Below are 251,646 nucleotides of genomic sequence, written 5' to 3'. Positions count from 1 at the left end.
CCGGTATAGGTTGTTTTATTTGCCATTTTATTCTCTGATATCTGTGTATTAATATGTAGTGTATAAACGCAATATAATACAAAAGAAGAAACATTTAAATCCAGTGTCTGTGTGTCGTGGGGCGGAATATCACACTGCATTCTTTATGAGGTGCCACACATACAGTGATTCTGCACTTGTGGCCAAATAAAACGTTTATTGGTGTTGCTTGCAAAACGTTAAACACCATGTAAAAACACAAAACTCGTATATAGCTACATCATATAGCCTACTGTATAAAGGGCATGAGAGCAGAAAAGTTACACAGTACTAGACGTTATAATAAGGATCAAATGTGAAGGCAGGGCAGAAATTGTATCCTTCTAATGCAGATTAATGCAAATTTAAATACAACGACTTAAAGCGCCATAAATAACCAAAATAAAAGATATTTGCGTGAATATCTAATAAAATACGTTCTCAATAAATACAAAAAATAAACATTAAAAAATGTGCATTGATGCAGACAAGCAGATGGAGTCTCTCCCTCTTTGTCTCTCTCTCTCTCTCTCTGACAGACAGACAGACTGAAACACACACACGCAGACACACACACACACTTGGCCTATCCTTATTTTCCATTAAAATATATTCCCCAGGTTATTTGAAAATGGGATCTCCCGGTGGCTACATATAAAACAGAATGGGCTGGTCCATTCTGCAACAAGAAAGCAAAATATTTCGTGTGCACTAAGAAACAGCGTAAAGCGATAAACTTGATATTTCGGCTATTTTCGGCTATGTAAAAACTCGAGTCTGCTTTAAATCAAAGCAACACACACACACACACACACACACACACACACACACACACACACACACATATATATATATATATATATATATATATATATATATATATATATATATATATAAGCTACGTCTACATCTGTACATAATGTACACAATCGTGTGGCTTAAATGTGAGAAATGAGAGCCTTTATCAAAACAGATAATGATAAACTAAGAAAAACTCATATCACTAAATAATAGGCTTACTATCTTACTACTGAAATCCACAGGTTAATTACAGTTAGTATTTAAAAGTTAAATGTTAACTATTTGAGGTATAATGAATTATGAAATGAAAATGTCTCGACTCTAGGGAAGTTTTTTTTTACTCTATTAGAGCGGATAGTAGAACGCAGCGGGGGAATGCCTCATTTTAAATATAACATTAAATATAGGCCTACATGTCAATAACATGACCGTTATAACAGTGTCAGCATGCTGTTATGAAAGAAGAGAATGAATTACATTTTCAACGAGCGTTTTTTATTTATTTATTTATTTTTTACATTTCCAGGATGATTTTTAAACATCTGTCCACTGACAACCATTTTATTTCTCATGAGGCTAAATAATCTGCGTAATTTTCAGTATAACTTTAACAATGATTTTAGGCTAAAATGTTAGAGATTTTAGTTTAAGGTTGCTGCATTTGTGCAGTTATAATGTAACAAACGAAGAGCTATCTCTTACACTTATATCACAGTCAAAATCTATTTTTTTACAATGTTTCATTCTAATTAATGATTTAAAACACTCCATAAAGGTCTCAGTTTCCAATTTTACTTAAATAAAGCTTACCTTTTATTTTTGCAACCGAACTATTAGAATAGGCCCTGCTATTACAAAATGTAAGCTACGGCAAATATGGTCCGTTTTTTGTTATTGTTGAATGCTTATCATTAAACACAATTTACAACGACATAATATGCATTCATGTAAATGCCACTGTGAGAGTCTCTCTCTGTCTTGCACCTTCTCTCAACCCCCGCCCTCCGACACACACACACACACACACACACACACACACACACACACACACACACACACACACACACACACACACACACACACACACACACACACACACACACACACACACCTCCGCAGGATTCAGACACTCCCGCTTTTTGCGTCATGTCCTGTTTCAAATATGCGCTTCCCACCATGCTCAAAAATAGGCTGTAACCCCAGAATACAGGCCTGCATAACACATACACAACACAATTTTAAGCAAAAATCGCATCTTTAAAACAAATAATTTTCTGTTCTTTTCTTGTTCTTTTCTTTTATGGCATATAGCATATTTAAGGAAGATACATTTTATACTTTATAGTTACTAAATAGCCATTAAAAAATTGCAATGATGAGAATTAAACTACAAAGAGGTGTATTTTGTAACATGCATTGCAGTTTGAGATACACAAAAGCTCAGTCAGGTAGAAGGGACCTGTCCTTGGTGCTGAAGTTCAGATTATAAGACCGCTGGAGTTCCTTATATCTTTCATAATAATATCTTGTTAACTTTGTAATTTTGACATACCGTTTTCACACAGGTGATTCTTTTTATTTTCATCATCAAAAGGCTCACATTCTCTTAATTTCAGGACTTTGTTAATAGTTAGAATAGTAACAGTTGGCTAATGAAAATTGTCATGTTAACTGCTGCGTTATTCAACATCAACATCCAAAAAAGATCACATAAAAATACAAATAAATAAATAAAAAAAAACGTGTAAGTACGAGAACATTTCGTTTTCAAAAAAAAAAAAAAAAAATTAATCATACAAAATCAATTTAGCTTTACAAATTTTTAACACATTTATACATTGAGAAGTGTTGTTGGCATCAGCTCAGAAATCGGTCTTATAAACAGTAATATAAATATATTTTTTAATTATTATTATTATTATTTTAAGATATTAAAGGTCGCGTTAAATTATTAAGTAAAATTCTACAGCTAAACACTTCTGTAGTAGACGAATGAAGTTTCAACATTATAATTCATTCTTTTTACTCAATAATTCATTACTCAGGTACTTAAATGTCGATGCAAATAACATATATAAGACCATATATATATATATATATATATATATATATATATATATATATATATATATATATATATATATATAAAGTCCCTGTTTTATCCGTCAAATCGTTTTAGTTCTTACCTTTTAGTATAGACAGTGGAGACCTCTCATCTCTGAGTGCCTGGAGAAACATAAGTTGTAATGAGAATCAACGAACAAACAATGCTTGAGACATTCTCCAATTATTTACATTTCTTCACGTTTGATAAAAAAAAAGCAACTATTGCTGCAATAATGTAATTATAATATGAGTATAAGGCTATTTAATTGACCATGCCTCATAACAACACTGTGAAAATGTAAAGTAAAATGTTTTTCTATAGAGCATTTACACTACAGTATGCGAGTCTGCCAGTTTACAAAGTCTGTAAAAACGTACAAGCACGTGCTTCACACACACACACAACACACACACACACACATAGAGAGAGAGAGAGGAACATAATACTTTTAAAAACTGTAGTAGTAATAATAATAACGTGTAGCTTACAATGAAAAAAATATACATTAAACTACAACTATCTTTCAGTCTGTTGTGGCTGGGTAGAATACAGTTCAGAAAAAAAAACGTTTGGGGCCTTTTGTGGGGTTCCAGGGATCCTCATGGTCTCTATTGTTGGTCACTCCAAAAGCCTGATTAATTAATTTCACACTGTAGCTCCGGAGAAAATTTTCCCACAAACAAGTGACCGAAAAAAATTCAGCCCTAAAGAAAGAAGTCAACATCAAGTTCAACAACGTGCGGGCTGCTCATTATCATGACAATAACGTCTGGGAGCACAGAAGTCCCCTTAACAAGAGGGTCTGGCGTCAATACACTCCACCTCCCGGACCCCGGAACATTTTCCCAGGCTCCTCTAACAATCGCACAACTGTTTGCTCCCCGGGCTCGCCTAATGATCACTTCATACAACGCTCAAAAGATGATTTAGTTAAAATACGCCACATTAACTCTGACAAATGGAAACTTTTTTCCCTTTTTTTCCCTTTTCGCGAGAATTAGACTGTGTGCAAATAATTACATGTGAAATCTGCACACATTTTATGAATCTTTTTTATGAATAAAAACTTGTTTTAGTTATTTCAACAAAACTGCCCAGTGAATTGTTTGCTTATTTTACTGGCAGCTGTGATTACCTTAACTTTACTGTGATGATGACAAACATATGACATTTTGTTCACGGTATATTTTACAGTTTCAAACTCTAACGGTAGTTTACAAACATTTCTAAGATACTAAAATCTGTCAATTACTGTAAAGTTTTTTGATAACAGCACATGTGATACAGTGCAAGGCAGCTGTTGCCAATGAAAACACAAATAGAGCACAATATTAGCTAAACAAACAAAAAACACAATAGCACTTGACATTAAAGATGTTGTAAACATTAACCAAATAACATATGCAGCACAAAACACTCCAATGTACGTAACTGATAAGAAACGAGGGGGAAAAATAACTTTATTAAATTGTTATAGGCTAGTAATATATAATTTTTCACTGTAAATGAAAATTTAACATGTTTTTATTGTAGATTTTTTTTTACATTCTTCGCGTTGAAATTACTTTTTTTTACATAAACATTTTACAGTTAAGATAAACATTGTGACTGATTACTTTTGATAAGTCAGTACAAATGAGTATATTGACTTACCAAACTTGGGGTGATCCATTACACCAAAAGATCTAATCCACAAGCAAAAGTGGGGGGGAAATGCTTTGCAGCAATGCATTTGTTGAAAACAAGAACAACCATGAACTATTCCCGAGAATTGCGTTAAACGCGCACCTACGTCACTTAAATGGGCAACACTAAACAAAAAGTATTGATGTCAGTTAGTTACAAACAGCCATTGGCGTTGGCTTGCGTGATCTGACGCTCTATTAGCTCAACTGCACAACTTGTTATCCAGTTTCCTGCCAAGTATCCAGTGCTACTATTCCGAGGACTGCTGGGATCGAGTCTGTCGTTGGTCTCCAAGAGTGGACGTGTGCAGAAACTCAAGCAGCTCGCGCTTAAACGGCGTCCCGTTGTGAATTGATGAGTTATTGTTCCAAAGTCCGCGTGCATGATCCATTTAGAGTTACGCCCATCTTATTTTGGGTTGGCATATGGGCAGAGCTCGTCGGTTTCGTTCTATCCGCGAATACGCAAAGAAATACACGCAACTTATTCATAAAATCAACTCAGATTTTAGGTAGAGCAGCATACGAAGCTTACAGCCAACGTAACCTTCAATTTCATTGCACATCTATAATTGTTAAAACCATTACAACACCTGCAGTTGCACATGCTCACACCTTTAGATTCCTGTACTGACAGCACACACACACACACACACACACACACACACGCCCTAACTAGGAAGAGTGTGTGTGTGTGCAGTGCAGGCCAATAGACTTTCGTGTCATTTATTTATCAGTTTAGACATTGGCGCCTTGTTGCTTTGAAGCGTCACGTGCGTAAAATTACTGTGCAGACAGTTCGGGTAGCTATCAATCCATATTTCCTTCTACCGCTTAGGGGATGTCAGTGAAATTTCAAAATAGAGGTGTGTGTGTGAGAGAGAGAGAGACTGACAGACATCCATTCACCGAAGCCGAAAGGGATTCAGGTTTAAACGTGTATGTGTGCGTATTGACGTCACAGACCTGGAGAATTTGTACGTGTAGTGTCATCGCTCGCATTTTGTTGGTGCATTTCCTCATTTATTTTAGAAATACGGGATTAATACGGGTGATATCAGATAAATATAATACCTCCAAAACACACACACACACACACACACACACACACACACACACACACACACACACACACACACACACACACACACACGTTTTCAAGTTTTATGAGGCCTTTCAATTAATATAATGAAATACCATAGCCTACTGTACATGTTATTCACTAACCCCATCACAGAAAACTCTCTCTTTTACATTTTCAAAAAACATAACTTAGTATGATTCATAAGCTGTTTTCCTCACGAGGAACAAAAATGTTACCTTACCTATGAGTCAAAAGAAAAGGTGGCTGTGGTGAGGTGAGTATCAGTAGACTAATTCAGTAAATCACAAAACTTAAAATTAAATAAGCCAGAGTGAGCAAAATTTCCACTCACGAACAGAAGTCGCTTGAGGTAACCATAGCAACAGAAGAGCGCCTTCAGTATCCGTATCAGACAGAAATCGAGTAGGCCTACATATTTATCATTAAAAAAATATAGGCTTACCTACCACAAAAACGTTAGTGTACTGTAAGCTTCTTTAAGGTTTTCTTTAGTTGACGGATAATGGCGCCAAACGAATTGGGCTGAATAGGCCTATAGAGGAATCTTAATAGCCCTTGTGCCCCGAAATTTCTTTGAAAAAACTCTGTTTGCTTTATGCTAGAATCAGAACAGCCAGTCTTATCAAAGTCTTTCTGTTGAACAACAGCAAAGAAAGAATGCGAACAAAAAGAAGCATTAATTTACCGGCTAACTTCTATGTCCCATACGATCGTTTTAAAGCTTGGATTTTATTACAACATGTAAACTGTTTGTATAACGTTAGTTTATATAAATACAGGTAACCTATTTATCTTGACAAATCAAGTTTTAAAAATGACACCACTCAAAGAGAGACAATGAAATTAATCTGATCCACACAATACACCAGGCATTGACATTATTAATTCCTTTAATCTTTATGCCAGAGAGAAAAAAAACACTGTCGTTTTTCAATCAAATCTATTTTCATACTGCATCTTATTTCGTCCTATTACTAACAGGTCGTCACTGAAACAAATAGAAAACAGCGACACCCATCGGTAAGATGCCGCAACTTAGATAGGCTGTGCGATTATCATGAAAGGACTGAGCTTTCCGTCGAAGGCCTATCAATAATGCATGTTTACATGTCAAGAGACAGTTTGTGTAAATCACAACCGTCTCAAAATACCCATATAATATTTTAACTTGTTTTTAAAACATTCAAAGATTTAATAATGTTATTAGCTAAATAGGCTATTTTAAAAAGGTTTAAACCAAATTCTATGGCATTTTTAAGATTGCGTCTAAGTATAGCTACACTTTAAAGCAAATGTTACAATTTATAATTAAACAAAAAAAAAAAAAAAAAAAAAAAAAAATGAATTAACTGTACCATCAAATCGTTTATTAGCAGGATTTAATCGCTGCGATTAATGTGTAGCCTAAAAATTGAGCCTATAATAAATTATGCTCATTGGCGAAACTGTACAGCGTCATCATTTAGATAAACTAAAATGAATTAAAGTCATTTTTATGTTATTACAAACACAATTCTGACGATTGCTCAACGAACTAAATTAAAGTCAGTAAGAAAAACACAAGTTAGATCATATCGCTTAGTATAGGCTAAGTCTGTTATTCTTTACAGTAACTGTAACAAATGAATAGCTATAAATAATAATATCATGATCTGTGTGGCGCCACATTTTGAAAGGACAATAAAGGGAAATAAGGCACAAGTACTAGCAGATTATTAAACCCGAAATACCGTTTAAAGTTTTACTTGAAAGACTGATTTTAATCTTTTTAAAGGTAAAAGGCTAATAACTGCGTAAAGCGTAATGTCATTAAAAAATAAACCAAGTTTGAAAAAAGTGGCAGTACAAGATTTTCCTGAAAACGCACCATAAAAAAGCTCATGACGCTATATGATCATTTTAGTTAAATATAATATACGACATGTCTGTGAGCCTAGTGACATGAAAATTTGTTGATCATGACATTTTTAAAATGTATTAACTACAAAATCAATGAACAGACAGAAATTTTGTGAACAACACATAGTAACATTAAAATGGAGGTGAAAACAACCGAAATCAAAATAAATATCAAACTGATAATTCGATTCGGACACAATAAAACAATTTGTGACAATATATTTGAGGGTCATTGTAACATTGTTAAATGAAGTTGCTATTCTGTGTAATAATCATTATCAGCACTTTCTAATTATCAGCCTATATTTTTAAAATATGACATATATTGGGAACAAAATATTGTTTGATGTATGCATTACATTAAGAGTTATAACTGACTCCACAAGGTTTTTATTGTACTGTAAAAATATTTCAATAACAAATCAGTAATGCTAAACGAAAGTTGTTAATTCTCCTCTCATTTAACAACCAACATAAATAGGCCTATTATAATTTCATCTACACGCTTTTGCTCAAAGCACAAAGGAGTTTTGACGCGGACACTAAAACAGGCGTCAGTGCTGGCATGTCTTACAGGTTGCACTTGACCCTTTGCTCAAATTATATTTGCTTGACCCCAGGTCACAGGTCAAACACCAAATCTAAGCAAAAAAAAAAAAAAAATTGGGATGAATGATTACCAAGACACTGCAACACTTCAATAAATACTAATTGCCTATAATAATCAAAAGGGACGAATAAAGTTTATCCCAAAGTCCACAAAATTGTTGAAGAAATATTAGTTGCTTGTTAGGATGGTAGTTTTTTTTCAAAGCAAAGCAGTGAAGAAAACGTTCAAGCAAAAAACATTTATGCGACACCCATTTCTACGAATCGGGATGAAAAAAATTGCCTAAATATATTAACCTTTTTTTTCGTATGCGATCAGATGAAAGTAGCCTATATATAAGGATTTTCTATTTATATATTTTGGAATACATACATATTGTCTCTATTGAAGCAATTAAACGTTTAGCGAATTTTCTTAATTACAAACAATCGGCTAGTACCAATCCAAAACCAGCAAGTTCAAAAGAGTTTCCACGACTACATACCCAGAGTTGTTGTCGTTGTGGAGAGATGTTTCCACACTAGCTGTTTCGTGGGAAAAGACTCGCCTCGGAATGTCACAGTCCTTTAATTAGAGCCGGACTGGATTTTATGGAAATGAGCATTGAACATCATTCTTAACGACTGATTGGCACATATAAGAAGAGTGCAAGGGGCATACTCATGTCTTTCAGCAACGCAATTCAGAAGGTCAAGTTCAAGCGCATATCTCAGCTCTCTCAATGCGTGTGACCAATTGTCATGCAAGTCGCGTGAAAGCCATGTGCGTATGCAGCCCTACAGGGTGCGTTCAGTCGAAAACAGTTCAACTGGTTGGATCCTTCATTAAAAGGCGTTTAGTAATTCAAAAAAAAAAAAAAAAAGTTGAAAAAAGTGCAATAAGTTAACACGTTATAACATGTTGGTTCATTGAAATATAAATAAACAAATATAAATCAAAGTTTCATGACTTGATTTTAGAGCAAATGCCTTTGTAATTATTCTTATATTATTTGGTTTAGACAATCTGGTTTTGTTTGCATTGATGTCCTTTTGCCCACAAACACATTAAACAATTGGCCATGGCAAATGTCTAAGCTTTAAAGTTTAATCTTTTATTAAAAGATTTTAATGTCAAGATGTAAACTACAATCAAGTATTTGTTTTGCTAGTTCTTTGTAATGTTTTGATGTTATATTATCTTCAGATCAGTTTCTGGGATGTTTAAATGACCACATCGCTCTTAAAAAATAAAGATTCCAAAAGGAGCGTTTTGCAGTAATATATAAGAACCATTTTGGGCTCCAAAAGAATCTTTAAGTCAACAGTTCTTAAAAGGAACCATTTCTTTTCTTGGTACAAGGAAAACCTTTTTCCACTATAAAGAACCTTTTGTCCAATAGAAAGTTCCCATGGATGTTGAAGGTTCTTCATGGAGCCTTCGATGCAAATAAACTACCTTTATATTTAAGAGTGATGTAGAGAACTGAGGGAAAAAAATGTGGAAGAAAAAAAATCTCCTTCCTTTTAATTGGAGTGTTTGTTTAAAAGCATCATAGTATGAACATTTTAAGTTTCAAAAATCTATTTAGGCTAGTAATACTTTAGAAAATCAGACTGCTATTTTAGGTTTTAAAGGGTTAGTTCACCCAAAAATGAAAATAATGTCATTAATTACTCACCCTCATGTCGTTCTACACCCGTAAGACCTTCATTAATCTTTGGAACACAAATTAAGATATTTTTGATTAAATCCGATGACTCAGTGAGGCCTCTATAGACAGCAATGGTACTTCCTCTTTCAAGATCCATAAAGGTACTAAAAACACATTTAAAACAGTTCGTCTGAGTTCAGTGGTTCTACCTTAATATTATAAAGCGATGATGAGAATACTATTTTGTGCACCAAAAAAAAACAAAATAACGACTTTTCAACAATATAGTGATGGGCCGATTTCAAAACACTGCTTCGGAGCTTTGGAAATGGATCAGTGATTCAGATCACCTATCAAACGGCTAAACTGCTGAAATTACATGACTTTGGCGCTCCGAATCACTGATCCGATTCGCAAAGCTCCGAAGCAGTGTTTTGAAATATTAAGGTAGAACCACTGAACTCACATGAACTGTTTTAAATATGTGTTTAGTACCTTTATGGATCTTGAGAGTTACAGTGGCATTGCTGTCTATAGAGGCTTCACCGAGCCATCGGATTTAATCAAAAATATCTTAATTTGTGTTCCAAAGATGAACAAAGGTCTTAGGGGTGGAGAACAACATGAGGGTGACTAATAAATGACATTATTTTCATTTTTGGTTGAACTAACCCTTTAATCTGCTTCCTAGAACCAATGATATGTTGATCTGGGCTGTATTTCCCAAAAGCATTGTAAGCCTAAGAAGAGACCAGTGGTGCCAATGGTTTGATCTTACAATGCTTTTGGGAAACCCAGCCTTGCATGAAGATCTTGCATGTAATGTAACATCAAGAATTGTATCTAATCTTCAAAGAACCATACAACCATAACACCTCAAGAACCCTATACAACACACATGATTTTTGACAATAAAAGGGATCAATTTAGCATTAATATAGCATCAGTCATTTACATTCTTAATGAAGAATCAAAAATATCTGAGGGCAAGATTCATTTACAGGGTTAGCCGTTAGCATGCTGGACATCCCACATCTGTAGCAAACATAAAATCCACAATGATCCTATCTTAAATATTGCTGCTAAAGATCACCATAAAATTTCATAAACATTAACATATTGTCTGTTTATGAATTTCCCCACAGTAAAATTTGGGTTGACAAGAACATTTGACTGCAGAAAACTCCATTTTAGGGAAACCTTATACAAAATACCAACATCTAAAGAAAGTATTCAAACCCATGTGGCTAATCACAAATAGAGGTGTCATCATAGAATAATCATCCACATTTGAAAGGTAAATAAATACTAAGGCCTATGAAGGTTTGTGTTGCCACAACAGCTCTCCATTTGTCGTTGGTCGTTGCACATCTTGACCCTCCCACAGTTTTATTTCTGTCCTTGGAGAAAAACTAACGACATTTACAGTTCCATCACGAGGACCAATCAAATAGCTCTCATGCGTCTTCTACATTGCCCAATCAGAGCGAGCGATAGTAGCATACGTCATCAAAATACTCCTTCAGCTGTTCGAACACTCAAGTGTCACCACGAGAGCTGCTACATGGGACAGAAACTCATTCATTAAACGCACCAAACGAAGATGGTTAGTATATTTACTTTTTCAACCGTTAAATCGACTCGCACGACTGATCCGGTTGATTGTTGTTTTGTATCTTCTGTACTGAAATCATGTTAGCATAGTGATCGCATGCTTGCAGGCTGGTTAGTGGTGTTATGGATCCACTGAACATGTCTTACTTGTGTAAGTGACTGTGGCGTTGCAATTGCACCGTTTCTTTGTTTTAGCTCTCAATAGTAGCTCTTTAGTGTTATATGGGATGGTTAGCTGTAGCATGTTAGCTATCTAAGTTACCCATGCCTCCCCATGTCTTGGGGGTTTGCAGTGCCACCACCTGCTCACTTGGACAGCATTGCTCCAGTGCTCCTCTTGAGTGACTGGCACAGGCCCACAGTCGAGTAGCTTTCGCTGTGAAGAGCTGTAAATATACCAGAACCAGAGTTAAAAGGTATCTTCTCTGTTCAAAACTAGCAATCTCATGTGACATACTGTTTATTAACACAAAAGGCCATTTCGACCAATATTTTAGTTTGTAAAGTAAACAAAAATACTGTAGTAAATACTGTAAATAATACTGTAAATTTACTGTAGTTCTTTTACTATGGAACTATATGGGGCAAGACTCGTCTCCATGACAAACGTTAGTTTTTTTTATAGTAAGCACAGTTTTAAAAACAAGGCTCATTTTGTCAAAACACTACACACAATTCACAGATCCACACACACAAGTAGCAGAACACTTCAGTTCTTTTGCAAAATGAAAAACTTTACATTAATTTAACAAAACCCAACTTTGACACCTTTTGTAACACACATGGTTCATACATTCTGATTCTGTTTGATTCATTTACACACTGCTGTGCTCAATCTTAAACACTTGTAAATTTATACTTTTCTAATGATTTAGTCTGGGTAACGGTTTGATTTTTTTCAGAGATATTGTTAGAGTAAAAAAACAAAACAAAAAAAAAAAACACACACAAGATCAGTACTGCATATTCATGAAAATATTTATTTCTCACCACATTGTAAAAGCAATCAATACATCCATGCCTTTCCAAAGGTTACATTTTGCACTGAAAATCGGAACATATTTTAAATGCAATATAGTACATGAATAAAAACATTTGTGGAGACAAAACAAAAGCATGATTTTAAATGAAAAAAATAAATAAAAATAAAAATAGAAAAAACACCTTCATCTCTTGGCCTAGCTGGATCTGGCCATAGCACTTCATCCACATCACAGACGTTGTCCTTCGGATGAGACGTTAAAACGAGGTCCTAACTCTCTGTGGTCGTTAAAAATCCCAGGATGTCCTTCGAAAAGAGTAGGGGTGTAACCCCTACATCCTGGCCAGATTTGCCCATTGGCCTCTGTCCATCATGGCCTCCTAATCATCCCCATATACTGATTGGCTTCATCCTCTCCACCAAGCTGGTGTGTGGTGGGCGTTCTAGCGCAATATGGCTGCCGTCGCACCAGCCAGGTGGATGCTGCACATTGGTGGTGGTTGAGGAGATTCCCCCAACTATATATGTAAAGCGCTTTGAGTACCCAGAAAAGTGCTATATAAATGTAACAAATTATAGGGCTGGAGATTGTAAACCTTCCATGCCAAAAAAAAAAAAAAAACCTCCTCAATGGGTTTAAGGAAGGGACAGTATGGTGGGATGTACTGGAGTTTTGGACCAGAGCAGATAGGTGGAAATTTACGTTGTCCCATATGACAATGTATCTCATCTGCTCTGCATTCATTTGGTCTTCTGCTGTGATGATTTTGTGTAGTCTGTCTAAAATGTGAATATGTGGGCCGTGCTGTAAGAGCCTAAGTTGGCATGCTGGTGGAGGACCACGATTGGTGCGTGATTGCAACATACATTGTGATGTTACTACCATGTTGTCCCGGGACATTCAAAATAGCTGTGGCCAGTGATGTTTCTCCCTCTACCTCTTACTGCAACATTGCCTTCCATTTTGTTGAAGACACATAAACTCCCCTTTTGCCATTTTATAGTACTTGCACCTGATTGTTGAGTTTACAGTTAAGCACCTTAGTGTCTGAACACCTGTCGGCCATGTTTGATCAATTGGTTCATAGGCGTGGTATTTTTTTGGAAAGCAGTGTCTTGAAATGACAAAGAAGTGACATTATGTTAGATTTCTGTGTCTAATGTAGAGAAGTGTGTTTAGTGTTCTGCAAAACAATGTGTGTAGTGTTTTGCAAAAAGTGTGAGGCTGAGAATGTGCTTATAGTTGTGCAGATCTGGGCTGAGGTTTTGCTCCTTGAGTGTAAGGTTTCAGTAACTGTGTTATTTTTAATTTTAGTGTGTAAGCAATTGTAAAAAAAACTGTAAAACACACACTATTTTTGGAAGTATAAAAGCCACCAGACTTAAACATTTTACATGTTAAAGCGAGACTAATGTGATAAAATGACTTACTAACCATGTCATTGCAAACTTAATTCAATTCCTTTAATGTGCAATAAAGCCAACACAGTATTTTTCACTCGATACACGCAAGAGTACCAGAAGACTGTTTACATGGAATCAAATACAACATATGTTCATCCGCCCATCAGTAGTCCCAGTTTTACAGCTTTACACTTTACACATTTTGTTTGGAGTAACTAATATAAGTGCTTTAATAAAACACATTGCTATTTTTAACTCTCCAGAACACCTTCCCCTATGCCTCCACACACAGACATTGACAAATTAATATTCAGTAATATTTGACTGCACTGACACTATTGGATGTGAACAAAACTTAAACTGAATTGAGCTGGAAGATGACACCAGCTGCTTTACAGCTGATTCAACTTCATTTCATAATTGACATCGACACTGTTATTGAACTGAATTGAATCAACATTGAATGGCCTTCAGTTTAATAATGACAGCAGAATTTAATTGCATCATTGATTACTATTTTCCTGTCTATCCCTTTGAAGCTGCTTTGAAACAATCTATTGTTTAAAGCGCTATTTTAATAAACGTGACATGGCATCTATTGTAAAATCAGTATTGTAAATGCAATTTTAATTTGTTTTTAATAACTGTAAATGCATGAGACAACATTATTTTCTGTACCAGTATACATTCTCTATATGTCTGTCTCTTTTAAGGCTCTGATGGGGGTTCAGTTGGTGGTGAGCTTGCTGGCGGTCAGCATAATGCAAAGAATGGCCCCACATCTCTCCTTCGCGCGCTGGCTCTTGTGTAACGGCAGGTAATAAATGCACTTCTTTTCCATGAAAAGATCCGGTTCTTTCTAATACCCCAGCCTGTTGGTTTTCTCAGTCTTTTCAGGTTCAAACATCCATCTGAAGGCGAGTTGTGCGCCCTCGCAGGGAAGCAGATTCCTAAGAACAGCAGGCGAGACAGGTGTGAAGCTTGATTCAGTTCAACTGTTGCCACTGTTACTTTTCTGTTAAGGGATTCAGTAACCTGACCTCTTGCTGTTTCCAGGAGACAAAACGGACACGGAGAACCCAAGCCGCTCACGGTTCCGAAAGACATCGATCTTCGCTTGGAGAGTGCTCCTGTAAATGTCTTGGATGCACTTGGTAGGTCTTCATCTGGGTTTTTGAACGGCTACAACTAAGTTTGATCTGATTCTGCTCCTTGGATGATCTTAACCTTTTCTGTTCCTCACAGTTTTGCGGTTCTTTGTGGAGTACCAGTGGCTGATTGACTTCGCCGTCTATGCCACAGGGATCTACCTCTTCACCGAAGGCTACTATAGTGTAGTGGATGCCAGCAAGGAAGTCAATATCGCTTCCATCTGGTGTGTGCTGACAGTTTTCTTCTGCCTGTATCCTCCAACACTGCAGTCTTTTGGATTTAAGGGATAGTTCACCCAAAAATGAAAATTTGATGTTTCTCTGCTTACCCCCAGTGCATCCAAGATGTAGGTGACTTTGTTTCCTCTGTAGAACACAAATGATGATTCTTAACTCCAACCGTTGCCGTCTGTCCATCAAATAATGCGAGTGAATGGAAACACCAACAATAAGAGTCAAATAAACTTGCATAGACAAATCCAAATGAAACCCTGCGGCTTGTGACGACACATGTCCTAAGACACGAAACGATTGGTTTCTGTGAGAAAACGAACAGTATTTATATAATTTTTACCTCCTAATACACCACTATGTCCAACTGCGTTCAGCACTCGCTTAGTGAGGTCTGATTGCGCTCTGACAGCGCGAGACATCACTGCCGAGTGCTGAACGCAGTTATTTGACTCTTATTTGTAGTGTTCCTATTCAATCGCTTTATTTGACTGACAGACGGCAACGGTTGGAGTTAAAAATCATCATTTGTGTTCTACTGAAGAAACAAAGTCACCTACATCTTGGATGCGCTGGGGGTAAGCAGATAAACATCAAATTTTCACTTTTGGGTGAACTATCCCTTTAACAGACCTGAAGCTACCTGAGAAATTCAGATGTGTCTTACCTCATCCTAAAAAAGAATGTAACTTGTTGTAAAGTCTTGTTGTCCTTGACTGACGTTCTCAGGAGGACGCTGCATCTTCTTATGAGCCACTACTTCCGCTCTGAGGAGGGCGGCGAGCGCTCTGTGTGTCTTGCTTTCGGCTTCTTGTCTCTGCTGATTGCGATGCTGGTTCTTGTAGTAAGAGAGGACTACCTGGAGTTTGGCCTTGAGCCCGGTATGTGGTTAACTGACCTGTATTTCTAGAAGTGAAAGAACATTTATTGACCTGTCGCAGTGAAATTTTTCCTTATCCATTTTTTTTTGTAGGATTTACCAGTCTTTTTGACAATTTCGAGGTCTTTGCCAAACAGCAAGGTTATGAGTGGTCGTAAGTTATACATTAATGGTTAGACAACATTAGTCTTGTTCTGTATTCCTTTTCTGTATGACAATATTTTAACATTTTAACAGAGTTCCCTTCACCAAACTATCAGTGAAGTTGGGGCTGGCTGTCATTTGTGCCTTTATTGGAGCTCTCCTTGCATTCCCTGGACTGCGATTGGCCCAAACTCACCTAGACGCCGTTCAGATGAATGCAGACCGTCCAATCATTCAGTAGGACGCTCAATATTGCATTGTATAAAAATTGAACATGAACACAAATTACAGCATTGCATTTTGATATGCCACAACAACTTGTTTTGCCTTTTAGGATCCTTTTGCACATGAGTTTTCTATCGCCACTGGTCATTATTGTAATGTGGATTAAACCCATTGCTCGAGACTTCCTAGAGAATGCCCCAATGGGAAAGACCTCAGTTACTTTGTAAGTTGAGCAAATTTTAATTATTTATTTTTAATCACTTATTTTGTATTTTAATGCTTTTTGGTATATTTAAAATATTCTTCCCCCATTTATGTATTTTGTTTTTATATTATTTATTACATATTTTAAATTATTTAATTTAAATATTTGTGTATAATTCCTTTTTTTTTTTTCAGACTTTCAAGTTCTGCCTTTAACTCGGTACGTCTATGGACTATCGTGGTTCTGTGTGTTTTGCGGCTGCTGCTCACACGCTACCACCTGCAGGCCTACCTCAACCTCGCTCAGAAGTGGGTGGAGCAAATGAAGAAAGAGGCGGGGCGTATCGCTGCCATTGACATCCAGAGAAAGGTGGGCTTGAAATGCGAAGTAACGCTGTTTTATGTATATGAAATATTACAAATCACAGAGTGGAAAGTATTGTTTACAATAAATTCACTTTAATGATGTAATAAATATGATGTATTGTTTTCAAACCTTTTTATGTAGGTTACCCGAATTTTCTGCTACCTGACTGTGGTCACCCTCCAGTACGTTTTACCCATTCTGCTTGTGCTTTTCTCAACTTTGGCACTCAAATCTTTAGGTGGGTCACTACACTCTCACTGGCAGTTAAAGGGTACACTATTGGCCCTTTAGTGGTTAAAAAACAAAACTGCATGCATTTTGCGGAAGAACGTTGTTTTGGTTGTGTTTTGGCTCTGCTTGACTATATATGTTTAACTGCTCATAAAAGAGTCACTACTAGGTTTAAAGTGCTTTTTCGATTATTACCTTTCATGCAGTGTGTAATGTAGCTGTCTGTGAATATAAACAAACTGGAAAGTTGTAAAGTCGAAAGTGCACGATAAAGTTATTGTCTCCTAAAAGAGAGAATCGACTCAAGAGAGTCATCAGGAATTCCAGTCTCACTTCTGTGACCTGCATATGTAACGTGGTAACACATTTGCATAATGCCCGCCTATGGTCTTCATTGGCTGGCCGAGATCAACGGCTACTTTGACCCTCCTCAAACACTTTATCCGGTTCATGTTGTGTATACATGTCGAGAAGACGCAGTTTTCTGCTCTGCAAAAGCAAAGTAGCTGGAGCAACTTTTCTTTCTTTATTTGTATGTATGAAGTTTCCCACGAAAAACATCTCGCTAGGTCTAAAATATAAACACTTATAATCAATGGAAGGAGGAGTGAATGTGTATTGACTGTATTGATTATTATTATTTTTTTAAAAAATAAATATTAACAAGAACAGAGTATAGTTTACAAACAAGAGTACATATAACCATACATGTCTGGAGTAATACAAAAAACAGAAAAGATTAAAAAAAAGAGAGAGAGAAAAAAAGTATTGACCCATTATTTACATTTTGTTAATCTTGAGGAAAAAGTTACCTTTAAACAACAGTATTAATAATGTAATAATTAATGATAATAATTTTTAATAATGTAAATTTGACATAAATTTTAGTTTGAGTAAATCTTTATTTTTAAATATTTTGTTTAGAAAATGTTTTTAAAAATACTTTTAATTTATTTTAATTATTGATTATTTAATACTTTATTTATATTTACTGTTATATTTATTTTATATTTTAATATTTTTATTTAGTTAAAATTAAAGTAATTTATTATACTTTATTTATTAATACGTAACTATTTATTTTATATTTTATAATGATATATTATTTGTATTTTTTTTAATTATTATTAATTTTTTTTTTATTTATTTGATTTTTTTCAATAATTTTCTTTAAAAATATTTAAAATGTTAAAAAATTCCAATGTAACTCTCAGGTGACTTCTCATGGGGCCTTGGAGCAGAGACTCCGGGTATAACCCCTGCTCCCATACTCCCCACCGCCCCTCCACCAGCCCCAAGACTGGAAGACGACGAGGACATGGAAGACATGGAGGAGGATGTCCAGGCCACCGTAGCCCACCTGACCGAGCTGTTCAATGCCTTGCGTGGAGTCCTCACGCCCCTTTTCTTCAGGGGCGTCTTTGCCTTTCTCACATGGTGGGTCGCGGCCTGTCAACTCATTAGCAGCCTGTTTGGCATCTATTTCCACCAGTATCTGATGCACAACTGAAAAGAGCCCTGAAACGAAGCTCTGTGCACTGAATCCAATTCTTCAAGGTACCGCAGCCTCAACACAGACAGTCATGCAAACACATCTGACGCACCACTAAGATGAAGGCTGGCCTTTGGAACAAACGCTCATATTTGAACCGACTTAATTTTGCCGGTACCTTGTGTAAAATTTTGACAGGTACAATCAAAGCAAAGATGCTAGTTAACTGTAAGCTGTTTAGATTTTCATCATCATTTTCATCAGCTCTTCAACAATCCGTCAAACACCATGTTTGTTTGTAAAAACTTTTTACCCTTAGAAGGCTTCAATCAAATCACATGCGTCCCCTGTTGTGGTGATCATTTCATTGAGATGCAATTCTAAGGGCCTGGCAGCTCAGGGATGTGGTCCGAAATAGTTTCTCACCAGCACAATATCGTCAAGTGCAAATGAAAACCTGTAAAACAGTTTAGCGCTGTAATTAATGGACTTGATAGTTCAAAAATGAAATTTGATTTAATTTTATGCCTTGATGAATTTAACAGAATGTTATGGTGTGTTTTATGTACTGTGTTTGCTAAATGGCTGATGACATGTAACATATAGCAGTCCTAATCATTTTGCCCATATGTTTCGTGAATAATCATCTATGGGTTTTTAATTTGTTTGGCTGTTATTCTGTTGACTTGGTTAGCTACCTGTGATCTTCACTCATACGATCAGAGGAAGTCATCAGGGATTCATATCATTTTAGAAACAATTTATTTATTCATTTTCTAATGTCAACTTTCATTTGATTCAAAACAATAAACGATAATTAAAAAAATTAAAACATGACTATTTGTTTTTCCATTACACTTTTTCCCCCCCATGATTTATTGATAAGATTTTTTATTTTTTTTTAATAAACAAAGGGTTAGTTCACCCAAAATTCTGTCATTAATTACTCATCTTCATGTCTTTCCAAACCCCTAAGACTTACGTTCATCTTCGGAACACAAATGGAGATATTTTAATGAAATTTGAGAGATTTCTGTCCTTCATTGACAGTCTACGCAACACCACTTTTACACTTCAAAGTTCATAAAGAGCAATTTAGTCCAAATTTTTTTTAAAGACTTGATCGCTTTATAATAACGAACAGATTGAATTTAGGCTTTTATTCACATATAAACATTGATCAGCGAACATAGACAAAAGCTCAACCGTACATGCTAGATGCGTGAAAACAAACCTTGTGGAAGCTCAAACGCGCTACATAAGACATGAGAATGAACCTCATTGGTACTCATAAGTCAAGAAAACATGCTTGAGCCACTGATATTTGTCTTGATGAGTGTTTATATGTGAATAAAAGCTTAAATTAAAATGTTTATCTTATAAAGTGATCGTGTCTCTTCAGAAAATGTGGACCGCTTAATTCATATGGATTTATTTTTATGATCTCCTTATGAACTTTTTTGAAGCGTCAAAGCGGTAGTTGCGTAGACTGTGAATGGGGAGACAGAAATCTCTCAGATTTCATTAAAATGCCTTCATTTGTGATCTCAAGATGAGGGAATGTCTTAGGGGTTTAGAACGACATGAAGGTGAGTAATTAATGATAGAATTTTCATTTTTGGGTGAACTCTTTAAAATAGTTACTCAAAAACAACATATTGTAGTACATAACTATAGTACTAAATGAAAATAAACAGAATTTGTGTAGTCTTCTGTATAGTTTGGTCTATCACTAGTAAAAAAATCTGCAATGTTAAGAACTAATATTAATTATTATAATAATTAATATCAGTGCATGGTCTCATTCAACTGGCATGCAAACAGCACGTTTTTTCAGACATAATTATATTTATGTATGTATGTACATATTTATGTTTTTGAATGAAATGCAATTTTAAGGGATAAAATGGAATCTATGCCATAATGACATACACATATACACCATGTGCAGAATTATTAGGCAAGTTGATTTTCTGATCTTTTTTTTTTTTTTCAATTCCAAACCACATCAATCTTAATAACTACTAATTTTGTATTTAATCATTTATAAGTGATATATAATTGTTCATGAAGGCTGGAAGTGAAGAACGCTTTATATTCAGGTGTGCAGAATTATTAGGCAGGTTTTCTTGTACAGATAAAATGAGCCAAAAAGAGATTTAACTCAGACATAAAAGTCAAAAATTATTAAATACTCATGAGAAGGACGCAATACTAATGCAATACTAGAAATTACAAAGTTAAAGCATGATCACTGGACAGCAATATGCTCATTGGGTCAGCAGGGTCAGACAAAAACAGATGGAGAAGAGAAGACACATGTTAACTGCAAAAGAATTAAGAATTAAGATGAAGAATTAAGTGTGAAACCATCAGGAACCCTTTAGTCTCCAGCGCCACCATTTTCCAGAGCTGCAACCTTCATTTTAGCCCATCTCTGCAAAACGTTGAGGGTTGGAGATTAAAAATAAAAAATGAACTTCCAAAACATCCTGCCAGATTCTGGAAGATAAATTCTTCAAACAGGGGTACAAGAGGATGTGGTGCTGGTCCTTCGGGAGTCACTCTCAATCTGTCTGTCTGTAAAAGCCAATAAAAACAGTCTTCATGTATTTTACAACACTTCAGCTTGTGATTCTTATTAAGAGGGGGTCATTTTTCAGTATTCTTTACCTATCCCAAGTCTCTGAGATCCTGACACCTTGCACTTCTGGAGACTCCAGGTAGCTTTGCACTTCTGGAAAATGGTGGTGCTGGAGCCTAAAGTGTTCCTGATGGTTTCACACTTAATTCTTCTCTTCTCATGGGCAATTAATAATTTTTGACTTTTCAGTCTGAGTTAAATCTCTTTTTTGGCTCATTTTATCTGTAAAAGAAAACCTGCCTAATAACACCTGAATATAAGGCGTTTTTCACTTCCAGCCTTCATGAACAATTATATATCACTTATGATATTATATATATATATATATATTAGAGGTGTGAACCTACACTGGTTCGGTTCGATTACGATTATCAAGTGATCGATTCAGTTCGATTCGATTATCTCGATGCATCACGATGCATTGATGATGCACTGCATCCTTATTTTTCAATTTTGCTTCACATGTATACAATTTTGTCAATAAATACAAGCAGTCAGATATATGAACTGAACCCTTAATTTTACCTGAAACACGCTTCTTGAATGTATCAAACATCAAATAAAACTCAAGTCTGGGCACAGAACACAACAGCAGCATTAGATTAGAACACACAAATGTAAGTACTAAAAGTGCATAATGCAGGGAGTGTACTTAAATACTTATATAGTGCAGTGTACTTTCTTGTAAAACATTTAAATATTGACAAATGTATAAACATGAAATTAAATTACAAACCAAAATAAACAAGAGGCCAAACCTACTTGAATATAATCAATATACAAAAAACTAAATCTGCACTTCAGCAGGTTTTCAGGTTTTCCACTACAGAAAAGGGCCGTATATCCTTTGCAATAAAAGATGCCACTGCTCTGGTAATTCTCTGCCCTCTCACTGAGTTTGGCGGCAACGTTGATATAAGTTGATCAATTTTTGGCTGAGCTGGATCCACAATGGCACTGACAGGCGTTTGCAGCTCGGGGTGAAAACGACTGACGTGGTTTCTCATGTTGGTGGTATTAGTATTACCCCCTGCATATTTTATTTTTGCGTGACATGATTTGCACACAGCGTGTGTCTTGTCAAGGTCGGGCTTACCGTGTTGTTGATAAAAGCCGAAATGTGCCGAAATGTCGGCTTTTAAAGTGGTTGGAGCATTTTTTATTGCACGCTCAGGCGTTTCGCCTCCCTCTGCCATTTGTATGCCGCGACTAAGCACGCGGTGCTGACGTCAGAAATGCGTCAGTACATTATAACCGGTTATGGGCTATTACTGAACCGAAACCGAATCGTCCTCGTCTGCATCGCGATGCACCGTAGAAACGATTAATTTTGACACCCCTAATATATATATATATATATATAAAATCATTATTATTATTATTATTATTATTATAATTATTAAAATTGTCCTGCTGGCATCAGAACCCATATTCCTGCTTTGGTTTGCTCAGGCCTATAGTTTTGTGTCTGAAAGATGACATGATTAATGGCTGATAAAATGTGACTTCCACAGTCAGAACGGACAACGTCCCATTCTAAGGGTCAGATGGTCACATGTCTGACTAGTTTATTAGCTGGTATGTAAGAATATGACTGGGTTTAAGATGTTTATGACAACATAAACTTCATATATTTCTTTTCTGAATTCAAACCTATGGACTGATATTTCTTCATTAAATAATTTTTATTATGATACATCTAAAAAAGTAAACTAAAAAATTGGTTGTGTGTAAACCTTGTCAAATTTTCATTTCTTTACATACGCATTATTGGGGGGATATTTCAGGCATAAATGCACCATTAATCGCCTTGTGCATTTGTGTCTATATCCTCTGTCTCGCCACCAGCCCCGTGCTGTCCCAATAACGTCTCATCTTGAACTCAGACGGATATTTTTTCCCACGTCGGGTTGGCTGATGACACGTCTGGAGGCCGTGTCTGGCTTAATGAAGTGGAGGGTGACGGGGTTGACATATCTATATAATCACATTAATTATGTGCATCTGTCAGGAGGCCCAGTCTGAGACCCACTGCAGCCCTGGCTGTTGCTATAGGGACTGGACAGAGGACCATTCAGACGTGCCCCACAGACTCGCCCCATCGGCCCCCCGAGACCTGCCCAGACGTGACCTCTGTAGCCCTCTTTTCAAATGTGGTAGAGTAGGGTGTGCTGACGAGATGGCGAGATGGGTAATTTCAGCCAATTTTCTGTTTTTTAATAGCTCAAGGGGTTCAAGATGGTGTGGATGGGTGTCTGAGAAATGGGATTTGAATATAATTGTGTGTAGAAATAGTGGAAGTGTTCGTTTGATCGTTTTAATGGTGATTATAATCAGTGTTGTATATAGTAACAGAAGTGATCTGACAGACATAACATCAGCTTGAATATCTGATAACACACTCGTTCTGTCTGTTTTGAAGAGCTTCAGCATTGTGGAGATGATGTTCATTTCTTGCTATTCATGTGTCTATTGAGGATTTAGGCCTAAACAGTCTTTCAACATTACACTAAAAAAGCCTTTTAAAAAACGTCAAGCGTTTTTTTTTTTTTTGACCGCAATACACTTCCTGCCATTTGAAAATGAGGCTGCGAGGGATAAACATATGTTAAAGGTCCATTTAATTGGTGTTATCTTGACTTTGTTAAGTCAATTAAACATAAAAAATATTTATTTATATATTTTTTAATTGTTTTCAGTTGGCAAAACTGGTTTTATATACACTTTACACCATATTTAATTTGCAAATGAGGCTAGGGATAAACATAGTCATGGTGAAGAGTTTTGGCAGTGACAAAATTTGTGTTTTGCAAAGTGTGCTGCTCCAGTTGTTGTGCTGATTCACATTGTGAGATGCATTTTAAAATAGCATGAAGCTGCATGTGCCCAAAAAATGAACTTTAATCCCAAAAACCCAAATTTTACTTTTCTTTTGGCCCTGGCACAAAATAACTAGCTAGCATCATTTCACTAATCATATCATCAGCACATGAAATCATTCTGATTGCGGACTGTTTGCTATAAAATGAGTGAAGAATGGTATCAAAACATCCTGTAAGAGCAACTTCTCCCAATGATCCAGAGGCATATGGTGATGATTTGTGCATTTTCCAGCATGATGCAGCATCATGTCACAAGGCAAGAGTGATAAAGAAGTGGCTTGGAGATCAGTACATTGTAATTTTTGGATTTGTGACCAGGCAACTCCCTGGATCTTAATCCCACAGAGAATCTGTGGTTAGTCCTCAAAAGGCGAGTGGACAGAAGTCCCTAAAATGTAATCAACTCCGAGCACTAATAAGGCAAGAATGGATCGCCATCAGTCAAGATGCTGATCCAGCATTCCAGAGCGAAATGCAGAGGTTATGAAGAAGGGTCAACACTGTAAATTTTGACACTCTGCATATATTGACTGTTTTTTACGGTGGCCGAGAGAGCTCAACGCGCTGCAAATGAGAAAACATCTTCATCAGTTTGACAACACATGCGCTGCAAACTCCACAACACTTACAAATAGTGAAACGCGCTGCAAATAAAGAAAACATCTTCATCAGTTTGACAACACATGCGCTGCAAACTCCACAACACTTACAAATGGTGAAACGCGCTGCAAATAAAGAAAACATCTTCATCAGTTTGACAACACATGCGCTGCAAACTCCACAACACTTACAAATGGTGAAACGCGCTGCAAATAAAGAAAACATCTTCATCAGTTTGACAATAATCTTTATTTGCAGCGCGTTTCACTATTTGTAAGTGTTGTGGAGTTTGCAGCGCATGTGTGTTGTCAAACTGATGAAGATGTTTTCTTTATTTGCAGCGCGTTTCACTATTTGTAAGTGTTGTGGAGTTTGCAGCGCATATGTGTTGTCAAACTGATGAAGATGTTTTCTTTATTTGCAGCGCGTTTCACTATTTGTAAGTGTTGTGGAGTTTGCAGCGCATATGTGTTGTCAAACTGATGAAGATGTTCTCTTTATTTGCAACGCGTTTTTCTTTTTGTAAGTGTTGTGGAGTTTGCAGCGCATATGTGTTGTCAAACTGATGAAGATGTTTTCTTTATTTGCAGCGCGTTTTTCTTTTTGTAAGTGTTGTGGAGTTTGCAGCGCATATGTGTTGTCAAACTGATGAAGATGTTTTCTTTATTTGCAGCGCGTTTCACTATTTGTAAGTGTTGTGGAGTTTGCAGCGCATATGTGTTGTCAAACTGATGAAGATGTTTTCTTTATTTGCAGCGCGTTGAGCTCTCTCGGCCACCGTAGTTTTTGCCAATAAAAACCTTCAAAACTTATGAAATGTGTATCATTGTTTTCCAGTATACAATAGAAACTTGAAAAAAATAATCTACAACATTTACTGTAGGCCTACTGAAGCAGCAAACTTCGTGAAACACAGAATTTGTCACCGCCAACATTTTGGCCACGCCTGTACAGTCCTATCAATACTTAAAAGGGTTAGTTCACCCAAAAATGAAAATTCTGTCATTTATTACTTACCCGCCTCATGCCGTTCCACACCCGTAAGACCTTCGTTAATCTTCAGAACACAAATTAAGATATTTTAGTTAAAATCCGATGCCTCAGTGAGGCCTCCATAGGAAGCAATGTCATTTTCTCTCTCAAGATCCATAAAGGTACTAAAAACATATTTAAATCAGTTCATGTCAGTACAGTGGTTCAATATTAATATTATAAAGCGACGAGAATATTTTTGGAGCGCCAAAAATAACAAAATAACAACTTATTTAGTGATGACCGATTTCAAAACAGCTTCATGAAGCTTTGGAGCACAAGTGAATCAGTGTGTCGAATCATGATTCGGATCGCGTTTCAAACTGCCAACGGCTGAAATCACGTGACTTTGGCGCTCCGAACAGCAGATTCGACAAACTGATTCGCTGTGCTCTGATGCTTCATGAAGCATTGTTTTGAAATCGGCCATCACTAAATAAGTCGTTATTTTGTTATTTTTGGCGCTCCAAAAATATTCTCATGCCTTTATAATATTAATATTGAACCACTGTACTCACATGAACCGATTTAAATATGTTTTTAGTACCTTTATGGATCTTGAGAGAGGAAGTGACATTGCTTTCTATAGAGGCCTCACGGAGCCATCGGATTTCAAGTAAAATATCTTAATATGTGTTTCAAAGATTAATGAAGGTCTTACTGGTGTGGAACGGCATGAGGGTAAGTAATAAATGACAATTTTCAGTTTTTTGTTAAACTAACCCTTTAAATATTAAAAATATGCCTTTTCAAATTGTTAAAAATGTGGTTTCAAACAGTAACGTTAATACATTTTACGCCATTGGACTACTTAATTTAAAAACGAGGCCAATGTAGTAGGATTTAATAGTTTTACCTTGATTTCTTTAAGTCAAATAAACATTAAAAATACGTCTTTCTAACTTATTTACAGTGGGCAAAACTCCGGAAAACATAGTTTTGTGAAAAGTAAAAGTGATTCATGACTGTACAAAACTGTCTCTCACAACCTTGTTTCATCATGTCAAGGTTAATAGGGGAGAGTGGGGTAAGATGAGCCAGTGGGAAAGTTGATCCACCCCCTGTATCCTGGCAACCGTACCATTTTATTGTCATGTGACCATATATTTTAGAACCACCCACCCATCATTTCTGCCAGACTAAAAACGAGATGCACATTGGAGGAGTGGAAGTCGCTTATTTACTATAAAAACTTAAAAAGAATTTTTAACATAACAGATGTAATGGCTGTTTCATCAAAGCAAATTTATCCAGGTCTAAAACTATTTATGATGCATATAGGTGATTTAGCAACGTATAAAACCATGCAAGTCATTTAGCTAAATATTATTCTGAATTGGTAAGCTAGCTAGCGTTTCCTAAAATGGCAGCTATGGGGCAAAGTGAGCCAAATGATGTGGGGTAAACTGAGCCAGAGTTTTAACTTACCCCACCATAAGACAATGAATTTAAGTTAAATCTGAATTTTTTTTTTAATAAGAAACCATATTTTTAGAACCCTTTGTCATAGATGTATTCTGATCATTTAAAATCATAGGAAACATCCTGAAATTACTTTAAATACTTTCATTGTACTTCTACCTCATTTTCCTTGTCTTGAGGACCACATAAGTAAAATTACAGTAACTACTTCATGCCAACTACCATGAGAAATGCCCAAATTTACCTCATTATCATCGCCTCATTACGTACTAATAAAACAAATGCTTATTGGTCAATACAGCATAGTCGATAGTAACAGCCTAGTAACCAATCCTGTGTGTTCTAGCATTTAATAGAGGTAAATTATTTAATGATAACTTGGGCCTATTATAAAAAATCTTTATCTTTTAGTTCAGTGAGGCCCTCTAGTGGCCCCCAAGTGCATGAACCACTGATTTAAGTATAAGAAAGTGCTGGCAAATGATGCTCTTACATACTCATATGCGTTGATAAATGTATGACATACTACTCAAGATGTACAAATGAAATTCTTTAATTATAAAATAAAGGGTAGGCTACAATGTCTAACGTCAACAAGAAGCATTCAGATGCCTGATATAGTTATGTGCAGCCCTCTTGTGGACATTGCAACAAACTTCAACTGACAATACTTCAGGATGGTACATGGTGGTATGCAGCATTCGCACAAAATAACACAGGTACAAGTGAAAAAACAAGCATAGGAAATAAAATATTATGTCATATATAGGTAATGCTAGAAATAATGCAAATTAGCAAAAAAATTAGCAAGACAACATTGTTTTCTCATTTAAAAAAAAAAAAAAACTTTAAAAGTAGAAAAGCAGTCCGTTCCGAGTGAAGATCATTTACATGAAAATCATTTTTGGCTCCACAGTAATTTACACTATGTGGGGAAAAACAGAAATCCCCTTTTTAAACAGGGTCAGAGCTGATTTTTGAATGTTGCTCTGGTGAGTGATAATATTACCTTTTTTTACTTTACCTTTTTTACATCTGAATTACTGCATGTATATTTAAATTCTAAAAATAGCTGGGAAAGAAAATGTGATGCATCGCCTGTTAAGTAAAACAAATATAATGCATGTTTCTTTTTAACGTGAAGATTGCATCTCCCAATTAAAAAAAAAAAAGAATTTAAGATGGGGCAATTATCTTATCCATTCATTACTGATGTCATGTTGTTTCAGAGGCTGATTGCTTTTCCCCTCTCCGGAGTCTCTGTTTGGACCAGGCTGGCTGGAATAAGGGCCCTTCTGTATCCCGTCCCTCTCCATAGCTGTGTATTCCTCCGAGGTCTCTTTGGGCTCTTCCATTGGTGAGTGCTGCAGCATGTGATGGCTGGGGGGTGTGGCTGAGAGCATGTGCTCAGGAGAGGTGCGCTCTGATTTGATGCTCAGGTTGAGAGAGTGGTGTGGTGGCGAGGAAGGGGAAGAGCACTGCGAAGGGTACGAGCAGCTTCCTCCTGATGCCATCCTGTGGACAGTGACAAGAACATGACGTGCAGAGTGTCAGAAATACTTGTAATAAATAATTATAAATTAAAAATTAAATAACATAATAAATTAAAATCTAAATTATTTAAAATAATTTAAAACATTAAAAATAAATTTATTTTATATACTAATACTGTTTTATTATGTCGTGTATAAATAATATGTGTAATATATATATTATATATATATATATATATATATATATATAAAAAAGAAAAAAGTCTCACCCAGAGCTGATCATGGACTGGTGAGCCTCCTGGTGAGACACAGGTTGCCAGGTATTCATAGAATTGCGCTGAAAGCCTACAGTGTAACTCGGGTGGCTGTATTCTAAGACAGAACGTGACCGTTAATGCTTCCTTTTAACAGTATTAACAGTAGTTTTGTTACTGTATTATCATTTTCCAGACTGTGCTCTGAATAAAGATTGGGCCCCCACCTGAGGCCCCGTAGTTGCCCAGATTGTGCCCCAGTAAGCCTGTCTTCCCCATTGCCATCATGTGGCCCCCAGCATGCATACTCTGATACAATGCTCTCTAGATGGAAACAAAAGTACAAACAATATTAGTTTATTAAAATGACAGCATAAAGTATATCATTATATTTTATTAATTATATTATATTATATTATATTATATTATAATAATTTATAAAATTGATGTAAAAATATTATTAAACATTTAGATAATATTATATAATTATATAATATATATATTTTGTAATGCATTTATGATATAATATAATTTAATAAATTATTATTGCATTGTTATTTAGTGGATATAATATAATATAATAATTTATAAAATTGATATGACAAATATTAATATTACAAATTAATACGACATTATGCTATATTATGAAAGGTCTATAATATAATATAATATAATATAAATTATAATATAATATAATCATATGACAAATATTAATATTACAAATTAATACTACATTATGCTATATTATGAAATGTCTATAATATAATATATTTATAAAATTGATGACAAACATTAAAATTATTTTGTAATGCATTTATGATATAATATAATTTAATAAATTATTATTACATTGTTATTTAGTGTACATTTAAATATAATATCATAATTTATAAAATTGATATGACAAATATTAATATTACAAATTAATACTACATTATGCTATATTATGAAAGGTCTATAATATAATATAATACTATTTGTCATATCAATTTTATAAATTATTAATATTACAAATTAATACGACATTATGCTATATTATGAAAGGTCTATAATATAATATAATTATATGACAAATATTAATTTTTCATAAATAATTACATTTGAATGTATATGAGCAACTGCATTATTAAGCATTTTATAATGTTTATTAATGATTTATTTACACAAAATAAATAAAAAGGAGTTACCAGGAAATGTCCCCTAAGATAAAGTTGCCTCTTCCACTGTACTAAAGTTATATACAGTGACATATGAAGTTATGTATAGTGACAACAATACAGTCATTTCTGTGTACAAGTGAGTACTTTTGTAGACTCTCTCACTGCATTGGCCAAATTGCTGCGGGTTCCACACAGTCCGCTGTGAGCATCAATGCGACGTCCGTCACTGGTCATATTCAGAGGGGGCGGAGTCTTCATCTCCAAGGCCTTGCTCAGGTTGCCATGAGAAAACATTGAGTAGCCCAGACCTTCAGAGTCATATGGGAAGTGAAAAACAAGATGTGGTTGAAATTATATTTTCAGTTTCTCTCTCCCGTTCTCTCTGTCACTCACTGAAAGGAGAAGTTTTCCTTTTCAGACAACATTTAATCGCTATCTGTGCTTGCCACCTGTATGGAAACACATTTTACTGATAAGTGTGAGCTTGTCTTGAGGTGATGGCTTTGAATGTTTTGCTAAGGCTGATTTCGTATAGCTAGCATTTATGTATCCGAAATACACACAGTCAAATGTTTTGCATCATTTAAATTTTTATTTATTTTACACAAAATAAATAAAAGCATTTCAAAGACCATTTTAATGTGACCTTTTGACCTTTTGAAAAAGAAATAATGTTTATGCAAGAATCAAGCCCTGGGACATAAAAGCAACCATAGTTCAAGAAAAAATCCTCGCACGTTAAAAAGCCTGAGCGTCTACCTCTACATCAATCTATTTCGTGTCTCTTTTCAAAACCACCGTCACAATTAGAAGCTGCATTCTGATGCATGTGACACTTCTGCTAGCTTTTAGCGCAGGATTCTGACCACAGGTCTCTTTGAGTAGAATATTCCTATACCACACTACTAATAGTAATATGGAGGCGCTGCATCAAAGTCCAGCAGGTGTGACATTCTGCTCAGAAACCACAGCTCTGTCTTCAGCTACTGTTTCATATGTGTGTCTGTATGTATGCGTGGTTGAGAGGGAGGGCTGTTTCACATATGAGAACTTCCTGTGCGCAAATACTAAAATACTCGACTCAGGGAGCTTTCCCCATTGTCTTTTAGTGTAACACCATCCGACATTGACTATAATAAGTACAATACGGTAAACGGCTTTAGTGCTTTGTCTCTACAAAACATTGAGTGGAACAGAAATACGGTTTATGAGGTACATATATAGTAGTTTATGTAGTTAAAACCACACTATGTAACTTTTTTTGTTCAAAACAAACAAAATTTGAATGATGACTGAGTACCCCAAAAAACAAGGAACGTTCTCAGAGCTTTGAATAAGGTTCTCTCAGAGTTCTCAAAAACATTGTTCATGGAACGTTTTACTTCTGAAATGTTGTTGGACATTTGTTTTCGGAAATATTAGAATATTCAGAACTTTCAAAGTAATGTTCCCATAATGTTTGCAAGATGATAAAATGGAATGTTTCCTTAAAGTTCGCATAACAACAACATTATTTTCATAATTTAATGGGAACATTAGCAAAATGTTCATTAGAACTTAATTTTGTTCACTCGGTACATCATAAAGCCATCGTCCAAACCGTGTTTTGCCTTACGCTAAATGATTACGTTAAGCCAATAATAATTAGTTGTATTTTAGAAATGTCCAGGGAAACCGTGCGTGTTTAGCCTATGTCATATAGGTAAATAATCACAAGAAGGACAGGCTAAGGCTATATACAGATGCCACAACAACTCAAAACCAAAGTTTATATTTTCCAATTCTGATTTTTCTTATCAGAATTGTGAGAAGAAGTCAGAACTATAATGATAAAAATGTTATAGGTTAAGTTTAAATGTTATCATGCAAAATATTATAGGTTTTAGTATTATTTCATGCTGTAACTAGGGATAATACATCACCCACATATGTGAATATTATGTAGATCTATTGTTTACATCAAATCCATGCTTTAATGGTATAGGGCTTGCAACCATAAACATCTGTGTTTCACTTCAAAGGATTCAAAGATGGTATTCTGTAAAAATGAAAAAGACCATCTTCTTTTTTCTTTTTTTTACATTCCGATTCTAAAGGCACAACAAGTCATTTTTAGTGGTCAGATCAGTCTCAGTTGTAACTATTTAGCTACTTCTCACTCTATAGTGTCTAGCACCCTGACGAAGGCCTGTTTGGGCTGATACGCGTTGGTGTTTTTTAAGATGTAGCCCTGTCTTATAATAAAGGCTTTTTACCTTTCTAACTATGCGAGCGCCTGGACGTGGATTTTCTTGCTTTACAACAGGATCTACCTAGCATTTTTCATATTGTTCCCCTTCTGGAGCACCAATAGATTTGATTGATAGATGCGCCCCTGGATGATATATATTTTCTTTGATTAAGTCATTTTTTTCTCTTATTTGTTGAATCTTTCTTATTTTCCTCCACTTGTTACCACTTTTTTTCTGCCACCACAATGCACTTATGTAGCCCAGCCCCTTTTCAGTGCTGAGCTCGTTGTGATCTGTATATTTGTATTTCCACAGCATGAAGGTAAAATCTTACGGATTTATGAGTGAACCGCTCATTTTAATATCTTCTCGTTCAACTGACATTTGTTATAACATCCGCTGTAAACATTACAATGCTCATGATAACGTTCCTTAACTCTACAATAAGTAAATCCACTTCACCAGTTAATTACTCTTCTACAGCGACGCCATAGAAATATACAGAGCTACCGCAAAAACAGAAGTTCAAAGACAAAATTCTGTAGCTGTCTGTACACGTTTCTCTGGTGCATAAGGTCTGTATTTAGCAGGGGTGTCCAAACTTGGAACTGGAGGGCCACTGTCCTGCAGAGTTTAGCTCCAGCTTCCCTCAACACACTTGCCTGGAAATACCTTGATTAGTTGGTTCAGGTGTGTTTAATTGGGGTTTGAGCTGAACTCTGCAGGACAGTGACCCTCCAGGAGCAGGGTTGTTTATGTTGGTAACAACACCAATCTCTAAACCAGTTACTATTCTACTTGCCTATACATCGCACTTGCCAAGTTATAGTGTCATATCTGATATGAATAGTAATTGTTATATCTACTGCCAGCATTGCCAAACTTTTGTAATGTTCTTTAAAAAAAAAAATTAATTGAAGTTACATTGTGTAGCTTTAAATATAGAAATAGCCTTTATTTTAATATTGAAAGGTAAGTCTAGTAATGTCATCAAATATTTAGAAATGTCTTGGCTGTTTTAAATGACATGGACCTTACCTGCATGTGGACCCATGAGAGCCGGATGAGAGTTGGAGCTGACAGAACCGGTTGAGCTCGGTCTAGTGCACAAAGGTTTGTAGGATGGAGTCCGATGGGCACCTAGGGTTGGATTGGAGGAGTTGCTGTAGCCGTTTTCAGTACTTGGACCCATCACTTCTGGAGGGAGGAGTGATGGAGCCTGTGAATGGATTTATAAGATTACTTCAGAAGAACACATATGCATTTGCTACATTTTCGGTTCAGAAATTGTTTTCTGAAAGATTCTACTAACATAATAGCGTTGCCGAGCGATGGAGAGGTCCATGCCGTCGTGATATTTCTCCATTCCCATCGGCACGCTGTCTTCATGTTCGAGCTCTGAACTGTCCAGCCCCAAACCTTTCCTTCTCAAAGTCTGGAGTGGTCAGAAAGAAAGAGGGTGGAAGAGAGGAGAAAAGAGAGAATAGTATGAAATTGGGGTGAAGGAGCAGAAATTGGATCAGGGCATGACATATGCCGAATTCGAACCTCCATCTCCCAAATGAGCACTACAGTTCTGCTAGGCCACAGCTCTGATATGATTCTCTGTTCTATAATTCTCTATGAAATGGTAAAAGACATGTAAAAAAAAATAAATAAAAAAAAAATTATATATATATATATATATATATATATATATATATATATATATATATATATATATATATAAAATATTTTACTGTATAATAGTGTAATGAACCCTCCCACCCCCAAAAAAACACATGTATATATTTTTAGTTTGTGAACTCCTTGCAGAATATGTGAAAATGTGAATAATTGTAACAGAATAAGAGGTGTCATACAAAATGCATGTTATTTTTATTTAGTGATGTCCTAAATAAGAATAAGATGTCCACAAGACAAAAAAAAAGCTGAATTTATAAAAATTACTACTGAATACTGTGTGTTGTTACCTGGGTAGCGTTTACCAAAAGCATCGTAAGCTTAAGTTGATCGTAGCTCCATTGAAACCAGCTTTTGGGAAACGCTGCCCTGGATGATCCATGACTGCGACTGTTTTTTTGTTTTGTGATGGTTGTTCATGAGTCCCTTGTTTGTCCTGAGCAGTTAAACTGAGCTTTGTTCTTCAGAAAAATCCTCTAGGTCCAGAAAAAAATCTTCAGTTTTCCAGCATCTTTTGCATATTTGAACCCTTTCCAGCAGTGACTGTGTGATTTTGAGATTCATCTTTTCACTCTGAGGACAACTGAGGGACTCGAACACAACTTTTAAAAAAGGTTCAAACATTCACTGATGCTCCAGAAGGAAACACGACGCATTACGAGCGGACGGGTGAAAACGTATTATTTTTTTTAAATTGATATTTAAACAAAATAAGAAAAATTTGGACATCTTCATCCTGTTCAAAAGTTTTCACCCCTCAACTCTTAATGCGTTGTGTTTCCTTCTGGAGCATCAGTGTATGTTTGTACCTTTTTTAATAGTTGTGTTTGAGTCCCTCAGTTGTCCTCATTGTGAAAAGATGAATCTCAAAATCATACAGTCACTGCTGGAAAAGGACAAACAAGGGACTCATGAACCAACATCACAAAACAAAAAAATCAGCCGAGCGTGGGTCATCCAGGTAACCACACACAATATTGAGAATCAAGGGTATGTAAACTTTTGAATGGGGTAATTTTTATAAATTCAGTTATTTTGTGTCTTGAGGACTATATGTAAACTTTTTTTAATGTAAAATATCTTATTTAGGACAGTACTCAATGAAAAATAACATGCATTTTGTATGATCTCTCTTATTTTGTTAAAATTATTCAGACTTTGACAGATTCTGCAAGGGGTTCACAAACTTTCAAGTAGTACTGTATATAAGTGCAACTAAAATATATAGGCTATTATTTTACAACTAATATATACACATGTGCCTGTTTAAAATTGGGACTTTGTTTGGTTACAATTACATTAAGCAGAGTTAAACCGAACAGCGGTAGCCCACCTGATTTGGTGATTTACTAATAATGAAAACGCTTCAGAAGGGAGAGATTTGGCATGTACCTCCAGTATGTCAGTGTTTGTACGGCTCTCGTGAGGTTCACTGTATTCGGTGTACTTTAACAGAACTTTGTCCATATCAGTGCTGGCGTACTGGAAAAGACGGTTTGTGCTGTTGAAGATGATGAGAGCGATCTCGCAGTCGCACAACACGCTCAGCTCGTAGGCCTTTTTCATCAGCCCAAATTTGCGCTTGGTAAATGTCACCTTGAAGAAGAGAACAAACCACAGGACTATTGTTACAGAAACGTCTGATAGATGCCACAAAGCTATGATGGTTTGACTTCTCACGCTGTGTCTTTTTGGAGTCTTTTTTTGGACACGTCTTCGCTCGTTTAGCAAAAGCCGTGTTTCTCACCTTGAGATCATTTGCCATGGATTAAAATATCGCTTCCTGATGTTGAGCAAAAACTATATTAATTGTTAATGAGGTGTGAAAAATTTAACAAAGGCCCATGTTTGTGGTTTTTTGGCCCATATTTGCTAAAGATAAAAATATATGGATTAAAGTACAGCATGAAATCAAAATCAAAAGTAACATGCCTGGTTTTAGTTTGCACAACTGATCATTGCATATCAGTCTAACTGAAAAAAAGTTTTATATTATAAAAAAAAATCTTAATTGGAATAATAATTTCTTTGTCCCTAAAACAACATTTCGTTTGCCAAAATAAAAAAACAACAACATAATATTCACTTATAATACAGGCTAACATCCACCAATCAAATCATGTTAAAATCAAGCCCAAACCTACATAATTTCCTACTAAATATTCAGTTTCAAACAGAAAACTTTTGAATTTGTTGAATTTAAACAGCGTATGAAGTGAAAAGAGTACTGACCTGTCGATTTCGCTGGTCAAGAATCCGTGAAATCTGTATTTTCTTCCGCCCCATGATGCTGATTTTCTAAATCAGCAGATGGACAGAAATGTAAAATAAAGTCATTTATAATAAGAATGTGTGGCGTGTGAAACACTTTTTTAAATGTTTGTATAATTTACAGAAAATAACAACTGAGAATTAGATCATAATATATTTGAAAAATCAATATATATTGTGTTAGTATTTACAAAAAAATACAATATACAACATATTTTGTAGTAAAATATTATATATCTATATGCACAACAGTTTACAATACTAATTTCTGCAGAAACGTATGTATTGCTCTTGTAAATATAGTGGGAACTGCTCATGTGTGATGTTCAACCAATACCAATTTCCACTCCAACTTCCCAACCAAGGGTTACGGACATTTGTGTACTTATACCCTCCAGAGGGTTAGTTGGGAGTAAAGTTAGCCCAGGCGCGCAGGCTAACACCCCCACAGTCTGGGTTATCCCAGCACAAACATGAGCCTTTCCACAGGGCACGGGTTAAAAATATGTCATCTCCATTTAAAGGTAGACTAAAGTTAGCATTAGCGTTACAACCGCACTTAGAATAATAGTGTTTCAATGAAGGGAAATTTCCTGTCCACCCCCTGTTCTCCCATGAGCAAAATGGACACCAACAGTTGATTTTGGGGTGGGGGGAGGGGTAGTAAAGCTTCCTAGTTTAGGGTCGTCATTCATCAGAAACTGAAAGGTTTTAACCAATCAGAGATCATTAGTGATGCATTTCACAGATTGAGCCTGGGATTGCTAGTAGCTAAAGCTAACAACTTTTGTAAAAACAACAACAAAAAAACATTACAATTCTCCATCTTTGCTATTTTAATGCACATTTGGTGGTGAAGTTGCATTAGAATAACTAGTTTTAAAGCTAAAACGCTAGTAGCTAACAATTTGGTGAGTTACAGTATTGCATCTGCTAAGCTGTTAGCTGCATTTGTGATTCTGGCAGCTGACATGAAAAGCAAAAAAGAAAATATCTTCATGTTTCTGAACAAAAATAACAGACATTTTATGTTGATAAGAAGCACAATTCATTTGACATAGCAAAAAATCAAGATCTGTACACTAGGATTGTAGTTTCACATAGGCCTATAAATCAGTAAAATACAATCATAAATTTGGCTTGTATTAGCTATCAATCCCCCTGAGAAATACCGTTCAGACCTAACTCTGCTGATTGTTAGCATAGTGGCTAACTGATAAGCTAAAAACCCCAGGACTTCAGCTATGCTTTTTCCTCTCATGTTAGGCATGTGTAACCTCATCTATTTTTAAAATCTCAAAGCCAGTGGTTTACAGAGAGAGCGCCGCTGTTCCCACGATCCATGAGTGCCCGCTGCCCTCACACCCACCCCTTGGCACACAGGCAGACAAGTGGAGGAATCCTTGTTTTGTGCCATTATAACCATATAAAGAGAATACCAGCAAGATTCTCCGTACACCCACAAACACACACACCTACAAGATTTGACAGGTGGCCTGCATCAGGGTCGGGCAGTTGGTCATGAGATATAAATGTAATGCGGGGAAGTGAGAAGCATTTGTGACAAGATCGCTATCACCAAACTAAGTGTTGGGCTAAGTTTAAAGTTCCTCAAATTTGTCAATGCATTTGCTTTTGCTCACAAACCAATGCGACTATAAGCGAAATTACAATGTTCAATTTGTACAATGTACAATTTTAACTCTGGTTTTCAGTGACTTGTCTCAACAAAACTGATTTATGATGCTATAGTAGACATAACCACAGACAGAAATGTCATGCACAACACACACTCATGGTAATTCATAACTAATTTAAGTTTGGTGAATTGGTGGCGAATTTGTACACTCTCATTCATATGTTTTCATATGATCTGCTTATGGCCACTAACAGTTATGGAGTGAAAGTTTTACATTTTCTTATTAATCAAATTGTACCTACTCAACATTATTTTTATATATAATATATATATATATATATATATCAGAACCCATATTCCTGCTCAGGCCTGTAGTTTTGTGTCTGAAAGATGACATGATTAATGGCTGATAAAATGTGACTTAAACAGTCAGAACGGACAACGTCCCATTCTAAGGGTCAGTTGCTCACATGTCTGACTAGTTTATTAGCTGGTATGTACAAATATGACTGGTTTAAGATGTTTATGACAATATGAACTAATAAAATTCATATTTCTTTTCTGAATTCAAACCTATGGACTGATATTTCTTTTTTAAATGACTTTTTTAGATGTATCATAATAAAAATCAAGCCAAAAATTTGGTTGTGTATTTGTTAATTTGTACATGGCCCATATTAACCATGTCAAATTTTCATTTCTTTACATACATATTGGGGGGATATTTGAGGAATAAATGCACCATTGATCGCCTGGTGCATTTGTGTCTATATCCTCTGTCTCACCACCAATAACGTCTCATCTTGAATTCAGACAGATATTTTTCCCCACATCGGGTTGGCCGATGACATGTATGGAGGCTTAATGGAGTGGAGGGTGACGGGGTTGACATATCTATATAAATCACATTAATTATGTGCACTAATTTTATATATTATACACAAAAACATTTTCTCAAATATTACGAAATCATATGAATTTGTCACTAATTTGCCATAATGTAAAATAGTTAGCTATATTTTCTCATAAGATGGTGTTTTCTATTGAGATTCAGATTTTTGAGCCAAACGCTTTGGCAGGAATCAAGCTTGATAATATATATATTACTAATATACACTAAAGCAAATGCATTAAGAAAACTTATATTTTACTATTTTAAATAGATAATAATAATAGTAATATTTTGTTACATTTATATAGCGCTTTTCTGGATACTCAAAGCGCATTACATATGGAAGGGGGAATCTCCTCAACCACCACACAATTACAAAGTGACAAAATGTTCAAAAATTGTATTGCTCAGTTTACTTTAAGTTAGTTAACATATACAGAATTTTTTTTTTTTTAAGTGTAATTTACTGATTCAGCTGGACTGCACATGAAATTACATTAAACAACAAATTAAAAGTCGTAGCACTTAACAATGCAACTATTGCACCTCTGGATCCTGTCTGCCCTCGTGTACATTCAGCTTCCTGTGAGATTCTCCCAGAGGCCAGACAGACAGTGGAAAAGCATACACACAAACAGTGGCAGTGTTACACAGCACTCGCTCTGGGGCCGAAGGGGACTAATTGCTGGGTCCCTCATGGGGGCAACACCACCAGAACTCCAACAACAAACACCTTTGTGGAGACTAGTCAAAGCTGTTGGAGCAGGGGAACGCAAATAAATGAGCTCTAGAACACTAGAGCAAATAATTATTTGCTAATGGACGTCGTAACTGTTTCAAAACCATATGCAACTGGCACCTGTAGCGTACAGACATTTCAGCTGTTGGTGGCTGAAGCTAATGGTTTGTATGCGCATGTATCGGAGGGATGAGAAACCTGTGTGAGCCAAAAATAGTAAGTAAGACTTATATTTGCATACCAAATGACAAGAGCAAACGGTCTAAGAAGCTCAAGATGCAAAAGGAAGGCTACATATGGTTTCTAAATGTTTACGGCACAACATTATTGTTTGTGTTGTTATTAAAACACTTAAAAATAAATGCACATCAAGTCAATTTTAAGATATACGCTGGATGTATGGTTTCTGTATTTTGCAAAATGCAGCAAGGTCCCTGGGGTTTAAAATTACATCCAGGTGCAAGAACATCTATTAGATGACACAAATGTGTTTTGTGCAAGATTACATCCTTCGGATGACCTTTGTAGGCTCTTTAAGTGGAAAAGCATGCAACTGCAACTTGTAAGTTTGATTCACAAGGAGTTCCCATACTACAAAAAATGTACATTTAGAATGCGATATAAGTTGATTTGCGAAATAAATACATAAATAAATAATCTGCAAAATCAATAAATATAATTGCATATCCCAAAAGAATAAACATCTTGAAATAACACTTTCAGTTGTTGTAAATCTGCACTAAACTAGTGTGTTGAGAAAAAGCGTTAATAACACTTTATGTAATAAATAAAGCATTCTGCATTCATTTCTCACATTCTCAAGGTAACACTTCGATGGTGGCTTGATTAAAACTAGCGAGCGAAAGAAAGGCCTTGTTTTTGTGCCAATCTTCTGCTTCAAATATGTAATTGTACTATGATCTTATTTTGATAAAAAATATTATTTTGCAATTTATTTATATATATATATATATGACAGGTTGAACTATTTATAATTATAATGACATATATATATATATATATATATATATATATATATATATATATATATATATATAATTATAAACACACACACACACACACACACATATATATATATATATATATATATATATATATATATATATATATAATATATTTATTTATTTATTTATTTATATTATTATAAATATCATTGGTTCTATAAATAGTTCAACCTGTCTAATAACTTCCACGGTCACTCATATGTAAGACTAAACGCAAAACTATAGTTAGCTAAACAGTTATATAGTTAGCCTATATATAAATATATTTGAAAACAACAATATATTTTACCTGGTTTTGACAGTTAATCAGTCGGTTGAGTCGTTAAGAACAGCGTCACCAGTCTGCAAAAGAAGATGAATCAGTTGAATGAGTTGGTTGAGTTCACATCACCTGATGATCGTCGAGCGTTTTTGACAACAGCTCATCTCCAGCTGTTCATACTGTAGCAGCATCTTGCAGAGAAAACCACGCCCTCTCAAAGTTTGCATTGGCTGAAAGAGACGCCAATCATCTCCAGCTGTTCCTATAGCTGCGTCATCAAGCAGCAAAATGGCACACCCCTCTGGCGTTCCCATTGGCTGAAAGAGACGCCCATCATCTCGGCCTGTTTTCACTGTAAGCAGCAGCCGCTTACTTTTTTGCACCCGCCTCTGTCGAGTTTCATTGGCTGCAAAATACGCCATCACTTTTGTTCTGTCATTCATTGAATAAAAACCTCATCCGATACTCTAAATAGGCACTTAAATATTAAGTGTACAAGGATTATCGTTTAATGATGTAGTTAAAAAAGAAAGAACTAGCGCTCTGTCGTTTATAATGTGTAGCACATTCAGCGTTATAAAACTACCTTAAGCAACTTTGAATCACCTCCTAGCCTATTAAAATTAATAACACCACAGAGACATGACCACATTCATCGAGGATTAAACTGAAGGTCTAAAGCTAGATTTTCTGAGCAACACTTAATAATAAACTTTCATTCTAAACGTTCATTTTATAGAAATAGATCTTATCACTGACGCCTTATTGGAGGGAGGGACCTCTATAGTTTCTGGCCTGTGAAATTTGCTTCACGTTTCATTTTTATAAAATAAATAAATAAGTAGTTAACTTATATTGCACGTATAAAATTCCATTTTCTAAAGATTCACATTGTTAAAATTCCTAAATCTTTTTTTTATTTATTAGCTAATTATTTTTACAACATAGTAACCTCAATATATATAGCCTAGTCGATTTCATGCAGGGGACAGAACTTCATCAGCGATGGCTTAAATGCAAGTAAATCACGCCTAATGGAAGCCTGTGAGATGCACTCATGTGAATTGGTTGCTCAACTGACAGCTTAACACAAAGATGCATTTTGTTCTTTGCAGGTCACCCTTTCACATTAGCCTGGCAAGACTATGATAAAATGTTCTTTGGATTCATAGGTTGTTTACATGACAACGATTTACTTTTGTTGGTTGTTGTCTGCTTAAACTGTTTTTATTCCACAGGAGCTGGATGGCTCACTGATAAAGCAAGACATCACTTCACGTGTTTTGAAGATTGTCACCACCAGCAAGGGTGACAATGACCCCTGTCCCACAGTGGGGATAATTATCGAAGGAACCGAAGCTTTTACAGTGTCTGATGTACCCCGAGCATGTGCTTACCTCATGGTACTGGTATATGCTCTAAACTTGAGGTACCCCAAAGAACTTAAATATACTTTTGAAGTATTTCAGAAGATATTTCTGCAAATCGACATTGGCAACCTCTCTTCAAAGGTTCATGCCTTGAACAATAAATTAATTGTTTAAAGCACTTAACTGTTTTTTTTTTGTTATTGTTGTTTTTTGTGTGTTTTTTTTTCTTCAAATAAAACCAATTTTTTGAATTCAAAATTTCTTTAAAAGGTGTTCACTTTTCCTACTGCTTAATTTTTATCTGCTGATTTAAAGGGTTAGTTCACCCAAAAATGAAAATAATGTCATTTATTACTCACCCTCATGCCGTTCCACACCCATAAGACCTTCGTTCATCTTCAGAACACAAATTAAGATATTTTTGTTGAAATCCGATGGCTCAGTGAGGCCTCCATAGCAAGCAATGACATTTCCTCTCTCAAGATCCATTAATGTACTAAAAACATATTTAAATCAGTTCATGGGAGTTCAGTGGTTCAACCTTAATGTTATAAAGTGACGAGAATATTTTTTGTGCGGCAAAAAACAAAAACAAAATAACGACTTTTCAACAATATAGTGATGGGCCGGTTTCAAAACACTGCTTCGGAGCTTTACGAATCAAATCAGTGATTCTGATCTCCTATCAAACAGCTAAACTGCAAAAATCACGTGACTTTGGCGCTCTGAAGCAGTGTTTTGAAAATCGTCCATCACTATATCGTTAAAAAGTCTTTTTTTTTTTTCGGCGCACAAAAAGTATTCTCCTCACTTTATAATATTAATATTGAACCGCTGTACTCACATGAACTGATTTAAATATGTTTTTAGTACATTTATGAATCTTGAGAGAGGAAATGTCATTGCCGTCTATACAGGCCTCACTGAGCCATCAGATTTAATCAAAATATCTTAATTTGTGTTCCGCAGATTAACGAAGGTCTTACGGGTGTGGAACAGCATGAGGGGGAGTAATAAATGACATTATTTTCATTTTTGGGTGAACTTAGGGTGAAGTTTATGATGTAATTGAATTTGTTGTTTTAACATTGTTTTAATCACTTTTAAATACTGTTTACTGTTTAAACTACTGTTCTCATTGATTGATGGTCATTGAATAAATACTGTTGCTTAGTGATTAATTTTTACCTGCTGATTTAATCTTTATGATGAAATTGAAATTGTTGTTTTAACATTTAGCTAACTGAATGTGAATAAATATTTTGTAAATTGAGATGCTTGTTTACTGTTTTCTGGCACTTTTAGAAAAAGTACCTTGAAAAAAAACGGCTTGCAAGGATACATTTGTAAATATTACTTAAAGGTTTATGTTGGATATACTTAAAAATGATAGTTTGTAAACTGATAAAATTGAGTTACTTAAGAGTCGATGTTGAAAACATGTAAAGTCTAATAGGATAAACGCTAATAAAATGAGTTCAAAATACTCAAAAAGCTGATGCAAATAGTTGCCTCAATTTTATTGAGTAAATGCGGCACAATATTTTTTACAGTGAACCATAATTTCATTTCAACATGTAATATAACTTTAGCCATTTCCATTTATATAGTGTAAACTATCTTAGCAGACTTGCACAGACAACTGACCATAAAAAGTGACAATGAGATGCAAATACACTGTAAAGAGGTTACCAATATCTCTCAGTATTTCTCAGTGGCTTTAGTTCCCCTGCGAGACTTTAATCTGCATGTCATCTGATGCAAGAATTAGCAAGTTCATGTCATGCTCCCGAAAGTCCCTCAGCATCCCTCCTGCAGGAAGCTCAGTGTTTTCGGATTCCCTCCTGTCTCGAGAGAATATAAACAATGATTTTAAAAGGCATATTAAATATGGCTTAAACATCTCTGAAATGGACCAAATTCAGTATAGATTAGGGAGAAAATATTTATTTATAAATGTATTTTTTGTGTGTGTGTCTGGCTATTGTGCCTAAACAGTTCAATCCATTCTTTCTTGGTGTGATGAACATTTTTCCACTATAAAGAACCTTTTGAGCAATGTAAACAAATGCTGCAAAAGGGAGTTTTGCAGTGATGCCACTGTTCCCCCAAAGAACCTTTCAGTGAAAAGTTCTTAAAAGAACCATTTTTATTTACTGTGAAGAACATTTCAAAAATCTAAAGAACCCTTTTGTCCAATGGAGAGGTTCAATGGATGTTAAAGGTTCTTCAAGGAACCATAGATGCCAATAAACCTTTATTTTAAAGAGTGTGTGTTCTGTAAAAAGCCTCTGTGACCAAACTCAAATGTCCAATAAAGCTCTTTCTGATTATAAAATAGGTGAGAAAGTTAAATAATCAGACAGAATCATAATTTTGAGACTCATATGGCCAGCCTACTTATTTCTGGGTTCTTTAAAGCATCATTATTAAACTAGTTATTTGTGGTAAATGTTCTCCTATGGCAGTGGGGTGTAAACACTTATTATACCCTATAACTGGGTCTCAATCAAATAAAGGAAACTCTGGAAAGTGTCAAGTGTCAACTTGTCTTTTTTTCCCTGAAACTTCTCACTTCTGCTTTTGACAGCATCAGCGGCCTGACGTTTTTGTACATGTGGTGAGTCTCTCGGATTCAGAAATAGCCTCTCTGGTCAGTGTTCATGTTTAGGCGATTCTTCAGGCAATGTTTTTTTAGTGTCACGCTTATCACGTTAAGCACAGCGGCAGACCTTGAGTTCCCATCAGCACATTCTGAGCAAAAAAATAAATAAAAAAATAACCCCACCTGTGCATTCAGAGTTAAGGTAACAAGCAACATTTCACCTTTATGCAACTAAGATTAAATAATATATGACACTGAAATATATGGCAATTTTAAATTATATTCATAAATAAAACACTCAGATTGTTACTAACAAAGGCCTACCGATCGATGCTCTTTGGATCTTTAATAATGCTTTTACACCTGTAACATATACAAAATGAAGAGTGAAGTTTTGCTTGTGTAAAATGTCACAATGCTCAGATCAACTTAAAATCAAGCACTATTCTCAGAAATCAAAACATATGAATGACTGTGATGTGGGCTATTCTTCAAAAAGCTTTCCATTGCCTTAACTAAGCGTTCTCCGGAGTACAATACACATCTCTAAGGCCACCAAAGCAAAGCTCAGTTTTAAAAGGGAGCAACTGCTCTATATTTGCACCTTTCAAAACACATAAAGACAATGCAGCCACTGGGTCATGTCTACCTTAGTGCTCTCAGACTGCATTTTTACCAATCTATTATTATCTTTCTTGTCATGTAGTTCATTTTTGTGCAAAATAATGATTCTCTATATATACATATTTTTGTGGATGGTGTGAATATGCACTGTTTTATGGTGGTCTTGTCATGCAAATGGGCCCATTTTACTCAAACTCAATGAATGAGGGGGGAAAGTATTCTAGAAAGTTCATAGTCACAAAATAAGAAATACTAGCTTTAGAAAAATAGAAATAAAAAGTCCTTTGTTGCATTTTTTTAAGTACTGTATATTATATTATATTGTATTTATTTTATATAGTCCTATAAAGCAAAATACGGGAAACTTCGACCATATACACCTGTTGCATGCACTGGATAACAAAACTTCCTTCGCGCATTCTTTCCTTGAGAGAAGTTAAAACTTTTCAAAGGCCAAATAAGTGTAGGACGAGTAAGTTGTGGTATGTCTTAGGCGAATAAATCCAAATAAAAAGTCCATTGTTGCATGAAAATGCTTCTAATCTGGGGATTTAAAGTGGATCACATGCTCTGACTGAACAACAGCGGCACGAGAGCACGCGCATTCCACAGCAGCCTCTCGCGCATCGTTTGTTTTGCGCCTTAAGAAAACCGCGAAGAGAAGATAGCGAGGAAAAACATCATTTTTGATGGACTATTGCGGGTTCAGGGGTTTGTTTGTGTAGTAAATCGGACATTTATTCACTGTCGGACATGACGCATTCCTACAGTCAGCGTTCTCTCTTGGTACTCACGTTTTTAGGGATTTTATCCGCAATAATGTCCGTGTTATCCGTCATTTTGATTTGCCAGCTCCAAACGCAACAAGCTGCTATAAAACATTCGCCTACTTTCGTGTCGAGTGAGATCACAGCCGTGTTAATGCCCGTTTCTACGGTGCTCTCAGCCTTGTCCCTAACACTCAACTTGAGCTCAGTTGTTGTGTGTTTGCTTCACAGCTATTTCGCGACTGAAATATGCCGAGGAGAACCAGATACACAAAGGTAATGGAGAAACTTACTATGTAACGTTAACTTAGTTACAGAATATCGCACCAAGTGAGTGACATAAGAAAGAGCGAGAGTACAATAATCACTTTTCAAGCAAAACAGAAAAGAGTTTGTTGGGTCTCAAATTATATCACAGTAATGCTCTTCAGACAAAATTGGATTTGGAAAGAAAAATCATTTGAGGTTGTCGAAGTTTAGTCGAACATTTCCATAGTACATGTGATGAATCACACCTGAGTGAACTTGAGGTAATCTGACTTCATACATCCAATAAAGTCACCTTGAAAGTCATTGAAATTAAATATTTGTAGCTCAAGTATCCAAATACTTTTGGAGGCCATTGTATATCAAACATAATTGACATTTCAAAGCTCCAGAGCCTTTTTCTAAGATATAAAACAGATATTGAACATTTTAAATGATTTCTGATTCAAAAGGGATTTGTTGCTTTACGTATTCTGTCAGGACTTTGAAATCCTATTTGTTTTGCAAATTAAGGCCCTGCTATTAGTCCCCACAACTTTTTTTTGCTTATATCCTAAGGGCCGATTGGTTTCTAATGGATAGCAGGATTGTCCGGCATGTGACTATTGGGCTGTTTTGCCTTGGAGTTTCAGTTTACTTAGCTGGTAAGTGCACATGAAAACCACAGAAAAGTCAAGACGTGAATTATACTAAAAAACTTTAATTATTAAATTCAGGATATACACAATTACACATCATAGTTAGAACAAGTTGCTGCAAAATATGTATAAACTGTAACTAAAACACCCAAAGCAGCTTATAAATATTATACGCCAATCCTTACATCTTTTATACAAAAAGATGTCATCTTTTTCTTTTTGGCTCTTTGGTATGGAAGCCCATTTCCATCCTAGAGTACATAAAATAGTGGTAACTGCGATTTTATATCTTCCAGTTGTGACTTTATATCTCATAAATGTGACTTCATATGCCACAATGCAACATTAAATCTTGCAACTGTGATATTTTTATCCACAGTTGCAACTTTATATTTCCCAACTGTGACTTTACTTCTCACAATGTGACTTTAAATCTCATAATATAACTTTGTTACATTGTCAGATTACATTTCGGAATTGTGATATTTTTCCTTGCAGATGCAACTTCACATCTCACAATATGACTGACCTTAAGTGTAACTTTGTTTCGTATTTAGACTCAGAATTAACTTTTTTATTTTTAACTCGGAAATGGCGTACCATACTTTAAAGTAGCATCAATATGACATTGTGGCACCAAGTGAAAGTGGCATATAGTTTCATCCATGTCTTCATCAGTGATCAAGTTTATATCCCAGAGCTGTGCTTTTCTCCTCCATCCTTTAGCATGCCAGGATCCAAAGCTCTTTTCCTGTAAAAAACAAACAATATGTTAGTGTATATATATCATTCAGAAGTCATAGTATGGAGTGATTTGACATTAATATTAAATTTTTTTCCCCCTCACAGCCATGTCCATTTATATGTTATTGGTGTTTGAAGTTGAGACCGGCATAGCCAGTGTGTGCGTGCTCTCCTCTGGTGTTCTCGTTCTGTTACTTATCGTTATTCACTCCCTAATACGGGCCGCACATACAGCCAAACACTTCCGCAGGGAACACACCCACACCATGTACCACAACGACCCTGAAAACAGCCTTGGAATCCATACGTCGAACCTAAGCATTACGGAAAAGCCAAGGAGGCAACACAGCTTAGCCAGCCTGCATAGACATTTCATCAACCCTGCTCACATCGATCCTAAATCGCAGTACTCACCATCCAACGGGCCTCACGTTCACTCTAGCGATAAGGATGGCTACAGTGGTGGTGGGAGCGGACGGACACACCGGACACTTTCGACAGACTCTGGCCTGTTTCACACACAGACAAAACCCTGGAACGGCGTCAACAGCGAGATGAGATCTATACTAGCACGCAAAACCACGGTCAAGGATTCAACTTTAGTATGAATAGTATCACATCACATCTATGTGGCTATATATAAAGTGCCATATCTTTAAATATATATATATATATATATATATATATATATATATATATATATATATATATATATATATATATAAACACACAGTTGCAAACAAAGTATGTGAACCCCTTGCAGAATCTGTGAAAATGTGAATAATTTTAACAAAATAAGAGAGATCATACAAAATGCATGTTATTTTTTATTTAGTACTGTCCTGAGTAAGATATATTTTACATAAAAGATGTTTATATATAGTCAACAAGAAAAAAAATAGCTGAATTTATTAAAATAACCCCATTCAAAAGTATGTGAACTATTGGTTCTCAATACTGTGTGTGGTTACCTGATGATCCATGACTGTTTTTTTTTTGTTTTTTTGTGATGGTTGTTCATGAGTCTCTTGTTTGTTCTGAGCAGTTAAACTGAACTCTGTTCTTCAGAAAAATCCTCCAGGTTCTGCAGATTCATCAGTTTTCCAGCATCTCTTGCATATTTGAACCCTTTCCAGCAGTGGCTGTGTGATTTTGAGATCCATACTGAGGACAATTGAGGGACTCAAACACAACTATTAAAAAAGGTTCAAACATTCACTGATGCTCCAGAAGGAAACAGGACGCATTAAGAGCTGGGGGGTAAAAACTTTTTAATTTGAATATCAAGGTAAATTGTACTTAAAGGTGCTACAGAGGATCTTTTTGTCGACTGAGAAACCAAAGACTGAGTTTTTGACAGCTCATTTCGAGGGAACACCTCCCAAAACTTGTGCACGAGTATTGGAACACGAGTGTTTACCACCGGCATTCTCTGTATCGTGTTAGTGGATTCATTATGTCGGACTCACCGCATAATCTGCAGTTGTTACTCCTGTCTCCTGACAAAAACATTGCATGCGGCGCCTGTGGAGTGTGGAAAGTTACTGGAGCGCGCAGCCGCACTCGTCTCTCACAAGGAACGTCATGGCAGTGATTGACAAGCCAGTGATGATCACGTAAACGATTGGCTGATGTTTTTAAGGCCCTACCTCGTGCACAGATGATGTATATTAATATTATTCCTTTCAGTGCACCTAATAAATAGTCTTTTATCAGATAGGAAAGACAGTTTCAAGTAATATTGCAAAAATGTATAAAACAAAACATCCTCTATAGCACCTTTAATTTTACTTCTGGGAAACATGTAAGTATCTTCTGTTGCTTAGGAAGGGCAGTATTAAATGAAAAAAAAATTAAAAATAAGAAAAAATGGGACATTTTCATCCTGTTCAAAAGTTTTCTGTTTCAAAAGATTTTTCTGAAGAACAGAGCTCCGTTTAACTGCTCAGAACAAACAAGAGACTCATGAACAACCATCACAAAACATAAAAACAGTCATGGATCATCAGGTAACCACACACAGTATTGAGAACCAATGGTTCACATACTTTTGAACAGGGTTATTTTAATAAATTAAGCTATTTTCTTTCTTGTCCACTCTATATAAACATATTTTATGTCAAATATCTTACTCAAGACAGTACTAAATAAAAAATAACATTTTCACAGTTCGATTATTTTTTCTTGCAACTGTATATATATATATATATATATATATATATATATATATATATATATATATATATATATATATATATATATATATATATATATATATATATATATATATATATATGTGTGTGTGTGTGGCTCTTTATAATGTCTTTATAATCTCTGCATAATGTCTATGCATTATTGTCTTAGAAGGTGGCCAAATTATTTATGTGACATTTAAAGCAAAATATATAAAAAACTGACAATTTTTTTGTACACCTAATATCACCTTAAAGATGTTAGAAATCACACTAATTATTCAATTTTAAAATATTGTGAAATTACTACTGAAATACTTGAGAATTTGTGTAGCTGTTATTGGATAATGAATGTTTTCTTTTACTTTTGCTTAAAATACATGTATATATTAGTTTATTCAATGCACTGCAGCAAACGTGATGTGCTACAGAAAACTTCAACTATAAAAATGACACTTAAATTACATATACTACATAATAATGAATTAAATGTGTAAGAGAAGCTGATTTTAATTGGTATTTAAAATGTGTCATAATAAATCTGAAATATGACAAGGTTTCTGAACTTTTAACAACAATTTTGTAAATAAACCACAAAATTACTACTAACACTGCATGTGTGATGTAGAAAGACACAAAAATGAAGTAAAACTAACCTTGAAGAAAGATTTCCATGAGTCAAGGTGGTGTGACTGAAGTGTGTGTGGGTGTATCATTTAGATTAATTGCAGGTTTCACATCACTGAAGCCACATGCATGTTTAAAAACAGAAAAAGTGAGCAAATTAAAAGTGAAGCAATCAAGCAAAGAAAAACTGAAGAAAGCATGAAAATGTCAAATTTACAGTTAAAAGTGAAGTGACACAAAACTTCAAAAAAAAAAAAAGGAGAAAAGAATAATAGTGAATGGAGTAAAAATGGATAGTGACTACAACCTTCGTCCTTGCAAGCTGCTCATCTGTTCCTTCAGTGAAATGGCTTGGCGCAGAAGACCATCTATGTTCTTGAAATAGAGGCTACTATTTGTCATGCTTTTAACCGCACTGAAAGAAAAACAGCCATGAAGTATGTACATAATATAAATAATCAATTTGTCTGTTTATGTAACCGAAATCTCACCTGCATGCATATTCAACAGTGTAGATTGCTCCCTGACTCTGCTCCTCCCAGCTCTGCATGTCTGTCTACAAATTCATACTTCATTACAACACTAAAGACAGCTTAGGATGTACATGTGTTTTATTGTTAAATATTATTTAACTGGCTAACAAAATAATAATGATACTACATTTGATTTATAATATGCTTTTCTCATACCCAAAGCTCAATAAGAAAGAAGTATAAATACAAGACAATAATAATAAGCAAAACAAATGCACAACATAGAAAACATTAACACCCTACTAAAAAGCATGAGTCAAACTAAACAATATAAACTATTTTATAAAGAAGAGTTTTTAATAGTTGCTTAAAACAGATGAGGTTGTGCTGAAATTGAAGTCTTTAAAGGGTTAGTTCACCCAAAAATGAAAATTCTGTCATTAATTACTCACTCTGTCACTCCACGCCCATAAGACCTTCGTTCATCTTCAAAACACAAATTAAGATATTTTTGATGAAATCTGAGAGGTACACGACTCGTCCATAGACAGCAATATAGGGACTAAAGACATCGTTAAAATCATAAGCTGTTTACGTCCAGTGCTTCCAGGTTCTACGTCAGAACGCCGACTCATTATTGGCCGGCTCCTGCGTCAGCATCACACGCATGTGTTGTGGTTCTCATGTGTCTTTTCATGATATCTTTAGTACCTTTCTGGACCTTGAAAGTGGTGGTTAAATTGCTATGGTCATATACCTCTCAGATTTCCTTAAAAAATATCTAAATTTGTTTTCTGAAGATGAACGAAGGTCTTATGGGTTTGAAACGACATGAGTGTGAGTAATTAATGATAGAAATTTCATTTTGGGGTGAACTAACCCAAATCTGCCATAGTTAAAATAAGCTGGAAATAATAAACAAATTAATAATATATTACACTGCAGGACATTGCTTCCAGTAAAATCAGTCTATGAATTTATAAATGCTAAAATTATAAAGATAAAAATATGCTGTAAAATATTTATATTATTTGTCGTAACAAGGCAAGGCAACACCTGAAAATCCATATTTTTGAGCCCTGTGTGTATTCTATATTGTATCAAATGGAAAGTGAAATGCTTCTACTGTGACATTTACTATTATAAAAAGAAATGACCAAATGACAGTGTTTGAGCAAATGTACTGTAATCTAGTAACTGATTATATGTAATCTGGATGAGATAATTAGATTCCAAAAATAATTGTAATCAGATTATATTACGTTTTAAAATATTCATAATAGGAATACAGTTACTTTTTTTATTGAATTCATAATTACTTAGTCACAAAATGGCAGTATATTATTCAGAATTCAATGATTCTCCCTAATTCTTCTTTTTTTAATCTTTTAAATTTTCCTTTCTCAAAAGTTTTGTAGAATTGAACTGTCTAGTCAGGTGACTATAATACATGGAAAATTGAGAGGCTGCAAATATTATTTTGCAGCATCTCAAATTTCCATGTATTATAGTCACCTGACGAGACTTCAATTATAATATTTTATCTTTTTCCTTTTAGTTAGTGTTTTTATTTTCAAATTTATTATTTCTTATATAGTTTAACTTTTTATGATTTAAATAATTATTAAAGGGTTAGTTCACCCAAAAATGAAAATAATGTCATTTATTACTCCCCCTCATGCCGTTCCACACCCATAAGACCTTCGTTAACCTTCGGAACACAAATTAAGATATTTTAGTTAAAATCTGATGGCTCAGTGAGGCCTCCATAGGGAGCAATGACACTTCCTCTCTCAAGATCCATAAAGGTACTAAAAACATATTTAAATCAGTTCATGTGAGTTCAGTGGCTCAATATTAATATTATAAAAAAACGAGAATATTTAGTGATGGTTTCAAAACCATCGATTTCAAAACAATGCTTCAGGAAGCTTTGGAGCATTATGAATCAGTGTGTCGAATCTGCTGTTCGGAGCACCAAAGTCACGTGATTTCAGCCGTTGGCAGTTTGACACGTGATCTGAATCATGATTCGATACACTGATTAATAACGCTCCGAATCTTCCTGAAGAAGTGTTTTGAAATCGGCCATCACTAAATAAGTCGTTATTTAGTTTTTTTTTTTGCCGCACCAAAAATATTCTCGTCGCTTTATAATATTAATATTGAACCACTGTACTCACATGAACTGATTTAAATATGTTTTTAGTACCTTTATGGATCTTGAGAGAGGAAGTGACATTGCTCCCTATGGAGGCCTCACGGAGCCATCAGATTTCAACTAAAATATCTTAATTTGTGTTCCGAAGATTAACGAAGGTCTTATGGGTGTGGAACGGCATGAAGGGGAGTAATAAATGACAGAATTTCTCATTTTTGGGTGAACTAACCCTTTAACTAAAATGTATGAACCCCCTGCAGTAACTGAAACACTTCAGGACATATTAAGATAGGACATATATTACCTGGAATATATAATGTAATAGATTACGTTACTAACTACTGTTTTTATTATGTAATTTGTATTCAGTAACTTAATGGTAATGTGTAAGTAATCTACCCAGCACTGAATATAGGCTAAGCAATGTCAGTGAAACGCATAAACACAACGCACCTTATGTTGCACGAGCTCTGGCAGGGATCTCCTGACGTGCTCTTGTAACCTATAAAGCGCTATAGACGGTTCATTGGCCAACACATACATACTCTCTGTGAATTTATCAGTCACTGCAGCAGAAATACACAAAACAAGCGATCATTATTTCTCCGTCAGCTTCGTAACAAATAAGATGTAAACACATAAAAGCTGTTTAATAAGCTCAGTTGTGTAAATTAAATGTTATGAACATGAATCAACATGCATACGAATTCTGAATCTAGCCATGGTAACGTTACCTCTTTTTACTTTTAACTGCATTTCTTGATCCTCCATTTTTATTATTAATATACAAATAATAAACGTATGACAAACTTCCTTCTGATGTGATCCTTATGATTGTGTTCCCAAAACATCATCCGTATGAACACCAACCCAACAACTAGTTCCTAACCACCAGTTCGAATCTTCTGAATTGACTCAATAAAGAGAATCATTCACTGAATCGTTCAGTTGCTCTTTCAGCAAATGTTCTACAACAATTACGAGTCATTAAACGATTCGTTAAAAATACCGACAGTCTCAGATCCCAGAAAGAGTATATAACAATTAAAGCATCATAAGCGTTCCCCCACAAAAGACAATTATTAAAGAAGATTTGTTTTTCTTTTACTCCATTTGGACAGCTGCTGGGCTGACTATAATAAACTCTTAAACATACGCCATTTTACATAGTTACAGTGCATGGTTATCAATCACTTTACACATTCATAATCATAAATTCAGATTAAAAAGACCTACGCGGTGAAGAGGGCGTATTGATTCAATTGATCCGACCAATGAAATGCTTCTCCCCAGCCCGCACTCAAATGCTATTGGCTCCAGCTATAGTCAGTCTTTGAAGGCAGGAGAGGAAAACAGTCACGCGCTTTAAAGAGTCAGTGCGTGAAAGTGAACTCGAACGATTCTTAAAAGATTCATTCAAACCCCCCGAATCGTTCACGAAAATCACTTCCAGCTACAGTTACAACTCTAATTGTTAAGAAGGATGCGATTAAGTTTGCTGCCAAAAGTACAAAATATATTGTGAGAAAAGTACTTCATATGTGATTCAGTAGACTTTGAATGTGCGGGTATGTGTTGAGCTCAATCCAAGTATCCTATTTCAGTTTCACTTTTGCAAACGAATCAGGAAACAAAAACAGCATGATCTTACAAGGCTGTGAAGTTTAATATAATAGTTTTTGCTCATAAAGTGTAAGGAATCTAAGGTAAGATACTCCTAAGACACATATTTTATTATTTCATATTAATATTGTTTATTAGATTTAGGCTATTTCTCTCTATTATTTTCTAAACTGCGCACATTTAAAGCAGGTGTAATGATCAGTGATTATGGAAAACAGACTTGACGAGAACCACTCGACTACTCTGACCAACAAACAGCGTGGAAATGAAGTCACAGTCCGACCGGCCACTTTAGATAGTGAGTCTGTCACCTGCTTCCATATGCATGAAACGCATATTTCAATGCAGAAATGTAAATAGTGCCTTTTCAAACATAATTATGTTTTAATTATGTCTTGTAGACCTCTCGATTCATCAGCTGGCAGCCCATGGAGAGATTTCACAGCTGGAGATACATTTATCCAAAGGTACCCATAAATAAATGACACACATAAGGGTATCCAACACTTGCTGAAATAAATAAATTACATATGTATGGGTACTCTTGCAGACAGCTCTCTGCTTAACACTCAAGATGAGCGAGGTTTCACACCACTAATGTGGGCTGCCGCATTTGGAGAGATAATGATGGTGGAGTTTCTCCTTCAGAAGGTGAGAAAGACACATTTTTTAGTCACCAAGACCAGGCAATACATTATTATATTAAATTATATTATATCATTTATCAGGGAGCTGACCCGAGAACACTTGCTCGGGAACGAGAAAGTGCCCTGTCTTTGGCCAGCGCAGGAGGATTTGCAGATATTGTTAATATTCTCCTACAACATGACATTGATATTGATTCCTATGACTGGGTATGAGCTATATACATTATAACATTTCACAAAAAGTATTTAAAAATGTTACACAACCATTACTGAAAAACAAATCATGCTTTCGATTTTGAACAGAATGGTGGGACTCCTCTTCTGTACGCGGTTCGTGGTAATCACATAAAATGCGTTGAAGCTCTCCTAAGTAAGTCTATTCAGAATATTCACACATTTTGTTTTACTATTTGTGATGACAAACTAAAGCAAGTTTGTGTTTAGGACATGGGGCAGATATCACATTTGAGGCAGACTCCGGATACAGTCCTGTTGCCCTTGCTGTTGCATTGGGCCACAAAAAAGGCAAGTCATTCCTTACAGTATATTGATATGCAAATAATCCAGTTTATTTTAATAATTAATCACTGACGAGTCTACCAACTCATTTGCAGTGCAAAAATTTCTCGAAGATCACATTTTGAAGCTGTTTCGGGGACCGGTTTCAGCGTCTGAGAACACATGAAGCAAAGAATTGCTCTTACAATAATGCTGTATATCTTTATTTTGACATGAAAGATAAAAGAACAATCTGTTTTTCTACTTTTTTATTATTAAAAAACACTTTTACATATATGCCGTTCATGTGTGTTGACCTGAAAAGGCACGTGAATATAATCTGTAGAAATTAGATGTAGCATCAGTTGATGCTTTCCCTGTGAGTAGGTAGGAATAAACTCCACATCTAGAGGTGAAAACAAGGGGGAAAAGCTGGTTGGCATTCCCGCCTCTTCGTACTTCCTCTCTGTCCTTTTCTCAAAACATTACAAAACCTTTTCCCCCAGAATGTCCAATGTGTAAACAATTACTCTTCCAAAAAAGTCAGCACTGTTTTCAAACACTATTTTCAGCCTCTGCACCAAAGGGGCATCTCGAATGGGAAAACTGTGGGTGAAGAATCAAGGATTTCATAAGCTTGGGATAAAATGAAGACGAGGGCAATCTGGCTATCGGCCAGGAATGGACAGAAAACAAAAAGGTGTAGAAGGCCACTGCACTGGAAATGTCCACAGACTCTGGTGGAGTTCAAATGACAGTCAATCTGACAGAATATGGCGATTAAATGCATTTATAAGTGGAAGTAAAAATGGAAGAAAAATATTGCACCATGTGGAAGGATATTTGTAGACCGTTGTTGTCCTCTGGATACAAGTCTAAAATATGTTTGAGATCCTCTTCTTTGGCAGAACCTGTAGAAGAGAAAGCATTTAGGTGGCTCTTGCTCATATGAACATAACTGTTTTAGGCTTGTTTCAGGCCTGTATATGTGCGATTTAATCTTTAGTCTTATCATGAGCATTACAGTATAATCATAAAAGGCCACAACAGTGACACTTTTAAAGTAATGTCATAAGTGGTTTCTTCGTAGGCGTTTAACTGTGAATGTGCAAGATTGTGGAAGTAAAATTTGTCAGAGTGAGAATATTTAAGAAAAATTACCAAGAAAATGCAGTATGTGACTTTGAAATGTATGCTAAGCAACATCACACAATCAATTTCCTGAGGACAAAATCAAGTCGCGCCCATTTAAATTTTTTTTTTATTATTTATTAAATGCAAGTCAGTTTTTACCGAGAAACTGATATGGAAGGCTCAACACATCAAAGCCGTATTAAATCCAAGACAGACCAAGGACATTTTCTCTTGTTCAAGAAGCAGTGTCAGTCTGATATGTCACAAAATGGAAGAAAAAATGATAGCAACTTTCAGTTTCATTGATGTGTATGTCATTTTCGATAATAGAAAATAAAACAAAAATAGCATATAAAACACAAAAAGCTCTATGTGACTTCGGTAGTTATCACGATTCTTCCAAACTTACAGAGGTGTAAAGTATGAGTAAATTTAATTAGTTACTGTACTTAAAGGGGCTTTATGTAATAATGACACCCAGTGTTCAAAATAGGTACTGCAGTCCAAATTCAAAATATTGTTTGGCCCGCCCCCTCGTTAAAAGACGCAGGTTGCCAGCAACAATAGGGAGTGCAATAGAGGGTATGCATGTGACGTCACCGTCGACCGTTATGACTGCGGTCACGCACGCTGAGTGGCAAAAGACTGAGCAACAGCATTGGTTTTCAGCGTGAATGTCGCGAAAAACACATTCAAAACGGGAAAGAGCTTTGCGGCTAACTGTACAAATAGACTTGACAAAGTTTTTAAACGTATACATTTAAAAACTAGAGAAAGCAAATGGATCACTGCTGGACTCCAGCAGAGAAACATGGATTTGCAGTTATCATTTTGTGTCGAATTGTTGGATTTTGAGGTAAAAATCATACCTTATATATTGTTGTTATATATTATGTTGACGACTCATCAATTAAATATTTTCCATCTTATATTATGCATAATTGGGTGTTTTTAAATAGACAACACTGTCAAAAACTATACTATAAAACTATATATGTTTTAGGGCTGGACAATATGACGATATAACATTGATATAAGTGATTAAGCATATTTAAACCTACCAATATTGTAGTTATATAAAATATTCACAGCCAGATTTGCTTTATGTATTTCCCCAGCGTCAAATCAGGCACATATAAACGTCAGGAAACTCGACTCCTGGCTGCATGTCAATATCCATGGATTAGGTTTATTTGACAAGTTGTAAGAAACACTTTCGAGTCCAACCTTTAGGGTAATTCGCGTTTTCGCCGTTTCTCTTATTAATCCAGTTACGCAGCTGGCCACTCAGTCTAGCTGAAGGAGCACGTTTTCGGTGGGAAAGTGATGTCCATGCATACCCTCTATTGACAATGAAAGCTGAGGAGACTTAAACACTGTAAGCTGATGAGTTGATTGATCTGTTTTAATATGCAGTTGTTCATAGAGATTTTTAGATGGATTCAGAGGCTTTTAGGTCAAGTAGAATCTGCGATTCTCTGACCCAGTTTATTTGCTGGTTTCAATGGCTGCAGTACGCTGTGTTTTCCGCCAACTGGCAACCTGTGATGCCGAAATACCATTGGATCAACTGGCAGCACATGGTTTCACACAGACCAAAACAAAGACAGACATTCCGACACGGAACGCACATTTTCAAAGTAGAATATTTGGCTGTAGCATTGTTTTACTGAGAAACAAGTAGGTGAACTCAGCATGTTTCCTAAATATCTGCAAATATATCGGGGTATTTTTATGCTTTATTAAAGTAAAAATCTTACATAGAGCCCCTTTAAGTATCTCTTTGGCTACTTTGTAGTTGTACTGAGTATCAAAGATATTGGCAACTTTTACTCTCTACTTGACTACATTTATGAACAAGTAAATGTACTCTTTACTCCACTACGTTTGTAATGAGTAATGCAATTACAATTACTTCACCTAACTTTTTCTGCAGCAGTTTTTTCTGATATAAAGAAGCGATATCGCCATCTAAGCACATTGAAGGTACAATATCTTGTGCGTTTTGCCTTTACTCATCCAAAACCTGTCAACAAGAATACTTTACGTGAATGTGAGTGCATTAGTAGGTAATTGCTGATCGCAGGTGTTTGATTTTTGAGATGAGGTCATGACCGCAGCTGGTGATGAGGCTAAAACCAGCAAGTACAGTAGACTTTGACTACTTAACATTGCATTATTTATCTGCTATATTGACAAGACCTTTTTGAAGGATATTGATTTACTTTTTGTGCACTTGAGCTTAACTGAGACTTGAGAGTTTGTAGACGTTTAAAAGGTTGTTGTGTCGACCTTGATTTATGCAACATTGAGGTGTTCAGTTTTATTTTGATTTTAGAAAATAAACTGGATTTCTCATCTTACAAATCAATTGTTTCTTATTTTCACTGGCATGTCTCTCAGGTGTTAAAGGAACACTCCACTTTTTTTGAAAATAGGCTCATTTTCCAACTCTCCTAGAGTTAAACTGTTGAGTTTTACCGTTTTCGAATCCATTCAGCCGATCTCCGGTTCTGGCGGTACCACTTTTAGCATAGCTTTAGCGGCAGCAAAGTTCCTTGATTATTATGCCTGAATGAGAGTATAGTTCCTAGCCATATCAGCCTAGAAAATCACAACTTTTCATTTTCTGTCGGTCTTAGTACACGATTTAACTACAGAAGAGTCAAGTTTTAAATAGGAAAAATATCAAAACTCTTTGGTCATTTTTAAGCGCGATGCTAACGGTCTAATCAGATTCAATGAACTATGCTAAGCTATGCTAAAAGTGGTACCGCCAGAACCGGAGATCGGCTGAATGGGTTCGAAAACGGTAAAACTCAACTGTTTAACTCTAGGGAGCTGGAAAATGAGCCTATTTTCAAAAAAAGTGGAGTGTTCCTTTAAGGACTAGTGCATCTCTGAGCCTACATTCAGCATGATACTCAAATACTCAAGTACTGTTAAAATCAGATACTTCAAGACTTTTACTCAAGTCATATTGGAATTGGTTACTTGTAACTTGTAATGAGTCATTTTCTATGCAAGGTATCTGTACTTTTACTCAAGTATGGTTTTCCGGTACTCTTTACACCTCTGAAAACGTAAATATCACAGGAAAGGATTTCATCGCACATCCTGATATTGCTGAGTTAGATGCGTTCCTGGGTGGGTCAACATATTTTTGTTGATCCTGGAACAACACTCTACTCTGAAAATTTAGTCTATTCCTACCCCTACCCATACGTTATCCCAAAAATCAGAGGGAAATGATAGATGAATAACACTGATGTAGAAAGACAAATTCATTATTTTAAGCATAAACTTGACATAATCTGTAAACATGTCCCTCAAATCTGATTGGTTGATTTGAATGTTGTTCCAGGATCAACAAAAATGTTGACCCAAGAGCATGTTGAACTCAGCAATATCAGGTTATGCGTATTTCGTCGTTTACCATCGCTTAACAACCTCGGAGCTCATAGTAGGCTTAGGATAGGTCTTTCAAGGTGTAGTATTTGTTGACTGACCTTCTAATTTACAAGACTTTCCTGAAAACCCTCCTTGAAACTGTAGTCTGAGCTCTGATACTTTCACAGACTGTGGGAACTCCAAGACAACCCACTGGGATTCACCCTATTAAAAAACGTTAGTAAAAGGGGTTACAAGGATGAGAAAACCACAATTGTTAGGCAACACGAAACGTCGCACCATCTCGGCAAAAATACCTGGTCAGAATTCCAGCAAGTCTCCTCATTGGAGTCAAACATGAACTTCTTTCCGAACTGTTTGACATCTCTGTTCAGTACAGAACTCACCCTGCGTGACAGAAACCTCATTTACGCTGTTGTTATAATGTGTATTTTACAAAAAAAGAGAGATATATATAGACCTAGTTAATATTGATGTTACTAATATGAAACACCCACGTTTTTACCTGCTTCGTGTGTTGTTACAAATCAATGACTCTGCCATCTTCGAATCGACCTTTCAACTGTGGGCAAAATACAGACATGCGTAATTTCACGACAGTGAGGGCAGTGTGTAATTCGCTTCTCTACCGTTAGATGTCAGTGTCGCTTTTCCAATTTTCCTATTTGTCAATTTTGGCCTCAATTGCGCGTGAACAGTCCAGAACTGGATGAAATATCATCAAGAATCCAATCAAACTCAACGGTATTTTTGTGCAGAATCATTTAAGTCAAGAATCAGTCGATTAGGCAGATGCCAGCATGGACATGTTGCTTTGGAAATTATGAAAAACAAGGTAATGGATAACATGACTTAACCTACATTCAATTCAGATTCCAGAAAACGCTGTTGCTTTTCTCTTTGACCTTTCTCTTGTCATTCCCTCTCATTTTAATTTTGCATATTGTTCATGCAGTTCATGGTAATATAAATGCATTTCAGTTTTAAAGCTTAAAAGACAACTGCTGTATTTTAAATCATGTTGGTACTGTTGTCACTTGATGTCTGTAAAATCTGGTACCTGAACCACACTTCAGTCATAGACTGGAATCTTATAGTGGAAAAAAATACAATAATTTTAGACATGTTTATTAATTTTTTGATGCGACACATCCTGTGTTTTTATGACTGTGACTTAAAAGAACATTTTATGTCACAATCTTCTCTCTTATTTGCATCAGTTACAGCTTTAATCTAAAACTGTGCGTTTGGCTATTTTTGGAATACATGTTCTTTCTTGTTGTAAAGAGAAGCAAGATCAGAGAAAGAGAAAATTGACAAGATTATAAATAGCTTTCCAGCTTCAGTTTGTTTGATTTGGTCTTAAAGTTCCCATTATGCTTTTTCGAATATTACGTTTTATGCATTGCGTAGCTGTCTGAATGTAAACGATCTGCAAAGTTGTGAAGCCGAAAGTGCACAATAAATAAAGTTATTGTCTCTCAAAAGAAAGAATTTACTCTGAACAGCCTAAACGAGTCGTTAGGAATTCAAATCACACTTCCGTGACGGCCACACGTCACAAAGTAACACATTTGCCTAATGCCCACCTATGGTGTTCATTGGCTGCCCACGAACAACTTCCGTCCTCAAAAACTGTAGCTGCTTCCTGTTGTATGCATGTCAAGACGACAGTTTTCTGCTCAGCAAAAGCAAATTCTCTTTGTAAACACTATGTGAAGAGTCAGTGGTTAAAATTACCACATTGATACAACAGCAGAATAACTTCTCAAATCTAAAACTTCTCAGGTCTAAATGAGATTTTCAAAGCGCCATTAAAGATAGGGACAATATAGCCACATTATTTGGACTAACTTGCTCCTCAGAATCACAGCCTGCACATATGATTAATTATTGATGTATATATTTTCCACTGGGTGTTCAAAATACTTAGTTTTGTGTTTTATATTGTGTATGTCTCCAGCTAACTCACTTTATCACTGTATTACTGAAATATTTCTGCAAATCAGCTATGGGCCACTATTACCTAAAATTGTGTCCATTAATGCAGATTTTCTGTTGTTCCTACTAGTCTGAGTAATGATAAAGGATGGAGCAAGATTTGTTTTACAAACTTTAATGTTACATCAGTCCTTCACGTTAGTGCTCAGCTAACGTTAGCACTGTTATTGATACAGTTAATTATGCAGTTTTCACATGTGCACCGCAATAAATTTGAAATATACACATTGGTTGGTTGATGGACATACACTTGTAATGCTGATGGTGAGGAATTACAGTTACAACATTTCATATGTCAAACTGAGTAGCGTGCCACTGACAAACGTCCTGCTCAAGTCATCCTTGCCATAGAGGTTTAGGTTGAATAACTATTCTTCTGATGTTTCGTCATTAGACTCATTATGGTAATTGGTAACTTGTTATGGTAATATGGATTGATATGGTAAAATCAACGCCATTGTTTCTGTCTTTACAGTGTGTACAATCACTGTACATTACCATAAATGAATCAGTTATGGTAATGGGCATTTGTTTCCACGCGCACAGTAAGCAGTAGACCAGTCACAACAGACTGGGCCGTCTGGCGAATCAGAGAAGAGCAGGCTTGCGGAAAGGAGGGATTTAGAGAGACTGAAGTAAAGGATGAGTCGTTTGAGAATCATTGAAAAATGTAGTGATGTGCAATGTATATTATGAGAAAATGAAAGCCTTTTTTGACCTTTGATGCATGTTAACCTATTAACCTCCAAAACAAAATTAAGAACCTTTAAAATAGCATAATTGGGGCACTTTAAGGTTTACAATCTCTGGGCGCTTGAGTAGATTGGCCCGATGAGTGAGCGAACGCATTAAAACCTCAAGATCACAATGAAATTTCAGCCTGATTTTAACAAAAAAACACTTCTATCTGCACTTAATAAAAGCAACAATTGAATTCTGGTATACTTAGACTACATGCTATACTGCAGTGAATCTCAACCTTTTTTGAGTAATGGACCCCCATCATATTTGGAACCATCCTCAAGGACCCCAGAATAAAAATGGCGCATTTGTATCATTAATGTCTTTGTGAAAACCAAATGCAATCAAGTATAATTTACTACTACTACGTTTGTTGACTTTTCCTTGTCATATTGTCAGGTACATTATACATATATTATCTTCCTCTGTTATGGGAACATGTCAAATGTCAAAATATACAAAAATTAATATTCAGATATTTTATAAGGACCCCCTGGCATTACGTCAAAGACCACTAGGGGTCCATGAGAAACACTGCTATACTGTATGTTATACAATAACTGTAAAATGGCTGGCAGTTATGTTATCAAAAAATACCTAATTGACCCTTTGCTAAGCTCCGCCTTACTTACTGACCAATCATTACTTAGCAACTGTTGCAATGTGTCATGTTATAGACAAGCTTTTTTTCTTTTTTCCAGTTTATGTTAATGTAAATAAAATACTAAATACACTATTTATCTTAAAAGGTCTTAACATTTTTTGTGATATTCTTTCCTATCAAACTAAACTACTGTGACTTACATCAGTTCCTGAGGAATCGGTTCCCAAAAAAATAACCAAACAGGAAACATGAACTAAGGTCAGGGAGCGTTTGCTGGGATCAGATTCAGAAGTTCACTCTCCATCCAGACGCAGGCCGTGATCATACTGTACCTCCATTCTCTGACTTTTTGAAAAGTCACACATCACTTAACTGGGCTGAATACTTATATAGCTGTGTTAGTACAAGTGTATTTGATAGTAAGTTAATGATAATCATGAGCTGAATTTGGTAAGTAGTTAACAGTGAATTAAGTATGATGTGCCCCCTCAAGTAAAGTCATGACATAAGTATACATTAACAAACCATTAGTTGATGTTAGTATATGCTTAGTTAATAATGAGTTAATTATGATTGTGCCCCCTCAAGTAAAGTCATGACATGATGCACATATCACACATCATTAACTAATACATGAATAAACACTATAGAGTGCCATCCTTATTCCTTTACACCCCGGTACAAAAAAAAAACTAAAATAAAAAGTATTTGTATTTTACTTTTATTTATATAATTAAACATATATGGACTTGAAAGCAAGCCATAAACATACCTGTAAAGACACACAAGGCACATTTACATGTAAAATCGCGAGCGTCCACAAGCTAATGCTAATCAAAGCATATACATTTAAACGACAAAAATACAAATACAGTTAATAACTGCACATAACCTCCTGAAAACCCCAATAAAACATACATGTAAATATGTCTTTAATTATTAATTCGGCTTACCAAAGCAGTCAACATTTATTAGTTTAAAATGCCAGCAACACAACAAACGCGCCAAGAGAAGAGAACACCTAGCGTGCGCCACTAATGAGTGTCCCGCCAGAAACAAACCCTACATACTTTAGTTCTGGGAATAAACTAGGCCTATGTCTATTTAGCTATGACTAAATGTAAATGAACTATAAAAATCAGAAAACAGTTTAGATCAAATTAAATTTATTAGTGGTAGTTAGTCTATTTTCCACATTTGATTAGACAGATCTATGTAATTAATGGCTAAATAATCATGTGCCATTGCAATTATTTGTCACAAAGCTGCAGATGGCAGATTATGATATTACAGTGTAAATTATGACAGTATTAAATCACGTTTAATTCAAATTCAGAGTACTTCTTGTTTACTCTTATGGAGGCTGATTTATTTAGTTTACCCCTAAATGTTAATTAATGCATTAATTAACAAACATGTATTAACGCGTAGTTAAGGTTGCTGTTTTCATGCATGAATCCTTATGACTCCTGTCGTAGTTAAGGATCACTCTTCATTAGTTCATATCTTAACTAATCATGAGTTCATGTTGAAGTAACTATTAATTTATGTATTAGTTCATGGTTATTCATGTACTGTTATTGTAAAGTGTTACCGGAAAATCTGTGTGTTTTAGTCATTTTAAGCTGAATTTTACAGAAATTATTTAAAAACAGAAAACACCCCCCTTTTCCCCCTGCGAATTAAACTATGCATCAGCCCTCATTTCCAAATGATTATGCTACATTTGTTTCAAGGAAAATTAATGTTATGTCAGAGCCAGGACCTGAACTCGGGTCTCTGGTGTGAGCGTCATACTCTTAATCCTTGAGCCACTGGAGGATGTAGAAACCAACAGTAAGACGCACTTAGGAGAAGTTGAGATGCAGAATTATTTTAATAAAAGTTCAAGCCACAGCTGGAGCAAAAGCAGCAAAAAGTAATTTTCAAGTAACAAAACCAATCCAAAAAGGGCAGTCCACAAAATTATTCCAAATATCTTAAAGCAAAAACCATCAAAGGAGAAAGTCCACAAAAAATAAAAATAAAACAGAGAAAGGTGTAATCCAAAGGCAGTTAGAGAACACTTACTTGGGCAACTGGCTTCAGAACATCTAAACACCAAGCAAGGAAACTAGGAGATAGAGTCACTTAAATACACACAGCTGAACGAAACACATGTGAACATAATAACACTAATTACAAGTTGAGTAAGCTGGGCATGAGAGCACAATGAGGACCTCTAGAGGCCAATACACAACACAAGCATAATACTGACAGGACTGGAAATCTGAGGGCCTCGATCAGAGACAATGTCCTGTGGTATGCCAAAGACTCGAAAAACATGCCAAAGACTTGAAAAACATCTACTCAGCAGTCTTTTTAGCAGAGGGTAATTTGGGCAAGGGAATGAATCTGCCAGCCTTAGAAAATCTGTTAACAATGACCATAATGGTGGTGTTACCTTGGGATGACGGGAGTCTGGTAATGAAATACATGGAGAGGTGTGACCAGGGTCTTGAGGTATAAAGAGAGGATGGAGCAACTCCTGAGGTGATCAATGAGAGATCTTCTGCTGATTGCATGTGAGGGAGGCACTTACAAAGGTTTTGGTATCCTCCTCGATGGTCGGCCACCAAAACTGTCTCTGGAGGAATTAAAGGGTGTGAGTAGTGCCTGGATGGCAGGTCAGATGAGAGGAGTGACTCCACTGGAGAACCTGGGAGCGGAGAACTTGGTCGTGTTCCCGGGCTTGAGCTTGTCTTACTGTATTTTCGAGTTCCCATCTTACAGGGGCAACTATCTTGGAGCTCAGGACAATGGGTGTGATAGGATCGTCTTGGTTACTGCTTGCATGTCGTGACAGAGCATCAGGTTTGATATTTTTGGAGCCAGGGTGGTAGGATACCATAAACTGAAACCGGATGAAGAATAGAGACCAACGTGCCTGACAAGGGTTGAGTTGCTTGGCCTGCTGAATGTACTCTAGATTTTTGTGGTCAATGAGTACTTGAAATGAGTGTTTGGCCCCCTCAAGCCAATGTATCCATTCCCAGAGTGCCAGTTTAACAGCCAATAACTCATGGTCTCCCACATGGTAATTTCTCTCTGTAGGTGTAAGGCAGTGTGAAAGGAATGCACTTGGATGATGTCTGTTATCCTCCTCCCTCTGGGAAAGCACTGCTCCAACACCCACATCCGAAGCATCCACCTCCACAATGAAGAGTTTTTCTGGGAGAGTAAGAATGGGTGCTGAAGTAAAGTGGAGTTTGAGTTAATTGAAGGTCGACTCTGCTTCAGGACTCCAGCAGAATCCAGCATTATTCCCCTTAGTGAGAGCTGATAGGGGTGCCACCACAGAACTGAAGTTCAAAATAAATTTGCAGTAAAAGTTGGCGAAGCCAAGAAATCACTGCACCTCCTTAACAGACAAGGGAGTGGGCCAGTCAGTGACTGCTTGAACTTTCTAAACATCCATTAAATATGGCCAGGCTTAATGATGAATCCCAGGAACTGTACTTGGGTCACATGGAATTCACACTTTTTGGGTTTGACATAAAGGTTATTATTGAAGAGGCGCCTAAGAACCTTCCTGATGTACTCCACATGCTTATAGATGGAATTTGAAAAAATTAGAATATCGTCCAGGTAGATGAATACAAACTGACAAATAATGTTCCCAGAGACATGCTCAATCAGAGCCTGGAAAACTGCTGGAGTATTGGTGAGGCTGAAGGGCATGACTAGGTACTCATAGTGCCCCGTGGGTGTGTTAAATGCGGTCTTCCATTCATCCCCTTGTCTAATGTGCACATGATGGTAAGCATTGCGCAAGTTAAGTTTGGTGAAGATGGAAGCCCCCTTGCAGTATCTCAAAAGCTGTGGTCATAAGTGGCAATGGGTAACAGATCCGGATAGTGATCTTGTTGAGGCCTCTGTAACCTATGTAGGGTCGAAGGCCCCCATCCTTTTTACCCTCAAAGAATAAGCCAGCACCAACAACATAACACAAGTATAATACTGACATGGTAATGATAATTTAATGTTAATTAATTTAATTCAGATCGTAGACTTCAGCTATTGATTCAGTCAACATATAGTAGCTGAAGAGTTCACAGTATAATCAAATTGTATACGTTATATTGCTCAATATTTAAAGTTAAGAGCAATAAACATTCTTGTGAAGAAGAAAATCTATATCTTAAAACTGATTACCTCAATTTCTTGAGTTCTGCTAACTTATTAGGGTGTACAGTGTAGTGAATGCATTGTTGAAAAGTTAGGAACAGTTCTTTTTAACTTACACTTAAAGTTGTCTCTTGTTATAATTACTTTCATGTTAAGCTTCTCTCTTTTCAGTCAACTGATTCTGATGTGCAGTCTTTGCAGTTTTTAATCATGTTACTGCTTCATTTAACAATTTCTTTCAAGACAAATGGCAAATGAAATGCTTGCAATGTCACACTTCATTCCAGCTCATGTATGAGTAATATCTATTCAATTTTTACCACTTTATGAGCACACAAGGAACTCTTTCTAATGGGATGTTTTAAAACTTGTCTTGAGGTTTTTTTTTTCTTTTTTTCACAGGTCATTTAGTGAAGGGCCCTTTCGAAATCTTTGTGAATTATTTCACGTGATTTCAGGCTTTGTTACGTCATAACTGTTTCAAAATGTTTGGAAATTTCAGTTTTTTTGCAGCAAGGGACGATTGTGGCAGGGGGGGCGTGGTTCAGTGGAGTCTGCAGCGGGAGAGAGAGGGAGGAGACACGCGGTGTCTGAGTGGATTAGACGCAAATAGAAAACACCTGTCTCTTGTTTCAGTAATTGGCGTGGAGAGAGTATTTAATGCCAGGAGAAACAGGAGCCTGGGAGAGAGAGAAGGACTACTGGCTGTTTTCCCCCACTCCTGGATGTCTGTCTGCTGCTGGAGTGAAGTGACGTTATGTTGATGGTTGTGTGCCTGTTTGCGCTATTTTGTTATTATTATTTTGCTGATTAATAAACAGCCAGTAGTCACCCGCCGACCCTGTCCTCTTCCCTCCTTATTTACGAACTTTGTTACACTGGTGCCGAAACCCGGGAGGGAAGATGGATGCCGCCGCCAGGCCCGAGTCCTCCGCCGCGCCATTTGCGGAACTTATTACATCCCTCGCGGTCATGCAACATGATCAACACCAGGCCCTGCTGGACTTACGTCAAGATCAGGAGCGGCGGTTCCAGGCCGTCCTCCAAGCCCAGCAGGAAGACCGCGAGAGGTTCCGGAGCTGGATGGACCGGGAGGTTCGGCCGGAAGCCACGGATCAACATGCTGTGCCCGTCCATATTCCACTCAATAAGATGGGGCCTGAGGACGACCCGGAGGCATTCCTTGATCTCTTTGAGACCTCGGCCGAAATATCTGGATGGCCGCGGGACCAGTGGCCGATGCGCCTGGTCCCCTTGCTCTCCGGGGAGTCCCAGGTCGCGGCACAGCAGCTTCCGGTGCGGAGCCTCCTGGACTACAACGACCTCAAGAGGGCCATCATCCAGCGGGTCGGCCGGAGTCCTGAACAACATCGCCAGCGGTTCCGTTCCCTGGAGCTGGGCGAGTCCGGCCGGCCCTTCGTGATGGCCCAACAGCTCCGGGACTCCTGCCGCAAATGGTTGCTGGCCGACGGAAGTGACGTGGAGGAGATCATCGACCGAGTGGTACTGGAGCAGTTTATCACTCGGCTTCCGAGGAGAACGGCCGAGTGGGTCCAGTGCCACCGCCCCACGTCGCTGGAGTCGGCTATCCAACTCGCGGAGGATCACATGGTGGCGTGCCCCGGGGTCGGCGAACCCCTGCCATCAGTCTCTCTCTCTCCCTCTTTTCCATCTCCTTCTCTCTCTCGCCCTGTCCCTTTACCTAGGTCTCGTCCACCCGGCCCTCCTCGAGTCCCGCCCCGGGGGCGGGGCGGGAATGGTCACATTCCCCATTCAACTCCCAGAGTCCCGCCCAGGGGGACTGGCACCAGCCGGGTTGGACACGGCTCCTGTGTCTCCGCTCTCTCCACGCCAGCCGTCTGATCCACTCTCTGCCACTGGAGCGGCGGGGAGGTCTGGGCCGGCCTGCTGGCGTTGCGGGGACCCGGGCCATTTTGTGGACAGGTGTCCTGTGATGGAGGTGGGAACAATGGTCCGGGTCCCGGATGTCCCGCAGGCTGCCCCCGGTCAAGCTGGATGGTACCAAATACCTGTGAGTATCGAGGGGGGTACCTATCAGGCATTGGTGGATTCAGGATGTAACCAGACCTCGATCCATCAAAATCTGATACAATCCGGGGCATTGGATAATAGCCGCGTGGTTAAGGTGCGGTGTGTGCACGGGGATGTGGTAGAGTATCCTATTGTGCCAGTCATTATTCAATTCAGGGGTCAAAAGCATAGTGTTGAGGTGGCAGTTAATTCGCACCTCCAGCATCCGCTAATTTTGGGAACGAATTGGCCAGCGTTTACAGAATTATTGGGGGCTTTATGTACGGATGCTTCTTGGGGAAAAAATGCACCGGAGGGGAACGCGAGTGTGCAGGCGGGAGAGACTGAACCGGGACCACTGAGTACTGCCTCAGGGGAACAGAGCGAAATCGAGAGACTTATTTTCTCGGAGCGCGATGATTTTCCCCTGGAGCAGTCTCAGGATGAGACGCTGAAACGCGCGTTTGAACAGGTCAGTACCATCGACGGTCAGCCTCTCCATCCTGGACAACCGCTTACCTATCCATATTTTGCAATCATAAAAAATAGGTTGTATCGAGTGACCCAAGACGCTCAGACAAAAGAGGATACAACCCAGTTATTAGTTCCTAGGAGCCGCAGGGAAATGCTTTTTCAAGCGGCTCATTCTAATCCAATGGCTGGTCATTTAGGACAGGGAACGACACTAAATCGCCTCATGACCCGATTTTTTTGGCCGGGCATTCACGAGAATGTGCGCAGGTGGTGCGCGGCTTGTCGTGAATGTCAGTTGGTAAACCCACCGGCCACCCCAAAAGCGCCTTTGCGCCCCCTCCCATTAATGCAGGTCCCCTTCGAAAGAATTGGCATGGACCTCATCGGGCCATTAGAGCGATCAGCAAGAGGACATCGTTTTGCATTGGTCATTGTGGATTATGCAACACGATATCCAGAAGCAGTGGCTCTCCGCAACATTTCCGCTAAGAGTGTTGCTGACGCACTGTTTTCTTTGATCTCCCGAGTGGGGATTCCTAAGGAAATCCTCACTGATCAGGGCACGGCGTTTATGTCACGGACGTTACGCGAACTTTACGAATTATTGGGCATTAAATCGATTCGGACCAGCGTCTTTCACCCACAAACGGACGGGCTGGTCGAACGTTTTAATCGCACGCTTAAAACAATGATTCGTAAATTCGTTCAAGAAGACGCCAAAAATTGGGACAAATGGTTGGAACCCCTGTTGTTCGCTGTGCGAGAGGTCCCGCAAGCCTCCACGGGGTTTTCCCCCTTCGAGCTTCTCTATGGTCATCAGCCCAGAGGGGTGTTAGACGTCATAAGAGGGGCTTGGGAGGAAGGACCTTCTCAATCTAAAAACAAAATTCAGTATGTGCTGGACCTGAGAACAAAACTCCACACTTTGGGGCGGCTGTCTATGGAGAATTTGTTACAGGCCCAGGACAAACAGAGCCGGCTGTATAACAGGGGGACCAATTTATGTAAATTTGCACCGGGAGATAAAGTGCTTGTATTACTCCCAACGTCAAGTTCAAAATTACTTGCAAAGTGGCAAGGACCGTTTGAGGTCACACGGCAAGTTGGTGAGCTCGATTATGAGGTAATACGCTCAGATAGGAGAGGAGCACGTCAAATTTATCACCTCAATCTCCTGAAAAAATGGAATGAGGGAGAATCAGTGATGCTGGCGACGGTGATTAGCGGGGAGGATGATCTTGGGCCAGAGGCGAATATAAAAAAACAATCTTTTGCACTGGCCCCAGGGGGAGATCACCTCTCGCCCTCCCAGCTCATTGATTTAACCAAATTACAGGCAGAGTTTGCTGACGTGTTTTCTCCCCTACCTGGCCGTACAAACCTCATTCAGCACCATATCGAGACAGAGCCGGGCGTGGTGGTTCGCAGCCGGCCGTATCGCTTGCCTGAACACAAGAAAAAAGTAGTTCAGGAAGAATTAGGTGCGATGCTTGAAATGGGGGTAATAGAAGAATCCAACAGTAACTGGGCAAGCCCGATAGTTTTGGTTCCTAAGACGGACGGCTCGGTTCGGTTCTGTGTGGATTATCGCAAGGTGAATGCTGTGTCGAAATTCGATGCATATCCAATGCCACGGGTTGACGAATTGCTTGACCGGCTTGGTACGGCTCGTTTTTATTCGACACTGGACTTAACAAAGGGTTATTGGCAGATCCCCTTGTCTCCATTATCCCGAGAAAAAACAGCTTTCACGACGCCGTTTGGATTACACCAATTTGTTACACTTCCGTTCGGGCTGTTCGGGGCACCGGCTACCTTTCAGCGACTGATGGACAGGGTGTTACGGCCCCATGCTGCATATGCGGCTGCCTATCTTGATGATATCATCATATTTAGTAATGACTGGCAGCGGCATATGCAGCATTTGAGGGCGGTCTTAAAGTCGCTGAGGGGAGCCGGGCTCACGGCCAACCCGAAGAAGTGTGCAATTGGGCGCGTGGAAGTAAAGTATCTGGGCTTTCACTTGGGGCATGGACAGGTGCGTCCCCAAATTGATAAGACGGCAGCAGTTGCGACCTGTCCGCGCCCTAAGACCAAAAAGGAGGTGAGACAGTTCTTGGGGCTGGCGGGATATTATAGAAGGTTTGTGCCTAATTATTCGGACCTCACCAGCCCCTTGACTGATCTTACTAAAAAGGAGGCACCAGATACGGTCCAGTGGACGGAGCTGTGTCAGCAGGCCTTTACCCAAGTGAAGGCTGCTCTGTGTGGCGGGCCGTTGCTTCACTCTCCTGATTTCTCTCTCCCTTTTTTGTTGCAGACGGACGCGTCGGACAGGGGGCTGGGTGCTGTCCTGTCCCAGGAGATAGAGGGTGAGGAACGGCCGGTGCTGTACATTAGTCGTAAGCTCTCTAAGAGAGAGACTAAGTACAGCACCGTGGAGAAGGAGTGTTTGGCCATCAGGTGGGCTGTCCTCACCCTCCGCTATTATCTTCTGGGACGGGAATTCACCCTCTGTTCGGACCACGCTCCTCTGCAGTGGCTCCACCGCATAAAGGATACCAACGCGCGGATCACCCGTTGGTATCTAGCTTTACAGCCTTTTAAATTCAAGGTGGTCCACAGGCCGGGTGTTCAGATGGCTGTGGCCGATTTCCTCTCCAGAAATGGGGGGGGGGCTGCAGGCCGGACGGCTCCCCGGCCTGAGTCGGGCGGTGGGGGTATGTGGCAGGGGGGGCGTGGTTCAGTGGAGTCTGCAGCGGGAGAGAGAGGGAGGAGACACGCGGTGTCTGAGTGGATTAGACGCAAATAGTAAACACCTGTCTCTTGTTTCAGTAATTGGCGTGGAGAGAGTATTTAATGCCAGGAGAAACAGGAGCCTGGGAGAGAGAGAAGGACTACTGGCTGTTTTCCCCCACTCCTGGATGTCTGTCTGCTGCTGGAGTGAAGTGACGTTATGTTGATGGTTGTGTGCCTGTTTGCGCTATTTTGTTGTTATTATTTTGCTGATTAATAAACAGCCAGTAGTCACCCGCCGACCCTGTCCTCTTCCCTCCTTATTTACGAACTTTGTTACAACGATGATCTCTGTGAACCCATAAACAGGTGTCTATATGGTTTTAGTTACCTGATAGTATAGTTACCTGATCTCGGATCAAATTTATACTTTTGTAGACATTTAATGACAAATTTGTATGATAAGAAGGAGGAGTTGGTTAAAAGTTCTCCACAAAACAATTTTATAAAATAACATATTATAAAGACAATTCATATTTAATAGTCTTAGACATTGGTTCGTAAAAAGCTTCAGAACAGTGAATCATTTTGTAAAGTAATTGGTTCAGTTGATTCAAGGGTTTGTAAACCTTTGTTTCTTCCATCACTACAGGTCAGGATTTAAGAAGTTTCATTGAAAATCAAAAGCAACAAAAAAAGAGTTTGTGGTTTCAAGCACAGGATTGGTTAGTAAAACTTAAGTGCTGTTTGAATGTTGCAATAAATTACAGCCATTTTACAGTGAAATTCAATTTGAGCAATATGTTAAGCATGAAGAAGCCATACAATCTGTTATATTGCTGTTGATTTTCAATCATTGTTCTGTGTTGAAAATCACCACTCAAAGAATGATATATGGATGGCATTTTCTTTTTGCATGCCGTCAGTTGATACAATATTCACAGCCAATCAATTATTCTGAATGCCATTTTATGTCCCACAAGGCACTCTGTGCTTTAATAAGCTGAAAATGGCTCCAAATAGAAGACACATCTGTTTGCTCTGGAGCAGTTAGCAATATGTTTGAGCCGTTCCATTGTTTTTGGCAAGTCTCGTACTTGTCCCCAGCACCAGAATTTTCTGCTTCAATATTAGCGCGACTCATAATTAAACCCTTTAGGAGTGAAGCATTTGCACAATATGCTTGGATGCTTCCGTTACAAAGTGCAGTCACTCGTGCTTTATTCTCTTACAACTGCAAGCAAAAGATTTTGTTTATTGTCTCTTTTCCAGTACATTGTCTTAGAGAAGTCATTTTTCAAGGTGTGTGCTACTGCCAGCACTAAATTACCAGAAAGATTGATGGACGTAGAAAAGAAGATTGATGACAAGGAAATGTTCAGTATGTGCTCTAATCACTGTTTGTTAAATAGAAAGCTTTCAGTTGCTAATGGATGTTTTATTCTTTGTAATGGTGATGTTAAAGGGAAATCAGCTTTAAAATGTGGTTGTCAACTATATGTATTTGCCTAGGTGCATATTTGCCATAACTGAAGTGATAAAAGCTGTTTTTTTTCCCATTGGAGATAAAAATCACAAGACTGGTCTTGTTAACACCAGCAATGAGATTAATTGGAGTGATTCTGTCAGTCAACAGAATTTCTTCCCCTTGGAATTATAAGGTTCTATCTGACATTTTTTGTCAAAATTGAGTTTTTCACATATTCTTATTCTGTGACAACTCATTTACATTATGTGATTTTTTTTTTTCTACACTTTCTTCAGCTCATAGTCGTTGGTATCACTCAATGCCATTATAAAAGCTCAGATGCGTCAGGATATTTATTATTATTTCTCAGATTGTGTTCAAAGAAGAAAGTCATTTACACCTTTGACTTAAGGGTGAGTAAAGCTTGGGCTAATTTTCATTTGAAAGTGAACTGATCCTTTCAACTTAAATGGTTCCTGCAATAATGTGTTAAAGGTGCCCTTGAATGAAAAATTGAATTTATCTTGGCATAGTCAAATAACAAGAGTTCAGTACATGGAAATGAAATACAGTGAGTCTCAAACTCCATTGTTTCCTCCTTCTTATATAAATCTCATTTGTTTAAAAGACCTCCAATGAACAGGCGAATCTCAACATAACACCGACTGTTACATAACAGTTGGGGTGTACGCCCCAATATTTGCATATGCCAGCTCATGTTCCCAACATTATGAAAGGCATTACACAAGGGCAGCCAGTAACATCCGGATCTGCACAGGTGAATCAACAGACTAGGTAAGCAAGCAAGAACAATAGCGAAAAATGGCAGATAATAACAATAATAACTGACATGATTCATGATAACATGATATTTTTAGTGATATTTGTAAATTGTCTTTCTAAATGTTTCGTTAGCATGTTGCTAATATACTGTTAAATGTGGTTAAAGTTACCATTGTTTCTTATTGTATTCACGGAGACAAGAGCCGTCGCTATTTTCATTTTTAAACACTTGCAGTCTGTATAATGCATAAATACAACTTCATTCTTTATAAATCTCTCCAACAGTGTAGCATTAGCCATTAGCCACAGAGCACAGCCTCAAATTCATTCAGAATCAAATGTAAACAATATAACAGTATACATACTCACATAATCCGACGCATGCATGCCGCATGCATGATGAACACTTTGTAAAGATCCATTTGAGGGTTATATTAGCTGTGTAAACTTTGTTTATGCACTGTTCAAGGCAAGCGCGAGCTCCGTGGGCGTGGAGCACGAGAATTAAAGGGCCAGTAGCCCTGAATCGGCTCATTTATAATGATGCCCCAAAATAGGTAAAAAAATTAATAAGAAAAAATCTATGGGGTATTTTGAGCTGAAACTTCACAGACACATTCAGGAGACACCTTAGACTTATATTACATCTTATTTTAAAAAACGTTCTAGGGCACCTTTAAATTACCCAACATATTCCTACCTAAATTTAACATCTGCACCCGATAAAATATTTAGTACTGCCTAACTTGAACAAGAAAAAAATATTCATTCTAAAATATTAAATAAATGTCATAGAAAGGGTTAAATTTAACTTTCTCATACATGTCAGCACATTGTCCACAGTAATTTTATGTTTTAAAACAAATTATAAGTAAACTGTTTGTGTTTCTTGAAAATTATTGCTTCAATTAATGTTTTGCAAGATAGAGCTGTTACAGATTGCGTTTCTGCAGCAGGAATTAGGCAGAATATGGACTTCTCCAAAAGGAGTATTTATTTGACACAGAATCAGAACAGCAAACACATGAACTAAACCATATAAAGAACCACAGATAACATTAGGAACGGACAGGGAGTGCAAGGAGTGAGTCCAACTTAAAGGGAGTGCTAATGGCGATGAACAGATGATGGGAATAAGGAGGAACTTGGGAAATGGAGTCCAGGACAGGCGTGGTTGTAACAAGAGCCTTATAATTCCAGGCGTAAAGTGATTTTTTTATTTTTTTTTTAGAATTATAAGGTTCTATCTTCATTTGACCCATTCCAAAAATCCCCATTTACAAATTTGAGATGATTTCGATATTTTACAGTTAGAATACATTTAGGGTCTACGGATGAGGAGTAGGGCCAAGCAATAATAAAAAAAATAAAACCTTCTCGAGTTTAAAGTTTATTATGATTACGAGAAAAAACTCGTTAAATTTCAAGAAAAAAGTCGAGATAAAATGTTGAGAATAAAGTCATTTAATTATGAGAAAAAAGTCATTAAATTACGAGAACAAATTAATTAAATTATGAGAAAAATTTTGTTAAATTTTGAGAAAAAAAGTCTCGTAATTTAACGACTTTTTCCTCAACATTTTATCTCAACTTTTTTCTCGAAATGTAACAACTTTTTTCTCAAAATTTAACAACTTTAATCTTGAGATGGTTTTATTTTTTTATTATTGCTTGGCCCTAATCCTCTTCCGTAAGGGTCTCTGTCATTTTCATGTATGAAAGAAACTTATTCCCCATATAATTTTTGCTATATGGAATTCTTTGAATCTCAATATCTCGAAACTGCTCAGAATGCAGATAGAATCTTATAATTCCAAGGGGACGATTTTCTGAATAATGTTTATTAGGCTTCTTCAAACAAAATTATTATAATTTGTCCCTCGTTTTCTTTATAAAAAGCAAAAATCAAGGTTACAGTAAGGCATTTTCAGTGAAAGTGAATAAGACCAATCTTTTGGAGCAAAAGCAGAAAATTGACGCTTATCATTTTAAACATGCACTTACATTAATTCTTCTGTTAAAATGTATTTTACTTGAGACGTAAAGTGGGTCAAATCATCGTTTTTACAGTTGTTTTAGGGTTTATGGTTTTGTATTGCTACAAAGTTGGCTATAACTTTACACAGAAAGTTTTAGTAGGTGTTTTTTCCCAATAAAAATCTCTCATATAACCCTCATATTCACTTCCATTGTAAGTGCCTCACTGTAACTCATTTTTTTGCTTTTATTTTAAGAAAAAGAGGCAGATGTCGAAACTGATGTATTTAATATTGTGCCTCAAATCTTGAGATTAACTTTTGCCGAACCTGGGATATTTCTTTAAGTCTCCTGTTTCTCTGATTTCGATCCTGAGAAAAGACTCAAGTTATCTCACATGTGCAATAGATTTTCCCTCTGGGTTAGAGCTACAATTGGAGCAACATCAGCTTCATCTCTGTAGTATAACTGCAGGGCTTGCTATCACCTTTTGGCAAATGACAGACCTCAGCAGCGCTGTCCTGTTGTCAGGCCATTGCACTTTGTCATGGTACCTTGTGAATAGAGCAGTAAATCCCCTTGGCTATTGGTTCTACTGTAAAAACGACCTGCATCAGCAGGGTTTGTGAAGTGTGCCCACTTTGGTTTAAATACTCCACTGGTCCTCGACGTAAATCGCCCAAGGGCTATAGAAGAAGAACCTGCTATATTGAAAAATTTTACACTGCTTCATTTGGGACTAGTGCCAGGTTACCACTGTGATTTGAGCTGTTACAAAACATAGTGAGCATTTTAAGGAATCATCAACATGCCCTTCCTGATGCAAAGACAAAATTAAAAAATTCTAATATTATTAATTTCTTTTCATATTGAAAATTACTGATAAAATAGATAAATCCTATTAGAAAAATTTACTATTTTAACTGATATTTATCTGCTATGCACTTTTGTAAGCTTATTAGAGTATTGAGGTGCATTCACACCATATCGGAATTACCATAATTATGAGATTAATCACAACTTGTGAATTTTCTGAGAGCTCCTTATACGTGACCGCTGTACCACCTGACCACATTTTGGTGTTGATAGTGCTGCCATAGAAAAGCATAATTCCAAGTCTTAGAATGTGAACAGCTCTAAGCAGATGATCACATGTTGTCATCTCGTAATTACGGTAATCACGACATGGTGTGAATGTAGCATTGTGTCATTAGCTTAGCGACATGCTAACAGTTGTAAATAAAACAACGTTTGTTGGAGGATGTTTTACAAGAAAATACTATTTCAAAATGTATCGTTTGTTTGCCATTTCTTCATAATTATTCATAGCCATTTCAGGTTTTGAGCTTTTTGAAAACTATAACCTAAACTAAAAAAACGCGAATTTGTGAAAACAGTGACATCATGCACATGCGTATTACATGTTCAGCCTATAGGTGCGTAGTGTTTCTTTACAAAGTGACATCGCCAGCTATTGACCTGGCAGAAAAATGCAGCGTTTTTAAGTCGTTTTCACGGATCTGTGTAAACAGGGATCGTTTTGACAATGTTGTTGCTGTACGTGAAATGGAAAACCTTTTCCGTTTTTAGTTCATCATGTAAATGTACCCTTAGAAGACATGGGCCTACCTAAGATGTAAGGGTGCGGCCCAGATGAAAAAAAGTACATTTCAATAATGTACTTAAAGTGCTCTATTTTCACGCACTAATTTTGTACTTAATATAATAAAAATACTTCTTTAGTACTTCTTAAAATAATCTTAAAAACATCTAAGTGTTCTCAACTGTGCTATTTTGAGACACCATGAAATATGAACTAAAATGTGCCTTAATATACTATCTCTGTATATAAAAAATATATTTAGTTACCACTTGTATATATATTTAGTTACCACTTTAATATACAGAGATAGTATATTAAAAGCACATTTATGTTCATATTTCATTGTGTCTCAAAATAGCACAGTTGAGTACACTTGTTCTTAAGATTATCTTAAGAAGTACTAAAGAATAATTTTTAGTATATTAAGTACAAAATTAGTGCACGAAAATAGAGCACTTTAATTACATTATAGAAATGTACTTTTTTTTCACCTGGGGTCCCAATTCGTGTACTTATACACTATTCTATGATGTTTTAAATACAAATAGTGTGAGTAGTGCAGTTACACAGAAAATTTGAAAAAAGTAAAAAGAAAAGGTGCACTTTAAATACACAGATGAACAATGCACTAAATTAATAAGTGAAGAATGTTGACACTTCATGTTCAACTGTCGCAGCTTTAATTAAGTTGCGGAGCAGGAGGAGGGGATCAGACTCCATTGTTTAATGACAAAATAAACGTATAAAATTCATTCACTACATGGATGAGTACATAGTGCATAAGTACATAGTGTATAAGTGTATAGTGCGTCATTTGGGATGCAACTGTAGACAGCAGCACAGCTCACTGGGCCTTCCAGACCACAGGTTCCTCATTCCTTTAGTTATTTTAGAATTTATTGAAGGACATAAGAGGTCATTTGTTGTCATGGTGATTCAATTTGTGTGTTGTTAAACTCTTGCGCTGTGCATGAGAGTAATGTGTTGCAGATCAAATGGAAAATAAACATCTAGAGTGCAAATTAAATTAATATGAGTGCCATTTCAAAGCGCTGTTTAAAACGTCATCATGGCTGTTTTAGTCAAAAAACCCTTTTAACATAAAAGACAAAACATTTGCTGAATGCACTAAATTCTCACAAGGTCATGTTGTTATATGAACAAATTGACCACTGTGTTCTTTTTGAAGGACTTCTTGTGCATTTTTCAGGCTGTGCGTTGTATTAGACTACAAGTTTCTCCCCAATGCATTTTCTTTCTCAATGCCTTGAATGAAAACAGCTGCCTCTCATGGTTGCCTACAGCTGTGAGAGACAAAGGTGTGAATCCTTGCTAGTTTCGCACTGGCTTGATGCCTTTTAATTGAACTTCAGTTTAACCTTGCAAATTGCTTTTACTGCTCCTATCATAGAATAACACCTTGAATTAGGATGATTACATCTCATTAACCAAGACATACACATATCATGACAGAAGTGAACACCTGGGTGGCTCAACATGGTCTCTGCATGAAATGTTTGTGGAGAACTGTTTGAGAAGCAGATAATACCATGCCATGAAAAGAGTCTACAGTGCCCTCCACAGTTACTGGCACCCTTAGTAAATATGAGCAAAGGCGGCTGTGAAAATAAATCTGCAATGTTTATCCTTTTGATCTTTCATTCAAAAAATTCACAAAATTCTAACCTTGCATCGAAGTAAAACAATTGAAAGTGGGGGGAAACTCACATTATGAAATAATTCTTATGAGTAAAATATCTCAGAAAGGAAAATTCCCATTCATACTCACATTTTTTAGCACACTAGGGTGACTAGGAGCATGAAATTGTCCAGCCTTGACTTCCTGTTCCACAGGACATGAGGAAACATAAAGGCCAAATTCCCTTAATCATTCATCACAAAGAGAAAAACCAAAGAATATAGTTCTGATGTGCAGCAAAAGATTGTTGAGCTTCACAAAATAGAAAATAGCTATAAGAAAAAAGCTAAAGCATTGAAAATCCCCATTTCCACCATCAGGGCAATAATTAAGAAGTTCCAGTCAACTAAAAATGTTACAAATCTGCCTGGAAGAGGACGTGTGTCTAAATCGTACTAATGTGAAGTAAGGAGGAGAGTTTGAGTGGACAAAGACTCTCCAAGGATCACAGCTGGAGAATTGCAGAGATTAGTTGAGTCTTGAGTGCCGGAAAGCCTAAAAAAATTTATCAAACAGCACCTACATCCCCACAAGTTGTTTGAGAGGGTTTCAAGAAAAATCCTCTGCTCTCATCCAGAATCAATCTCATATTCAGTTGTCAGACAAGACTGGAACTTCAAACGGGACCTGGTTCTGTGGTCAGATGAAACTAAAAAAAGAGCTTTTTGGCAGCAAACCCACCAGATGGGTTTGGTGCACGCAAGGATAAATAGTATCCCATGCCCATGGTTAAATATACTGCTGGATCTTTAATGTTGTGGGCCTGTTTTTCTGCTGGAGGTCCTGGACATCTTGTTCAGATACACTGTAAAATGTAATTAGTTGAGTTTACTTAGAAAGCTTAATTAAACTGTTGGGTTTACTTAAAAAACTTAAGGAAACCGATTGCCTTAAATTTAGCAAGTAAGTTAACTCATTATTTTGAATTGATAAAACTAGCTACCACACAGAACAGAGTACTTAGAAATCTTGAGGCTTGGTAATTAAATTTTACAAATTGAGTACTTAGTTCAGTCATGTTAAAAATCTTGTTCACATTATGTCGAAACTGCCTTAAATTTCTCAAGCATTTTTTACTCAGTTGCAACAATGGACCATACATTTATTTGTATTTATTAAACTGGAAATACTGAAAATAATAAAGTTTGATGTCACCATCATGGTGGAAAGTGTTTGCTTTAGTTGGGCTCTTGACCTTGACTTTTAACATTAGTGTTTCTCTGGCTGTCGTAACTCAGTGTTTGTAAGACACAGCTGTTATGGTGAAAAAAGCCAAGAGAAATGCTGGGATTGATCTGTTGTATCTTTCCTGATGATGTCATTGAATACCCACAGATTTAATCCTGAGGTTTATACTTGATCAAAAGTGTGGTTTGTCATTAAAAACAAATAAGTATTTTTTAATAATCAATGAAACTATAACAAGAGACGGCACACTGTTGAAATCATATTTTTAATATGTTAGTCAAAAAACATTTTGGAATATATAGACACACAGAGACATCAAGAATCAGTGTGTAAATCTCAACAACGGTGACATGCTTCATGCTGCAATGCATGCTGGGAGCCATGGATGAGTTTTATACAATGATGGCTCCCAGCATGCATTGCATGTCACCATGGTTGAGATTTATATGCTGATTATTGATGTCTCTGTGTGTCTAAAAGTAGCCCAAAATGTTTTTTGCCAAATATAATATTAAAAATATATGATCTCAACCATGCTCAGTCTCTTGATCTAGTTTCAGCAATAAAATATTTAATTGTTTATAGTGACAAAGCACACTTTTGATCAAGTACAAACCTTGGAATGAAATTTGTGGGTTTTTTGATGATGACATTATAAGTACAGATCCAACAGATCAATCCCAGCATTTATCTTGGCTTTTTTCACCAAAACAGCTGTGTCTTACAAACACTGAGTTATGACAGCCAGAGAAACACCAATGTTAAAAGTCAAGGTCAAGAGCCCAACTAAAGCAAACACTTTCCACAATGATGGTGACATCAAACTTTATTATTTTCAGTATCTCCAGTTTAATAAATACAAATAAATGTATGGTCCATTGTTGCAACTGAGTAAAAAATGCTTAAGGCAGTTTCTACATAATGTGAACAAGATTTTTAACATGACTGAACTAAGTACTCAATTTGTAAAATTGAATTACCAATCCTCAAGATTTCTAAGTACTCTGTACTGTGTGGTAGCTAAACCCAACAGTTTAATTAAGCTTTCTAAGTAAAGTCAACTAATTACATTTTACAGTGAATACTCAAGATTTCTAAGTACTCTGTACTGTGTGGTAGCTAGTTTTATCAATTCAAAATAATGAGTTAACTTACTTGCTAAATTTAAGGCAATCGGTTTCCTTAAGTTTTTTAAGTAAACCCAACAGTTTAATTAAGCTTTCTAAGTAAACTCAACTAATTACATTTTACAGTGGGTATCATGGATTCTATCAAATACTAACAGATAAAAATCAAAACCTGACCGCTTCTGCTAGAAATCTTATAATGGGCTGTGATTGGAGCTTCCATCGGGACAATGATCCAAAATAAACATCAAAACTGAGCACAAAATGAAGCTTCTGAAATGGCCATCCCAGTCCCCTGCACTGTTAGCCCAGATAAGTTGAATTTACTTAAAAAATTTGAGGAAACTGGTTGCCCTAAAAAAATTAAGTAATGATTAAGTAATGTGAACTTAATAATTCGAGTTCATTTAACTTAAAATGTTTTGTAATATTAATTATTTTGTAGTTATTACAACTAGTATATTTAAGTTCAATGTACTAAGCAAGTTAACTTGCCACCAATCAAAATTCATCCATGCCTCCCATCATGCATTGCTGCATGAATAAATTATGAACTGAATTGTCTTAGTAATTTTCTTTATTCTCACTATTTAAATTTTGCTGTTTTTCTGTGACTTTTTAGTAGCTTGTTTTCTAATGTTCAGAGTTGATCTGTTTATCAGAACATGTTGCTTGTCACCGTCATTGAGATTCACAGGCTGATTCTTGATGTCTCTGTGTGCCTAAAATATAATTGTTTTTTTTTTTTTTGTGATAAGGACAACTTAAAAAAAAAAAAAAATTGTATTGTAGAAGTTGATCCTCCGCTGTAGAATCACAGTGCTTCTGTAATCAATAATGTAAATCTAACTCAGAGATTGGGCTCTAAATGAGTTCAGTGATTCAGATCAAATAATGATTATGTGAAAACATAACCAACATCACCTGATCATCTTTTAACTTTGCTTGTCTGGTTGGTTTTAATGCAGTTAAAACTGCCCAAACAAAATCTAATATTAAAAAGTTAAGGGTCAAGAGCTCAAATAAAACAAACCCTGACCCTCAATGATGGTAACTTAAAAATTGTGATTTTCTCCTTTGGTGACTATAAAAAGGTAAATGTTAGGAAAAAATGTCTGTAGAACAGCCAAAAAAAATGTTCCAACTGCTCATCAACAGCTCCTTGAATTCATACACACCATGACAAAATGGCGTCATTACCCGCCGCAAACCAGTGTGAAGGAGGCGTGGTGAGGAGAAAAACTTCATAATTTAAGTGCATTTAACTTACATTTATTAACACATTCAAATACACCCACAAATTAGTAGAATTTACTTATATTTTATAAGTAATGCAACCAAACTTAAATATTTTAAGTATATTGTAATTATATTTTTAAGTAAATATAAAATCCGGGCTAAGAGTGTGACCTGAACCCTAAAGAAAATGAGTGGAGTGAACTGAAAAGAAGCACCAACATGGAGCTGGGAATATGAAGGATCTGGAGAGATTCTGTATGAAGGAATGGTCTCTGATCTCTTGTCAGTTGTTCTCCAAACTCATCAGGCATTATAGGAGAAGACTCAGAACTGTTATCTTGGGAAAAGGACATTGCAATAATTGGGTGCCAACAATTGTGGCCAATGTGAACTGGAGAAAAACATTTATTTCATAATGAGCTTTTCCCCCCATTTTCAATTGTTTTACTTCAATGAAAGGTTAGAATTTTGTGATTTTTTTTTTAATGAAAGATCAAAAGGATAAACATTGCAGATTTATTTTCACAGCCACCTTTGCTTATATTTACTAAGGGTGCCCATAATTATGGAGAGCACTGTACCTCTAATAGGGAGCCACTGGAACATTGTGAGTCTGTATATTTGCAGGGGTTCAGAGAGTTGGTGGTCTCGAAGTCCAACAGCTGCCAAAAGGACTTCATCATGTCAGGGTCAATTCATTTGCTGCTAATTCAGTTCAAGCTCTAATACTGTCCAAACCAATTGATCTCGCTTCTCAATGGATCCAATTTCACCTCATAAATGATCCAATTTACATGCAAACTCCATTCAAACTCTTTCACTTTATATCCAATTTCTTCAGCTCATCCCCACATAATAGATGCATCTACGCTCTCATTGCAGCTCCTCAAATAAAATGATGAACCCTCAAGACACTTGGACCTGGTCTGTGTCTACATTTCACATTGCTTTAGGAAGTCAGACAATGCTAGTCTTTCTAGTGAGTAAGCCCTTGTGATGAATATCTTCTGCTTTGTGAGAACACTGTGATATTGCTGCATTGTGAGAACACTGTGTCCATTGCAATGCAATATCTTACATTTACCTGTGTCCAAATAATAACCATGTTTGAGGAGGATTTTGACCAGTACCTGGAGGCTATCTTGAGGGACTCCAATGATAGCGTTTTTTTTTTTTTTTGGGTGGAAATAATGACTTTTGACAATATTTTGACTGTTTTGTTCCACAGTCTTCATCCTTATAATCAACAGATAAGGCTACTATTGAAGTTGGCATGGAAATGAACCCTTACTATTTTCTAATTTCTAATATTTTCTATCTTCTTCTTGTGAACGATTCATCCATGCATGTGTCTTTTTTGTTTTCCCCCCAAAATGTCAACTTGATCTGTGGTGAAATGACTTCTCTCTGGTGACGTATGCTGAATCCCCACCCCTTTCTTACAATCTACTTCAAGCTCGCATTCAGATCAGCCTTCATCCAATCGATTGGATGTTTTGAACTGAGACCATGACGGTCTGTGTCACTCTGATGTATGTCACAACATGGAAGACAAGATCTGTTGCTACTTGCACTATATTTGTGACTTTAAGCATAGAATAACTTAAATTGCTCAATCTTCTATTATATGCAGCTAAAATTAAATAGTTTAATTCATCTGATCTTTGATACCATGTCACTGAGTTAACCCATCCATTTAACATAGCACTGGCATTTTGGTGGGGAGTCATCGGATCAATGGTTTGGAAATGTCACCGGACGTAAGACTCTGTATGACTGAAGAGGAAATTATTTGTTAGGCCATTCCTTATTCTCAGAGTCTTTCTGAGTCACACTGAGCAATTTCCTGGCAGAAGGATGGTAACCCTTTTGTTGAACCAAAGACCAGAAGAATGTCTCATTCATTCTTGGTAGCTTAGCAACATGCTGAACATCATTCAAGTCTTCAGATGCAGATATATAAACATAGTTTCAGGTGAATTTACATAACACAAAGACGTTAAATCCTTATGTTGACACATAATTAGCTTGTCTGAGTGCTTCTCGAATGTTAAAACTGAAGGGAAAACAATTTTTTTTGCAGTTGGAAAACACTAAGTGCAGTTGGGAGAGTGTTTAACATAACATAGATAAATTTGGAGGTTTCAGCATTCTGGGGAAAGAATTTGTTGTACTAGTTGTGGAATGCATTCTCATCTTCAAAGAATCCCCTACAAAAAAAACAAAACAATTATGGAAATCAATGTGTTTATATGAATAAATAAGTGCTGACTTAAATTACCCTTGAAACTAATACCAAATCAAATAGAATTGCAGCCTTGTTACTTTAAACATATTTTCAACCAATGATGTCAAATATTTTAGACTGAATTTTAATAGGATTATGGCGTGACAATCCATTGCCCGCAATTCTGATGGCTTGGAACTAGATTAAGGCGAGAAATTGGATTGCCCTTTATATATATATATACACTATCCTTATGACTTCTCGGCAGCCCAACTTTTGGAGCAGGATTGGAGACAAACCAACTGACTCTGCTGCATTTCAGTTATTGTTCATGGATCAGATTAAGTGAACAGACAGGTGTGTAATAGAACTCAAGGATCCCAAAGTCACAAAAAGTTCTTCTCACCAATGAATTCCTCAAAGAGAAACATTCAAGGACTATTCTGGCAAAACAGAACAAGTTAATTTGTTATGAGAAGGCCCAGACTTCATTTCTTTGCGACAACAAATGTTGTGCCACTACTGTTCTCCATGCGGTGGAGCGCTTCATTTGTTGTGTGGTGTCAAATATATCTTATCTTGTTTTGGAAAGAATAAAAAACACATTATGTTCCATCGAGGTTGATATCGTGTAAATCCTTTCCCCATCATTGGGTGTAGTGAAACTCGTGTCTTTATCTAGAGTGGCCAGACACCTCAGACATCATGCATTACACCTGCTTGTTATCTTGTTGGGATCTTCTTGAAACGACTATGATACAGTGAAAAGAATGCTTGACTGTCGAAGGTAAGAAGCTGTGCATGTAAAAATAGGCTCCAGTGCTCATTTAGGATCATCAGAACATTGGGATACCAGGGATACCTCAGGAACTGTATAAACATGCTGCTAAACATCTCCTTGAAAGCAAGTTAGTCATGCAGGTTTGGGATGAAATGAGGGTGAGAAAACTGAAAAAAAAATTCAGTTCTGGGTAAACTGTTCCTTTAAAGATAGAGGTGAGCTTTAATCTTTTGATGGGTTTACTAAGCAACCATAGCAATCTACGCTGTTCTGTGATCCAGAAAGTCACAAACAGCTTCTCCAGGCTTATCTGATTCCATTTTGCATTTCCGACAGATCATCACGCACAGTAGCTTCTCTCTACTTTCGATACACATCATCACTTATAGTTACGAACGCCTTGAAACTCTCTGCAGTGCTTTGGTGGATTGTATCTATTTTTCCCATTCTTCCACTTTTGCAGATAACTTCTCATTCTCAAGGCAAATGCTCACAAGGATCCATAGACTCATTACTATGAATGAGATCAGGGTTGAAAGCATTATTGTTCAGGGAAAGGGACAAATAAGTTTGACACCAGGCACACGGTTCAAACCGGCACACTCATTAAAGCTTGAGACTCATTCTGTTGCCTTTGATATGATGAGTTTTCCTTCGGAGACGCAATTTAGGCCCCATACAAACCGCAGAGATGCATAGCGTGTCTCTCTCACTTTATTAAAGACTAAATAAATCTCCCCTCGGGCCATGGGAACTTTTTTTTTACAGAGGGTTCCTTTGATTAGGGCTAAGCAGACTATGCACATGACTAGCAAAACTGTGGCAGAAAGCCTCATTTGGGTTAAAACATCAGAGTGTGCACCATGGCGTTTTCTCAAAAGGGAGTTGATCATTAAATTAAAATACTCCCACAATCGGTTGTGAAAACTATTCAGCAGAATAAGAACAATGTAACACAATCTCCAAAACTCACTGAGCTTTTATGAAGATACAGTAAGTGTTAAATGAAAAGGTTTAGAAGTGGAGAGAATGTTAACATCACAAGGCTGTTAATTCCGGACAATACAATAGACGGATAAATCTTGTAGGCCACACTATCAAAATGCAAACATTTGTCCATTTTTTCCCCCTCGGCTTTCAGCCTGTTTTCTTTTTTTCTTTTATTACATTCATTTTGAAGTTTGTGTCGTGGCTTAGACATTTCATTTTTTACTCTCTATGTGAATTTTAGGAATGTCCTAATGGGTTGTGCAGGGACAATGCCAATTAGCTTACTGCTTTGTAGATGAAAGGGTGATTCAGATGAGTGGTCAGGTTAACAAAGCCGTCAAAATGAAAGAGGAAAAAGAGGGAACAATCGCACTGTCATGGCTTTGAAAAGAGAATTGTCTTTGGGGGGTGTTTTGGGCATGTGATGTGACAGATCTTATTGTTATAATATCAAAAGCCCTGGAGTACCTCTCAAATTCACAGGGATCTAGGGGGCATCAACATCCTGAAGTTTCAGAAAACATACATAGCCTATATATTGACCAAGCTGCTGTATGTCTATACTTGCTTTGTACCTGGTCCTTTTAGGGATAGTCCAGCCCATTATTTACTTACCCTCATAGCACTTCAGACCTGTATGATGTTTGTTCTTCCATTCATAGAACGTTTTGAAGAATGTCTGAGCTGTTCAAGAGACTTTCAGGTGAACAGACTGAAATTTAAGTTACTGAATCTTGATTGATAGCTATAGTCACCATTCACTTTCCTTGTATGAAGAACAGCAGCTTGGACATGCTGCTATAAACATCAGTTCCACAAAGTCACATGTGTTGTTAAAGACATGAGGATGAGAAAATGATGACAAAACTTTAATATTTATGTGAACTTTCCCTTTACAGCTAAAGAACATCTTGTGTGAAGTTGAAACAACTTCAGCAAACCTTTATGCACTTTAGAAATGAGTTTTTATTGAGATGAAAATAACAGCAAAATACTTGAAATATTGTGTGGGTTGCACTTAGAAACAACAACCACACCAGTAAATCATCCAAGGCTTGTGTTTGAGAAAGCAAATAAAAACACTGAAAAAATTATGTGCTATCTACATAAAAAAAAATTATGGTAACATAATTAGTTTATAATAAGTAGTTTATCGCTTGATTTCTTTAAAGGTTACATAACAAACACAGTTTCTGCCAATCTCATGTTAATCTTGAGTACCTATAGAGTAGTATAGCATCCTTCATATCTCCTAAGAGTCCTTAGTATTATCAGAATTATAAAAGACAGATACGCTGTACCGAGCTTTTGTGTAGCGATCGTCTGCAAGCTATTGATGGTCAGCTAAACAAATGTATTTAAACACACAATACACCATCACATTATCCCTGGATAACTTTTGAATCACTGTAATGAATATAGCGTATAGTGAATGATGAATAATGAATTTATGAATTCATTACTTTCGTGTTGTTTACATTATATGCACTTAGGCGCCTATTGCCAGCAAAACAGACATTTAAAGATATTCTCCATATTGCAACTTTCAGACATGATTTTATCCTTATTTTGATAGTTAATTTAAGGCGTTTTCTATGGTTATTTTAATGACAAATGTCGAGAGCGTGTCAATGTAACGTGTGAATACAAATCTCTCAGCTCTACTTAATGCTGGGTTCTTTGGGTTATCTTTCCCACACAACCAAAAACACACTTCTTTGGTGAAATTGTTGATTCCAAAGACAAGGAATTCCGTGCTTTATTACATAATACAGGGCAATACTAAAAAAAAAAAAAAACCTCTCCGAAACTTGTAGGAAATCTGAAGGAGGGAGTATATTTGGCACTCTGTCATACATCCAGATCATTTTTTTTTTAAACTTTGGCCATGTTTAGTAAGCGAATCAAACTGTGTAAATAAGTCAGAATGCATGAAATAGCATGCATGACACAATGAATTTAATATTTTTTTGTGAAATGTGCTTTTATTTTAAGTTGATTCTCAATTTCGACTATAATTTTGAGTGAACGGAAACTATTACTCATTGAACAACGCAACATGCTTCATAATATTAGTAAATGCAGTTATCCAAAACCTAACCATAAGCTCTACTCTTCTGCACAATGGTAACGATCAAAACTTCAAAATAACAGAAACTCTTTCAAATGTCAAACATAACTCAACATTAAACATTAACAGATGTTTCCCCTCACACAAAAACACATAAAATAACACTTAATTTCAATATTTATCCTCCATTTCCAGCCATATGCAAAGCGAATTAACAATCACTACCAAATGGTGCCTCTAAATAAAACATAATTGAACCAATTCTCTTAAAATAAATAGGTAGATTTCTTTCCTTAATTTCATCAGTTTAATCGGTTCCTCAGTAAAGCCTTAAAACTGCTTAAGTTTCCTTAAAAAATTAGAAAAAAGTATCTCTCGGTTTTATTAGTGAAATGTTCTCAATACAGTGGGTACGGAAAGTATTCAGACCCCCTTAAATTTTTCACTTTGTGTTATATTGCAGCCATTTTCTAAAATCATTTAGGTTTTTTTCCTCATTAATGTACACACAGCACCCCATATTGACAGAAAAACACAGAATTGTTGACATTTTTGCAGATTTATTAAAAAAGAAAAACTGAAATATCACATGGTCCTAAGTATTCAGACCCTTTGCTGTGACACTCATATATTTAACTCAGGTGATGTCCATTTCTTCTGATCATCCTTGAGATGGTTCTACACCTTCATTTGAGTCCAGCTGTGTTTGATTATACTGATTGGAGTTGATTAGGAAAGCCACCACCTGTCTATATAAGACCTTACAGCTCACAGTGCATGTCAGAGCAAATGAGAATCATCAGGTCAAAGGAACTGACTGAAGAGCTCAGAGACAGAATCGTGGCAAACTGAGCTATTAGGGGAGAAGAGCCTTGGTGAGAGAGGTAAAGAAGAACCCAAAGATCACTGTGGCTGAGCTCCAGAGATGCAGTCGGGAGATGGGAGAAAGTTGTAGAAAGTCAACCATCACTGCAGCCCTCCACCAGTCGGGGCTTTATGGCAGAGTGGCCCGATGGAAGCCTCTCCTCAGTGCAAGACACATGAAAGCCCGCATGGAGTTTGCTAAAAAAACACCTGAAGGACTCCAAGATGGTGAGGAATAAGATTCTCTGGTCTGATGAGACTAAGAACTTTTTGGCCTTAATTCTAAGCGGTATGTGTGGAGAAAAACAGGCACTGCTCATCACCTGTCCAATAGAGTCCCAACAGTGAAGCATAGTGGTGGCAGCATCATGCTGTGGGGGTGTTTTTCAGCTGCAGGGACAGGACGACTGGTTGCAATCGAGGGAAAGATGAATGTGGCCAAGTACAGGGATATCCTGGACGAAAACCTTCTCCAGAGTGCCCAGGACCTCAGACTGGGCCAAAGGTTTACCTTCCAACAAGACAATGACCCTAAGCACACAGCTATAATAACGAAGGAGTGGCTTCACAACAACTCCGTGACTGTTCTTGAATGGCCCAGCCAGAGCCCTGACTTAAACCCAATTGAGCATCTCTGGAGAGACCTAAAAATGGCTGTCCAACAATGTTTACCATTCAACCTGACAGAAGTGGAGAGGATCTGCAAGGAGGAATGGCAGAGGATCCCCAAATCCAGGTGTGAAAAACTTGTTGCATCTTTCCCAAAAAGACTCATGGCTGTATTAGATCAAAAGGGTGCTTCTACTAAAAACTGAGCAAAGGGTCTGAATACTTAGGACCATGTAATATTTCAGTTTTTCTTTTTTAATAAATCTGCAAAAATGTCAACAATTCTGTGGTTTTCTATCAATATGGGGTGCTGTGTGTACATTAATGAGGAAATAAAATTTAGCAAATGGCTGCAATATAACAAAGAGAGAAAAATTTAAGGGGGTCTGAATACTTTCCGTACCCACTGTATGTTCTATACAACAATGAACCACAATTTCCTTAATAAAATATGTATATTATTTTTAATTATCACCTAAATTGTTCTGAGTGGTTGCAAAGGCATTCCGAGCTGGTCGCTGTAGTGTTCTGGGTGAAACCTTTGTAGGTGGGTAAGGAAAATTGGTGGGTAATTTTTTTCCCATTTTTGTGATGTTACACAAAAGCAGTATTTTTTAAAGACTTGGCTCTTATAGAAGAGAAGCTCTTGGAGAATGAAGCGCTTGGGCTTTTTTCAGGCTGTTGTGCTTTGACCAAGCATAACTGACAGAAGTGTTTCCTCTGAGACAAGCAGCCTGAATTGCTTTGGCCATCCCCCTGGCTTTCACAGTTTCTAGCCTTGCTGGCTTAATGGGCACTACTGCTCTCACAGAAGCTGCTCACTGAGTCCATTTCACGTCTGAAAAGGACAGTCGTGTAGAATCACAGAGTGTTTCCCATTAACACAAGCTTTCCCTCACACATAATAGGGTGAGGCTTTTTTTAACCCTGCTGTTGTGAAATGTCAGCCTGACAGCTGTCGGATTGCTTTCATTGCATGATAAAGTGTAAACCATGAAATCCTCACTCGCTCAGGTATCGCTCTTGGCAACAATGTGTTTTGTCAGAGAATCTGAACCTCAGGAAATTTCTTTCCAGATGTCCTATCGCTGCTTACTGCAATCCCTTTTTATTTGCCAAAGTCCTTTCAGCTGTTGAGAGAATGTTTTGGTTTACTTGGATTAAAGGTGTATAGCAGGGTTAAAACAAGGCTTTATCGACAGCATCTGTGGCTTGCCGTTGCCAAATTCAAATTATCCTTCGTTTAAACAAGCAAATAATTGGTTACTGTTCTGGGTGAATTAACATCAGTGTATTTTTTATTATGCATTATTTGCATATAACTTGGCATAGACCGAGTAGTAAGTGATTTTATTACACGACTCTTATATTAATACTTGCATACAACAATTCTGGCTGTACCGCTACAAATACACCATTTTTCTGTTTATTATTTATTTATTTTATGTTATGACGAATAACTACTAAATAGCCAATATTAAAGGATTAGTTCACTTTCAAATGAAAACAACCCCAAACTTTACTCGCCCTCAAGCCATCCTAGGTGTATATGACTTTCTGATGAACACAATCCTGACGCATCCAAGCTTTATAATGGCAGTGAGTGAGTATCGTCGAGTATGAGCTGAAGAAAGTGTCTCCATCCACATCCATCCATCATAAACATACTCCACATGACTCCGGGCGGTTAATAAAGGCCTTCTGGAGTGAAGCGATTAGTTTGTGTAAAAAAAAAAAATCCATATTTAACATGTAAAATATCTAGCTTTCCGTATTCAAGTTATGAAGAAAGTGTAAACTGGCGTCATGGCAGTTAAGTTTTTTCCGTAAGTTGAATAGGGAGGGCGTAGGACGTAGTGTAAGAGTTTCGAATTGCGAGAGTTTTATGCTGCGTTCACGTGTCTAGTTGGACGCTTGAACATTTTGAAGTCAGACACTTCAGACACGCGTCAAATTCGCTCTATTCGCGCATCTAAACAAAGTGTGTTCAGACAAGAATTCGCGTCATGGGAGGGGCTTCCATCTCTGTCTGCACAAATCCTCTGAATAAACACTTGTCAGTTGGAAACTATAGGGGCAATTTAACTCGGTTATGCCGGCCGGCTTTTGCTAGCAAGCAGGTGGGCTATGATCAATGGCTAAAATCATGCAAAGCGTTTTACAACTAACCAGATTGTCCGATTTCTTCGCTTATCCTCTTCCAGGCAAGGTCCTTTTTATTCCTGTCTTGATAAAAATACGATGACACATCATAGGTGGCCACACACAGACTATTCTTTTGTTCTGGTCTCCACCGCTGATCACATTATAAACACGTTACCATTCGCGTGTCAATGGCCGATTCGCGCCGTGCTATACGCTTGATTCGCGCCGCAGGATGACTAGACGTGCGTTTACATTGACTTAACATGTAAATCAGACGCCCCAGACGCGTTTGGTGTGAGCGCAGCATTACACTTTCTTCATAAGTTGCGTACAGAAGACTTGTTAAATATGAATTTTTTTTTTTTACACAAACACATTGCTTCACTTCAGAAGGCCTTTTTTACCCCTTTTGGAGCCATGTTTATGATGGATGGATATGGATGGAGGCAGTTTCTTCAGCTCATACTCATTGATCCCGCTCACTGCCATTATAAAGCTTGGATGCAACAGGATATTTACTAATATATCTCAGATTGTGTTCATCAGAAAGAAGAGAGTCATATACACCTAGGATGGCTTGAGGGTAAGTAAAGCTTGGGCTAATTTTCTTTTGAAAGTGAACTAATCCTTTAAGATAAGTTAAAAATAAAGTGATAAAACTAAAATTATTCATTTTAAATATTAAAAAGGAAATTAGGCATCAAAGCATTTATAATATACAGTTTGAAAAATAAAAATGAATATGCATTTTAAGATTTGCAGAAGATTACATTTAACAGTTTTTAAACATTTTACTGTAGCTGCCAGTTGATGACAGTAAAATGTCAAAATTAGTGGAAACGATCATGCATAACTGAATGTTCATTATATACCAATAAATTCAACATAATCTTAAATATTTTCTGATGGTACTGTGCATCTGTAGTTATAATGTTTTTAAACTGTGTGTATTTTAATGCTTATCCTGGTGCAATGCCTTGCCCCATAGACTTCCATTGTAGGTGCATTACTGCAAACATGGCTTTTGATTGTTTTTAGAAACTGTGTTAATCAACAGCATCTGTGCCATTAGAGCTTGACTTGTATTAAATCTGGAACATTCTGTTAACAAGTATGACATAAGAAGAGATAAATTGAGATGAAATCTTTTTCTGTCCTTTTATAGATAAGCAATGTTTCCCTTGGGCAGGAAGCAATAGGACATCTGGTTGCATCTCCATCAAGGACTCATAGCAAGAGACATATTAAATGTTTTTTTTTTTGTTTTGTTTTTTTAGATTTCAGGGCACCGTATGGGAACACATCTGTGTGACACAGAGCATGTTCTTAACAAAATGCATCTTAAAGGATATACTACATGCCTGCTTTCACTCCTCAGGCTTAAGAATATAATGAAGCTAGAGAGGATTTTTATCATGGGTATTTGTGTTTGTAAATGGCTGTAGGCATATGTTGTATTGCTATTATTTGTAATTGTGTGTTTGCTTGCAGTGAGTGTGTGTATGTGTGTTTATGGCTGGCAGAATTAAGCTTTGCCTTCTGTGTGTAACACAAATCAGCCCAAGGACACTCTTTGATCCCGGCATTGTCTCGGCCTGGAGGTAAGGAAGAGAGTTTACGAAGCCTGATGGGTTAAATCTGCCAATTATGATTTCTTAGGCCAAAATCCACCCACATGGTTTGGCTTTTCCATCTGCTGTGAGGCCTGGGTCTATTCTGTATAATATATTCAGTGTTCTGCATTATGTCAGCATTAAAGATAATTGTTGTTTATTATGTCCTGATCCAAAATCAGTTTTACATTATTTTCTTCTTTAAAGTAATACAGATGTCATCATTTACTCCTTTTCAAGTTGTTCTAAACCTCAATGATTTTGTTTATTCTGTTTATTTGTGTGCCACGCTGCTCTTTTGCACATTGTAAAAAATAATTGTTAGTTTAAAGGTGCCCTCGAATCAAAAATTTAATTTACCTTGGCATAGTTGAATAACAAGAGTTCAGTACATGGAAATGACATACAGTGAGTCTCAAACTCCATTGCTTCCTCCTTCTTATATAAATCTAATTTGTTTAAAAGACCTCGAAAAACAAGCGAATCTCAACATAACACCGACTGTTACGTAACAGTCAGGATCATTAATATGTATGACCCCTATATTTGAATATACCAGCCCATGTTCAAGGCATTAGACAAGGGCAGCCAGTATTAACGTCTGGATCTGTGCAGAGCTGAATCATCAGACTAGGTAAGCAAGCAAGAACAACAGCGAAAAATGGCAGATAGAGCGATAATAACTGACATGATCCATGATTACATGATATCTTAGTGATATTTGTGAATTGTCTTTCTAAATGTTTTGTAAGCATGTTGCTAATGTACTGTTAAATGTGGTTAAAGGAAGGGGAACGCGCGATTTAACCCTCAGGGATCTGAGGATTTTTGGGGCCTTGGAGAAGTTTTGACATGCCCTGACATTTGTGCTTTTTTCAGTTGTTCATAAACATATTAATGGAAAAAGTGTCATTACACTGTATTCAGCACAAACTAGGCTACAATAATATGTAAGGAACATGTATGTACATGTTGTGTTTTTGAAGGAATAACGTTTATGCGTGGTTATTAAATAAACAAAAAACTTTAATCACTGAAATAAAGCCAAAAAATATATATTAAATCTTTGTTCACAAGACTTCTGGGTATTTAAGGTTGTAGACTAGAGTTTTTGCTTCAAAATGAGGTAAAAATTATGCTGCCTACTCCTTCATATAAAACAATAGAGAGATTTAAATTTTCTAAAACATCTTTGGTCAAGAAACACAGTATGCATGGAGGCGTGAATAATCATGAAAAATTGATGATTCTCACCTGAGAAGACAAAATAATTGCATAAAGAGCTCTAATGAGCTGCATAAATAATGAGCTCTTTCAGTCAGGTAGGCTGTGAAAAAACCCTTGTTGATCATGTCTCAAATCTCATCATGGTGTAAATCAAACATACAGAAAAAATAGCAATACTGTGAAATATTACTACAATTTAAAATAATGGTATTCTATTATATTCTTTAAAATATAATGCATTTCTGTGATGCAAAGTGTCTGAACAATTATGTTACCTCTATGGCATTTCATATAGGCTTTTAGCTTAAAAGCATGCACATTTGGAGAAATACTGATGGATTCTCATATGTTTGTCAATTTTCTATACAGAGGAGTAATATTTATTCAGGATTTATAGTCATTACTATGAGTGCTAGATACTGTGTTTTGAATTCATACTTTTAGTCCACAAATGCCTGAACACTAAAGAAGAATAGGCAATCCAGGAAATAACTGAACTAACAGAGGCCAGAGATCACTAACTATGGCTATTCAACACTAACACTTCAACACTAACACTTTTCAAGACAATAAATACACGATTGAGACGATGAATGCATGTATTGACTCAGAATTTGCGTCTGAATAGTGCTCCCTCCGTGGGCGTGGCCGCATTAGCGGATAATGAGCTGAATCACGGATTTCTGACATGGCTCTCTTTTCATACAGATTACATAAACAAAGAATGTTTTTTGATTTGACTTACACAATTTAAAACCTGACATTTCAACGTTTTTTTTAAACATAAGTCTAATTATTTTTTTATTCGTATTCACTAAGTTACAGTTCATTTTCTGAGAACTATCAGATTGGACTTCGTTCAGAGGGAGACGAGAGATCACACATCATATTAGTTTTCTTTATTTTACAAAAAGCACAACATTTTGTTGTTACTCTGAGTGTACACAAATAAAAGAAGATATTCCACAGATTAAAATGGTGTATAACTCTTAATTGTATGTGCAACATTGACAGAGTATTTTGAGTCTCTTTCACACTGGTTAGAAAAAAAACGCGGGACCGCCGACCCGAGATTGTTAAAGACCCGAGATTGTTACTATGCAGCCTGAATCGGTGCATAGTTAATGATGCCCCAAAATAGGCAGTTAAAAAATTTATTAAAAAAAAATCTATGGGGTATTTTGAGCTGAAACTTCACAGACACATTCAGGGGACACCTCAAACTTATATTACATCTTGTAAAAACTGGTTCTAGGGCACCTTTAACTTAAAAAAAGTAAGTTAACTGTTTGCATTAAAAATTTGAGTTAATACAATGAAGGCGATTGATTTAATCAACAGAAACTCAAAATATTATGTTATCTGAACATTAATTATTGAAGTTGATTTGACAGAAGAAAAAATGTTGAGATAACAAATCTTACAGTGCATATAATGAAAACATTAAACTGTTAAGCTATAAAAATCACGCAGAAGTACCATAAAAGTATAGGATATGTTGGTACCGTATTGGTAATCGGCAGATATTAAAGATTTCAAATTTATTAATATTGGTTGCTGTTGGATATTTAATTATACATGCTCATTTGGATGATTAAGTGAAATAAAACTGAAATTGCGATTATGGCGATATTCAAAGGCTGCGATTTTATTAAATAAATATACAGTATTTGCTGCATTTTTGTGAGTGAAGCGTGGCATTGTGTTCATGAGCCAAAGAGAAGCTTTATTATTTATATTGTATTTTTATTAATTACTCATTTTTTATTGTACAGTGAAATGTTACAATATTATTATTTCTTATTCATTTGAATTTATATGGTATAGCAATAATCATAATAAAAAATAAAAAAATATAAAAATCACATTTTAAATCACAATTTATAAATCACAGGAAAATCGCAATTAGATTTTTTCTCCCATCATGTGCAGTCCTGCTTGTAGTTCATCTTTAATAACACTTAGGATTTAATAGCACTGTTATGGCTTTAGCAAATCTCAAAATGAATATCTCTAAATTTTTCATACTGTACATTATAATCTTGGCCCTGTTTCCACCTGGTTTTAAGATGAGTTTCGGTCGATCGGATCACAAGAGGATGACGCTAAATACAGCGTTTTGAACTTGTCCACTTTCGACCACTTCCAGAGGTAGTTTGACCAGTAGATTTGACCGGATTGCTTTTGTAGTATAAACACTCATGTGGTCGAAATCCTGTCTGGCTAAGTGTTCAAACAGCCACAAAAGTCCGCCTATACTCTCCGCCTACTGACCTAACACGTAAACATTATGGAGCGCATTAGCCAGATGGGATTTAAGCTTTGTTGGCTGAAGACCCAAGTTTGGTTTGAAGACAAAAACGTACCAAGCACAATGTTCTCGCATCATTCCTGATTTCTAACACACACTTCCAGCATTCGGCGTGGTCTCGTGGCTGTCAGAGCAGAAACGAAAGCTGATGCTCTCCGTATGTTTTTCCGTCGTCTCCAGGCGCATTCATACACTCTAAAAAATAAAACATTGGTTCAACAAAAAACAAATATGTTAAAGTTTTCCACTAGAATTTTTAACTTAAGCCAATTGGGAGAATTACATTAATTCAAAGCAATATTTTGAGTTGATCCAACATAATGTTTTAAGTAAGGTGAAGACGCTTTTTGGACACAATAAAAACACATTTCTAAGTAACATGACCTTAAAAACTGTCAACATGAATGCAACTATTTAAGTTGATCCAACATAATGTTTTAAATAAGGTGAAGACGCTTTTTGGACACAATAAAATGCATTTCTAAGTAACAAGTAACATGCTTGGTAACAATTACCAAGCACTGCTTGTCACCATGATGGTAAATCTCCAAAAACCCACATTAACAGAAACTCTTCTAAATTAGCATAACAAAACACTACTGCTAAATCTCCCTTACCATTAATCTTGTGCAAAAAACATTATATAACACCTAATTTTAGCATGTACTAAATATAAATATAAATCCCAGCCCAGTTTGTCTAAATTAAAAGAAGTGTTCATACAACTCAAAACAATGAAACACGTTTACATGTCATCAGATTGTATTTTACATTAACAGTACTTAAAATGTAATACATTTTTGATTAACTGAAAATCTTAAACTATGACAAGTCATGATAGTATATCGAATCAATAGGCATAATTTGTCATCCAAGCTCAATAAAATAACAATTAAAAGTAAAATGTCTAACAGCATTTCAGAACTTGATTTTTGTTATTTCACAACATTATTTATTTATTATTTATATTTAAGTAATGACTAAAGGTCCCCTGAATTAGTTTTTAGATATGTAAATTGCGTGAGCTTATTTTGTCCATTAAATCAAAAGATCTGAAAAAACCCATACATTTGCCCACCCATAGACCCTCACCTCGAACAAATCAGGACAGAAGTGGTTGAAAGTGGACAAAAGAGATGGATTAAAATATTAGGTGGAAACGGGTTTGTGTCTCCCTCATTCACTTGTAATCCGATCGACCAAAATGCATCTTAATACCAGGTGGAAACAGGGCCTATGATGCATTTTGGTCATTCGGATCACGAATGGAAGACACTAAATACAGGTGTAAACGGGGTATAAAACGTTTTGAGCTTGTCCACTTTAGACCACTTCCAGAGGTAGTTGAAAACACGTTTGAACAGCCACAAAAGACCGCCTACTCTCTGCCTACTGACCTAATGCATTATGGAAAGCGTGCTAGCAAGACAGGATTTAAACTTTGTCCACTGAAAAGCCAAGTTTGGTTTGAAGACAAAAAACATACCAAGCACAATGTTCTCTCCCCACTGCTGATTTCTAACACACACTCACACCATTTGGTGTGGGCTTGTGGCTGTCATAGCAGAAACAAAATCTGCTGTTCTCCGTATGTTTTTCCGTCACCATGGGCGCATTCATATATAAATTGCACAAACTTATTTTGTCCATTAGATCGAAAGATCTGAAAAAAACCCCCATACATTTACCCGCCCATAGATACTCCCCTCGAAGAAATAAGGACAGATGTGTTTGAAAGTGGACAAAATACCAGGTGTAAACGGGAATGTGTCTCCCTCTTCTACTCAGATCGACCAAAACACATCTTAATACCAGGTGGAAACAGGGCCTTTGTGATGCATACATTCACTTTAGTACATTTAAAATTACTTTGTGTTTTAAAAAGCATTTATTTAGACAAAAGAATTTTCATATTGGCCATTTATAAGTTATTGGTACATGAATACAGTAGAATTTTTAAAGTCAAGTACTTATTCCCCTGAAATTTTCTCAAATCTCATTTACACACAAATATGCCTCATGCCAGGTTGTTGTATGCTTCATATCTAATTTTGAAAGTGCCAAGTTTAAGTTTCAAGTCATAAAATCTAATGCCAATATTCCATATATAGGCAACAGAAACAATTCTTACTCTTCAGTAACACAACACAGCTTTGATAAAGGGCAAAGTCTTGGCAAGGTTAACACAGAGAGCACATCACGCCTGTTTTGTTTCTGTTGTTTATTTATTTTTAATGTTTGTGCTGGGGGATACTGTCACTCAGCTATTTGTGTAGCGATGACAGTTAAATAAATTTCCGGAGGATATTTTCAAACCAGCAATATTTCCTTTTGATCATGTGTGCTGTGCTTACCTGAATTATATCCTGACACAATGATTATTATAGACTGACTGACTGACTATAACAGCAGTAAGGATGACATCAGACAGATTCCATTGCGCTGCTGCTTTTGCTTTATCTATTTTTATGAAGATTGTCAGCCATAGAGTTGATATGCTGAGGCAAGGGGCGGGTGAGGCAGAATACAGTTAAACATGACATTTCATTTATTTCATCGTATTTTAAATTCATCAACGCAAATCTAAGCTCAATTTATGGATTTGTCTTGACTGCTGAGCACAATACAAATCGTGACATTTAAACTGAGCATTGTTGTTATTTAAAGGGATAGTTAATTCAAAAAATGAATGTACACTATAGAACGAGGTTTAATTTATGGTATAAAGTAAAGCTAATAAATAACAATGATTACAATCTTGCTGCTCAATTAAAGGGTTACTTTGAAACAGAAATTGCTAGTAAATTTCACAAGCAATTAAAGAAACAGCGAGTAACACATTACATTTTGAAGTAGAAAGACTGAATGTTTTCTTGTAAAACGTACTACAGTAAACTTTACTGTTTTATTTATTTCAATCCTTGTCCAATGCCTCATGAAAGCTGTAATGGCTTTAGATTTGCATGACTGACACATTATTACATATACTTACCTGCTTTGGAGCCTGTGTAATTGCTAATTAGGCAGAATGGTAATCAGTTGTATGTCTTTCGACATTATGCCTCTTCGCATTGGGGATATTTTCATTTATTAAGCTCTGTTAATGTGTTGGGGCATTTTTTATTATGTTCGCCTGTAGATTTCCTTTAGTACCACACAGTGGAGTGCAATTATGAGAGGTCTATATAGGTATGCAATTAAAAATCCAATAGACAGCAATCTCACACACCGAATCATCCAAAATGCAAGCCAAAGGCAAGCTGTAATTTCTCACCGCTGTAGTGTGTTTATCATTTACACCCGACGAGTCTCCGCATTTCACTCTCATCAATTATGGATCAGCTGGGCCCCCCATCCAAGCAGCTTCATTTCATTCTCATTAGGATCTTGTGCTGACACTCTTCTTTTCTCCACGGTCCATGGCTTCTCCGTGGCTCCCATAAAGGTCTTTAACCAGGCAGCCAACACGGCATCATTACCAGGCTTTGTTCCCCCATCCTCCCCCTCCAGCCGATGGCAAGTGACCAAGATGAGATGGGCGACCACCGTTAAATGCTTATGTCAGTGGTTTCTGGGTCAAAGAGCTGTGCGGTAGGCCTGGCCCCATGCCAGAGTCAAGTCAACCCCCCGCCAGCCACAATGTTAGTGGCTGTGGAGAAAGGTAAAGCTGTAGAACTGTAGATTTGCAGTTTCCCAACACTGTCGACAGTGGATAAATGGATTAAAGGGAAAATTAATGGATTTACAATCAATCAGGAATGTCCACAGTTCAGAGTATCTACAAACTCTGCAGTCACAAATTCGTAAATAAGGGACTTGAAGCGATGATTGAGAGGAAAGTGTGGAAATTGTTGGTAAAAAAGAAATGATATTAAAATAGTCCATTGAAAGTCGTCCATATTGTGTTTTGTTTTGTTTTTTTATTTTATTTTGAGGGACACTGTGAGGAGTCCTTTGTTCATTGACCATCACATGCCAGCTGTTTAAATAAGGCCACATCCACATGAAGCCAGAACTTTCCCTATCTGATCTTTTTTTTTCTTCGTCTCAAAAAAAATATGCGTACACACAAAACCACTCAAAACGACTCAAAACGATGTTGTATACATGCCAGATCAGTAATTCTGCCACAGGGATACACTAAAAAAGGAGAATAAGACTTGGAGCATGCGCATAAACCTTGCACGCTGTATATAAACTTTAGAAAGCTTAGAAATAAAGCTTTAGTAAAGCTAATAGGCTCTGTAGCTTCTGCAGCACGAACACAAGCATGTAGTCTGCCATTGTTGTTGCTGTTTTGTGCTGACTAGAGTCGACACGTGGGGTGATGATGATATCATTGTTTCACAAAACGTAGACCCTCACCTCGAACAAATCAGGACAGAAGTGGTTGAAAGTGGACAAAAGAGATGGATTAAAATATTAGGTGGAAACGGGTTTGTGTCTCCCTCGTTCACTTGTGATCCGATCGACCAAAATGCATCTTAATACCAGGTGGAAACAGGGCCTATGATGCATTTTGGTCATTCGGATCACGAATGGAAGACACTAAATACAGGTGTAAACGGGGTATAAAACGTTTTGAGCTTGTCCACTTTAGACCACTTCCAGAGGTAGTTGAAAACACGTTTGAACAGCCACAAAAGACCGCCTACTCTCTGCCTACTGACCTAATGCATTATGGAAAGCGTGCTAGCAAGACAGGATTTAAACTTTGTCCACTGTAGCTTCTGCAGCACGAACACAAGCATGTAGTCTGCCATTGTTGTTGCTGTTTTGTGCTGACTAGAGTCGACACGTGGGGTGATGATATCATTGTTTCACAAAACGTAAGGGCGTTGTTTTCAGATTTATCCACTCTGGCACCTGGTTTCAAAAAATAGTGGTTTCACCTTCTGAAAACACTGTATCCGTCTGGACGAAACGACTATACAATACAAAATTTTTGCGTATACAGCTAAACTCGTCTCCGTGTGGATGGGCCCTTTCCGATTGAAAACCAGGCTTTAGAAGTTCAGACCCTTGTTTTGATTATATTGTAAGATCAAATAGTGCAAATTTGAAATAAAAGATCAAATAGTTACATACAGTGTTGGAGATAATGCATTACAAGTAATGTAATCAGATAATTTATTCAAGTAACTAGTAAAGTAAGGCATTACTTTTAAATTTACAATAAAATATCTTAGTTACTTTTGCAAATAGGTAACGCAAGTTACTTTGTTTTCCCTTTGTTTTTGACTGACAGCTCTCCAGTCCCCATGTTGAGAGTAGTGAGTAAGTGCAGAGGCGTTGTTTGCGCTGTGCAAACATGATAGTTATTGTAGTTCTAAATGTGAACATGCATTTACTCATCTCACTTGCACAAAAACAGATTCAGTATTTCTCAAAAAGAATAAAAAGAGTGAAATGCAAACTCAGAATTCTACACAAACCTGCAAGAATTATATTTCTCATGTGTCCTATTCTTCTGCACAGCTGAAAGGTTTGTTTGAGCTGCACCCTCTACTGTACAGGTGTGAATTTGCATTTTTTGCCCTATTATACACCCGGCGCAATGCGCCACCAGGCGTGAAGTGCTAGTTTTTGCTAGTTTCAGTTATCATTTTCACGTCCTGCGCCCCGTTGTTTAAATAGCAAATGCATTTGCACCCATCTGTTCGCCCATGGGCGTGCTGGTCTGAAAATAAGGTGCATTGTTGGCGTGTTGCTATTTTGAGGCAATTGAAAACGACTGTGCCATTGGACAACAAACACCTGGTCTAAAGTCAATGGCACAGTATTTTTTTTGTTATTTAAAGGGTGCGTTAGTAATATGCGCCTATATGCAGGTGCATAATGTGTGTACACTCTGCTTGTTACACACACAGGGACACGCAGCAGCACACAAACATGCCAAATATATATAAAAAATAAAGGATTACAATGTAAAAGATCATTATTGCGCACATAAAGATACAAATGCCTACATGTCATAATGGATAGTCGTTGCATGTATCAGAATTACCTGCAGAAATGACCAATGAAACTGACTAATTATATGGCAAATTATTATGTATTTAAACTCACTCGTCAGGCTGCAAGTGTCTATGTAAATAGCAAATCCGCCATGGCACGAGTGCACCTGGCTTTTAAAGGTAATGGGAGATGACAGTCTGATTGGTTTATTGCACATTACACCCAAAATACACCCAATATTCATATATATATATATATATATATATATATATATATATATATATATATATATATATATATATATATATATATATATATTATAATGGAGTAGATTCATACCTATATACAGTGGTAAAGCGCAAATCTGTGCAGCCGCCCACTGAACCGCAAATCTGGAGGGGGGATGGTTATCGTGGGGCACCCCAACATGCATCCCAGCTTGCCCGTCCGCTACGCCACTGCCCATACAGTATAAGTCATATTGGATAAGCATCTGCGAAATGAATAAATGTAAATATTCAGAGCACATTTTAACACAATGTGGTTCAGCATTTTTTTCTCCAAGCATCATATTCTGCTGTGTAGCAGTTATTATATGCATCTAATTCCCTAGATAAAGGCAATGCCAAGTCTGTGCCTATTTTTGAATGGTTACATCTTGTTCACTGCCTTTTAACAAAATGCTATTTTCCTTAGAGATGTTCTTGTAACGGGCTGCTGAAATCAGACTTGCAGCAAGGAAAGTGTAGAAATTGTAGGTAAAATGACATTAAAATAGTCGTCCATATTGTGTTTTTTTTTTTTTTTTTAATAATTTTTTATTTTGAGTGACACTGCGAGGAGTCCTTTGTTCATTGACCATCACATTGTCAGCTGTTTAAATAATGGATTTGTGTGGCAGTATGTATTATGCTTTAGCCAGCGTCCCTTGACAATACCGTTTTGAGGGAGTCTGGAACAATAGGGCTTTTTTTTGAGACTATCTGTTATTTATGTCACCAGGGTATTTTCTCCCCATGAGGTTAGTCAGAGAAATCTTATTTCTCATGTTCATGCTTTTTTGGTTAGCTATAAAGCCACGGACAGCCATTATGAAGCCAATTAGCCTACTGTTTTAAATCCCCAGCATTCCCCTTCAAAGAGCCCTGCTGCCAAGATTATATTTAGCTTATGATTGGCATTTATTCAGAAATTCTGAATAAGAAATAATCTCTTTTCAATGAAGTATAATGGTTATTGTGTCCCTAATGTACGCCAATGATCAACTGCAACATTTAAGGGGCTTCAAAGCAAAAAAAAAAAAACCATAGACTGGGCAGGAAAAGCTGCTATGCTCATTATGGGATGCAGCATCACAACAGGAACACTGAGAAGAGGCTTTGTGGTTTGTTGTGATTTGTTTACACAGTAACATCTGTAATCGAATGACAGTGATAAATGTGCTGAATGACTGAACTGGGGGTAGTGTTAAGTGAGTGGGCTTCTGTGGGTCGGGTGAAATGTGTGTCAGTGGACCACGGCGTGGCCTCTAGGAACAGATTTGCAGCATCTCGAGGGACATCATTATTCTGTCATAAAACAGGGGGCAGGTCAGGTTTTTCAGAGCTTTTTCTAAAGGCTCCTCATGACGCTGAGATGATTTATTCATCTGCAAACAGAAGAACTGGTAGATGGGACAGCATACAAAGAATGGCTATTCGTATGGACATTTGTCAAAAAAAGAGACAATGGAAAGATAATCTGGCCGATGCAATAAATATACACATATGTGCAAAGAACAAAGTTGCTTTGAATAGAAATGATTAAAATGAACAGCAATACAAACATAGCTATAGGTTTATATAAAACTATGTATAAAAAATAGCCATTTTTAGGTGAATTTGGACATATCTTGGAAACGTATACCGTTTTTGTTGTTAAATCTGACTTAGGCCTAATTGTTTGGTAGATTATAAAACCTAGAGAAGATATTTGTGATGAAGACTAAAGTTTAAAAGAGAATAAATAATTATCGCAGTGTTTTGGCGATGCATTGTGTCCTACTGGCTCGAGCGGCCAATGGTTTCTATGTTACCTCGCACGCGACTTCTGTTCGCTATAGCGTCTATTTTGGCGCATTATACTAGTAATAATATAACTTTTGTGGTACTTGGTGATTTGAAAACACTGTTTATATATGCATTTATATGCATATTTAGAGACAATATACTCTTTCTTATAACTTCCTTTTGGTGGATAATTAGAGTAGTCAGATCAACCCACCAAATTCTTCATAATTCGCAGCCTGTAAAAAAATAATACATCTGCCCAATCAAATACCCAAACAAAGGACGGCATCGCTGATATATTGTGCAAAATATTATCCATTCCCCACCGAAGTCCACAGAGAATTGGCTATACCATCTAACGCACACTCTTGCCTCAGCATCTGCTCCGTTTTTTTTTTTTTTTTGGTGAGGTGAGGTGAGGGGGGAAACGCTGTGAGCCTCCGCACGCGCTTTTGTTCAGTGTCTCCTCGCGACCGGCGAAGTGCGCGCCGTTTCGAGCTCCTCTCTGCGCGAGCGCTGCACGAGACGCAGGCTGAGGAGAAATATCGTGCTTTTTGAATAATTTTAACGAAGGAGTCAATGTGAACACATTTCTGAGGCTGAACATATTTATACATTTTGAATGGTTTACCTCAGCGGCTGTTATCACCTACTCTGCTGTATCTGATGCGACGCGGCATTCCTGTGGACTTTCTGAGGCGACGACGCGCTTTACTTCAGAGAAGGTGAGAACAAGGGATATTATTATGCTTAACTGATTGCGTCTTGCTTCATTATCAAAGTATAACGTGATGAAGGATATTTTGTGTTCAGGACAGGTTACATACAGCCCCCTTGCCAAGCGCAGTACCTCAGTGAGGACAGTCAAGGGGACAAAACCAGGAGCACTACGATATTGAATGTCTGTTCAGTGCAGAAGTCTATTGATGAGCGATGTATTTGTTCTGGTCAGATATCAAGTCTATGAAGGCAAAAGCGCTATATAATGTCTAAAATGAAATATTTGTAGCTACTGTTCTCGGACCAGTTAATTACTTCTCAAATATTAAGAGATTTGTAAAGTACTAGTATGATTAAATGTGACTCTTATAGATATCTACATTGCTCTATAGTAACATTATGTGCATGAATGTTCATGTGGTTCTGGGGAAAACAGGACAAGTGACTCATTTTCCTTGCCTTGATATAACCCCCCACTTGCAAGCTGTCACTGATGTGAAGTGGTTGAAAGAAACCCCATCAGAAACAGCGAGTGAGAATTTTGGGATAGAAAGGGACCCCGCATTGTTTTTCTCATTTGCAGAGTGTCAGCTGGATGCTGTTTGAAGCTGACAAGTGCTGAGCGCTGCCAGTCTTGTGCCCGCCTCGACGACAGCGTGTAGCTGGTGGGAGAGGAAGACAGACCCGAATTTCGCTTGGCATTCTGTCATGACTGTCTCTGTTGTCTCTGTTCGGTCTGAACCCCTGAGTCTCTACCTGACGGAGCACACCAGGTGCTTTTTGCATCAGTCTGCAACAAGTCTTGATGCTGACAAGAGAAAAGTACAACAGAGTGACTTGTGGATGTTGAAGATGTGTGTTATTTGTCAAAGAGCATCAGAAATAGAAAGTGGTGCAAGTTGTGGCTTCAGGTGCCCTGGGGAAATTTCAGGCAGCTGTTTGCAGCAAATTGGTTGCTGTGTGGTAAGGTTCTTAGATAGCATTGCTTCTCTTCTCTTCTCTTCTCTTCTCTTCTCTTCTCTTCTCTTCTCTTCTCTTCTCTTCTCTTCTCTTGATTTTTAACTTTTTTTCTTGCATAGCCTCAGGGGTGTTCGTAATGGCAATGGTTTGCATCAACAATTTTGTTGAGAGTTGCCAGTGACACAAGTAATGAGACAAAGTTCGAGCCCAAGTTTTTGCAAACGAACCATGCAGCGACCACCAATGGGAGTGCAGACAGTCAAATTTTGTGGCATAGTTGGAACAAACGACACAAAGATTTACCAAAATAGCGTTTTTTTTGGTTTTTTTATTAAAGCCATCCAATAGCTGAAGCTTTCTTTTGTGTGTGTATTTTCATTCACCAAATAAACATATGGGTGTCTGCTGAGGCACTAAACTCACACCCTGTCACCCTCAAGCAACCCTGCGCTGGTTGCATCTATATCAGGGTGAGTGCTCCGATACAGCACTTGCAGGTTCAAAGACCTTTCTTTCCAACCCTTAAGTCCCAGTGGAGCAGCGCAGGCTTGCCAAACCAAGCAGCCTTTCATGTTGACTTCAGAACCTCGGTATATCTCCTTGGGGCATCCATTCTGCTCTTTATCTGAGCGCCCTCTTCTTCTCCCTGTATAATCATAAATGCCAGCGGAGCACCTCTGAGCATGTTGTCTCTTGAAGAAAAAAGTGGAAATTGCCTTGGAGCACAACCGTTTTGGCGTTGGGTGACTTTTAGAGGGCACTTGATTGATTCTCACATTTTAATAATGCGCGTTTCCGCTCGACTGCGTAGTTTAGTGCCAACAATCATATGAGGGGAGGCTGCTGACAGGTGGAATTGAAATTGTACTTGAATAGCATCCAGACAGCTAAATGCCTTTGAATTCCTGGAGATAATGTCCTTGTCGTAAATTAGCATGCTCCATGCTTAATGGACCAAGTCTACTAAAATTACGCAGGAAATTTTTGCTAGATGCAATTTAGGGAAACTTCATGCTAGTTTTGTGTTCGTGCATAAGTTACGCTGAAGAATGCAGACTGCTTTCTTTGTGACGAAAATATGACAGAGGCTGTGTTTAATTATGCAAAGTTGGCAGTCTGTAAATGTCTTAATTTATGCCCGCATTTATCCAGGTTGGTGTCTTACCGTGTGTGCACACACTCTTGATTGACAGCTGACAAGAGAGTGTAGCTGTGTCTAATCCCATGAGCCAGAGGAACCGGTTGGCAGCTGCTGTCTCTACTACATGTGTCAGCCGCCAATCCGCCTTCACCCAAAGCCTGAATATTTATTGCCGCCCAGACATGGAATACATTATTCAGAACGGGCATTTGCCATCTTAAACAACGTAAATGAATCATGACACCTGGTCTGTGTTTTGCTGGATTCGAAATGGAACTGTAAGAGTTTAACTTCACAGAGGGAAAAGAAACGATTAATTTTAATTTCTTTTCAGCATTAATTCTTTTTCTGTCTTGAATAGATTCCATTTGGCTCGCAGCTCTGCTCAGACAAAAACACACTACCTTGCAGTTTAAAGATTCATTTAGAAAATGTTTTATCGCTTACCCTGTGGGAGAGGTCCAGAAGGAAAAGAAGCTGATAATTATGCCAGCAATTTGCAGAGAGCTACTTGAGGCGCTCAGTCCTCCTTGTTTTCTGGTATTTTTATCCTGTGTTTTCAGCACTGGACAGTTCCCAGGCTTTTGCCATTGTGAACACAGCTGCTGGCTGCTAATAAATGAACAAGACCAGCAGCATAGCTGAAAATTATATTTGCTCCAAGAAGAAAATGGCCTGTTACTCTTTGCGCTTCAAAGCTGAGAAAAGACTGATGAATGGTGGTTCACTGGACAAATGGCCTTGTGACTCCAGCTGCATTCATCTTAGCCTCACATAATATAACACTTATATTGTCCACATCCATGTGCTGAAGAGGTATAGAATTCATAGGATTTTTGTTTAATCTTTCTTTTCTTCTGTGGAACAAAAAGTAAGATATTTTGAAAAGGTTGCAGTGGTTTTTAGTCCATATAATGGAAGTCAGTGGGGTTCAAATCAACACTGGGCCCCAATGATTTTCATTGCGTTGGCAAAAATGTTCTTCAACTTCAAGACATTTCCCGTTCCCGTTGAATTAACTCACTGCTTAACTAGCATAACATGATGCATCATTGGAGAAACTAACTAGTAAGTCCAAAACCGCAATAGTGTCACACATCTATTGTTCAAATAATATAGAAGAACTGTCACTAATGCCGTCACTCAGGTGTCAAGGTAATAATTCCTACTAATAATTCTGAGATCAAATTATTGTCAGTTTATTGCTGTAAATAATACAATGGCATCTGAGGAATACTTTGCAATTTTTGTTGTTTTGCTTTATTTCCAAATATTTGGTTCCATCACACTCTTCAAAAATGGCGCTTTCGTTGGATCGACAAAATAAGACGCAGAATGAAATTCATAAATGTATGGAATAAAACATATAGATTGTACTGCTTATTTCACTTAAGAGCGAAACGATGGATCTAACCAGTGGCTAACTTTGCGATGCTGTTTGCGAATGTTTGTTGGAACTATGCTTTCAGTAATCACTGAATCAGTGAACCGTGTTTGTAACAATGGCTATCGATTCTTTTGGGAAATGCATCATATGGAACAACAGTAAATGATGACATATGAAAATGATGTAAATGATGACAGATTTTTTATTTTTTGGTAAATAATCCCTTTAAGCATGCAAATATTTACTGTACTGTAAATTTGAAGGAGGTTTGAAGCGAGATAACCCAGTCGCTCTGCGCGTCTTGCATTTATTAATCCTCTTCTTATTCTCTTTGTCTATGCATTAGAAGCACCTCAGTAATCTTACAGCTACTGTCTTTGCACCATGGGAAAAGCACGAGGAAATAGAATCTAATTAATTTCTTTCAAATCCCTGTATTCCTGGTTGGACCCCATCATTCTGTTTCCATCAGGCTTCATAAATGTAATCTGTGCATGCCATATCGTTCTATCAGAGATTAGTTTGCCTTGACAATGAGGTTTTCTCCTTGCCAGATATTTCAATATATCATTCATTAACATGGAAATGACTTTTATAGAGGTTCAGATTGTGTCTTTGGGTTCATACTATTACGTATGAACCCAAAGACACAATCTGAACGGACTGAGGAACAGTTCATTTTTTGCAGTTATTGATTCGCTCTGCTTGATGAGAAACATGTTGACGCACGTGAGCACTTATTTGCTTCTCTGGCAATGAATTTAATGGGATAGATGTTTGTGGATTTATTAGATATCAGTGCATGCAGATACAGTGCATTGTTCTGTAGTTTTTCACAGTAACTAATTGCAACATGTTGTTCCTTTCTTTTGAGGAACACAAAAGATATAGTTTTCTCTCTTTTCCATGCAATTACAATGTGAAAACACCATAAACGTATCATGAAGGTAATTAAATGGCTTGGAAGACTGAATAATACTAATATTACTAGTTTTAAAAGTTTCTGCTTTAGTTAACAGCAACAACACTGTTATGAACTGTTGTGGGTGAGTAAATGATTTTCATTTTTAAGTTAAGCAATGCTTATATTAAGGCCCCGCTGAGCTGCACCAGATGATTGAGATGTGACAGTTGAGGATTTTATATCAAGACCTCTCTTGTCCTCCTGGTGTCAGACCACAGCTGGGATCAGCCATTCTAAGATCAGTCTGTTCACCTTGACAACCTCTCCAGACTGAAACATACCCCACTGACTGAACGTGTAAGTCTCAATTTGCCCAGTGCATCTCAGGTCAAAAGTTCTCACAAAGGTTTTTCTTTGCTTTTAGCGGGCTGTAATGTGATTTCCAATGCCACACTTGAGCGGTTTAACACAAAGGCACAAATTATGGCTTTTATAAGATTTGTGTGTCGCCTTACGTCAGAGTCTGAAACTATGACAAGTCGTGCATGTAAAGTAATTTAGAAGCTTATGTTCATGTTTTTTCTACAGATGCAGTGAAGTAGATGTAGATGAAGTGAAGGATGGTGCTTTGGAATTGCAATTTCCTTCTGAAATATTACACTGTTCTTAGTGATGTCATCAATTTGTTCATAAGCTACACTCATATATACAGGATGAAGGGGATTTGACATATTGGTCATTGACATATTGATATCAGAGAGCCTTTTTGCACACTTTGAAGTGCACTTCCCATGCACTTCTAGTTCCCAACTTCAAAGAACCCACTTTAATGTCCTCACACATATAATCATAATCCAAAGTAGCATTTAAGGTGCATTTCTTCCCACTTTTTTCATTTTCTGCTCCTTCAAAATGTGTTACCATTATCTACAACCATTATTCTCATTAGTTAATTCAGAGTGGCTTTCTTCGGTGCCCTTCTGAGTATCTTTTATGTTTGCACTACAAATGCAAAATATTAGGAAGAACAGGTCTCGGTATCCACCGCTGGTGGGCTCTCTGCCATTTCTGCCCACCTTTGTGTAATTAACAGGCCCTGAAATTTATCTCTGTCTAAGGTTTAATTATCTAGAGCCGATACTCCAAACTCTTTGACTTTTCTTATGGTGCCTATGCCAAGTGTGCTTGACTGTAAGGCAAGTGGAATACTTTATTTGCTTTTTTTTTTTTTTTTTTTGCATCGATCAGGGATGTTTTAACAGTAAGAGGTTAATCTAAAAATCTTAAAATGTCAGTCCTGTTACCATTATTTTGTATGGTAAACAACTGAAAAAATGTATATTAAAAATATTTTTTATTAATTGAAATAAAGCTGAAATATAAATATTAATTTAGATATGAAGTTTAGAAGAACTTAGTTGCCTTGGCAACTAATTGAAATAAAATCAGTTTAAGTTAATGTACTAAAATTACTAAAATTGAAATAAAAATAAATGTAGCTAAATAGAAATTTTTTAAATATAAAAAAGCAAAAGCACATAAATTAAAAATTTAAATGAAAACTGAAAATAAAAATAAAAGTTTATTCAGAATATTAAAGGTGCCCTAGATTCAAAAATTGAATTTTCCTCGGCATAGTTGAATAACAAGAGTTCAGTACATGGAAATGACATACAGTGAGTCTCAAACTCCACTGTTTCCTCCTTCTTATATAAATCTCATTTGTTTAAAAGACCTCCGAAGAACAGGCGAATCTCAACATAACACCGACTGTTAAGTAACAGTCGGGGTGTACGCCCCCAATATTTGCATATGCCAGCCCATGTTCCCAACATTATGAAAGGCATTAGACAAGGGCAGCCAGTTAACGTCTGGATCTGTGCACGGCTGAATCATCAGACTAGGTAAGCAAGAACAACAGCAAAAAATGGCAGATGGAGCAATAATAACTGACATGATCCATAATTACATGATATTTTTAGTGATATTTGTAAATTGTCTTTCTAAAAGTTTCGTTAGCATGTTGCTAATGTACTGTTATATGTGGTTATAGTTACCATCGTTTCTTACTGTATTCACGGAGACATTTTTTAAACACTTGCAGTCTGTATAATGCATAAACACAACTTCATTCTTTATAAATCTCTCTAACAGTGTAGCAATAGCCGTTAGCCACGGAGGACAGCCTCAAATTCACTCAGAATAAAACTTTTAACATCCAAATAAATACTTTACTCACATAATTCAAAGCATGAATACAGCATGCATGACGAACAGCTTGTAAAGATCCATTTGAGGGTTATATTAGCTGTGTGAACTTTGTAAATGCGCTGTAATATAGTCGACAGCTCGTGTGGCAGGAAGCACGCGTCTTAAAGGGGCGGCGCCGAGTGTAAATCAGTGCATTGTTAATGGTGCCCCAAAATAGGCAGTTAAAAATTTTTTAAAAAATCTATGGGGTATTTTGAGCTGAAACTTCACAGACACATTCAGGAGACATCTTAGACTTCTATTACATCTTGTGAAAGAACGTTCTTGGGCACCTTTAAGTAATACTATAATAGTATGTAAATAATTCTAAAATAACACTTGAGAGGGTACAAAACAATTTATAAACACCAAATATTGTTTATTTGTCTGATAGAATGTTTATTATCTTCTAAAATTCATGGAATGACCCTCATGACACTTGGATCACAGAAATGGAACTACCTTACATTTTTACAAAGGAACCTTTTTTATTTTCTTACATTTGCCAAAAACACCACCAGCCCTCCTGCAGTTTTGCCCTTTGATTAAATGCGCGAGTCTCCACGCCAGTGCTTGATCTGAATTCCATCTCATTTTCTGTGACCTTCAGACAGGAAAAGATCAAAGCGGGTCAGATTGTCCTTCCATTTCTCCCTATACCATGAAGCAAAAGAAAGAACACTGATGAAGATAATTGCTGCATCTATTTTTCTTGTCAGTTAGTTTCAGTGGCGGGCTGATGAAGAAAATCCACTGCCCACACCTTACAGTCAATCAATATGCAGGAATAATATCAGGGCCAAAACCAATACAGAGCCACACATGGTGTTAAGCTGAAGTACAATATCAATTGCCATTTCATTTCAATGCCATTTTCTCATTACTCAATCAGAGTTTAACGACAAGTACTTTGGGCTTTTTAGAGGAATGAAGCTCAGTTGAAAGCAAAAATTTTGTTACATTGTGGCATTTACAGTGGAAGTGAATAGGAGCAAGTTTTTGAGAATGTGAAGCTCATGATTTTATAAATGTGCTTGCATTTATTCTTCCGTTAGAACTTGTGTATTGTTTGAGCTATAAAGCTGTTGAAATAATTATTTTAAAAATTATTTAAGGGCATTATCACTGTAAAATTGGATATAACGTTACATAGAAAAGATTAGTAAGGGATTTTCAATGCATGCTGACACTCATTGTTTGTGCCTTGTAGCTATACTATTGAAACAGTGATTATTTTAGTGCTTATGGATTGACCCATTCACTTCAGTTGTATCTGCCTCATTGTAAAGGTGCATTATTGAAACTTCAGCAAATTTATACAGACAAAAAGGTCAATAGTGTGGCGATGTATGTCAATTTCAAACCAAGCAGCTTTCTGTTGACCAACTTTAACACATCGCAAAATCTGTGTGGGGAAATCTTTCACACTCACATGAAATTTCAGATCTTGATATTTAAGAAAAGGAAGGATAAAATACATTTTTGTTGTTTTAAATGAACTTTTATGCCGCACTACTGCCGGATGCTTTTATTTCACTGTACACTATGTTGTGCTCTCTTTTGTTATTTGTTGATGAGTGAGAATTCATTATAGCATCTTCAATGCAGCAAAGAAACAGATTCATCTCCTTCTGGTCGTGATGAGAAGGTCAGAATGTTGCTATGGGGAGCTGCTTTGGGGAGTTTAGCGTCTGAAATGCAATCACGCCGCTTGATTACACTGGCATTCATCATCGCCACACAAAGCTACTGTCCCCATTTCTCGTCTTGCAATCAAAGACTTCTCTTTGTACAGTAGGTGCTACACATTCATAAATGCCTGATCTTGTAGATTGACCACTGGAATGACTTTTATGAATAAATTATGTAATATTTTCTGCTTGGTCCTTAGAGGTTGTGTTCGGATGACATTTGCTTTCCTTTAGTAATGTGATAGTAAAAGTCAGAGCTGAATGATTGATTCCTTTGAGCCAGTTCTTTTTAGTGAATCAAAAACATAAAGGCTGTGTCCGAAGGCTGTGTTGCCCCCTGTACCACTATTCCCTATATATCACTCCACTAATATAGATCACATGAGGAAGTGAATGAAAACATGTTAGTGAATTCGGACACTGAGTGCGCCAGAAGGGCTGCCGCTTAGTTTGTGCTTGCTGTTTATTAATTATTTGAAACTTAGCAAACTGGTAGTTCCAGTAGTAAGATGAAAATATTTATCTTGAACTCTATGTATAAACCTTAATTAAACAATTTAATAATCAATTAAAAAGGAATGTATACCTGCATGATATTACGCTGTAGCCACATTGGACCAGCGGTTTGGAAAATGGATGGATGATTCAGCTGCAGGCGCCATACATTCGGCGCGTGACTCTCACAGTGCATTATGGGTGTTCTCTAGTCGTTGAGCGTACATTGGTTCTACACTCATTATTGCAGTGCATTGTGGGATTGAATGAGTGCTCTCCATAACGTCCACTATGGTTTCAGACACCACTACAAATGTCTGTTCCCTCAAATAGTGTCCTATTTAAGAGACTGTCCTCCTCCAAAAAATGACTCTATAGGTCATTTTTTCAAGCACCTTTTTACAATCTATATTTATGTTTTAAAGTTATGCTCCCTTTAGCTGGTGTAAAAATAATGACAGTGTCGTGTTACATCGGTCGTCATGAAATGACGTATGACCGTCATTACCAATCAAAATGCGTGTTCAGTTAAATGCAATGTGTGGACTTTTTACACAGTCCCTTACCCGCCATTTATCCTATTTCCATTTAGCAAACTCAATTTTTTTTATTAACGACTACACTTACCCCAACCCTAAACCTATCCTTAGTGATTTATAGTGCATATACACTTTATGAGCACGTGTGTTCCCTGGGATCGAACCCACAATTGCATGATCACATGATTGCATATTGTTGTATATTGCAATGCTCTACCAATTGAGCTACATGAAACCCAAAATTTGATGCAGATAAAAGGGTACAATGCATTAAAATGAAAGTGTCCTGTTGTCGATAGGGGTGCAACATTACTAAACACTCCTATGGGTCGTATTTCATGCGTTAAAATGAAAGTGTCCTGTTGTCGATAAGGGAGCAACTTTATTAAACGCTCCTATGGGTCATATTTCAGGGAAGTGACAAATGGGGATATTGGTTGGAGGACATGTTGCTATTTATAGGGGCTTATTTCGGACAATTTAACTACAGTTAAACTGTTAAGTGTAGTCTGATTCACTAACATTGATTTAGGGAATATATACAGTGTAATCTGATTCATAAATGAATGACTCTTGTGAGCTGCTTCAACCAGTGTAGTTCAACACACAAACAAATATCTCTTATGTAATCAGTATATTCCAGTTAACAAACAAATGCTAACTTGAGCCAGTTCTTTTTGGTGAGTCAAAAACCTACAGCGCAAACAGTGTAATCTGATTTATGAACAAATGACTCATATGAGCTGCTTATTTTTAGTGAATTAAAGATATACAGCTCAACCAGCGTAGTTCTCTGCACAAACAAATGAATCTTATGCAAACAGTGCAGTCTGATTCACAAACAAATTAATCTTATGAGCCAGTTCTTTTTGGTTAGTTGAAAACATACAGCGTGAACAGTGTAGTCTGATTCACAAATAAATTATGTATATTTAAAAGCATATTAAACATTATATGTTTGGTGATGTTGTACTAATCCCTGCTTTCCTTCTCAAATAACACAGTGTTATTCCTCTTGCAGTCACTATTGCAGGGAATTACATGGCCGCTTCAAAGGAAGTCTCAGTGCTAAGCTATAGGCTGTTTTATGAGGCTTTTGTCAAACTTGTATTTGCAAAATAGTTTGAGTGGACTCCCTTCGTGTTCCTTATGCTTCCTCCCTCACTTTTTCTCAGCCAGCACCACTGTTCGCGTTTAATTAGCCTGCGGGGAGTAGCCCTGTCTTCCCTCCTTTGAGCGGGATTATGTATCACTGTGTTGGGAGTAGAGCTGTTCTCCCTTCATTAATTATACACAGCATATCCAGAAAACCGTCCAGTTGCCAGGCCAATAAATAAATAAAACTCCCGTTATGAGATGATAAAGTCGACACAACCCAACCGTTCGCAGCGGTCCGATTCTGCTTTTTAAGTTTTATACCGCCAAGCTGCCCAAAACAACTTCAAAATACCACTTTCTTAAAAAACAAATGCATTCGCTGCACCGTATACAGTATACTGAAGATTGTAATATCATATTACAACACCTGCTTTGATGCAAATATGCGTTTCCCATTTGTAATTCCAGTATAGTTTCCGTCATGCACTTCCTGGCTGTTAGTAGCATGAGGAAGCAAACTCTTTCAGAACATCTGAAGCATCAATAAAGACTGAGACGCTCCCATAAGGGGCTGAAACAGTTGGCGTCTCTGACAGGATGACATTCATCAGACCTGTTAGCGCTGGATTGTTTCAGGTTGCACAGACAGAGAGAGGAATCGCACGCTGTCTCCCCAGGCGAGCTGCGTGAAGAGTTTGGCGTGGAAGTGGGACTTCAACAGCGAGTGATGATTAACACGGATATCAGCTCGAATAGTTCTTGCACAAAGTTGGCAGAGGGGAAGGTGAGGGACCATGTGACACGATAGATTAAGGTTAGTGACTGGTGAAGGGTTCGCTTTCAAAGTTTAATGAGTGCAACTGAATGTGATGGGTTGATATTGATTTGTGTAATACACAGGGGTGTCACACTGTTGCGGTTTATCCTGAGTCAGTCATTGCAACATCTCTGTTGTGTGCTAATGAAAGATTTAAAATGTCCACCTCTTAAATAAAATCTAGAGCTGGGTACAAATATTGATTTCTTTTGAATGATCCTGAAAGATATGTATTCTTACAATGCCATGTTTGATCATTTATGACCAGTGTAGGCTGATTTACAAGATAATGACTGTTATGAATCGGTTCTTTTTAATGAATCAAAAACATACTGCTTGAAAACTGTAATGGTTCATGATCGAATGATTCATATGAGTTGCTTCTTTTTAGTGAATCAAAAACATAAATCTTGACCAGTGTAGTCCAATTCATGAACAAATGACTGTTATGAACCAATTCTTTTTAGTGAGTCAAAAACATACAGCGCGACAAGTGTAATCTGATTCACGGATGAATGTTTCTTATGAGCCTCTTCTTTTTGATTCTAAACATACAGCATGACTAGTGTATTATGATTCATGAACAAATGACTCCAAGCACTTCTTTTTAGAGAAACAAAAACATATAAAGTGTGCCCAGTGTAGTCTGATTAATGAACAAATGACTCTTGTGAACCGTTTCTTGTTAACGAATCAAAAGCATATACAGTGCAACCAGTGTAGTCCGATTCACAAAAAATTGACTCTTTTAGCCGCTTCTTTTTAGTGAATAAAAAATTATCCAATGTGACAAGTAGGTATTGTTTGATTCATAAAATTATGACCTGATGAGTCAGTTCTTATAACGAGTAATTCAAAAAGATTGAATCAGTCTTAAACTCTGCACTGTATAATTTACAACATTAGCAGAGAGAAAATGTGTTTACCATATGAAAAGCAAAACCAACAATGTAACTCAGTGGTTCTCAAACTGGTGCACACTTACCCCTGGGGGTACGTGAGGTGACAGAGGGGGTACGAGAACAAAATGCTGAGTTTTGCCAATCATTTAATTCTACCCCACATTAAAATAACATTAAAACAGGGTGTGTATTTTTAACAGGCAAAATGCCATAAAAAGTCAAATACATGACATCCAATCACATTACCTCATCTTTTGAGGTCAAAACTGACTGCACCCACACCAGCAGTGTGTATATGAGAGGTTTCGTGCAGAGTATGCTGCCTTAGCAAATCATGCTACATTACTGCCGTTCTCGACAATGTACCTTTGTAAAAGTGGGAAATTAGCACTTACTAGCATGAAGAACAAATATAGATACAGACTGTGCATAAAAATCGAAACTCTCTTTGATACAAAAACATACCCTGTGTGAGTTGTTTTTCATGTTGATTATATATTATACGAGCAAGAATACAGTTTTTCCCAAATAATCATACGACTGCAAATGTGACATTGATTTTATACAACAGTTAAACAAACAAAAGGTTATATTAACCCTTTCGTACGTAAGTTTAAAATATTCTGGTTGATTATTTACGAACAAAAGCTCAAAGAAATGTGAAAATGGTCTCATTTGAAAGAAAATGTCCTAAGCTAAAAGATGATATATTGTGACTGATTGAAGCAGCCCTTATCAAAAGTGTGGGGGTCGATTTCTGTCTTTTCAAAATTGCGGGGGTCCTGACCCCCCTGTCCCCCGTGCCAACGGCACGCCTGCGCGCGCACTTTTGAATTTGGCAGTTGATCACGTGATGCGCTGAACGTTCTAATCACACCGGTGTGATCGTTCGCTCCTGGGACCAGCCAAGGCTGATCACACCTGTGTGATGTACATTTTAAACAGTATTGTCAGTATTGTTTGCTCTATTTTGAAACGAAATAATACTTCCAATGAAAGCCACAGCAGAACACAGCGGTTTTTCGTAAACAAACCAGCGGCTTTGAACAGGGCTGGACTGGGACAAAAAAATGGCCCTGGCATTTTTGCTCAGACCGGCCCACCACAATCGGTCGGACACCACCCACCAGAGTATTACAATTATTTGGTAGAGTTATTAAAAGTACACTTAGTAAGAGTAGGATTTCTAGATGGACAATGTGCTCCATGATATAAAAGCTAACCCTTAGAACGTCTGATAATTCTATAAAGAATTTAAAAAAAAAATTTTTTTCAATGAAACAGACAGCAGAAAAACTATAATTTACAATTACAAATATACTTTGTTTTAAAGAGCACAAACCCCTGTTTAAGAATCAAACATTTACCTCTCATTGTTTAGATACTCCCCATTAAAAACAATGAAAAAGAAAACTATACTACCAAATTACTCACAAAAAACGTCCTAATAAAATGATAAGAATGCTATTCACTTGCCATAAATAACCAAGTGTTCACACCAGAGTAATAGGGTACAAGAGCTACAAAACATAACTTTTTATAGCCGAAACGTGAGATCTAATAGACCATCATCACGACTAACAGCTATAAATAGACACCTATAGTCTCGTTGTGAAATAAACACATCATCAGTAATATTACATTATAATAATAACCTGATTTTTTTTTTTTTTTTTTTTTGAAAAATCAAATTGCATCATTTCAGGTTTTTCTATGAGAAGGGCCGTTACTGCAGTGAACTCTGATAGCTACAAGGGCACTGCTAACTACAAAAAACAGTGCAAAACAACTTTTGCTGTGCTATTTGACTTTAGCTGACTGAGTGACCAGTGCAGTATAGGTGACAGTCTGACTTTATAATAACGACGACGATTATGTTGTCTTATAATATTCATTCAAGCATCGTCGTCGTCGTCGTCGCATCATGAGTCCATCGCTGTTAATCATGTAACTACCCTGCTTACCGCTTCTATTATACTCTCCTGCTTACTTTGTCCCTCATTGGCTTCACTGCTCTTCTGCCATACAGGTCTCCTCCATGTTCTTCTATGTTCACCTGTTTTTGCACGTCAGGTACTGTAAGTTTGGAAACTGAAGCTATAGTAACCGCACTAAACATGCCTGTAATTTTTGCACGTTGAGGCATCAACCTCTACATTTTTTGATTTTTTTTTTTTTGCCCGCAACTTGCACTTGCACTTTTGTTTCTCCATCCTCCTAATCCACGGATGTTCTGGCGAAACAGAGGGGACGGAGTGGAGTCTGTTAAGAGATGTGATTGGGCCAGCCCAGTGTCAGTATGGAAAATGAACCAATGGGCCACTGTCCCTGCTTTATGGGCCGGTCGTTGGCCAATTTTATGTTTATTAAAAAAAATCATCACAATCATATAGCGGCCCCGCCCTCAAGTGTGTCGGCCCACCGGGCATTTGCCCGGTATGCCAGATTACCAGTCCAGGCCTGGCTTTGAACAAATCGGGAGAGTCAATGATTCAATGACCCATTCATAAACAGCCACTTGCTTCGTTACTGAATTAATGAATGACTCACTCATTAACACAGTGAATTACCGCCACATACTGGTGGTTTTAGTTTAATATTTAAAAGTATCACTTAGTTTTTACCATCATTGTATATTTCCCTATTGAACTTTTTTTTTTATTTAAAACATTATTTATTTTATAAAGGTATTTATAAAGGTAAAACATTTTCTGGAGAATCAATTTAAGGGGGCAAATATTGTCCCTTAATAGAAAAGGTGTGGCTGCAGTCTAAGTGGAAGAGGTAAATGCCTCGTGCGGCACACCACTCTAAAACCGCTGTAACTGGAATATACCCAAATGAATCTGAATCTAATCAAGAAATCTGTATTGATACCCAGCTTTAACAAGTACACTGTATTATTAGTAAGAAATATTCCTTTTCTGGCCACCTCTTCTTATAGCTTTTGGCTCATGCCTCAGTTTGTGTTATGATGGAAATAATCAAGTGGGTGGGGAGTATGATGGTTGGTATAGCTGGTGGAAATCTGAGCGAATCCCTTGCAGTGTTACCATTCATCAGACTTCTGCACTACCATCTGACACACTCATATGGTTCTCGGCAGGAGGGGAACAGAAAATCTAGGCATGTATCATGTTATAGACAGTACCTGTCACAACCTGAGGTACCGAGCACAAGGTTTCCAGATTGAATTCCCTTCTCGCTGCATTCCTTAAAAATGCAGTTGATGAAGACTGGTGATATGAAGTCTGGTCCCATTGGAGCATTATTAGGCCAAGAATTGCCCTTTTGGACAGGAAGAGGCAATCTGATGAACATGTAAAAAAATGCTTTTTTAAAATGACGTTTATGGGGTAATATTATAAGCAACTGCCTAGCAACACCCTAGCAACCTCCTAGCAATGCCCTAGCAGCACAACACTGTTATCAATAGACAGCCTATTGTGCCTGCACTTTATGACAGATACAACCTCAAAATGCAGCTTCCTGTAAACCAGTGTTTCTCCAGCACAATTACAGTAAACGCAGTGAGAGCAAATGTCAGATCGACAGCCTGTGCATTGTGGATTCTGCGTACCTTTGTCTGCCGGAAGCTAGTTATTTGATATTTTTCACTTCAGAAGGCCTTTATTAACTGTATGGATTACTTTTTTTATGGATGGATGCACTATTTTTGACTTCAAAACACGGCCCCCCATTCACTGCCATTATAAATGCTGGAGGACTAAGGATATTTTTAAATATATCTCTGGTTGTGTTAGTCTGAAAGAAGATAGCCATATACACCTAGGATGGCTTGAGGGTGAGTAAATCATGGGATAATTTTCATTTTTGGGTGAACTATCCCTTTAAAGACACAGAATGCATAGGCAGGGTCACGTTCTTCCTGTGAATATGTAGATGTCTGGTAACAAATCTTCGTGTCAGATTTCCTAATCTGAGAAATACCAGTGTAATTCTCCATTGCAGTTGCTAAAGGAGATTAATTAAACACACAATAGGATTAAATGCTATTACCTCCAGTCCCACATGCTTTGGGATCAGCAGCAGCATTATGAATGAGAACATCTGCCCTACCCTTCCACTCTCATCAATAACACTGTCTCTGTGATCAATGCAGCACATGTGCCATGTGGGCCGCGCCGCTCGCTTTATATTGCATTAATTAGGCCAGAGCCTGAAACCTGTTGTGTGATATTTGGGTTAAAGACATTTAAATGACCAAAATGATGGCAGTGTATTTACAGTTTATACATGAATTTGATGTTTATCAATGTCCATAAGACCACATCTGTCCACTTTTGCCTACAATTAGTTCATTTTTGAGCTTGGTTTTTATGTAACCGAGTGCAATTTTGGTCTAAATATTGAGTTCAAAATGAGAATTCAGATGGGAGCATAAGACATTAATTTGGCTAATATTGAAGTTACACTCATGTAAATTTATTCACTGGAATTGCCTCTCCTTTGTTGTTTAAAATATGTCTAGCATTTAATATGAGGGGGGCTTTTTCCTAAACCTGTTTCACTTGCGCATAAGGAATCAAATTAAAAACTTTATTGCCACTCCTAAGATTTTTACAGTCATCTGTGTGATATCCATCCTGTGTTGTAAAGTAAAAAGACACTTTAAAATGATAAAGAGACGTCTTTTTAATATTCATTCGCTTGAAAAAAAGCAGCCAGACTACTGTAAAGAGAGACTTTAAATGGGGACATGGCATATTGAATTATTCCCTGCTCAAATAAAACAGGATCTGCACATTGTTATAAAGATTTAGAGCTCTGAATAAGGTGATATCACATCATTTAGATTCGTTGAGAAACTGCACTTTGTCACATTTAATGTGGAGCAGCTGTTTTCATGTTTGCAAATTTGTTCATTACCATTTTTGTTGCGAGCAACCAAGACAAAGCCCTTGAGATGCACTTGTAAAGAATTTGTTACCACTTTCTTGCTCTCTTGTTGTTTCTTGAACACTCTGTTTCTCTCGCTAACAATACCATTTCAGCGGTCTGAATTATTGGAAGAATACATTAAATCTGTTGACAGATGGCGGGACACTGTCAGACAGACCAGCATGTTGCTTTATGCTTTTAAAAATGTGTTAGAAAGACTGCCAACTTATGTTCCTTGACACAAGAAATGTCAGCACAATATTGCACCAATGAACATCTTTCTTTCTTTCTTTTTCTTTCTTTCTTTCTTTCTTTCTTTCTTTCTTTCTTTCTTTCTTTCTTTCTTTCTTTCTTTCTTTCTTTCTTTCTTTCTTTCTTTCTTTCTTTCTTTCTTTCTTTCTTTCTTTCTTTCTTTCTTTCTTTTATTAACTTTTTATACTTATATATTTACTTTATTTTATTTTTTGCTTTTTCATTTATTTATTTTTTTATGTTTATTTAATAGTTTTGTTTGTTTTTCTTTAAATGTTAATTTAAATGTTTTATTTTCTTTGTTTTTTTTACTTTTATACTTATTTTTATATTTTTTACCTTATTTTTTATATTTATTTTCTATTTTTATTTGAACTTTTTTGTATTATTTATTGCATTTTTATTTTTATATTTTATACTTATTAATTTGTTATTTATTTATTTATTTTACAGACCATGAAATCATATTTTGAATCAAATAAATTCACTACATTTTAATTTTTTAATTGATTATTTTGTTTTATTTAGCAGATGCTTTTATCCACAGCATGCATTATGTAGTATTTGCTTTTATGTTATTATTAAAGGTGCCCTAGAACGTTCTTTCACAAGATGTAATATAAGTCTAAAGTGTCCCCTGAATGTTTCAGCTCGAAACACCCCATAGATTTTTTTTTAATACATTTTTTAACTGCCTATTTTGGGGCATCATTATCTATGCACCGATTCAGCACGCAGCCCCTTTAAATCCTCGCGCTCCCTGCCCCCCGAGCTCTCGACTATAATACAGTACATAAACAAAGTTCACACAGCTAATATAACCCTCAAATGGATCTTTACAAAATGTTCATCATTAGGGCTGGGGGATATATCTCATGTGATTGTCACGTGCATTTCGTCAGTAAAGCCGGTTCCCTGATTACCGCTAAATCGCCATCAACTGCTTTCAAATGGAGCGGCATTTAATAGACAGAGCCGTAGTTCACTGACAAGCTACGCAATATCGCGTTCATTATCGAAGGCGATACATCAAAGATATGAACGCGATATTGCGTGGCTTATCAGTGAACTACGGCTCTGTCTATTAAATGCTGCTCCATTTGAAAGCAGGTGATGGCGATTTAGTGGTAATGCATACTGCATGCATCGGATCATGTGAGTATAGTATTTATTTGGATGTTTACATTTGATTCTGAATGAGTTTGATAGTGCTTCATGGCTAACGGGCTAACGTTACACACTGTTGGAGAAATTTATAAAGAATGAAGTTGTGTTTATGAATTATACAGACTGCAAGTGTTTAATAATGAAAATAGCGACGGCTCTTGTCTCTGCGAATACAGTAATAAACGATAGTAACTTTAACCATATTTAACAGTACATTAGCAACATGCTAACAAAACATTTAGAAAGACAATTCACAAATATCACTAAAAATATCATGATATCATGGATCATGTCAGTTATTATTGCTCCATCTGCCATTTTTCGCTGTTGTTCTTGCTTGCTTACCTAGTCTGATGATTCAGCTGTGCACAGATCCAGACATTAATACTGGCTGCCCTTGTCTAATGCCTTGAACATGAGCTGGCATATGCAAATATTGGGGTCATACATATTAATGATCCTGACTGTTACGTAACAGTCTGTGTTATGTTGAGATTCGCCTGTTCTTCAGAGGTCTTTTAAACAAATGAGATTTATATAAGAAGGAGGAAACAATGGAGTTTGAGACTCACTGTATGTCATTCCCATGTACTGAACTCTTGTTATTTAACTATGCCAAGGTAAATTCAATTTTCCATTAATCGAATGGCGAGCGCTATAATACTTTCTCATTCACTGTCAGCATTCAGCAAATACCCATTTATATCACTTAAACAACTTTGGCTATCTAATAAACATTTAATTTCACAAAACTTGCAGACTTTGTCGAATCCAGCTTTTGAAGTGTGCTTTTGTAGCCTGCATAAAAACGCATGTATTCTGTCCTTGACGGTCGGTCGGACCGAATTGAATGTGGACAGGAAAGTGAAGAATCCTTGAAGAATCAAACTTTAAATCCTTGATTTCAAACTACGCTGTGCTATAATCATTTGGCCATATTCATGTCATTTTCACTGTGCTGTATGTAAAATTAGTGTTACATTGGCTTTATTTGAAAAAATATGATTCCCAGACAGTACACACAAACTTACTAGATTACTGAGTGCCCTGTTGGTTACAGTGTTTACTTCCTTTTTATTCCTTTTTTTTGAAAAATACCATAATAGACTACAGAATCAAGAAGTTGCCAACTAAAGTTTATTTTACAGATTTATTTTTTAATTCATTGTTCCATATATATATCGACTTTATATCGGCCATTGGCCGCCCTGCTCTCTAGGGGTTCGACCATCAAAAAATATGAAAATTAATATTGGCTGACCATTAATATAGTTAAATGTACGGGTCATGACAGGTGTTTTCTTTAGTATAAAAAGTGTGTATTATGCAGTAACTTGTTGGACACTTTTTACTCCTCTTCCTCTCATCTCTCTCTCTTTTCCTTTCCCTTCATCACATCTCACCTTTGAAAGCAGGCAGAGCTGGATAAATACATTGGAGACTTTGATTCTTGTCACTAATTATTTTGAGACTCTTTTGAACTGTTTAAACCTAATTACTTGGATTTCTTTGCTATGTGGCTTCAAAAAATATACTGAGGAAAAACTTGTATTGATGCTCCAACACAGAAGATTTGGAAGGGCAGAAGGGCTGGATAAATTGTGCCCTTGGGAACAAAAGCCAGCAGTCAAGATTCTCTCACAAAGCCATAAATAGTGCCCTGGATTTCTAGTGACTTACTTACTTGCGACACAAGAGGTCCATAAGATGGCATGTTTTGTCTGGCTATTGGTGTCCTAGTATAGTTCACCTAAAAATGATAATTCACTCATTCAAAACCTGTATGGCTGCCTTTCTACCATGGCACACAAAAGGAGATGGTTTGAAGAATGTTCATGCCGCTCTTAACCAATAAAAACATAGTGATCAGGGGCTGTTAAGCTCCAAAAAAGTACCTTGTCTATTCAACCCAATAGCTTTGTGGAGAAACAGACCAAGTTTATCTCTGTAAAGCCTGACATATGAAATAATTAGTCATAAAAATCAGTTTTTTTATGTGAACAGTTTTTTGAACATGTAGGGAAAAAAAACGAACCTGAAAAAAGTTTGCATATATGTTCTTTGTTGAGTATCATATTTGATACATCAAGCTTATATTTAGTATAGTATGAATTAGGAGAATATGAAGCTTAATATTTCAATGAGGACAAAAAAAACACCCTAAATTTTATTCAAAGGCTCAAAATGAGTACATATTTTGTGCAATTGCTGATATTTATATGACCAGAAAGTATGATTAATTTCTGATGGTTTGTAATGTACTGTAAATGTGTGTGATTTTTATGACACTATAGCAGAATACTTACAGGAAATGCATATGAATATCAGTTGTCACTAAGGTGACCACCTGGCTATTGATCTGTTGCAGGACAATGGATGTGATTTTGCGGGACAATGCGGGACACGTGTGAGACAGATAATTTTACTACTGTTATGCTATGTGAATATTGATTCGTTGGCAATTTTTTTCTGCCGGTGGGTGCCCAGTGCCCACACGTTGCGCTTCTGGCAACATTCCATCCTAGAGAGAAGACAATTGTAGATTCACGAGTGCACACATGCAGGAGGACAAAGTTTGAGCCCGCACATGATATCGGAGCGAGAGAGAGCGCGCGTTCAGTTTTGCGCAAGAAGGGAATCGGCCTGTGAGCGGAGAGATTCCTGCTCGCGCATTTGATGTGCTCTTGCGTTACAATAATGCGCTCTCAACATTTGTCAGTATAATAAAAAATCATCTTAAATTAACTATTAACATGAGAAGAAAGTCATGTCTGAAAGTTAAAAAAAAAAAAAATTATTGGTTAAAATGAATAGAGAATATCTCGTGTTTTTCCATAGGTGCTCGACCACTTCCGTCAGTGGCGCTCGAGCATCCACAGGATCAGCAGATGTTCGTTGGAAATATTTGCCATCAGGATGGATGATTACATGCTTTAATTTGGCCAGCTATGAGCAGCTCTTCTGGTTCTTATCCAGTATATGAGAAGAAATCCTTGCTGGTGTAGCTGTGTTTACCGACTTTGCTGAGGCTCGCACGTAGCCTATTCCTTTGCGCTGTCCACTCAGTTGTCATCAAAAACTCTCTCTAAGATTGCATTGGTTGGTTATTTTAATAGCTAGAACATGACGGCTGCACAGATTTTTAAATGCCAGTCACATTTTTTATATTTCTTACTGTGATATTGTAATTTCAGGGATGAAAAAAATAATAATACAGACATAACTGAAATGCGGGACTCTACTTGCGGGACGTGGGACAAAGCTCCCAATTTCGGCACTCTCCCGCAAAATGCAGGACAGGTGGTCACCCTAGTTGTCACTCTGTATCTCCCAATAATTTTTTAAGATGATATTTAAATGCTTAATTTTATGATAAAAGCTCTGTAGTTTTTATTGTGGGGGCAAGACATATACTGCACTGCAATACAATGATGATTGAGAGCTGAGAAAATTAATGTTCCTCAAATGCCTGATCTATCATATTTGATACATGATTTTTCTAAAAAAATTATGTATGGATAATCAAGTAAACCTAATTTATTGAAAAAGTTATTCTTATGTTTACTTTATAAAAATCAGTAAAGATTTCACAGCAAAAACACATGTGAACCATGACCTGAAGGTGGACATTTTTACAATTAATGCCTTTTATTAATAAAAAGAATAAACTAACAATCAGACGACAGAAGACATGTAGTATATTGTGTACAACAGGGTTTTCAGCAAGGTTTTGATCAATTTAGAGGCCTTAGAAATGTGCTTATCAAGTGTAAAAGAGCAGTGTCAACTTTCTCCCAGATATCTGCTTTAGTTTTCCACAGAAGAAAAGAAAAAAAAGAAAGAAAGTCATACAGGCTTGGAATGACATGAAGGTAAGTAAATCATGCCAGAATTACCATTTAAACCATCCTTTTAAATGAGCAATGAATTCTGTTTCATTCTGTATGCTGGGGAATACCCAAGACATGCCATTTATTTTGACAACGTCGCTTGTGGCGGTTTGCCATACGTCCTCGAAAATGAGAAAGCGTTGCTTTGTTGGGTGCTCTTATTAGGTTTTACATCAAACTGCTGGAGATAAGTAAATAAAAAGCTGCAAATGGAGCTCACACCGCTGCTGTCTTTTTCGCAACGAGTCGATGCTTCTGAATCAATATGGCACCAGGGGTCCATTATGTCTGACTGAGACAAAGAAATATTGGTGTGACCCTTACACTTTTGAACGATATCGTTCAGTGTATTTTTTCCTCTTGTCTTCTTTCTCACCTCTCGTTTTAATTTGAAAATCCTCCTTTAACACCTCAGTCGCAGACTGGAGACATCTACAGCTTCATGAAACTCATTAAGAGCTTTAAGTGTGAATATTTAAATGAGCATGGATAAACAGACCGTAGGACTTTCTAATACAGCTTTTTGAGTCTTAATCCCTCTGTTGTGTTAACTTCTTTGTCTTGTTTGTTTTTGCTCGGATGTCTTGAAAACCTGTCCCCTTCCTGTCTCGCTTCCTCTCTCTTTATGTTACCCTTTCTTCCCTCCAAATCCATCACTTTATTTCTGCTAGATTGTTTGTCTTTCCCCTGCCAGCTCTTTTTCTCCCCGAGCGCATGTCTCAAAGAAAATTGAATCGAAGCGCTTGCCACAGTAGTGCTCGATAAATATATATAATGCATCGTTTTATATTTTGGTATGTCAGCAGCACGGCGTCAAAATAAGATACGGTTAGACTTTGTTATTTTCTGCCTGAATCTTCTTGCTTGTTGTATCAAAAATGCATTTCACTTTTTGGTCAGCTTTTTTTTTGATGTCAAATGTTTTGCTGTTCACCCGACGTGTCATAAATTCATGAAAAACAATTCAAAGCTGTCGCACACTGCTGCTATTCAGCATAAAAAGACATGTGACTTACTATTGAGCACGGATGTATGCGAATGTTATTTTCAGGGTGGTTGGCCTCCGTCCCTCCCCATCTGTCAGAGTGTGTCGGAGGTCAGAGGGGAATTTCTTTTGTGTTTTGGTGTGATTTCGATTAGTTTTGTGTGATTTTAGGGGGGATACGAAGTGGGCTCACCATATGCTTCCCAGTTAATAGTTGGGGGATGGCGGAGTCGTGTTTTCATAAAGGGATCCAGAGAAGTGGAGCAGGCTGATTGAATAAAAGCTGTTCTGACACCTGTTCGGAGAACCCAGCTCATATAAACACTCACACACACCTACATGCTCCATTGTTCCTGCCAGTTTAAGGGATTCAGTGCACCAGCAAGACAAAGCTGGCACTGGCACTCCAGTGGCTCAATCACAGTTTGTGGCTCCAAATTCGATGAATTTGAACAATGAGTGTGCATGAAATTACATTCATTATCCTTACAGAAATAGTTCATCACCATTTGCACACCTTTGTGTGGTTCCGAACACGTATGACTCTTTTTTTCAGCTGAACCCAAAAAGTGGCGCTCTTTTCCATATAATGAAGATGATTGTCATATGTCATATGAAGATGATTCATATGACATTAAATAATAGCTTTTCATGAGCAACAGACTGAATCTAAGGTGTAATTTACTGAAATCGTCTCCGCCAGAGAGATGTTAAAAGCTGAATCGGTCCACTTTGAATCATCATAACGAATCGTCATATTGATCTAGATCAGCTGATTCATTAGAAAGATTTGATTCAAAAGAACAATTCATTCATAAATGGGACATTGGACTTTATCTCATGAGCAATTTTCAGTGGATAATGACTGATTTCAGTCTTTTTTTTTATGCAAAGCTATGGCATTGCCACTTTTAAGGCCCCGGTATACTTGAAACGAAATCGAAGAACGAACTGATGTGATGTCATTTCGAACAAAATCAGGCCAAAACGAAGTTTTCTTTGTGTTCTTTTTGGAAGTTTGCCAAACTTGCCAAAGCCGTTTCAAACCAGCAAAACACCTTCGTACTACCATTGGTCAGTGAAGATAACGTAATAGGAGGTGTGCGCTGAGGCTCCACCTTCACTCACGCGGGTGCGTTTCTGATTCATTTTGTGTGTTTGAATTCGTCGAGGTAAGAGCTCCGCAGGTGAAAACATGAACACACTGGATAGCCGCTTTTTAGTACAAAATGAAGTTGTGCTTCTGATAAAATGAAGCACTAACACTGTTTTTCATGTTTGATACTATAAAGCTGCTTGATTTTAAGCAATCTATTGAATACAGTGCTATATATGAAGACGTGACGTGACTGGAGTGCTAATTTGTAGAGCTCATGCTAACATTCCCATGCTGTTATGATCAGACGCTTTTTTATGCTGTCTATAAAATTGCTTGCCGTTCTCTCATTTTTGTTGTGTTTGTGTTGTTACTGAGAAGAAAGTGCACGGCACATATTTACATATTCATCTAAACGTCGTTCTCAGCAGTGTGGGCGGTGTCAGATGTTTGTTTACAGTATATCGCTGGTCACGCATTTCGAACTTCGTTTTACTCCTAAACGAAGAACGAAAAAGAACTTCATTTGAAGTATACTGGAGCCTTTAAGGTGCTTTTTTGTCATTTTAAAGCTTAACATCCCCAGTCGTCATTCACTTACTATATATTTGAATGTGTGTTTTAGGATTTTTGCTGCAGAGTCCTCCTAAAAACCCGATGGAAACCCGATCTTAAACTATATTCTTTATTAGGTAAAGGTCATGAATAGTTTACACAAAAACTTGCACACATATTTGTGTTTTTTGGCACTTTTTTGATGTCAAAACTGGAGAAAAACTTTTTTAAAGGATTACTTCACCCAAAAATGAAATTTCTGTCTTTAATTACTTACCCTCATTTAATTTCAAACCCACAGGACCTTCATTCATTTCTAAAACACAAATTAATTTATGTTTGATTGGTTGAAAATAGTCACGTTGACTATTTTAACAATGTCTTTTCTACTGGACCTTGAATGTGGTAATTTCATTGTGTTCTATGGGAGACAGAAAAAAAAATCTTAATTTGTGTTCTGAAGGTTAATGAAGGTCTTACGGGTTTGGAACGACATGAGGGTGAGTAATTCATGAAAAAAGTTTCATTTTTGGGTGAACTAACCCTTTAAAATCTCACAAACATGGCACGTTTTCTTGTATCTTTGAGTTTTTTTTTAAATCAGTGATTTGTACATTACACAATTATTGAGAGGATTTTTTCCCCTGCCTGTATCTCTTTTTTTTCTCATTACAAGCTTTACAAGGCAAAAATTCTAACTACCATAACTGAAGGTGTAAAAAGGTGGCTTCAGTTATAGGAAAGATCACAAAAGGATCCAAAAACCTGGGTTGGATCAATAGAAAGATGCTGCCAGGGCTCAATCTCTCACATAGCATATGTCATAATCTTTGCCTGATGTTTGCTGCAATGGCGTTTTGTCAATTTCTGTCTCGCATCTGCTGAATTTGGCGACATAACATGAGTTTCCTGCTGTAGAAAGGTTTTTTTCAGTTTTTTTATGTGCGCTGGGGAAAGTGTGGCCCTGAGTTCAAAGCCACAGTTTTGATGCGCGCTTCCTAGATGTGATTCAAAGCCGACAGCCTGGGAACTTTGATTAACTGAGGCACCTTTACAGTTCCCAGTAAGAAGCAGGCAGAGCTGGGTCATTTATATCTTCTTTTTGTTGTTGGTCATTTTCTCCCATGGCGGTTCTGGACTGAAAGTTCCTGTTTGCTAATTTTGATTCAGTGTGGTGACTTTTACGTGATGCTCAAAGTACACACATATCATTTGTACTGACTGCTCAACATCAACATGTCTTACTCACAGTGCTTTCTAGTCACTTTATTCCACAGGGAGGGACCTTGATGCACAGAAGAGCAAGTTAAATATTTCCCATCGTCGCCTGTCGAAAGTGTCGGCGTGCCTGAAAGTGCAAATTAAAAGCAGGAAATGTTTGAAATTGCCAATGCCGAGCCCCCGCAATGTAAGCTCCCTGTCACCTCGTTTTTCAAAGCTACAGCTTTGGCTCCGAGACGTTGAGATGGAGAAACTCGTTTCATTTGGAGTTTCTTTTGGAGACAAGTCAGCTCTCTCGACCAGTCAAGCAGTTATTGCCAAGCTCAATTAGCTGCTGGATTTCCCATTTGAATCAAGGGAAAGGTGTAGTCAATCACTTTTAGGTTGCTGTTTGTGGTTGTAAAAAGGGGAGGATGCCTGATGCCACATTTTGCCCTTTCTAAGATCTATAAAAGGCAAACTACTCAATGGTGCTTGTTAACTGAAATCAATATTTTCATTTCACTTGAGTTTAGATGATTGAGTCATGGCTTAGCAGTTTGTACTCTGATGCGATGAGCTTTGGTGCTCATTTGGAAAATGCAGGTTTGAATCCATGCCTCAAATCTCCTCAAATCTATATTACATTTTGAAACACTCGTAATCAGAATAGGTTACATTTTTATTGATTACACGACTACTTAATATTCACAAAATGGCAGTGAATTATGTAGAATTCATTGTTTCTCCCAAATTCCTCTTTTTTTTATCTTTTAAATTTTCATTTCTCAAAAGTTTTGTGGAGTTGCACACACACAGACCAGTCACTAGTCAGGTGACTATTATTAGATGGAAAATTGAGAGGCGGCAGAACATAAACAAATAAAATATGAAATCTTTTTTTAGTTAGTGTTTTATTTTGATTGTTTTTATTCTCAGATTTTATTTATTTCTTATAATTTAACTTTTTATGATTTAATTACTTATTAGCTTTTCATAAATGTATGTACCCCCTGCAGTTCCTTCCCAAACCCCATTCTGGCAAACCAGTTTGTTAGACTTTGATATTGAATGACAAAATAACCTTATAACATTCATACACTACGTGGATAAGTGCATAAGTGCATAGTGCATCATTTGGGATGCAACTAAATACTATTTCGGACATAAATAAAGATGCAAATTGAGCCTATAGGAAAAGAGTTGCGCCTTCTGTTTTTACATCAGCCAGACATATTATTTCAGAAATATTTTCTGTGTCAAAATCTCACGATCTGGATGGTGAGAATTTTTTTTTTTAGCTCAGCAGGGTGAGAGACTAGTCTGTGAACATCATAAGGACGAAAAGGAAAAAAAGTGAAAGGAATGGACATATTGACACTCTCTCTGCGAAAACAAACACCCGTTCCCTCATTCGCACGCTGGCAGCATCTTGCTACATTAAAGGCAATCAGTGCCCATTGAGATCACGCAACAGGATGTGTGAAAACCGCTTCAGTTTGTGTCTCAGGGTGACAGCATTCTTGCACCAGTGTTAATGTGTCGACCGCCTCTCTGCCCGTCTCCTGCTTAATTGCATCTTTTCATGTCAGTGAAGTAAAACACACATACACACGTGTAAACACACACGACAGGCTTTCAGACGAAAGCAACACGCACCCAAGCATGGTCACATGCTTGAAAAGTCCAGTAATGAGGTGAGATACAGATATTTCAATCCACTTAAATCAAATTTTTGACTAAGACAGCAATTATGAGTGCAAACATTTTAAATATTCATCCATTCTGTTGGTCAGGGAGTGGAATATCCCCAGTGTTGTGCGTCTGACCATATGGTGTGCTTGAGTGACTTGTCTGAATGCATCTGCAGGAGTTTTACCGCACAGTCTCACAGTCCCAGATGGCAGCAAAGCCTCCGCATCAGTATCCAACTTCTTCATGGCACTCTATATGTCCCAAATGCCAGGCTGGTTCATGTTGCAATTTGTACTTCTGGATATGTAAATTAGAGTTGCTGCACTTTTTATCCTTGGCAAAGGGATGCACAATTTCATAAGAAACTTGTAGCCAGAATCTATTGTTCATTCTTTGTATTGTTTCTATCCTTCTTTCTTTCCATCCATCCATCCATATGACTTTGATTCTTTCTTTCTTTTTAGGTTTTGTAATTGTTGTTCGTTTTATGACTGTCTATCTTTCTGTCATTCGTATGACTGTCATTCTTTCTGTCAATAACTATCTAGCAATCTAACTGGTAGGGATAAATGGCCAGGTGGACTAGCAACTGGTGGACCTGGTTTTCTCATGGTAGATCATCTTGGTGTAGCTGGTTAGAGCTGGTAGACCAGCATAAACCCACCTACCCAGTTCCAAAAAGCAGCTTGACCACAATAAGCTGGTAAGACCTCATTTTTACAGGAGGCTACTGACGCTGAGGTTTCCGTGCCTTCAACCAGTCTGCGATGGCATGGAAATGAATGCTGGTCTTTGATTTGTTTCCTTTTTTCTTCTCTTTTCTTTTCAACCTTCAGCACCAGGTCACTCCCCTGAGTGATTGACACTTCCTGTCTCTGTTGATACCGGTGTCGTTGCTAATGGCGACAGGCTAACCCTCCATCTGTATCAACCATACAATAGACTATGTGAATGCACAGTTTTAGTGCTCATATTGTGGCTCATATCCTTTTCTTTTGCTCTTTTTCTATTGCACACAAACACACATAAATGAATGTCTGTGATTCATTTATTTGTTTGTTTGGTGCATTTATGGTGCCCTCAAGGAACACAGTGTGTTTGTCTTGCATCACAAATAGAGATCTGGGGGTTTAGACGTGAGCTTTTAACCCACTCGTGAATTGTCTTGGAGAAACGCCACGATTTGTAAAGACAAAGCTAAAAGATACAATAAACGTTTCAGGGAAGCCGATAAAAGACCCGCTTTGCAAATGTGCCATGTAAAAGACATTTATAGGAAACTGTGTTATGTCTTGCCATGGGAAAAAAGATGCTTATATCTCCTGTGTTTGTATTGAAGTGCGGTGTGTATGTGTGTGTTTTGAGGGAGCAACACTTTAGCTTGATTCATGACTGTGTCCAATAACTCACAGTGGCAAGGCTGCCAATGACGGATGCATTAAGATGTTTTGTAACTGTTCTCCTTGAGTTTCTTCTCATAGGAAGAAAAAAAATTAAAGAACATTCTCTTTCATTTCTCCTGTGATAAGAGATGAATCTATCTATCTATCTATCTATCTATCTATCTATCTATCTATCTATCTATCTATCTATCTATCTATCTATCTATCTATCTATCTATCTATCTATCTATCTATCTATCTATCTATCTATCTATCTATCTATCTATCTATCTATCTATCTATCTATCTATCTATCTATCTATCTATCTATATACAGCTATGGAAAAAATTAAGAGACCACTTAACATTGATTTCTGAACTTGGAGTGGTCTCTTCATTTTTTCCATAGCTGTAATATATATATATATATATATATATATATATATATATATATATATATATATATATATATATATATATATATATTAGTGGTGGGCATAGAATACATTTTTTTTAACCTAGATTAATCTCACTGTAATCTTGGAATTAATCTAGATTAATCTAGATTAAAATGGCTCATTTCAATTCTGCCGAAGACATTCAGAATATGTAGCCTATGCTGCCCAAATAATGACTAAAAGTAATCCGCCATTTTGTCCGACAAAGCAGTCAGGAGTTAGAAGATTAACCTCGGTGGAGTTAAACTTGAAAAATTGTGCATATTGACATCTTTCTGCGTTTGAAACAACATTAATTCTCATGTTCATTTATGTTTATTTAATGCTATAAATGGACTCGTAGTAAGAGATGATCGGTTTACGAGTCTCTTGAGCTGAGGCGCTACAGTAATCTGTCACGACCATGGTCACGACACATTAAAGAGCAACAAAACGGTTTGAATTTCTTAAAAAACAAAACTACACAGTTTTAAAGATGGGACTTTGTTTAATATCATAAGTAACCTGCTCTGTCTTGTCTGTTGACGTGTTGTCGGTATCCTCTTCGCTCCACGATGTATTTTTCACTGCGTGTGGCGTGACAGGGGGGCGGGTCTTTGCAAAGGGTCAAATCGGCTAGGTATACATTCGCGCTAAAATATCAAGGTATATATATATGTGTATAAAATATACTTAAAAATATAATTTTTTCTAGTGAAGCAAAGCTGAATTTGCATCAGCCACTACCCCAGTCTTCAGTGTCACATAATCCTTCAGAAATCATTCTAACATGCTGATTTATTACTGTATCAATGTTAAAAACATTGACTGTGATACTTTTTTCAGGATTCTTTGATAGATAAAAAAGAACAGCATTTATTTAAAATAGAAATCTACGTTCAAAAGTTTGGGGTCAGTATTTTTTTTTCTTTCTCTTTGAAAGAAATTAATACTTTTATTCAGCAAGGATGTGTTAAATTGATAAAAAGTGATAGTAAAGACTGATATTGTTAGAAAAGATTTCTATTTTGAATAAATGCTGTTCTTTTTAACTTTTTATTCATCAGTGAATCCTGAAAAAAGTATCATAGGTTACAAAAAATATTAAGCAGCACAACTGTTTCCAACATTGATAATAACGGAGTATCAAATCGGCATATTAGAATGATTTCTGAAATATCATATGACACTGAAGACTGGAGTAATGATACTGAAAATTTAGCTTTGCATCACAGAAATAAATTATATTTTAAAATATATAAAAAATAGAAAACCATTATTTATTGTAATATTGTTACAATATTATTACTGTTTAATATAAATGCAGGCTTAATGAGCTTTAAAGACTTCTTTCAAAAACATTAAAAATAGGAATGTTTCTAAACTTTTGACCAGTACTGTATACACCAAGTCATGAAACTGATGGGTCCTTAATGCAACCTGATGATATATACATCATTAACAACATGGCACATGCTGATTGGTTCCTGTTGCATCTGCAGCTCAACATTTAAGTAGATGGTTAGCGTTCACTATAGAAGTTTGCACGTTAGCACATTTTTTAGAGTTCCTCTGAAACACTCCACCTTCCCCCCTTGTATAGATGTGTAATTCTTTATATGCTATTTGTACAGTATCTGTAGTACCCAAAACCCTAAATACAGTATTCTGGTCACTAACTAAGGTTGGGTCCCACCTTCAGTGTAACTCTATGGGATTTTTTTTTTTTTTTTACTTGTTTAATGTCCACCAAGTGGAAATAAGTAATGGTGCACCTCTAACCCCAGGTTTGAGCTGTAGTGATGCTTGCTTTAGCCCTAACAAGACTGACTCTGGATGAGTTGATGGAGGCCAGAGGCTGTGGGAGTCTACAGAGGTCTGGCATGATGTTTTGCCAGGATCAGAGAGCCCAGGCTGGGCAAGACAACAGCAGGATTAGAGCATGCCAGCGCACAATTGCCTTCCCACAGTGAAGAGGAAGTGGGCAGCATCTAAACCGTGCTTTTTCTTGAAAAACCTTCGGGAAAGAAAATCTTTTACAATACAAACAGATTCATGGACTGAGCTGTAAGGGACTCTGTTTGTAGGCATTTATACGGCAAACCTTCCACCAGATCCTTTGTCTGCAGCATGTTGACTTCCTTTTGTTTGAGTATCAGTTTCTTTTAGTATGTGTGTGGGATTTTGTTTGTGTACGCTCGCCTACCTCCATGTAGGAGGTTCTTGGTTTGTCATCTGTCACCTGCCTGTGACAGCCAGCGAAAACTGCATGGCTCCAACCTGCAGATACAATTACAAGATAGACTCCCATGATTCCTGGCCGAGATGCAAGTTATGGAGGTCACACAGACAGAAGCACACCGTAAAATATACCTTCCACCTGTTGGAAATTGAGAAAGAGGTATGAGAAGAAAGATACTAGAAGCTTTGATTGAATTGACACGCTGTCCATTTAACCCATTAGATGAGATCAAATTAATCTCCAGCAATTAATCGACTGTGGGGTCGCAAATGAACCGATTGTCTCATTCATTTTGATGCATCTCTCTATTTGTCCTTGCGCTCGTCATTGATTCAAAGCAGGTGAGCAGCCTGCTGTAACGTACACTGGTTATCCCTGTCCAATCTCCCAGACAGCGGCTTGTATTTCGCCCTTGGCTACAGCGAGTCGAATCTGCAGCATCTATTATTTACTGGCGGATCTTTGTCTCTCTCACACTTGGTTTGTACTGAAGACTTTCTAACTGTAATACTGTAGATTGGGGATGTCAGGCATTTAATCTACTCGGTGGCCCTAAAAAATTAAAACCTAGTTGAGTGATTTGTAAATATGGGAACTCAGGTAGTTTGTGCAAACTGTCTGCCTGTCTGTTTATCCTTATGTGTATCTGTCATTTTATCTATTTCTGTATTGTTCTGTCTATTTGTCGTTCTGTCTGTCTATCTGTCTGTTGTTCTGTCTCTCTGTATATGTTCTTTCATTCTATCTATCTTAAGTTCAGTACAAATGTTTGTTTGTTTGTTCAGTAGGACATCAAGACAGTTGAGACGCCTGCTCTGATTATTTTGACCTATCAAGCCTTTGATAGGGTTCTTGATTCCTATGAACTGAAAAAAGAATGAAAATGCACTACCAGTCTTTGGTAGTTTGATCTTAATTAATTTTGACTTTATAGAAACTATAATTAATTCACCTCTCTCTGTCTTTTTCTCTGTGTTTGTCCTTTAGGATGCTGGGGGAGCTCCGCTTGACCGCGCTCCAGTCTCTCCTGGCTGTGTGTCTGCTCTTCACCCTGGAACACAGTGAGTCATTCTCTCCCGAATCTCAGCATTCATCTACTCTTATCTGTTCAGTAGTGGGAAGCGCAGTTGTCAATCAAATGCCCACGTTGACTCAGAAACAACTTTTTCAAATGTCAATAGTCCGAAACCAACAGCTGAAGTGAAACCTACCCTGTCTGTCTGTTGTCCATCTGTTTGTATATCTGTCCATCATTCTGTGTCTCTCTCTCTATCTACCTATCGGTTGTCTTTCTATCTGCATCATTTTGTCTAACTGTCTGTCGTTCTGTCCAATTTTCTGTCTGTTGTTCAGTTTCTCTAGCTGCTCAAAACTAATGATGATCAAACTATCAAAGAAACTGCTAGAGCATTTTTACTCTTTTTTTTTTTTTTATTGTAACATTTTTTGGCGGCCTACCCTATTGAAAGAACTTGTCATCTGTAAAGAGACTCAGTGTTTTCCCCTCTGCCATGTTCCATTAAGGGATAGTTCACCTCAAAATGACAATTCTGTCATCATTTACTCACCCTCATGCCATTTCAAATGGTATGTCTTCATTTCTTTTGTCAAACAAAATGTTTTTCTTTGTCCATACAACGAGGGATGTTGTTTTTTGGACCCCACTGACTTTCATTGTATGCACAAAATGATCAGACATTCAAAATATCATCTCTTGTGTTCCACTGAAAAAAGAAAGTTATAGAGGTTTGTAACAAGATGAGTATATGATACCAGAATTTTCATTTTTGGGTGAACCATCCCTTTAAACAGTTTTTCTCTTGTCCTTTCATCTTGTGGTAATTACCGTCGCACACCTTTCCCTGACCAGGCACTGATGAGCCTTTTTGGACATTGGTGATAAATCCCCCTCAGCTGGATTCTGCCCTCCATTGCTTCCATCTGCAGTAAATAGAGAGTGCGCAAGGAACACTTTCATCTGCAGAAAGCCTCATTTCCTCACATTGCCACCTAAAGACTTGTCATCACTCACTCTAATGCCTGTATTGGCTCTCAGTGGCGGTGATACCGTGCCCACGTGCCATGAAAGCTTGTGCAGGCTGAATCTTACACCGTCAAAAGCCTTTTGTAGATGCAAATGCTTCACGCTCCGCTGTGCGAGATCAGGTCCCAAGTCAGAACTTTGGCAAAACTGTGTTGCATGCACTGTTTCATAGACCGGCCTCCTCTGATTTCAGGCAACACCAGGTTCTTATCGGACACTTGCAGGGTTGCAGGCCGGGCTATAGCCTCTCAGGAGCGGCAGCGGGTGTCTCTCTGTCCCTGACCTGCTTGCTACCATCTGCAACCAGTATGTTGGTGTCTGGTCTGGCACTTGAGGACCACCCGCACTTTTATTTTTTAGCATCAGCAGCAATAAGAGAGACAGGCTGCGCATAATATGCATAAACATTTCCTTGCCCTCTTAGCTTCACTTTCTATCGAAACCCCTCTCATGGGATGCCCATGGTGTAAATAAGGACACTTTGTCGCGATGAGTGTTAAATATTTTTTTCTGCAAATTTCCTTATTTCATTGTCTAACTAGGGTAAGGTTGCACCAGTCCATCATGAAATCTATTTTAGTAATATGTAACATATGTAACATTTAGTGGTGTATTTTAATAATTCATTTATATTGATTTGTTAAGTTATATTTCATTGCTGTCGGGAGGAAACCTTGTTTGTCCAAAACCGCTACTTTTCAGGAAATGAAAGAAGAAAAAAAAACACTTTTTTTTTTAAATAATTAAACACTGTGTTGTCAAGGAGTGATATCGTGGTTTTATATGTAGTCAGACACTTGCATGTGTCATTATATTAACATTAACATTCTACCAAAATCAAGCTCAAATTAAGTTATAAGGTTTTTGACCAGCTAATGTCAGACATACATGTTTTTTGTCCATCATTAAAACAGCCACATCCAAGGCAATAAGTGCATCGCATTACGTTTCCATCAACTTACAGTTTACTTTAGCTATGTGGGCGCTCAGTTTTTACTGTCATTTGGCCAAAATCTCATAATAGATGAAGTGCTACGCAGAGGCTTTTTAAGACAGTAATGGCTATGACTCAGTGACAAATACTAGACTAAGACACTCTTCTTATATATTAGGGATGTAACGGTACACAGAAGTCAAGGTTCGGTACTTACCTTGGTTTTGGGGTCACGGTTTGGTACGATTTCAGTACAATAGGAAAAATGGTCACACTTTAGTTCAAGGTCCAATTGTCACTATTAAGTAACTATTAACTTCTGCCTCAATAAACCCATAATTACTGCTTATTAATAGTTAGTAATGTAGTTGTTAAGTTTAGGTATTGGGTAGGATTAAGGGATGTAGAATATGATCATGCAGAACAAGGCATTAATATCTGCTTTATAAATACTAATAAACAGCCAATACCCTAATAATATCCATTTCACACACAGTTGAGTGTGCGAGCCTTTCAAAGTATTCTTCTTTGTCTATGAGTGCAGAAAGACAGACTAGTGGACTTCAAGCGCTCAAGTCATTCACATATACACTGCTCTTCTTCTGCTCTTTTTCTTGTTGTGGCGGTTAGCAAAATATTGTTTCTTGAGTGAAGAAAATGCTGTACATATTCAAACAACCAGTTCAAACAACCGTGTGAGGTTTGACCAACAATTTGAGGACTCAGTGGAGTTACAAGGTTTAGTCAGAAGCTCTTTTTAATATTTTTGATAGTTTTTTAACCAATCAAAAAGTTTCAAACACTTGAATGTGGATAAGTTTCATTTTTAACAAAAAGCTGAGAAAATCAAGTTTGTGTCAAAGTCTACATCCGGATCGGATTCAGAATGATAGTCAAAACATATATGGAGTAGATCGCTTCCATCAACACACCCAAAGCTTCACAGTCCAATACCTCTTCCTGAGTCGACATTTTAGGACTGAAGTGGCCCATTCCTGATGTGCAGTATTCAATCAGTCTGCCATTTCTGTAAATATTTAATTTATACCATTTCAAGTAAGTTTAATGGTACTATGCTTAAATATTTTGTCATGCATAAGTTATGCAACTGCTGCCCCAGTTTATGTGGGAGGTGGATATATTTTTTGTTTTTGGTACATTTATATTTTTTGAGGACTTGGGTGAGGTAGCATTGCCGTATCACACTAAATAAATGTGCCATTACCTAGCAGAGAGCAGGAAATGTAGTCAAGCCTCTGGACTCAGAGTATCTTTATGCATGTGTGTGTATTTGAGCAAGAGACAGGAAGGAAGACAGGGGATATTGAGCTCAGACACCCTGGGCTCGGTTAATATTCATGGCGCTGTGAATATGTCGGGAACCTCTGGGGGGTTTCCGGGGGAGAGCATCTCATGCGAGACGCTTTCAGAAAGGGAATGTCATTACGACGGCCCGCATGCGCTTGACACCATATAAGCACACCTTGTTCATTTTTAATCCAATGATTCCACTTCTCAAACACTGTTTTGGAGGAGGCCGTATCTGCGGTGGCAGAGAATGAAAGACACCATTGGAGGTCCCACTTAAGAGTGGGAATCAAACAAACAGTCCTTATTCTCTGGAAATGGTGCATATGTAGATTTACTTCAAGGCTACTGGCTCCCACCACGAACGTTTTTGCAAGTTTGTCACAAATGCTTTGGATACATGGACACATGATTGTTTCGAGCTCAGTGGGTGCATGCATTGCGATTGCTTGTACGCAATTAGACACCACAGGACAGTCTTGGCCTGTGGTTGAGTAACTGAAAGAAAGAGCAAAGGGAAAATGCTGACAAAAATGGGCAATTTGCCAAATGATGGCCTGTTAAAATGGCCACAGCACGAAAGAGAAATCGCAGTACACATACGTGTTTGTCATTGCATTAGCTGTTCTTATGTAAACCATTTAAGGAAGTCCAGTAGTTAACATTCGCAGCCAAATTAACATCACAGAAGGCTGTCTGTCTTTTTTTCAAGGGAAGGTCATGGAAAGAAAGTAGCAGACTTTTTTATTAGTATTGGGTATATTTTGGGTGTTTTAAGGTCTGTTCAGACCAAGACTGATAACTATAATGATAACTATAGGTATGGTAATGATAACTGGAAATGAACTTCTCAACTCCTCTCGTCACTTATGAGCATTTCCCGGTATCCCCTGAAACGTCACTATCTCTGCTCTTCAAATATGTTGTTACACGTTGTATAGAACCAATCAAAAAGCTTAGAAATGTAAACACACTGACATAAACGCTGATTTTTATCAATGGGAAGCCCCATCCTCCTGTCAGACTAGCGCACGCTGGTATCTCCGTTATGAATTTGTTAAGGGGCTCGCACACTGGACGCGAAGCTCAGCGCCGCGCAGCACCGTGCCACGTCTTAAAATTCTAACGCATTGTTTTCTATGAGTGTACACACACCGGCGGCGACATTCGCCGCCTGTCCGCGGCGCCCAGAATACAATAGAAAACAATGCGTTCGAATTTTAAGACGTGGCGTGGCGTGGCGTGGCGCTGCGCGGCGCTGAGCTTCGCGTTGGGTGTGCGAGCCTCTTTTTTCACTGTTATTGTCAACTAGCCTACACAAAGATATGATTGCATAGGCTAGCATTATTTGTTCTCTCTTTGCTTGTCTCTCTGCCTCTCTCACTTTCTCTCTCTCTCTCTCACACGCACACACACACACACACACACACACACACACACACACACACACACACACACACACACACACACACACACACACACACACCCTCTCTCTCAAGCAAAAATGTAGCACCTCTGTTCAGTCTTTCTGATTTTAGTAAATCTTTGTAAAAGTGCCTTATAAAATATTAATTCAAATAAATACTTTTAAATAATTTGAGCTTCAGCCTGGTTTAATAGCATATATATATATATATATATATATATATATATATATATATATATATATATATATATATATATATATATATATATAAAAATGTCTTTGGTCAAACTTTGGTCAAATTAAGCTGTAAAATAAATAGTTTATCCCTTTAAATGCAATGGATTTTGAAAGATATCAACAAAAAAACGGGCAAATAACTAAGTGATTTTCTCAGGTTTTCAATTGGAAAAAGAGGGCAGACAACCATAATTCAAATGGGTATATCTTTAAAACCATTCAAGATATGACTTTGACTAGGATATCATTTTAAAGCTTATTGTCTCATCTTTCCATTGATTCAAAATCTCAATTTTGAAATTTGGGTCACTGTGACTCAGTTTGCTGGATCAGGTCATATTTATTCATTTTCTTTAAAGTATCCTTGAAAAGGGGGGTTTGATTTGTCAAAGAGTGGTGGCTTTTTCTGGACCTCAGCAATTAACTTCAATGTAATCTGCCATTTTAAATGCGCAAGCCCTTAAATTAGAACGGATTCTGATTGGCTGTCAGTGTTTTATCATTAAACAGCTGGAAATAAAATCGTTCTGAAAGTGATCCCAAAGAAATCCTTTCTCTATATCGTTATCGTTATAGCTGTGGTGTGGACTCTTTTGTATTCTTTTATATATTATTTTTTTAGAACTATATCTTTTTCGTTATCGTTATCGTTCTTGATGTGAATGGGTCTTTAATGACTTTTTTGCAGTTTAATTTTTATTATTCCTGTTAGTCACCATTATTATCACTTAAAATGTATGCATTCATTCATTCCTTTTAGTAATAATAATTATTATTATTATTATCATCATAACACACTGAGAAAACACACAGAGAAAACAAAATTATCATTGTGTCAGCCGTTGATTTTACCTGAATTAATATAATAATTTATATAATAATAATAATATAATAATTATTATTATATTAAATAAATAATATAATATTTAAAATTTAAAATCAAATTAAAATTAAATTAAAATGTAAATTTAATTAAATAATAAATTATTATTATTATTTTGTTTCATTATTATTATTATACACAACAGTATATGCAGAAAACAAAAATCTGTCATTTTTAAGATGAAGGTTGTGTGAAGAAAGTAGGTGGCTTTTTTACTTGATAGAATCAGGCTCATTTTGGCCTTTTAATGCCATTTTATTACCTTTTTTTTTAAGAAATCTGACTGTATTATGTTTTACTGTTATTAATTGCAGTGTTCCTTTCGGTCGGCTTGGTAATAAAAGGCCCATTATTTCAAAAAATCCTTCAAATATCACTGTCGAAAGGAATGAATGAAAAAAACTACAGAAGGCATGATCGTCAGCATAACCCCAGCCCACAATCGATCAGTCATTTCGTGGCTGCTGGGTAATTGAAGACAATAAGGCCACTGTCAGCAAGCAGCCAATTACATTAGCCTGCAGAGAAAGAAAGGGAGAAGGACAAAAACGTCCATGTAGAAGATGCGTACGAGCGCTGTTGCTTTGTGTTCCCTGTTCTGGGTTGATAAAGGCTTCTGACAGCACTTAATGCATTTCAGGTGTTCAAAGAGGACGGCAAATACTCAAAATACATCAATGAGGGGAAAAGCAGTGGCGAGTGGTCGCTTTTTTATCCTTTTGTATTTTTTTAAACTCTTGCTTGTTCTTTCCCCCTGTAACCCTCAATATTTTTTTCTTTTTGGCTCGACCTTAGACGGACGAGGAAAGATTAAAAACAACGGCAGAATTTCAAACAAAAGGACAATCTCCAGGGGGTTATGCTTGTAAAAACATTTCTATCTAAATGCAGATTTGGTATATTTCGCCATGCTTCTTACATTCATTATTTACCCATGTGGGACCAAAGCAATTTTTTATTTCTTGACTGTGAGGTGTAATTTGTTTTTTAAGGAGGTATCTGCATTTGATTTCTGGTTATTTAATGTGGCAAATTAGATCACGCTTGCACACAAAACATTACAGAAGAAACAATTTTTCACACGGTTGGCACAACTGCATCTGGAGAGCAGCCTAATTTACTACATATCTGTTTAAATGCATCTGAGAAACATGCATAAATGCAATTATAAGTGTTTGCATGTGGGCATTGAGGGTTTGGGGAGACAAAAAGCCACGCTCTTCAGTCTCACTGAATTCAGGCAACAGGAAGGTAATTCAGTGCCTTTCCCTTATCGTGAGCATGACTTCCCTGGAGATGGAGGACAGAAAGGAAGGAAAGCATGGGCTTTGAGACAAGATATGGCGGAAGGACTAGAGAGGAGGAGTCACATACAAACAAATTCTAATTCATAATTTAGTGATTTTAGTTGTCCTGCTGCTTTCAACCCAGCAAACAGTTTTTTGAAAATGCTGTTGATAATGTTATTAGTCAGCAATTTATTGTGTAATATATATATAATACATATTATATATTCTTTGGAAACTGGTAATATATATATATATATATATATATTACCAGTTTCCAAAGAATATATAATATGTCAAAATAATGTGTTAATTTCGATTAATTAATCTGAGAAAAAATAACGCGTAAAAAAAAATAACGCAGATTAATCCACTCTGTATTAACCTTTGAACCTGGAGCCGTTCTAGCCACCATTCGACTGTAAAATGAAGGAGGGAGACGACTGCTGCGCTGACGGACAGAACGAGCAGAGCTCCTCCCTCGTGCGCGCAAGCTCTCTTTGTCTTCAAAGTAAGGACCGTCTTTGCTCTCTCTTTACCTCACACATAATAATCTAAATCAACTGACACAATGCTAAAAGTTCGTAAGACCGAATCCATGTTTCACGAGGCGCATTCGGAAAATGTTATCCTGAATAACCGCTGGGTGTGAATAGTGCTCAAAAGAATGTCACCTTATCCTCTCTGACAGGCGCCCTGCATGTGCAACTGACATAAACCACACTTTCAGTAAACAAAAAGAAAATCCTATCCAGTGGTGAAGTGTTTTTTGTGTTGACAAATCTTTTGCAATGTCCTAATAACAGTCGCGATTCGCACGCAACGCGTCAACGTCCGCTAATGTCCAATTCGTGACCTAATGACTCATTTGAACAGAGTCATTTTAGTGAATCATGACAACAACTGATCTGTCCACACGGTTTATAATGAATCATTTACTCAAACAACTGAAATGAGAACATAAGTGTGCTTACCCCATTTAGCAAGAGTGGTTAGTAAAATTATACTTAATAATCCACAATATTTTCAGGTTATTTAAATGACAATGTGTAATAAATTAGGCCTACCTATAAAATCAGTTAGTTTAGACTGGAGTGAGGTGAAACCAGAATAAAGCAAGTTGATTATATATATATATATATATATATATATATATATATATATACAGTGAGGAAAATAAGTATTTGAACACCCTGCTATTTTGCAAGTTCTCCCACTTAGAAATCATGGAGGGGTCTGAAATTGTCATCGTAGGTGCATGTCCACTGTGAGAGACATAATCTAAAGAAAAAAATCCAGAAATCACAATGTATGATTTTTTAACTATTTATTTGTATGATACAGCTGCAAATAAGTATTTGAACACCTGAGAAAATCAATGTTAATATTTGGTACAGTAGCCTTTGTTTGCAATTACAGAGGTCAAACGTTTCCTGTAGTTTTTCACCAGGTTTGCACACACTGCAGGAGGGATTTTGGCCCACTCCTCCACACAGATCTTCTCTAGATCAGTCAGATTTCTGGCTTGTCGCTGAGAAACACGGAGTTTGAGCTCCCTCCAAAGATTCTCTATTGGGTTTAGGTCTGGAGACTGGCTAGGCCATGCCAGAACCTTGATATGCTTCTTACAGAGCCACTCCTTGGTTATCCTGGCTGTGTGCTTCGGGTCATTGTCATGTTGGAAGACCCAGCCTCGACCCATCTTCAATGCTCTAACTGAGGGAAGGAGGTTGTTCCCCAAAATCTCGCAATACATGGCCCCGGTCATCCTCTCCTTAATACAGTGCAGTCGCCCTGTCCCATGTGCAGAAAAACACCCCCAAAACATGATGCTACCACCCCCATGCTTCACAGTAGGGATGGTGTTCTTGGGATGGTACTCATCATTCTTGTTCCTCCAAACACGTTTAGTGGAATTATGACCAAAAAGTTCTATTTTGGTCTCATCTGACCACATGACTTTCTCCCATGACTCCTCTGGATCATCCAAATGGTCATTGGCAAACTTAAGACGGACCTGGACATGTGCTGGTTTAAGCAGGGGAACCTTCCGTGCCATGCATGATTTCAAACCATGACGTCTTAGTGTATTACCAACAGTAACCTTGGAAACGGTGGTCCCAGCTCTTTTCAGGTCATTGACCAGCTCCTCCCGTGTAGTTCTGGGCTGATTTCTCACCTTTCTTAGGATCATTGAGACCCCACGAGGTGAGATCTTACGTGGAGCCCCAGTCCGAGGGAGATTGACAGTCATGTTTAGCTTCTTCCATTTTCTAATGATTGCTCCAACAGTGGACCTTTTTTCACCAAGCTGCTTGGCAATTTCCCCGTAGCCCTTTCCAGCCTTGTGGAGGTGTACAATTTTGTCTCTAGTGTCTTTGGACAGCTCTTTGGTCTTGGCCATGTTAGTAGTTGGATTCTTACTGATTGTATGGGGTGGACAGGTGTCTTTATGCAGCTAACGACCTCAAACAGGTGCATCTAATTTAGGATAATAAATGGAGTGGAGGTGGACATTTTAAAGGCAGACTAACAGGTCTTTGAGGGTCAGAATTCTAGCTGATAGACAGGTGTTCAAATACTTATTTGCAGCTGTATCATACAAATAGATAGTTAAAAAATCATACATTGTGATTTCTGGATTTTTTTTTTTAGATTATGTCTCTCACAGTGGACATGCACCTACGATGACAATTTCAGACCCCTCCATGATTTCTAAGTGGGAGAACTTGCAAAATAGCAGGGTGTTCAAATACTTATTTTCCTCACTGTATATATATATATATATATCAGAGGTCGCGTTAGACTTTTGCACTGTCCGTCATTTTGACAGACAGGATAGTAAAAATTCCTTCATATTCAATTATTACCCGTCATTTTATTTTTTATATTTTCATGATAATTAGACGTTTAATGGTTTCTTTTGTCGTCCAACTTTTCAATTTTATTCAGGAGCTTACAGGATAAGCAAATATATATTCATTTATATTATGAAAAGAAAGTTGAACAAAGACTGTGTGTCACTTTTCAGTTTTCATCTTGAACAGTTGTCGCGGATCGTGAGTGAACGCGATCATCCCTTCCTGTTTACTACTTTACAGAATTAAATAAACATGAATGAACATCAGAAAATATGTTGAAAGATACAGTAGCTTACCGAAATCTGTATCACGTCTTAATCAGTTCAATCAGTGTTGGAAACAATGTCACGTAAAATTTTACCTCAGAAAAAGCATTCGTTGACCGTAAACTTGATAGTCAGCAAAACAAAATGAACTGGATTAGAAACTTAATTATGTAAGTATAAGTATTATAACTTTATTATTATAAAATTGACTTAAATTGGGTGCTCACCTGTGTGTAATCAAACGCATCGTTTTCATTTTATTCTGGAGACTGAACTCGCGATCTGCCACCACACTGAAGAGCACTCACCACCATCTGGACAGGGGTGGGAATTACAGTTACAAATTACATCAGCCTCGGTGTAATCTGTCAAAATGACGTACAGCCTTCAGAGTTTTCCGTTACTGCAAAAAAAATTTCTGGTTAACGTGACCTCTGATATATATATATGTGTGTGTGTGTGTGTACATATATATATATATATATATATATATATATATATATATATATATATATATACACATATACACACACACACTTCTCAAAAAAATTAAAGGAACACTTTGAAAACATATCTCAATGGGGAAAATATCATGCTGGATTTTTATACTGATATGGACTGGGTAATGTGTTAGGAATGAAAGGATGCCACATATTTTGATGGAAATTAAAATTATCAACCTACAGAGTACTGAATTCAAAGACACCCTGAAAATCAAAGTGAAAAAATGATGCAGCAGGCTAGTCCATTTCGCAGAAATTTCATTGCAGCAACTCAAAATGGTACTTGGTAGTTTATATGGCCTCCATGTGCATGTATGCATGCCTGACAACGTCGGGGCACGCTCCTAATGAGATGACGGATGATGTCCTGGGGTATTTCCTCCCAGATCTGGACCAGGTCATCACTGAGCTCCTGGAAAGTCTGAGGTGCAATCTGGCGGCGTCGGATGGACCGAAACAAAATGTTCTGCCCTCACTGTTAGACTCAGACACAGCTATGCAGATAGATAAACTCCTCGACAATTGACAGGTGTTATGTCCTTTTATTGACGTATCCTTCAATTACAGACAGAGTGAAACTACAAAAGAAAATGAATAAACAGCATGTAGACTGTATTCTAATGTATGTTCACATGTATCTATGCAAAGTCTGGCTAACATTCATCAAAACTAAAACTATCAAATTTAATCTTGTTTAACATAAATGTTCATGAATATAGTCTTCAAGACTCATATTAAACATAAAATACTCACAAGCAATGCTTTCTGTAAGACAACAAAGAAGGATGAATGTAGATCACATCAGAAGTGGATTCTGCTGTCAGCATACTTCAACATGTGCTGCATTTCTCACTCTCATGCTAGTAAAGGTTAAACATAACACTCTTAACAAATACATCGCCTCCAACTGGAGGGAGAGGAAACTACTCCAGTAAACTACTCCAGCACACTCCCCGCCTGACGTCCATAGGATGTCACCCTTAATTCTTAGGACCGTTGGCTACATTCATTGGAGTTCCGTAGCAGGAGTACAGTCTCCGTAACTGGTCTCAAGAAAGTTTTGCACGTACCCCCAGAAGCAACTTTTATCTCTACCTTCCTGACTTTTTCATCTCGACTGGGGAAGGTATTGACCACAACTCCCATGGGCCATTGACATCTTTTGGCTTGGTTGTCTTTTAGAAGTACAAGATCTCCTACTTGTAGATTTGGCCTTTTCATCTGCCATTTTCTTCGATCTTGCAATGTTGGCAAGTATTGAGTTCTCCAGCGGTGCCAAAAGACATTAGAGAGATGCTGCACCCGTCTCCACTGGCGTCCGTACAAGTCTGACTCACCAAAGCTTCCAGGGGGGATAGGTGGAGAACCAGTCTTCTGGGTTAGAAGTGTAGCAGGTGTAAGAATGAAGGGACAGTCGGGATCAGATGAGACAGGAATGAGAGGTCGAGAGTTTACAATAGCTTTTACTTCTGCAAGAAGGGTAACGAGAACTTCATGGGTCAACAAGTTAACTGAGTTGGTAGTCAACATTGAGTCGAGAAAAACGCTTCACAATCCCAATCATGCGCTCCCAACTTCCTCCCATGTGAGGAGCATGAGGTGGGTTAAAGACCCATGTGCATTCATTCTTGCCCAAGAAATCTTGTATCTCCGGGTTATCACACTGGTTTGAGGTTATACCAAGCTCCTTGCATGCACCCAGGAAGTTGGTTCCGCAATCAGACCGGAGTTGTTATACTGGTCCACGAATGGAAATGAACCGCCGTAAGGCGTAGATGAAACTGGATGACTCCATTGACTTGATTACCTCGATATGGATGGCCCTGGTACCCAGGCAGGTAAAAATGACGGCCCAGCGCTTACTATTGGCAAGACCTCCACGTGTTCGACGAGAACTGATAGTCCAGGGTCCAAATACATCGACACCAACGTAAGTAAATGGTGGGCAGACAATTACACGATCAATTGGTAGGTCAGACATCTTTTGGGTTTCTGTGTTCCATCTTAGTTTGCGACATTTGACGCAGTGGTGGATAATGGAGCTGACGCGATGTTTTCCGCCAACAATCCATAATCCGGCCGTTCTTACAGCGCCCTCTGTGAAATGGCGTCCCTGATGCTGTACTTGTTGGTGATAATGCTGTACCAGTAGTGTACTCACGTGGTGCTTTCCTGGGATGATGAAAGGATGTGCTTCATCATTTTGCATGTCGGCTTGTGAAAGACGACCTCCAACCCTAAGGCAGTTAGCGTCATCTTTATATGGCGATAGGTTTCTGAGAGGATTTTGCTTTGGTATCTCTTTCTGGGCTTCGATGCATGCAAAAACTTCAGGATAAGTCTTGTGTTGAAGACAGCTCAGAATAATGTTTTTTGCTTTCCCATAGTCCTCTGGGGTGATACTTTTGCAAATATGCCAACCTTGACACTTGCTTCCATAAGCATTTCCCTTGTAGCATCTGGTGATATGAACGAGTCTTGCTATTGCTCTAAGCAGTGATGTCCAAGTTGAGAAGGACTCAAAGCGACTTGGATCTAGGAAAGAGTCTGTGAGATGAGTAGCAAAGGCCGTCACCGTAGGGCGAACCTCAGGGTCAGAGTCTGGACTGAGTAACTCAAAACAGCACTTGGTTTGTTTTGTGTGCGCTCGTAGCAGGAAATCTGGTCCTTTGAGCCACATGCTGGACATCAAAGTGTTTGCTGGAATGGACCTGGAAGCTATATCGGCTGGGTTTAAATCTGTCTGCACGTAATTCCATTGTTCTGGGCTGGATGATTTTCTAATCCTTTGAACTCGGTTACACACGTAGACATAGAATCTTCTGGATTCATTTTGTATGTATCCAAGTACTACCTTGCTGTCTGTGAAGAACCTTGTACAATGGAATGGAACATCGATCTCCTCTGAAATCAAGTCTGCAATCTCGATGGCAAGAACAGCTGCACACAGTTCCAGCCTCGGGATAGTTATCTCTTGTTGTGGGGCAAGTTTAGCTTTGCCAAACACAAATCCAAGTTCACTCTTGCCTTCTGTATCTGTGACCTTTACTTAAGCTACGGCAGAAATAGCTTTGGTGGACGCGTCGCAGAATATACAGAGCTCCCATTTAGCTGCACCACAGAAGGATATGGATGTGTACATTCTTGGTATTCGCACTTGTTCAAGATGGTTCAAGGATTCCTTCCATGTACTCCATTCTTCTTGCATTCTTTCTGGAAGTGGGTCGTCCCATTCACCTGCATCCATTGAAAGCTCTCTCAAAAGGGCCCTGCCTTTGATGCTGATTGGAGCTGCGAAACCTAGAGGGTCATACAAACTGTTAATGATGTGTAGGGCTTCTCAGCGGCAGACACTTGGAAGGTGAACTCATCTGCTGCAATGTCCCAGCTTATTCCAAGACTCCTTTGCATTGGTAGACTGTCTGCTCCCAGATCGAGATCTTTCAGACCCTTTGCAAGATCCTCCTTGGAGAATGCCTTCATTGCTGTGATGTCATTAGAGGCGATCTTATGCAACCTCAAGTTAGATGAGGCTAATGTTTCTTGAGCCTTTTGAATGACAGAGATAGCCTCGGCACTTGATGGCAGGGAGACAAGCCCGTCATCAACATAAAAATGACGTCCCACAAAATATTTTGTAGTATTGTCTCTTTTCTCTTGATCTTCTGATGCCCTCCTAAGTCCATAGGTTGCCACTGCAGGCGATGGGCTGTTGCCGAAGACATGTACTGTCATTCGGTACTCCACAATTGGTTGTTCCATGTCGTTGTTCTGGTGCCAGAGAAAACGCAAAAAGTTCCGATGGTCCTCCCTGACCTCAAAGCAATGGAACATTTGCTTAATATCAGCTGTTACAGCTACCTTCTCTTCACGGAGCCGTATGAGCACTCCCAGCAGGCTGTTGTTGAGATTCGGACCGGTAAGAAGGACGTCATTGAGGGACACTCCTTCGAATCGTGCGCTAGAGTCGAAGACAACCCTTATTTGGTCTGGCTTGCGGGGGTGATACACTCCGAAAAAGGGAAGGTAACAACACTCTTCTTTTCCAGTAAGGGGTGGCGCTATTTCTGCATGACCGTTATCAAAAAGGGTTTGCATGAATTCCTGGAAGTGACTTTTCATATGAGGACGTTTGTTCAGCATATGACGAACTGAAGCTAGGCGCTGGATGGCTTGCTGCTTGTTATTGGAAAGGCGTGGCCTAGGTGAACGAAAGGGCAGTGGAGCAACCCTACTATTTGTATTGTCCTGATAGACTTCCTTATTCATTATCTGCAGGAAGGCCACTTCTTCTTGAGAGTAGCCAGGTCTCTCATCCAAACTTGTTTGTTGGAACACGGTTTCTCCGATGGACGTGTACTTGGTATAGTTTGGGAGACTGACCTTGTTGTGGCTTTGTGGGATGATGCGTTCCTTTACTTGGATGAAGTTCTTGCATGGAAGGAAGTGACTCGGGCGGCCATTGTCCAAAATGTTCGTCTTGAAAACGCTTGCCTGTACGGGTTTGTGAGCTCCACCCAAGCAAATGTTTCCAATAATCACCCATCCCAGAGCTAGCTTCTGAGCAAAGGGTGCATTTGGAGGTCCATTGCGTTGGTCAAGAACTTTGTGTGCTTGAATAACATCCCTACCAATGAGAAGCAGGATCTTGGCATCAGGATCAACATCTGGAATGTCGGAGGCAATGTCTTGGAGGTGAGAATGATTACGAGCAGCTTCAGGTCTAGGAATCTCATTGCGATTGTCCGGCAGCATGTTACATTCGATAAGTGTTTGGAGCTTTAGGCGTGACTTGCTATCCACAGATTCGACGATGAAGTTGTAAGGTCTCCTCACCGTAGCTTCCTCAAGGCCAGCACAGGTTTTCAGCTTGTACGGGAAGCAGCCTTTGGTAATGCCAAACGTATCGAAGATTGAAGATCTTTTTTTTTGCCTGATGATTAGTGGATGCGCAACATCGGAAACATATCAGATTCCTCTTCAAATAGGCCTTACGCTCCTCCAAAGGCATTTCTCTGAAAGCTCTGCATTTTTTAAGTGCGTGAGGTTTCTTGTGGATTGGGCATTCTTTATTTGGGTCGTGAATGTTTGTTCCTGCAGTTGGATTTGACTCGGTGCTGACCACTTCGGTCCGGATGACTGAGATTGCTTCCCTTTTACTCTGCTTGTCTTGAAACCTCATCTTAGTGGATACAAGATACAACGGGTTGCACTGAATGCTTAAAGCTTGGGTCGTTGAGCATTTTTGATTCCCTGCTAATGAAGGCGACAAATGCTGAGAATGGTGGAAACGATACAGAATGCTCCTCCTTGTATTTAGACCCATACGTCATCCACCTTTCTTGTAAACCGAAGGGTAACTTCTCCACAACAGGATGAATGCCCCTTGCAGTGTCGAGGTACAGTAGGCCTGTAATATAAGCCCTCATCCTTTGCAGCCTCTATCTCTAGGAGAAGATCCTGAAGTTCTCTCAAGAGGTATGGGTCTTTGTTCGAGATTCTCTGAAAACGCTCAACTCTGTCGAGTAGCGCCTTTTCCAGGGCTTCAGGGGATCCGTAGCACTCGTCCAGTCTTTCCCATACTTTGCCCAATCCTTCAGAGGGTCTGTTAATATACACTGCTCTCAGACGTTTTGCATATTGAACGGACTCTGTTCCTAGCCATTTGATCAACAAGTCAAACTCTTCGCTAGCAGACAGGTTCAAATCATCAATAGCATTGTTAAATGAAGATTTCCATCCCCAATAGTCGCCTGGCTTGTCACTGAACTTTCTGAGGCCGCCGGTGAGCAAATCACGTCGTGCTAGGAACCTGGCTATATCAGTCATATTGCCAACTTGTGGAGTGTATCCCGTACTTTGATGTGTTGGTAATGGTCCAAATGAAAGTTTCCGCACAGGAATGCTTTGGGAAAGTTGGGAAGCATCTTTACGTTTGTCTTCACTTGGGGGTAGATGGACGTACTCTGTGTCCGTACACTGGCCTGGTTCTTGTTTTGGTGGCTCGTATGGGACAGTTGTTGCCAGAGTATCATTGTGCTCTATATTGCTAAGTGGACTAATCTGCCTTTAGGATTATTTGGCGTTTTACATAGTCGCGAGTACGTTCTGTGGAATCTACCTTCGCGGACCCCAATGCAGATTCTTCTTCTAGATCAGTGGCCGCTTTCTCGAAGACGTACGCCTCAGCTTGTGCGGCTTCTGCATCACACTGCTGTTGTAGTGCTTGTAGTGTGGCATCCAGGCGCACCTCTTCTACCTTAAGCTCCGCTTTCTTAACTTTCATTTCAATTTCCATTTTTGCAAATTCTGCTCTTGTACGAGCTGCTTCAGCTTTAGCTCGAGCATTGAGAGCGGCTATACTTGCAGATGATTTAACTGAACCTTTAGAGCTCTTGGAGTGATGTGATTTCTTGGAGCAGACGGACTTCTTGGAGCAGACTGACGCTGCGCTTTTTCTCCCCTCTTCAGACATTGTTGAATAAGCTGAAGCTGATGTAACATCCACTTGTTGTTGCGTAGATAGATGCTTTTTCACTGTTCTGCCCTCACTGTTAGACTCAGACACAGCTATGCAGATAGATAAACTCCTCGACAATTGACAGGTGTTATGTCCTTTTATTGACGTATCCTTCAATTACCGACAGAGTGAAACTACAAAAGAAAATGAATAAACAGCATGTAGACTGTATTCTAATGTATGTTCACATGTATCTATGCAAAGTCGGGCTAACATTCATCAAAACTAAAACTATCAAATTTAATCTTGTTTAACATAAATGTTCATGAATATTGTCTTCAAGACTCATATTTAACATAAAATACTCACAAGCAATGCTTTCTGTAAGACAACAAAGAAGGATGAATGTAGATCACATCAGAAGTGGATTCTGCTGTCAGCATACTTCAACATGTGCTGCATTTCTCACTCTCATGCTAGTAAAGGTTAAACATAACACTCTTAACCCTTTGACGCGTACGATCACACCGGTGTGATCAGTCTTGGCTGGCCCCAGGAGCGTACGATCACACCGGTGTGATTAGAACGTTCAGTGCATTACGTGATCAACTGCCAAATTCAAATGTGCGTGCGCGCTTTAACTGGCGCTAGACACATGCAGCGCTTTTCATATATCACATATATGCAGTGTTTTCAACCAAATAATGTTCATTTCAGGTTTCAGACATTTAAATGCACATGAGTACTAACAAAACAATATATTTAGAGTTTGTAAAATACACAATGATGTCTATAGAAGCGGAAATAACCCTTTCCATTATAACTTGACAACACGTTTAATTCATATCAGATACACATTGTGAAAGTAACTTAAAAGCTTACTCTATTCTTCCCCAGTTCACCGGCACACTTACTTTCATGTATTTCGGGAGAAGTGGATAAATTCACGGGTTGTAAATCCAACAGATCCGATTCTCTGCGCGGTGCAAACTAACATGGCGGCGCCCGTCGCTCATATGGCTCAACTAACGCGATCGTTATAAAGGTGTTTAAACAGCAAAACACATCCACTTGCACATATTTGGCAATCGGAATATTAGATATTTCATGCTATAGTTAACAAATTTGTGAATATTTTGAATAAAAAAGGAAAAATTAAATGAAAGCAGATCATCATTCATACAGTGCTGCGGTGTGCCACATAACAAGCAATGACGCGTCACCATGGAAACCATAAAGTGATACGTTCCAAATAACGGTCGCCTTAAAAAACTCACGCTGGGGGGTCAGCCAGAATATTTGAAACTTACGTGCGAAAGGGTTAACAAATACATCGCCTCCAACTGGAGGGAGAGGAAACTACTCCAGTAAACTACTCCAGCACACAAAATCTCCCAGAGGTGATCTATTGGATTTAGGTCAAGCGAGCATGGGGGCCATTCAATGGTATCAATTCCTTCATCCTTCAGAAACTGCCTGCATACTCTCGCCACATGAAGTCGGGCATTGTCGTGCACCAGGAGGAACCCAGGACCCACTGCACCAGTGTAGGGTCTGACAATGGGTCCAAGGATTTCATCCTGCTACCTAATGGCAATCAGGGTGCCATTGTCTAGCCTGTAGAGGTCTGTGCATCCCTCCAAAATATGCATCCCCAGCAATCACTGACCCACCACCAAACCGGTCATGCTGAACGATGTTACAGGCAGCATAATGTTCTCCACGGCTTCTCCAGACCCTTTCACGTCTATCACATGTGCTCAGGGTGAACCTGCTCTCATCTGTGAAAAGCACAGGGTGCCAGTGGCAGACCTGCTAATTCTGGTGTTCAGTGGCAAATGCCAATTGAGCTCCACAGTGCCGGGCAGTGAGCACAGGGCCTGCCAGAGGATGTCGGGCCCTCAGGCCACCCTCATGAAGTCTGTTTCTGATTGTTTTTTCAGAGACATTCATACCAATGGCCTGCTGGAGGTCATTTTGTAGGGCTCTGGCAGTGCTCATCCTGTTCCTCCTTGCACAAAGGAGCAGATACCGGTCCGGCTTAAGGACCTTCTATGACCCTGTCCAGCTATCCTAGAGTAAACTGCCTGTCTTCTGGAATCTTCTCCATGCTTTTGAGACTGTGCTGGGAGACACAGCAAACCTTCTGGCAATGGCACGTTTTGATGTGCCATCCTGGAGAAGTTGGACTGCCTGTGCAGCCTCTGTAGGGTCCGGGTATTGCCTCATGCTACCAGTAGTGACACTGACCCTAGCCAAATGCAAAACTAGTGAAAAACAATCAGAAAAGAGGAGTAGGGAAACAAATGTCAGTGGCCTCCACCTGTAAAACCATTCCTGTTTTGGGAGTCGTCTGATTGTTTCCCATGTAGTGCACGTGTTGTTAATTTCATTAATACCAAAGCAGCTGAAACTGATTAACAACCCCCTCTGCTACTTAACTGACCAGATCAATATCCCAGGTGTTTTACTGACTTGATGCTATTCTCTGATTAAAAAGTGTTCCTTTAATTTTTTTTTGAGCTGTATATATACAGTGGGTACGGAAAGTATTCAGACCCCCTTAAATTTTTCACTCTTAATTATATTGCAGCCATTTGCTAAAATCATTTAAGTTCATTTTTTTCCTCATTAATGTACACACAGCACCCCATATTGACTAAAAAACACAGAATGTTTGACATTTTTTTGCAGATTTATTAAAAAAGAAAAACTGAAATATTACATGGTCCTAAGTATTCAGACCCTTTGCTCTGTATTTAGTAGAAGCACCCTTTTGATCTAATACAGCCATGAGTCTTTTTGGGAAACATGCAACAAGTTTTTCACACCTGGATTTGGGATCCTCTGCCATTCCTCCTTGTAGATCCTCTCAATTTCTGTCAGGTTGGATGGTAAACGTTGGTGGACAGCCATTTTTAGGTCTCTCCAGAGATGCTCAATTGGGTTTAAGTCAGGGCTCTGGCTGGGCCATTCAAGAACAGTCACGGAGTTGTTGTGAAGCCACTCCTTCGTCATTTTAGCTGTGTGCTTAGGGTCATTGTCTTGTTGGAAGGTAAACCTTTGGCCCAGTCTGAGGTCCTGGGCACTCTGGAGAAGGTTTTCGTCCAGGATATCCCTGTTCTTGGCCGCATTCATCTTTCCCTCGATTGCAACCAGTCGTCCTGTCCCTGCAACTGAAAAACACCCCCACAGCATGATCTTGCCACCACTATGCTTCACTGTTGGGACTGTATTGGACAGGTGATGAGCAGTGCCTGTTTTTCTCCACACAAACCACTTAGAATTAAGGCCAAAAAGTTCTATATTGGTCTCATCAGACCAGATAATCTTATTTCTCACCATCTTGGCAAACTCCATGTGGGCTTTCATGTGTCTTGCACTGAGGAGAGGTTTCCGTCGGGCCACTCTGCCATAAAGGCCCGACTGGTGGAGGGCTGCAGTGATGGTTGACTTTCTACAACTTTCTCCCATTTCCCGACTGCATCTCTGGAGCTCAGCCACAGTGATCTTTGGGTTCTTCTTTACCTCTCTCACCAAGGCTTTTCTCCCCCGATAGCTCAGTTTGGCCAGATGGCCAGCTCTAGGAAGGGTTCTGGTCATCCCAAACGTCTTCCATTTAAGGATTATGGAGGCCTCTGTGCTCTTAGGAACCTTAAGTGCAGCAGAAATTTTTTTTGTAACCTTGGCCAGATCTGTACCTTGCCACAATTCTGTCTCTGAGCTCTTCAGGCAGTTCCTTTGACTTCATGATTCTCATTTGCTCTGACATGCACTGTGAGCTGTAAGGTCTTATATAGACAGGTGTGTGGCTTTCCTAATCAAGGCCAACCAGTATAATTAAACACAGCTGGACTCAAATGAAGGTGTAGAACCATCTCAAGGATGATCAGAAGAAATGGACAGCACCTGAGTTAAATATATGAATGTCACAGCATAGGGTCTGAATACTTAGGAGGACCATGTGATATTTCAGTTTTTCTTTTTTAATAAATCTGCAAAAATGTCAACAATTCTGTGTTTTTCTGACAATATGGGCTGCTGTATGTACATTAATAAGGAAAAAAAATTAACTTAAATGATTTTAGCAAATGGCTGCAATATAACAAAGAGTGAAACATTTAAGGGGGTTTGAATACTTTCCGTACCCACTGAATATGTAAATATATATATTATGAGAGAGAGAGAGAGAGAGAGAGAGAGAGAGAGAGTGAGAGCAGATTTACATTTGTATTTGTTTGCAACTCCACTTTCATTCTCAATAAATAGTGTACAACCTTTCGTTGACCACCACTACTGATTCGGGACCATCAACAGAGCACACTCAAATCTAACCTTTCCTCTCGGCTAACCGATTTGCTTCGTAAAATGTTTGTGAAGATATGAGCCTTGATTCAACAAGAAAATTGCTGGTCCATTTACCCCTCGCATTGATGTTGTCAAGCCCTCACTCTCTAGCGTTTTCACCTATGTACAGTCCATTTCTGTGGGGACAGAGTATAAGTGCCGTTCCCGGCTGCAGTTAGATGAGTGGGCTGCCATCATTTCTACCAAGATAGTTGCTATTACTCCCTGCAAATGACTGTTGCCCGTTAGAGAGGACATTATCCTTCAAGTTTTAGCTAAATGTCATCATAGATGAATTTATGCCATCATATTTACTGTAAATATACACTGCAACAGCATGGTTAGGAAATGATGATGCTGTTTACTTTCAAATTAGCTGTGTTTGTAAAATATGTAGGCCATATATACATTATATAAACAGTTTTTAAAAGCTGTTTGACCAAGAATGATTAATTCTGGAATCTGGCATTGCTAGATTTGATTCTAAACATCTGCTAGAAAAAACAAAACAAAACATAACATGTTTGCTATTTGAATGTTTGCAGTTTAGCGACACCCCTGGGTAGTTGCAATCAATTCCAGTGTACTCAGCAAATGTGTTGATTTTATTTTAACCGTGCGTTGGTGCCAGATACTCTTTAATTGGTAATGACAAATGGGGACATAATTAATTTATAGCATTAACAAGATGACCCGTTGAATATATTTTGGGAGCCATGGCTGAATGTATATTTGGTCCAATGCATGTATATAAGATTAGTATTGACCAAGTTCAGAGGTTGTCATATATGGATCAACTTACTTTGTTGTGTATTTTCAACAGTTTCAATATGAAAAATAACTTTTATATTGATTAATTGGCAATTTCTTCACTTAAAGTGAGATTTTAAAAAAGCTGAACAACAGTTAATGATGAAAGAATTTGCAAATGCAGATTCAGAATTCAGTCAGTGAACACTTCAGACATTCTCCATGGTTACGAATCAAAAAGCCTCTGATTGGACATTATATTTATACTCTCAACAGAACGTGTGTATGGTTATAATGGTCAACGCTGCAAACTGCACTTAAAAATAAATTCGATGTAACGTGAGCAGATTTACTGTAAATGTAATGCCTCAGTCAACACTTTTCATTCATTTCACATTTCATTTTATTCGTGACAGGCATAATAGATCTAGCTTAATTGTGTGGGGTCATTTTTTGCCCCCTTTTCTTGAAATTCAAATCCAAAACCTTGTTAATTTCCGACCCTAACTCCTTTTGGCATTCATACCACTTATAAAAAAAATATTTGGAATAAATGAAAAAGCCCTGTAGAGTCAGGATAGAGCCACCCCCTGCACTCAGCTTCCCAATCTCTCTACGTAATTATGGTGGGGAGTTGTTGGGCTGGGAGAGATGAAATTTCCCTGTGCTGTTAGAAGACTCCATTCTTTACATTTAAATCAAATCAAATAACGGCAGGGCAAGGCCAGACATGAGGTGCTGGGCAAAAGCCCACTCTAATGAAAATAAATCAATGAATTTTTGCGCTCTCGCTCAGAATAGTCGGCACCCTCTCTTCCTCCGCTGTACCTCATGTCATTCATTCTATCTGTCTTGCAGCAATTATATTCTCACCTCCGCATATGCAAGTGAGAAGGATGACTGGGTGCCGCATTGCTTTGTGATAACCTATAACGCAAGTATACATAAAAGGAATTGCGTTTTACTTGGGGATGAGAAAGAACCTCTATAGTGTGCTGTGCTTGGCGTTTTCCGTCTATGCATCAACCCCCTTTTTCCTCATGCCTCCTATTGATTTTTATTTTATTTATTTTTTTCACCTCTGAGGCAAAAAGGATTATTACTAGTGAAATAACTCCATTTGCCTGTGTGGATTTACTGCTGCCAGGGTTTGCTGAATTTATAAGTCATACTGTAAATAAGGAGAGTATAAATAATGAATTGTTTACTATTGTATAATGTATTAATATTGATTTTAGTTAAATAACTTTATATGTCTCCCTTGAACAGCACAAATCTGTATTTTGCCTACTTTTATTAAAAGTAATACTTTGGGGTCGGTAAGATTTTTTAATATTTTTGAAAGTGTCTAAATGTTTACCAAGGCTTCATTTATTTGATGTACAATACTTTAAAGCAGTAGTATTCTGAAATATTATTACCATTTACCTTTTTCTCTTTTAATATATTTTTAAAAAATATTTTAATACGGATCAGCGTTCTAATATGCTAATTTGCTGCTCAAGAAACAATTCCTATTATTATCAGTGTTGAAAACAGTTGTGCTATTTTTCTGGAAACCGTTATACATTTTTTCATCCAAACACAGCCATGTTGATTGCTTTTTTTAAAAAAGATATAGAAGGAGCCTATTTATTAGTAAGTTTTTAATATTTTTTTACACATTATATTTTGCTATATTTTGAAATATTACATGATTATTTATTGTTTATTTCCTTTTGATTCCAGTTTTGAACTGCAGACTCATGAATTTTATTGTGCCTATTGAGAAATTATTGATTAAAATGCTTAAATATGTCTTAAATATGATCAGTTTTGTTGTTTTTCTCTTTTCTCAGGCATGGTGAGCTGTGACACTATGGTGAACATGCGTAAAGTGACTCACCAGAGGGTCCAGGAGCCTCTGTCGGGTACGGCCCTCCTGCCATGTGTCTTCACCCTACGCCCGAGTCCTTCTCACGAACCGCCCCGCATAAAATGGACCAAACTGTGGGGTCAACGTGGCGCGGACGGCCTACAAAAGCAGCAATCGATTCTGGTGGCTAAAGACAATATAATCAAGGTGAAGAAAGCCTTCCAGGGTCGCGTCACCTTGCCGGGTTACACGGAGAACCGCTACAATGCCAGCTTGGTTCTGACAGGCCTGCGATCCAGCGACTCGGGAATGTACCGCTGTGAGGTCGTGGTCGGCATTAATGACGAACAAGATACAGTGCCTCTTCAGGTCACAGGTAATGTAGCGCTCCACAGAATGCTAATCCACGCAGCTGTGATTACAGTAATTAGATTCACAGTTGACTTCTTTCTTTTTAACGCTTGTATTTTGTGCAAAACTTGTCTCGCAATTAACTTCCCTTTTTCAGTGGTTTTGCAGGCCTCTGAGTTAAACGCTCTTGCTGAATGACTTGAAATATTATTTAATCTGAAAAACTGTCATAATTACAGTCCTGGATTGGTTTTTCTGCACATCTGGTGACTTTTTCCATCAGATCAGATCAAGGAGGCATGGATCTAACAGCTGCTGCATTTTCTGCATGCTCAGATTTCTGCCAAAACCTTGATGAAGTTAGTTAGACTTCATGTCAATATGCACTGCAATGTTTGCGTTCACACGAGGCTGTGGAGCTGAAATGTGCATGGGGTGAATTCATCAATTCAGCATTTTTACGCGCATTTCAGAGCAAAATCCTGCATCTTGTTCACTAAGCAAACTGGTTTAACCAGGTGCTAAATGCACTGCAGTAATGACACTCCAGTTAAAAGGTTAGTTCACCAAAAAATTAAAAGTAATGCAAAAATAAAACAAAAATATTAAAAATAAAAAGATCTAATAATCATAGTAAAGAGAAAAAAACACATTTTAGAATATGTAAATAAGCCAATGTAATGAGAACAATAATATTCATTATAAAAATTATATAGTAAGAAGATTAAAAAATAAATAAATGACATGACATTGTAAATAAAATTTAATAAAATGTAATAAAAAAAAATCTAAATCTTTTTAAGGAGTAAAAATAAAAATAAAAAATAGTGATAATTAGGATACAGCAGATTGAAGGTCTAAATTGCAGAGTCAATGCAGCTTCAGAGCACTCTAAACAATCCCAGCCGAGGAATAAGGGTCTTATCTAGTGAAATGATCTGTCATTTAGTATATAGTATATTGATTTTTTATTTTTTTTTAGAAAATGACAGATCGTTTCACTAGATGAGACGCTTATTCCTCGACTGGGATCGTGTAGAGCCCTTTGAAGCTGCATTGAAAATGCAATTTGGATCTTCAACCTGTTGTACCCCACTGAAGTCCACTTTATGGAGAAAAATCCCAAAATGTTTCTTTTCAACTGAAGAAAGAAAGACATTAACATCTTGGATGGCATGGGGGTAAATTATCAGGAAATTTTAATTCTGATGTGTACTAAACCTTTAAAAATGCATTACGAGATTCCAGTGCATTATTGATACTATACAAGCAGATACTCTTTTTGTCGTTTCAAAACTGAAACCTCCTCCTCAGTGAGTTTGAATGGTTATTTAGCTCAGGCTCACCAATTAAATCATTGAATCAAAATCCCCATTACTGTTGCAAGCTTAATGGAAATCGCAATAACTGTGTTACGTCCTCAGAAAATATTCTCGATTTTATTTTTTATTCTGTAATCATGTGAAACAATTTAAATGCACAAAGGTGCAGTCTAATTAATTGAATAATTTTGTATTAATTAAATGAAGGCTGCATTATTTAACACAATAAATGAGTGAATCTTTGCTAACCTACAGAAATATTCTGTGATATTTTACAAACATTCAAAAAACAGTTTAGCTAACTGGTCATATATCTGACCTTCTTCAGATTATGTCTTCGGGAAATGAGATGTGGAAGTTCTGACCCCTTTTTTTAATAAGATGCAGCGTCCCTCAGTGGACGAGAGTCCCACATATCTCATCCCCAGATGTTTGTTGTAGACAGTGAATATGTTTAAAAGCTCAGAGCCTGTCCTGAACTCCAGCGGGAAGCAGAAAAAAAAGAGAAGCGGACGAAAAAAGGAAGGAAGGAAATAAAAAACGAAAGAGACGTCTTTCTCCCATGCCCCTTTGAAGTGGGGCGTCATGTGTAGCTGGCACGGTTGGGTAAGAAACGGGTTGTATTGCTCAGGAGACTAAAATCTTTCCCCTCAAGACGTCGTCTGAAGTGTTCTGCCATAAATTGGCCCACCTAGCTTTGAGGATTTTCCTTTGTCCCTTTCATGTTTGTTCGTTCTTGTGGGATGGCAGCTGACAGTGGAGGTTATAGACGTGGAGTTTGGAGTAGAGGACGAAAAGGACTCCAAACCAATGTGATATGGGAATAGCAGATGGACAGTTCAAAAGCAATCCCAGGAATCTCATTTCTTTTTACAGCAGACTGGAAGCCCGTCCTCTAACTGGTCAAAGAACTGGTGCTGGGATCTCATTTCTCACTTCTTTTGTACTGTGTTCCTGTCTGTTGTCATTCTCAAAGGATTGAGGAATGCCGGAAAAGTAGGATTGAAAGTGAAATTCAGGAAATTTCAGGAAGCCATTTAGTAAATCTTAAGAGACCTGCATTAAGTTAAACCTATAATTGCTTTTCATTGGGGAAAGTTATAGTTCCCATCATGCACTTCACTCTCTGTTTTCTCCCACACAGGAGTGGTTTTCCACTACCGCGCACCCCACGACCGCTACGCGTTGTCCTTCTCAGATGCCAAACGAGTTTGTCTGGAGAACTCTGCTAACATCGCCACGCCGGCACAACTGCAGGCCACTTTTGATGACGGATACGACAACTGTGATGCCGGTTGGCTGTCGGACCAGACTGTGAGGTCAGAACAAGATTAGTCAGTTTTTTGGGAACCAGAATCGAAAACATGCATGTATTTTTAATATTTAAGACATCTTTGAACGTGGTTGTGTAATTCTGTTCCAATCTGCAAGATTAACTTATTTTTATTTTTAATTATTTAATTATTTTTAACATTTTCTTTATGTATTTGTATTTGTAATATTTTATCAAATTAATTTTTTATTTTATTTTTTTCAACATGACAATTTTATTGAATATTTTTATATGTTATTTCATTTTATTTTTAACCTGAAGTCCAGTATTTTATTTATTATGGTTGCAACATGAACAATGAAAAAAAAAATAATACAGGTTACAAAGGTTACAGGTCTATAAAATAAATAGTATACAAGGTATGTGATAAAAGATAGATTTACTTTACTTTTAAGTCCATCAATTTTGCTGACCAGATTCAGAAACTTGCATATATTTGGCAGTAAAGAGGTCTTTGAACATGTTTACATAATTCTGTTCCCCAGTGAATCTCTTAATCTTCCTTTTAATGTCACATCTGAAACTATCACTTTGTAGATCTGAACATATTAGACAAAAATATTAGCTGCCTTGCAGATAAATTGGTCCCTCTGGCATGAAACAGAATAAAGCAGCTTTCTTCCGAAGAAATCCTGGCCTCAAAGCGATTTAATAATCAGCCGTTCTAATTAATCGTAATATCTATTATGTATTGACTGTATTACAGTCCCATTTCTTCAGGCTTGCCACTTCTCCATGGTTGAACGTCAGGCGGCTATTGATTTCAGCATTCATATCTACTGCATATTGTCAGCTCGTAATTGAGCCGCGAAGCCCGGCCCTCACTGAATAAAAGCGTGTGTGAGCTTTTCCCTCCCTGCCTGGAAGAACTCTAATTGGGCCATCTCCAGAGAAGCTTGGCTACACATCAGTGAAGACGCAAACGCGCAATTAGCGCAAGCGTATGGAGACATCAGAGATCTCTAGACTGGGATGGAAAATATGTGGGCTGTTTTAATGGTTTTATATAACTGACTTCAATATTTGGGCTGAGCAAGAACCCCCATTGCTATTTCTCTTCGGAAACCCTGGAGTGCTGTGTATAATCTCTTAATCAGACTTTAGCCGGCACCCCTGTGCCTTCCAAATCGATGCGCTTTCGAGTAATTGCACAGTTTATCTTACTCATTCCTTCCCTTGGAAATAATTCCTGGTTTATTTTGGCTCCATACCCAGGTATCCCATCCAGTCCCCTCGACCTGGCTGCTACGGTGACAGGGAGGACTCACCTGGCGTAAGGAACTACGGCAGCCGAACCCCTGATGAGATGTTTGATGTGTACTGCTTTGCCAACAGTCTGCAAGGTATCACAGATGCCTTCAGTTACAACTCAGTCATCCAAAAACTGTGTCTTTAAATGTCCTCATGAGCCTCAGACGTCGTAGATGCATGTACCTGCTTGTGTCTCAACTCCCAGGACATCTAAGTAGGTCACCATCCTTTCAGCTCAGCCCAATGGTTTATGCCACAATGGGTACAGTATAACATGTTCTCTTTTTAAAGTGCACATCCATGTGTTTCAGGCAGGAATGACAGTCCTGCCTCCTGCTATGAAGTATTATTCCAAACTGTCTTTAAAGTTTAATGCCTGGCATACTTTTTTTATTGACAAAGCATAAAAAAATAATATAAAATTATATAAATAATAATATATTATTTTATTGTTTGTTTGCTTGTTTATTCATCCATTCATCCATCCATCCATCCATCCATCCATCCATCCATCCATCCATCCATCCATCCATCCATCAGAAGAACAGAATAATTATGTTTGGTCTTTGTTTATTATTTGTTTATAACTTCCAGCTTTTATTTCATTTTATTTATTTATTTTATTGCATTTTATTTTATTTATTTATTTGTACTTTTCAATACAATACAATACAATACAAATATCCAGTTTAGAATAAGGAAGAGAAATAAGAAAATACAATTTTAATAATACACAAGTACGAAATATGCAAGAATAGAAGTGGTACAAGTGTAGAAGATAAATTATATACAAAGTACATAATATAAAGTTTTAAAGAGATTTTGGGCAAAAGCATCTTACTGCTTAAATTTTCCCCCCAGTTCTGTTAGTGTTTTAAAGTAATAACTTTGCTATTTTGAAAATAATTAAATGCCACTTTCCCTTACAAGCACTTCAGTATTAAACGTCACACTAGATAATAATATAATAAGTGAACAATGCGTATAAGTCTTTCCTAAATCTTGCAATCACCCATTTCAATGCTCAGATTCTGTGAAGAATTTTATATATATATATATATATAATATATATACAACCAAATTTAGTTTATGAATAAGCTTTATCTATAGTTTACATGTTGCAAACAGCAGCAGTCTTATGGGGAATAAGCACTTATACATAGTATGTGCTCTCCGTCTTTCCTGTCTCTCCAGGTGAAGTATTCCACATCAGTGTACCGGAGAAGTTGAGCCTGGCATCTGCCTCCACTCACTGCCACATTCTGGGAGCTCAACTGGCCACAGTAGGGCAACTTTACCTGGCCTGGCAGGGCGGTCTAGACCGCTGCGACCCCGGCTGGCTGGCCGATGGCAGCGTGCGTTACCCAATCAACCTGCCCCGGCGTAACTGCGGAGGGGATGAACCAGGAGTACGGACCGTTTACCACAACCCCAACCGCACTGGCTTCCCAGACACTACCGATCTCTTTGATGCCTACTGCTATCAAGGTTTGTTGATCTAGTGGCCTTTCTCTGTTTCTGTACAGGCATGTATTCATACAAACGTCTTTTTCTTTTTTCGTTTTTTTGACCTCAGTGATGAGTTGAAGAAGCTTTCTTTTCCCACTTTAAAAGTTTCATAAAGAATTCTCTTACATCTGGTATATATAATTTTGGTAGCTTATTTCAGAATAATTTATACCCCGTAACATCAAGAGTTTCACAAGCATCTGAAAAAAGAATAATATGAGGATTAGGTTAAATTCATTTCACGGACTTCCGTACAGATATCTGCTTTGTAGTTTTTTTCTGTCAGTGCTACCAATAATGAGACTTACTCTTACTCTTACTCCTTCAGAGAAGAATTTTGAAGAGCAGGCGGCGATACTCCACATGACTCTAGAAAACTCCACTCTGAACTCTTCAAGCACTGAAGAGGTGCAGCTCCAAAGAAACGGAGTCTTCCCCGAACCTTCAACTTGGACCGGTCCGGTCGATCTGGAGAAGGAAGATTTCAAGTCCATCATAAACAACGAATCTTCAGAAATCTCAGAGGAGCATGTTGTAATCCATCTTGAACCTGAAGACAGGTCTGTAGACTGGGAAGATGATCCCAAAGATGCTGTGGAGAAGCAGGAGAACCTTCAAGGAGGTTCAGCGAAAGAGGAGACCGATGATCCCAATGGTCCCTATGTATCTCCTGACCCATCCTCAACTGCGCCTTCCTCCTCTACGCAAGCTCAGACCAGCAACAGCGTCATTTCCAACTTTGTGAACACAATCATGAAGCCATTTCGTTACTGGACCGGGACTGGAGAGCCTCAAATACCAGCCACAGAGTCCAGCCTTTACAGAGGAACCTCAGAAATGGTCCCACCTGCCAGGATGAAGCCAAGTAGAGGGAAAACAAGCAAAGGAGGTGCTGATAATGCCATTGTGGAGCCAAATACCAAGGGACATTCATATGACCCTTCCTCATCAGATCCAGAACAAGAGCTCCTGGAGCAGGAGAAGGAGGTGGTCCTAATGGCTGCACAGCAGGAGATAAAGAGTCCAAGCAATTCTCATATGGATCATCCATATTCACAGGCCTTCACAAACAGTTTCACCGGACCATCCAAAGGTACGACAGGCTCATTCAGAATTTAAGCGCAAGAGTTTAAGTATATAACATTATTCAAGACTTCTCTTCTTAATTGAAGTTTGTCTAAGGTGATGCATATACTCCAAGTAGGGCTTAATTACATTTTGTATAATTTTAAATGTGTATTGCATAGAACTGGGTGATGTGAAACTAGAGTTTCCTCTATTGTTGATTGCCCAAGTCAGTCTTATATTTAGGTCTTCTGTAGGTCTTTGGGGGGTATAAGGGTATTTCTTCAACTTTATGTCCCATGGGTTGATTTTTATTAAAAGTTCATTGACTTTTTCTTTTTGTAATATCAAGGTCATATTAAAACCATAATAGAAAGTTTTTCTATTTTTTAGAAGACTTGTTTAAATAGATTTTGTTTAGCTGTTTCCCAGTTGCAAATTTCAATTTTAAAATATGTAAATCAGTCATAATGAATGATTACATGTTTAACATTCTAATAATCCAAACAAATATTGAAATAAACATAAAGTAGAATATTTATTGTGTGAATATAATTTTATAATATTCTTTTCTATTTTAAGTTATGTCTGTCCCTCAGTTTTAGTGTAATTTCCACTATAAAGAACAATTTTTGTAGAAAAAAAAGAGAGAAAGACAAAAAGTAAGAGTATGAAAACTGTGTTCAAATCTAAAGGTGACCGTAGTTGTAGAAACCCATGAATGCAAGTGAACAGAACAAAAAAAAACTACTTAATTTGTCATGAATGAAAACAAGGCTTTCAAAGCAAGCAGTACAGTTTGTTCAAAATGCCATACTGTCTTAAAGTCCTACATTCATTTTTTTTTATTTGCTGTAAATTACTGGAAGGATGTTTGTACAGTATTTCTTCATTTGAACCCAGGTACACCAATGAACAGACTGTACCTCTAGCCCTCAAATATAGTGTCCACTTGGTGCAAAATTGCCCTCAGCATACTATGTTCTACTTGCAGTTGAATTTTTCATTGTTTCTGAAGAAAAACAATATGGCTGCAAATGGTACTTTAGGCGCAGCCATCGAAAAAGGAAGGTTGCCGACATGGCTCGTTCTCTGGAATACGAGAGTGGGAGGGTCGCTGTAGAGGTCACAGTGCTGAGATGTATTCATGCTTCCTGCTCTAGGGCTTTTAATGGATATCAATGTCTGTCATATCCATGCCAAGTAAAACTGCATAGTAGGAGAAAGCAAAATGAGATCCAACCTCTGAAAATTTAGACCATTGCGAGCCTTAGGCTGGGATTGAAGCATGTCTAACCGGTGTGGTTTTAGCACGATGGGTTTTGGCAGCAGTCCGTTCTCAAGGCATCATCAGTACAAATATCCTCCCTGTGAACCATATTCAACAGGGAACATTAATGTTTAATGCCGGGTGAAAATCCAGCTTTAGTCAGCATGCATTATTTACATCCGAATCTAATTAATGTGCTTTGGCCGAAAACTGCAGGCACCGTCACAAACTCCCAAGTTTCTCCCAGTTATACGAGGTGTGATCATCGTCAGGGACAAGGAGTGTGTGTGAAAAGACTATCTGGACTGAATCAGGCTCTTTCTGTTCATTTTTCCCCCAGCAGAGGTCATTTAGCAGAGTTCAGATTCACTGGCTATTTCACCCTTCACTGCATGCCGCTCCGCCTCTCCTCTTGTTTCGAATTTCATTACATGGAGGCTGTAGAGAATTCAGAAAATCCAACCGTCTCTTATGTAAACTCGCTGCCCATGTCCCTTGAGTTCCTCAAAAAATTGTATACGGATAAAGCTGTGCTATGAAGAAATTCTTAAATGCATACATCCTATAGAACAATGTGTTCAAGCATATATTTTGTTGAGTCTCCAGATACTTGAGGTATATTTCCACTGTATAAGTGAACATATTCAAGTATTTGCACACTTAAACCAAAAACTGCATAAATGTCATTGCATAAGGCACAACATAACAAACCAGGTGGCATTTATTATTTTTTTAAGTCTCACAATTGCAGCTTTATATCTCACAATTGTAGTTTTATGTCTCATAATTGGGACTTTTTGTCTTTACTGTTGGGACTTTATATCTCACAACTGCTTTATAATTTGGGCTTTTGTGTCTCCCAATTGTGACTTTATATCTCATAAATGTGACTTTGTATCTCAAAATTGGGACATTAATTATTTCTCACAATTGCAACAATAGCTCACAGTTAGAACTTTTTCTCATAACTGGGACTGTATATATCACAATGCAAATTTATATCACAAAATTGTGACTAAAAATCACCAATAGGGTTTCAATGGGTAATTTTCCCATTGTTAAATCCAGTATTGTTTTAATGGAAGAATCTATTTAAGTAACTGCTTTTATACATCACTTAGACATGTTTAATACCATCACAGTTGTGTGATGGCAGAGAGTAATCAGTTATTCATATCATTAATTGCTCAATTACTTGGTTATGTAAATTACACCACATCTATGTGACACTGCAACAGCAGAGTCCTGAATTATTCATTATCATTTAATAATTCATGGTGTGTACCGAACATATGGTCTGTGAATATCTATTCTTGTGGCTTAAACACTAACCGTTGCTTGTTTCCTTTAAGGCAAATCATGTTACCTAAGCAGATATCTGAATTATCCATGCAGTTTTAAAAGTAAATACTTAAGCTAACCAAACATCTCTTCATCAGCCAGCAAAATCTTTGTTTAGCACTGAGGATTGGTTTAGTACTGCAGTATGCTTAATGACATAATAATAATAATGAGTCAAGTGCTTGCAGCATTTTTATTTTATTGCACACTTCCTAACAAAAATCAATATCTTTTTGATTTTTGAACGTAATGATTTGTGTCTTATTTTGCTAAGATTTACTGTTAGAAAGAATTGGGAATTAACGGCACTGGACAGGTGCATGATGAACGAGTTCTTTGTGCCGGGGCAACATAAAGAGAAAAAGCCTTATTACCTGGATTGCTTTCAAAACGAATGTACATTTCATCCCCATTTCAGCTGGGAGTCAAATGTTACCCTCTGGGAAGAAAGTAAAGGTCATTTTAGCTACGCTTGTAGTTCATTTTTCCTTTGAAACAGGGGTTTGATTAAAAGATAGGTGTGTTGAGACCGATAGATTAATTGCTGGATATCTCCAGGGCATTGACGGATAAATAATGACAGTTCTATATCGAGCCGCACGCATTAAAGTTAATTACCATAGTTCTGGGGCGGGAGCTAGCATATTTTGCCTGCTAATTAAACATACATTTAAATGAAACAATCTCCTCCCTAGCTATGTTAATCACAGAATCTTTTCATCCCTGCAGGAGCAATTGGATCCGGAACGGCAGATCCGACTCTTTCTTCAAGTCCTTCAGCATCTAAAAGCTTTGGTTCAATGAGGAGCAGCCAACAAATTTTTGTGCTAAAGTCCTTGAAAGTCGCCCCAAGCAATAATAGGCATTTCATAACTCAAACAAGCAGTCCAATGGAAGCCAAGAGGGGCAGTTTGGAGATTATGACCATTCCTGTCTCCAGGAAGAACCCTGAGAACTTCTCTGGGGAAGGGAAAGATTTGAACGAGGACAGTTATCCTATTCCCAAAGGTCCTCTGCCGTCATTATCTGCAGGGGATGAAAAAGATGCAGAGGGAAGTGGAGGGAAAGACTTACCATTCACCCATGACAGCCAAATGAAAGGATCCGATGACCACGGCATCCCGCTGGAGACCACTGTCAAATGGCAGCTTACGAGTCTCCAGACTACTCAACCTACTAGTGCGTCCAGTTCTTCTGAACCCAGGCACGTGGAACCGGCCAGCACGGCTGAGGAAGCCAGGGGGGAAATTACATACGTCCATCGCCCCATTGAAAAGCGCAAAAACAATCCCTTGAACAAAGTCAATGTGCCTTTCGTTAAACGGAAGCAAGACGTAGAGTTGACCAGGGCACCGGAAGTACACACGTACAATATGCCTACCACATCAAGCCCTGTCGTTCCCAGCAAGGACAAGCTAGCAATTACATCAACCGCTAGGATCACCACTTTCCAGTCTGGAGAAGAAACCACTACCGAAGACATTTTGTGTACTCCAGATCCAGCCATTTCCAGCACTTGGTTACCTGTGGTTCAAGAGGAAGCAGATACGCCACAACCAAAAGTTCTTACGATACCAACGACCCAAGCTGGACCTATGGTTCAGCCGACAAGTCCAGATCCAAACAATGCTTCCTATCAGGCTGAGTCCAGGTCAGGAGGGTCAGAGGCGTTTGTGGCAGCTCATGGCTGGATAACATCCAAACCGGTTCCTATGGAGGAACCTTCATCCCAGACCACAGGAAGTCCAGAGACAAACACAACTGTGGCTGGGTGGAAAAACAGCCCCTCCAGAAGTTCAGGTAAATCAGTCTTCAGTTGTGTTCTGTTGGTAGAAGTGCAGAATCTGAAGGCCTGTTCACAACATGAACAAAATTTAAGTGTTCTGAGGTTTGTTTGTTTGTTTGTTTGTTTAATGCATTACTCTGTCTTTTGTTCTTTCATTCTTATATTTACATTCTTCCATTCTGTCATGTTTCATTTTTTTCTTTTGCTCATTCTTTTGTTCTTTTTCTTCCATTCATTATTGTTCATTCTTTATTTTGCTCTTTATTTCTTTTTGTTCTTTCTATTTTCACTTGTTTCTTTCTACCATTCTGTCATTCGCACTGCATTTCTTTCTTTTTCAGTTTGCCTTTCACCCTTTTTTGCTTTTTCATTTTTCAGTTTTTTTCTTACTTTCATTGATTTTCCTTTCTTTTAGTTCTTTCGTTTGCCCATTCTTTCATTTTATTTTTCTTACATTCTTTGTTTATTATTGCATTCTTTCTAACATTATTTCTTTCACATTTTTTCTCTTTTGCTCTTTCATTTTTTGTATTCTTTCTTGCTTTCTTCTCATACTTTTATTCATTCTTCTGTTTCTTTGTTTATTTCTTTCTTCAATTCTTTGTTCCATTATTACTTTCACTCTATATTTCCTTCTTTTGTTTTCATTCACTCATTCTTTATTTTGGTTTTTTGTTCTTTCTTTTGCTTCCTCTTTCATTCTTTTTATTCTAATCTTCGTTTTTGTTCTTTTGTTTTTTCTTCCTTTTGTTATTTTATTTTTTCTTCTATTATTCCTGTCTTTCTTACATTCTTTTGTTCTTTAGTTTTTTAAATTCTATCCTTCATGCTTCCATACTTTCTTTCGATCTGTATTTCTCTCTTTTGTTCTTTTTTTCTTTTCTTTTCTTCTTTTTTTTTGAGTGGTAAACAAACAGATTGCAAAGAGCTAAATTGCTGCAGCCTCAGAGTAATTAGAGGGTTAGGGCCAGTGCAATTAGAGATTCTTGGTAAGGCAGAGATCTTAGTCTAAAACAAATCAATGTTGACAGAAGCCAGTAGATGTGTTCAGTAATTGACTCTAGTCTCACTCGAGAATATATGCATGTTTAAAATGGTGCTCTATATATAAGCTCAGCCTCCCCTTGTTCAAATCGATTTCTTAGGGTGAGAGTTTCAAGGGTCCAAGACCCCAGAAACGCACTTCAGCAAACAAAGTAATGATCTTGAAAGCAGCTTTATAGACCTCTTGCATGGAATGAATGTAAACAGACATGTAAGTATACAAAAGAATGAATCCGTTAACCCGACCACACAGACATTTTGCTGCTTTTGATACATTTTAAAGTATGTAACAACAGAACAAAAGGTTTTTCAAGGTTAGATTTTATCTGCCTGTTTAAAAATAATAATTGCTGCAGAGCTTTGAATGTTTAGCATATAAAAACTGTGAAAAACTTTGGATTGCATGGCAACAGACATGACAAAACTGGCAAAAGACCTCTCCAACAACTGTTTTCAACTGACAGTGCAGCTCAGGAAGAAACTAGCATTTGAGTGGATTTTTGCCAGAGGATTTCTTTTCAAAAACCTGGTTGCTTTTGAGTACAGAGAGCAAAGAGTCCTGTTTGTCCTCCTTTTCCTCCAGCGCAGGTGGAAGTTCATAAGCCTTTTTAATCAATGATCTGCCGGTGGAGAGGCTGCTGTTCTTTGTCTCCCCCGAGGCCTTTTAGGCGTCAGAGAAGTGGTTTTTGAAAAATAGCCGCCGTCACGGTAGTCATAACACCAGCACCAGACTGGCCTGCCCTTAATTAGGGAAGCACGTCGCTCTGCGATAAGACGAGGAGGTGCTGTGTCTTATGTGACTTTGCTGTTCCATCACTCTCGCTGATACGGCTTGGAGCTGTTTGCACATGGAAACGGACATGTTCATCGGTCTTTGTGCGACCGACAGTTGCACTCTACAGACACACACACACATACTACATATGCTCTTACAGACCCACACTGTTTAATTCTTTGCGTCAATAACTGAATTTTTATTTTTTTTATTTCATTTTTTTTTTGGTAACACTTTACAATAAGGTTCATTAGTTAACTACATTAGATTACACGAACTAATAATGAACTGCACTTATACAGCGTTTATAAATCTTTGTTAATGTTAATTTCAACATTTACTAATACATTATTAAAATCTTGTTAACATTAGTTAATGCACTGTGAACTAACATGAACAAACAATGAACAACTGTATTTTCATTAACTAATGTTAACAAAGATTAGTAAATACAGTGACAAATGTATTGTTCATGGTAAGTTCATGTTAGTTAATACATTAACTAATGTTTAACTAATGAACCTTATTGTAAAGTGTTACCTTTTTTTTATTAAAGCATATTCATTTTAATAAAGCATGATATACATGTAAACAGACATACTCATCAGCCTTTGTGGGACAGACAGGTGCCCTAAACTCACACAGAAGTACTACATACACTCTTACAGACCCACATTATTTTTGAGTAGGTTAAAGGTGCCCTAGAATTAAAAATTGAATTTACCTCGGCATAGTTGAATAACAAGAGTTCAGTGCATGGAAATGACATACAGTGAGTCTCAAACTCCATTGTTTCCTCCTTCTTATATAAATCTCATTTGTTTAAAAGACCTCCGAAGAACAGGCGAATCTCAACATAACATCATTAATATATACACCCCCAATATTTGCATATGCCAGCCCATGTTCAAGGCATTACACAAGGGCAGCCAGTATTAACGTCTGGGTCTGTGCACAGCTGAATCATCAGACTAGGTAAGCAAGCAAGGACAGTAGTGAAAAATGGCAGATGGAGCAATAATAACTGACATGATCCATGATATTTTTAGTGATATTTGTAAATTGTCTTTCTAAATGTTTCGTTAGCATGTTGCTAATGTACTGTTAAATGTGGTTAAAGTTATCATCGTTTCTTACTGTATTCACGGAGACAAGACGTTATTTTCATTTTTTAAACACTTGCAGTCTGTATAATGCATAAAAACAACTTCATTCTTTATAAATCTCTCCAACAGTGTGTAATGTTAGCTTTAGCCCGTTAACCACGGAGCACTATCAAACTCATTCAGAATCAAATGTAAACATCCAAATTAGGGATGTCCCGATCACGTTTTTTTGCCCTCGAGTCTGAGTCATTTTGATTTTGAGTATCTACCGATACCGAGTCCCGATCCGATACTTCTATAATACATGAAAAAAATAAAGAATAGCGAAAAAACCATCCACTGATCCAGGATCAGTGCTTTTCAGGTTTTTCAGGTATCACTGCATATTTCATATCACTGCATATTATCTTTACTGTATAAAATAAATAAAGATTAATCATTATTGAAGTTACAAAAACTATTCAGTCAAGAGCAGTGAGTGATTACTTTGTTATTTGTTGTTTTATTTAACATTAAAAACAGGCAGCAGAAATAGTTGTTCTCCCTTTAAGACATGCACGATCCAGTACATACCTATCCACATGTGCTGTCTTTCTCGACTAATATACGTTCACTTAAGACATAACCGACTATGTTTGCTAGGATACTCGCTAAGACGGGTATGTTGACATAATTTTTTTTTTTTATTTGGCCGCTGAAGCGCAAGACTTGAAAGAGAACTCAGTATTTAAGTGCTGACTGGAATAAGCGTGTGCGCGCTTCAGATGAGCGCACACAAATCTTCTCACAGCGTGTGCGAGTTCTCTTTCGTGTTGTTCTTTAAGGTTTAAATCAGCAAGGCTTAAATGAGTTAGTTTAAACACAGATAGCAACGTGTGCTGTTCAGGTCTCACCTGTATCAACACCCAGGTGATGACGGCGTAAATGACTGGACATGAGAGCAAACGGCACTCGCAGTTAACAGTTTACAAAGAGTGACTGTTTTGTCCACGCTTTTTGATTATAGCTGTTGTAACGTTTTGCGCATCCATCGACTGAAACGTACATTATTTGAACTCTGTCTGTCTGTTTTCCACATTGCTATTTTAAACAAACCATACGGTACTGTTCGATTTTTTAACGTGAACCGTTGCACCCCTAATACATATATATCCGAGTCCTGATCGGGAGGTAACGTCCGATTCCGATCGAGTCTGAAACCACGTGATCGGGCCCGATTTCCGATCACATGATCGGATCTGGACATCCCTAATCCAAATAAATACAATACTTACGCGATTAGACATGCTGCATGACGAACACTTTGTGAAGATCCATTTTGAGGGTTATATTAGCTGTGTAAACTTATGCTGTTTAAGGCAAGCGCGAGCCCTGGGTGCAGAGAGCATGAGAATTTAAAGGGGCCGCAGTCTGAATCGGCACATATTTAATGATGCCCCAAAATAGGCAGTTAAAAAAAAAATAAATAAAAAAAAAATCTATGGGGTATTTTGAGCTGAAACTTCACAGACACATTCAGGGGACACCTTAGACTTATATTACATCTTTTTAAAAAAAATTCTACGGCACCTTTAATAAAGGAATTATTTAGTGCAATAATAAAATAAAATCCACAGTAAATTTTATTTTATTTTTATAATGCAGGATGTGCATTGCAACATACATATACATAGTGCCTCATTTATTAGGTTTCGCATATACCACATACTGTCAGGGAAAAATACGGATTCAGTTGCAGGTAACAGAAAAGTTTATTTTTGCTCTCACTGAGCACAGGGGAAAAAACAACAGGAACACAAAAGAGAGAAAGTCCAAAACAAAGTCCTAGCGTCACTTGTGACACAGCGTGGAAGTCACTCAGACTAGAGCGTTGTCCGTGACACAGCGCTAAAGTCCAACTAAGTTCCAAGATGAGCACATTGAGAATGCAGAGAGGGGCTTGAGCGATGCATCCAAGTCTCAACAGACACAAACATAGTCAGGGCAACAAAGTCTGGCAGGATGAGAAAGAGCTGTTCAAAAACAAAAGAAACAAACCAAAATAGCACTTGGAGCCTAAAAGACACAACATGGCAAGAATAGGCAAACAAGAAGGGACGGTCACGAGCGAAGCGTTAGCTCAAACATACAACAACGGTCTGACAAAAGACTGAGCGCAAGAAGATCTAAAATAGGGGAAAACTAAAGAGGGATAAGTGGCAACAGGTGTGACAGAGAACACAATTGAAGAATAGGATAACGAGTGGGAGGGGAAAACGCCACACTGACAGCAGAGCACATGGAGGGCTGTCAGAACAGAACTAATACGCTTAGAGACAACAGGGCATGCAGACACAGAGACAAGACAACAAACCTGGCAAATCAGACCGAAGTCATGACACATACTTAATTCTTTTATCATGTACTTCATTTGCAACCGATTGTGTGCTACTGTTTTTGAAACTCTGAGCAAGACTTGCATTCTGCTCACTGCCAGACTCTAAATTATAAAGGGGTTCAGACAAACAACAGAAAGCTTGAGTTATTATCCTCCAGCTCCTTAAGATGAATCACCCTGCTTACAAGGTAATACGCAATGAATATATGATCACTGTAGTAAATTCAGTGAGGAAAAGTTTCTAAAAACATCATCTGTATTAACTCACAGTTAGCATGGGAAAAGTCCTACCCTACTTTTTTTCCTCGTTAAATATTCTGTTTTCAGAATTTATTATTTTCCCATAATGCCACAGTTATTCACTGCATGTACGAATCTGGCTTTATTAACATGTGAGTTACTCACACTAGCCCTGAAAGCGAGTTCAGCAGAGATAATGATTGCATCAGAGGCGAGGAAGCTAGAAAGACTGCTTCCAATGTACCTTTCAGTCTCCATGGAAGCTATGCGTGTTGCATTCGGGCTTTGATCATGTGAGCGTTGAGCGCTACTACTGTTTGTCGACAAGCTAACAGTTGTACTTGCAGCTAACTGAGCTGCCAGGCTCTCTCCAGGCAAACATCACCCCCTCCTTCAGATGGTTTGTTTACTGTCTCACCACCCACACGATCCACTGGGTGGTCTTATGTTTAAAGAACCATGATGTTTGTTATATGTGCGCACACTAAAGCAGCTGTAAAAATCGAAATGTCAGCTCTTAGAGTGCAAGTGTTTTGATATATTTTTTAAAATACTAATTTAAGGACAGGGAAGAAAATGTTTCTGTCATCCGTTTGTAGTTTTAGACTAGGCGAGATGAGAAAAAGAGCAGGAACAAGATTGGGACTCGAACCTGCATCACCCATATGAGAACTAAGGCTCTAAACGTGCGCTATACCACCGCCGCACCATCCCCCACTGTCATTTTGCTTTTTCATAGAAATAAAAACCATTTAGTACAGTTGGATAGCGGAGGCTACAATTATAAACTGAAAGCGTCTGTTCTGCATACAGCGCGAGCTGCAGAGTCGCAGCACAGTGCAGCAGGTGTCAGATTTCACTTATCACATGACAAGAGCAAGGAGGGATGACTGACAGCACGATGGCGAAGGATTTGGTGCGCAAACAGATCCTGAGCATCATTGGCAGATATCTTATCTTGTAAAATGTGAGATCTGTACCACCATTCCCTATAAACAGAGTATGTGATCGTGAATTCAGAAGTGAAAGGGAAAAGCGAGCGCACATTCAAAAGCAGATTGATATCGGCTCCCTGTTGATTTTCCATTTTCACTTTCATTTTAGTTAAAAGTTGTTTGCATTTTTATTATTTTTATATGTCTTTGTAGTTTCTATTAGTTTGAATTCTTTCAGTACATAAAGTTAAACTAAATTTAAAGTTTAAGCTTTTTTTATATTTTATTTTATTTCAGTTAATATTTATTTAATAAAAAAGTTGCATTTTTTATGGTTTGATATTAAACTTTTGGTTTAATAATCTTTTGGTCATAAGCTATTACTCATCTTCCATCATCCAATGCTCAGCATTTTCATAAACATATCGCGAGTTTTGCCTGGTCGGAAATTGAACCAAAAGCCTGATGTTCCTGATATCCAACGGCCTCATTGTCAGAGCCGTCGAGCATGCGCTGCTGACCTGGATTGAGTCAGGAACACGGTGATGAAGTATCCTCTTATATCTGATTATACGTGCTGCTTCAGGTTCCCTGCCGACTGGGCTGTATCTTGCCGGAACTGAATAGACCAGACAGCTCCGACTCCCTCCACACCCCACTGAGATGCTTATTTTAGCAACATGGCATTTTATTCTCCCCTATCACTTTGAAAGAGAATGTGTCCCAGCATTTTATGTGCTTTATAATGTACATGCACGCAGATAAGCCGCCAAGCGTTGTTAAATCTGACATTCTTACATTTGTTTTAAGGCACTTTTTTTGTGAGCAAAATCCAGTAATTTCAATAGGAATCTATGTGATCAGGTATTTTGCAATTTCAAATTGGTCACATGGATTCGCCACGTTAACCAACAGAAAGCTACTTGGTTTGAAAGTGATTTCTGTGTGAGTTGTGTTTCATACATCGCTACACTATTGACAATAGACCATGGACCTTTTTTCCTGCAAAATTTAATTAATGTAATCTTCTGATGACAATAAAATTTTAATTTAGTTAGCATTTCATCGTGTCATCAATTAATTTTGGTTAGGTTTACTCTGACTAAAATGGCATTTAACGATATTTTCGTTAACAGTATTTTTTTTTAATTAAAACCATTTAATCATCGTCATTTTGTTTGCCGCATTTGTTTCTGTACAGTTTTGTTGTTGTTGTTTTAAGCTGTGGTCACATTTACTGCTTTTTTGCAAATTTTCGTGGACAAAACCCAGCAATTTCAAGTCACATGATCAGGAATTTTGCGTGAAGATGAAAAATTTCAACAGATCATTATTTTCATTATCATTATTTGCATTTTTAGTTGTTTGTATTAAAGTTCTGTCACATTTTCCTATTTTTGGCATATTTTCACAAGTGAAATCCAGTATCCATTTTAATAGGAATCCACCTGAAAATTCTGCATGAGTGTGAAATATTATTATTATTATTATATATTTTTAAATTAAAACCACAAAATCGCCATTATCTTGTCTTCATTATAATTGACACAATTAAAATGATTAATTCTCCTTGATTTTAGAGTTAAGTCAGTTGTCACTGATTCCCAGTGATTTAAATCAGTAATCAGTATGTACAGAATCCGATTAGTCTATTGGTCACAGATTTGCAACAAAAAGCTGCATGGTTTGAAAATGAGTTCCGTTGTACTACAAATTTTTGTGGGCGAAATTCAGCAATTTCAATATGAATCCATACGATCAGGAATTTTGCTTGATAATTAGATTTTGCCACATGGATTCACTGTGATGACCAACAAAAAGCTGCTAGGTTTAAGAAGTGACTTTCAAACAGTGCTTCATACATTGCTACTATGGCAAGTCGTTTTTTAGAATTGTATTTCCGATATGTGAAATTGGAATTTCATCTAGTAAAAAATCAATTCTTGATTTCAACGATTGAATTTGAATGGCAACCTATGGTGACATCTCACTAGTGAAAATTACAGATTATTACAGATATCAAGAATTCTAGTCTTTACTAGTGGAAATGTAATTCTTGATGTCAAAAATGTAATTGTTGATACCAAGAATTGAATTGCTGATATCAAAAATTGCCATTGTTACTAGTGGAAATGTAATTCCTGATATCAAAAATTGAATTGTTGATATCAAGAATTCATATCCTAATAATGAATAAAAGTCAAAATGGCTTGCCATATGCTACACCATGGAAAACTGGCAATGCGACCGCACCCTACTTATCAATTCAGTTGGCAGTCCCATTAATAACTGAACTCAATATGTACAGGACCAGATCAATCACTCAGAAGAGGAGTGACTCCATATTTAGTAGTGGTGCATGAGGACATCTTGATTCCACTTCAAGCTTGCAGATGCGTTTTGTGCATAAAAAACAGCAGCTTTATCAGAATACTCTTTAGATACAAACTCAGCAACATCAAATTATGTTCAGCAGGGCACATCAGCCGAGACAAGCAGGAGATGGAATGGGAAAATGAAAGAAGGAGAGAAGAGGCACAAACAATGAGGGCTGTTGATGTGCCTAGCAGCCTGAAGCCTCAAGCATGGAGGAGCTTCAACCATTAACTGTGTGTCAGACTCTCCAAGTACTAACAATAGCACAGACACTCTTCTCTTTCTCTCTCTCTCTCGCTCTCATCCCCTTCTTTCTTCCATATTTCATATTCATAGGGAGATGAAATCGGCTCTTACCAAACTCTTGTACATCAGAATTTTGTTTTAGCATCAGACCTATTAATAGGGATGTTTAGTGTGAGATTTTGAGTTATTTATGCAAATCTCAAGATGCGTGTGACACCGACAGGCTTTAATCTTTTCGTTGTAGTGCTGAGGTACGTCAAGACGGGGATATTATTGGAATGCCGTGGTGTTCAATGTCAGGATTATTTTAGGATTTTCATTGCCAGGATGAAGTTTAGTGCCTTTCTAGCTGAAATCTGACCTCAAATTGCAGGTTTTAAGTGTTTGAGGATTATGTGCCCGTAAGCGCTTTGAATTGTCTCTTTTTCGTCTTTCTTAACTTCTTGCATCTAAAAAAAGATTTTTGAAACTGCTTGCAGGTAAAAATCGAGAAATAAGAGAACATCATGCTGTTTTGACATAGTGTCAACTCTTATTTCTGTGATTCACTTGCGTTTTCAGACACCATAATCCCTGGCGCTGTAGGATTTTAAGCCATTTTCAGCTAGTGTTTTTGTGTGGTGAGATTTACTGTAGTCATGTTGGCTCAGGGATCTCAAATGTTGGCACATCAGATTTGCTTTTAGCATTTCTACCTGAAGTGTGTTGTATATATAGCAAAGTTTTCTGCTTTTGAGTGGAAAATCTGCTGTTATAGAAACAGTGCTGGCAGGTAATGAAGGTAAAACGTAGCAACACAAAAAGTTTTCAGTAGTGACGGCAGTAGCTCAGCTATTTCAAAACAGCGTCACTCTTCCAATCATGACCACTAGTGATTCATCCAGTAAATTGGATCAGCTTACTTAAATTAACCACTTAAAAAACAAGCTAGTTGTTTTTAGCTTTTTAGCTTGGAATGCTAAAGTTTCCAATCATTTATCTTGTTATCACTTTAAAAGCAAAGAATCACATCTTTATTACAGATTCCTTGATCTGCTTCCGATTTACAAGCCACCGATTGGACTCAACCCAGCAATATTTTAGCGAACAGCTGAACTTCCTAACTAATTACTCCACTTTTGCTAATTCCTGCAAACTTTCTCTGCTTTTCCTCAGCGAATGCTGAGTGCTATCAGGATTAATTCCACTGTGGCACAAGTTACGTCATCCCACCATTGGTAAACGGCAACTCCAGCCATCCTCAGCTTCATTCTTCCAGCAGCATTAAATCACTGCTTGCTCTGTGCCGGTAGATTGCTGTGGTCCACAGGGATGCAGAGTTATCTGTGTTGCGGTAGAAATAGGTCTGGGCTTCCCAAGGTGCACACTCAGCTTACCTCCACTGTAATTGCAACCTCACATTCAGTGAATGATGTGCGCTGGTGATTTGACCTCCAAGGCTCAGAGGATGGTGTCACATATAAACTTTATTGCAAGAACCATGATAAACTAATTTAGAGAAATGTGAAAATCTGTAATTTGCCTCAGAATTATATGCGTTTTTTCTTGCATTTCATGCATTCACTTGTTTGTATTGTGACTAATTGTAGCGTTTAATTTACTTAATGATGAACCACCCACAGCGGTTTTATTCTCAGCAATAGTTACTGTGCAGTGTTTCAGTGAAACCGGGACAGCTCAAGTGCAGAAAATCTGGAATAATGTTGATTTCCAAGTATTGGTTAATTTATGTGTAACATAGTTTCCTATGTAACTTAAATGCTGTATAAGCTTCAAACATAAACATAATAAGAAGCAGCATACAGACAGCTTAGAAAATAAGAATTATATGGCGGCTTTAGAAATGGAAGTCCACTCAATTTTCTTAGAGTTTGTTTGCATGCACATTAACTAGATGATTTGAGCAAAAGCAGCTACATTTATTACTTTTTTGTAAAATTTTAATGTTGATTTTTGAAATATATTATTGAAACACAATCCTGACAAACTTGTCTGGAGATTTCAGTCTTTCCTACATAGAAAACAGGTAGGCCACTAAATTTATTTATTATTTATTTATTGTAAATATGTGACCCATGCTGTCAAAATGAGCCGGGATGCACACGGGCTAATTTCGAGCTACAGGGAAAACAAGTGAAAAATGTCAATTTTGGTCGAAATTGAGGTTTTCACAAAAATTAGTTCATTGAGCCCTCGTCTAGCAAACCCACTGCTCCAAATAGCAAATAAACATCTAAAAGTATCTTTATGGATGCTATGGACGCAGTGTCTGTTTTAACAGTAAATTAAATTAATGAATTTACTTTTTTGGTTTAGAATAAAACTAGCTAAGTTGCAAGTACAAAATACCATAGCATTGTATGATTACAACAGAATATAATAATATGATTCAGGTTACAGCACCTTCATAAATTGAGTAAAACATTAAAAACCAAAAAAAAAAAACCAAAAAAAAAAAAAACAGGTTGATGCGCTTTGTTGAAGTAGAGTTACAAATTATAGATGTTTTTTTTTTTTTTTTTTTGTAGAAGAAGTATGTCACTATTTTGCTCAGTAAAAAGAGCCAAATTGTCTTTCTGGCAGAGTTTGCTTTCTCTAGAACATGCTTGCGCATCAACTGTAAAGACACAAAGTGTAAAATACTTAAACTAAATTGAAGATGCATTTTTGATAATGAATATATTATTGAAACACAATCATGCCTGTTCAGAGTTTTCCGTCTTTCCTACATCGGAAATAGTGCTGAGAGGCATTTTCAAGATGGCCGCCAAGTGACTTACCTTAAAGGGGCAGGCCAGAGTTTGTTGTTATAAAATACACTTAAAAAAGGAAAATTGGAGTGGATGTGAAAGATCAGGGGGTGTTAACAAAATGTCACCTAGTGGACATGAGATGCAATAAGTTCTCACAGCACTTTATTCCTCCAGAGAGATTTGTTTGTGCGGGCCAGTCACTATAATCTATCTATTGTTTTCAAGTGTGAAGATCTTGGAGGGATTTGATTGGATTTTACCACAGTGAAGTCTACAAGTATTTCTCCCTTAACAAGGGCCTCAGTGTAGCATCATAAACAGCTTGTTTATGAGAGAATGGAGAATGTACACTCAAGAGCCGAGGTGGTGAAGCACTGTATAAGTATTTTATGTTCCTAGAGACTGTCCCTCTTGGCTATGGACTGTGTTTTTGAGATTAAGTGGCTGAGATCACAGTTTAATGGGACGGCAGCTGCTTTGAAATCAGTAGTTTTTTTTCTTAAAAAAATCCAATTTCTACAAGTAGTCTTATTATCTCTGTTTCAGGGTAGCTGTTTGGTTCAATACATAGTGAGTTTGGTTAGCACTAGAGATGGGAGTCATTCAAACTGATGATTCACAAGTTTGACACCCATTTGTGAGTCATTTTAAAAGTGATTTATTAAAAGTCATGTGATTCAGAAGCTGCTCGGTAGAAGTTGCAACATAGGCACTTGGTGCATCAAAGCTCTTTTGTAATTAAGCATTTATCATGGCAAATGGACTATTATCCACTTAACACTGTTTGTAGTGTTGATAGTGTGAGCAGCCGTTTTCATCTCAGGATGAGCTCCATTCAGGGTCCGTTGAGACCACAAACAGCGCATGGACTGTAGTAAGAAAGTCAGGAAGAAATAGAAAAAGACAGAATTGGGGAAGAAGGAACTATTTTAAGCTTACTGTGTAATTAATCATAAGCCAACCACACGAAACAGAAAAGGCTTTTAACTGCTATTGCTCACCCCTGTTCTTTTTTTTTTTTTTTTTTTGCTGTTTAACCACCTTCCAGCTAATTCACTACATTAGCTACTCTTTTGTTTGCTCATTCACAATGTAAAAAGAAATTTTACTATTGCTTAGTCACTTCATGCATCTTCATTGATCAGATCACCATTCGATCTATTTACACCTGCAAAACGTATATAAATCCACTCTACTATTCCAAATATAGTTTTATTTAATTTTGTTATTTTTTGTTGTTTATAATTATTTTTGTTTATAATTTTATTTAGGATTTTTGTCATTATCATTTATCATTATCGTTTTTGTTGTCATTTTTTATTGACTGAAACAGTACCAGGATGAAAGAGAGTAGAAATGGGAACAGAAAACAACAAATGCCAGATTCTAATCATATCACAGTGTGTATTCATCGATCGTATTATGTATAAATATCTGATTGGTTTGTACATTCAGTTTACATTTGCAAAATGGATCTAAGTGTTCTAATAATCTTTATAAAATGGAAAGTTCCAGTCCTTGATTATGATTGGTTGAGCCACGTTCAAAGCCATTTTAAATTACTCTACAAACATACACCTGTGACTGCATTACATCAGTATTGCTACGCCACAGTATATACAGATTTAACTTCCATGTTAACTGCAAGCTAATGCTGAATTTTGACTTAGTGTTGCTTTGTCCATGATTGCTTCATCACTTGTGCATTGAGAAACTCCTACATTTTTCATGCTAGTGTAATTCCATTTGGGATGAGTAAAGCTTACATCTGTTACCTGAATAACCCGATGCATTTACGTCTCAAACCACCTCCTGAGGTATTTCCACATGATCCACAACTTAGGGAACCAATCTCCATCGGGAATAGCGATCTGTGCAGGAAATGGCCTACGTCATGACTAATTGTTTGGGACCTGAATGTTTTTTCCCCTGCACCGTTCCGAGCTTAGTGACAAGAGCTCTCCATCCTCTCAGAAAACGATCCGTTTGACAGGATTTGGGAAGAAAAAGCTCTCGAGTGGGAGCTGAAGAGTTCATTTCATCACGATGATGATGAGGAGTCCTTGAACTCTGTCGCTCTCATATAGTTGTGTGCAAGAGGAGGCAACGGTCCGGGCGGCATTCATTAAAATTGGTCAATGCGGATCTTTATGTCATCGTGCTCTGCTCCGAGAATTCACAATAGCCCAGCTGCCTCTCTCTGAGCCGAGCTGACTTTGAGAGCTCATGAGAGAGCGGGGGAATGTTTATCTGCTTCTTTTTGCTATGAAGCAGCAGTCACTCATGTGTCATATACTTGTCAATCTCAGCCATGTAACTGGGGGTTTCTGCTGTCTGTTGTCTTTGGACTAAAAGAACAACTGACTCCATAATGCAAAATATTCACTGTTTCCAACTTTTGACTTTCAAATTCTGTCCTTCATGATGTTCTTTGTCTATAGTTTTTGAAAAATATGTGCATTTTATATCGTTTTAGTTTACATTTGGTCACATTTCAGTGTGAATGTGGCCTTAACCCTCTGGTGTCTGAGGCTGATTTGGGGCTTGGGGATGTTTTGGCACGCCCTGACATTTGTGCTTTTTTCAGTTGTTCATAAACATATTAATGGAAAAAGTGTCATTACACTTTATTCAGCACAAACTAGGCTACAATAATATGTGAGGAACATGTATGTACATGTTTGTATTTTTGAAGGAATTATGTTTATGCGTGGTTATTGAAAAAACAAAAAACTTAAGTCACTGAAATAAGGCCAAAAACAGTATATTAAATCTGTTCACAAGCCTTTTGGGTATTGGAGGTTGTAGACTAGAATTTTTGCTTCAGAATTATGTAAAAATTATGCTGCCTACTCCTTCATATAAAACAATATATTGATTTAGTTTTTGTAAGACACTTTTTTTTCAAGAAACACAGTATGCATAGAGGCGTGAATGATCATGAATAATGGGCCATTTACATCTGAGAAGACACAAGAATCACATAATAATGACCTGAAATTAATTGCATATTAATGAAGCCTTTCAGTCAGGTAGGCTGTGAAAAAAACCCTCTGTAATAATGTCTCAGCTCATCATAAACAGCAATACTGTGAAATATTATTACAATTTAAAATAATGGTATTCTATTATATTCTTTAAAATAATGCATTTCTGTGATGCAAAGTGTCTGAACAATTATGTTACCTCTATGGCATTTCATATAGGCTTTTAGCTTAAAAGCATGCACATTTGGAGAAATATTGATGGATTCTTATATATTTATGTACATTTTCTATACTGAGAAGTAATGTTTATTGTCATCAATATGAGTGCTGGATACTGTGTTTTCAATTCATACTTGCAGCCAGAGGGCGCTCTCTGTGCACATTTAGTCCACAAATTATTCTAAAGAAGAAGAGGACATTTCAGGAATGGTGTTTTTAATTCATACTTGCAGCCGGAGGGCGCTCTCTGTACACCTTTAGGCCACAAATTCAAATAAAGAAGAAAAGCAACTAGGAACGAACGGCATGTCTACAGATCGCTAACCATGGCTTTAACATCCAAATAAACACTTTTCAAGACAATAAATACACGATTGAGACGATGTATGCATGTATTGCATCTGAATTTGCATCTGAATAGCGCTGGCTCCGTGGGCGTGACCGCATTAGCGGCTAATGAGCTGAATCTCGGACTTCTGACATGGCTCTCTTTTCATACAGATTACATAAACACAGAATGTTTGTTTTCGATTAGACTTACACTATTTAAAACCTGACATTTCAATGTTTCTTTAGACATAAGTGTCATTTTTTTGTCATTAATATTCATAAGTTACAGTTCATTTTCTGAAAACTATCAGATTGGACTTCGTTCAGAGGGAGAGGAGAGATCACACATCATGTTAGTTTTCTTTATTTTACAAAAAGCACAACATTGTGTTTTTACTCTGAGTGTACACAAATAAAAGAAGACATTCTATAGTTTCAATTGATATATTACTTACGTCTCTATGACAAGAAATGACAGAGTATTTTAAGTCTATTTTGCTGCAATGTGAAAAAAATCCTGCAAAACGCGCCGGTGCGTTTTCAGACCTCAGGGAGTTAAACCAGTTTACAATACAAATAAAATAGGTGGATTAAAAAGGCTTTAAAAGTATTGTTAATTCATATTAACTATTGAGTAGGATAGTGTTAATGGCTGCACAACCTTATTAAAGTGTTCCAGGTACTTTAAACATACAGGGCCCTATCATACACCTGGCGCAGTGTTTTTTGCTACATTCAGCACAACGCAGTTATCATTTTCACGTCCTGCACCACTTTGTTCACATAGCAAATGCATTTGTGCACCCATGGCCATGCTGGTCTGAAAACGAGGTGTGTTCAGTGAATCCGCCATGGTGTGATCGCAACTGGCTTTTAAAGGGATTGGGAGATGAGACTCTGATTGGTTCATTGCCCAAAACACACCCATTACTCATTAAGAGAATAGAGACAACCCGACAATTTTTCCCATCCTTAGACTAGCAAAAGTGGATTCGGACACGAATGGCAGCTTTATCAATGGCTTGAGCGGTTTGACTCAGGACTATCGCTGTCTGTCTCAATATAGAGAGCTGTCATCTGCTCATGTGAATAGCAGTGGCTGTTCTGAGGAGGGCTCAATAGTGGGCTGCTCAAAAATGTGTCAATGAGAGCTATGGACGGAGCGCGAGCGCAATCCAGTGAAGGTGGTAAAGAGTGCCGTGCATATCTATGAAGGAGAGCTGTGAGGGCGGGAATGATGGTGCACAACATCTCCATTAATTTGTGCATGTAGAAATTTAATGTTTATATATTTTAAAGAACTGAATTGCTATCGAATCGCGATTATTTTGATTCTTAGCCTTTTAAATCGATTATGCATCATCAGGATTTGTAATCGATTCATCAAGAAAACGAGTGAATTGTTACACCTCTAGTATCTGTCTCGATCACCGTCAGTTCCTGTCAGTTCCTGGACTTCACTTCCCATAATCCTCCCTGCTTGTCACATGCACACTCCATACCAATCATCATTTGCCACATACAGCTGAAGCTCATTATCTGGACTATTTAAGATTCAATCACACAACACCTCATTGCGAAGTCTTGATTCACCCTGTGTTCAATTCTGAGCGTTCCCCTGTGTTTATTGTCTGCATGTCTTCGAACCTATCTGTGTACCGTTTACGATCCTCTGCTGCCAGCCTTTGGACTTTGCATTGTTTCCTGACCTGTTGAAGATATCTGCCTGTCCTGACCATTGCCTGTATCCTGACCACGATTCTGCCTAGCCCTTGCTGTTCCTGTTTGCCCCTGCTTAGACCCTGCCTGTACGACCACGCTTACTTTTAATAAAGCTTGCAAATGGATCTCTGCCTGAGTCCCGTCACGTTACAGTATCTATCATGGTTATGATTGTCCAGTCTAGACCAGCACTGACCATTAAAAACCCGACTGAACCAACATGCGATTTCATGCTGATTTTTCGCTGAATGCTGTCTGAAAATATAATTAAATAGAAGACAAATGTTGAACGTACAGTAGCAGTAATCTGATTTCATACTTTGCCCGTGTAGCATTGTGTGTACTTTCTGTTTTCTTAAGGAATTGTTTGCTTCTAGAAAAATCTGCTAGAACAGAAACATAAAACAAGCTGTCACAACAGACAACAAACATAGTACAGTTAATTTCTGTTGAAGAGCTCCCAAGGCCTGTAACAAAGTAAAAATTGATAAGATGTGGGAAGTCTGACGCACACGGCGCGTGTTGCGAGAGCGTGTTGCGATTTATCTCCCCTGCTGTAAATAATTGCGTGTTTGGAATTATACCGGAGGAGACGTGGGGTGTTTGATGCACTGTCAGATTGCGTCTCGTGGTTGGAAATGGATTATAAAACAGCACTTAATCAATTTCCAGTGCAAGTTGTACGCCGACGTCCTTGTAAAAGTTGCCCGTCCGTAAGTTGATGTAATTATGACTTAATCTGTGAAATTTTCCATTCATCACCACACCCCAAAACATTTTGCCGTACAGGTTTTTCAAGAGTTGTAGCTCACAGAAATAAAGTGTGTTTATGACCCGAGAACGGTATGGTAATGTGCCATAAAAATAGAGGAAAGTGTGCGCCGCTACTCTAGGCGATGATCGGATAATTTATGAAGGCCGGGGATCATCAGAGGCGGACATGGTGAATCGCATTGTCCTTCCCTGCGGAGCATCTGTCATGATGAACGGGGGATGACATCAAACTTGTGCTAATCTCTCACCTTGTTGAAAGTCATACGCTCAAGCTCCTCTCCGTTTTTTCAGTTGGGAAAGTGGAAGCTTTCTGCTTGTGTTTCATGAATGAGACCCAAACTTGGGTTTGCCACACATATGCACTACATTATCCGGAAACATTGAGCCTTGGTGCTCATATGGGAGTTTCTGGTTTAAATCTGGCCATAAAACGTTGTATATCTGTCGTACAATGTTTCAAACCTGGTTCTCTTCTTTGTGTTCTGTCTCTACAGCAGAAGATGATCCCTGCCAGACCAACCCGTGCCTGCATGGTGGGAGCTGTCTGACCGAGGGGGAGGGATACAGTTGCCTTTGCCCTCAGGGCTATTCAGGAGAGAGCTGCGAGATCGGTAAGTGGATTAAGAGAGAGGTCAGGGTTGGGACAAAAGAGGTCAAGGACATTTGAAGGAGCCCACAGCAGCTCTGGAAGTGCTCTTGAATTTATGCGTAGGGCTAAAATTGGATATAAAACCACTGAATACGCTTCTTTTGAGGGTTATTCCTTTGACCCCTGATGCAGAACCAATGAATATGATTATTAGCAAGTCGAAGACCTAAAATGTCCTCCAAGATTTAATTTACCAGTGTCTCGGTCAGTTGCTATCGATTTTGTCTTGTTGTTGTTGTTTTTCATTTTTCCCAATTAGGGGTAATATAGGAAATGTAAGTGGTTTGTTTAAAAAAAGAAAGAAAAGAAATAGCAATATTAATTATGTATAATAGTGATAATACTAACTACCTTCATCATCATTATTATTATTATTATTATTAATATTAGTAGTAGTAGTAGTTATTGTTGTTGTTGAGGTTGTTGGTAAATATAACATTTAAATATATTTACTAAATCAAATTAGAAATAATAATGATAGCAATAATTAGATTTGCCCTAATAACAATATTAATAATAATTAGTAGTAGTAGTTGTCATTTCCATTGTTGCTACAAATACAGTTAATAATATACAGTATATTATTACTAGTTTATTTTTTTATATTTGATATAACACCTAAAAATGAATTAATAAGTTGGTAAATAAACTCAATATACTTAAATATATTTATTAAAACGAATTAGAAATAGTAATAGTTAGCTTTGCACTAATAATAATTAGTAGTAGTAGTTGTTGTTGTTGCTGGTAATAAAATTATTATATATTATGAGTACATTATTTTTTAATATTTCATATAACTCCTAATAATTATTTATAGTATTTTCATATTTTTCACAATTCAACATATATTAATTATATATTACATATATAGCAAATACATTACATTTTGAAATCTCAAGGGGTACAGGTAAATCATTTTGGCTATAGGGGTTCAGCTGACAGCAAAATTTGGGAACCCCTGGTGTAGTCGATCTGGCATGGGAGCTCTGCAGGGGAAGATAGTTTACAGAAGCAGAGAGACCTGACAGCAAACTGTGAGGTGGCATGTACGGGAAGTGGCTGCATGATCTGACAGGGCTGCACACAGCTCATTCTTCTCTGTCAGACAACAGGAACAGGTGAAGGGAGAGCTGTGCTGGAGGTTGGAAGGGTTTTGAGAAAATGAGAGCACACTCTGAACAGGAGGGCAAGGCTATACTGTGGAGAAAGAGAGAGAGAGATAAAGAGGTAGAAAAGACAGGAATAATATATGTGGAGTAGCTAGAACTGTACCCACTTGAAGAGAACATAAAATGACAGTGTTTATAAAGCACTTAACATTCATAATATGGTGTATTTCTGAGTAATAATATAGGATGGAGTTTTATCCATTCAAATTGGATTGAATCATGAAAAGAGCATGTTGCAGTTGCTCATATGATTTTCACCACATGTATGATAAAAAGGCCCTGGCATTCACCCATAACTCCCTATTATCATGTCAACGATTTTTGTAAATTTTTTAGAAGCAGAGAATTTGTTTTCAGAAGATATATGTCATTTAGTCAAAATGGACGACACACCAAAAATTGATTGTCTTTATTTGATGTGTGAAACAAATCAGTGAAAATTAAAAAATCATGTGCCGTGATGGTCTGTAGATGAAATGTACCAAATACTATGCGAAACGCATAAACAGTCTAGGATGAATTCAAGAAGATTCAAAATGGTGGTAAAATTTTAAGAACAACAATGACTAACAGATTCAAAGGAGATATGAAATAAATTGATTCTAGCTCACACAGTTCCAGAGTTAAATCTGATCATTATTGCAGTTCCTAATGTCTGACTGAAGTACATACAGCTCAGTGGGTGGGATTCGGGACCATCCTACCTAGTTCCACAATTACAGTCTTTGACAAACAGTTTTAGGGTTGAAGAAAATCAGAACAAACACTTATAATAACACTTGTAATGCTGGCAACACTTGTAAATCTGTGCATTTATAATTATCTCTAACTAGACTTATTGTTGTATTAGGAACACAGGACTACTTTTGTGGTCATCTTATGAACATTATATACTGAACAGGCAGCTGAGGCCCTAATAAGGTGCCATTATGGAGAGGCGTCTGGATGTCAAAGGTCCCAGCTGTGTTATGGTGGAGAGGTCGAAGGTTATCAAAGCTGCATTATCCCTGGTCTCATTATGAATCTTTTCACATTCCAGCTGCAGAGTCAATATGTGAATTATGCTAGACTACAACAGTCGATTTGTCGCTAGCACTTTGTGCTAGTAATCATTACAGTGTGATGCTAACTGTAGTGTTTGCTAATAACCCGTTATTCAGTTCACAAACATGTTTTTATACTATTCTGCACTGCCTTAGGGATCCATTTTAGGTTTTTGATGTAAATGGCATTCAGAAGAAAACAATTCATGTTTATGTAATTCCGCCACTTTTAGACGTCGCAAGTTCCTTCGGGTGATTTAGTAATTGGCTTTTCCTGGCTGCTGGTGGAGCATTCTGTGTTAGTAGTGTGTGTAATATTAATTACAGCCAAAGGCACAAGGTTAATTGCATATTACTGCAAACTCTTGACCACATTTTGTACTAACCTAACACTTGATCTCTCCAGTCAACATGTCGTCAGAAGGGTGAATTATGTAGCAAAAGTGCTCTTTGATTCCCTTTTTGTGTTCATATTCATTAGCACTGCTTTGCTAAGACTCGTGTTTTATTGAGGAAAGATGTACATTTTCACAAATATTTGGACTGGATATAACTTGGTGGAGAATGTGGGCAAAAAACATATACAGTATGTACTTATATTGAACAAGGAACCCTGAGCCATATCTAGAAACCACAATATCACAGAGACTTAGGTGGGTTCTTTTTGACTTGCATAGCAACACCTTAGCAACTTTATTGCAATGCCTTAACAAACTCTACCACCACTCTCTATCTTAGTAACAAAATGCATAGCTAAATGACACTGCAACACGTTATCCTTGGACTCCGTCCTTTGGGACTCAGGTTGTGCTCAGCAGTTTGGGAAGAAGCATTTAGGATCCTTGCATAATTTATTGACTGCGCATCTGCCGGGCAATTGAAACATTTATGAGAAAGAGCAAAGAGGCTCGCAGCAGGGACAAGAACACTTCCTTCAGATGCACCACATGCCAACATCAGCGAGATTAGGCTGTCCATCAATCTACATGGTTCTCCCACTCCAGGTGATAGATGAGCTGGATTGAGACACATCGTGAGTTTGGTTATGTTCAATAATTTAGGGAACACTTGAAGAGTTCTCACATTCATTTGAGACACAAAATGGTGGAGAAATACCTTGACAAGTTTGGATTGCTGTTTTTACTGTTCATAAGCATGAGATACAACTCAAAACATTCTGCTTCTGGACACCGTCATTTAAAGATGTTTTGATTACAGCTTGTTAAAATGGACATAAAATGCATTTACAGTTCTATAATTTCAGCTTCAAATGAACTATATAAATGCTCCAGGTTCAAAACACGTTTTTAATTGACAAAGAATAGTCGATTACCATAAACAATCATTTTGACGTATCCCTCGGTTTTGGGGAAAAAATGGTGATTACAGTAAAAGTTTATGGGACAAAGTATTCTGGAGGGTTTTGGAGAAATTTATTCCATACAAAATTGTATGTTATTTGAGCTGTATAATGTAAATATGCTATTTATATACTGCTGTGATTAGCAGCATTATTTGAATATTATTCTCTCAGTTACAATTAAGATTGTGGTGACCATCTCTCTTCATTTTCTACATTTCAGAGTTAAATGTCCACCACAAATCAGCCATGGTTAGTTCAACAAACGAGTGTGGAGGTTACTTAATGACTTTTGGGTCACAACTGCTGCAAAGGGGGATTGGGTGGTTGCTCAGCACATTAAAACAATTGAAAAGCCAGATACAAATGCTGGCCGTCAGATTTATTCAGCCTGTAGGGGAAGTGGCTGATGTTTCTGGGAAGCTGAATAGCGTAAATACAATTTTACAGTGCAAACATAATGAAGTCATACCAAAGCACACCCATATGATTCAATACTCATTCACTTTGTTCCAAGCAGTCGATATGTACAGTCGACATCTTATAAATATACACTACTGCAAACAATTGTAACTGGATCCTTTGCCTAAAAAGGGACAGAATTCCACATCTTGGCACTCGCATAGATTTTAGCATTTAAAATGCCTTTATTTGTAGGGCTTCATATTAAAAAACATCAACATGTATCGGCCCAAACAGGCCTTCAAATATACACTACCCCCTACATTATACCATATACATTATATATATATATATATATATATATATATATATATATATATATATATATATATATATATATATATATATATATATATATATATATATATATATCCCACTCTTTCTCTCTCACGGCCTTCACTCTACTCCATTCTCTTTTTTAGCACTGCTCTCTCGACCCCTGTCTGCTCTGGCCTGTTGTTATTTGCCAGAAAGGCTGTATGAAAATTGCAGTGCACTTCCAAAATGGAGTGAAAGCAGCCCTTTTGGCCCCACAAGCCTTTTTCTCCAGTAATACATTGCATTTGCCTCAGCCAGACTGCCATATATTTTCTCCACCCTTAACCTCATATGCATTTCCTCCATGGCTTAATTTGGTTGCTCTGTCTACCCAACGAAATACACAACATATTGGCAGACACATTTGAAACCAAGAAGTTTGTACTAGTGCTATCAACTGATTACATGTTTTTAATAGCATATATAGACTGTAGACTTATATTATTATTATTTATATTAATATAAATATTTATAAATTATTTTAATAATTAAATTCATTTCCCAAATTACTTAATTATTTCCAATAGATAGAAAGACAGATAGAATGACAGAACAATAGACAGACAGACAGACAGACAGACAGACAGACAGATAGATAGATAGATAGATAGATAGATAGATAGATAGATAGATAGATAGATAGATAGATAGATAGATAGATAGATAGATAGATAGATAGATAGATAGATAGATAGATAGATAGATAGATAGATAGATAGATAGATAGATAGATAGATAGATAGATAGACAGATAGATAGGGTTGCTAATGGGTTTATTTGGTATGAGAGTTATAATTTTTGTTATTATAAAATATTATAATTTTCAGGTTTAACAAATTGTCAATTCTTTGTATATTGTTATATTTAAAATATCAAAATAAACCCTTCAGCAACCCTCTGTTGCATTGACATAAGATGCCATAATTGCATTTGAAAGATGAATGAAATTTGGCCTATTAATACTTTTGCCCTACAACCCCAGAGAGGAACTTTCTTCTGGGACATTTCCCAAGAGGAAACTCAGCCCTCTGCAGCTCCGGTGCAGCTGTTGATTGATGGATATGTGGGCAAGCCAATCCCCCTGTGCCCGGTTGCTCTTTACATGAGATGATTTGCCCCGCCCGTCACCAGTGGCTCATTAAATCATCCCTTGGCACATTCTATCCTGCATGGAGAAGTGATCAACAAATCATTGACAATCATTCTTCATTTGCTGACAAGTACCGCGGCGCGAGGGGCTATGTGAATCCAAGCACCCTCGGGCTGTCAGAAAGGGCCGGCGCACACAAACAACCTCAGGTCCATCTGCTCCATCAGACTAATGTTGGCAAAGACAGGTAGAGGGCGGCCCAGTTGGCAGTCCAACAAGACAGCAGGGGGCGGGGCAAAAGAAAACAGATCTGGAGATTAACGAGTTTTTATGAGTTTGGCTCACCAGGCGATCACAGAAGTTGTATACACCTGCTACTGTCCATAAAGTCCTGGACTGCCACATTGCTACAGTTTACAGCAGCTAAAGCCAAGCGCACGCTTCCATACCGAAGCTCATCGCACTTTTGTTTTTCAAGTTGGCAACAAAAAGCTTGGGATTGCACTCGTCACATGCATTAAAAAAATGCACAAAAAAAATGGCATTGTAAAATTTGGTAGTGTTGGAACACAATGTTTTTTTTTTGTTGTTTTTTTGTTTGTTTTTTACCAGAGCAGGGTTATTTTATTTACAGTTATTTAATGAAAGCAAATAATACTTTTTTTTTTTTATTTATTTTTTTTTACTTTTTTTAAACTTACATTATGGTTTTGAAATAAAAAAGGCATAACATTTATTAAAATAATTTAAAAACAATTTGAAATAAATAAATTGAACTTGATATTATTCCAAACATATTATTTCAAACTTGATATTATTATAAATAAATATGAATATATAAATATAAAAATGTGACAACTTCTAAAATCTATAAAAACAAAACAAAACAAAATATACTTAAAATTCTAAAAAATATTACAATAAATTATGTTTTAGACATCAACATTTTTATTCTGTTCTGCAGTCCTATTATTGTACAAGTTTCACAAATAATTTTTTTTTAAAAGCATATAAACAAAGAAAGTAAACACTGCAACCAACAGAGCAGGGACATATTCTTCGTACCTCGCTTAATACATCTGAGATGATTTGACAGATACCAGATCTTCTAATCGTGATTACTGAACTCTGGCTAATTTGGTTCTTCAAACGAATTTGCATATTGAATTAAAATATCTGGATTAAGTTGTCTAAGATTACTGCGTGTTCTCATGTTCCATGAAAAGGGCAGATGTATTGATACAGGAAACCACGATCAGCAATGCAGCGATTGGCTGGAGTCAAGACGCCAACGTAATGACATCATAGAATGAGAAAAGACACCTGACGAAAAACTTGACGAATTTCTAGACATTTATAAGGAAACAGCCAAGCGAATAAATGACAGAAGAACGACATAAATGTTATAATAGATAAATGAAATATGTGCACTATTTTTTGCACATGATTACCCAATTATTTAGGCTATATTCACAATTTCTAGTATTTGTACAGGCAATTTTTTATTTCAATGTTGTAATTAGCAATTAATTTACCTTTGAAGCATATTTGACAGCATTAATTAAAGTTTCTTAAGGGTCAAGATCAAGTTATCTGCGTCTCCTGCGCTTCATCAAGCCACTCCCATAATATCTGTCACGGTTCAAATGCACAAATGCATGTACGGCATAGACATCTGTACATCATGTGTGTAAGACTCCAATAAAAAATTATTACGTAATTATTCCCTCACGAATGAATCTCTCAAAGAGTAAAACTGCCGGTGTCTATATTATGACACTACATGGCATTATAGTATTATTTGCAAATTTATTTTTAAATCATTATTATTGTCCCTGGTTTACATTAGGGTACTCTTGTGGGAAAGTAGCAGTGGCTGGGACAGACTTTAAGCATCACCTCCAGTTAAAAAGATGCAATCTAATCCTGTTTACATGAAATAAGCCGGCTCCCGAGCAGGTTGGAGCTTACGGACCTGTTGCTATGACAGCAAGTCCAGGATGATCGTCGAAGAACCAAACAATCTAAGATCATGCCAAATCGTCATCAATCAAATCCAGCTAACTGAGTTAGCGACGTACGAAGAATACGCCCCAGAAATGTAATCATTTGTTGTTGTTGTTGTTGTGTAAAATGAAAAATACATAATATTTACTAAATTTGAAAAGCAATTTGAAAAAAAAATGTTATGAAAAAAAACTTACTATTAAAAACTAAATTTTAAATATAAATATAAAAAATACAAAAACATGATAAAACAAATTTACTTAACCCTTAAATGCATGACTGTTTCGCCAATCATTCTTACATATTCGGGTCTTTATCGACCCAGATTTATATCTAACACTGATGGTTTGTTACCTTTTGGAGCTTGAAAGGGCTCCGTTTGAGCAGATGTTTTATGCCATCACCACTGTCCTCGTCAGAGCTCATTTCCCAGTAAATTCAGCAAATAGGCTAGTTTTATGTTTGAGGTCAGAAATATCAGCCCATTCATAATCTCAAACGTTTTCTCAAAACTATATAATTTTCAACATCTTCAAAATCAATATTTCCATCGCTAACAGCTTCACCAGATCCATCCAGTAACAGTTACAGTCATATTTGATTGCATTCAGTACTTGTTCTGCAGTAAATCGCTGAGCCATTTCATGTTTAGGTTATTATTTTGTTTTCTGTCTGAATGAGTCGTCACTTCAGCATTGTGTATCAGACATTGCTACCTTGTGGAATAAAGGTGAATTGCACTTATTCCGTCATCTAAGATTCAATTATTGTTGTGAAGAAAAAATATACATACACTCATACACACCTCGGGTCGTTCATGACCCTATACAATTTTAACAAAAAATGAATACAAAAATAGGCATTCTTTTATAATTTTATTATTTTTTTCATGTTATATTCTTTATAATGAATTGATTGAGGAATACCAAGAAGGTTGATGTCTAACTTTAAAAAATGAATGAGGAGGAGGGTAGTGAATGACGTCTCGGGTCACTAAAGACCCGAGGTATGCATTTAAGGGTTAAAGCTGCTGTCCGCAACTTTTTTTGTGTTCAAAATTTACAAATATTATTGAGAATGTACAACATGAATCCATTTTCCAAACCATGTTTTTGTCTTACCCTGAATCATTATGGTACACTTATAATAAGTGTTTATATTCTGACTATTTCAGACCGGACTGGTAGGACCCTCCGCAGAGTATCACAGTAACTGCGTGACTCGCCATAGACATACACGGAGAAAAGTAGCTCCGGCTGCAATGTTCTTCCACAAGATGCATGCAGTTCTGTTTATTAACCGCTACAGGGACAAAAATCGCGGACTGCAGCTTTAATATTATACAAATATTTCACTAAATTATTTAAACTTTTTTGGTAGTCCTATTATAGTACATTTTACACAAATAGACAAATTGCTTAAAACATGAAAAAGTAAAATGTACTGTGTACATACAGTACATAGTGAATGCAAGATTGTGGTCAATATGATATAAATAATAATGTTTGTCTTTTTATTATTAGACATGACAATTAAAAAAACAGAAAACAAATGAGGATCAAGAGAGAGAATAAAACAACACAAAACCGAATGTGCACAAGCCAGGGCGCCAAGCTTCAGTGTAATGGTTTATGGTTGGCTTAACGCTCTCCAGATGAGGGGATGAAATGATGTATGTTGGTCTCTGATTGGATGCTGATTCAGCAGTGTCAGTCATCGTCCATGTGATGGTCCTCAGCAGTAGGATGGAAACAGAATTTGTAAAGCCCAGTCATTTACTGTACATTTGGGGACAAATTGATTTCCTATGAAGTCAGTGTCTGGGTTTTGGAGCGTCTTATCGCTGTGGCAGGTGGATGGACGTGTTGTCCTGGGAATGAGTTCTGGAAATGAATTATGGGGGGGGATGGGGGGCTCTCTTATCTCTGCTTTACCGGGACCACTATCATGTGAATGTGTGCCGGTGCTTTGAGCTTTCATGCCGCTCTGTGTTAAATCACAAATGCTCATCATAGATGTCTGTGCGGAAGAGCAGAGATGCTAATGCTAATGCTAAAGGACTGCTAAACTTCACTGCAAAGTGGTTAGCTGTTATGTTAGTAAACTTCTTAGGTGTCTCATTAATCTGAGACTCAGTTTACAAGAAAACCACATTTAATTTACATTTAATTTATGAAAATTATGATTTTGATTTATGATTTTTTTTTGGGGGGGGGGGGGGGGGGGGGGGGTAACTTTTTTGGAACCAAATTTTTTTACTATAGCTTCCTAGCTATATAGCATTTTAAGGCAGCGTAGATCCATTCTCAGCATGAAGTGCCAAGTATTTCTAATTAAAACTCTAAATCTGTCTGTCTGTCTTACTTCAGCATCCTATCTAGACTTCATTTTAAGGCATTGTAGATCCATTCCAAAATGAGGGAATTAATCTTATTTATTTATTTTATTGGTTAAGGCAACATTGCATGTATTTTTTACAGAAAATGAATCCAAGAATGCATTGAAACAAAATCGACTACATTTTTTTTTTTCATCCAGTACCAAGAAATATCAATACATAGTATATACAAAAAAAATAGTATACACAAATATTGAGTACAAATGAAATCAATTTAATTGGATTTTAAAAATATAGTTTAATGTTTTGTAGCTTTAAGCTTAGATGAGTTGAGATGTACAGTATATATGTGTGTGATTAACATGTGACAGTCATGTGAATACTGAGCACTATTAGTGAGCTGAAGTGAAAAAGTCAAGCAAAATATTCAGTGCTGCAGGGTCCCCGGGAGAAGGATTGAGAAATTGTGTGCTACACGGCTTTCTTGATCCTATTTGTCTGATCCAGGGTTCATCCATCTCCTTATATCTGATTGATTTTGACGATTTTGAGGGAAGTAAGAGGTGACTTTTTTTTTTTCCCCACGCGTCGCTATTTATATCCCAGTTAGACAGCAATATCTAATTACAGCTTCGTTGGGTTTCAAAGCGTGTAGTGAAAATTCCCCACCTGGAGAAATATGGCAAATCTCCTCATTCCTGCGTGATCCCCCAAGCTGTGTGGATTGCATCACAGTCAGGGTTAGAGGGGGTTTACAAAATCCATCCTCATCTGCGTAAGCCCTCAGGCCGTCTAGATTACCTGACTCGGTTGGGGGAATCTTGAGTGCTGCATCTCACTCTATTCCTCTTGCTTTTCTCTTTGTGCAACATTGCCACTCCTCTATCCCCCCCCCCACACACACACACACTCTCTCTCTCTCTCTTGTTCTCTGTTTGAAGACAGCTTTGAGAGCAAGTTTGACCTCCCCACGCCAGAGAGAGAACAGAGGCACTGTCAGATCTGAGGAGCAACAGTTTGAAATGTTGTGACACCTCTGCTCATTAGCTCCTGCAACGCTCCCTGAGATGTTGCACTAGCCCTGTCAACAGTGGCTTGGACACTGCCTGACTTCAGCTCACTAAGATGCTGCCCCTAGCCAAAACCCAAGCGCTTTACTCTCGACCCAAACCACCATAATAAATGATCAAGATAACATGATCATAACATGATCACCTCAAAACTGCATTTCCTCATTTCCTCAAAACTGATTTATAAGTACACATGGAAGATTTCTATCTATCTATCTATCTATCTATCTATCTATCTATCTATCTATCTATCTATCTATCTATCTATCTATCTATCTATCTATCTATCTATCTATCTATCTATCTATCTATCTATCTGTCTGTCTGTCTGTCTGTCTGTCTGTCTGTCATCTGTCTGTCTGTCAGTCATCTGTCTGTCTGTCTGTCTGTGTATGTCTCTGTCTGTCTATGTGTCTGTCGTCTGTTTGTCTGTCATCTGTCTATCTATGTGTCTGTCTGTCTGTCTGTCGTCTGTCTGTCGTCTGTTTGTCTGTCATCTGTCTGTCTATCTATGTGTCTGTCATCTGTCTGTCTGTCTATCTATGTGTCTGTCTGTCTGTCTATGTGTCTGTCTGTCTGTCGTCTGTCTGTCTGTCTATCTATGTTTCTGTCTGTCTGTCTATGTGTCTGTCGTCTGTCTGTCTGTCTATCTATGTTTCTGTCTGTCTGTCTGTCTGTCTATGTGTCTGTCTGTCTGTCGTCTGTCTGTCTGTCTATCTATGTTTCTGTCTGTCTGTCTGTCTGTCTATCTATGTGTCTGTCTGTCTGTCTGTCTGTCTATGTGTCTGTCTGTCTGTCGTCTGTCTGTCTGTCTATCTATGTTTCTGTCTGTCTGTCTATGTGTCTGTTGGTCTGTCTGTCTGTCGTCTGTCTGTCTGTCTATCTATGTTTCTGTCTGTCTGTCTATGTGTCTGTTGGTCTGTCTGTCTGTCTATCTATGTGTCTGTCTGTCTGTCTGTCTGTCTGTCTATGTGTCTGTTGGTCTGTCTGTCTGTCGTCTGTTTGTCTGTCATCTGTCTGTCTGTCGGTCTATGTGTCTGTCAGTCTGTCGTCTGTCTGTCTGTCTGTCTATGTATCTGTCAGTCTGTCTGTCTGGCGTCTGTTTGTTTGTCATCTGTCTTTCTATCTGTGTCTGTCAGTCATCTGTCTGTCTGTCTATGTGTCTGTCTGTGTGTCTGTTGTCTGTTGGTCTGTCATCTGTCTGTCTGTCTGTCTGTCTATCTATGTGTCTGTCTGTCGTCTGTCTGTCTATGTGTCTGTCTGTCATCTGTCTGTCTGTCTGTGTGTCGTCTGTCTGTTTATCTGTGTCTGTCTTTCTGTCCGTCTTTCTGTCTGTCATGCACCTGTTTTGTGATTTTGCCCCTATATCTTTCAGACCACATTTGACTAAAGCAGACAACATGTTCATCTGCTCCTTTTACCCTTAATCAACTTTAATAACAACAGTAAATCTTACTTGTATATAGACGTCTATATTTATCTCAAAACTACTTTATCAATAACTGAATGGCTTCTATTGATTGAAGCACACTCACGTGGTTTGTGCAACTGAATGTATCAATCTTTTGCCGTGGCAGTCACTGTCAGTGGTCTGAGATCCTTTAAATGAAGAAATGTCAGAGCAGTTTTGATGCTAGTCAATGTCAGTCATCATTCATACCTCTCTGCTCCCAGTGGGTGACTATCTATCTATCTATCTATCTATCTATCTATCTATCTATCTATCTATCTATCTATCTATCTATCTATCTATCTATCTATCTATCTATCTATCTATCTATCTATCTATCTATCTATCTATCTGTCTGTTTATTTATTTAAAACACTGATTAATTAAAATATTTTATATCGTTTTTATTTTTAATATTTATTTTTATTTATTGCATTATTAGTATAAACATTCAAATGAATTGATCATAAAATCTGACAACCCTAGTAAAAATTAAAACAAACAAATCAGAACCTGATGCAAACCCAAAGTTACGATGAAAAGAAATGAAACTCGGCTGACTCATCATGTTAGCATTATTAGGAGGGTCTCAAGAGACTCATCTTAGACGCAAATTGACGACTCCTTTTCATCAGTGTTCTGAAAGGAGGGTTTGTTCCAGCTTATTGTAGACCGCCGCCTCAGTAATAGCAACTTGAGGAAAAGATTACAAGTGCTTGGCAGTGCTGTGTCCTTTTACTCTTATATATTATTGTTTCATTTTTGTTTGCTCATCAACCGCTCCCGTTTGCTGATTATCCCACTCCCAGGCACACTCCATAAAGCTATCCGCGCTGAAAAGCCATTCTCGCACCGCCGAAGCAATTACAATGAAGACAATCAACAGAAACGGCACACGCCTCTCTGAAAGAGTGTGATTTATCTTTCAAATGTTAAACAGTTATAAAATAATGTCACTGAAAGCTCGGAATTTCAGCGCACTCATTTTGAAAGTCATCGTTGACGTCTGCAGCGATTCTAATCTTTTGAGGAAATGTCAGGGGTGCCTTGTCTTTGTCATACATCTTCAGGGCTCTCCTAAATTCCTCCTTCTCTTGGGAATTGGAGCACTTTAGAAAAAGTTTTCTGCCAAGAAGCAGAAGGTCAAAACAGAAAAGTTTGAAATAAACATTTGGGGGAGGGTGCGGATATATTGAATTTTTTTTTTTTTTTGTCGAAGAATTTCAGAGTCATCACCTTCCATGGTGTACTTTCTGAACAAAGCAGCAGAGCCAACAGTTCAGTGTCTGTACATGGACAAGATAGAAAAAGTGCACTTTGATGGCTTTGAGCAGAGGCTTCGAGGTGCAAACAATCCGAAGACAGAGAGGCGCTGAGTCCCAGACAGCTGATGCATTGCAAATCGGCCACTGTCAGATCTGTTCACATTTTCAATCATTATTATTTAAAGCCAGAAGCACGGCGTGATAAAATATAATCCGAGAGAAGTTGTGGAGAGAGTCCTTGCTTTGTGGTATTGATCTTTCTCTTCTCGGAACGTTATTAGATTCTGATCCCATGAAAAAATGCTGGATGGATCATTTTGCCGTGAAATAGTTGATTGCATTTGAGGTCTCATTTATAAGGGAAGGGAGGACTGTTTACATTTTATTTGGCACGTCATTTACAAATGCCCCAGCAGCCGCTGAAATTGAAAACATAAATCTGGCCAATGCCAAACTAAGCATCTTCCCTCCAGCTCTTGGAAGCTGTGGAAAACACTCGAAAGCCAATGTCAGAAGGGACAGGGTTGAATGGCTAAGGCTGCCCTCAGCTGTACAATGTTTTCAGCACAAAATACTGTCCCTGTTTGTCTCAAATGGCCTCTTTTCCTGTCCGGTGAGCTCTCGGGACACTTGTTTTACTAAGGCTGTTACCAAAATACTATTCGTCTCCAGAGTAAGAAATATATACCCAGTCAATATGTGTGTCTAAAGGGGCCATGCAAGTGCAACTCCCAGTTGTCCATTTGATGTTTACTCAGTGTTAAAGGCATATGAGCACCATTTTTAGTTCATTTCAGACGCGAGTGGTTTTCTTTGACCAGTTTAAGGATTTGCAGGATTTGCAGACTGGTTGCGAACATTTTAGGTGAGCATTCTTGCATTGACATGGTGATCTGAGAATCAGTGGGATGGTAAACTACAAAAAATTCAATTTGATTTAAATTTAATGTAGAATTTAAATTCTTGCAAAATATGCTTTACACAGGCTTTTTAAGGACTTTTAATCACTTTTCACAGACCTTTTAAGTATATATAAGTATTATTTTAATACTAAACAAAAAAATTGTTAACATAATTTTTGAACTGGAACACAGCAACAGTTTGTGATGGTCTGACACAACAAAAGAAATAACTTTAGTAAGTGACAGTGCTGATTCTTAAGTGTGTTTGATTCACTGAAAATAACTGCTCAAAAGAATCATTAATTCATGAATAAAACTACACTCGTCACACTGTGGGTTTTTGATTCTTTGAAACTAACTGGTTCATAAGAGTCATTTGTTTGGGAACTGAATTAAGCTGGCCGTGCAGTTTATTTTTGATTCACTGAAAAGAACCTGACTGTGTGACTCACACACTGTAAAACTCAATAAGTACAGAATACTCAAAACATTTAAAGGTGCAATATGTAAGAATTTTGCAGTAAAATATCCAAAAACCACTATGCCAGTGTTATATATTTTGTTCATTTGAGTACTTATAATATCCCAAATGTTTGCAACTATTTGTAAATTGTGAGAAAATTGCAATTTTAACCAAGGCTCTGGGACATGTGAGGAGTCGCCTGTCAATTGCGTCATACCCGCGTTACCCCCGTTTTCTGGTTTTATTTTGTAAAAACCATGGAAACACCAAAGACGCTTTAATATTTACATGCTTTAATAGACAAGGGAACAACTCTTTTGATATATTTATAGACAGAAAACTAATTGTTGTTATAGCTCAACACATTTAGGCTAAATCTAATTTTCTTGATTTTTTGAGTACCATGCTTTACCATGCCTAAAAGAAAAAAAAAAAAAAAACGATTTTGTGAAGATAAAATAATCACATGCAGCTTTATTTTTAGTAACAGTAAATACAGCATTTTCTCCATCATGCAATACGTTTTAAAATTAATTGCATGCCATTTATCAACACAAGCCATCCAGCATTTAATGTGATATTCTAAAATCGATCTAGCTTACTGCTGTGTGTCTCAAACAAGTGTCTCACAGCAGTCGCCGAGCAAACGCACAGAGTAACGTTATAACATTTTCAACACACTCAAATGTATCTAATATGATAAGTCAGACAGGCTATGTAAAAAAAAAAAAAAACTCTGTGATCATGCAGGATCATATCAGCTATATTAACGTTAATATAATGTCCACTCTTGACAGAAAACATGATTTTTGTGATCTCCTGCATGCTTGTATTATTTGTATCATGTGAAAAAAAATTTGTATAGGCCTATTATAGTTTAAATTACAGTACCAGTCAAAAGATTGGACGCATTACTATTATAATGTTTTTAAAAGAAGTCTCATTCTCATCATGCTCTATATTAAAAATACAGAAAAAACAGCAATACTGTGAAATATTACTACAATTTATAATAATGGTTTTCTATTTTAATATACTTTAAAATATTGTGTATTTCTGTGATGTAAAGCGTCTGATCATTCTTGTTACCTCTATGGCATTTCATATATGCTTTTAGCTTAAAAGCATGCACATTTGGAGAAATATTGATGGACTCTCATGTGTTTATGTCAATTTTCTATACAGAGGAGTAATATTTATTCAATATTTATTGTCATCACTATGAGCGCTGGATACTGTGTTTTTAATTCATACTTGCAGCCGGAGGGCGCTCTGTGCACATTTAGTCCACAAATGACTCGTAATGAAGGCATACCATGTGATATTCCAGGAACTAACAGAGGCTTCCAGAGATCGCTATAACCATGGCTATAACATGCAGATAGACACTTTTGAAGATAATAAATACACGATTGCGACGATGTATACATGTATTGCCTCAGAATTTGCGTCTGAATAGCGCTCGCTCTGTGGGAGTGGCCGAATTAGTGGATAATGAGCTGACTCACAGACGTCTGACATGTCTCTATTTTCATACAGATTACATAAACAGAGAATGTTTGTTTTCGAGTTGACTTACACGATTTAAAAGCTGACATTTCAACATTTCATTAGACATAAGTCTCATTTTTTTGTGATTAGTATTCACAAAGTTACAGTTCATTTTCTGAGAACTATCAGATTGGACTTCATTCAGAGGGAGACGCGAGATCACGCATCATGTTAGCTTTCTTTTTTTGCAAAAACCACAAAATTTTGTTTTTAGTCTGAGTGTACACAAATAAAAGAAGACATTCTATAGTTTCAATTGATATATTTAAGTGATTGATATATTTATTTTATATTTATATATGAGTATTTTAAGTCTATTTTGCTGCAATGTGAAAAAAATCCTGCAAAATGTGCCGTCGCTTTTCCCAACTCCAGAGGGTTAAACAGTAACTTATGTCTCCCTATGTTAGTCTTGTGCAAAAACAATATTTATACAATCTGATGCAAAGCATAATGGGAATTAGAAATTTGCTGCAGCTGAACTGAATCATATTAAGTTAAGCTTACTACAATGAAATTTTGAATTCACTCAGCTTTTTTTCTATTAAGTACAATGAACTTTCATTATTATTTGAGTGAAACAAACTCATTTCATTGAATTAATTTCATTGTTCGGTTTTACAGTGCACTCTATAATCCTGGGATTGGGCGTCTAGACATGCTTGAAATCAGCTGACCCTTTGACTCGGTGATAGCGCTACCACTGTGTTGCTTTGATACAGTGGAGCTCTGCTTTCATCCCAGCATGATCCTTCTACCTCTAAAACCTCATTAATCCAGCTATGGGTGTTTTATACTCCAGGCAAAGTGGAGATGATCCAGCCGCCCTCTGCCTTTGCCCTCTCTGCAGCCCAGGAGATACACTCAGATGGTTTGTAGGCTAGAGGCTCTCGTTTGCCAGCTGTGTCTTAATTGATTTTGCCCTCAAGCTCGGGATGAGCAGAAGAAATGGTTGCAGGCAGGTGGACTATTGGATTTAGAGTATGTGTGTCTATGTCTGCATGCACCCCACTGACCTGGGTCTAATTTTATATGTGGATATATATTTTGTGTGTGTGTGTAAATACAAGCATGAGTGTTTGAGAAGCTTTTACACTGGAAATTTTGTTCTCAAGATTCTCAAGAATTTTTAACTTTGTATATTTATCAGTAGGCCTACCTGTTCTTCTGCCAAAAGCATGTTTAAAACGTATACTTACATGTTTCATCTTTATATTTCTTAAATGTTTTCCACCTTTTATTAACCACAAACTGTACAAGTTATTTATTATTTATTTTTAATATTATTTCTATATTTAAATATATTTAATATAATATAATATATTATAATAAATATTTGATTGTCATATTTATTCAGGGATTTCCACATTTTATTAACCACAAATACAAGTTTGTATTTAAGCAATTTATTTTTTTATATATATATTGATATATAAGAATAAAATGTAATAAAAAATTACATACATGCATACATAAATAAATGTTTTATATTAAAGCTATATTAGAACTCAAAACATGTCAATTTCCTACTTTTTTGTTTAAGTTATTATGAAGTATTTATTTTGATTTATTCTCAGTTATGCATTTATTTATTTATTAAAAAAATGTAGTTAAATATTTAATCTTTATATTTCTTATATAATGGAACATTACAACATTTTTACCTGGTGGTAAATAGATGCTTGATGAAAATCACATTCAAGTTGATAACCATAGCAACAGGAATCAGGATTAAGATAATTATTGGATGGAAAATCACAATATACATAAATACTGTCGTTATTTATCACTTACTATAGACAGTGTTGGGGAAATTAAGTTAATTAATAATTAAGTAATGTGTTACTTTTTATGTAAAGTAATGCGTTACGTTACTTTTGCAGTACTGTGCTGGGCTTGCTTGTTTGCTTTTTAATAAAAAAAAAAAAAATTAATAACTTTGACAAATGTAAAGGCCCTTTCACACCAAGGGCCATATTTTAATGATCCAAGTGCATGGTCTAAAGCGCACAGCACAGGTGCACTTAGGGTGTGTCCGAATCCACTTTTGCAAGTTTAAGGATGGGAAAAATGGTTGGCGTGCATGGCACAAGGTCTAAAAGGGTTGTCCCTATTCTCGTAATGAGTAATGGGTGTGTTTTGTCTGTAACGTGCAATAAACTGATCAGAGTCTCATCTCCCATTCCCTTTAAAAGCCAGTTGCTCGATGGCGGATTTGCTATTTACATGGTGGAATTTGCAAGGGGAACGCTTCTCTAGCAAGGAAACAGATCTGCTCGTGTGCAAGGTTAAAGCAGACCATCTACCACCTCCAGAGTCCACCAAAGCATTTTTATCTTTATGCACACAATTATAATCTTTTACATTGTAATCCTTTTATTTTTAATATCTGGCATGTTTGTGTGCTGCTGAGCGTCCCTGTGTGTGTAACAAGCAGAGTGTATGTGCGTTGTGCACCCGCCTATAAGCGCATATTATTAGCGCTCCCTTTAAATAACAAAAAAAAAATATTGCGCCATTGACTTTAGACCAGGTTTCAGTTGGTCAATTATGCAGTCTATTTCAGTTGCCTCAAAATAGCAATGAGCCTGAACGCACCTCGCTTTCAGACCAGCATGCCCATGGGCTCACAAATGGGCGCAAATGCATTTGCTTTTTAAACAACGGGGCGCAGGACATGAAAATGATAACTGGATAACTGTGTCGGGCTTAAACTAGCAACAAACACTTGCGTCGCACCTGGCACCGCATTGCACTGGGTATATGATAGGTGTGCTGCCATTCTGGACTGCAGAAGAACAAGAAGCAGAAGAATGTCAGCAGCAAAGACATTGGTTAATAAAATTAGATTAAATACACAAGTAAATTTGTGTAACATGTTTTATTATCACAGGTTTGCTTAATATTCTGAGTTTGCATTTCACTCTTTTTATTCATTTTGTAGGATACTGAATCTGTTTTTGCGCAAGTGAGATGAGTAAATGCATGTTTACACAACACAAACAACGCCTCTGCACTTACTCACGATTCCTCTCAAGGTGAGGACATGAGAGCTGTCAGTCAATAAATAGGAAAACAAAGTAACTTGTGTTACTTATTTGAAAAAGTGAATCAAATATTTTGTTTTAAATTTAAAAGTAATGCCTACTTCACTAGTAACTTGAAAAAAGTAGTCTAATTACATAACTCACATTACTTGTAATGTGTTACTCCCAACACTGATTATAGATTTACATATCTTAAATATATCATGTTAAAACTACTATTTTATTTTATTTTTATCAAAACAATTTGGGTTACATAAGAAGAACTTCAACAGATTGCACCCCAAAGATTTCTAATAAAAAGCTGATGTCCAAATCATGTAATTTTCACACTGCATATTTACAGTTAACTTTTATGGTGCATTAATTTGCAAAATGACATTACAAAATGTCAGGTTTACCATCACAGCTGTCATGCTGAAATATCTGGAAATATGCCAGTGACGCTTATGCAAAACTGCTTTGTATGGTAACGTCTCGGTTACAAAGGTAACCCTCGTTCCCTGAAGGAGGGAACGGAGACGTACGTCGGACAGACCGACGAATAGGAATCTCGCCAGAGAAGCCAATCTACTTCGAGTGTAACTAAACGAGCCAATGCACATTGGCATGCAATCATCTGCATCAGCTGCTCACCTCGCAGCGCGGGTATATAATGAGCAGCAGGTGCGTTGCATCTTCAGGTTTTCGCTGAGGAGCCGAACCAAGCAGGCGGCAGCACAGCAGGACAACAACTGTGGCGACGGGACGTACGTCTCCGTTCCCTCCTTCAGGGAACGAGGGTTACCTTTGTAACCGAGACGTTCCCATTCAGTCGGTCACGTTCGACGTACGTCGGACAGACCGACGAATAGGAATCCCTACCAAAGCGCCACAGGAGCTGCCCTCCTCCAGCGCTCTGTTGTAAGCCACCTGAACCCCCTTGCCTGCGGACGGTGGGACAGGGCTAACACACAGAGAGGGTCGATCACTGTTGTTCCAAAACCCATTCAGTGAGACTATTGGATAACGCTGGGAAGCGTAACCTTCGTTTGAAGGAACGCTGCGGAAGCCACATCCTTCCCCGAAGGAGTTATGTGGAGAAGTACATATGGACTAACCCTGTAGGGCTGTGCTACATATGGAAGAACTGGGGTGACTCCAACTCGATAGAGATGGGTTCTCCCAGAGGGAAAGACACGGGCTTCGTTTAAGAGCAGCCGTGGAAAAGCCATATGGGATCCCCGTAGGGTCACACATATGGAACCCAGCCTAAATCCGGTTCTCAAGGATACAACGGAGTATAGGCCTGGCGCCAGACGCTCCGCCACGTCGGCTGCCGAAGGGTAACCGGAGGACTCAACAGGGTCTGCCCGTAGGGACTCTCTGGAGAATAGAACGCGCATGTAGCGCAGCAAGCCGACACTAAGCCGGGGCCTCTCCGTGCCTCTGACCTGAGGCGAGAACACGGGAGGAGACCGGCTCGACACGAAGGCTATAGTATCTAGCGAACGTGTTAGGTGTCGCCCAGCCCGCAGCTCTACAAATGTCTGTTAGCGAGGCGCCACGAGCCAGCGCCCAGGAGGATGCCACACCTCTCGTGGAGTGAGCATGCAACCTGAGCGGGCAGGGCACGCCCTGAGCTTGGTAAGCCAGGGCGATGGCATCCACTATCCAGTGGGCCATCCTCTGCTTGGAGACAGCCTTTCCCTTCTGCTGGCCTCCGTAACAGACAAAGAGCTGGTCTGAGGTCCTGAAGCTTCGAGTTCTGTCTATGTACAGTCGCAAGGCGCGAACTGGACAGAGCAAAGCCAGGGCTGGGTCTGCCTCCTCCGAGGGCAGCGCTTGCAGGCTCACTACCTGGTCCCTGAAGGGAGTGGTAGGAACCTTGGGCACATAGCCAGGCCGGGGTCTTAGTACCACATGGCTATCACCCGGCCCGAACTGTAGGCACGATTCGTCGACCGAAAATGACTGCAGGTCCCCTACCCTCTTGACGGAGGCCAATGCCACCAGCAGCAAAGTCTTCATAGACAGAATCTTTAAGTCTGCTGACAGCAAAGGCTCAAAGGGAGCAATCTGAAGTGCTCTGAGCACCAGAGTAAGGTCCCAAGAGGGTATGGAGGGGGACGAGGAGGATTTAACCGTCTCGCCCCCTAAGGAACCTGACGACCAGGTCGTGCTGACCAACAGATTTGCCATCTATGTGGTCGTGGTAAGCGGAGATAGCAGCAGAATGGACTTTGAGGGTGGAGGGGGACAGCCTACGCTCCAACCCCTGCTGCAAGAAGGAAAGCACGACACCGATCGAGCATCTTCGGGGGTCTTCCCGGCGAGAAGAGCACCACTCGACGAACAGGTTCCACTTCGAGGCGTAAGCACGTCTCGTAGACAGTGCGCGAGCCGAAGTGATGGTGTTAAGTACCTCGGGGGGTAAGTCACCTAGAACCTCCGCGTCCCGTCCAGGGACCAGACATGGAGTTTCCAGAGGTCTGGACGCGGGTGCCAAAGAGTGCCCCGTCTCTGAGAAAGAAGGTCGTTCCTCAGAGGAATGGGCCAGGGAGGGGCTGTCGCGAGGAGTGAGAGTTCTGGGAACCAGGTCCGGTTGGGCCAGTAAGGCGCAATCAACAAGACCTGCTCCTCGTCCTCCCTGACTTTGCACAGAGTCTGTGCAAGTAGGCTCACTGGGGGAAACGCATATTTGCGCAGGCCCCGGGGCCAGCTGTGTGCCAGTGCGTCTGTCCCGAGTGTTCCCCCGGTCAGAGAGTAAAACAACTGGCAGTGGGAGGTTTCTGGTGAGGCAAACAGGTCTACCTGAGCCTCTCCGAACTCTCTCCAGATCAGCTGAACCACCTGGGGGTGGAGTCGCCATTCTCCTGGCAGCGCAGCTCGTGATAGCTCGTCGGCCACACGGTTGAGCACACCGGGGACATGAATGGCGCGAAGCGACCTCAGAAACTTCCGACTCCACAGGAGGAGATGGCGGGCGAGTTGCGACATGCGACGGGAGCGTAGACCACCTTGATGGTTGATGTACGCAACGGTCGCAGTGTTGTCCGTACGGACCAGTACATGCTTGCCCCGTAGCAGGCCTTTGAGGCGGCTCAGAGCAAGGCGTACTGCCAGCAACTCGAGGCAGTTGATGTGCCAATGCAGATGGGGTCCCGTCCAAACCCCTGACACTGCATGCCCGTTGTACGTGGCACCCCAGCCGGTGGCAGAAGCATCTGTGAACACCACAGCATGCCGGGACACCTGTTCTAAGGGCACTCCTGCCCGAAGAAACAAGGGGTCCGACCACGGACTGAAGGTTCGGCGGCACTCCTGAGTGATTGACACCCGGAACGTGCCACGCTGCCACGCCCATCTCGGGACTCGGCCGTGAAGCCAGTGCTGAAGCGGTCTCATATGAAGCAGACCGAGCGGTGTTACAGCCGCAGCAGCCGCCATATGCCCCAGGAGCCTCTGAAAGAATTTCAGTGGGACCGCTGTCCTGCCGTTGAACGTATTCAGGCAGTTCAACACTGACCGAGCACGTTCCTCTGTGAGGCGTGCTATCTGCTCGACCGAATCCAACTCCATACCGAGAAAAGAGATCCTCTGCACCGGGGCGAGTTTGCTCTTTTCCCAGTTGACCTGAAGCCCCAACTGGCTGAGGTGTCTGAGCACCAAATCCCTGTGTTCGCACAACTGATCCCGGGACTGTGCTAAAATGAGCCAGTCGTCGAGATAGTTGAGAATGCGAACACCCTGTTCTCTCATGGGAACAAGGGCTCCCTCCACGACCTTCGTGAAGACGCGGGGAGACAGGGCCAGCCCGAAGGGTAGGACTCTGTACTGATATGCCCGACCTTCGAACGCGAACCGCAGGAAAGGCCTGTGTCGCGGAAGGATCGAGACATGAAAGTACGCGTCCTTCAGGTCGATCGCTGCAAACCAATCCCGGGGACGGACGCATTCGAAAATGCGTTTCTGCGTGAGCATCTTGAACGGTAGCTTGTGAAGGCTCCGATTCAAGACGCGCAGATCCAGGATCGGTCGTAACCCGCCGCTTTTCTTGGGTACAATGAAGTAGGGACTGTAGAACCCTGACCTCATATCGGCTGGAGGGACCGGCTGTATCGCATCCTTCGCCAGTAGGACTGCGATCTCCGCACGCAAGACAGGGGCATCGACATCTTTCACTACAGTGAAGTGGACGCCCTTGAACCTGGGGGACGCCGGGCGAACTGAATCGCATAGCCGAGCCTGATGGTCCGAATGAGCCAGCGGGACGGACTGGTGAGCGCTAACCAGGCCCCCAGAGACCGTACCAGCGGGACCAGAGGAACCACAGGCGCACCCGCAGCGGGGCAGCGAGGTGGAACGCAGGGACGCGGCCCGGGGGCTCTCTCTGCGAGGCGGCCCGACGCGGCGTCACAGTGTGCTGTGCAACACTTACCTGCTTCCACGGGTGGACAGAGGGAGCAGTCGAGGCTTTGACTGCCTGCTGCTCGCTGCTGTCCGCTGGCGAGAGAAGAGGGGGATGAGAGTGGTGAGGTTCTTGCCCTCCCACTGCTCTCCGAGCCCTCTTCGGACCCGGAGATAGAGGAAACTGCTCTTTTATTGAGAATTTGGGTACCGCTGGCTGTTGGGCCAGCGGCGGAACAAAAACAAAAGGAAACAAAAGATTTTCCACCCGGCCCTCCTCCGGGGGAAGGAGCGGTGCGGTCACCACCTCCTGTAGAGCAGTCCTCTCCATCTCCGGGTCGCCCGTCCTAGGGCCGCTTGGACTTGGCCTTGCCACCCTTCTTCTTGGGGGGTGGCGGGACGGGCTGGGCGCCCCGACCGCGACCGGCTCCACGGCGCCGCTTAGCCGGAGGCTGCTGCTGCTGGGGCGCGGGAGCGGGGGCGGCCGCAGGGGGGCGCCCTCGGCGACGAGCAGTCTGAGGTGCTGCGGGCGGTGGTGGAGCAGCAGCTGACCGCCTCGGCAGGATATGACTGATGGCCTCAGACTGCTTTTGTACAGTCGAGAACTGTTGGGCAAAGTTCTCGACCGCGTCGCCGAAGAGGCCGGTCTGGGACACGGGGGAATTAAGAAACCTGACCTTGTCGGTATCCCTCATGTCCGCGAGACACAGCCAGAGATGGCGCTCCTGGACCACAAGTGTGGACATCGCACGACCCACTGACCGCGCCGTAACCTTCGTCGCACGAAGCGCGAGGTCCGTCGCGGCACGAAGTTCCTGAAGAACTTGTGGGTCATGACCACCCTCGTGCAGATCCCTCAGTGCCTTGGCCTGATGGACCTGCAACAACGCCATAGCGTGTAGGGCAGAGGCAGCTTCCCCACAGGCCTGGTAAGCCTTGCCGGTAAGATCCGACGAGTGCTTACAGGCCCGGGAAGGGAGAGACGGCTCCCCCGCCAGGTGGAGTTAGGGCACAGTTGCATAGCAACGGCCCGTTCCACAGGGGGTATGCGCGTATAACCCTTCGCTGCCCCGCCGTCAAGGGTGGTGAGGGAGGAGGACCCACCGACACGGTTTCGGGCAGTAAAAGGTGCCGTCCACGTGCCAGTGAGCTCTTCATGCACCTCCGGGAAGAAAGGCACTGGGGTGGGGGGCTGAGAACCAGCCCTTGCCACCCCGAGATACCAATCGTCCAACCTCGAGGGCTCGGGACACGGTGGAGGATTCCACACGAGCCCGACCCTGTTGGCGGCCCGGGAAAGCATAGCCATCATTTCCGGGTCTGAATCGGGCACAGTTGTCACTCCCGAGGGAGGCAGCTGCGCCGAATCGTCATCCGCGGAAGTATCAGGCTCACCCTCCGATGCAGCGATCGACATCCGGTCATCCTGGGGAGCTCCGAAGGATACGGATGGTACACACCTCTGGGGTGGTCCACCACGCTCCCCCGGCAGCTCTACTGGCTGCGGAGTGCAGGAGGGATGAGGGTTCCTAGGGGGTTGGTTCCCCGAAGGAAGCGCGCTCACCGTGATCCTCAGGTCACCAGTGCCGCTGCCCGAAGCAACCCTCTGAGGAGGATTGGAACGAGGCAACGGCACCGGGACTCCGCCCCTTTGCAGGAACTGGAGTCTAGACCGCAACTCCGCGACGGTCATCATCCCACAATGGGTACATGACTCGTCCACAAACGCCGCCTCAGCGTGCCTTAAGCCCAAGCACGCGATACAGCGTTGGTGACCATCCCGGGGCGCCAGGTAACGACCGCATCCAGCAGCACACAAGTAGAACGACATCTTTAAAAAGACGCGAACTACTCGTGTAAGCTCTTTCAAGGACTGACTCTTTTAGGTGCTGAAGCACGCAGGGGAATAGCCGCTGCAGCACAGACAGGGAATGTGCAGCCTGTCGTGTGCACTCTCTTTGCAGACGCTGCTCTTACCAGCTGTGAGAACAGCTTTTTAGCGCTCTTAAAGCGCACCGTCACCAGCCGTGAAAACGGCCTTCACGCTGATACACAGCTTAATTTGCTCAAATAAAAAAGGCAAAACACAAAGCAAAGAAGAAAAAATCGGCCCCGCTGCTGTGCTGTTCCTCCTGCACCGGACGAGAAGAGCAGTCAGAGAGAGAGCTGGCTCGTTGAAGTCCGTTCTTCAAACACTCGCTCGTAGAAACCACCGTGTTTGCAGTAGTTCGGCTCCGAAGCGAAAAGCTGAAGATGCAACGCACCTGCTGCTCATTATATACCCGCGCTGCGAGGTGAGCAGCTGATGCAGATGATTGCATGCCAATGTGCATTGGCTCGTTTAGTTACACTCGAAGTAGATTGGCTTCTCTGGCGAGATTCCTATTCGTCGGTCTGTCCGACGTACGTCGAACGTGACCGACTGAATGGGAACCTTTGATTTGAGTTAAAGTAGTGTAAATAATCCAAATGGGTTTGTTACATTGTTCTTCAGACTGAAAACAAAAATATATAAATGTAAAAATGTACTTGATCTTGTTCCAAACATTTGATGAAAATATGATATGAGAGAAACAACATAGATCATAGATGTATGTTCAGTTCTTGAAGAAACAACAGCAAGGCACAGCAAATACATTTTCAGCACAACCGGCTGATTTATTCCCCACACATATACAAATTTGATATTCCCAGCTGGTCCGCTCTCATTTGAATTCTTTTTTTGCACAAAGTGTTTGTAAAAATGGTCCAGCTCATTATTATAGTGATTGTAGTCCACGTGTTGTACAAGTTAATTGCTGTAACCCCAGCAAGACACTTTACCTCAGTAATTGGAAATATAGCAATGTTAGGACATATGTTAGTTTGAAAACAGGAAAATAATGAGAACAGAATAACAACTTTCTAGTGTGCCATTTTTTTAACACCTGCGGTACTTTCTCAACTCTGATGAAAAGGTTAAAAAAAAGTAACACAATGTGTTGTTTCAGAATTTAATAATCTCTGTCTCTGTTTGTTCTCACAGATATTGATGACTGTCAGTCCAATCCATGTCAGAATGGAGGCACCTGCATTGATGAGATAAACTCTTTTGTATGTCTGTGTCTGCCCAGCTATGGTGGAGCCACTTGTGAGAAAGGTAATTAAATAACACAAATGCACACTTACATGCAAATTATAAGAATGATGACAGATATTTTGGAGGTGGGGGAAATTCCTGATCTGGAATTAACCGCATTATGTACTGATAATGACCAATTGAGTGGAAAATGTCTCGGTTATGCATGTAGCCCTCGTTCCCTTAAGGAGGGAACAGAGACATACGTCAGAGAAGTGAACCAACGAATTGGGATATCGCAAGAGAGCCCTATCACCTTCGAGTGTAACTAAACGAGCCAATGGAAGATTACCATGCGAGCTTTGCGTCACATGCACCGCCCCCGGGAGCAGGTATAAATGCAGTAGTGAAGCACTCGTATATTGTTTTTCGCTGAGGAGCCGAGCATGTAACCCAGCACTTCAGCGGAGGCACAGGAACTATGGCGACAGGACATACGTCTCCGTTCCCTCCTTCAGAGAACAAGGGTTACATACGTAACCGAGACGTTCCCTTTCAGTCGTTCACGTTTGACGTACGTCAGAAGTGAACCGACAAATTGGGATCCCTAATAAAAAGCCACCGTTACTGACCCCTTCCAGCAGCCAGCATAAGCTACAGTGACCTGGCGCACATCAGGGGACAGCCTTTCCCTTCTGCTGGCCTCCGTAACAGATGAAGAGCTGGTATGAGGTCCTAACGCTTTGCGTTCTGTCCACGTAAAGGCGCAGGGTACAGATGGGACAGAGCAAAGCCAGGGCTGGGTCTGCGTCCCCCGAAGGCAGCACTTGCAGGTTCACAACCTGATCTCTGAAGGGAGCGGTAGGAACCTTGGGCACATACCCGGGCCGAGGTCTCGAGATAATGTGAGGATTACCCGGCCCGAATTCCAGGCACGATTCATCAACCGAAATGCATGCAGGTCCCCTACCCTCTTAATGGAGGCCAATGCAACCAGGAGTACTGTCTTAAGGGATAGCTCTTTTAACTCCAATGACTGCAAAGGCTAAAAGGCAGGTCCCTGGAGAGCTGTAAGTACCAGGGACAGGTCCCAAGAGGGTATAGAGGGAGGGCGAAGTGGATTCAGTCTCCTTGCCCCCCTCAGGAACCTGACAATCAGGTCATGCTCCCCTAAGGACTTATCATCAACTGTGTTGTGATGTGCAGCAATGGCAGCAACATACACCTTAAGGGTGGAGGGAGACAGCCTTCAGTCCAACCCTTCTTGCAGAAAGGAAAGCACTGACCTGATCGAGCAAGTTCGGGGGTTCTCCCCATGGGAAAAACACAACTCGACGAACAGGTTCCACTTTAGGCATAGAGGTTCCTCGTAGAAAGGGGCTCTAGCAGAAGTAATGGTGTCTACAACCGACTGGGGTAGATCACCTAGAACCTCCGCATCCCGTCCAGGGACCAGACATTAAGTTTCCAGAGGTCCGGATGCGGGTGCCATAGGGTGCCCCATCTCTGAGTCTGTAGGTCCTTCCTCAGAGGAATGGGCCAAGGAGGTGCTGTTGTGAGGAGCATCAGTTCTGGAAACCAGGTCCGAGTGGGCCAATAGGGTGCAACTAACAGGACCTGTTCCTCTTCCTCCCTGATTTTGCACAGTAGCAGTGCGAGCAGGCTCACTGGGCAAAACGCATACTTGTGAAGGTCCCGGGGCCAAGTGTGTGCCAGTGTGCCATCTGTGTCGAGAGTGCGTCAGTCAGGGAGTAAAACAACTGGCAATGGGCTGTGTCTGGAGAGGCAAACAGGTCTACCTGTGCGACTCTGAAATGCTGCTAAACCAGCTGGACCACCTGGGGATGGAGTCTCCATTCTCTCGGAAGCAGAGGCTGCCATGAAAGCTCGTCGGCTGCATGCTGTGGAGACCACAGCATGCCGGGACACTTGTTCCGGGGGAACTCCTGCCCGCAAGAATGAAGGGTCCGACCACTAAGTGAAGGTAGGACGGCAGCTCGGTGTGATAGCCACACAGAATGCGCCGCGTTGCTACGCCCATCTCAGGACTCAGCCGTGATGCCAGTGCTGAAGCGGTGAGGAGCAACCTTTGAAATGATGCAGGGCGACAGGGCCAGCCCGAAGGGTAGGATGTAATACTGATATGCCCAACCCTTGACCCCCAAGACATGAAAGTACGCGTTCTTCAGGTCAATCGCTGCAAACCAATCTTGGGGACGGATGCCATCAAAAATGCGTTTCTGCATTACCATCTTGAACGGCAGCCTGTGGAGGGACTGATTCAGGACTTGCAGATTCAAGATTGGCCGTAACCTGCCACCTTTCTTGGGTACAATGAAGTAGGGGCTGTAAAACCCTGACTCCATATCGGCTGGAGGGACCAGTTCTATTGCGTCCTTCGCCAGGAGGACAGCAATCTCCACCTGAAGCACAGGGGCATAAACAGAAACATAAGTGTTCTCTCCAGAACAAGTGTTCTCCAGGTTGGTCACCCATCTTAGCGACAGGTAGCATCACTGACGCCCTTGGCGAGCTAAACTGCTGAGAGTGAACATGGCCATCTAACTGGACGGCACACGGCTTGCTGAACGCCGACGTGGCTATGTTCTCATAAGAGAACATAAACCACCCACCAACACAGTCTCGGCATGCTTGTGATGCGCTAGAGGAGTGGGGTTCCACAGAGATTGGCTCGGCAGGTAGTGTCGCACTGTAATCCTCAGGTCATCCTGGCTACTCACCAAAGTAGCATTTTTCTGGAGCACCAGAAAAAACTAGATCTGGGTATAGGTGAGGGGACTCCACCTCGTTCGAGGCACTTGATTCTCGCCGGACAGCGTGCTTGGTTGCCATGACAACACGTGCTCTCAGCCGGCAGCTTGATCGCACATGGCCGCTGAGCGCTCAAGCCCTTACGAGAAAGGCAAGATGAACCACACACCAACGTGGTCATGCTCTGATGAGAGAGCATGAACCACCCACAAACACAGCCTCAGCACGCTTATGCCCAGACATGCAAGACAGAGATCGTTGCGGTCAATGAGGATAGGAAATAACCGCATCCAGAAACACACGGATGGAATGACATCTTGAAAAAGATGCAGTGTCCGTATGTTAAGCTCTTTTAGAAAGGGAACTCGCTCTTTGTATTGTACTGAAACACACAGGGGATCGGCCACGGTGTGATTGTAGGTTCACACATGCCGCCAACAATGAACACACACAGACAAAACCGGCCCAAATCGCAAACCTGACCGGGAATGCAACAGAATTGCTGTGAAAACAGCAGTTGAGAGCTGTGTATAAAGCTCACGGCCGCCTCTGTAAAGTGCTGTATCACCAACATGGGACAAAGAAGAGGCTCCAAAGACTCTAATTTTTTTACACAGAAAGGTGATCTTAGCGGGAACACAATGCTTGGCTCCAAAGCGAAAGACAATATGCGAATGCTTCACAACTGCATTTATACCCGGGGGAGGTGCGTGTGATGCAAAGCTCGCATGCCAATCTTCCATTGGCTCGTTTAGTTACTTTAAGTTACACTCAAAGGTGATAGGGCTCTCTTGCAATATCCCAATTCGTCTGTTCACTTCTGACTTATGTCGAATGTGTCCGACTGAAAGGGAAACTGCTTTTACAAAGCTACTTGAAATAAATGGACAAGAAACATTAATTATAAGAATTTATTTATATATATATATATATATATATATATATATATATATATATATATATATATATATATTTAATTATACATTTATGCAATAAAACATGTCATAACTTAAATAAATGAGTATATAAAATTATATTAGAACTCCAAACAATAATTAACATTATATTATATTGTCGCAGAATATCATAAATATATTTACATGGTGACAGATGAGATACATTATACATTAATAGTTGAGTAAAAACAAAAAAAAAACACAAAAAAAAAAATAAGCAGGTTCAGGTACGAGCCTTCACATAGACAGCAATAGGTGCAGATAGCCCAGGTGAGTCCTATCAAACTAAACAAGCTGCACCTGTACTGAGACCAGCAAATTTAATCCTGGTGTAATCCACTGCAATGTCAGACCTCCACAGCATGCTTGCTTTCTCCAGCCTGAATGTGTTTGCTGTACCATCCTATGGCCTTACAACCAAGTGTTCAGCTGCAAGGCAATGAAGCATGGGCGATCAATCCTGTCCCAGCCATGAGAGAGAGTAAGTGAGACAGAGAGGGAAACAGGAGTGAGAAAATAGAGGAAGCAGTAGGAGAGATGCAGTCGGACTTGCGATCGCTCTAGTGGAGCGAAACGCACCTTCACCCAAATCCTCCCCTCCAAATGCAGCCTCCCTAAGAGAGTGGGGGGAAGCCCTCCCATCATACACACACTTTATGTCTTGTAAAGTGTGCTGGAGAAGTGGGAGCAGTGGACTGAAACAGGCTCATGGCTGCCCTTCTGGTGATGACGATGTTAATTTTCCATTAACATGCAGGAACACATTTAGTGTGTAATATTTAATTTATTTTTTTTATTTTGTACAAGTGCTTATTCAAATGTCTGATTTTGAAGAGATTTTGAAAAGATTGTACAGTGCAACGATCAGTGCAAAAATCAATTTCAATTTCTTCTGAAGAACTGACTTTAAAGATCTTCTAGATCTTCTAAATTAAAAATCAGTTCTTCTGCTGCAGAAACTTTGTATTATTACATTTAATGAATATTAATAAACATGAAACTACTTTACATTTGTATTTATATCTGAAAACTGTGCCATAACTTTAAATCAATCATTTTTATGTTTTTAATTCAATTATATAATTTGCAGTGCTTCATAGGAAATATTTGTTTTTGCTTCCGCAAGTAAAATTCCCAATAATTTTCTTCAGAAGAACTTTTTTTTTACTTCTTTAATGAATAAATAAATATGAAAATACATTACATTTCTATTTATATCTGAATATTGTACAATATATTGAAATATATTGTTTTATATGTATTATCATCAACTCTAAATCAATAGCTTTATGTTTTTAGTTTAAGTTTTTAATTTAATCACTGCAGTGCTTCATTGGAAATACTTTTTGCTTCAAATCAGTTAGTAATCTTGTGTTGTTTATTTGGTTTGGAGGACTACTTGGTTTGGTTCATATCTTCATGTTTTTTAAAATTCCTATAGAAAATGAATGGGAAAATGTGGTGGAGAAAGCGGGCAGGTACTACATATAGCCTTTAAAATAAAATATATATGTTTAGAATTTTTTAGGTTATTTATTTTGCTATTAATGTATATATTTTTTGACATATATATGACACTCACTACACTGCACATCAGGCTTGCATCACCGCATTGTCACAATTTCTGTTAAACATAAATTCCTTACCTGAAGTAGCTTTTTTAAATTACACATCGAGAGGACCAATATGGATGTTTTGTGCGAGAACAGTGGTTAATGTACAATCACACACACCCCTTCAATAAGAATGATCAAAGAGGAGCTGAAGCCCGTGTCAGGTTAATTTGTTTGCTCGCCCAGTCTCCGGTGTAATGTGATTCAAAGACTGTCTTTTCTCATCACAACCACATCAGTCCTTTGAAGCTTACCTGCTTCCAACAGAAACCTCCAGTTTCCATGGCGACCACTAACGATGTCAATACACCTACAACACCATCAAACTGGCAGGTTCAGAGGCCAGCTGTTCGATACACAGTGTAGTGTGTATCAACAGACCCACTGAGCCAATTAATACGTTATGCTAATTGCAACCCTTCCGGATGCTCAAATTGAGGTAACAGCTTTTTTAACACATTAAAACATTGAATTAAAACATTAATAGCATTTCACAGAGATCCTTAATGTATGTTTGTGGGGGGAAAAATCCTTCATTGTCTTTAACGTCACTAAATTTCCATACAGCGTTCACTCTGAAGAAATGTAGCTTTTAGGATGAGTAATTTTGTCTCACACGCTTCTCTGCCGGTTCCTCCCTCTAAATCTACTCTTCTCAAATCTTCAGGAGTAGATGTTCCTGGTAATTTCTGCTCAACTGGCTTTCTTAAAATCGAACAAAAGAAATGCATAAACATGCATGGCGTGCTACAAACATCCTCTATTCTTTGTGTGAAGCTAATCATTTGCAAATTGAATAAAAAGCTGATTAGCATGTGACATGCTTAATTAATCCCTGTGCTGCAGAATGCACTTCCAAACGTATTTCATGTCACTTGCATATGTTAATATCATGCAGTTGTTCAGTTCTATAACTTCTCTTTTTAAATCCCAATCCGTAACATAAATATTTGTTCAGAGAGAACAGGAAGTGCCTTTGGATAAAGGTGCACAATCCTGAGTGAGAATGAAGGGATATTAATGCTTCCTGTGGCTTGCCGAATCACATTTTAAACCAATGCTTTCGATGCACGAAACCACCTGCAAAACTCCCAAGACCCACACACACAATTTAGGCATATATCTCTCCCTTCCTGCTCAATTTAGTGACTGCAAGCAATTCCCACCGTATCTGTCTGACTGTGAAGTATTTGTTAAGTCAAATGTGTGGGGAAGATTTATGAGCTGAAGTCATGCCTGATGCTTATTAACTTAGACCCAGCACAAAATCATTTTGTTGTCATAGTCGAGTTTGTCCTCAGCATAGTGTGATGACATAAACATCCCAGCATTTTTTGTTGTTCTCTTCACACAGCCTTACAATTAATCACAGGGGTTGGACAATGAAACTGAGGGGGCGTTTACATAACTCCTTTTCAACTAAAAACGGAAAACTTTTTATGCGTTTGGCCATTGATTTACATGACAACAGCATTTTGGGGGCCCGGAAATGCAAGCTTTTGAAAACGTGTTTCATAGTGCAAGTTTTTTAAAATGATACAGCAGGGCTCAACACTAAGGATTTTATCTACTGGCCTGGTCGGGCCAGTGGTTTAAATTTTTACTTGCCCTGCCAAAATTTTCACTTGCCCCAAGAAAATGGGCCTATAAAATAAGCCTAGTTATTGTTTTTGTTGTTTTTGATACATGTAACCTTAATAAATAGGGTTTTGACACCAAAAGCTACTAGATTAACTCACTTAAATTTTAAATATTGTTATACAAATAAACAGTCAAGTAATAAAATAGTAACAAATTATCAAATTACGAGTAATAGCACAAATAAATACAACAGAACAAACATATACTTGTAATAAACAGTGCTTATCAAGTTTTTCATGTAGGTTTAAACACAAGATTTTCATGTACAGAAATTGTAATCTAATGTATAACTGTTTAACTATAGATTAAACTTTATTAAAGTTAATCAGTCAAGAGCAGTTACAGATGCATAAATAATGTTTTGAAATGTTGAAAATAGACAATGTTAAATACTGTTATTAAGAATTAAGACACTTTAACAGTGAAATTAAACCCGCCAGTAGATGGCAGCGAATCACTATTAATGAGTGAGTCATTGAGATTCAACCGATCCATTCCAATGGCTTATTCATTCAGAAAGTGTTGCTCAGAGATGCTAAACAATTCTGTGTGGACTTTGTCTGGAACTATTTTAGTAGGCGAAATAGAGCGAAACAGGTGATTTGGTGTCTAAAATGTAAGTCACTTGATATTAGGTTCTTGTTCATTAAACTGTACACTGTATAAAATCAATAGACGAATTCATGCTGTATTGGCCGCAAAAAGAAGGTCCTACACATGACCAGTGTTTCAACCATGGAAAAAACATTAATTAAACAACTTGAGAATAATATCTTACGTAGCACATTTACCTCAGGGAAGTCATTTACTCTCCACAGCATGTTATTTCACTAGAGAAATTAACTCTATGCACTATATTAGCTTATATATTCATTATATTTACTTTACCTGTTAGTAATGTCTTAATTATTTAATATATGGGTAACACTTTAGAATAACTCACGCTATGAAGCATTAGTTAAGCATTAGTAAATAGTTAATTCATCATTTATAAAACATTAATAGACATTAGTAAGCCATTTATGAATACAGCTATAAATGCTTTGTTCTTGATTTATAAGCATATCTATAATGAGTTTAATAATTGTATTTTCATAATTTATTAATGATCAATTTATCATTTTTAAATTATGCATTACATTATTCACAAACCAGTAATTTAGGAGTTGTCAGTGGTTCATAAGATCATTTAGGAAGTGTAAGTAAATGATTAATAAAATATTTAAATGTACATTTATGCATCTTATTATTTATACATATAGTATTAGTTACTCAGTGTGTTAATAAATGCTTTATTAACATATTCCTAGTGTCAAAACTACCTCAGTACTAACTTTAAAAATTAGAGAACAGCAGTGTAGAAGATCACTGAACCTTTAAATCTCATTTATAAAAGCTTTACAAAGCATAAATAGTCCTCACTTTAGATGAGCTCACAAAAATAGTTAACTGACCACTTCTAAATGTTTTATAACTACCTGAATTAATCATGAATTGCAGTAGGAATATGTGTTAATAAAACATTTACTAACACACTAAGTAACTATTACTATGTGTCTAAATAATAAGATGTATAAATGAATGTTTAAATAGTTTATTAATCATTTACTTACACTTACTAAATTAACTACTGACAACTCCTAAATAACTGGTTTGTAAATAATGTAATACTTAATTTAGAAACAATAAATTGATTATTAGTAAAGTATGAAAATACAATTATTAAACACATTATAGATATGCTTATAAATCAAGAATAAAGCAATTATAGCTGTATTTATAAACTACTTACTAATGTATATTAATGCTTTATAAGTGATTAATTAACTATTAACTAATGCTTAACTAATGCTTCATAGTGTGCAGTTATTATAAAGTGTTACCAATATATGTTTAAATAAATTTGTCATGAAAACAAGTTATGACAATAAATGTGTAAATGTTTATATTTCAAAAATGAATTGGAGAAATAATGTTATAATTAGATTTAGAAGTTAGTGCAAAACCTGCCTTATGTGCAATTTTTTTTTTAAGTGTTGATTATTATATCTAAAAATAAATAGCAACTGAATTTAATATTTTGGTCTCTCTTGTTAATTGTAACCTTTAATATTATAGTAATGTGTAAGAAAGGGCTCCCTGTATATATAGTTTACAACATAAGCTTTTTTATTCTTAAGAAAAAGTTAATTATAATTTAATTTATTTAAAGAGAAAGACACAAATTGTTAAATAAACCAGTTTATTAATAAAAAGAAGAAAAAAGAAGCAATTTTACGTTTAGTTTTATATATATATATATATATATATATATATATATATATATATATATGTGTGTGTGTGTGACTTCTGCTGGCAATAGGAGGCTAATTTCGAGCTACAGGTAAAACAAGTTAAAAATGTCAATTTCGGACGAAAATATTCACAAAAAATAGTTCATTAAGATCTTGTCTAGCAAACCCACTGCTCCAAATAGCAATTAAACATCTAAAAGTATCTTTATTTGTACGTTTTCTGACAGTACCTTTCCTTTGTCCATTAAAAATGCTGTTTTCCTTTGCTAACTTCTGGACGACTGGGGCTTGGTATTGTTGTAAAGTGCAGCATTCCATCTTTGTGAATATTCATAGCGAATTCTCATGAGTCTGGCATGAGTCTGAACCAAAGAAATGTGATTTTCAAACTCATGCTGATGTAAACAAATCAATCTTGCGCTGACTGACAGATCCATGGCGCACGCACAAAGATGCCTCAGACAGCGCGCGATCCAGAAATACACATATACACAGAGTATTGTGTATATATATTTTGTCGAGTATTCACGCAAACATTATCTGTTATGTCTTAAGTGAACTTTTGGTTAACTGCTGGGGAAAAACATCTGATGTGTAACATTATATTAGATCCATTTGGTACAGTATCTTAATGTATACTGTAGGCTGTCTGTTGCATTAATGTTAATCAAACAATTGTGGAATCATGGAAAAAAGTTGAATATATATATTCTTCCTAAAGATATGGTTTTGGTTGGTTTGTACCAAATTTGCTGGTATTACCAGAGATTTTAAGGTATGGTTGCTATGTGATTTTGTTTTGGAACCTTCAGAAAACTTTAACTCGATTTTTCTGAAAATTGACTTTGATGACTATCGACTTCTCAGTCATTTTTTGTTGGATTCCAACAAATCACACATCATTTTGAAGGTTTTTTTTAATAGAGAATAACAATTTATTACAAAATTGCTACTCATTTTGCCAGCACAGGTCACATAAATATAATGACATGCCAATGTGCATGTCACTATTATGCATGTCATTAGTTAAACCTCTGTAAGATTTTCTGTCTGATGGTGGTGATGCATCTGAGAACCATCATGTAGTCTCAATCCATTCTTTCATGCTAGAATGCAGGATTTGTCAATATTTGTAATAAATATTTGGCAGGTTATTTTTGTATCTTGCAGTGTTGACTCATATTGAGGGAAGAAATACACATTTTGTAACAAAATAGAAGAAACAGGAGCTTGCACTCAAAATAGGATGAATACCTTAAAGAGTTAAACCGATTAATCTAAAATAATTCACTGATGCAGAATATTGTGAATATATTGCATATGCACTTATAATGAGGTAGCTGAATATATTTTACCCCACATATCTGGGGCATTTTTGTGAAATTTTTCCCCAAGCACTGATCATTTTCTGTCCCTAAGTTTTCTTTCCAGAGAAAATGGCTAGTTATTGAAGTTTGCATGCTTGTAACAAGGTTAAACAATGCACCTATCCAACCTGATGGCAATTTCTTTTATCTTGAAGGAAGTTTTGTCAAGACTAGCAGATTGATTGACAGCTGAAAAGAGTGGTGGGAATGTTACATGCCATCTAGCCTGAGCTGGAGGGAGGCAGATCTGAAATTAATCAAGACAGACAGTGAGTTGTACCACTGAGGTCCTGCATCAACTAATATTGAGCACAGCTAAATTAATCACGGCCTTCTGGGTCTTTAGATAGTGTTTGCACTAATGAAGATTTCTTAATTATAACATCACATCAACAGGAGCGTGTGGTGAAGAGTGCTAAAGAGTTGAGTAGAGAAACAAATTTCTAACTTGTCTTTTTGCCGTTTTTTATGAATGCCACTCAGTATATTTAATAATTATATATTTGTATTTGATTTCAGGCTGTGGTCGGATTCTTTGTTTAGCCAATCAGAAGACACTTGCTGTCTGACAGTCATTTTGCATATTCCATATATAGCAAGCAGAAAGTTGAAGGTCTGATAACTAAAGCATATTAATGAGGTTTAAGGTTCAAAAGTTCAAATTCATTAGCAGTTGTTGCATGTTAGTTTGTTGTTTTGAGTTTGTGGGGTGGATTTTGAGTCATTCCAAAGTGTCTAAACTCTCTTAAAGGTACAATTTGTGATATTTTTTTCCGCTAGAGGTCGCTAGAAGCCTATTAAAACAAAGGCGTAGTTTGATGACGTAAAGTTTTAGAGTGGAAACTTGGGACGTGGTCTCCATCTCAACGGACGGTGCAAAAGAATAGGGATTGGAGTCTGTAAGAACTCATGTTCGTGGATGCGATTATTAACGTTACTGTAGTATGAAGCAGAGCAGGACCGAGTGTTGTGGGAGCTGAACGAGGAGCTGGAGCGATTGATCAACACACGCCTCACGAGCAGCGGGACTTTTATTATGACACAGTCGCCGGCGCCGCTTCCGCTTTTCCGGTCATGAGTTTACGGGAGCTGTCTTTGTCGACAGAACCAGCGGCAGATGGTAAGCAGTAATTATGTTCCATAAATAATTAACACAATCCACCATAAAACGTGCAAGAAGTAAATAAGGAACTGCTTGAAGCAAGCTAGTGGTTTGCTGGACGCTAGACTCTACTTCCGCATTTGTCCACGGCACTGTTGTCATGTGGTTTCTACGTCAGTAAAGGCGGTAACAAAGGTAACTGCGTCATTGACAGGCGACTGCACTGCCCCGTGTCACCGTTTAGAATGGGAATTTTCTCATGATTTACAAGTAGTTGAAAACATTAGAGATATTGTTAGTAATCAGCTGGACAAAATATATAACACTAGCCTAGTGGTTTTTGGATATTTTACTGCAAAAATTTTACAAATTGTACCTTTAAACTAGTATTATTTAGATCAGTGGTTTTCAATCCTAAACTTGGGGACTGCTCTGCACATTTTCTATGGCGGCATCTGAAATCACATACTTCTCTACTATAAAGTGGGTGAAAAACGGTATGTGACAAAAGAAGTATGTCCGAATTCACAGTACTACTGCCTAAAAGAGTAGGCAAAATGTACCCGATGACCTACTACTTCCAGTGAAATTCTGAAGTGTGCCTTCGATGGACACTTTACTATCCTGTGAGGCCACAGGAGAAGATTTGTGAATGGTGGTGACATGATGCAGCTGACACTAGAGATAAAGGCAACATGGTGAATTTAGTATGCCCAGTTTACATTCATACTTGCTTATTCAAAATAAGTACTTAAGAAAGCCTGTGATTTCGGATCCTATTTCTCTCTTATCTGACACACTCGGTTCAGTTCATAGAGCTCTCATCTAATGAGCAGATGACCTGAATCAGGTGTGTTAAAAAAGGGAGACATACAAAATGTGCAGAGCGGTGGGTCCCCAGCACCAGATTTGGAAACCACTGATTTAGATTAAATACTGTAATCAACATTGTCGAGTTGTTCTGGAGAGTTTTTTGGCATAGGTCTATGTCGATAGTCGATACGCTACCTAATAATCTGTGGCAGACACACTTAGGGGGACGAATCAAGCATTCATCAAGCATCAGTCTTCATGCAGCAGAGAGCCACAGCATGAGGATTTTTTTTTTTACCAATCAGGTTACCAGTCAGGGCTGTGAGCCAGTGAAAATTTCTTCCTTCTGTTGGTGCGAATTTGATGAATGCTGCAGAGTGTTAGTGTTACTGAGGCAGCTGGAAAAAGAGGAAAACATTATAGGAAGACTTTCCTAGTACTTGGCAACTTTCCTAGTCTAGTTTCAGCAAAGCAGTTATTGAAGTTTGGCCCAACAATTGCACAGAATTCCCAAAACTTAGTTTGGCAAATAGATTTTGCACTCTGAACGTCTCTCTGCAGCAAAGACCAGCTTGGATTTCCAGGTGGGTTGATGCAAGTTACTGGTGGTTTAGTGCTAGATCACAGCAATGCTGGCACTTTAGGGTTCCTGCGGGTCCATAAAATATCTAAAATTAATTTTTCAAACTTCAAGGCCATATAAAAACTGCTTATGATGTCCCAAAGAGTATATTACATTAAATATACTAAGTTTTAGTAAGAGTTGCGTGCCATCTCTGAATCTCTGAATGTTTGAAAAAAGTCTGAAAATAGTTTAAAAACACAGACGGATAGATAGATAGATAGATAGATAGATAGATAGATAGATAGATAGATAGATAGATAGATAGATAGATAGATAGATAGATAGATAGATAGATAGATAGATAGATAGATAGATAGATAGATAGATAGATAGATAGATAGATAGATAGATAGATAGATAGATAGATAGATAGATAGATAGATAGATTGATTCATTCATTCATTCAATTGTATGTACTTTTTTTATGTACAGTTTAGGAAATCCTAAATCAGACCCCAGATGGATCCTATACCAGTTGCAGAGCCGTAAAGCCAAGCGTCGTAATGGGCTCCCCACGGACGGCCTGTAATTGCTCTCAATAAACCAAGCTGATGCACCTTGTGGCTATGAGTGTGAGTGCATGAAACCCGAGTGCTTTCGGCTCGCATCAGCTTTAACAAGCGCCAGCCCCTTTAAATCAAGTGTGCCAACAGCCCGTACCGTTGAGGCTATAAGCATGCATCTCCCTGGCAGCTTTTTTTCTCACCGATACGGATGGTGTCTGTACAAGAGCGGAAATGGCAACATGTTTGTCGCCCCTTGTTCCAGCATTCACCCCTCTGCTCTCACTCTATCACTTCCCCATCTGTGAAAGTGCACTTATTACTCCTTGCTCTTGGATGATCTTGACTGCATCATCCAAGACAGAATGAGGTGGCTGAGACAGTAATCTTCGCTATCGTTTCTTGTGTCTACTTACACTTACTTACGGCCTCCATTCTTACAAAGAGCAAAAACGTGTTCCACGAAAATGGCGTCACCTGAAAATAAACCCCCCAAATGCTTCATTATCAGGGGTGTCGAAAACACAGCACTAAAATATCACATTGTGATGGGAATAAATGACCCAATCACTCAGTTGGAAGAACTTGCCCTTTTTATTTTTAACTGCTGCTCATTCACTTGCCGTGCATTAATCACGAAAACGTGCCAACCGTCAGCGTGCAACGCTTGGAAGGAGCTCCAGATAAACTATAAATGTCCGATACAGTTAGTTAGCCTCTTGAAGAAGAGGCTCTGTATTTATTTATTTATTTATATATTATTTATTTTAATTGGCTTTTTTGCCTGAAAATAAAAGGACAGTGGAGAAGCATCTGAGTGGTTTTGTTTTGTTTTGCTTTGCTTTTTGCACAGCCTTTCACATCAACAGCAAAATATATATGGCAATCATTTTCTTTATTTTGATTTGATCATTTTATTTGATTCGATTTATTTTCATTTGAAATTTGAGTTTTAATATTTACCTTTAGCATTGTTTCCTTGCAATTCATGACCCTATCAGACCTGCAAACCATTTTTGGTTCATGACCCACCAGTTGAGCCTCAAATAAACAATTACTCCGCTCAGCCACTATTCCACAGGTCTCTTTTTGCAAATATTTGCGGTAGGACTGGTTTAATGAATGCAGGATATAAAAGCAAAGTCTGCCGTGAGCAGTATCATCTGCTTTGAACATCGTCAGGCTGCTTTCTTCAAAGGATTGCAAGTCCCACTAGGCTTTGGGGCGAAGGCTTTTAGGTGGAGGACTGGTGACAACCACCCATTCCTAAACCGGGCCCGGTGCCAAGGTATGCCAACGGTGACTTGTAATGCCTCCAGCATCTCTATTCTTCCTGCGACTGGAGATAAGAGAGCAGGCTCTGCTGGAGCACACCAATTTGGATGCGTTCCCACTGTATTACAATACACTGTCAACAGTGCTGAATGGATCCGGAAGCTTGTACGCAGTGTGGTTCCGGTCTCTTGGACTGATCAAATTGCAATGCTCAACAGAGTCTACTGCTCTCTCTTTTCATTCCCGGTTGACAGACCTTTAATGCACCAAATGAAACACATTTAAATTCACATTTAGCATTGCTTTTTCCCTGTTATTCTCAACCCTATCAGACCTGAAACCCATTTTTGGGTCATGACCCACGAGTTGAAAATTATTGTTACATTAAAGATTAACTCTCGCCTTAAAGATTAGCTTACACGGTTTGTCCTCCTTTGGGAAACTTGATGTGTGTCGTCTCTGTTCCAGCCTCAGCAGCAATGATAAAGCAGCCAGTCTGTTTTCTCCCCAGGGAACAGAAAGCCACTTGAATGCCAAAGCGTATGAGAGAGAATCTTTTGTTCTGGGCAGTATTTTCTTTCAGGTTAGCTTCAGGCTAGATCCCTCTGACTCAGGTTAAATGGGGCTGCCCTCAAAGTTTAGCTCTGAATCTCTTGAATTAGTGATATTCAGAGTATGCAAACATGTGGATGTGGTACAAAACAAGAAGTACCATCTATTTAAATGAAATGGTTGTTTTAGAAAACAACTCTGTTAGTAATATAGCTAAACAGGATCCAGAATGTATTTTTAATTGTTACACCTGCAAGCGGCAGGTTAATTGAGGATATTGCATATTTGTATATTGTATGTTTGTTTTTTGTTTGTTTTTTATATTCAGCTGTTTATTTAATTTTACTTTATAATTTTTGACCAATGACATTCACAGCACCATATACCAAACAGTGTTTTGGTAGAATGCTTATATCATAAGAATGTGAAGGGAAAAAAAATATTTTGTTGCTAATATTTTCATTTTGGTGACATAATGTGAAGAATATTTCATGTATGTGTCACCACATGATATAAAAACCTAAAAATTACATGAATAATTTAATGATAAAATTTCTGCCGTTTTATTTAGCTACCAAATTCAATTGTTATTCACATTTTTCCCTAGTAAGTGTAAATTTTGGACATGCTGACATTAATCAGCAACATGGAATTGACTACTATAACCAGCTTTACCAAAGGAAACCTATTCTAGTTCACTAGCACCATCTAAGATAGTATTTGTAATGGAGAAAAGCAAATTATGGTTACATTTTCATTCTGATCAAGACAACGAGGAAGTAATGTGATTGACAGTTGGCGTTAAAATTTTGGACACGTAGACCCATGGCAACTGCAGTGGTTGTGGCGCCTTAAATACTTTCTTGCGGTACATTCTGTTCCTCTGCCCTGTGTTCAGGCAGCTCTCACACCCATCTGCATGCTAAACAGTTGCCCATACGGGCCAATTTGCAGCAGCCAATTTACCAACATCGCTTTGAATTTGCTAGGAGTAAAAACGGCAGCAAAGTGCTTGCAGTTTCATGAAATGAGGAGTCTGAGAAGGCTAAAATCTTCACCCTCAAACACAGAGACAAATGTACGAAGCCACACACACTCAGAAAAGTAGAGATTATCTGTTTGTCATGTGCCCAGATGCGGTAGAGTCCCAAAGGGTTAGAAAGAGGCAGTTCTGACAAGGATGTGACAGGGCTTAATTAGCCGTTGAACTTAGCGAGAGAAGACGGTTCTCTAGATTGTTGTAGCTTGAATAGATTAAGACGTGTTTGTGCTAATGCTAAACTGCTTATGCTCACAGCCTTGGATTAGAGTGACACAACAAAGGGAGCGAATAAAATGCGTGGATGTGTCGCTTCAGAGGAGCTAAAGTTGAGTGGGCTAGCATGTAGCTATATGTGAGATTATTGCTGAATAGCCTTTTTAAACACCATGACAAACCAAATACTAAGAAATGCATGCTAATCTTTCATTCAGTTAAACTTTCACTCACATTGTTATGCTATTTATGATGAAAAATGCTAAATGCTAACTAGTAGCATTTTCGCAAATGTTTCAGATTCATTTCTGTACCTCAAGCTCTCTTTCTCTGTCAATGCAGATACTGAGGGTTGCGAGCACAACTGGAGGAAGTTTCACGGCCACTGCTACAGGTACTTCACCCGTAGACACACATGGGAGGACGCTGAGAAGGACTGCAGAGAGCACAGCGGTCACTTGGCCAGTATCCACTCCACGCAAGAGCAGGACTTCATTAATGGTCAGTATCTGCTCAATTTAACCAAATGCACAAATAAAGTTCTGCAGGTTCAATATGCTTGTGTACTTTTAAATCTTTTTTGTAACATTATAAATGCTTCCTTGATGAATAAAAGTATTAATTTCTTTAATAAAAACGTCTTACCAACCCCAAACCTTTGAACGGTAGTGTAAAAGAATTTAAAATTTAAAGTCTTTCGTACAGGAAAATGTACCAAAAGTTTGGATGACTCATCCTGGACTATACGTTTTTGTCCAATCAAATGCTTTCTAGAATGAAATTGTCGGTCCTTCTAAAATCAATTTCAAATGATTAGCCAAAACTTGCTGTTTTAACAGGAAGTACAGATAGGAAAAAGAACACTTAATTTCTCAGAATTGCATTACTTACTGAATTTCTATCAATAGAGTGCAACAGTCGGGTTCCAGAAGTAAAAATGAATTTTCTCCGTAGGGGAATTGGTTTTTAACAATAACTTATTAAAGTCAAACAGACCAACTGTGGACTATGAGATTAAATGATAATTTATGCTTTTGTTGAGGCCATCAGCTGGAATTCCAGGTATAAAACCTCCACCAATCACAGAATCGCGACAAGAAAATTGCACCAAGAGGACTTTTCAGTGTTGATGAATGATATGATAGAGTCTCCCTACTCGCAAACTACTTAAATATGTTTAGATGCATATATTACTATAAATTGAAAATGTATTGTTGTTGTTGTTCTTTCCCTTTTTTTCTCATAAGTACACAGTCTTGAACCTTTGTCTTTTTGTCAGATTTTCATATAGTTTTTTCAATTCAAAGTTTATAATGTTGTTGTTTACTCTGTAGCTGGTTGTGCTGGTTTGTTATATAACTCTTTTTATATGACTTTTTAAAATCCCTATGGGAAAAATACTTGAAAAAGTGGGAGGGCACTCAAGTAAAGTTTCATATTTTTTAATCTCCACTTCCTGCCATTCAAATTCTGCTTCCTGTGGGGTGTGGCCAGTTTATTTAAATCATTAAATAGCAAGCCACATAACTAAGATAAGAGACAGGCCTGCTGAACTCCCACACTGCACAGATTGCATTATGTCTTCCGCCACTGCTCGAGCCTAAATCCAGCGTAATGATGCTCACTGTGGCCTCTCACAGCATGCTGTCTGCTGCTGTCTGCTCACAGAGCCACAGCGCTCACCAAAAAGTGTGTTTAATCGCCTTGAAAATGGACATCTCCACCCTTGCAATAAAGGGGGCACAGCCATTAGGAAGATTAATGGGCCCTGTAATGATGTTAATCAGTAACACCATGATTGAAATTCCATTACACCCAGACCAAAAAAAAAAAAAAAAAAAAATCCTCACAAATGCATCTTGGGGACGATCTGATGGCTTCTGGCTTGAGCTTGAATTGTGATAACACCATCAGTCGGCTCCCAGTGGCCCTGTAGAAGATATAAAGCAGACTACAACTTAAAGGGGAAGCATTATCACTGCATTTTATGACATTAATACCCTATTTACACCTAGTGTGAACCAGGTCTTCCAGGTTGTTGGTTATACATGGTATTAATGTAAGTCTTATGGCAAAAAAGAATGTTTAAATATTTAACTATTTTTAAATATGGTTGTCCTACAAAGTAAAAACTTTGAAATTAATGCAGAAAATATAGTATGTTATAATAGAAAAGATAATAATTTGAAATGTTTTGTGCTTTTAAAACACTTTTTTTATTTGGTCATTAACATGTGAAGCAGACTGAGGGTATGGAATCCAGAGAATCCCTTTCTAGCGGTCCAGACCATGATGGACCTGTTCTGGAGAGCCAATGAAACACATTTCTCACTTCCAATTGAAATCTGTTCCATAATTCAAAATATACTATGTTTTTAATTAAAAAAGTGATTAAAAAATGATTAAAAATCATTTGAAATGTTTTGTGCTTTTAAATCAGGAATGAGCCATGAGAACACGTGGATTGGCCTGAATGACAGGATGGTGGAAGATGACTTCCAGTGGACCGATAACATGGATCTGGTGAGACTGGCACAAAATACATAAAAGAAATAAAATTTGCTATGTATGTTTGTATTCATATATTTAAAATAGATTTATAGATTACAGTGCACAGCATAAATGAATATACCCCCTCTGAAACTCAACAAATTTGGCAATTACTCTTTACTTAGAAGTCATGTTAGGGTTCTTTATAGATATAATGTTCCAGCAAGTCTGCTTGATCAGTTACCTTCTTTGGTCAAAATTATTCAGAAAAATAAGATTTTCTTATCAAAGTGACAAAATGTTGTGTTGCAAAAATGAGTACACCCTCCTGAAAGTTACTTAAACTTACACCAGAAAAAAAAAATATATATATTTTTTTTAAGGCAATTTTTGATCCAAAACATTTAAAGATAAGTAATTTCTTGAGAAGTACATTAAAAGTGTAATATAGCCCACTTAATCATTCTCAGACTTAAAGGGTTAGTTCACCCAAAAATGAAATTTCTGTCATTAATTACTCACCCTCATGTCGTTCCAAACCCGTAAGACCTTCATTCATTTTCAGAACAAAAATAAATATATTTTTGATGAAATCCGAGGGTTTCTGAACCACACATAGGTAGCAATGTCATTGCACCTTTTGAGGTCCCGAAAGGTATTAAAGACATCATTAAAAGAGTGACTACAGTAGTTCAAACTTAATGTTATGAAGCTGTTAGAACACTTTCTGTGCGCAAAAACAAAACAAAAATAAAGACTTTATTTAACAATTTGAACTGTTGTCATACACAGTTGACGCAGGGCAGGCTTCCGTGTTTACATCCAAACACCGGCTCAGTATTGGCCGATTCTGTATACATGAGCAGCACGACGCAAGCCTGTGATGCTGACACAGGAGCCAGCCAATAATGATTCACCATTCTGACATAGAACACGGAACCCTGCACTGCGTCAACTACGTATGACAACCGTTCAAATTGTTACATAAAGTAGTTATTTTTGTTTTGTTTTTGCACACAAAAGTATTCTCGCCGCTTCATAACATTAAGGTTGAACGACTGTAGTCACTTTGACTATTTTAACCATGTCGTTACTACTATTTTTTAGATCTTATAAGGTGCAATGATGTTGCTGCCTATGGGTGGATTATAAACCCTTTGTTTTCATCAAAAATATCTTCATTTGTGTTCCGAAGATGAATGAAGGTCTTACGGGTTTGGGATGATATGAGGGTAAGTAATTAATGACAGAAATTAGATTTTTGGGTGAACTAACCCTTTAAAGTGGAAGCACTTGGGAAAGAACTGTCAGAAGACTTATTTCTTAGCACAAAAGAGGACAGTGGCACAAGAGGATTACCAAGTCATTGTTTTAAATGTGAAAATATAGCAAGGTAACACAGAAATTCAAAAACAATCGACTTGTGACAAGGCCCCTGAAATAAGCAGGCCATCTTTTTTATGCTTTCATTTAGTGATGAGGGATTTTTTTTTTTTTTTTTTTGCTTGACAAAGAGCAGGAGAAATACCAAGCGAGAGTCTCAGAGCCAGCAAAAGCTATGAAAAGAGTGACTGTATCACAGAGTAAGATGCAGCCTGCAGAAGAGACGTGCATGGTTGCTGTCCTCACTGGAACATGTATCAATCTTAACACTCTTGAGCACCTGTGGGGAAATCTGTAGAGATGAGTTGAGCAACACTCCCCATTAAAGATCAGGGCATTTAAGGAGCTCATCGTCCAGGAGTTAAACAGGACAGATGTGATCATTTGTCATGAACTTGTACACTCCATGCCAAGAAGGGTCAGAGCAGTATACTTCAAATTATGGAGGACATACTAAGTACTAGAATATTGTACATTTGTTGAATTAAATCTAGAGTGTACTAATTTCTGCAATCCTTCATTTAAACAAAATTGGCTAATTTATTTATTTTACAGATATTAATGACATATATTTCTCTGTTTTTATTAAGTATATGTTTAATACATTTCAGTTTTCCCATCTTTTCATGAATTGTGTTAGTGATCGTTAAGAAAATACATCTTTTGTATTTGTTCAGAGGGGGTGTACTCATGTATGCTGTGCACTGTGTGTGTATAAGAGAGAGAGAGAGAGAGACTTGTGCTGCCATATGCATAATCTACCTGATCATACTGCCTGCATTATCATACTGTGGTTAATCTAAGTGATTAATTGTACTGTATGTTCTGATACTTGTATTCTTCTGATACTATATATATATATATATATATATATATATATATATATATATATATATATATTATATATTATATATTATATCAGACCCATTAGATGTATCTGAAAACCCATTTGTAATGCAATGGATATGTAAGACGGTACACTAAATACCTAGTAAAGCCATGGGATTGGATTTAGCCCTGAAATATCCCCATTCCTCCTCCAGCAATATGAGAACTGGAGGGAGAACCAGCCGGATAATTTTTTTGCGGGCGGAGAGGACTGCGTGGTGATGATCGCCCATGAGAACGGCAAATGGAACGATGTGCCCTGCAACTACAACCTGCCCTACATCTGCAAGAAAGGCACAGGTGATGAGCGAGAGAGAGAGAGAGAGAGAGAGAGGAGGCTTTTGGAAAAGAGGACAAATACTGTACCGCCTTGCTTTATACCTCACTGTACTGTTTCCTTTATTTCTGACCTCCTTTTGTTAACTTAATTCACACATGTTCATGTTCTTCATGAGATGTTCCTCATATCCTCTTTCATTTATATCCCTTCCTTAGATTTAAATCCATTCTGATGCTTTAAAGGGATAGTTCTGTCATGTCATTCAGAACCCATTTGACTTTATTTCTTCTGTGGAACACAAAATAATTAATTTTGAATAATGAACTGGTCACGCTTTACCATGCAATTACAATGAATCAGAGTTGAACTTAAGAACCTGATTAGTGATGATTCATGAACAAAATGGATCAACAATTCATTGAAAAGATTCGACTCACAAGAACGATTTGTTCTCATACAAAGCATTTATCACATGACTTTAGAGTTCATGAGTCATATCAACCAATTTTGTGATAATTTTACATGCTTTTGTGTCCTTTTTGAAGCTTGAAAGCTTAAAGGGATAGCCCTCCGAAAAATACAATTTCGGTCATTATTTACTCGTCCTCATGTTGTTCTGTGGAACATAAAAGAAGAATGCTGGTAACCAAACTGTTTCGTGTTCCTATTGACTTCATTATATCAACAAAAAAATACAACGCAAGTCAATGGAAGCCAAAACTGTCTGGTTTCCAGCATTCTTCAAAATATCATACTGGTTTGTAACAACATGAGGGTGAGTAAATGATGACTGAATTCTCATTTTTGGGGTACTATTTCTGTAACAAAATCCCATATTGCACATTCATTCCCTTCCACTTTTTCTTTATGTCACACTGAACTTGTCATATCAGTTTGTACGGCTTCATTTTCAACAGTTCCCTCTTCACCAATTCTTCTCACGTCTTTCGCCATCAGACAAGGACCTCAGCAATAACTGTCACTCATTTTGTTCTGAGGATGTGATGGTGGGTCCTCAGGAGGGCTGCGTGTTCAAAGCCTCGATCATGACATGACGGACATGACTGGTTCTCTTCAGCCACTTTTAGCTGTCTAGCTCTGGCGCAGTCTGCTTCACCCACACCACTATGGACTCATTAGACTTGTTTTATCTGGTCATTTACATATGAAGCAGACTGAGGGTATGGAATCCGTCGGGTCCGTCTGCCCTAGCTAGATTTAAATAGGCACCTCTGGTTCACAAGAGGCAACCGGAGATCAGGTCCATCAGAGAATCCCTCTCAAGGGGTCCAGACCATGACAAGCCTGGTCTGGAGAGCCAATGAAACATTTCTCACATCCAATTGAAATTCTCACCTCCGTTCCTTAATTTCACACTCAATTTATTATTAAAAATGTGTTTGAGCTTATGTGGTAGGCTTACTTGGCACTTGATCAAAATTTGCTACAAAAAAACACCTCAAAACAACACCATAAATTGGTGAAAAAAAACACTAAATCAGGTTTAGTTTAGTTTACCCATTAAATTTCTGTCATTAAGTATTCACCCTCATGTCGTTCCAAACCCGTAAGACCTTTGTTCATCTTCAGAACACTAATTAAGATATGTTTGATGAAATCCAAGAGGGTTTTTTTAATCTCCCATAGAAAGCAATGAAATTACCATATTCAAGGTCTAGAAAAGTAGTGAAGACATCGTTAAAATGTTTAAAGCGACATGAATACTTTTTGTGCGTAAAAACAAAACAAAAATAATGACGTTAATAAATAAAGTCGGGTTGAACCACTGTAGTCACGTTGACAATTTTAACAATGTCTTTACTACTTTTCTGGACCTTGAATACAGTATGTGGTAATTTTGTTGCTTTCTATGGGAGATAAAAAACCTCTCAGATTTCATCAACAATATCATAATTTGTGTTCTGAAGATGAATGAAGGTCTTACAGGTGTGGAACGACTTGAGGGTGAGTACTTAATGACAGAAATTTCATTTTTGGTTGAACTAACCCTTTAAATATTTCTATATTTAAGCTAAATATTTAATTGAAATCCATCATCAAATAAAAATATACATTTAAATGAAACGAGTCTTATTGGCTTTCCAAAGTAGGTCCGCCATGGTCTGGGACTCCTGAGATGCATCCTCTGATGGACCTGTTCTCCAGTTGGCCCTTGTGAACCTCTTTTAATCTTGCTCATTTACGAAAAGCGAAAGCTATTAAGTTCTCCGAAAATCTTCAAGTACACATATACATTAACATGGTGATTTTAATAGTGTGCACAGGGGTTACTCTGGGCAACAGCCACTGATTTTAATCGATGGTGGGCTTGTTCAATTTCGAGCAAACAGTCATATGGCTGCATACACAGCTCAGCCAGCTGTTGTTTGCAAGACCACCTGGGAAACATTTTCAACCACCCCCACCACCTGCCTCGCTGTCCCTTTTTGTCCATCAGCCCTTCCCCAGCCATTCTATCATTCAAACTGCCACCGCTATTGATCATGCAATCCCTCCAGTGAAGCCTTAATACAATAATAGAATCCCTTAAGAAAAGCATAGAGAAGCAATGCATGATATTAACTCATGAGATATGTGCTTTAAACAGACCTACTGCCAGTTTGCTTCTCTCATGTTGTAATAGTTTTTATGCTGAGCTACAGATTTTGCTGGAGGTAAAAATGCCTGAATCCAAAGTGTTTAGCACAAGTCTCAGGGTGATGCTGACTCAGTTGAAGAACCCCTATCTATGTCTGTGTTATTGAATCACCTTGACTTTTCCCTGCCAGTTTTGATATTTGGATGAATGAGGTGTGATGCATCTTTGGGCATTTTGCTCAGGCTGGTCAGTAAGATAGCACTGCTGTAAACCACTTTCCTTTTTCCTTTTGAAAATGCTTCAACTTGCAGTTAAACACAAATCATTTCAAATGACTGCCGCATATAGCATAATTCAAAAGTTAGGTGAATTGAAAATATTAGTTAACATTAATTTAATTATTATTTTACTTGTATATTAATTTATTTATTTAATGTGTGGATGCCACTGCATTAGATAATACAGCATCTCACAGAAGTGAGTACATTTTTGTTAATATTATATCTTTTCATGTGATAACACTGAAGAAATGACACTTTGCTACAATGTAAAGTAGTGAGTGTACAGCTTGTATAACAGTGTAAATTTAATGTCCCCTCAAAAATAACTCAACACACAGCCATTAATGTCTACACCGCTGGCCACAAAAGTGTACTCACTTCTGTGAGATACTGTATATGTACTCATACATATATACATAAGATATATATAAAACTTGTGTATGTATATGTTATTTTTGTTTTATAAATAATTTCTCTCTCTCTCTCTCTCTCTATCTATATATATATAATTCAATGACATTATACATTTTTAAGCATGGCTTAGTTGTCCAAATACTTTTTGAGTCCACTGCATTTGAGTGTACATTGTGTCCAGAATTGAGTATTGATTTGATGGTCTATTATTTATTTATAATTTACTGCTGAATCAGAATTGGGCTTGTGTGGATCGAGGATGGTTGCTTAGTGCCGGAGTGAGTTTTTTAAGTGTGACGTTTGCCTGCTGTCCTCAAGCTAGAAGGTCATATTACTTTCTCTCCAGACAAAGAAGCCCCCCCCCCACACACACACACACTTGAAAAGGCATACAACAAAACTCATCAAGCTTACAACCAGCCAGCTGACTTCCCAGATCAATTCCAGCTCATACCATCACTGATTAGGTGGCAATTCCTGCCCGTACTGAGCTACAGATAACCTGCAGTTCCTTGCCAGAATTGATTTGATTCACGGAGGTTAATGGCACGACTTGCTCTGGAGCATTTGATAAAGAAAATCTTATGTAAAAAGGGAAAAACTAAAGTGCCAAGGCCATAAAGTCTGCTGGAGTGAAGACATTAAACACTCAAATCACAGGTCAGCTTTATGATGTTTCCAACCAAATGAACAAGCTGAGGTGATTATAGCAGCAGCCTTTGATTATAGCTTTGCTGTTCAGAGTGTGAATGTATGGGGAGCTGTATACCACAGGCTAATTGTTTGTGCCTGCACCCTGATTGGTTCCCTGTGGTGTTTACTGGCCCACCGCAACAAAATAACAGACCGACTTGCTGCAGCTTGCATCCTCAGTCAAGCGATACACTGAGGTTCAACTCCAAGGGTGCCACCTAATGAAAGTAAAAGGAACTGCAGTGAAACAAGGTCTTTAAACCTGTTTAATTGCTTAAATGTCACCGCAAGGCACTGCTGTAGATTGTTGTCAGTGAGCTGTGGTGCTTTAGGGTTGAATCAGAATACAGCAGGGAATTAAGTTCTTTTTTGTCATACTCCACTTCTGATTTGTCAAACTATAAATCTTGAACATGAAACAGCATTTGAAACCTATTTCCTCTATAACGTGGCAGTTAAACTGAGTTGATTTTATCCATCATGATGAAGTGATTATATCTTTAAAAGTGGGATCTATTTCACAGGTGGCTGGGGAAAACATTTTATTATTATTATTAATTTTTTTTATTATTTGCAGTAAGATTCACAATGAATCATTCACAAGGACACCAGGAACTATGGATGCATCACTTTATATTGTTTTTATATTATAAATAATTAATTCTTTTTAAATACATAAATAAAAATTAAAAATACATATTAAATTATTATCATTATTTCTTATAATTATTTATAATTTATTATTTATAAATAAATATCAATATAAAATGATTTATTTATTTACTTGTTTGTTTGTTATAATTAATGTTTAATTTGTTTTTAATTAATTTTTATTTTTTGCTTTGCCTCCAACTAACAGTAATTAAAAGTTAAGATGTAAAAACACTAATTTAATAAGACTTTTAAATGTAATCTTTAGCAAATTGCAAAATAAAATAATTTTTCATACTGTAGATTGTAATGTTGTGTTGTAATGATACCTTAAGCACAAATATTTTTTTATTATAAATTATATTTTATATTATAATTATTTTGTATAATTATTTATAATTTTATATAATAAAAATGTTCTTTTAATTTTTTGATGTATATATTTTTATTTTTAGCTCTGCCTTCATTTAATGGTCATTAAAAATCATTTTTAAAAACACCAATTTAAATAACACTGTTAAATGTAATCTTTAGGAAATTGTTTAATAAATATTTGCAAAGTTGTGTTGCCAAAATGTACTAGCATTTAAAATGACTGATTTTAGCTTTTAGTGTTATACTTTTATTTTATTTGAACAAAATAATATAGCCATCGGTTCTTGCTCATCATCCTTACCATGAAAATAAAATAATATCTGACAGAATTGTAAAAAATTCCAGGAACATATATTAAAAAAGGATGTTTTCATAATCCTACATTATTGTCTTTTTTGCAGTACTATGCGGAGCTCCTCCCACTGTGGACAATGCTTTCCTGATTGGTCGGAAGCGTTCGCACTACGACATACACTCTGTGGTACGTTACCAGTGCGATGACGGCTTCCTACAGCGCCACATCCCCACCACCAAGTGCCGTGCCAATGGCAAATGGGACCGACCCAAGATCATCTGTACAAAGTGTGAGTGTCCAGATTTTATTAGCTAAAAGTCAATATCAAGAACCGAATCACCAGATTCATTCACACTTGATTCTCTTCTTGTATTCTCAGCACGGAGATCTCACCGCTACAGACGCCACCACCACAAGTCCCACCACGAGCGCAGAAAGCACAAGAGGCACGGTTCAGGAGGTCATCGAGGTCAACAGGAGGGTCACGGCCATTTCTAACCAAATAATCCCCTCCTTTCCGCCAGCCTTTCACCTAAACCTCCTTATCTTTGATATCCGACGGCCTTTCACCTTTTCCCTCTTCTCGCCTGGGTCAGTCTACCCCCATTATGATCAGAGGGGGCACTGCTGGACCTCACAAGGACTATAACAATTTTACTTTTCCGTCTCTTTATCCGTTAATGTTCCATCTCATTTTAGTGAATCAACCATGAGGAAAGTTCTTTCGTACCTTCAATGTAGAAAACACTCTAGGTAACTGTTTATGTATTTTTACATAAGCATTAATGGAGCAGGAGAGTTGGTACAACATGTAAATATTGTATTTCTTTTCAAAACGTGGGATCAAATCAAAACAGCCAAGAAATGCTTGGTATTTGTTAGCTCATGCAGTATTTCTTGACTGTTTTGACGTTGGTTTGCTCTTTGTAAGACATTAACCTAATTTATACAGTATTTCTGAGTATTGATGTTTTTTGGGTTGCGAGGAGTGGTGCTCATCCTGATTTTCAGTGTGCAATTCACGCAAAAATAAAAATAAATATCACCCTCATGTTGTTCTAAACCTGTACGACTTTATTTCCGCCACTGAAGCGCAAAGAGATGAGTGAATGACGACATTAAAAACGTCAAAAAAGCAGCAAAAGTAGTTGTGTTGTTATCTGAAGCCGTTCGATAGATTTGTGCGAGAAACAAAGGTTTTCAATAATCAAAAGCCGTTATCATTAATCTCCCCTCAATTGTAACTTTCACAGAAATGTGATAAATCTGTCAAATCTGGCAACTTGATGACAAACAAGATTTCAGACCCAAATCGGTGGAGTTCTCTGTGGAAAATCTTTTAAATTTCACAATTAATAAGAAGAATATAGAACACATATAGTCATAAGAACCACTTTAATGATCATTTTACAGAACTTTTAGTCGTTTTAGGAGCTGTTACAGCCCGGGTCTACATTGATTTTTATTATATGGAAAAGAGCAGCTTGAACACTCTGCAAAGTGTCTTCTTTAGAGCTCCACAAACAAACAAAAAAGGTAGTACAGGTTAATAAGGTAATAGGTTTGGAAAAACATGAGGGTGAATAGATGATGACATACTTTTCATTTTTGGGATCACAATATTACATTATGTTTTTAAACAGCCCTTAACTAGCAATTAACACAGATAAATATCAACCCTTGACTGAAGGTTGCCTATCTTTTACAGGTATTGACTTTGAGCGATTTGACAAGAATTAGGTAAAATATGCCATTTTAACCCCCCCCCCCTACTAGTAGTCCCTCCATCTGTTATTCATAGTCTATGTCATGATCTCCTACTTTCTCATCCACAGAGGAGAAATTGTCCTGTCAGAGCCTGTCGTTGCGAAAAAGAGCGAGAATTAAAGAGACGGAAAGAGAGGTTCGACTTGCCGGTCTTAATTGCACTCGGCTACAAATACGGCACATCAAACTGAGCCGGTGACAAGGTACTTTTAACAGCCTCGGGGGTCGAACGCTACGCCCGTAATTAGCTTCTCAATGTAGTACAGTTGGAGAAGAAATAAAATAGGGATGGATTCCCATGAGTGGGGCGAGAACGAAAACAAAGAATCCAGATGGTGCGATATCACATACAGGTTAGATGTTAAAAGTGCTCATGGGTAAATTTCAAAGTCAGTGATACCTCCAGCACTGAAGATCAGGAGGTTAAAAAGAAAAGGCTCATGCAGAAGAAAGCCAGTTAAGATTCAGCATTTGGCCTTCTGTTCTCCTCAGAGCGAAAGATGTGATCTGGGCTCACTGTGGTTTCATAACACACTTTTTTTTCTTACCTACCAGGTGCGTGTCCTGTTTTTCAAAGAGTACTGCGACAGCTGACTCAAAAATGAGGACTGCTCCTTATTCTCTGCCCTCTCAACTATCCTCCTTACCTTAAAAGAGGGTAGAGTCTTTATTTTGCA

At 38.0% G+C, this 251,646-nt stretch overlaps 7 protein-coding genes across 13 annotated transcripts; 4 read left to right on the top strand and 3 right to left on the bottom strand.

Annotated features, from left to right (window-relative positions):
• Positions 1 to 11,344: 11,344 nt before the first annotated feature.
• Positions 11,345 to 19,591, top strand: tmem161a (transmembrane protein 161A). Its single transcript, XM_067398662.1, has 12 exons — positions 11,345 to 11,464; positions 14,572 to 14,675; positions 14,747 to 14,830; positions 14,915 to 15,012; positions 15,104 to 15,260; positions 15,970 to 16,121; positions 16,214 to 16,274; positions 16,358 to 16,501; positions 16,599 to 16,712; positions 16,889 to 17,063; positions 17,202 to 17,298; positions 18,506 to 19,591. The coding sequence occupies exons 1-12, from the start codon at positions 11,462 to 11,464 to the stop codon at positions 18,799 to 18,801; spliced, it is 1,485 nt and encodes a 494-aa protein (XP_067254763.1). The 5' UTR covers positions 11,345 to 11,461; the 3' UTR covers positions 18,802 to 19,591.
• Positions 19,592 to 27,938: 8,347 nt separating this feature from the next.
• Positions 27,939 to 46,522, bottom strand: mef2b (myocyte enhancer factor 2b). 3 transcript variants are annotated; one of them, XM_067396117.1, is made up of 11 exons: positions 46,406 to 46,522; positions 44,075 to 44,226; positions 41,040 to 41,092; positions 36,417 to 36,482; positions 35,577 to 35,780; positions 33,814 to 33,936; positions 33,540 to 33,720; positions 30,415 to 30,578; positions 29,338 to 29,434; positions 29,126 to 29,228; positions 27,939 to 28,878 (listed from the first exon to the last, which is right to left on the bottom strand). In XM_067396117.1, exons 4-11 carry the CDS (start codon positions 36,468 to 36,470, stop codon positions 28,554 to 28,556), a joined length of 1,251 nt encoding a protein of 416 aa, XP_067252218.1. In that variant the 5' UTR covers positions 36,471 to 36,482; positions 41,040 to 41,092; positions 44,075 to 44,226; positions 46,406 to 46,522; the 3' UTR covers positions 27,939 to 28,553. The 3 variants fall into 3 exon arrangements, with proteins under 3 accessions (XP_067252218.1, XP_067252217.1, XP_067252219.1); XM_067396116.1 differs by lacking the exons at positions 44,075 to 44,226; positions 46,406 to 46,522 and having other exon boundaries at positions 41,040 to 41,359; XM_067396118.1 differs by lacking the exons at positions 44,075 to 44,226; positions 46,406 to 46,522 and having other exon boundaries at positions 30,433 to 30,578; positions 41,040 to 41,359.
• Positions 46,246 to 48,928, top strand: tmem221 (transmembrane protein 221). Its single transcript, XM_067396119.1, has 3 exons — positions 46,246 to 46,654; positions 47,204 to 47,289; positions 48,133 to 48,928. Exons 1-3 carry the CDS (start codon positions 46,365 to 46,367, stop codon positions 48,633 to 48,635), a joined length of 879 nt encoding a protein of 292 aa, XP_067252220.1. The 5' UTR covers positions 46,246 to 46,364; the 3' UTR covers positions 48,636 to 48,928.
• borcs8 (BLOC-1 related complex subunit 8) lies at positions 47,340 to 54,366 on the bottom strand. Of its 3 annotated transcripts, XR_010896071.1 has the most exons (7): positions 54,215 to 54,366; positions 53,934 to 54,046; positions 51,338 to 51,402; positions 51,154 to 51,261; positions 50,876 to 50,961; positions 48,442 to 48,559; positions 47,340 to 48,341 (listed from the first exon to the last, which is right to left on the bottom strand). XR_010896071.1 is itself a non-coding variant. In XM_067396120.1 (6 exons), exons 1-5 carry the CDS (start codon positions 54,249 to 54,251, stop codon positions 50,898 to 50,900), a joined length of 387 nt encoding a protein of 128 aa, XP_067252221.1. In that variant the 5' UTR covers positions 54,252 to 54,366; the 3' UTR covers positions 47,354 to 48,034; positions 50,876 to 50,897. The 3 variants fall into 3 exon arrangements, 2 of the variants coding, with proteins under 2 accessions (XP_067252221.1, XP_067252223.1); XM_067396120.1 differs by lacking the exon at positions 48,442 to 48,559 and having other exon boundaries at positions 47,354 to 48,034; XM_067396122.1 differs by lacking the exons at positions 48,442 to 48,559; positions 50,876 to 50,961 and having other exon boundaries at positions 47,358 to 48,034.
• Positions 54,367 to 54,874: 508 nt separating this feature from the next.
• Positions 54,875 to 56,502, top strand: rfxank (regulatory factor X-associated ankyrin-containing protein). 2 transcript variants are annotated; one of them, XM_067398659.1, is made up of 8 exons: positions 54,875 to 55,186; positions 55,293 to 55,401; positions 55,505 to 55,570; positions 55,654 to 55,754; positions 55,832 to 55,957; positions 56,054 to 56,120; positions 56,195 to 56,275; positions 56,365 to 56,502. In XM_067398659.1, exons 2-8 carry the CDS (start codon positions 55,311 to 55,313, stop codon positions 56,433 to 56,435), a joined length of 603 nt encoding a protein of 200 aa, XP_067254760.1. In that variant the 5' UTR covers positions 54,875 to 55,186; positions 55,293 to 55,310; the 3' UTR covers positions 56,436 to 56,502. The 2 variants fall into 2 exon arrangements, with proteins under 2 accessions (XP_067254760.1, XP_067254759.1); XM_067398658.1 differs by having other exon boundaries at positions 54,876 to 55,186; positions 55,290 to 55,401.
• Positions 56,503 to 56,717: 215 nt separating this feature from the next.
• nr2c2ap (nuclear receptor 2C2-associated protein) lies at positions 56,718 to 61,366 on the bottom strand. 2 transcript variants are annotated; one of them, XM_067398660.1, is made up of 5 exons: positions 61,299 to 61,366; positions 61,090 to 61,180; positions 60,892 to 60,997; positions 57,092 to 57,159; positions 56,718 to 56,856 (listed from the first exon to the last, which is right to left on the bottom strand). In XM_067398660.1, the coding sequence occupies exons 1-5, from the start codon at positions 61,334 to 61,336 to the stop codon at positions 56,734 to 56,736; spliced, it is 426 nt and encodes a 141-aa protein (XP_067254761.1). In that variant the 5' UTR covers positions 61,337 to 61,366; the 3' UTR covers positions 56,718 to 56,733. The 2 variants fall into 2 exon arrangements, with proteins under 2 accessions (XP_067254761.1, XP_067254762.1); XM_067398661.1 differs by having other exon boundaries at positions 56,849 to 56,985; positions 57,077 to 57,159.
• A 58,078-nt stretch (positions 61,367 to 119,444) lies between these two features.
• ncanb (neurocan b) lies at positions 119,445 to 249,700 on the top strand. Its single transcript, XM_067398657.1, has 15 exons — positions 119,445 to 119,474; positions 141,170 to 141,243; positions 165,326 to 165,718; positions 168,160 to 168,334; positions 169,564 to 169,691; positions 170,794 to 171,087; positions 171,437 to 172,201; positions 175,514 to 176,584; positions 194,952 to 195,065; positions 222,053 to 222,166; positions 239,196 to 239,354; positions 241,294 to 241,376; positions 243,770 to 243,914; positions 249,309 to 249,491; positions 249,582 to 249,700. Exons 2-15 carry the CDS (start codon positions 141,171 to 141,173, stop codon positions 249,698 to 249,700), a joined length of 3,816 nt encoding a protein of 1,271 aa, XP_067254758.1. The 5' UTR covers positions 119,445 to 119,474; position 141,170.
• The last annotated feature ends 1,946 nt before the right edge of the window (positions 249,701 to 251,646 follow it).

The sequence above is a fragment of the Chanodichthys erythropterus genome, chromosome 10, assembly GCF_024489055.1.
Source record: "Chanodichthys erythropterus isolate Z2021 chromosome 10, ASM2448905v1, whole genome shotgun sequence".
Taxonomy (NCBI): Eukaryota; Metazoa; Chordata; class Actinopteri; order Cypriniformes; family Xenocyprididae; genus Chanodichthys; species Chanodichthys erythropterus.
The sequence above is the reverse complement of the archived record's forward strand: the minus strand, read 5'-3'. Positions and strand labels throughout refer to the sequence as shown.

Excerpts from the sequence above, each read along its gene's own strand:
- tmem221 (XM_067396119.1), top strand. The coding sequence starts at position 46,365 with ATGACGCATTCCTACAGTCAGCGTTCTCTCTTGGTACTCACGTTTTTA. Across the intron at positions 46,655-47,203 it reads GGAGAACCAGATACACAAAG|GGCCGATTGGTTTCTAATGG; the intron begins GTAATGGAGAAA and ends TTATATCCTAAG. Across the intron at positions 47,290-48,132 it reads AGTTTCAGTTTACTTAGCTG|CCATGTCCATTTATATGTTA; the intron begins GTAAGTGCACAT and ends TCCCCCTCACAG.
- nr2c2ap (XM_067398660.1), bottom strand. The coding sequence starts at position 61,336 with ATGGCAGAGTCATTGATTTGTAACAACACACGAAGCAG. Across the intron at positions 61,181-61,298 it reads TGTAACAACACACGAAGCAG|GGTGAGTTCTGTACTGAACA; the intron begins GTAAAAACGTGG and ends TCTGTCACGCAG. Across the intron at positions 56,857-57,091 it reads AGGACAACAACGGTCTACAA|AGTTTTCCCATTCGAGATGC; the intron begins ATATCCTTCCAC and ends TTCTTCACCCAC.
- ncanb (XM_067398657.1), top strand. The coding sequence starts at position 141,171 with ATGCTGGGGGAGCTCCGCTTGACCGCGCTCCAGTCTCTCCTGGCTGTG. Across the intron at positions 141,244-165,325 it reads GCTCTTCACCCTGGAACACA|GCATGGTGAGCTGTGACACT; the intron begins GTGAGTCATTCT and ends CTCTTTTCTCAG. Across the intron at positions 172,202-175,513 it reads TTTCACCGGACCATCCAAAG|GAGCAATTGGATCCGGAACG; the intron begins GTACGACAGGCT and ends TCATCCCTGCAG.
- mef2b (XM_067396117.1), bottom strand. The coding sequence starts at position 36,470 with ATGGGGCGGAAGAAAATACAGATTTCACGGATTCTTGACCAGCGAAAT. Across the intron at positions 33,937-35,576 it reads CAAACACTGACATACTGGAG|ACTTTGAGAAGGAAAGGTTT; the intron begins GTACATGCCAAA and ends TGACCACTCCAG. Across the intron at positions 29,229-29,337 it reads GGGCAACTACGGGGCCTCAG|AATACAGCCACCCGAGTTAC; the intron begins GTGGGGGCCCAA and ends GTTCTGTCTTAG.
- borcs8 (XM_067396120.1), bottom strand. The coding sequence starts at position 54,251 with ATGGAGGATCAAGAAATGCAGTTAAAAGTAAAAAGAG. Across the intron at positions 51,403-53,933 it reads CAGAGCTCGTGCAACATAAG|ACAGACATGCAGAGCTGGGA; the intron begins GTGCGTTGTGTT and ends ATGAATTTGTAG. Across the intron at positions 51,262-51,337 it reads ACTGTTGAATATGCATGCAG|TGCGGTTAAAAGCATGACAA; the intron begins GTGAGATTTCGG and ends TTTTTCTTTCAG.
- tmem161a (XM_067398662.1), top strand. Across the intron at positions 15,013-15,103 it reads AAATGTCTTGGATGCACTTG|TTTTGCGGTTCTTTGTGGAG; the intron begins GTAGGTCTTCAT and ends TGTTCCTCACAG. Across the intron at positions 15,261-15,969 it reads CTGACAGTTTTCTTCTGCCT|GAGGACGCTGCATCTTCTTA; the intron begins GTATCCTCCAAC and ends TGACGTTCTCAG.
- rfxank (XM_067398659.1), top strand. The coding sequence starts at position 55,311 with ATGGAAAACAGACTTGACGAGAACCACTCGACTACTCTGACCAACAAA. Across the intron at positions 55,402-55,504 it reads CCGACCGGCCACTTTAGATA|ACCTCTCGATTCATCAGCTG; the intron begins GTGAGTCTGTCA and ends TATGTCTTGTAG. Across the intron at positions 55,571-55,653 it reads GGAGATACATTTATCCAAAG|ACAGCTCTCTGCTTAACACT; the intron begins GTACCCATAAAT and ends GTACTCTTGCAG.